Source organism: Hypanus sabinus, chromosome 8, assembly GCF_030144855.1.
Source record: "Hypanus sabinus isolate sHypSab1 chromosome 8, sHypSab1.hap1, whole genome shotgun sequence".
NCBI classification, from domain to species: Eukaryota; Metazoa; Chordata; class Chondrichthyes; order Myliobatiformes; family Dasyatidae; genus Hypanus; species Hypanus sabinus.
In genome coordinates this window covers 147,578,386-147,838,280 of record NC_082713.1, presented here as the reverse complement: position 1 = coordinate 147,838,280, position 259,895 = coordinate 147,578,386, and the positions used below count along the sequence as shown (strand labels likewise).

At 41.1% G+C, this 259,895-nt stretch overlaps 2 protein-coding genes across 3 annotated transcripts; one reads left to right on the top strand and one right to left on the bottom strand.

Annotated features, from left to right (window-relative positions):
• Nucleotides 1-17,426: 17,426 nt before the first annotated feature.
• On the bottom strand, nucleotides 17,427-140,410 carry LOC132398564 (chromatin remodeling regulator CECR2-like). Its single transcript, XM_059978195.1, has 19 exons — nucleotides 139,954-140,410; nucleotides 77,360-77,454; nucleotides 60,544-60,727; nucleotides 58,970-59,106; nucleotides 58,655-58,768; nucleotides 57,074-57,141; nucleotides 53,022-53,197; nucleotides 43,326-43,415; nucleotides 39,820-39,976; nucleotides 39,168-39,297; nucleotides 38,037-38,074; nucleotides 37,854-37,945; nucleotides 36,365-36,491; nucleotides 33,522-33,919; nucleotides 32,904-33,032; nucleotides 30,854-31,670; nucleotides 29,054-30,545; nucleotides 22,048-22,144; nucleotides 17,427-20,043 (listed from the first exon to the last, which is right to left on the bottom strand). The coding sequence occupies exons 1-19, from the start codon at nucleotides 140,092-140,094 to the stop codon at nucleotides 20,038-20,040; spliced, it is 4,488 nt and encodes a 1,495-aa protein (XP_059834178.1). The 5' UTR covers nucleotides 140,095-140,410; the 3' UTR covers nucleotides 17,427-20,037.
• A 192-nt stretch (nucleotides 140,411-140,602) lies between these two features.
• ada2a (adenosine deaminase 2a) lies at nucleotides 140,603-239,905 on the top strand. Of its 2 annotated transcripts, none has more exons than XM_059978194.1 (9): nucleotides 140,603-141,633; nucleotides 166,256-166,478; nucleotides 175,840-176,050; nucleotides 185,590-185,717; nucleotides 194,347-194,437; nucleotides 198,742-198,850; nucleotides 199,584-199,741; nucleotides 203,432-203,634; nucleotides 239,261-239,905. In XM_059978194.1, the coding sequence occupies exons 1-9, from the start codon at nucleotides 141,321-141,323 to the stop codon at nucleotides 239,346-239,348; spliced, it is 1,524 nt and encodes a 507-aa protein (XP_059834177.1). In that variant the 5' UTR covers nucleotides 140,603-141,320; the 3' UTR covers nucleotides 239,349-239,905. The 2 variants fall into 2 exon arrangements, with proteins under 2 accessions (XP_059834177.1, XP_059834176.1); XM_059978193.1 differs by lacking the exon at nucleotides 239,261-239,905 and adding an exon at nucleotides 206,642-211,544.
• Nucleotides 239,906-259,895: the final 19,990 nt, after the last annotated feature.

Sequence of the window (259,895 nt, the reverse complement as noted above, 5' to 3'; positions counted from 1 at the left end):
TGAAATTGCTCACAGAAGCTCAGTTTGGGTTCCAGCAAAGTCATTCAGCTCCTGGCATCGTTAGAGCTTTGGTCGAAACATAAGCAAACAAGATGAACTCCAGAAGGGCAATGAGAGTAACTGCCCCTTGATGCAAAGGCTTCATTTGATCGTGTATGGCAACAAGGTGCCTTCTGTTCATTGGAATCATACCTCGCACAGAGGAAGGTGGTTGTGATCAATTATCTCAGACAAACAAGGTGTCTTAGGCCGATCTGCTTCATCAATTGCCTTCCTTTGCTGGTAAGATCAGAGTTAGGGATGTTCCCTGATGATTGCACAGTGTTCAGTACTATTTGATTCCTCAGACAGTGAAGCAATCCACAATCAAATGCAGCAAAACCTGCCCATTATCCAGGTCTAGGTATTTGTGGGATCTGGACTTAATGCAATATTATAATTTTACAGTATTTCTTTGTAATGTTACATTCTAACTCCTTTTATCAACTTTTGGCCCTTTACTTCTGCTTCTTATATTGTTCAATCTGCATACTCACTACTGTGCTCAATAGCATTTAAAAACGTGTTTTAATCTAACCCCCTTTGGCCAGGAACAGGTAGTCACTTTACTTGCAGAGTTCATGCTTCTCAGTGAAAAGTACAAAACATCTTTTTGCCATTGTATATTAACTGTGAAAGCTTTTAACCCACTTTCAGAAACTAGCTTAACAAATCTGCATCTACGTACCCATTTAATTTGCTTTAAGTTCAAAATTCTAGTTTGCAAATGAATTGAATCTCTTTCAACTATTACAATATTTTACCATTTTGGCCAAAAGATACAAAACATGAAGTGATCGGTATATGATGATACCTATTGATATTTCCAATACTATTAGTACTGTGAGCAGTTTTCAGCCCTGTATCAAAGAAAAGATCTGCTAGCATTCAGGAGGGTCCAGAGGAGGGTCATAAGAATGAGCCTGGGATGATGGAGATATAAGGAGCTCTGAGCCTGTGCCTGCTAGAGTTTAAAAGAATGAGGGGAAATCTCATTGAAACATACCAAATATTGCAAGGCCTTGATAGAGTGGATGTGGAGAGGATGTTTCCAACAGTGGGAGAGTACAGGGCTAGAGGGCAGAATCAGGTTTTAATGTCACTGGCATAGGTTGTGAAACTTATTGTTTGTGACAGCAGTACATAATAATAAAGAAAATTATAAATCACTAAGAAATATATAAGAAAAATAAAGCAGTGTAAAACGTAGTGAAGTCGGGTCCATGGATTCACTGACCATTCAGAAATCTGACAACAGACGGGAAGAAGCTGTTCGTGAAACGTTGAGTGTGTGTCTTCAGGTTCCTCAATGATGGCAATGAGAAAAGGGCATTTTCTGGGTGATGGGGGGTCCTTAATGATGGATGCACCTTCCTGAAGTGTCTTTTGAAGGTCGTCCTTGATGCTGGGGAGGCTGGTGGGGATGATGAAGCTGGCTGCATTTACAACTTCCGGCTGCTCTTTCTGACCCTGTGCAGAGGCCCCACTGTACCAGATGGTGATGCGACCAGTTAGAATATTCTCCACGGTACACCTGTATACACTGTGAGAGTCTTTGGAGACATAGCAGTTCTCTTCAAACTCTTAATGAGGTACAGCTGTGGAGTCCAAGTCACTGGGTATTTTTATAGCCGAGATTGATAGGTACTTGATTAGTAAGGGTGTCAAAGGTTATGGGGAGAAGGCAGAAGAATGGGGTTGAGAATGAAAATAAATCGGCCATGATCGAATTGTGGAGCAGACGCAGTAAGCCAAATGAACTAATCTGCTCCTAGGTATTATGGACAATGAGGCTGTCTTTTTATTTAACAATTCAAAGTAGTCCTTTAAAGTATTTTCTCATTTTGTATTGAAATGTGGAGTAGCACCTTATATCTGTAACTATATGTTAGTTTATCAGCTATTCTATTCAACTGACAAGTATACATCTGCAATCAATACTCAAATGCATTTCAGGCCAGAGGAATGGTTATGTGAAACGAGAGACCCGAGGTTTAAAGCAGCACCTGTTGGGATTTTCTGTTCAGTTTCGGGTCACAGGAGCCGAAAAGAGGCACAACTGTGAATTGTTAGTTGTAAATTGACAAGGTAATTAGGCAATTGGCAGAGACCAATTAAAAGAAGCTAGGTTTAAGTGGATTGGTCATGGTTGGAATTTATAATATGGAAACTTCAGCAGGTGATTGGGCATTAAAATAGGGATTCAGGTTTTCAGTGGAGAAATCCAAAATAATGTTTTTTTACTAGGAAAAGGAACAACATTTAAAACTAGAACTTAATGGTATAGAATTGGGAAGTGTGGATATTTATATATATATATCAGGAAACTGGGTATAATTCAAAGTCGAGCATTAAGGTTAATTAATGGGGCAATAAGGACACCACCAGTGGTGGTGATGCAGCTGGAGTTGGGAGAGATGCCTCTGGAACGGAGAACATGGCTTGCGTAAACCTACAAAAACATGGAGAAAATCACCCAACTAAACAGCTTTTAGATCCATGCTGGGAAAAGGAAAGAAAGGAAATCAGAAGTTTTGCATGGATTATTGAAGAAAAAGCAGGAAGGATGGGAATTAGTAATGAGGCGGTGAGTGGTACACTGCCTTTTCCAAGGGCGACTCCAAGGCAGTGTGAAGCACCAGAGGTGGATCTTGAATGATTCATAGGAGACAGAAAACTAGAGAAGTGATTTTAAATCAAGGTATAGTTGAATCTTAAATAATAATAATTATAGTAGTAAGCAGCCGTTGATCCCAGGGGACCATGGGTTTGTGCCTCTGGTGGACTGTGTCCTCTCCTGGGTGGTATGATTTGAAGAACTGGCTGTTGCCCATGCAATGGGTTCCCCCTCTCCATGTCTCTGATGTAGTCCAAGGGAAGGGCAAGCGCCGATACAGCTTGGCACCAGTGTCGTCGCAGAGGTCGCCAGATTGAAGTTGTAAACAACATCAAACTGCCTTGGGGACCCCGGCTCCGGATTTCTTCCTCGGGCTTTACTCCCGAAGCCTTTCCCGTGGGTGGGTATGGCCGCAAGGCAGCGGAGGTTTAAAATCAGAGTTTTCCTTCTCCTAGGTGGCTGCCGTCCAAGGTGGACAAGCCCCACCTGCCCGAAGCAACTGGTTTTGAGGTGCCAGTGGTCCCCCTTTGCCCCTTTGTCAGTCGCATCAGGCCTAGTAGCTAAGCCATGAGCGAAGGCCAAGGATTGGATCTGGTTGTCAGAGGCTGTTCGAGTCGCGTGCCATTTGGAGCACTTCATAGGTAGTGAGAGATTACTCCCACTAACAAACCTGGCTATGACAACCTTAGGAACCAAAATTATTATGGATACTTACAAATACACACATATGCTTTAAAATGGTAATAGTAGATGAGGGGTGGGATTGGTAGTGCCCGATTTTAACATTAAAAAGCAGGTGAGGATGCATGATGATCTCTCAGTGTATACAGGTGAAAGGACAGCTGGACAGTGGAGGAGGAAGTGAGACCAACGAGAGTTGTAATATTGTCTGATTCAAGGCGGATAATATTCAAGGAGGAATATTGATTCAAGATTCCTTGATTCAAGGAGGATTGTACTCCTGTACAATCAGGAGACTAAAAGGCAAAGACCAGACATTATGTGTGAGATAATGCAAACCTTATTTAGAATTAAATGATGGGGCTCTGTATGTGTTTTATGCGAAATCCAGCACACGTTGGTGTTGGAGGAAATGACAATGAGCAAAGAGGGCAACTAGACGAGCAGAAGTGGGAATTCAAATAAATTACAGTAAAGGAGAAATGAAAAACATTATTAAATGTGAAATCTAAGAAATGTGGAGAAAACCATGGGATGAAGAGAGAACAGGAAGACATCTTTATAACATCCAGAAAGAAGTGGGACGGTTGAGGAATGCAGGAAAGAGCAGTAGGGAGGAGGTGATTATACTGAGATTGAAGTTTGAGTGCACTGGGTTGTTTTTAATGAAGAAACAAAAATGAAGGGAAGTGTGAGTGTTGTAATCAGCAAGAAACAATTGACCATGTACTGGTAAGGTGTCCAAGTTATAATCAAGAGGGTTTTGGTGGATTTTAAAGTTATCACAGAATAAAATACAATTTAACGTAAGCAATATTGTTCAGAAAGGGTCACAGAATTATTGGTTTAAATGTACATTACTGTTCCTTAAGAATACAGGTCTGTTTAATAGAATTTGATACAAATATAAACATATAGGATTTAGATGTCCTGACTCACACTCCATCAGAAGCTGGCACCATGAAACCTCAAAAGACAAAGAAGAGTAAGGAAGCTGAGACCTTGGTGAGAAGAGGAGCAGCCGAAGGCGAGCCTTTGGTAAGTTTCTCTTTCCTTCTTTATTACTGCACGGGTAGAGCGGCAAGAATGGAACCCAGGGCAGTGGTGTGGCACTCTTGCATGACATGGCAAGTCATGGAGACCTCCAGTGTCCCTGATGACCTCATCTTGCCGCAGTTACTTGCAAACTGTCTTGGGCAACTGGAACTGGAGCTGGACGACCCACAGGTCATTTGGGGACAGAGCAGGTGAAGCACTGGAATTACAGGCTGGCAGTTGCTATGACTTTGCAGGACACAAGTAACTGGGTGACTGTGCGGAGAGGGAAAAGGGAAAGGCAGACAGTACAGGGTACCCATGTGGCTGTTCTCAGATTGTCTGGGATACGGGGAAAGGGGTGATATACCAGGGAAAGCACTGTGTAACTGGGTGACTGTGCTTCAGGGGGGAAGGGGGCAGTAGACATGAGCACTAGAGTTGAGGGAGTTACTAGGAGGGGGTAGACATGAGATCCTGTGGGTGACAACGAGATGTCCAGGTTCCAGGGTCAGGGGATGTCTGTGATAGAGTCCACGCTGTCGTTAAAGGCAAGTGTGAGCATACAGAGATTGTGGTACACGTATGTACCAATGTCATAAGCGGGAGGGATGACAAGATCCTGCAGAAAGAGTTCAGGGAGCTCAGTTAAAGGACAGCACCTCCAGGATTGCTGCCCATGCCACGTGCTAATGAGGCCAAAAGATGACAGATAACACAGTTTAACACGTGGCTAAGTTAATGTGGCAGGAGGGAGGACTTCATATTTTTGGATAACTGGGCTTTCGCCCAGGGAAATTGGCGCCTTTACAAATGGGATGCTTTGCACCTGAAATGGAGGAGCACCAAGATTCTTGTGGGAAGGTTTGCTACTGCTGCTCCGCGGGATTTAAACTGGAATTGCAGGACAGTAAATGGACTGCCTGTGTTGTAAGTAGGTAACATGCAAAGGAAGAAAGAGTTACACGTATTTCTATGCAACAAGTTTTGTAGTGAGACAGATGAACTTAGGTGTGTAGTTAACCATACTAGAAGGTGCTCTTTGGGACAAGATATATAACTATATGGGTAGAATAGGCCTGATTAAGGATAGTCAGCATTGCTTTGTGTGTGATAGGTAGTGTATAATTGAACTGAATTAAATTTACTTTATTTCTTACCTCCATCACAAACACGAGGAGTAAAAGTCTTTACGTCTCTGTTTGAATGTGCAACATGCAGATTATAGTAATTAGTAATAAATAGTATGTACAGTAAGATATACACCAGAACAGTGAATATAGCTTAGAAATACAATTGTGTCAATGTGAAGAAGTCAGTCTGATGCCTGATGGAAGGAGCTGTAGTTCTGGCTTTAATGCTGTGCTGCCATTTCCCAGATGGTAGCAGCTGCAATAGTTTGTGCTTAGGGTGTCTCAGATACCTGATGATCCTTTGGGCCCTTTTAATGCATCTGTCGCTGTAAATGTCCTGAATAGTGGGAAGTTCTCATCCACAGATGCATTACCAATTCTATCGGGATTTTTGAGGTTTTTCCCCTGAGGATGGATGAGACTAGAATTAGAGGTCATAGGTGAAAGGTGAAATATTTAAGGGGAATCCGAAGCAGATCTACTTCACTCAGAGGATGGTGTGTGTTTGGAATGAGGTACTAGCGATGTGGTGAATGTGGATTCACGTTTAAAAGAACTTTGCATAGGTATGTATATGGACGAGAGGAATACGGAGGGCTACGGTCCACGCATGGGTAGGTGGGACTAGGCAGACAAATAAGTTGTCATGGACTGGAAGGGCTGAAGGGCCTGTTCCTAAACTGCTGTTGTCTGTGACTCTCCTAATATTGAGATATAGCTGCAATACCACTATCTTCCAGCTGGTGGCACCTCTGAATCATTAAAAAATTAATCACTGACATTGCATTCCAAACTTAAATTCCAAATGCCATTTCTATTCTGCATTCAATTTTCACTTATTTTTATTTACGAAAACAAGGAATATTTCAGAAGCATTATGTCAATATTTCAAAATTGCATTACTGTAAACTTGTTCCTTGTAACTGGTATTTGTGCCGAACGTTTTCTGCTAAGGAATACCTTGGACTACTTTGCAAGATAAGGAGACTTGCATTAAACAGTTTTCTGGAAGATTTCACAATTTAATATACAAGGCACTTCATAGCAAATTAATGTGTGTGAAGAATTCTGAAATGGATTATCTCATCAGCCATTGATTTTCGATGACCTCTTCAACTATACACATGTGTAGTTCACATTGTGCCCTCTTACCCACAGTATTTCAGTCACTTGTGTCCTTGTCTAATATATTTGCATCATCTAAGCAACCCTGACAGCCCTTCATCCTTCCTACTTTGTCTCCTGTGGCCCAGGATTGGTTGTCGACCAACCAATATTTCTAGTCTAGCTCTGAATCATTCTGCTGCGCAGTGAACACCTATTTGTAGTGACCTTTCTCCTGTGTAGTATGTTTCTCGCACTATTGGACTCTGGAATAAAATAATCTCTGAGCAAGTTCTTTAAATCTTTTGAATGGCAATTATCTCTTTGCTTTAGCTTTAAGAGAGAAAAAAAATCTAAAGATCCTCCCTACTTCTGTTTGCATTAAATCACCAATGGCAGCCAAAGGTTGTGCAAAATTTCTGTTGGCACACAGTAAGTAGAACTGTCCCTTGATTTTTCTTAAAGCCCACTCATAACAAGTACATCTTTACTGCCAGATGAAACAGTAAATTATTTTTTATCAGCCAGGATCAGTGAGATGTTTTGAAATCCTCGCACACACCTGGTGTATGTGTCACAATTTGGATAGTGAACGGTTGCCTTTGGCTTCACTCTTCATAATTTTTCTTCTGTTGATGGAGAGTGAAAACAAGAGATTCAGTGATAGTAACAGTATGTAGTTTAGCACCATCTATCACCACAATAAATATTTTTACATTATAAAACTCACTTGTTTGTTTTTTTTAATTATTTACCTTTTTCAGCTTATTCAGAATATCAGATACACCAGCAACTGGTCACATCGAGGCTACATGCATAGATCTTAATACAAACCAGATATAAGATATTTGTCATCAATAGTGCAGCAACAAAAGTCTCACTGAGAGTAGAGTGTTTATTTTCCTTTCCTTAATCTTTTATGAATATGCACCACAGCTTATAATTTCACATTCATATTTCTCATGTTATGAGGTACAATACTATTTAGAAATTTTTAAAGATCGTCATATTAAAAGTTCAATTTATAATTTTGAAAAGGTTCTCTAAAATGCTTCATTTATCTCAATCAGCTTCTTATAACTATTATTAATAGTAAAAAAACAATGTAAGTGAAATAGCAACAGGATTAAAATCATTTTCCTTAAAGTCCATCGTTATTTTTACCGATTCAATGAGTTTGCTCAAAATTACCATAGCATGTGAGAAATTTTGTTTTAGATTATTGCCAGTGTAGGGCATGCTGTCGAAAAGGTTTGCTACCCCTTCTCCAGAGTTTCATCAGAAGGCTTTATAATTGGGTACAATGAGATAAAACAGCCCAAACTTTTATCAGTTCGGTTTTATCTGCCACAGCTCACTCAATATATAGTGTGAACTTCTCATTCTCTTGGACCGGTTATTTGTTGGAAATCCGATTGCCCAAGTAGCATTATTTTAAGGAATACTGAGGATAATTCTTATTAATCTCATTAACTGGCATAATCAACATTATGTCGGACCCTGTGTTTTCCCTTTTTCATGCTCCAAGATACTGGAAACTGTATTTATACTAGCAACAAAGTTAAAACAGCAAATGGCACTTGCTGAAAATCTTAAAATAAACAGAAAAGGCAGGAAATACTTTGTTTAGACATCAACTGTGTGGAGAAAGAAGAAAAAGTTGATATTTTAGGTCAATGGTTTCTCAGCAGACCGTCTGATAAAAATATTTCCAGCACTTTACTTGTGAAATAGTTTAGAGACAGCTGACATCCTTGCAGTTATTTTCGTTCAAACATTCCTCCACCTACACTTTGTCACTCTACCCTGCTACGATACTGACGAGGTGTTAAGTCATGTAAAATGATCTTTCAAATAAGTGGCAGACCAGGTCCATCGTGACTCATCAGGAGTTGGTCAGTACACTGGTCCCAAACCCTATGATAGACCCTTTGGTTGCTGGACTTTCCATTCTACCTGATACTAACTTAACTTTTTCATACACATTTTCAATCTGGTGACTGTGCAATTAGACTGGCTGTTTGGAGTGGGGAAGTCAAATGGAGATTTAGTTTCTTACCACATCCACCTTCAGGGGCTATCCAATTTAACTTATTTTAGTTATAGCACCACAATGTAATGAGAACTCCTGTGTGCTAACCTTAGCAACCTGTTAATTCACAGACAGATAGATATAAAATCGTAAACATTCAGGTTCATTAAAGTAAATTATTTGGAGCTGGTTCATTATCTTCTGCCCTTCTCTGCTTTATTTTATTAGTTATTTTATTAGTCATAACTTACGCTCATAATCTATACACGATGCAAATTTTAATTGCAGAACTGCCATTCTATGCTTAGATTGAATGTGGTTTACAGTAAAAGAGAATGTTCTTTACTTCAACCCCACCCCTTCTGGTTTCACCTATCATCTTGTGTTTCTCCCCCCCCCCCCCCCCACCTTCTCACTCTGATTCCTCATCCTTTGTCCCCAGGGTCTCTTCCGGAAACATTGACTGCACCCTTTTCCATAGAGGCTGCCTGACCTGCTGAGTTCCTCCAGCACTTTGTGAGCATGGCTTGGATTTCCAACGTCTGCAGATTTTCTTTTGTATACTGTTATGCTTTATTGTTTCCAACGAGTTCGTCATTGGTTTCCATTATATCACTCCACCATGCTATCACTCTTTTAGGCTGGTTTGAAGATGTACTAAATAGAAATGGCTTCCTCGCAAATTTAGTTAATTTGAATTTTATTTAAATTGAATTTTAATGCCTCTGAATGCCTTGCTTCTTGGAATCTCCTTCAGGCAAGAGGGAGGGTCTTGGCTCTTGTGGTGTGTTCCATTTGTGATCCCTTATTGAAGTGGCCACTGGATTTCAAGTATGGTTATGACAAGGAAAGGCTCTAGCGAAGAGCCAAGGCCACCCTGCTCCCAGCTGGCATTTACTGTAAATGTGCACCTGCCACCCGAGACACTTCACATTACCAGAACACCTTCTTATTGAGACTGATCCAATACGTATATAAAGTTTGCTGTATAAGGCACTTTGTACATTTCTACATACATGATTTCCTGATTTCAAAGACCCATGAACTGCTGGGTCGCCATGGCAGTGTAGCAGTTAACGCGGCGCTATTACAGAATCTGAGTTCAATTCGGGCACCATCTGTAAGGAGTCTCTGTACGTCCTCTGCGTAGAACGCGTGGGTTCTCCCTGGTGTTCCAGTGTCCTCCCACAGTCCAAATGCGTTCTTGGTAGGTTAATTAGTTATTGTAAATTGCCTCATGATAAGGTTAGGGTTAAATCGGTATTGTCGGGCTGTAAGGGCCTTCTGAATAAATAAGTAATTTGCCCTCCCCATAAAACCAAACATTACTGGCACATATGCAAATATACTGCGATAATCATGCAATAACTATACCAGCATTTAATAATATCTTAAAATATTCCTTTACATATGTGAAATGTAATTGCATATAATCAAAACAAGATGATCTATTTGGCCCTTCGCTCTGCTAGTACGATTCATCAAGGTAATCTTATCTACACCACTTTCCCCATACTGACTCCATATCCCTTGATATTTAAAACTCTACTGATCTCTTTCTTTGATATATTCAGACTGAGCCTCCACCATCTTCCTGGATAGTGAATTCCAGACATTCAACACTGACTAGTGAAACTTCTCAACTTTGTCCTAAATAGTCAAAGCTATTGTAATATTGTGACACCTGGATTTGGATACACTATTTGTTAGATGCAAATTTAAGATGGATTTAAATGAATTAGTTTCTCTGTACTGAAACAAATGTTTAAGCCACTTCCATCTATTTGCAAAGTACAAATAAATCATGAGACCATAAGCATTCCTTCATTCTTTGATCTCCAAGAAAATAAAGTTTATGGAGAACTTTTTCAAATACTTCAGGTGTATTTTCATTAACTCACTGGAGAGACTCTGCTTCTTTTACAAAGTTAAACAAGGGCAGTGATTGGATTATACCGAGATTCACAGTATGTACTTCTTCTGTGTCAGAAGTGCTCCATTAACTGAACCACACCATCACTAAAAGAGTTTATTCTGGTTGCTGAAACGTTGCTTGATGCAGTTTATTTACTGATGAAGCTAATATCTGCACCTTTGTTACCTTCAGCCTGAACTTCCAAAGCACTGCTGCTGGCCAGCATCATTAAAACCTTGGCAAATAAGAACTCGAATGCCCAAATCTTACTTCATATGAATTGGGTATCACCCAGACTCCCAATCCATTCTGCCATTCAATAAGATCATGGATGATTTATGTAATCTTAAATTCACATCTATTTCTGGCAACCTTTCGTCCTTGTGCTTGTTATCAAGGATCTGTCTACCACTGAAAAATATTCAAAGACAGCACCCACCATCCTTTGAGCAAGTGATTACCAAACAATAATTTCATTTTAAATGGGCAGCCCTATATTTCTGAACAGTGAAGCCCTAGTTCAAGATTCTAGATTCACAGCTTCTTTCCAACTGTGATAAGACTGCTGAACGGATCCTGACCCGGATCTGGGCCGTACCTTCCAAATATCCAGACCTGACTTGCACTACCGTACTTTCCCTTTTTTGTTCTCTAATTATGATTTATAATTTAAATTTTTATTATAATTACTTCGATTTGTACTTCAGGGAGCGCGAAGCACAGAAACAAGTATCTCTTTGATGATTGTACGCTCTAGTATCAATTGTTTGGTGACAATGAAGTATTAAGTATTACCACGGGAGGTGACATTCTCTCTGTCAAGGCCTCTGAGAATCCTAGACATTTCAATCTAGCCCACACCAGCTCTTCTAAGCTCCAGCAGATACACGGCCAGACTGTCCAATCTTCCCTCAGCAGATGCTCTGCTTGTTCACCCATCAATCCTGTGTGTGCTTCCCATCAGTAGTTCCCAGTTATGTAACAATGCTTTTGATTTTAGTATCCTCCCTCGCCTCCAACTTTTTATGGTCTCTTCTCTCATATCTCCCCCACTGACACGATTGTAAACCTTTACAGACTCCTGCAACTCTGACATCCTGGCCATCCGGACTTAATCGCACCAGTGACTATGCCTTCAGTGCTAATAATTTCCAGAGAAAAAATCATATGGGCTAGAAATTCTTATCCCATAAAAAATGTGTTAAAATGACAAGGCACAAGGGACACACGCCAGATTAACGTGCAATTTTCAGAGGTACATGTGTAAATATTTGCATGCTTTGGGGGCACCAATTACAATCTTTTCTATTAACTTTAGTAATGTGGGAAGAATAACATGGGATTAGCGCAAGTGGGTGTTTGACGGCTGGATTAGACACAATGGGCCTTATGGGCCCCCAATCATAGCCAGAATGGGGGATGCAAATTCCAATGGAGATAGAAAAGGCATTTAATAAGGTCAATGTTGTGATAGTCATGGAAGATTTCAATTTGCAGGTAGATTGGTGCTGGATCCCAAGAAAGGAAATTTGTTAAATGCTCACGCGATGGCTTTTTTAAGAGCAGCTTGCAGCTGAGTCCACTATGAGGGAGACAATTCTGGATTGGGTGCTGTGTAATGAACCAAATTTGATTAGTGACCTTAAGGTAAATAAACCCCTAAGAGGCAATGACCATAATATGTTAGAATTAACTGTAATTTGAGAAGGAGTAGATAAAGTCAGATGTATCAGTATTCCACTGAAGGGAATTACAAAGGCATGAGAGAAGAGCTGGCCAAAGTTGATTGGAAGGGGACACTAGCAAGGATGATGGCAGGACAGCAATGGCTGGAGTTCCTGGGGGCAATTTGGAAGGCGCAGGATTGATATATACCAAAGATGAAGTCGTATTCTAAAGAGAGGATGAGGCAACTGTGGCTAGCAAGGGAAGCCAAAGACAGCATAAAAGCAAAAGAGAGGGCATATAAGAGCAAAAATTAGTAGGAAGTCAGAGGATTGGGAAGCTTTCAAAAACCAAAGAAGGGCAACCAAAAAAAATACAATGAGAGAAAAGATGAAATAAGAAGGTAAGCTAGTGTATAAAATAATATAAAAAGAGAACATCAAAAGTACTTTCAGATATATAGAGAGAGAGGTGAGAGTGGATAATAATACTGGAAAGCTAGTAATGGGAGACAAATTTTAAATATCTTGCATCATTTCTTCATTATGAAAAACACGAGAAATGTGCCAGAAACTCGTGTCAGGAGGCAAAAGTGAGTGTATTACTAAGGAAAAAGTGCTTGAGAAAGATCTAAAGGTAGACCAGATGAACTACATCCCAGGGTTCTGAAAGAGGTTGTTAAAGAGATTGTGGAGGCATTAGTAATGATCTTTCAAGAATCACCTAAATTCTGGAATGGTTCTGAAGGACTGCAAAATTGTAAATGTCACTTCATTCTTTAAGAAGGGAGGGAGGCAGAAGAAAGGAAATTATAAGTCAGTTAGACTAACCTGGGAAGCTGCTGAATCAAAATCCAATTTATTATCATCAGCATATGTTGTGATATTTGTTAACTTAGCAGCAGCAGTACTATGATACTATACATGATACTATAGAAAGTATACATAATACTATAGAAAGAAAAATTTTAAAAAATTACATTAAGTAAATGTGTATATTGAATAGATTAGAATACTGCAAAAACAAATACCTGCATACTTATTTTAAAAAAGAGGTAGTGTTCAAGGGTTCAATGTCCATTTAGGAATCATATGGCAGGGACAAGAAGCTGTTCCTAAGTCGCTGAGCTTTAGGCTTCTGTACCTCCTTCCTGATGGTAAAAATGAGAAGAGGGCATGTCCTGGGTGCTGGGGGTCTTTAATAATGGATGCCGCCTCTCTGAGGCACTGCTCCTTGAAGATGTCCTGGGTACTACGAAGGCTGGTACCCAAGATGGAGCTGACTAATTTTACAACTTTCTGTAGCTTCTTTCAGTCCTGAGCAGTGACCTCCACGCCAGACGGTGATGCAGCCTGTCAGAATGTTGTCCACTCCACGTACATTTGTAGAAGTTTTCAAGTGTTTTGGGTGACAAACCAAATCAATTCAAACTCTTGATGTAATATAGAAGCTGTTTTGCTTCTTGCATTGATATGTTGGGATTGGATTAGATCCTGACATCCAGGAACTTAAAATTGCTCACTTCGCACTTTCCACCTCTGATCCCTCTATGAGGATTGGCTTGTATTTCCTTGTCTTACCCTTCCTGAAGTCCCCAATCAACCAGCTGATAAAGCTCACTCCTATACGCTCTCTCAGCTTCATCTGAGATTCCACCAACAATGGTTGTATCATCAAATTTATAGATGTTATTTGAGCTGTACCTAGCCACACAGTCATGGGTATAGGAAGAGTAGAGCAATGGGCTAAGCACACACCTAGTGTTGATTGTCAGCAAGGAGGCAAAATCATCTCCAATCAGCACAGATTGTGTTTTTTCAGTTAGGAAGTCAAGGATCCAATTGCAGAGGCCCAGGTTCTATAACTTATCAATCAAGATTGTGGGAATGATGGTGTAAAACGCCGAGCTATAGTCACAAACAGCATCCCGACATTGGTGTTCGTATTGCCCAGGTGATCTAAGGCAGTGTGAAAAGTCGTTGAGATTGCATCTGCTGTAGACCTATTGAGTTCACATCCATTATTAAGGGTTCTTGCGGGCACTTGATAAAATAGGCCAAAGTCAACATGGTTTCCTGAAGGGGAAATCTTGCCTGACAAACCTGTTAGAATTTTTTGAGGAAATAACAGGCAGAATAGGCAAAGGAGAGTCAGTGGATGTTGTGAACTTGGAATTTAAGAAGGTCTTTGATGAAGTGCCACATAGGAGGCTACTTAAGAAGACAAGACCATAGATACAGGAGAATTAGGCCATTTGGCCCACTGAGTGTGCTCCACCATTTCATCAAGGCTCATCTAATTTTCCTCTTGGCCTCAATCTCCTGCCTTCTCCCCGTCTCCCTTCATGCCCTGACCAATCAAGAATATATCAAATTCTGCCTTAAATATCCATAAAGACTTGACTTCCACAGCTGCCTTTTAGTAAAGAATTCCATAGGTTCACCACCTTCTGGCTAAAGAAATTCCTCCTCATCTCTGTTCTAAAAGGATGCCCCTCTATTCTGAGGGCTCTCCCACCAAAGGAAACATCCTCTCCCCAACCACTGTATCAAGGCCTTTCACCGTTTGATAGATTTAATTGAGGTCACCCCTCATTCTTCTGAATTCCAGTGAATACAGGCCCAGAGCCATCAACTGCTTTTCATATGACAATCAATTCAATCCTGGAATCACTTCCATAAATCTCCTTTGAACCCTCCCCAGTTTCAGCACATCCTTTCTAAGATAAGGGGCCCAAGCCTGCTCACAATACTCCAAGCGAGGCCTCACCAGTGTTTTATAAAGTCTCAACATTACATCCTTGCTTTTATGTATACTCTAGTATAATTTATGCACTTGCCTTCCTCACCACAGACTCAACCTGCAAATTAACCTTTATAAAGATAAAGAGCCCGTGGTATCACAGTAAAGATACTAGCATGAATAGAAGATTGGCTGACTCGCAGGAAGCAGAGTGTGCAAATAAAGGAACCTTTTCTGATTGGCTGCTGACGACTTGTGGTGTTCCGCAGGGGTTGGTAGTGGGACTGCTTCTTTACACATTATAAGTCAATGATTTGGATGACGGAATGGATAGTTTTCTGGCCAAGTTTGCAGATGATATGAAGGTGGATGGAAGGACAGGTAAAACTGAAGAAGCAGGAAGGCTTCAGGACTTGTATAAATTGGGAGAAACCGCAGTGGAACATAGAGCAAGGAAGTGTCTGGTCATGCACTTTGGTAGAAGGAATAAAAGACGACTGTTTTCTAAATGGAGAAAATCAAAGGTGCAAAAGAGACTTGAGTCCTTGTGCAGATTTCCCTAAAGGCAAATGCAGTGTTAGCATCCATTTCAAGAGGACTAGAATATAAGAGCAAGGATGTGACGCTCAGTCTTTACAAGGGATTGGTCAGACTGCACATGGAGCATCGTGAGCAGTTTTGGGCCCCTCATCTGAGAAAAGATGTGCTGGCATTGGAGAGGGTCCAGAGGAGGTTCAAAAGAATGAGTATTTGATGGCTCTGAGCTGTACTCACTGGGGTTTATAAACATGGGGGATCTCACTGAAACTTAGCAAATATTGATAAACCTAAATAGAGTGGCTCTCCTGTAATGGGGGAGTCTGGGACAAGAACCCATAGCTTCAGAATAGAAGGATGAAAGTTTAAAACAGAGATCAGAAGGAATTTGTTTAGTCAGAAGGTGGTGAATCTGTGACACACTTTGCCTCAGAGGCTGTGGAGGCCAGGTCAATGGGTACATTTAAAGTGGAAGTTGATAGGTTCTTGATTATCCAGGGCATCAAAGGTTACAGGGAGAAGGCAGGAGAATGGGGTTGAGTGAGATAACAAATCAGCCATGATGGAGCAGACTTGATTGGTGAATGGCCTAATTTTGCTTCCATGTCTTCTGGTCTACTCACTAGAATGTAGGGAACACCTCTCATTTGTGCAGTGCTTTTCAGTATCACCCAGCTATTAATGCTAGGCTGGACTTGGCACGTTGCAACTCTAGCTTAATAGAATGAACGATATTTCAAGTTGCATCATGAATATATTCTTTACAAAATGTATTACTCATCATATTTCCCCTTTTCTAAGGTGCAGGTCCAGAGACACACGTCCAGCATTCATGCTTTCCCAAATGATATACCTTGATGTACAAGTGGACTATTGAGCGAAAAGTAAAGAATTAAGGCCAAAGCAAATATTTTCTAATCCACATTTTCCAGAACAATTCAACTTGGGGCAAGAAACAGTGTGCGAAGTTATTCCCACACAGATTTTCCCTTTCTCCCAGTGATACAAGATTCATTGCAGCTAGAAACAAAATGCAGCAGGTCAGGCAGAAGCTGTGGTGAGAAATACAACTAACATTTCAGATTGATGACCTTTCATCGAAACTGCTCAGCCCTGCTCAGTTGAGATCAGTCCACCGTGAAACAAACCTTGTACTATAACAATGGGTCAATGTGCATTGTAGTCTGAGACAAAAGTGCCGGTAACAAAGAAATGCTCGAAACATCAGGCTGGAGGTGATGAATTCATTGATCACTGGTCATCCTTACCATTAAATAAACAGGAAAACAGAACTGTTGGCAAAAGACAGATTTATTGAATAAGCTTTGGCCTATTTTTAAAAACTTTTTCTCTCTCTTCCCTTAAGCATTTTGTATCACTCTATGGACTTAATTATCAACGTGACTTGTCCCTCCGTCAGTTGACCTTGTACCTTGGTCCTGTAATTTTCTCCTCTTCCTCCTTTTGAGTACATTACACTCTGCTCAACACCTTCCTTCACAGTGGAAGCTGTGATTGTGCAATCATCGAGACAGTACCCTGTCATCATTGTGCAACATTATATTCCTGGTTCGGTTCTGGACTAATGGCTTTGATTTTGCCTTTTTGGCAGTGATTCACTCTGTACTTCATTGGCTATGAAACTCAGTTCATCTCAAAACACACCCACACATAGACTGAGAAATCTAAGACAGACAATGTCACATTTTGAGTTAATGTTCACCATGCAGTGATATACTATGCACTCAAAAACTGGAAGGGAGCTGAGGGAAGTACAGAACTTGAAATGGTGCATGAGGAAGCAGAGTTGGGGTGGTAGGGAGGATACAGAATTCAGTAGGTGTACAGTAAATGGTCTTTTAATTGTTTGGAGGAAATATAATGCAACTTAATAATGTAGCATCCAGGTTTGAAGAATGACTTAAAACTACTTTTATTCAGCATACTGACATGACCAAACTGATTCAAATAAACGTTCTGCTGTCTGAAACAGAGATAAGACTCCACTACACCAAGGTTTTCAAACATTTATTCTAAGTATGTACAATATAGAAAATAGCAAATTCATATGGAAAATAATCTATGTCTGTCAAGCAACAATAAAAATGTTTTCTTACATAATAAGGGCCCTAGTACAGAAGAACTGAGGTATGTGTCACAACTGTAACCAAAGTGACTTGACATTGCATTTCATTAAAAAATTTCAACATATACAAAATATAAAGTACAAATAAATAGGTTTCATGTTTCCCAGCATCTAGTGCCTTGGACAAGAGTAAAATACTGGCTGTAGCTAGTGCAGGCTTGATGGAAGACTGCAGGACTGACAGTCTGAGGTATGTCTTTGTCTCTTGTACAATTAAAAATGGCTAAAAAAATAATTGATCAAAGATCAACAATTGTCGGGAGTGTTTCAATTGGGTGTGATCATAGCTGCCTCCAGACAAGAAAAACAAAACGTTTATGTAGTGTTAGACTTCGGGTAAAAGAAAACGATGTGGCTATTGCTGCATAGATTTTCCATGGTTTCTGGAAGCAACTTGACTAACCACAAAACAGAGACAAATCTAGAAACAGGGTCCAATGCACGTTCATAGTTATCAATTTCTACGCTGGTCTCTGGAAGGTGCCTATATTAGTGTCAGCTTGGCTCAGTGGTTGCTTTCTAATGAAGTGAGAAGATTGTGGGTTCAAGCCCCACCATAAGACCAGAGTAAGTATTCTGGACTGATGCTACACTGCAGCTCTTGAGGAGTGCTGCAGTGTTGGAGGTCCCAGCTTTTCAACAAACAGACACCAAATGCTTAGAATAGATGAATGCAAATAATCCTCTGTCCTTAAAGGGGAACAAGGATCTTTTGGTGCCCTGGCCAACATTTCTCCCTCAACCATCATCACTACAACAGGTCATTTACCTTGTTGCTGGGTGTAGGCCTTGCCGTGTGCAAATTCACTGCCGTGTTTGCCTACTAAACAACAGTGACTACATTTTTAAAAAAACATCATTGGCTGCAAAGCACTTTGGGACATCACAAAAAAAAAGAAAAATCACTAAAATTAAAAATAAATTCCATTATTTTGTACTTGACTACTGGTGGTGATTCTTGGTACCTGGAAAAAAAATGGCAATTTTCAAAACCGAGCACAAGCATCATGGATGCTGAGAGAAGTCTGATAACCTGGTCCGAATCTGCCCTCCAAGAGTTTCATAGGCTGTTCTAGCCCAGAATATTCAAATTCTTCCCCTCTACGATGACATATTTCATACTATCCAAGATTGGGGGGTGGGGTGGGGTGGGGTGGCATAATCCACGTACTGATGATACAATCGCATTTCCTGTCTGTGCAAGTCCTTCTTTATGCACATCACACCCCACTTTGTGGGAGCTAGCTCACAACCAGTTGCCTTGTCAGTAATCTCAAATGACTACATACAAATGGCATTTTACCGAGGTTTGGTGGGTCGCTAGTTTTACTGATTAAGGAGCACACAGGAGGACAGTTGAGAGGACAGTAGTAATAAATAATATAACCAATCACCTTTTCTTTGCAATTGACAAATCTGACATGTGAGAGCCAAACGAATGGAATACTGGGAGAAAAATCTGAAGTAACTGACTAATACCCATATCAACAAGGTTTATTAAAAACAAAATTTTACACACATAACCTGTGATAGATGTTGTGTTTTCAAGGCTGTAATTACCTTTGAGCTGCTGATTGCATCCAACAGCAGTAAATGACCTATAGCCTAAACCACATCTTTTATCCCAGTTGATTTATACATACAGGAACTAAAGAGTTTTGCTGGTGAACCTGTATCAAATATTTTAAATAAAATAAAGTTTATTTTTGTGTTGTCTCGGGTCTCCTACTAAGATTTATCACATCTGGTATAGTCACTGCAAACAAACCTGAGACTGGAGATTAAATATTACAATTTCAGCAGCAGAGAACACATCAAAATGTTACAAAAAACAGCAAAGACAACTTTAAACAAAGAAATGTAGAACAACAAACATTCTGTGCATCAGTGCAGAATGGTTCTCATGTCAACAATTTAGTGTGTCAACTGTAACATTATAGAATAAAGCAGGGAAAAATGTACAGAACTGAACTGAAAGCTTGCTTCCCTGCAACTAAACTACTGCATCACAAAATACTGTGGCTGAATGTATGGTAACAGGGTTAACTGCCACAGAAAACTTCCAAAATTATTCTCAATTTGTTAAAAGGATGCTTGGGTATCTCAATGCAGTGCCTCATCCATAACATATTGCTTACCTGGCTGCTACCTGTTCATGAATACATTCAACAGACTAGAGAAAAAGGCATCATTTATTCTTGTAAACCAGTTTTAACCAAATCGCTACACAGATAGAAATGCTACAATTTAAAGTACAATTCTTTTTTTTACACCTGAGTTTCTCATAATACCTATTAAAAAATGAAAAATTGCATCTACCCATCGAACTAGAACACTGAAATGCTGTCACAACAATGTCCTCTTGGCTCCATTTGTGATCATTCATCTTGGTCATTTCTGTGGGACAGGAAAAGGCATCAATGTTAGCCCAGTACAAACACAAGTAAATAAAGGCTATTCAGTACTATGCATAAACAAACAGTATCAGAACCTGGTTTAATATCACCGGCAAATGTCGTGAAACTTCTTGTTTGTGTGGCTGCAGTACAATGCAATACATAAGAGAAAAAAACATGAATTATAGTTATATATACACATAGATACACACACACACTCACACATTAAATAGTTAAATTAGTACAAAATAATTTTAGAAGTAGTGATAAAAATACAAAAATGTTAATTGGCAATTTTACAAGAAATAAATTATGCAAAGTACAAAGTATAAAATTATCTGTACACATCTATACAGTTCATTGGTACAAAAACAAACAGCCATCAATGTAATTTAATACTTACCTTGAAATAGCATCTCCATTTTAAAGCTAACCTATCTTTGCATACTTTTCCATTTTGGCAACAGCACTAACCCTTCCTCAGGTAAAACCCATCACTGCTAAAATAGGGTCTTTTTAAAAATAAATGAATTTATTTTGTTAGTATATTGTTTCCCCGTGAATGGTCTCTATTATAACAGCAACCTCATGCCTTTCAGTATGTACTACATTGGTTGGAAAATCCTTGGACTGCTTGATATGCTGGAAGTAACTTTAAGTGCAAGTTTTTCATTCCTAATATTATAGAATTAAAAAAAATACACATTGTCTGCCTCTACCATACTGTATTTCAAAAAGTGTTCCTAGAAGATGAGTAATTTTAAAAGGAACCGTGGTAGTGATACAACTCAAAACAAATGTAAACATCTATTTAAAGTTTTACAAAGTTATTGTCGGAATAGAATTGATCAAGATTGGAATGACAATACTGGCAAATTTGGGATGTTTACAATCAGTGACAATTATTTCAGGTCCATGTTTAGTTTAACTGTAATACAAGCACACAAAATTAACTTGGAGGCAGTCTCACGGGGTATTACATTGTAAGATATGGAATTACCTCCTTGAATGCCCCTGTCCCAGAACCTGTCGCTTTCTTCCCCCCCACCCCCCAGACAGCGTATGCTTAAGATGAGAGGAAAGGCGTTTTACAGGAGATTTGAGGGTTAATTTCTTTTTAAATACACAGAGGATGATTGTTACCTAGACCAGCCATGGAATCAGATGCAAATACTGTGTATAATAGGCACTTCAGAGGCGTAAACAGACAAGGCATAAAACAATAGTGTTCTAATATGTGTAAAAGGGCTAGCATGGACATGGTAGGCCAAAGGGCCTGTTTCTGTGCACCATGACTGTGACTCTAACCTGAGAAATGGGCCAGCGACGGGCATCAGGCCAGGTGAAGTTTTGGCTGGAGAAATAGATTTTAAAGAGCATCTGAAGTTTAGAGAGATAGAATATTTTAGGAAGACACTTCCAGAACTTACTGGCTGCTAGGTGAGGGTTGAAAATACCAAGACTGAGGTATTGTTTGGTATGGAGGAAGGCGAAGAACCTTACTTACAGAACTTGTCAGAATGCATCGATGAATGGTAAAAATCAAGGATTTTTTTTAAATCAAAAGAGAGGAGTGACACAAGGACCCAACACAAACTTTCCCAGAGGTGTAGGAAGACAAGGTCACAGTTTAAGGACAGGGACCACTTAGCAGGTTAACTGGATTAAACAACAAAATATGTACAGGCAGGATGGAGTTGTTCAGGTGGCAGGGCTCTCTGTGATTCCAAAGTAAACACGTCAGCTACATTCCCAGCGCAGCCTTTGAAAGACTAAACTGACTGATACTGCAAGGGATTAAAATCCCCCAAGCTCAGCAGTGTTTTGCAAGCACAACGGCCAACAACCAGTGACTGAGCAAAAGATGAAACAAGATGATCTAACCAACTTTTGTTCAGACACTCAATCGCCCTTAATGGTACTTCATCTTTTGACAAAAATACCTTTCTATTGTTGATGCAGAGTAAAATTAATAACATTGTAGAAGAATGATATGATTACTCACCTGATCAGCAAATGAAGTAGGCATTTTCTGTTCAACTTCCTTTCCCATTTCTGTTCCTGATACTGATTTCTGATACGCATGCTCCTGCCCAGGCATTCTAGTAGAAATAAGCAGCAGACTCAGTGATGTTCCCACACCACTGTGTGCGCGTGTGCGTGTGTGCGTGTGTGTGCGTGCGCGTGTGTGTGTATGTGTGTGTGTGCGTGCGTGTGTGTGTAAGTGCGTGCGTGTACACGCTTGTGTTTTTTGTGACAATGAAATGGTTTTCCACCTATCAAGGGCTCACAATCACAATTTTTCAAAGGCTGCAAATTCAGCACGATCAAAAGCCATTAACATGATGGTGCATTCCATGAGGGAAGTGCATGTGAGTACAGAGGAACGCACACCTGGCCCCTCAATTTAGTTCAATATGATTGTGACCGATTCCCCTTTTATGCCCTCAAATCCCTTATCTTTTAAAAAGGAAGCGAACCTCACAGTCGGCTCTACTCAGCCAGACCCCAAATGCTCCAGCTTGGGCACGGGGGGGGGATTAGTGGAGTTGGAGGAGTAAGAAAAAGGAACGTGGAATTGCCCCATTCCCACCCGGCAGAAAGATGTCTGCAGCTCCTTAGCAGCAGCCCATCCATCCCACCCATGCTGGTCTCCCAGATGCTCGTTTGTACTACAGGCAACTCCATCGGGTAGGCGACGGCAAATGAGGAGAGCCTGGAACCTTTACTGACATTACACTGTGTAGTCAGATATATAGTTAAGCAGAAAAGGAAAGAAGAACGGGAGGCAAGGATAGCCAGTTCTCATTCAAATAGAAAAAAAGGCAAATCACCTGAAGTTAGTGAATTTGATATTACGCCCTGCAGACTTCAACACGTCCTGCTGGAAGAGGAATGTTGTTCCTTGAGCCTATACTGGCCCTGATTGCAACCACACAGCCTTTGTCATTACTTGAAAGAAATTTAGCAGGCAGGTGTAGCATGCAGAAAATTACCTACTCCAGCCAGCATCCCTCCTCTCTGTACCTCACCATTTAGATAACAGTCTACCTTCAAGCTGTTCTTCTTACTAAAGGGCATTCTCCCATTTTCCTTCATTTGCCAAGTTTATTGCTTACTCATTCAACGCATCTATACATTGTTGCAGAGTTCATGGATCCGCCTCCTGGACTTTAATATACAGAGTAAATAATGAGTACCAAGGGCTGAATTTGGAGCTGTACTACAGGTAGATATTTCCAGTCAGAAAAATAGGCCCATTTATTATTACTGAGAATTTTGTACAACTACTGGGTCACAGTGTTTCCCATTCAGGCACTTAACGAACAGAATCAAGATTCCATGATGAAACTGCACTGTCCCCAAAGCCATTACCAAATGGTGGCTTGACTTTGTAAAGTCACGATGAGTCCCGATGAAGGGTCTCGGCCCGAAACGTCGACTGTTTACTCTTTTCAATAGATGCTGCCTGGCCTGCTGAGTTCCCCCAGCATTTAGAGTGTATTACTTTGATTTCCAGCATCTGCAGACTTTCTCGTTTGTAATTTTCTAGAAGTTTTTTTTGTTGATTACGAGGCCAGGGCCCAGTTTACCCATGCACACTGAAAGGGTTCAATGGCTGGTAGACACGGATAACAGGTTTTAGAAGTAAAAATGCAGTACCGTTCCAACATTGCTTTCTGAGCAGAACAGAATGAATGAATCTACCATCAGGAATCGATTTGAATGAACAGAAAGTGTCAGCTGGCATGTCTGCAACTACAAGAGAATGGAACAACTTCTTTATTCAGTCCTGGCATGTAGGCACCATTGGCAAGGCCAGCATTTACAGCCTTGTTCCTAGGGGTTTAGAACACAGAGGAAGGAGTGGGAGCAGGGCAACTGCTCTCTCTTATACTCTGGCATTCACCGAGAACTTTCCACCAGGGCAGAAATGGATAACACAAGGGAGCGTTAATTTAAGCCGTGTGCGGGGAAGCATAGGGGAATGTCAGAGGTAGGCTTTTTCCTCACACAGGGAGTGATAGGTGTATGGAACGTGCTGCCAGGGGTAATGATTGAAGCATTTACATTAGGGACGTTTAACAGACTCTTAGATAGGCACTTGGATGAAAGGCAAATGGAGGGCTACGTGAGAGGGAAGGGTTAGATTGATCTTAAGAATAGGTTAAAGGGACAGCACAACATTGTGGGCCGAAGAGAGCTGGGCAGGCCAGTTCATTAGGTCTATTTAAGGCAGAGTTAATAGATTATTGATTAGCCAGGGCATGAAGGGAGGAGATTGGGGCTGAAAAGGAACAGCAGACTGTACGGGCTTAGTTCTGCTCCTATATCTTACGATTTTATACAAGGGCCCTCTGTTTTCCTATTTTCTTGAATATTTGCTCTTCCTCCTTGGGTTGAATATCTAATTTTCCCCCACGCTTCCAAAAGCACCAATTTAAGTACGAAGAGTCATTAACACAGAATTCAAAATAGCTCTGTTCAGTGACCAGCAGATTGTGGTTGTTTTCCATTTAAATTACAGATAAACCGCACCCCACCCCCCAAACCCTCTCCACATTATGTAACAGACATTTACCTTCAGAGAATTCACAAAGACTGATATAGAATACAATTTGCTTTCTTCAGCTGACTGAGTCCTCCAGTTCCCTTCCCACCTTCTGATTTCTTTCACCTTTCTGACAGGGGAAGAATATTTTTCAGTGAAAACTTCTGTTTAATTCTCCGAGCTGGTGCTTGCTTTCACCAGATTGTGCGCTATTTAATAAGAGGACGGGCCTTGAGACTTCGACTTCATTGAATGGCCTGTGTCACACTTACCAACAGAAGCTGCCTGTTATACTCAGTTCCCAAAATGGCACATTACACAGTGTCACCGGTAGGGGTCAGTGGGTGGAAAATGGAATATGTGCCAAACATTTCCTGCCCACACGCGCTGTGCAAAGTGTGTGTATAACATGATAAACATGGGAATGCTTTGGGGAAAAGTAGGTGCAACTGTATTGGAAATGAAAAGACGACTGAATTGTATGGAATTGTTTGTTACCGTGGTTGAACAGAGCATTTTTCGGAATTGCTTGGCCACAGCAAAACTCAGATCTTCTGCAGCTTCTTTTGTTTTGATCTGTGAAAGCTCCGGCCAAGCCCCTTGAAGTCAGCAGAGTATTTAGGAGGGTGAAGCAATATTTCATTTCATCTTCTCCTCCCCATCAGTAAAGGACAAAATTTATAGAACAGGAAATTCCCTGCTATGACCCTATGACATATCAGTTAACTTTCAGGCAATCTTGAGATGGTCCCTTTCCTTGTGCCGAAGGAACCACAAGATTGAGGCAGTTGACAATGTCAGCTTTGAACCCTTTAATTACGGAGTGGAATTTATAGACCTTGTGAATTTTATGACTGTGATTTATAAGCAGTACTTCATCCCCTGTAGGGTAGGTGTTACAGATAGCTGGTAGCCTGCTTGTACCTCGCCAGTCCACTCTTTAAGCAAAAGCGTGAACAAATGTCAATATGCTACAACACATGGGGCATGAGAGGTGAAAGAGGAAGGAATTCAGACCAAACCTCCTCATCCAATATCTACAAATCATTTCCAGCAGAGTTTTCTAGGTTATGAATAGATTCACAGGCATAGTTTAATGGCTTACGTCCCCCGACAGGCTCAGAGATGTTACACACTAGCCAGCTGCTGTTCCAAATGAGACAGTTTATTTTGTCATACACTATGGAGAGAGCTCTTCATGGTCTACATGTGAGGATGATTGCATATCTACATGTATCATTTCTTCTAAATTAATTTTGAAAATTGTGCAGTCTCTTATCACTTAGGCACACCGTTCTGTCTTTCTATTGTCCTTGCAAGCCAACTTGGCAATGTGCCTCTGACCAACAGGCAAGAACCAAATTCTCCCCACAAAATGGTATTCTTGTCATAGTGCACTGACTGCTCAGACCTGAGTCACTTCAGTTTCACTGGACCCCAGTAATGCGGAATGATCTAGCAGAGAAGTGGTCTTTTGACCAAGTTAGATTCATGCCCAACTTGTTGATTCCAGGCAGGGTTCCTTTCCTTCCTCGCCCTCTGCAAAACCAGGTTGACAAGGATCAAACTGCAGTGAGGAGAACAACCAGCAAAACACTTACATTCACAAACTGGACCACTAATAGAAAATAAAGTGGACCCTGAGGACAGATAATAGAAACAGAAAATGCGGGAAATAAATCGATCAGGCAGAATCTGTACAGAGTAATGTTGCAACTCAATGACCTTTCATCAAAATCAGAAAAAGTTAAAGATGAAATAGGTTATCCTCACAGAAACACAACGAAATATTAATTGTAGGTAATATGATGATACCATAAAATACATCTTGTCCTCTCCTCCACTTCCATAATGTCAATGGGGATATTTCCTTGGGCACATTCCACTGTAACCTTCCCTATCCCTTTCAGAACTGCAGAAAATACATCTGGTCTTTTACCTCCTATTTCTCCCCACACCCCAGGACCCAAAGTTAAGTAACAATAGATATACAGTACAAGCCATATTCTTGCTCACACTACTGACTTCCCTTTGCTGCCGAGCCGACCTGCAGATCTGGTGACTACTTAGTGTAACATATGTTTTGCAGATGAGGAAGGAGCTGCACTTTGCCTTTCCTCTGACTGCAATGCCGTCTTCCCGACTCCATTAATTAAGTACCAAAAGAATGATAACGATCCTACTATGATCAAAACCCATCTCTAGTTTTTTCAAAATCAGTCCTGTCATCACTAAAATTTACCTTGCACTTATCATTTCTTTAGTCATTTTCCCTCTCTGCCTACCTTTCCCTATGCTTCTTTCGTCCCCTCCATCCCTTAAATGCAGTTTAAAATGTATCGCAGTTCCCTTTCCCGTTCTAATAAAGCCACTGACTGGAAGTAACAAGTTTTTTTCTCTATGGATGCTGCCTGACCTGCATAAATCCAACAAGAGTTTTAGTATAAATAGGTTTCAGCCCTCAGCATAAGATGAACCAGTTACAACAGAATCACTTAAATATGGTAATTAAAACATTTTAGTACTTTTTCTACATGTAACATTTCCCCAAGCCTAATTGGGTGCTAATCTGTCTAATTTCAGGCTACACCCACAATGAGATGGTGAATTTTGAAAACGCCGGTGTCGCGATAGGCGACCACACCAGGCGTTTCTGAAAATACCTCCATCCACATTAAAACGGGTACTTGGGCGAATCTCCTCCTACTGGGCACGCACACAGGACACTGCTACAGAAAACAAGCCAATAAGAAACGGTACACTATTTCCGTTTCCTCCTCTTAGTTCAAGAAAACAATGAAATGCCACGCTGCCACCACCATCATCTGTTCTGGTACGTCATGACAGTGTTTTTAAAAAGCTCCAGTTACCCTGTACACACTACACCGCCCAACCAGCATTTTCAGATTTACACACTCTGGAGAGCGTTTTAGAAAAGCTCCGTTTTCGGGGGAGGAAAACGCCATTTCAGTGTGGACAGAGGGTCAAAACGAAGAGAAAAAGCTTCAGTTACAGATTTATCCAGTCTAGTGTGGACGAGGCCTGATTATTGGCAGTCCGTGGTTGTTGTTCTTCCTTTTACAAAACTTTTCACTGCAGTTCTTAATAAACCATTTTGAATTCTTACTCTACAAAACGTCACTCTGTGACAGAATAGCCATATTGCTTCATTCACTTCGTTGCTTTTACAATTCCATGACAAGAACTGGACCAGAGCACTCTAGAGACAACAGTTAAACTCATCGAGTAAAACGAAGACCAACACATTTTCAAAGGTAATCTTTCAATTTTTTTTAGAACAAAATAAAAAACATAAGTCCTAATATGCCAGCAGTCAGAACACATTCACAGGAATGAGAACACTAGGACTCAATGCTAAAAGGGATAGTTATATCATTCCATGTATTACTGCTGTGCTTGGAACATGACTGAGGGCTCATTCCTCCATTGCTGCTTGTACAACATGGATCTCATTGCTGTATGGCTTAGTGTGCAGTGAGCCAATCTCCAGAATTCTCTAACGCAATACACACACAGTGGTGGAGGAACTCAGCAGGCCAACCTTCTAGATCTGTCTGTGTGGTTTGGGCAGTGTGAGACAAGTGGGCTGGGATGCTGGCTCAGGTGTGGTGTTTACTGGCAGGAATGAAGAGTGCAGGTCATTGAACACATGTCCAGCTGTTGACTCAAGACGTCAACACAACAGCTGGTTCCACCTGCCTCTCTCATCACCTCTTATTGGATATATTCGAAGCTGTTCTCTTGGCTTCTGTTTGGCTGCAGAGCTCTGCCCAATCCAGAAATATCCTGATACTAACAAACTTACGGGGCTTACAAAGTTGATGAACAAAAGAGCTGGTGGGTCAGGGGGTAGTCTGGGAAATGTGTCAGCACACACTGCAGCAGCAATGGCCTACACTCACCAAGCAGGCCCTGCATCTCAGCATTTGCTTTGAAAATATCTGCTCGAATAAATATTTGGAGGGAAAAAAAAGGACATCTTATATCCCATGCCTAAAGAAAACTGCAGGAGGAAATCAGGGGGTCAGGCATCATTTGTGGAGGTAGAGGGATAGTCGATGTTCCTCAAGACTCCTGTATCAAGACTCCCGATAACAGCATCACATCTCTGAAATCTCACTTTTATGAGATCTATGGACTAGACAAAGAATTACGCAATTGATTTCCTGCTGAAGAGTCTTGGCCCAAAACGTCGACTGTACTCTTTTTCATAGATGCTGCCTGGCCTGCTGAGTTCCTCCAGCATTTTGTGTTGCTCGGATATCCAGCATCTGTAGATTTTCTCTCGTTTTTGATTTTTATGTTTGGTTACTTTTAAACCAATTTTAAAAAATAATGCATTGCATACCAAATTATCAGATCTTTTAAAATTTGAGTTGTAATAATGCTTCCCATACCTATAAAAGCACAAAGAACATCCAAGTCATTTTTTTCTTACCCTCTTATACTGTAAGGATCTTCTTGAGGCTTAATTCCCTGTTGCTGCATCATCAGATTATGAAACTGACCCATTCTTTCATCAGGCCGACTGTATAAAGGCATTTGTGTCTGTGGCTGGCCGTTTATCTGAGGAGGTGGAATATGATGACGTGCAGGCCCCAGCATGGTGTGAGGAAGTCGCTGAGTTGCATGAGGGTTCGTGTTAAAGAGACCTGGAGACTGAGCGGGATAGACAGCTGAATGTGAAAGCATGCCATGGGGACCCTGCATTGCTGGATGTAATCCTGGCCTCCTGTATATCAGTCCACTTACAGGCTGCGAGCTCTGTCTTTTAGCAGCAGCATTATGGCTGTCTAAATCCAGGATTTCCTTTGGACTTTCGGCCCTTTCCTGTTCTTTATCTGCCTTCTCATCTTTTACTGAGTGTGATAAATCGCTGGTCCCTTGAATTGCATTTTTGTTTTCTTTAGAATTTCCATTCATTCCTTCCTGCATAGTAACTGTGTCAGGTGAGGCCTCTGATCCTTGCAAAGGGACACCAGGGCCTGCTGCTTTCCCATTATGCACCGACAAATGGCTGGGTTGCTGGAGATGATGGCCCGTGGGCGAGAGGGTCTGGGGCCAATCCTCCGTAGGATAACCTTGTCCTTGAGGGTGAGGATAAGGATAATAATGGGAAGGTTGATACTGGTGGTAGGGCGACTGGATTTGCTGTTGGGAAGTGTGATATGGGTAACACTGGACTTGGTGCTGATATGCAGGGTAAATTCCAGGTGGCAACTGCTGTGAAAAGTTTGGGTTAGGGAAAGTTTGCCGGTTTGCAAATGGCTGAGGTGCGCCCATGCCTCTTTCAAAGGGCCTACAGCCATGGCCCATACCATACTGACCTACTACTGTATAGTCTGGGTTGTGTCCATACTGCGCGTGTGCCATCATTCCCAGCATCCCAGCATTGGTTCCATTATTTTTTCCCTGTTTGCCTTGCGTTAAAGTGTTGGTGTTTTTCACAGAATCATCATTAGTCTTCAATAAACTCGTGGTAGCCCCTCGATCCGAAGAATCAGAGTGATGCCTGGAGCTGGAGACATTTTGATCAACTAAACTATCATTCTGGGCCCTGTCCTCCGTCTCACTTGGGTTTTTCATCTTTTTCCCTCTGCCTGCTCTACTGCCGACTTTCTTACTATTCTTTGTCCGGCCCTTAATGGTCCCCTTTTTTGTATCCGGAATTGGTTTCTTCTGTTCTTTTGCCATTTTGACAATGGAACTGCTAACATCTTTTAATTGAATAGTTTGTGTTTCTTCCTCCTCCCGTTTGATAGATCCCAATCCGTTTCTTGGGCTCTCGCTTGTGCCTGGCTCAGTAACATTGGCTGCAATAGGTTTCCTGCTGCTCTCGGCTATCCGTGGCGCACTTTGCTCGATTCCCACCTCTGAGTACTGCAGTTTCTGCTTCGCTGTAGCCGACGTTTTTGTGATGGGCACCAATTCTGCGAAAGATAAAAGAAATGACATTGGTCACTGCTCTCCTCTCTCAGGTGCTAGTTCGTGATTGCAGAGAGACAGAGCAAAAAAATGATAAAACAGCAGTCAATTTGCATGTCAAAAACACTTTTTATTTGGGAATACTATTCAAAATAAGTAAATAACTAACTTTTTTTGAAGGAAGGAGATTGAATGGGAATATAAAGTTCAAATGGTTAAGGGATACACTTCTGTTTGTGTGCTTTTTTTTAAAAAAAACAAGAGTCTAGGGTTGACAATCTGGACCGGCTTTGGAAATACAAAACACATTTACCTTGTGCTTCGGTGACATTTTGGGGCATTTCAGCATCCTGCAGCGTTCCAAATGTTTCAGAGCTGTTCTCCAACACTTGCTTGTGAGGCTGAATGCTGGAAACGTGCTGCTGCTGCAGGGCTGGCGCGCACGGGTTCGAAAGGTAGGGCGAAGGATGCTCCGGTGGGCAGACAGAGGCTGACAGCTGCTGCATCGCAATCATCTCCGGACTCGACAGCATTGAATCTACATGGAGCCCTTGATGTGGAGATCTCAGGTAAGGAGAAGGCATTCTCTGCGTATTCGGTGTCTGAGGTGAATTCGGAAGTCTGGGATAGCCTGGAGGCCCGTTATGAGGTAGACGACCTGGCTGATCGCACCAGTGATTGAGTGGCACGGATGGTCTCATCAAATTGGGCTCCACCATTTGGGAAAACGGGTGATGCTGCGACTGTGTACATTGGCTCGGACCAACCAGTTGATTTTTGCCGGCAGGTCCTAATGGCCTTTCAACAGAACCACCATTATTATTACTCCAGACTGGACGAGGTCCACGGCGTGGTCCATTCAGATGGCCATAAGGATTGTACACGTGCCTTGGCGCGAAGTCAGAAGTCGGACGAGGAACAGGGCCTTCAAGACGGTGTGCTGTGTATCCTGGCTGAAATGGCTGGCTTGGGTACATACTTCCTTCTTGTGGGGGAGCACTCACGGTTCCAGGTGGCACTGACGGTGGTCGGGGGCCTAGTGATGGTCCGTGCACAGGCCCAACGTAGTTTTGTTTATTCTTGGGCCCCATCATCTGGGCTCCTTGATGTTCGTTCATATTCACCTGATGCTGTAATTAGAAGAAATTGTTACTTCTGTGCCTCCAAACTAGACATCTGCCTTTCCAATACGTTTTTTAAAAACATACATTGCTTACAGATAGTAAGGGATTGCGACTGACTTAGTGACGCATAACTGTTAACCCATTCTGTCACAGGAACTTTACCCCAAATTACTTGGAACAGAGAATCATCCTAATCTGCTTTGAAAAGTTCTCCACTGCGCAGAGGCCGCAGCTTATTGTGGTCTGTGGTGCATGCGTTTCCAGGATGATTATCAGCTCAGACCCCAGGCTGCTCCGGAGAGGCAAGGCTCCCAGGTGAAAAACCATCATAATAGGAAGATGGTTAAAAGAACAAGAAAGGTTTACAATTTCAAATCTTTATGGAGATGCATTTCATTCAAACAGTTTTATGGCATTAGTATTACTATATTTAAAGTATTTTATGAATACTAGGCTGGCTGTAAAAATTTTAATCATAGTATTGCAGAAAATATTGATGATTTTCCAAGTTTGTTCCTGACTACTTTGTAAATATTAACAAAGTTTGAATTAAAAGTGCAATCTTGGAATGCTTTGATCACAAGTGACTTCAAAAATTACAGGCTACCCAGCCAATATGTAACGCATTTAAATGATTACTAAATATTGTGAGACAAAGATGATAAGAGATGAAATACCATTTTATCGACAGTATTGTACCATATAATGCTGCATATTCTGATACTGTGACAAAGTTACATTTAAGTAGCCACTTCCTTTTAAGACCTGTATCTGTCACTGCTAGAAATGTGATTCAGCATTATGAAATTCATCTTCCCTATGTTTTGGTCAAGAAACATGACTATTTTGCATTTCCTCTACAGATTTTGACCCAAAATGTAACACTCCACAGAATTAACCTGACCTGCTGATTATTTCCCCCGTTGTTTATATTTCAGATTGCCAATATCTAGAAAAATTCAAAGATGCAAGATCCTACACACCTATTGAGCCATCAGTTTGGATATTTAAGGTAATTAATTGGAAAAAAAATGCATTCTAAGTTTGCTTATGTTAATTTTCCTCAGTCAACCTTGATCATTGCTTGGCAGTGGCTCTGAATGCAAAAGTTTAATCATGTCATGATTTGCAAACCAGAAATTTTTAAAAGGCCACAAACTCAATTTAACTAGGTGTTAAGGAACAAGCTGCTGTACTACTGTACTACTTGACAAATTCAAAGGCCTTTAAAAAAATTACCTGCATTATAAATTGATGATGTAATTGTTGCCGAACTTGATCTGACACCCTTGGTTCCCGTGGGGAACAATATCGATACTGAGGTTCTGCAGTTGGCCGAGCTCCGAATACACATGGCACTGGTGGTCTCTGAACGGAAAAAAATATTTCAGTCGGCTACTTGCTGGTAGCAGGACAGGGAAGGAGGAATGTGAGGAATTTGTGTTTGGCACCTGTCATGAGTTGAAGAGAGTGTGTCTAACATTCTGCAGCCAAGCTACAACTATGCAGCATCCGATGTGCACAAAACAAGAATGAGCTGAATTATAGCAGAATTACATGGAGGGACTGAGCGAGTCAGGAGGGAAATCACCAGTCGATGTTTCAGGCTGAGACCCTTCCATCAGCACTAGAAGTTGCTTCATCTTGGTTGATACTAAATATCAGGACAAAGGAATCTCTTTGCTCTTGTTCACAAAAGCAATTTTCATTTCTGAAGCATCTGTTTAGTAAAATACCCGAGTAGGTGCTTGAGTCCAAGCTATAGAGGACATTTTGGAGAGGTGACAAGACAGTTCGGTCAAAGAAGCAGGTTTAAAGATGTACACAGAACAAGAAAAATAAAGTATAATGTCTTACTTGCTGGCCTTGAAGGTGATACATTTGGCTTGGTGAATCAGCACACGACATTCCTTTGTAAGATGGTGTAACTGGGAAACTCTGTCCATTTACTAGTTCCAGTGTCTGTAAAGGAGGCACATATTGCATTTGGTCACCGCTTACTTCTGCTCCCGCGCTGTGTACCTCACCGTTCGTCTGCTGCTGCTGCCTTTTCACAGACTCGTCAGTAGTTTTACTTGAAGTTTCAGTGGCTTCTTTTCCAAAGCGGCTGGATTTGCTTCTCCTACGGTCTTTTTTCTCCTTATCGTCCCAACGTAGATTAAACTCTTCATCACTGTCAGCATCTTCTGCAGGGAAGTGTTTCAGCATTGATTTGTTGAAGCACCTGTCCAGAGCTTCAGCCATCTTTGTGTATTCTATCAGAGCAAGAAGGTTGGAGTTCAGATTCACATCACACAGCAGCCCAATACACACAATTCTGAACAAAGTCACACTGGAAGTGTTACTACCAGGCCAGATGCAACCAGTACAAATCAGTTCATCCAAATTCATTGTCTCAGGGCAGCACTGAGAATAATAAAGGATGTGGCACGTTCTCCAGCTGATTATAATAGGAAGACGTGTGTTTTGGTTAATTATTTTACTTGATTATTGTAAGCAGTGAAATCTTTTACAGTTATTACAAAAGGATTTTAGTTCTATTCATATACCCTTGGATCAGGATATATTTTATGATCACAGTGATGAAGAAGATTGATAACTTTTGTCGAAGGACATTGAGAACATAAAGAATGAACCCCCACATGGTTAACTTACACAGGCTTGCAGGGTGCCCTTTGAATCTCATCAGACACTATCTGTTTATGTCTGAAGCCGTGTCTATCTGGGCCAAATGATACAAGGACCTCTGGGACACATCGATGTGCATAGATTAAGAGCTGCACTTACTGAATGCGAGAGCCACAGTTCAAATCACTGGGTGTGAGACCATGTGATATACAGATTGGAGTTAAAGGCATACAAATGTGACTCTTCTTTTGTTATGTTCAAGCTGGAAGCTCATCTATTAATTCAATCTACAACCCTTCCATCCTTTACTGTTCTCCGGCTAGTCTTTCAGTAAAATCTTTCTATGCTTTTCTTCAATTTACTTGCTTCTTTCCTGACCGGTTCACTTTATAATTTGTGTAACTTCCCATTTTATCAGTCATTAGCTCTGACTCCGGACTGCTCTTGGCCTGGAAACATCTGTGCCTGAGAAGCTTTACTTTCTGAGGAACCAAGCCTGTTTTTGGGCGAAGACCTCATCTGCCGAATTCTCTTGTGCAAGAGGCCCGTGCCATCCTGCTCAATCTGGAACCTAGGTCTCCCATCGCACTGAGCAGAGCTGCAGCATCAACAGAAAAGACAGAGTCAACCAGCACTGAGCAGATGGTGCCGAGTGTGTAGATGGGGTCCAGTTGGATCTGATACACAAGTGGGAGACTTGGGAGAGGAAGTTAAGGCTTGTAATGGTGCAAGTGGCCGGAGCCCCAAATACAGGTGACACTGAACTAATTCTTGGAAGTATAAAATTCATGTACAAATGGTCAAAGTCTTTCACATAAAGCACAATGACATTGTGCCACAAAGAATTCCCTACTCCTCATCTTCTCAGGCATAGAAGACAGAAGTTTATTATCAACGGATGGAAGTAGAATGGATTTTTAAAAATCCCCATTATGCTGCATAGCGCTGAATGCCTCACCACCTTACGTCCTCAAGTGGCAAACATCACGGATTATTTAGTCCTGGTTAATAAGCTCTTCACTAGGAGGATTTAATTATTAATTTACATGAGATTGTCTACCCGACTAGCAGACCACAGTTTGTGCAGCTTCAGAGCTCTGTGTCAGACATGGCTATAAGTTGCATTGGGGCCCCACAGGGACCTGTACTGGCTCCCTTCCTGTTTACCCTGTATACCTCAGACTTTAGATACAACACTGTGAGTTGTATCTAAAGTCTCACTTTTGAGTCATGTCATCTGCAGAAATTCTCTGATGACTCAGCAATAGTTGGGTGTATAAAGGGAGGATGGGAGGATGAATACACGGCCCTGCTGGAGCACTTTGGTGCAAGCTGAACCATCTGCAGTTCAACATCAGTAAGACAAAGGTGATGGACTTCAGGAAGACCAAGTCTTCTACTCCATGTTACTATTGATGGTGAGGATGTGGATGTGGTGAGGACCCCTACAAGTACCTGGCAGTGCACCTGGATAACAGACTTGAGTGGAACACCAACACAGGGACTGTGTACAAGAAGGACCAGAGTTCCCTCTACTTCCTGAGGAGTCCTTTCACATGTTCTACCAGTCTGTTGTCACCAATACAATCTTCTATGTGGTGGTGTGCTGGGACGGGTGATGCCACCAGTCTCAATAAACCGATTAGAAAAGCTGGCTCTATTATAGGAGTCAAACCGGACGCACTGGAGGCTGTGGTAGAACAAAGGACCCTATGGAAAATCCTGGAAATTTTGGACAATGTTTCTCACCCTCTGCATGCCACCTTGGCTGAACAGAGGAGCACCTTTCGTAATAGACTAATACAACTGTGCTGCTCCAAAGAGTGCTATATGAGGTCATTCTTACCCTCAGCCATTAGGCTCTATAAAGAGTCAACCTACGGTTGGGTAAGAGATGACCCCCTCCTGTTAGACCGTTTGTGGTAACATTTTTTATTCTTTCTACTTTTCTAATAATTATATCTGTGCACTTTAATGCTACTGTGACACTGTAATTTCCTTTGGGATCAGTAAAGTATCTACCTATCTATAGCAATAGTTCACAATGCTGATGAAATATATTCTTGCCTTACCATTTCCTTCACCGTTATACTCCAGACAATCTTCAAACATAACCTTCATATCAGCAACAAATTCTTCTTTTACATTATATTGTTTTTCATTGAGCTTCCTTTCAATGGTGGAGAGATCCATTGGTGTCTGAAGGTATTAAAAATACATTTTATAGGGGTGATTAAGAAAAGCTGTTTAACAATCAGATATACCAAGAAGAAATCAATGAAAAACATACTCTACTGGTTAAACAAACAGTTCACTTTTGGAGATTTTCCTGACACATCACACCATTTATTTCAGTGAAACCCAGTGTATTAGGCAATCTTTCCTGGGAATTTTCTTTGAAGGTTTCAATAACAAAGAACAGGGAGTGGGGGCGTGGGTGAACAAGCGTATATAGATTTCAGAAACACTTCTCAAACTGTGGGGTGGAACATCGTTTGAATCACACTCAGCCTGTCACAATGCCTCCCTGCTCACCGGTCTCCAAATGAAACGCTCTCTGCCATTCCCAACTTTTAAAAATTGCCTTTGTTTCATTTGAAAATACTACAGAAAACATGCCCTTCCAGCCCAAGAGCCACACTGGCCAGCAGGCCAATTATTTAACCCGAGTCTACTCCAGGACAATTGACAACGACCAATTGCCCTACTAACTGGTGTGACTTTGGGGGAAGAAACTGAGCCACCCAGAGGAAACCCACACAGTCACGGGGAGAATGTACTAGCGGCGTTGGAACTGACTGCAGACATCTGATGTACTGAGCTTTAGAAGCATTGCGCTAGACTAACTTGAGAGGGATGAGGCAGCAGAGAGAGATGAGCGATGCAAGTGTTAGGAGATAGGGGTGGAGATGAAAAAGATGGGTGGGGGGGTGTGTAAATGTAGGGCAGAGGGGAGTACAGAGTGAATAAAAAGGTGGTAATTGGGATAATGGGGCTCCCCACACACCACCAACCCCTCCATCCATCTCCTTATTCCCTTAAACACAGACCATGCACATCTATGTCGTTTTCACTGTTGCAATTTCTCTGTCCTCTTAAGTCTAACACCTTCAGGAGTTACGCAAAATGAACCAACAGCTCTCTGTACACTAGGGTAACTGCTTACTATCTATACTTGGAAATTTTCCACATCACAATTCAGTCTGTACACTTTATAGTACAAAAGATTAAATTGCTTCAATTCAAATTTATTAACCGGTGAGCAAACATGTCCAAGTACTAATTGACATTAATTCAAACCGAGTGAATATAAATGACCTATTCTTCTCTCTGCAACCTCATTTGAAGGTTTATTGGGTCTTATTATCCTTATAAGAGTTTGTTTATGCCTTACTTAATCTGTGACTCAGTGTAGAGCTCACAAGTTAAGCACTAATAATTGAATATTGGTGCTGAAAACAACAGGTGAAGTAATTTTTAGTGATTTTTGCTAACAGCATCCTTTAATAGTTAATACAAGAAAACAAACATTTGAATAGAAGATGACAGCTGAACTCTTACTTCAATTATCTCGTAGTAGTTTGGGGCATAAGATTCATCTACAGGTTCAAGGAAGGGCCAAGAATCTTTGTGTGCTTTAACAGCATCTAGAACTGAACAAAGGCAATAGTCAATAACAACATGTTAAGCAATTTTAATTCATATTTTTGAAACAACTCTAACCAGCCTAAAGAAAACATTTACCTTTATACATGGCAATGTAATCTTCATCCAGCTCAAACCTATAACAGAAAACCATAAAAACAGACATGTTTTATTGAAATCAAAGGCACAAATTTAGTAAATTGCCGCTGCAGAGTGACTCCACTTTGATTCATCTTTCTTTCTTGGCATCATTGTCAAAATTAGCAACACTGGCTTTCATTTATTGCTTGAGATGGTGTGAGCCATGACTTTAAATGCTGCAATAATTTTGGTGAACGTATACACAATTCGCTTGAGTAGGTAATACCAGGATTAATTCCATCAATAATAACAGAAACCAGAGATTACACTTCCGGGTCAGGACTGTCTGTTACTTGGAAGGGAAGCTACATGTAACATGCTACTCTTGCTCATTCTGGTGGGAGCCATTAATAGTTTGCCATTAGTTACAATTAAGGTGCAGTTAGAATGCAGAACTTGCTACCACAAAGGGTAATTCAGGCAAATGGCATGATACACCGAAAGGAGAACTTTTCAAGGAAAGGTATCTGACGGAGAAAGGAATGGAAGGGATAGATCAGCAGAATACTGAAGTAGGCAATTAGGGAACTCCTGACACATAAACTCCAGCACGGATCAAAAGGACCCATTTCTGTGCCGCAAAGTTTAAGATTGTGTGCACACAGTTTTTCACTGTATGCACCCTGGGAGTAAAGGTTATGTTAGAAGCACACAAATATATCCTTCACTTCTGATGCCCTTTTCAACATTTGCAGTATTTTGACAGGCTTTACTTGTGCTGCTAAGTAGGAGGGTTAAAATGTTCATGTTAAAAACAAACATCTTATAGATGTTAATTGTTTTGAACTACAACCGTAAAAATATAATTGCCTTCATCTAGGCTGAATTATCCCTGAAAATGCATGGCTACCGCATGGCTTTCACCCTTAGGTGTAAAACAAGTATCTTTAATTCAATCTGAAATACAATGCAATTTTCCCTTTATTTAATTATCAAACTCATGAATACCATCCAGATGAGATTTTGCAGCTTGTTTCTATTAAACCACAAGCAAATTTTAGTTTTAGGTACTTTTTCTATTTTCTTTTCTGTAGTGAATGTTGCTTTTATTATCTTCACTGGCCTCCTATTCCCAGGAATAATACGTACAAATCCTTTGCCTTCTTATCTTTCTTCATAGGTAACAGTGGTTCTAAGTTCTTGAGTTCAGGAGGCAACTCTTTTCCCTGAGAAAGCAACCAGGCTCGCTCTTCCCTCATTTTCCTCCTTTTGGCACGACCTGGAAGTAAGACAGAACTATTTAGCAAACCTAAAATAATGAAGAACATCCAGGATTGCCTTAAGCAGTAGATAATTTTTTGGTCAAAAGCAAGTAAAACATTACTGGGGAAATCTTACAATCCTTCAAATACGGGGAAGTTGTAACCCATTTATTAGAAACTATAAAGCAAAATGTGTATTCTGGAAATGTTTTATTGCAAGTAAGTGTTTTGACTTGGTTATGGCGTTCACATCCACTATCACACTTCAATTCCTGTTCTCTAGCATTGAAGTGAGGCCGTGGCTTAGTGCTTGTACTCCATTTGCAAATTCTAGACTGATAGCCAGCTCAGACCTCTTCAAGAAGATACAAACCAGCCTGCCACATAGTTTTCTTCGCAATGAGCAAAATATTATCATGGCTTTACTGGACCATCATCCTTGTGGGGAAGAACTCAAACCAGTTATTCAACATGGATGCAGCAGTCCTCCTATATTAAAGCTTGGTTTGTGAATGAAATGGAAAAACGTAAACTTATACCTTCTACAGCTTTGACTCGCTCTTCAAACTCCCTCCTCCTTTCTTCTTCCATGAGTTGCTCTTGCTCTTTCTTCTGCACAGCCAACAGGAGCTGACGCTCTGCTTCCTCCTCTTTTCGCTTCTGTTCTTCTACCTTTGCAATAGCAGATATTTTCTCCTGCAACATATATTGTTTTATCTAAGATATTAATGGTAGCAGGAGAGCTTCTTTATTATTTTTACTTCAGTCCTTCAATGTGAAACTTTGCACAGACAAAAACATTAGGTGGTGGTTATTTTTGCTCTGGACGTGAACAGGAAACATGAACTCAGCAATGAATGACGGAGTTTTCGGTGAAATATGATGCAACTTACTATTTTTCTTTAAAGTAAATTCATTTTCTTGTGGGCCTACTCAAGGAATCTAACTATAACAGAAGACCACCCAACTCAACTGAAGACTATGCAAATATAGAAAGAAGAAGCAACAATAATAAATAAATAGGCAATAATCTGGAACAGTTTTAGTAAGAATGACTGGACAAACTACTGGATTGTTGAAAAAGCCGGTCAGATTTGTTAATGACTTTCAAGGGAGGAAATTTCGTCTTCTTTCCCAGACTGACCTCTAGGTGACCCCACACCTATCCTAGGTGGTTGGTTCCTGCCAGCAAAGCCCAGGCCCGGAAAAATGCCTTTAACAAAATGGGAACGGTGCAAATTCTGAAAAAGGCCCTGCCCACCCAAGCACAATTTAGCGTTCATTTCAAGTGGTCTAGGATACAAGAGCAGGGATGTGATGCTGAGGCTTTATAAGGCACTGGTGAGGCCTCACCTTAAGTACTGCGTACCGTTTTGGGCTCCTCATCTTAGAAGAGATGTGCTGGCATTGGAGAAGGTCCAGAGGAGGTTCATAAGGATGATGCCAGGAATGAAAGGGTTATCATACAAGTAACATTTGATGGCTCTGGGTGTGTACACGCTGGAATTCAGAAAGATAGGGGGTGGGGATCTCATTGAACCCTTTCAAATTTTGAAAGGCCTAGACAGAGTAGATGTGGAAAGGATGCTTTCCATGGTGGGATAATCTAGGACAAGAGGGCACAACCTCAGGGATAGAGGGGCATTCATTCAGAACAGATGCAGAAAACTCCTTTAGCCAGAGGGTGGTAAATTTGTGGAATTTGTTGCCACATGCAGTTGTGGAGGCCAGGTTGTTGGGTATACTTAAGGCAGAGATTGATAGGTTCTTCATTGGACATGGCATCAGAGGTTACAGGGAGAAAGCCGGGAAATGGGGTTGAGGAGAAGAGGGGAGAAAAAGGATCAGCCATGATTAAATGCCGGAGCAGACTTGATGGGCCAAATGGCCTAATTCTGTTCCTATGTCTTATTGTCTAATTAATACCATTTATAAAAACCTATAACTAGCAGCTCAGCTTCACAGTTTCAATCCATGGTCATGCCCATGATGATACTGGAAACATGACCAAATCAAATCTTGAATTAGTATACTACACAAACACAAATAATCTAGCAAAAAACTTAGCTTTAAAATTCTCCAATATTTTCTGCTGTTTTGTCTGACTCCACTAATATCATTATAAGTTGAAGTTCTACCCATAGGCATTTAGAAAGATTAATCACTGTATTCTTAACTTCCTTTTGTCTTTTTTGCATAGAGAATATTTCATAGACCATCTGGATGTGATAGCTTCCTGGATTGACAATAGTTATTAGCATCATAAATTCCTTCAGATCTTTGAATTGTTAGAGTAAGCTGACACCCATCAAGAATGCAAGGATTGTTGTTGAAACTGGCTCTTTACCATGCAAATATTGCCTGACCTTTTCCTTCAGGAATACAAAGAGCTACATCCTGTTAGTAACCTGTGATGGTAGTTCCCTATTCATTAAGGGAGCATTGTGCCAATGATCAAAAACCTAAGACAGAGCTTCTAGATTTTGGATATTACCATTAACAAAAAGGTTTAGCGAATTCAATAACTGATGAGTTGCTTCAATACAAATCAGATGTACTGTTGCTACCCACTATTTAGAATGGGCAGTAAGAACCTTCTCCAGCCCTGTTTATTGTCCAGATGTGGCCTCCTCTGCGCTGGTGAGCACAGACGCAAACAAAGCTTTTCTGAGCACCTCCATCCACCATGGCCGTATGAAGCTTCCAGTTGACAGCTATTTAATTATCCTCCCCAATCCCACATTGAACTCTCTGTCCTCAGCATCCTCTACTCCACAGTGAGGCGAAATGGAAAACCGAAAAACAGAACCTCATACTCTGTGCGGTACTCTACAACTTGACGGCATGAACGTCGACTTTTTCCAATTTTAGGTGACATTCCCCCCTTTCTCTCCCTTTCCTCTCTCCTCCTGAGTTTTCCAGTTCTTTCTGCACTCACACCAGTAACTCATCATCTCATTTCTTTGCCCCCCTGTGCCCACTCTAGATGTTAAGTCATTGTTTGGATGTCGTTCTCAAGTCTGAGCTTTGACAGACTGACTACTGGGAGTGTCATGGTAGAGGCAGCTACTTCCATCCTCAAATCCCATTTAGTGAAAAGGAGCAGGAGCTCTTGGTGACAGACAGACAAAAGCAGAACCTAGCATCACCCTGATTAAGATCAGTGAACTCAAGCCTGGCATCGTCTTTCTAAGTGCTCAAATCAATTATTGATTTGATGTTTCTGGAAAAATCGTACAAGAAAGAGCAGTGTTAAGTAAAACGACACCATTCGAGTGGTGTGTCAGTTTCCAAGAGTATTTGTGCTGAGCTCACAATACCAACCATATTCCAGATGCAAAACGCAACTAGGAACCAACACTTCCTTGCTGGCAGGAACTGAGGGCTGGGAAAGAAAACAGAATCCTAACACCGAGCTGGACCACAAGACATCAGAGCCAAACTCAGCCATTTGCCTGATTTATTATCCCCCTCAACTCTATTCTCCTGCCTTACATATTTAATCGAGTATATATATACTTGAAATATGTTCACCATATTCCAAGTGCAGTCTGCCCAATGCCTTATAAAGCCTCAGCTCGAGTCCCACATCTTGTTTTGCTGGATGTTTGTCAAGCTGCTGCACAATTCTTCACTGATATTCAGGGAAGAAAAACTACTCCAATTTTGAACTCTGTGAACGGAATTGAAAATTCTTTCAGATACAGTTAATTTCCACTTGAAACTTCCTTACCATTTTACACCACTTGACAAACTGTACTTAATATCAGAAGGTGATGATATTTGTCTATTTCTGATTGCATTTCCAGCCCAATAAGTTTTCTTAAAAAAAGGAGCAGTAATTCAGACTGCCTGCAAAACCACTTCTTATAATAAACACACGTTATAGTTTTTAACTAGAGTGCTCTATTCACTGAAGGGCAATTCATCAAGAGTCCAAAACCAGCTACCGAAGAGGAATTTCAAACCCAGACAGGTTTATGAGGGTTAGTAGAAAGTCCAAGTTTAGCTCCAAACTGATATTTTGAAACTTGATCTGTTCTACCTCTTCTTCCTGCTGCAACCGTTTCAGGGTCAGGCGGTCAGAAATCCTCCTGGGAGCCATTTCAGACAGCTTCTTCTGCAGCTGTTTCTCCTGGAAATGAAAGCATGGGAGGTCAGAGGTCTAACACACAGCTATTACAGACGGCCTGTTAATGACCGTGCTTGGCACTGCGCTGTAACCCCCTTCAGGATACAGACGAGATAGATTAATCACAGACCATATTCTAATACTTGTCAGTCACTGTAAACTAATCATTACAACTTTTGATTTCCGTTTGCCCCGCTGTGTCAACGCTTCTCTCACCGTTCTGTTTATATACGAAGCCACCTTCCCAACCTTCAACCCTCCCCCCGCCAACATTCAAAAAGGAACAGTTAGCCTCTTGGTTTTAAAGAAATAAATCAACATTCTGTGAAAGCTGAGAGCAGTTTTGAAAGGCATGGGTGCTACAGGACAATGACTTAATCTATTTAAGCTACGAGTGGCAAGGTAGTCATAGATATGATGTTTTACTGGGCCATAGTTTTGGCGTGAGGTGAAGAGGAAAACCCAAGCAATTCTTGCTAAGATTAGCACTTCTTCTATATGTAGCTACCTTCTTATAACTATATAGCAAAAAGAACTGTGTTTCCTGATTCAGTAAATGCATCCAGTAAGTAGTTGGTCAAAATTATTGCAATAGGACATCTGAGCAAATGTAGAAAGGGAGGTAGAATTGATCTCATCTCTCCTGGGTTATGGAAGTGAACTCTGACCTGCTACTCATTGCTGCCCTATGTCCCCCGACAGAATTCCATGTTTCGATGTCAGGGTAGGGCAGAATTGGGCATGGCTGTGATATTCCCTCAACCTTCCCTGTCAATAGCTTTTGACACAGTTGCACCTTGAATGTGAATACCAGAAATGGCCAGTGAATGTATAACTAGGTCCCAGAAAATAATTGTTACCTTTAGTAGAAGACGTTAAGGGCAAAATAAATTAGTACCATTAACTTCCTTTTGAACAATAATCAACATTTTAAGCAGTTTTTAAGCAGGTTTAAGCAGTTTTCCAGAGGCTTAAATTCCAGTCCATCTTCATACTGGTAATTACAAGCTGGGGGAGCCTTGGTGGTGATGGAGGCAGTTTTAACCTTCCAATGTCATGCACAGGGAATTGGAAACCAGGATTCACGCCTTTTACTGAGATCCAGTGGGCTGTGTTGGAAAATGCACATTTGTTGATGCTGGATTATAAAAGAGATTGTGCTCTACAGTGAGGCTGTCTATAGCAGTTGTCAACACCCACATCTTAGAAATGTAACCACTCTCCTACACCGTGCCTGAATAACAGCGAGGGAAAAGAATGTGTCAATTCAGGTAGGTTCCAGGAGGGCAATTACATTTTTAAAATTCATGAGGAATAAGTCTGTGACTGGTCTTTTTGGAAACTGGCCTATGATATCAATGTTTCTGGACAGGTAAAGTTAGAAATTTTGAGAATCGCTCATCTGATCCATATGGAATTCATTGCTACTTTAACAACAGTGTGGGTGCTACAGTGGGGGAAAATAACTTACTTAAACAGTAGCAAGGAGCAAAATAATAATAAATATTTTACATTTAACTGGGCAATGGTTTTGGCATGGGATGAAGTGGAGAACGAGAGCAGCTGCTGATACGGTTAGTGATTCTGATACATAGATATCATTCCAGCCAAACTCAATTTAAACTGACAGAGGCTTTAATTTGATTGAAAAGTGGTCATGTCTTTCTTTTGGCTAAACCAGTTCAATGAAGCACGGGTGACATGGACATGCTTGCGTCCTGATATACAATACTTACCTTTGGATACTGTTGAAAACAAATGACAAATTGCTCAGAAATCACGAATGATTGGTGAAATATTTCCAAGTCAGGATGGTTTGTGACCTGAAAGTTGGTGGTGATTCATTTGTCCCTCCCCACCAATCTCCCTGCAAGCAACAGAAATGCTACACCTGCTTATTCACCTCCTTCCTCACTTCCCTCAGGGCCCCAAACAGTCACTCCAAGCGAGGGAGCACTTCACCCAGAAATCTGTTGGCATTGGGTACTGTATCCGTTGCTCCTAATGCGGCCTCCTCTACGTTGGTGAGAACCGATATAAATTGGGGGGGGGGGGGGGGGGTTGTTTTGTTGAGCACCTCTGTTCTATCTGTAAAAAAAAGGAATTTTCCACTGGCCTACCATTTTGATTCCTATCCCCTTTCCCATATGTTGGTTTATGGCCTCCTCTTCTGCCACGATATAGCCACTCTCAAGATGGAGGAGGAACACCTCATAATCCGTCCAGGTGGCCTCCAACCTGATGTCATCAACGTTTTTTTCTGTTTCTGGTATTTGTTTTCCCCCTCTTCCTTCCCTTTTCTATTTGCACTGTTCTCCTCACCTGCCGATCACCTCCCCTGACGTTCCTTCTCTTCCCTTTATCCTGTGGTCTACTCTACTCCCCTATCAGATTCCTCCTCCTTCCGCCTTTTACACCGATCATTTCCCAGGTTCCTACTTCAAGCCCCTCCCGACCCATCTGGCTTCACCCATCACCTTCTAACTTGTACTCCTTCCTCTCCACCCACCTTTGTTAATTCTGGCTTCTTCTGCCTTTTCCCATCTTAATGAAGGGCCTTGGCCCAAAATCTCCACTGTTTATTCATTTCCATAGTTGCTGCCTGACCTGCTGAGTTCCACCAGCATTTCATGCCTATCGTTCAGAAAGTGTTGCTGATACAGTACTTCAATTTCAGTAAATGATGGCAGTGTTTTTACCAGGAAATGAGACACTTGCTATTGAATACTGGCCCTGTGGCTGCATATTGGAGTGCCTGGTTCAATTAAGCTTGAACTTGAATTTATTTAAATCTTACAACCATCCCACAATGTGAGGGAATTAAAAATCTTTGCGTTTTGACTCCATTGCAATGTACAGACATGTAAATTTATAAGACTAACTCATAGAAAGAAGCTGCCCCGTAGCCTGTTGATCCTGGCTTTAATGCTGCAGCACCATTTGCCAGGTGGAAGCAGCTGCAACAGTTTATAGTTGGGGTGACTGGTGTTCCCGCTGATCTTCCAGGCCTTCTTTATGCACCTGCTGCTGTAAATGTCCCCAGTGGAGGGAAGTTCACACCCACAGACCTGCTGGGCTGTCCGTACCACTCTCTGCAGTGCCCAAGTTCCCACGCCAGTCAGACGCTCTCAATGGTGCCCCTGTAGAAGGTCTTGAAGGAGCTCGTGCCAAACTTCTTCAATCGCCTGAGGTGCAAGAGACGTTGCTTTTCTGGCCACACGACTGATATGTACAGTCCAGGTGAGATCTTCAGTGATGTGTATACCGAGGAACTTGAAACTACATCAACTGCTGATGGGGGCGAGCCTGTCTCTGTTCTTACTGTAATCCACGATCAGTTCTTTCGTTTTTTTGGACACTGAAGAAGAGGTTGTTATCTTGGCATTACTGCTTTTGAGTTGGTTTTTAACAAGCAAGCCCCTAATCGTCATCAGCTAACAACTGTATGGTGTAAACGTACTAGCCATTTAGCAGCCCGAGTCTCTCTTAGCCTCGCATACTTGACAATTTGAGTTGTTCTGGAAGGAATAGTAAACACACTCAGTGTATAATGAAGAACGTTCATTGATAAAGCACTGCTTTTTGACTGTGTTTTGGTTCAGAAGAGGCCCTCTGTTAAAATCTTTGGTATTGAATTCATTTTGGGCTATAGAGTTGTTATCACTGTTAAATCTGACATTCATCAACCTGGTCCAGTTGCTTAGAGAATTGTTCCAATATTCCAGAATGAAGCAAAGATCAGGAAAGTGGTTGTAAAGAAAGTAATCTTTCCTGACACCCATTCCCCTCTCTATCTTTTCAGGTGGAGCCCACATGTTTTGGAAATGCTGCCAAGCCCGCCTTGGTGACTCGCCGTCTGTTAAAATGCCATGGGCCCCTACCATTAACCAAGGGGTCAGTGGACCCCAGGTTGGGAAACCCTGCTCCAGTGTATTCTGCAAATTATTGTGAATTGTGCTGAGACAGCATTGGAGGACAGGATATGAGAGGGCAGTAAGTCCGATTCACTGCTCCTTCAGTTGTGGAGCTACAAAAAACACATAGTTGCAGCTGTATAATATTCTCTCTATCTCCTGCCTTGTAGGTGAAGATCTACCAGTCCCGATTTAAGCTATGCAAATAGCTCGTTGGAAGTCTAGTCAACGCAACTCTAAGGATTTAATGTTGGACACAGTCGAACAGGCTGGTAATCATGTTGTCTTACAAAGCAGATGATCTTTGCTGGATAGAACAGTACCATCTTACATGATGTCATTAGCCTGGGGGTTGGGGGTGGGGGGAGAGTGGAAGTTTGCCCGTTAGGTGCTGGGAAAGCTTCATTACCAGTGAAATTTTATATGAAACTGAGCACCAAGGCATGGTCTCACTTCCAACCTAATTTCAGAACTCAGTTTTGTCCATGGAGAAACCAAGGTTGTGACAAGATTTAAAACCAAATGCTTTTGATGAACGAGTATTAAAATCTGGCCAAAAGTTGAATGAATGATAGTATCATAGTGAGGGAAGAAGGCAGATCTAGCGTTGGGGCAGGTGTCTTTATTAAACAGCCAGGGACAATAAACCTTTGCTACATTCAGTGAACTTGGTGTTTCTTGATGTCATCTGAGGCATATCAAATTAACTAAAGACTAGGTTTTTTTTAAATAATAGAGCTAACAGTAGAGTGACTATGAATTTTTGATCAGCCAATGCCACCTTATTTCAATTACTTGCAAAATCTATTGATACATGTAGAGATTCTAACCATGCCATCTTACATCAATCCCATTATCCCCAACTTGTTTTCTCATAACCTATTCTCTTCCACGTTCCCATTAATACCACCACACACACACAGTCTCTATCACTCAGCTCCACTTGGGAATATATAAAGTATCTAATTAACCTACTAGCAACCCTTGGGTCATGGGAGCAAACTGGAACACCTGGAGGAAACCACTGTAGTTACGGGGAAAACCTGCACAGTCAGTACCTGAGGTCAGGACTGAACTCAGATACTTGCAGCTTTGAGGCAACCTCTGTGTTATCTAAATATTTTCCAAAGAGGACAAGAGCAAGCTGAACCAATGCTGATTTTCTCCAAAGGGATCCTATGACTACACCTATCTTTACCTTCCACCATGCGCACCCCCCCCCCCACAGGAATTGCTCCCTCCGCAATTCCCTTGACTATTTGTCCCTCCCCAATAATCTCCCACCCGGCACTTATTCCAGTGCTACACCTCCCTCACTTCTATTCTGGGCCTCAGACTTCACCCGCGAACCTGCTGGGGTTGTCTATTGTCCGGTGCTCTCGCTGCGGGGCCTCTACATTGGTGATACCTGTCATGAACTTGGGGACTACTTCGTGGAACACCCGGGCCCCATCCACCAAAAGTGGAATCCCATTCTGACATGACAGTCAATAGGCTCCTCTTGTGCTAAGATGAAAGCTCCTCTCAGGGCAGAGGAGCAACACCTTATATCCCACCTGCGTAGCCTCCAAACTGATGACATGAATATTGATTTCTCCATCTGGAAAATGTTCCCCTCCCCACCCCTCTTTCCCACTCTGGCCTTCTACCTCTTCTTACCTGATCACTTCTCCCTGGTCCCCTGCTCCTTCCCTTTCTCCCATGGTCTACTCTCCTCTCCCATCTTCTCCAGCCCTTACCTTTCCCACCTTCACCTATCACCTTATAGCTAGCCTCCTTCCCCTCTCCCCCACCTTTTTACCCTGGCATCTTGCCCCTTCCAGTTCAGTCCTGAAGAAGGGGCTCGGCCTGAAATGACAAGTATTTATTCATTTCCGTAGATGCTGCCCGACTTGCTGAGTTCCTCCAGCACTTTTCTCTCCACCTTCTGATTTTTAAAACCATACATTAGAATCACTTCACAATTACTTCCTGATTTAATTATTACCAAGAAACGTACCCCACTTGATTTCACAATAAATCAACAAAAACACTGGAAACAGAAGATTACTGGGGTCATCAATGCCCCTCTTGTCCTCAAGCCGTACACAACCCACCCAAAGTTGGGTTAAGGAAGAAACCAAATCATGAATTCAGCAAATAACTTTCCAATGTAATAAAGCAACGTAATAAACTGAGAAGACCAGAGCCCACTGTAAAGTGGGCTCGACAGTCTTGTACATCAATGTGGACTACTCCTAGAAAATTGTTACTAATTCTATCAATGTGCTCCAAATGACAACATTTTGCTATTTGTAGGAGTGAGATTCTATCTATTCTAACTCATTTTGACTTCCATAGATCTTGTTCTGTCATAATTTTTGAAGAAACGTTAAGTATATCTCCAAATGTTTCTTTCTGCAGAGTAACCCGAATTCTCTACAAGTTTTGCCTACAATAGCTCTGATTTCATGTAACAACTCTCATGGGAATTTTTGATGCTTTGCTCCATAATAACTTCTGAAAGGTAATAAAAATCAAAACCAATCTGCACCAAGTATAAAATGTGTGTAAATGCAGTTGTAAACCCAGCTAACCATTTTGATGACAAGTGTACCTTCTACATTGTTATTTAATTTGGTTTCTCATTAAAAATCATTTTACCTAACAAACTACTTTGTTAATGGCAATAAATGTTAATAGAACAAATTCAAATATAAACAAAATGGGGTTTCTGGCCGACATCTGCATTAACATGAATGTTTTGGTAATCCTTCATGACCTTAGAGTATCATCCTTATTCTGGTTGGCAAAAAAGGCATGAGCGTGAGAGCGAGTGTGATGACAAAGTACAGGCAAAATAATGACCAATTTAATCAAGGCAACGTTGTTTCCAGTCTAAATGATAGTCTTGTTGAGGCACAGCCTTTAGCTCAAAGTTAGGCCATAACAAAAGATGCTCATCTTCTCACCAAAAGACATTACCTTGAACTTGGTTTGTTTTTCAAAATGAATGAATTGGCAAATGAATTGAATTAATTTAGAAATTAATATAAATAAGACATTCTTGAATATGGCAGGAAATCTTGCTCGGACCAGGGGTGATATTTTACTGAGTAAAAGTAACTTGTAAAAACCTGTTTTTGCACTAATTCAGTAGCATTGAAACATTTTACATAAGAAACAGGAGCAGGAGTCGGCCACCTGGCCCGTCGGGCCTGCCCTGTTATTCAATAAGCTCATGGCTGATCTGGTAATGGACCCAGCTCCAAAATTTTGAAAACCTTGTGGAAATACCTAAAAATGAAACAGGGACCAAAAAAAAAAACCACCTATTAGTGGATCTTGGTCAATGGGTCTAAGCAGTTTAAATGGTTTGGCATGGACTAGATGGGCTGAAGGGCCTGTTTCTGTTCTGTACTTTTTTGTGACTCTAAAACATTTGCTCAATATGCTTTACTGCACACTTAATGTGCCTGTTACATATGCCATGAAACAGATTTAGATTCAACGAAACATTAACCACATCTGTCTCTTTCCTTAGTTCCCTCTTCCACCTCTCACTTTCTGCCTTAAAACAGCTGCTGACAACACCACTGGGAGTTTGCCCAAAACAAGCTTGAAAGCTGAACGATCGGAGAGCAAGCTACGTTAAACAGGTACCACAAGCCAGAGGGGATAAAGATTACGTAACCAAATAACCGAGACAGAATTGAATGAACTTTTCATGGGACCAAATAAATCGTGCTGAGGCCCAAACAGAGATCAGTGAAATTAATGGATTTCTTAGCTCTTCTTTTGCTAGCCATCTCATGCTATGTAATGAGCAGTAATTGCTTTCTTCTGAAAGTTTGATTTATATTACATTTGTTTAAATACTTGGTGTGTAATCTTGAGAGCTGACCTATTGTCACAAAACAGGATATAGCTAATCACCAAAGAGTAAGAGGTCACTCTTAATAGTTGTGTTTAAGCACCAAAGTTTCACCACAGGATACAGGCTGTGAACGCACTGCAGAAAAAAAGTGTTAGAAACATTCTGATGGCAAGTGTTTAAAACTTCCAACACCTTCCACAATTGCATTTATACACCTCTCAACTGCAAAGACCGGTTTCAATCTATGAAATGAAAACTTGTAGTGTCAAAGTTCATAGTAAATTTATTATCAAAGTACATACATGTCACTATATACAACCCAGAAACTCATTTTCTAGTGGACATACTCAAAAAATCCAAAATAGAATAATAACCATAATAGAATCAATGAAAGATCACACCAACTTGGGTGTCCATCAGCGTGCAAAAGACAACAAACTGTGCAAATACAATAAGAATAATAAACAAACAATAAATATCAAGAACATGAGATGAAGAGTCCTTGTAAATGAGAACATTTCAGTGATGGGGCGAGTGAAGTTATCCCCTTTGGACCAAGAGCCCAGTGGATGAGGAGTAATAACTGTTTCTGAACCTGGTGGTGTGAGTTCTGAGGCTCCCATACCTTCTTCCTGATTGCAGAATTGAGAAGAGAGCACGATCAAGGTGGTGGTGGTGGTGGTGGGGGGGGGGGGGTTTGCAGTGACATAGACCTGCTTCAACTTGCCTATTGCCCAACCTCTACAGCGGATCGAATCTCACCACTCTCCACTCAGCCTTAGATAGCCTAAATAATACCCACTACATCCGGCTGCTGTTTATTGATTACAGCTAAATACATTCAACACAATCTAATCAACTAAGCTCCATTACCTGGGCCTCTGCACCTTCCTCTGCAATAGGATCCTTGACTTCTTCATCTGGAGGCCACAGTTCACGTGGAACAGAAATAACATCTCCTCCTCACTGACAATCAATACTGATGCACCTGAAGGATGCAAGCCTAGACCGCTGCTCTACTCTCTCTATACCCACGTCTGTGTGGTTAAGGGCATACTGGAGTGAGATCGATCAGTTGGTGAGTGGTGTCATAACAGCAACATTCTCCTCAACCTCAGTAAGAGCAAGGACCTGATTGTGGATTTCAGGAAGGGGAAGTTGAGTTGAGGGAACACACACAAGTTCTTATTGACAGATGAGCAGTGGAAAGGGAGAGCACTGTCAAGTTCCTGGGCGTCAACATCTCTGAGGATTTATCCTGGGCCCAACACATTGATGCAGTTACAAAGAAGGCGTGACAGCGGCGATATTCCATTGGAAATTTCAGGAGACTTGGTACGTCACCCATGTCACTCACAAATTTACAGTGCAGAGCATTCTAACCCGCTGCATCACCGTCTAGTGTGGAGTGGCCACTGCGCCAGATCGGAAAAAGCTGCGGAAAGTTGTAAACTCAGCCAGCTTCATCACGGGCACCTTCAAAAGGCGATGCCTCAAAAAGGCGGCATCCATCATTAAGGACTCACATGACCCAGGACATGCCTCTTCTCATTGCTGCCATTAACAGAGCCTGAAGACACACATTCCCCTCTTTCCCTCAGCCATATTTCTGAATGAATAATTAATCCATCAACACTACCCCACTATATTATTTTTCCTCTATTTTTGCACTAATTATTTAATTTAATTTTTGATATATACTTAATGAAATTTATAGCATTTTTGTTACGTATTGCAATGTACTGCTGCCACAAAACAGATTTCAGGACACATGCCAATCATACTAAACATGAAAGAAAAAAACAAAAAGCCAAAAAAAAAACACAACAGTGGACTAACCTTGTGAGCAATCATGTTGCAGATTTCAGGGAGGAAGTCTTCAGTGAGAGTTGCATGTAGCTGTCTTTCCTTAACAGAAGTGTTTGTCTGGAGATCATCAGTTAATTTTCTCCACTCTTCCTCAGTCTGACAAACCAGTTCCCAGTTGCCACTACTACCTGGAGGTTTCAATGGGGCTGGAAAGGAAAACTCAAATGTGAAAACCTGTTCAAATTACATTTGCAACATAATCTGCACATTATAGTCACTAAAAATAATACCGAATGGACAATTTAATTTTTAAGGGACACCAAAATCCCAAACCAGCTTTAGAAATCCAAAGGTGTTTGAGAAAATTATACTTTTCATTGACAGGGTGTTCATTGTCATTCCTAATAGCATCTGATCTATTATCTTATTAAACTTCACAAATCATTCACCAATCCTAGAAGCAGAATGACATACATAGCCTGGAATAGCCCAAGCAGTTTGCTATTTATTCGTTATGAGACTGCTTGCCTTTCCTCCTTCCAACACTCTAATCCATTCTCCATCAGATGCTTATCCAGGCATTCCTTGAATACACTACGACTATTTCTATGAATCTGTGGAAGCAAGATTTGCTTGAACCATTCTGTCGCTTTTTAAATCCTGACTTTTACATTGATGGGCTTACTTCCTATTCTTCCCCAAAAGTGCGTTGCCCTGATATTGATCTGTCAAAATATTTCACAATTTTAAAGACACAGACCTGTTTTAAAATTATAAAAATGTCTATAAAATTTCAAAAATAAAGTGCCAAAATAGAAAGAATGAAATGGTGTTCATTGACTGTTCAGAAATCAGACAGCAGGAGCCATTCCCAAATCTTAAGAGTGTTACTCTTCCCTAATCTGCTTCCTTTTAAACTGTTTCTATCAACCTGCTACATATAAACTCACATCTTTTCTCATGGCATTCTTGTATCCCACTGCTCTACTCTCTCTATACCCATGAACGTGCTCCAATACCATCTATAAATTTGCTGATGATACAACCACTGTTGGTGGAATCTCAGATGGTGACGAGAGGGTGTACAGGAGCGAGATATACCAACTAGTGGTGTGGGGTCGCAGCAACAACCTGGCACTCAACGTCAGTAAGACAAAAGAGATGATTGTGGGCTTCAGGAAGGGTAAGACAAAGGAACACATACCAATCCTCATAGAGGAATCAGAAGTGGAGAGAATGAGCAGCTTCAAGTTTCTGGGTGTCAAGATCTCTGAGGACCTGACCTGGTCCCAACATATCGATGCAGCGATAAAGAAGACAAGGCAGCAACTATACTTCATTAAGAGTTTGAGGAAATTTGGTATGGCAGCAAATACACTCAAAAACTTCTACAGATGTACCGTGGAGAGCATTCTGACAGGCTGCATCACTGTCTGGTGCGGGGTCTACTGCACAGGACCAAAAGAAGCTACAAAGTGTCGTAAATTTAGTCAGCTCCATCTTGGGTTCTAGCCTACAAAGTACTCAGGACATCTTCAAGGAGTGGTGTTTCAGAAAGGCAGCGTCCATTATTAAGGACTCCCAGTACTCAGGGCGTGCCCTTTTCTCACTGTTACTATCAGGCAGGAGGTACAGAAGCCTGAAGCGATTCAGGAACAGCTTCTTCCCCCCCTCTGCTATTTGATTCCTAAATGGACATGGGACTCATGAACACTACCTCACCTTTTAAAATATATATTATTTTTGTTTCTGCGTGATTTTTAATCTATTTAATATACATATACAATGATTTATTTATTTATTTCTTCTATATTATGTATTGCATTGAACTGCTGCCACCAAGTTAACAAATTTCACAAGCTGGTGATAATAAACTTGATTCTGATTCATTCTGCACTCACCCCAATGCCTCAATATTCTTTTCAGAGCAGCATGCAGCCCTCCTTATGAATATAAATTCATTATTTTTCATCTCTGTCTTTCTGACAATTAACCTTCACACTATTTTGCGTTTGTTTTATTTTTAAAATGGTCTCTTTGATCTCCATTACCTTGAGTGAGGTTTATATTTCAGTGGAGATCCTTTTCTCACTTTACCTCATTTTGATTCCTATTTCCCCAGTAATATGTGGCCTTGCTATTGCTTCTAGTAAACTGCAATATTTCACACATATCTGCAGAGACATACATTTTCACAAATCACTAAACTGTAACATCTTGCATTCATGTGGGAAATAATTTGCCATTAAGCTGTCATCCCTTTCATCTCTGAAAAAAATTAATTTGCCAATTATAACCACATTCTGTAAATTAATTAACATAGTTTTATAATTTTTTGCAGTCCATCAGTACTGATCAAATACTTTAACGCTGCATCAGTTACTACTTTTGAAATACAGTATCTTGCTCTGTAGTTCTAATCGTTAATATAAACTGTGAGTGGAAGATGGTGAAGACCCCAACTTTACCACCATGCACAGCTTCATTTCACCAAATCCTTCGATTCTGCTTTAAAACTAATTAGCTTCCATTCTGCCACAAGTCCTCAGATTCTGCAGTTCTGGCGAGATTCATCCATCTATTACGTGACATCGTACTAAAGACCATTGAGAAATCTGGACAGTTTACGTCTATTACACCAGTCTCGTCTACACTCTCAGTGACTTCTTGATAGATTCCAATGAGATTGGCCAAGCAAGACTCTTCCTTTCAAAATCCATACTTATCCATTCATTGTTACTTTTCTGAATGTTTTTGTTCCCATCCTTCTTCCCATCTCAGGCAGTAAAGTGATTACACTGCAGTTCTCTGGAACTGCTCTATTTCTTTTATTAAACACCAGTATTACATTACCTATTAATCCTCTTCCAGCTCCATGTTTGCTAACAGATTATTAAATTTATTCTGTAGTGCCCAACTACCTAATCACTATATTCCTTCAAAATGCATGTATTAAATCCACCCAGAGCAAGGGTTTATGCTATGAATAGTTTGTGTAGTATTCCTCTCTGTTTTTTATTTTATACGATTTTGAATTTCAAACTTAAATAAGGAAGCACGGGAATTACAGATTTTCCTGTCATTTCATTGCTGTCGGTGAATCCGTCTTCTCCCACTCTCCGCTGACTTATTCCCGATATTAGTAAGCACATTGTTCAACTTAAAGTCACCCAAAAGGGTAATTCAGCCCAAAACTGTAACAGAGGAAAAGCATTATCAAATAATTTACTGTCTTCTTGGTTGATATTATTTCAATTGCACAGTGGATGAATGTTAGAGTGTCTTGGGTCCCAAAGGCACATAAACGATATGAGGATGAAGTCACTATTAGTACTTTCTTCCTGGAGATTTTATTATGCACAAGTCAAGCCTGGAGTTCAAATGATATGGCAGAGATAATGAAACTGCTTATTCATGCTGTGAGCAAATCCCCACAAATTCAAAACATCCGTTCCAACCTTCAGTGGTGCAACTTTGTACCTATCCGGATATTATTTCAGATACCGATAGCTGCTGACAAGGGAGAAAATGACTTCAATTTACTTTCCCGGGGTTCAAAAGCCACATGTCAGTGCAGAACTTTCTTCCTAACTCTCATAAAAATCCCCCACTCCTCCCCCTTCCAGGATAGTTCATTTAAACACACAAAGAGAAACAATTAAGTGTGATTCTTTAAACTTGGAAAAATCCACGCATCACGTGGAGCCAACCTGAACCCAAGCTTCACTGCCCACTCCAGATGTTTGCAGCAAGGAACAAGGGATCTGGGAATGCTGACAATAGAACATCCAGGTACAGGAAGTCTCGGGTAACGTGTACCTCTTCTTCATTCTTCTCAGGGTCAGTGCAAAATCCTGTTTAAATTTCAAACCTTAAACACCCTAGCCTAGCAATGTTGATAATATCCACAAACACCAGAACATCTGCAGATGCCAGATATCCGAAGGAAGACACATAAAACACGTGAGGAATTCAGTAGGTCAGGCAGTATCTATGGAAAAGAGGATCATAAGTTATGTGCATTTTGCATCTTTACAATGACATGCCCGACAGTAATTTTTTTAAAGAAAAAGTTTCCCTACCATGACTTTTGGTTTCTTGTTGCGAGTCTTCTACCGGAGGCACTTCTCTGTTTACAGACATGGATTCACTGTAAAATAGCATTCAGTAAACGGGAAACACTCACGGTTGGACAGCAACCTGACTTACATTCTCCAACAAATTAACTTACTGTCATATTCTATACTCCACAAGACATTATTCCAAAATTTCAATTTATTCCACTACTGTAAACAGGAGGAGAGCGATTTTAAAAACTCTCTGTATTCACGTGGACAGCCTTTGGTCAGAATAGTGGGTCTGGGATTTACAGGGGAGAGACAGTGTCTGTGATCTTGTGCATAGTTATATTGGCAGATAAGCACAGTGTTCCTGAAAACATTTCTTGAGCAACAGCAGTCGTTTAATGGAAAATCCTGAAGTACACAGGCACGCACGAGCAGGTCGAAAATGCTTCTTACCACTTTGTAAACAGAGACACAATATGTCAGGGGCTTTTAATACTTAAACTAAATACTGGTAAAATGCTTAACAGTAACAAATGCTATGAATCTTCTCGGGCTTCAAGCCAGGTACAGGTTATCGACTATAACTGACATTTCGATGACGAGCTCTGTCATCTTCTTCAGTGATGAAACTGGGGCACGTCTCGTCTGGTAATAAGTATCACTGGACAAGACATGTCCAGGCATCATCCCTGAAGAAGATGGCAGAATTTGTCATCGAAACGTCGATTATAATTGATATCTGTACCTGGCTTGAAGTCTGAGAAGAGATTATTCATCATATATGCCGGGAAAGCACTAGACCCTTTTTCAGTAATAAATACTGCCAACTTTTCAAATAAATGACACTTTTGTACAAAAGTGTGGACAATTTGATTTTGACATATGTCATTTGAAAAGGAAGCCAAACACAGGCGATGTGTAAAGATTATCACCCGAAGAGATGGTGGTCTGGGTAGTTGTACTTAAAGGTCAGCCTCCTTGTCTTTGCCACCAAACTGACAAATCGCTTTGGGGATGGCTGGTAAAATTAAAGGGGCCTTATGCAAAAAGTAAGGCAGAAAACGAATGAGATTTTATAAATAATATAATGGTAGAAGGATGTACAAGAGAAATCAAAACAGGAGGGAAATAATGAGATAATAAAAAGGTGGCAGATAAATGGAAAACAATAGCAATAGAATTATTTCCATTTTCCTGGCCAATACTTACCAGATGGGAAATCCATTGGGCAGACTGTCTTATGTGCATGCCCACAGACCCCAAATACAGATAATTTACTTCAAGGTCTGTCACAGCAAGAAATTACCAGGTGACGAGAAGATGCAAAGCCTCCTTGAAAAAGTGCAACTCAGCAACTCTCAACAATTCCTGGTCAATGACTGCTCAAAGTAAAGGAATGGATGGTATCATGAACCTCAAGCACAGAAGCCCCTATGTAAAAAGCCAAAAGACCTTACCACTTCATCTCTCCACCCAGCTGCCCTTTCTGCTATCTTTTTTTTGGGGGGGGGGGGTTCCATATTGGCCTGTATCACCTCACAAGAGTGGAAGCAAATCACACTTTATCGCAAGATTGAAAGAGAAAATAACTCTCACCTCATGGTTGCTAAATAAATATCTTCTAATTTCTTCCGTTTTGATGGCCGGCCTCGTTTTTTAGGCTTTGCGTGTACAAGTTTGTAATCAGAACTATTTAGTTTTCCATTTTCCCTGCAATGAAAAATTAATACATCCTAAATACAATATTAGAATTCAAGTCCTACAGCACAAAATTCCTGGTTTTCTTACATCATCGTACAACAACTCCCCTGAACAAATCCTTCTAGCTGGTATCATTTAAGTTACAGTTTGATATTCTTTGTTACAATATCTCAAAATACACATATACATAAATTAAGAGTTGATCATTACATTTCTGCTGCCTGGTTTCTGTCCGATGAGAAAGATGGTCCCTCCTTGTATAAACGAGTGCCATAGAAATACCAGTAGGTTGATCCAATGGCATCTTCTCCTAAGGGTTCTACTCGCAGATTATCAGCATCCAGACCCTGAAAAAAAAGATGCAGAGAGTTGACACAATAAGAGGCTGAACTGACTTGCAGGCTTCAAGTCAGCAATGCGAGGCTACATCCGAGGTTAAATTCCCAACAGGATCGCAAAGGTACTTATATAGGGAATGCCTGTTCTAATATGCCAATTGGAGATACTTGACTTAGAAAGGTCATTGATGCAATGTAATCCAAATCAATTTCTAGACACTTCTACCTCCACAGTTTCCCAGCTTGCTGTGCATTCCCCACATTTTATTTCAAACTTCCAGTACTCGTGGTGCTGCTAAAAATATCTAATTAATAAAAATGCCAGAATACAAGTTAGCGGCCATCAGAAATCTCTCACACCAAACCACAAACACAAAAAGAAATAAAATAGTTCATATTTAAAAGCAGTGAGTCAAGCATTGGAACTGAGGAGTGCAATGATTTATAAGAAGAAGGCGTTGATCAAGCGGCTATAAAATTTTTAAAATATATTTTGGCACACAGTTCACAAACAGAAAACCAGTAATAACGAGTTAGGTGGCAATTACAATATTGCACCTAACAAAATGCAGACAAATAATCAATGATACCAAACATGAAATGTATCAACTTTTATCAACTGGAGCTTTTTTTTAAGTAAAGTGCGAGCAACCTAAAATAGAAATATTCTGAATTGGGCTTTTGTTTAAATTACATTGTGACTGTATTATGAATCACTTAACAATAAGAATAAATTTAAGGTTACCATCACAATGCTTTAACTATCTTTTCGACTGTTTTAAAGAATATCTATGTTTTTTGTTGTAATTTTGTCCTATGAAATAATCGTTATGAAAACATCATTGTAAATGATGCTTTTTGTTATGTTTGTACTGACTAATTTCATTCATCTTTCAACTGCAGTGTGCACAGGATGTGAGAAGGTAGCACCAGTAGGAAGTGTTTGACAGAAGGAAATTGATAGATGTTAGAGAGAAAAAACTTAAAAGATTAAGGGCTAAAGCTAGTGCAGGTTAGATGGGTCAAACAGTTTCCTTCTGTGCTGTAAATTTCAATGAGAATGAAATCTCCAGAGCTGGGTGCTGGCAGGTTTGTGTTATGCAATGAACGGGGGGGGGGGGGGGGGGTGAAGGAAGGACAGGCGTGTCTTGGGTTCAGTTTTAATAAGAGCAGCCTGAATGATTGATGGACGTGTGTCAAATTTAGAGGGAACAGGAGTCCTTCAGTTTCACTAATGTTGAATTTTAAGTCAATTGAAAAAGCTGTGCCTACGAATGGATAATGGTTTCCTGAGTGAAGAATTAGAAGGCGCCTGTGGGGAGCTCTGCAGGAGTGGATGAAGTCAGAGAAGGAGAAAATGAGATAAGAAGAGAAAGCAGGTTCTGTAAGTAGTTAGTTTCAGAGCAGTGTGAAATAAGCCTTGACCCCCTCTATTTAAGATTGTACCTTTAAAAGATCAAAGACATCATCTGCATCCAATCTATAGTCACAGAGTCTGTGTAACAGTTCCACACGTAAACGAATGGGTAATTCTTTGAACTTGGTGTTTTTCAGTGGGTTCGCTCTGCCTTCTTCAAGTTCCCATCGATGTTTAATAATATCTTCCAGGTACATGTCACAGCTGTCAGGACTGGGAAACAAACACTCCATTAACAACCAAAAATCAAATCTTTCAATATACACAGGATATATTTTTCAGCTGTGTATCACTACAGTCATGATGTGTACTCAACCTACTGGCAAATCACAGCTCTATACATGAAGAAACGAAATTTTCACGAGTTATATCCTGATGGGCACATGGCAGACAAGGCTTTGGGTTGGGAGATAATAGAATACTTATCCTTGCTCATCAATGTTTTGTTTTTGCACCAAGTACTGTACAGCTTACGGTTTCTGTTTAAATTTGTGGGGTATTAGTTACAAAACATTTTTAAAGATCTAATACAAGATTACTCCTGAAAAATATCTTAAATACATTTATTTACCATGGGTGGTTTGCCTTGCCATGGAGCAAGATTCTATGTAAATAAAATGATGAAGACTGGAATCACACAGGACACACCTGGAAGGCAAAGTCAGTGGCATCACTAACAATGCCATGACAGTGGCCATCTTTCATTGGGAGTTTGAGGAGACCAAAGACGCTAAGGTCTACAGATATAGTGCATTCGAACTGGCTGCTTCACCATTCGCTATCGGGGGTGGGGGTACTACAGCACAGGATCAAAATAGCTGCAGAAAGTTGTAAACTTAGTCAGCTCCATCATGGGTACTAGCCTCCTTAGTATCCAGAACATCTTCAAGCATCAAAGTCAAAAAAAGACAACATCCATCATTAAGGAGGTACAGAAGCTTGAAGGCACACACTCAATGATTCAGGAATAGCTTCTTCCCCTCTGCCATTGGATTTCTGAATGGATATTGAATTCATGAACACTGTAGTGATATCACATGTCACGTGTAAGAACGTGATTGGACAGCGCATGCGCAGAAATGACAGAATGATTGAGAAGCTTGTATGGTTAAAACGTGACTGCTGTTTGTTGTTAAATAAAAGTTCTAGTTATGTTCTTCCAGAATGTTTCTTTATGAGTAACCTACAGAACGTAAAAAGAACACAACAAAACACCACCTCAATAATTCTTTTTATCTCTTTGCATTGCTTATTTAAAGAATTTAGTAGTTAAGACAGCAAATTTCACGAGACATGCCAGTGATACTACACCTGACTCTGATCACTGAAATTCAATAAGCCATGAACATAAGAACTGTAGTAGAAACAGGACTTTTGACCATTGGACAGGGACATCAGTCAACTGTCAGCACCAATCCCATATTACTGAAATTATTTAGTTTGCAAAAAGCTGTCAGTCTTGGTCTTCATGAATTTACTTCTCCAGCTGAAATCCCATAGCCCTCTTGCATAGAGACGTCCAAAGATCCACAGTCATCTGAATGAAGCAGTTTCCTCATATTGAGACAGTATCAGATTTTAGACATCCTAAACAAGCAAAACATCATCTCTGCATCTGAGACTATAGGTGCAGTCTCTCCTTATTAGGCAGAAATTGATCAGATTAACTTTCTTAATCTGCATGCCCATTATCATAAAATGCCTTCCCTTAAGTTCAGAGAGCAGACTTGGCTTGAAATGTTCCAGGTGGTCTCACTAGGGAAGGTCCAGTATCATTCCAGTCTTTACTCTTGTATTCATATGCTCTTACAATAAAGGCCAACTCATCATCTACTTCACCAGTCGCTTGTTCTATCTGGGTGACAACGGACAGTGATTCCTGTCCAAGAGCACCCAGGTCACTATGAACAGCAGTATCCCTCATTATCTTACTATTACAAAGAGCAAACTCCATGCTTCTACTTTTCTACTGAAAATTGTTCCAGGTTTTATTTCATTTGCCACCTACTTGCCCATTCACTTAGTTTGTCTAAATTGCTTTGAAGCCCTTCTGCAGCCTCCCACCACCCACATTGCCAGCCAGCTTTGTATTAACAGCAAATGCAGATTCTATTCAGGAGCAAAACAGTTAGCAGTTCTGCCTCACTGCTTTGGTGGTCTGGGTTTGATCTGGACCTTGGGTACCATCTGCATAGAGTTTACGCCTTCTCCCTATAACTGCATGGGTTTCCCCTAGTGCGCTGTGCTCTCAAACAAGTGTTGGTAGGTTAACTGGTAAATTGCTTCTACTTCAGCTTAGTGGCAGGAGAATTGAAAAGGAATGGCAGCAGCTGTGGAGTGGAAGCCCAATGGCAAGAGCCGAAGGAAGCCAGCAGGCCAGACCTGGAGTAGGACAGTCCGTGTGTGTGCGTGGGGGGGAGAGAGGAAAGAGGCTTACTGTGTTCTGTGATGTTCTGCCACGCATTATGGACATGCTATGTTGATGTTGGTTTTCCCCTGTAAATATTTTTTATTACGAAAAAAGTTTATATTAAAATAAAACTTTTCATAGTAAGAAAATATATATTTAAGTTAAATGTGGGTGCTGGAATGTGTGGCAACTATGGGCTGCCCCCAGCACATCCCGAGGTGTGTTGGTTGTTAATGCAAATGGTGCATTTCACTGTACATGGGATAAATAAATCTAAGTCTGTATGAATAGGTGTGGGGAAAATGGCACTGATGAGAGACTCCCAGTGCTACACAAATCTCACTGATTGAATGAGAAAGCACAGCTATGCCTCTACTCCCTTAGAAGTTTGTGAAGATTCGGCTTGACATCTAATACTTCGAAAAACTTCTATAAATATGTGGTGGAGAGTATATTGACTGGCTGCATCACAGACTGGTTTAGAAACACCAATGCCCTTGAACAGAAAAATCCTACAAAAAGTAGTGGACGTGGCTCAGTGAAGTCTTCGCAGCACTGAGCACATTACTCAGAGCATCGATCATCAGGGACCGGGCACCCAGATCATGCTCTCTTCTCGCTGTTGCCATTAGGAAGGTAGAACAAGAGCCTAGGCACTCACACCACCAGGTTCAGGAACAGTTATTGCATCTCATTCAACTTCAACTGGCCCATCACTGAACTTTTCCACAACCCATGGACTCACTTTCAAGGAATCAATCTCATGTTCTCAATATTATTGATTACTTATTACTTTTTTCTTTATTTTTGTATTTTTACAGTTTGTTGTCCTTTGCACACAGGTTGTCTGCACTGTTGGTGGAATTTTTCATTGATTATGTTTCCTGGATATACTAAGTATGCCCTCAAGAAAATGAGTCTCAGGGTTCGATATGATAATATATGTGATTTCCTCCTTTGTCATAAGAAAATAAAAACCACATATCAAATGCAGATGCTGCGATGTGTTTTACTAAAGATGGTTCTTATTTGAAGGAACTAATTAGACTGCTTACTGGCTTTGCTCAAGCAAATATTGAACAAATCTAATTCATAATGGCAGAAAAGACCCACAGTTCATGCATTGTTAAGGATAGTCATTCCTTGCAACAGGCAGCAATTTACATTAGTTTGTTATTCAGAAGGTGGGGGTGGAATCTCACTTGTTTCAAATGCATTGTTAGCTTCAAGTCCTTTGTGACACCTTGTCCTTGGCATTCTATTCAATTTGCTCAGCTTGACATCAGCAACACAGACAGCCAGGCTACAAGTCCCCACAATACAATAAAACACAAATACCTGCTTATCAATTGCACAAAAAAGCGGTGGGATTTGCTTTACAAGAGTTTGCATGGGGACTGGCAGGATCTGATTTGGATTTCTTGGTTAAATTCACCACATCTGGGCCGAGGACCATTCTCACCTCTCATCCAGGTAAATTTGAGGTGGATCCCACAGTCCCTGACCAATTCACTGGACCCTTCATCTTTAGGTCTGATTGGCTGAAGAGATGAGTGGAGGCATGTAGCAAGAAATTGCTGGAGTAGATGGGAAAGGTTAAACAAGACATTGGCACTGTAACATCAAGCCTCCTTTTCAAGACTTGGTCATCAGGTATCATATGCCCTTGAGGTTGCTGTAATTGGTGGAGCTGTAGCCTGTACCCTGCTCCTCTTGCCTTGGTAATCACCTAAGCCATCTTCCAGTTCATCTGGGATTCAATGAGTCCAATGGGTCACAATGCATGTCCCTAGAGAACAGGGGCAAAAGTGCACCCAACTCTGTCCTTGCTCTGATGACCAAATTTGTGTGTGGTTACATCAGGCTGCAAATGAAACCCAAGTTTCAGAGTACCAAGTATCACTATATGCCAGGGTTCTACCTACCCCTGGTAAACACAAAGTACACTGCAGATGCTGTGGTCAAATCAACACGTACAAAAGCTGGATGAACTCAGCAGGTCGGGCAGCATTCGTTGAAATGAGCGGTCAGCGTTTCCGGCCGAGACCCTTCGTCAGGACCTACCCCTGGTGTTGGGGAGGATTGGTCTGGCCCCATCAGCTGGATGTTGCCATACCGCCTGTCCTTTGTGGGAAAAGCTCTTCCAAGCAAATGCCTTTGACCACAAGTACATCAGGCAGCGTTCATCATGGAACGCCCGGCGGCACTGGGACTACAAAATGGTTCACTGAGCAAAAATGTCTGTCATCTGGAAGAATATTGCCTCATCAACAAGCACCAAGGCTTCGCTTCACTGGCTTCAGATACAATGCTACATTTTTGGTGACATGTTATCAATGCCATTCTCAGCTTCACAGACGTTCCTTCCTGTACCATGGAATTATCATTCCTAACACACGCTGCTCTTGGCATAGCGGCAGTAGGGCATGGCAGCAGAGGGCATGAAAAGATGGTCGCCCACATCTTCGGAGAATGTGAATTTGATAAAGGGTTGTGGGGAAGAATGCAAGGCTCCTGGTCTTGGTTCATTCCCAGCAACTGCATAACAGCTCTCTCTGGTCAATCCTGCAATCCTACAGAGAGAAAGTCATCACCCTGACACAGTGGTGTCAAGAAAACAACCTCTCCCTCAATGTAGCAAAAGCAAAGGAGCTGGTTGTGGACTACAGGAGGAATGGAGACAGGCTGACCCATATTGACACCAATGGATCTGGGGTTAAGAGGGTGAACCGCTTAAAGTTCCTCAGCATTCACATCAATGAGGATCTCACATGATCTGTACATAAAAGCTGTGTGATGAAAAAAAGCATAACTGCGCACCTTTCACCTCAGATGGTTGAAAAAATTTGGTATGGGCCCCCAAATCCCAAGAACCTTCTACAGGGCCACAATTGAGAGCGTGCTGGTTGGCTGCATCACTGCCTAGTATGGGAACTGTACTTCACTCAATCGCAGGATGTCACTAACCATACCTCTACATAATCCTTCACACAATGATCCCGCAGAATGCCTCCACTTCCTTCAGGGTCTGTGGAGATTTGGCATGACACCAAAGACGTAGAGATGTGCATTGGCTGGCTGTATTGTGGTCCAGAATAGAAACACTAATGCCTTTGAGTGGAAAATCCTACAAAAAGTAGTGGATTCAGCCCAATACACCATGGGCAAAATGAACCATTGAGCACATCCACATGAAACGTTGTTGTAGGAAAGCAGCATCTATCATCAAAGATCCTCACCACCTAGCCCATTCTCTTTTCTCGCAGCTGCCATCAGGTAGAAAAGAGCCTTCTGACTTGCACCACCAGGGTCAAGAACAGTTACTGCCCCTACAACCATTAGGCTACTGTATAAAAGGGGATAATTACACTCACATGCCCATCCATTGAGAAGTTCCCACAACCAATGAGCTCATTTTAAGGACTCTCTCACGTTATTTCATATTTTGCACTGTTTGCTGTCTTCTGCACTCTAGTTGATCCTTCAAATTATTCTATAGATTTGCTGAGTATGCCCACAAGAAAATGAACATCAAGGATGCAAGTGCTGACATGTTTGTACTCTGACAATTAAATTTACTTTGAACTTTAAAATCTTCAGCTCTGAGGCTCTAATTACACTTCTGTATGCTGTCCAGATGCCTGGCTAAAGAAATTCTTCCTCATCTCTGTTCTAAAGGGGCATCCTATCCTTTTTTTAAAAACGTTTTTTATTGAGTTTTCAAATGATTACAGAAAGAAAACAATATATACCCTTCCCCCTCCCCTTAACATCGAGAGAGAGAGAGAGAGAGAGAGAGAGAGAGAGAGAGAGAGAGAGAGTGTGTGTGTGTGTGTGTGTGTGTGCGTGCGCCTGGATATCGGAAGATCCCCACATGCTCCACGGAGTTTGTAATAACTTTAGTATATATATTTATTTCTTTCCCCAAGTAACGTCCTTCTCTCCTGAGGCTGTGCCCTCAGGTCCTAGTTCCCCCCCCCTATAAAAAATACCCTCTTGATGTCTACTCTATCTAGCCCTTTTAATATTCGATAGGTTTCAATGATACTTCTGCTGCTCATTGTTCTAAAACTCCAGCAAATACAGGCCCAGATTCATTATACGCTCCTCATACATTAACCCTTTCATTCTGGGGCAAGGAAGCTGCTTATGATTTGCACAAAGGGCATAACACCTTCCAAACATAAGTCTTCCCACCTCTTCTCCTGAACTTTAGGATCTTTCTGCTCCGCCTGTGCAGTTCCACACACCTTTCCAAACTTCTCAAAACCCACAGAACTCTAGCTGAACTTCACAAGAAGCATTTACAGAGCCTGATCATACTACTCTGCACCTTTCAAAGTGATTAGCATCCAAAAGATTCTTTCAGGCAAAAATATTATGTTAAAGCAGCATATTTTTTAAAAGAGAGAACTTGATAGTTTATTGATGAAGAGCGCATTAAGCAAGATTTTGCTGTGAAATCTTGGTTAGTCTGATAGCATTCATCAATATTTATGTGCAAATGCAGCAAGTGGAAGCAAACAGTTACAGCCTTAACAGCTTTTATCTTTATATATTTTGTAGCATGCTATGCCACTGAAGTTCACCCTGAGTGTTTGTGCTTAAAGATCAAAACCTCATGGCCTACTGGGCAACAGTGATCCATCCCCTCCTATATGTTTTTTAAACACTACCCACTGGGAGAATGAGCAAACTGATGCTAGCCTTCTCTCATCCCACCTCCTGCAGCCACTCAAATACACCATTCGGTGGGCTGCATCTTTTACCTGCCAACGCCAGACTCCTGAATGAGAATTGTGCACCCCCCCCCACCCCAAACAAACAAAGTTACTGAGAATGTTTTTTTTAATGGCCTGGATAAAAATGTAACAATTTGTTAATTCTTGGAATTCCTTGAGATCCTATAACAAAAGGAGAGAATTTGCAGAACGAGGCCACTCACAATAAAGCAAGGAAAAGCTCACCACCTGGCACAGTCCCTCGGTAGTCACCTCAGAGCCAGAGTGGATGACAATTGTCTGCAGACCCAAGGAATTGCTTACAACCAAAGGCTGGGAGCTTGCTGTATTTGATTAGCAGACAAACTAAATCTAAAAGTAAATATGCTGTCATTTTAATTCTGTGGAGCCATGTAAAAGTTAATCACTGTCGGATAATCTTTACACAGACTGAAAATTATTACAAGTATGCAGCCTCATTCTTGTAGATTCGATTTGCCAGTGATTAAGATTTTTTTGCCCTTATTTCACTTTTTCACTTTGTCCAAACAACTTCCCTTAATATCCTTCTGCATTGGCTCTGAAATGCTATTTTTAACTGCTTCGGTTAAGAGCAGTTCTAAAATTTGTTATCTTTTTACATACAAGTGGGTTCAATACAATGCCACGCTTCCATGAAACTCTTCATTTGTCCTCCCTGTTACTTTACTCTCAACTCTTATATCAGACGTCCTCTCTATTTATACCCCTCCCCACACTTAAATCCCCCAAATTATAGATAAGCCTCACCTTATAGACATAATTACCTTATTTGGTATTGTTGACATTCTTCACTTCTTTCCTCAGTGATTATATTGTCCACCCACAAGCAAATCCTGCCTTTCACAATCTCTCAAACTCAATTTTTCTCAAATTACCAGTGTAAATCGACTGTGTCCAACATCTTTCTTTTAAACCCAACATGAGATCAATAATGAGTCTTCAATTTTATTTTATTTCTTTAAATCTCATCTGTTCTTCAATTATTACTCACTTTACATGTCAGAATCAGAATCAGGTTTAGTATCACCCACAAATGTGAAATTTGTTAAATTTAGTAGCAGCAGTACAATGAAATATATGATAAATATAGAAAAGATAAATAATTGAATTACAGTCTGTGTGTATAGACCATTGGACATAGGGACAGAATTAGGCCATTCAGCCCATTTCAGCATGGCTGATCATGGATCCCATTCAACCCAATACACTGGTCCAATCACCATATCCCTCGGTGTCTTGACCAATCAGGAATCTAACAACTTCCGCTTTAAATAGACCAATGGACTTGGCCTCCGCTGCAGCTGGCATATCTTGCTCATGTGCGTCTTCTCATCCACATCTGACATTCAGCCAACAATGGTTGTATCAGTAGCAAAGTTATAGATGGTATTCGAGCTATGCCTAGCCACACAGTCATGGGTATAGAGAGTAGAGCAGTAGGCTAAGAATTCATCCCTGTGGTGGGTCAGTGTTGATTGTCAGCAAGGAGGAGGTGTTATAACCAATGCGCATAGATTATGGTCTTCCAGACGATGGAGTTTAACGCTGAGCTATAGCCAACCAACAGAATCCTGACGCAAGTATTTGTACCGTCGGCCCTCCTTATCCGCGGGGGATTGGTTCTGACAACCCCCGCAGATACCAAAAATCGCCGATGCTCAAGTGCCTTATTTAACCTGATCAGTGCGGTGGTCCTCAGGACCCAGCGGAACACCTGACTTATATTTAACATGCTCAGAGCGGTGGACATTAGGACCCAGTGTAGCTCTGAATCCACTGTGTTTCTGTTCGCGAAAATAATCACAATCGTGATTGAAAAAAAGGAAGTAATAAAGCGATCAGAAAGATGTGAAACGCCATCGGTCATTGGAAAAGCGTTAGGTTACAATGACTGGAACGATTTTAATGGAGAATGTGAAAGGCCCTGCCCCGATGAAAGCTACAATTATTACTAAGCAACGCAGTGGTTTAATTATTGAAATACATATGTTTCTTAAGTGTTTTATATGCATAGAAAGGTAAAATATGTACTATATACTAAAAAAAACATTTGACTAACTGACGCTAAATAATACCGGATGTACCTGTTCCGACTTCAAATCCGACTTAAAGACGGACTCAGGAATGGAACTCATTCATAACCCGGGGACTGCCTGTACTCTTAAGTCATTTCTAAATTACTTATAATACCTAATACAATGTAAATGCTATGTAAATAGTTGTTAAACTATTGTTTAGGGAATAATGACACGAAAAAATAGTCCGTACATGCTCAAGCAACGAGTGCTGGAGAGAGAACTTCCGAGTTTTCCCGATCCCCAGTTGGTTGAATCCGCGGATAAGGAGAGCCAACTGTATTGTCCAGATGATCTAAGGCCGCATGCAGAGCCAATGAGGTTGCATCTGTCTTAGTCCTAACTGTGGCAAAATGTCACCTTTTCTGTGCCCTAATAATATTGCGCTCTTTGGATTAACACAGGCAAGTCACAATTTTAACTATTACTTCAGTCACTGGTTACTTCCTTGTTCAGTTTATACCTCAGATCTTGCTCTCTACCTGATCATAATTATAATTATTTTATGAAGTTTTTCTTCATTGATTTACCTCAGATTAGAGATATCAAATAACTTTTCTTCTTCCAAACATCAAAAGACTCAGTCTTCCCCCACACCTCAGCCCCTCACTGTCCCCCATCCAAATGATTTTGTCTTGTACTGCTTTTAGCTGTGGAGGCAGGTGTTCTAGCAATCTGCTTTTAACTCCACCTCAGTCTTGACAGCTCCAGGCACTTTCACTTCAAGTTTAGCACAGGCTAGATAAAAACTGTTCTTAAAAATTGCTTGGCCTGAAGATTCTGTCTGCATCTTTAGCATCTATATGTTGATGGCGTAGTTAAAATCTGTGCATCGACATGTATTTGAGATAAGCAAGCAGGAAAAACACAGATGCATGACTCCTGAATCACAGGTCCCCAGAGATGTGAGACAAATAAATATTTCTAGAGACACCAAGCAGATTTGTCTTAAACCTACAGGAATGACAAGAGATAGGGAACAATGGAGTGTAAAATGGGAGAGTTGAGATCTATGTCTTGAGAGAAGAGAACAATGACTTGAGAATGAATCAATAACCTGTTCTGGAGGAAGTGAGAAATGTAAATCACCCAAAATAACATCAGCCTGACTGCTCCGCACAACTTCTGTATGGAGCTACTTCACACCAGTATCAAAGCAGATAGCCCTGAAGAAGGGTCTTAGCCTGAAACATTGACTCTTTCTTCATTTCCATAGATGCTGCCCGACCTGCTGAGTTCCTCCAGCATTTTGTGTGAGTCACTGTAGTCCGCTACTCTATTTGGGTTTACCATGACGCACTGTGAACTTATCTTAATTTCTGCAGATTTCTGTCTTCCATGTCTGAAGGCATAATAGGCTTTATAGACATAAAGGTGCCCACTCATCTGGTAACTTAGTTCCATAAATGAAAATTATTCACCGCCTCTTCCAGTGCCCTTTGTGAGGAATGAACTGCGGCTTGTATATTTATTGACAAACAGTGCAGAATATGCTCGTCTGGCCTTTCGAGCCCAGGAACCCCTGATTTAACCCTTCTCTAATCACGGAACGATTTATAATGACCAATTAACCTACCAACTGAAACGTCTTTGGACTGTGGGAGGAAACTGGAGAAAACCCATTCGGTCTCAGGGGGAATGTGCAAGCTCGTTACAGACAGCTCAAGTTTTATGAAAACTCCGCCTGGCATCCAAGTTACTAAACAGACTTGTACATCACTTCACTTTTTCCACCCTCTCTCCGCCTTGACAGACACCGAACACCACGTTGGATTCGGAATCTTACACTACACTTCCCCTTCCCCGTGCTGAGCATGTAAAATAATTGGAGGACCAAACTCTGAGAAGGTATAGGGCGAATGAGGAAACCGATCCATGCTGGAGGTGAAGGTGAAAAAGCAATTGAAAATGACAAAAGCAGATTTAAGGGACTGAAAGCCAACCCTATCAGTACTTGGTACACGGTCGAAGATCTGTTCTAGTTGTTACAGTGTTGTACCATCCCCGATTTCACACTTACATAATCGGCACCAAATGCAGTTACGCCATCAAATCTGCATAGATGGAAAGCAATGTCTGTCGCACCGCAATGCAACAGATATAGTCCCACCTTTCATTCCAGCACACCTTCTATCAGCTTAGCCTCATATCAGGTGTCAACTTCAACATGCTCCTGAACTAAACAATAGAAACAAATCTCTGAAGCTCTTTAGACCCCATGTAAGAATAAAGCAGAGTTAACTGAAGTGTTTCAGGAGTACAGACAGTCCCAGACTTGCTCTCAACACATTTATAATTAACCAGCAGGAAATGCAGTCGTGTGCACACACACACAAAACTTCTTGACAAGTTAAATCTGCAACCTGCTCACGTGAATGTGCTGCTGCCAGCATAGACACAATACTGTTGTAACAAATTCTCCAGCAGATACCATGAACAACAAAGCTCTCCCTTTTAGAACTAGCGTAGGAGAATTAAACAACTCACGGAAAGAGACAGCTTTTAACTCAATTATTATTCTCAGCAAAATTATGGCCTGTTTCCTTACGTGGTATCTGGTTATGACCAGGGCAAGCTCAGAGAAAGGAAATCGGTCTGGCCACCACAAGTAATTAACAGCAACACTTTAATTCCAAGAGTTAATTAAGACCATTCAAATAACAGAAGGCCCAAATCACACAGAATACACAGTACACTGGGAACCCAATATTATTTAAATTCAGTTTTGCAAGTTGCTCAAAGAGTGCTCCAATTTAGCTTTCTGGTATTTCAAGAACATTATGAAGAAAGAATCTGAAAATTTTACTGATTTGTCTTATCAGAACGCATACTAGCACTGTGCACAGTGATCTTATCACCCAGCCCACAGAATACCATTTCTTTACTCATTTCAGGAACGTGGGTTTTACAAGCTCAGCTAACGTAATTGTCCAACCCTAAATGCCTCAAGGAGATGGTGGGGTGCTGCCTTCTTCAACTGCCTTGAGGTGTGGGTGCACCATAAACAAACAGAAGAATATGTAAGTTGGGGTAGACAATGTGGTGAACTACATACACCTGTCTGGACATGCCCCCCACCGCTGACTGCTCCCGTGGCTCCTCCCACAGACCCCGGTATAAAGGCGATTGGAGGCACAGACCCTTCCTCAGTCTTCAGGAGGTTGTGTGGTGGTCACTTGCTGCTTGTGCTTTCTTCCAGCCAATAACAGCCTACCTTAACCCACGTCTCAGAGTTATTGATGGTGCATCAATTTTATTGGCTGGAAGAAAAAACCCCACCCTCCCCCAACCAGTTCTCATCATTCAGTATTAGCTAGTCTGCACACACAAAATGCTGGAGGAGCTCAACAGGTCAGGCAGCATCTAAGGAAGAAAGTAAACAGTTGATGTTTCAGGTCAAGGACTGTTGCCTGACCAGCTGAGACCTACTGGCATTTTGTGTGTGTTGCTTTGGATTTCCAGCATCTGTAGATTTTTTCATGTTTGGAATATCAAGGCTGATCTGAGCCTCAACTCCCCTTCTGCTCCATTTCCCTGCAGCCCCCAATTTTCTGATTGTTTAAACATGTTTCTACCTCTCTTGTAAATGATCTAACCTTTGCAATTCACAGGGTTCCAGAGATTCACCAACTCCTCTGTTAAAAAATTCCCATGCAGCTCAGCTCCAAATGATGGCCAACGAGTCTCAAACAGAGAAAATCTGCAGACACTGGAAATCCAAGCAACACACACAAAAATGCTGGAAGAACTCAGCTTCTGTATTAGAGTACAGCCGATGTTTCGGTACCTAATCTTACAACTATGCACCCGCCCTCTTTTGAAAGTTCCTCTCTATTCAAATCATCGTTACAATTCCTGTCACATCCTCCAAAGATCGAGAGTTTCAATAAGATCATCCTTCATTCTTTCTGTAAAAAGTTGCATAATAAATACACAATTGTAGAGTAGCAGCGTAGCCGGCGTGCTGGGGTGGGGGCTGTCCCATCGATGCTGCTCTGCAGTAATCACTCCAAGGAAGACTAGGCTGACCCAGCACGAGATGAGGAACTGTAGTGTACTTGTTCTTGCAGAAATGTGGCTGGCTCCAGGACAATGTTGTGGCGACTCATTTCCTAGCGTATCCGAACCGACTCACAATTAGATAGCCTACGGGGGTTTGCGAGCACAGAGCTTTGGAGCCTCTTCGCCATGGGGGGCCGGTTGACAGAGGCTTAAAAGTGAGGCTGAAGTTTTCGAATAAAGTTTTTTCCTTCGACTGCAGTTACCGACTCCGTGTCGTAATTTTAGCGCTGCGTGTAGCACACCGCTACAATGTCCCATACACCATCAGTCTACAGGGCATACCACTCAGGGACTTGTAGTACTAATATTATTTTCTGACTGTATGTGCTATCGTAACATTATATGTCGTTGTGTGACTGTATGGTGTTCTGCAACTTGGCACCTTAGGAGGAACTATGTTTTGTCTATCTTCATGTGTATGGTTGATGTGTTTCAAAGTTCAAATTAAATTATTAATGTACATGTATCTCATCAAAGGGTGTCAGGGTGTCAGTTGGGACGAGAGCTGATTTAGCTCATTCTCTGTGATGGTCATCTCCATGGAACTGAGGTTACGGGCATTGCCCCGGCTGCCGTGAACAGCTCTAGCTAATACAATGAACTGAAAAGTGAGGCTTTGGGCCTACTTCAGCTGCTCCAGAGTGTCGAACTGAGGACTCCATTTTGGTTCGAAATACGATCGTTTGCTTCAATTGTTTGCATAATTTTTTATTTCTTTTTTCTCTCTTGTGCTTTTATTTTTATTCCTTTTTTCCGCCCTTTAATTGGGTTCTTTCGGGTTTCTTTTTTTGTGGCTACCTGTGGGCAAGCAAATCTCAAGGTTGCATAGTTTACACATACTTTGATAATAAATGAACACTGAACCATATACAACCCTGGATTCATTTTCTTATGGGCATTCATAGTAAATGACAGAAACCCACAGAATCAATGGAAGATCACACCCCACGGATGAGCAGACAACCAATGGGCAAAAGACAATAAACTATGTAAATTCAAAATAAAAATAAATATTATTATTATTGTTAATAATAATAAATGATCAATAATTATTGAGATCATGAGATGAAGAGTCCTTGAAGGTGAGTCCATAAATTGCAGGAACAGTTCAGTGATGGGGTGATTGAAGTTATTCCCTCTGGTTCAAGAGCTTGATGGATGGGGAGTAAGAACTGTTCTTGAACCTGGTGGTCTATGTACATCCTGTGGTTCCTTCGTAATGGCTCTTACGTGCTGGGAACGGGACAGATCCGCTGAAATGATAGTACAGGGCAATTTAAAGCTGCTGGTGCTCTCCACCTCTGATCTCCTAAAGGAGGAGTAGCTCATGGACCTTTGGTTTTCTCCTCCCAAAATAATTAGCTCCTTGGTCTTGCTGAATGCTGCTCACATAATGCAGCGTGACTGCAATGCTGCTGCAAGTTAGTGCTTCGTAGCCCCTGTGCATACATGCATATGGGAATAGACTCAACGTTCAACTCCAAATCTAAATTCCTTAGTGACTTGTGATAGGACAATCTCTTCATCCCAGGAACCCACGTCATAATTTCATTTTGGTGCTCCAGTGCTAATATACCCTTTCTCAAGAGTAAAACAGTGCATCATAGACCGGGTGCGGCTTTAACAATGCCCGAGTACAGGATTGTTGAGGTACAAATGGAGTGACAGTGAATGAAAGAGCAGTGGACAATTAAACATGCCGAAAACTGCTATTGTTGTTGAGTGTCATCGAGTTGCCATCCCCATGGATAGTGCAGTTGGCCATAGGGTTTTCACGGCAAAGTATGGAAGCAGACCGCCAGACACTGCTGCTGCCCAGGTTGGGACCCGGCCAGATTCGAACACAGTCCAGTGCTGATGCCACTACACCACCAGCCGCTCCAACACACAGATAAAGCAAAAGCTATTGTAAATTTAATCCTCTCTACAGAACAGGTTGTGCACCTTGTGTTGACTTGCAGCTGTGTTCAAGTCCATGGATGGTGCTAACTTTAAAAGCTTTCTCATAATATTCACATTAAAGAGTGTTCACAATTGCCGTAGTAATAATAATTCTTGTCATCATTATTTTTTAATAAGACTGTGCTATACAAAATGCACACCAGCCACAGTCCTGCAGACCTTCACACCATGCTGCCTTCATCTTATGAGAGACAGCACACCACATGATCAAGTTTATCTATACCTGCTCATGCTGTTTCTATGCCTGATGCGAGAACCTACACACTGGATAGAAGCATCCTTCACTGTGCTATCAGAATTTGGAACAGCCTTCCAGATGCTGTGGTTGGAAACATCTGCGACGATGGGGTCCAAGCCTTCAAGAGTCGAGTGCACAAACACCGATCATCGCTGGGAGGGAAGTCACATGCTTCTTCATAAGCTATCATGAAGGGGACCAGGTTGGCAATGCTTGGTTGTTGACAGGTAGGGTTAATACCTGACTTTGATGAGCACGTGAGTTGTGCTCCTGCTGGACTTAGTCCTTAAACTGCTGGAGAACAATGCGGAAAGAATAGGTGCTGTTTTCTCCCGGTAGGGATTAGTTTTTAGTTCCAAGTGCTCCTGCCATGTTTTGTCACCCTGCAAACTTATCCTTCAATCTCTCTGAATTATGGAGGACAGCATGTGTATAAATGTCTCTCTCCAGCAGACCTCATCATGATCATCATGACTCCAGTAATTTCTACTATTTTTTAATGTTTCTTAATTGTACATATGATTTTTTTTGGGATCTATCACTGAGCAGCAGTGAACCATCTGATTGGCCTATCGGAGTTCTCTTTGGGAACCAGTTGACTTGATGAACATTTCTGATCCGGCTATTGTTCATGACTGCACTTAATTAAAAAAAATAAAAAATAAAAAAAAACAAAGATACAAGTGAGATTATAAAATCAGTTCTGATTGAGCACAAGTTAAAAAATATGAGAAGTCAGTATCCTAAATCGCTGCAGGACCCTGAAACATTACACAGAATCACATTCTGTACAGTACAATTTGTTTGATTAAAGCTTCCATTATCAAAATGAGCATGACAAAAACAAAGAAGCGAACAAGTTGGTTGTGAAGAATACAGCACACAGACCGACTATATCTGGAAAATAAAGCACCAAATTTATTTCAAATTTGCAAACCTAGTTTAATCACCCAAGACCAACACACAAATTGCTGGAGGAATATCTGGGAAGATGTTTATTCCTTTCCACTGAAGCTGCTGGACCTGTTCCTCCAGCATGCTACGTGTGTTGCTCTGTATTTCCAGCATCTGTAACATTTCTAGCATTTATTAATTAGTCATGATTATTGGCTGGAGTTTTAAATGAGAGAAGGGTGGAATTTTTCAAAATGTTCTTAAAACATAAGTAATTTCAGCATCACCCAATTTATTCCTTAACCATATCAAGAGTACTGCACTTTGATGCCCCTCCAGACCTTCCCAATCAGTTCCTTTGATAATGAACAAGCATCAGTAACAGCCAAACTCTCAAGTCTACAGCAAAGTCTTTCTTCAAAAAGAAATGTTTGTACATACGTGATATCTCTTCGTTGATAGCAGCCTTGAAGTAAACAAGTAATCAAGTCATCAAGAAAGTCTATGTCATTTATCAGGAGGGCCTCTTCAAGCTCCTAATAAAAGTGGGAGGATAAAAATAGCATTAAGTGTCAATTGTATAAATCAATTAAACAATTTGCCAAATAAAACAGATAATATCAACGATGTATGCATATAACAATCTTTATGATGAATAGAATTCCCACATGCTCTCCCAAGAAAGCATGACAAAACAAAGAGACTGACAGACTGGCTTACTGAAAAAAATAAAGAACCAATTACATGTCAAAAAGCAAACCTTTGATGACACAAACTTTGGGTGTGTTGTGGATAGTGTGGAGGGCTGTCAGAGGTTACAATGGGACATTGATAGGATGCAAAATTGGGCTGAGAAGTGGCAGATGGAGTTCAACCCAGATAAGTGTGAGGTGGTTCATTCTGGTAGGTCAAATATGGCAGAATATAGCATTAATGGTAAGACTCTTAGCAGTGTGGAGGATCAGAGGGATCTTGGGGGTCTGTGTCCATAGGACACTCAAAGCAGCTGTGCAGGTTGACTCTGTGGTTAAGAAGGCATATGGTCCACTGGCCTTCATCAATCGTGGGATTGAGTTTAAGAGCCCTAGAGGTAATGTTGCAGGTATATAGGACCCTGGTCAGACCCCACTTGGAGTATTGTGCTCAATTCTGGTCACCTCACTACAGGAAGGACATAGAAACCATATGAAGGGTGCAGAGAAGATTTACGAGAATGTTGCCTGGATTGGGGAGCATGCCTTATGAGGATAGATTGAATGAACTTGGCCTTTTCTCCCTGGAGCGACGGAGGACAAGAGGTGACATGATAGAAGTGTACAAGATGATGAGAGGCATTGATCGTGTGGATAGTCAGTGGCTTTTTCCCAGGGCTGAGTTGGCTAGCACGAGAGGGCATAGTTTTAAGGTGCTTGGAAGTAGGTTCAGAGGAGATGTCAGGGGTAAGTTTTTTTTAAATCGCAGAGAGTGGTGAGTGTGTGGAATGGGATGCTAGTGGCAGTGGTGGAGGTGGAAATGATAGGGTCTTTTAAGAGACTCCTGGATGGCTACATGGAGCTTAGAAAAATAGAGGGCTAAAGCCTAGGTAGTTCTAAGGTAGGGACACGTTTGGTACAGCTTTGTGGGCCGAAGGACCTGTATTGTGCTGTATATTTTCTGTGTTTCTAAAACTGCAAAACCTGACATGTTGCATAGCAGTTAGCATAATGCTTTATGGCACTAGCGATTGAAAGACCAGGGGTTCATCTCCTGCCACTGTCTGTTAAGGAGTTTCTATGTTCTCTCCATGACATCTGGGTGCTCCAGTTTCCTCCCACAGTGTAAAAAGTGTTCGTAAATTGTGGACACGCTATGCTGGTGCCTGAAGCATGGCAACACTTACAAACAATGACAGAAATATCGTTCCACTGTACATTTTGATATTTTAGTATATGGCACAAATAAACTAATCTTTAATCTGGAGGTGCAATACTTGCACAATCCTCACTGATTTGATTTGATGCAAACAATGCATTTCACTGTATGTTCCAATGCTCATGCTTAATTGGGACGGATGCTGAAGTTTCCAACTGGTGTCAAGTCACGTGCAATTGTGTGGCCGTTGAGCACTGCACCGTGCTTAGAGTAAACTTTTAAATAGCAGCAGCGACAAGCAGACAGTGGAAATCCAAGCAACACACAAAATGCTGAAGAACTGAGCAGGCCAGGCAGCAACTATGGAAGAGAGTGCAGACAGCATTTCAGGGCGAGACCCTTCAAGCAGGACACTCAGCCCGAAATGTTGAATCTACTTCCCCCCCCCCCCCCCATAGATAATACCTTGCCTGCTGAGTTCCTCCAGCATTTTGTGTGGGCCGTTTAAACAGCATCAGTTGCATGCATTTGTTTTCAAAATGCAGTGATTTTTGTCACTGACGGCGAGAAATAAGCAGTAAGACCACCTGTAACCGCGTTGCTCACTATTTTCTAAATGGACAGAAAATTCAAAAATCAGGAGCAGATGGGCTTGGGAGTCCTTGTGCGGGATTCCCTAAAGGCTAACTTGCAGGTTGAGTCTATGATAAAGAAGGTAAACACAATGTTAGCGTTCATTTTGAGAGGACTAGAATGTAACAGCAAGGATGTAACGCTGAGTCTTTACAAGGTGTTGGTTAGTATTGAGAGCAGCTTTGGGCCCTTTATCCAAGAAAGGGTGTGCTGGCATAGCAGGAAGTCCAGAGGATTTGACAAAGGAGAAGGCTGAACAATGGGGTTGAGAGAAATAATAAATCAGCCATGATGAAACGGCGGAGCAGACTCCACGGGTCGAATGGCCTAATTCCGCTCCCATGTCTTATGGTCTCTTCTCTTAAACACAAGTAATCGCAGACACCAGAAAGCCCCCCAGCATTTCGTCCAGCACCTCACCCTTGTCACTTGGGTAGCCAGGAGACATCTGATTTGGAAGCAACTTAGGGCCATTGTTTTCCAAAGCATTCTTCAAATGGTATCACCGAATGAAAATATCTGGCCATTTTCACCTTGCTAGGCCTGGGAGCCCATTAAATGCCTTAAAGCACGTATTTAATGTCTTAAATACCCTGGGGCATCCTGAGATTGTGAAAGACACTATAGAAATGCAAGTCTTTCTTTCAAGATTTTCAGGATCTTGGGCCATTCAAAAGTACTTCACAGCCTATTTAATATTTCTTACAAGAAGTGGCCACTTTACTGCAGACATCAACGCATTCTGGTATCAAGATGTCCTTAATCTGAGCAGCCCAAAATGTACCTTCTTTAAATTCCTCAGTATATCATTTCACAGGACCTGTCCTATGCCCACAATGCAAGAAGTGCCTCTATTTCCATACAACTGTAAGATATAGGAGCAGCAAACAGAAAATGCTGGAGGTATTCAGTAGAGCAGGCAGCATCTATGGAAAAAAATAACAGTCAACGTTCGGACTGAGTCCCTCCAGCATTTTGTGTGTGTTGCTTGGATTTGCAGCATCTGCAGATCTTCTCCTGTTTGAGATACAGGAGCAGAATTATGCCATTCGGCCCATCGAGTCTGCTGCCATTTCATCATGGCTGATCCATTTTTCCTCTTAGCCCCAATCATCCGCTCCCCCCAATATCACTTCATGCCCTGACCAATCAAGAATCTATCAACCTCTTCATTAACTATATATAATGACCAGGCCACCACAGCTGCCTGTGGCAAAGAAGCCCATAGATTCACTCCCTACTCCCTGGCTAAAGAAATTTCACCTCATCTCCGTTCTGTGGATTGGTCGCTCTTCAAATCAGAGAATCTGCCACAAAACTCTGCCTTTGAAATCCCTGATTAGAAAGTAGCTATTTTCACGCATCCCTGGTGTAGACTGCCCAACTCCGATTTCCTTAGAAGTCTGTGAAGATTCAGCAAGACATCTGTAACTTTGACAAACTTCTATAGATGTGCGTTGGAGAGTATAGTGACCAGCTGCATCACAGCCTGGTATGGAAACACTAGTGATCTTGAATGAAAAATTCTGCAAAAATGATGGATACGGACCAGTCCATCATGGCTAAATCCCTCTCCAGCATTGAACACATCTGCATGGAGCGCTGTCACAGCAAAAGAGCCATCATTAGGGACCCCCAACACCCAGGTCACGCTCACTTCTCACTGCTGCCATCAGGAAGGTGGTACAGGAGCCTCAGGACTCACTCCATCAACGCACACAAAATGCTGGTGGAACACAGGCAGCATCTATAAGGAGCTGCACTGTTGACGTTTCGGGCCGAGACCCTTTGTCAGGACTTGTTGTTTGAATTTCCAGCATCTGCAGATTTCCTCGTGTTTGCTCACTCCATCAAGTTCAGGAACAGTCATTACCCCTCAACCATCAGGTTCCTGAACCAGAGTGGATAACTTCATTCAGCTCCTCTTGCCCTATCATGGAACTGTTCCCACAAGCTATGGACTCATCTCATGTTCTCAATATTTCTTGTTCATTTATTGTTATTATTTCTTATTTTATATTCGCACAGTTTGCTGTCTTTTGCTAGTTGCCCACACTGTTGGTGCTTTGATTCTATTATGGTTATTGGATTTATTGAGTATGCCCATATGAAGGCAGCATATTTGGACATAAATGTACCGATAAATTTCCATTCCTTCCACCAGGCCATCAGACGGATCAATTCATGCTGACACAACTGTATTTCAATGTTATATTCTTGTACATATTTATTATAAATCACTATAAATTGCATTTAGACAGAAATGTAACATAAAGATTTTTACTCCTTGGTGTATATGAAATATGTAAATAATAAAGTCAATTCAATTCCGCAAGGTTCCCTGCCTTCAACTCATCATCTACAGGTTGGTACATTTTTCAATTATCTTCAGATTCTCCACACCAATCTCCATCACCCACTAACCATGGTTCACTCAAAACTGGTTTCCAAACCTACATCAAGACTTGCCAACCATCTGTCTTTGTTTCTCAAATTTTAAAATCACATTCAAATCTTTATTGATCTCAAACACAACATTTTCCAAGATACAAAGGTCTACTTATGCACCCATTTCCAGGTTTGCAATCCACCATATCAGCATATTTTATAATTTAACCATGTAACTGCTAATTATAGTAACTTGTGTAATCTGAAGTAGTTGCAACTGATATACTTGTTATTTTAGTGTGTGTTTTACACCATTTCTCCATCATTAAAGACCACCATCACCCAGGACATGCCCTGCTCTAATTCTTAGTATCAGGGAAGAGATACAGAAGCCTGAAGGTATATACTCAGCGCTTCATGAACAGATTCTTACTCTTTGCCATCTGATTACTGAATGAGCATTGAACCCATGAACACTGCCTCACTATTTTTGTACTGCTTATTTAATATTTATATACTTATTGTAATTCAGTTTTTTTTACTTCTATGATTATGCATTACAATGTACTGCTGACACAAAATCAACAAATTTTACGACATTTCATGACAGAGCCGACCAGGTTGACTCTGTGGTTAAGAAGGCATACAGTGTATTGGCATTCATTAATCGTGGAATTGAAGTTCGGAGCCGAGAGGTAATGGTGCAGCTATACAGGACCCTGGTCAGACCCCACTTGGAGTACTGTGTTCGGTTCTGGTCGCCTCACTACAGGAAGGATGTGGAAGCCATAGACAGGGTGCAGAGGAGATTTACAAGGATGTTGCCTGGATTGGGGAGCATGCCTTATGAGAATAGGTTGAGTGAACTCAGCCTTTTCTGCTTGGAGCAATGAAGGATGAGAGGTGACCTGATAGAGGTGCATAAGATGTTGAGAGGCATTGATTGTGTGGATAGTCAGAGGCTTTTTCCCAGGGCTGAAATGGTTGCCACAAGTTTAAGGTGCTGGGAAGTAGGTACAGGAGATATCAGGGGCAGATAGCGGTGAGTGCGTGGAATGGGCTGTTGGCAACAGCGGTGGAGGCGGATACGATAGGGTCTTTTAAGAGACTTTCGGATAGGTACATGGAGCTTAGAAAAATAGGCTATGAGTAAGCCTAATAATTTCTGTGGTAGGGACATGTTTAGCACAACTTTTGTGGGCCAAAGGGCCTGTATTGCGCTGTAGGTTTTCTATGATATTAAATCTTTCTGGTTCCTAGCTTTTGGTCTTTATTTATTAGGGAAAGCCTGTCATTCTGAACTACACTAAGGTAAGTGATTCTTTATCTCACCTCTGATGTGCCTTTATTGAAGGCCAATACTCATAACCTTCCACCACAATGAAAATTAAATCATTTTTAAATTCAAGAAAACTGAATTTAAATTGGGAAATTCTTACAATTTCTCTCAATTTACCACTGGGATTTGGGAGAAGGAAGGTTGGTCTCTATACTTTTCTAGTGACACAATTCGCACAGTTTACAGGCCACTGACCCGAGAGCTAGTAGTATGACTAATGTTGCATTTTGTATTGTTATCCCTCTGCATCCATTTAACTTCAGGCGATTGCTCCCACTTTCTTTTCAGCAGTCAGTTCTGGAATAAGTGGCTGATACTCTGAAGGGGCTCGGCCTGAAACATCGACTGCACTCTTTTCCATAGATACTGCCTGGCCTGCTGAGTTCCTCCAGCATTTTGTGTGTGTGTTGTTTAGAAAAGGACTACCGAGAACAGGTTAGCACTTGTAGTGAAACACCAGTTCTGAGCCATGCCTACTGCTTTTTTGCGAACTTCCTTTGAGAACTGTTCGGGTACAACAGCTTGTTATTTAAACACATTCCACTGCTCAGTTTTTCCACAGAATCTCAATTGTCCTCCATTTATATGATTCCGCTTCCTATTGAAATCACTCTGCAATTTAACTGCTTTCTTCTTTGCACATACTTTACAGTCATTTTAATTTTGTTTTCCAATTTCCTCCAGTTCTGCTGTACTTTGACTTCTGAAATGCTAACTTGTTCCACTGCTCTATAGATCCAGCCTCTTTTGCACATTGCTGTTAAATAGAGACATTCCTCCCAGTTGCATAAAACAATCATATCCTATTACAGTGATAGCTCTAGACCCTCCATGTATTCAACGAGCTCACCCACTCAAACAAGTCCAAACCACTTCTAAAACGAGTATATTAAGATGTTTGCATTCAATCAAATGCAAAGGCCCGTCTCTTTATTGTCTTTCTAATTGGCTACTAGTTCAGAAGTTACTGCACTTGTACCACTTAATGATGCATAGTCATGTAGGTCTGCTTTTTTTAACCCCCCCCCCCCAAGAATTTGGGCTCTATTAACAAGGTCTGCAATTATTTATACCCTTAAGTACCCTTGTATGGAGTGGCTTGGTAGCCCACTTCAGGATGTTATGGTGGGTGTGGAGCTGCGCAGGCCAGACTAATGAAATACAACATTTTAATGACTATCCAGTGGTTTCATGGTCACCATCAAAATAACTTCATTTAAAATACGATATTATTCTTTTCAAATCGCACCATCTTCCCTCCCACTCTCTATCATCAATACTTCACCACATCTCTCCACCTTTTTATACTGGGCATCTCCCCTCTTATTTTAGAAGGATCTGAACATGAAAAGTTGATTATCCACTTCCCTCCAGAGTTCCTCCAGCACCTTGTGTACTGCTGCAGTGCAGCATCTGTCATCTCGAGTATCCACACCTCAAAATATCTTGCCAAATTCTGGCCTCTTGACAATCTTCAAAATTAACCATTTCTATGCTGGCTGATGCACCTTCAATGAAAAGGCCATACATTTTTGAATTCCCAACTCGAAACTTCCACCTTGTTTCCTGTTTGACGCTCAGCCTCCAAATTTTGTTTGGTAATTATTCTGTGAAGCAACTGAGGACATTTTGCTTCAAAGAAGCATTACTCAGACAGTTGCTATCGTCAATGGCCACTTATTTTTTCCAAATCCATCCATAACTATGCGCGGCAAGGCTACAAAATAAAAGCTTTGTTCTTATTTTAAAGCTTAAAAAAATAACTGAAGATGCTTGAAATCTAAAAAAAAATGCTGGGAAAAAACTCAGCAGGCCATGCAGTATCTGCAGGAAAAAAAGTCTTTATGACCTGAAACATCTTCCTACAGATGTTGCCTCATCTACTAAGAAACTATATTTAAATGAAATATAGAACAAACTAGAGCAGTCCAACAGTACTACAAAATTGTGTACTTGTCCCTAATAAGTTATTGACAGAGGAATTCATCCAGTGTACACAAGAACCAAATCAGCACAGACAACTAGTGCAGATCGTGTACTGCCTTCATACCAATATCAAAGATTGCACCCTCCAAATCTTCATTTTCATTGTAACTTTCAAAATGTTTGTCGATACCTTCAATTTCTTCTTACTCTTCTAACTCAAAGAAGTGAAATTGTTTCATTGTCACTTCCAGCCGTTTCAAGCATCTCCAAACCTGAACGCTTGTAACTGCAGTGAGCAGAACAGTTCTGAATTGTCTTAACTGCTTACTTCTTGCCAACTATCAGAGACATAAATCACTGCTCTTTGAACAGAAACCCATGCAATTGATACTACTTGAAAACTGGTTGCTCGAAGCACGGTGTAGTGTCTAACGGCCATGCAAGTGTGAGCGAAGGACGCTAATTAGAACTTGTTTGGCAACAGCGTCCTGCCACAATTAAGCAGCATAGTGTCCCAAATTAACGAAGTGATTCCTGGCAGTCTTCACGATTAGTTTTTGTTCCAAGTAAGTGACTGCTCCTGTTAACTATGGCCCAATTAACTGGAATCCGCTGTAGTAATAATAATAAATACTGAGAATCTGAACTCTCAACAGGTTTTTTGAAAGTGAGGGCATAGGTTGGGGAAACAGTTCAGTGCTGTGGTGGGTGAAGTTACCACTCTGGTTCAGGAACCTGGGGGCTGAAGGTTAATAACGGTTCCTGGTTTCACCATCACCATATTGCTTTTTAATCTATTTGCTGCTGTTCCTCAACACCTACCACACAACTGAGCAAGGAAAGAAAAAAAACAACTTTGTTAGAGATCAGTAAGGGTGTCCAAGATTATGGGATAGGTGCAGGAAAATGGGCTTGAGAGGGAAAAATGAATCAGAGATGATCGAGTTGTGGAGCAGGCTCGATGGGCCAAATGCCTAATTCTGCTCCTATGTCCAATAGTCTTAAAGGCCTTTCACCAAAACGATGAGTCGAACAGAGACCTGAAATTAACTACTTTTCTATCTGCCTGTTTTGCTGTCAAAGATGCATTACTAAATACTGACATGAAGGGTGTGAGTGATTATGCAATCAATCATGTGTTTAATTGTAATAAATTTAGACCAATCTGTAGAAATTAGTTTTCACTTTGACACCAAAGAGTCTTCGTTGATCAGTGTCAAAAAAGCCAAATTAAATCCTTGTGATTCAATATTGTAAAACAATAAAACATGAAAACTTCCCGGTGGGGGGGGGGGGGGGAAATACTTTTTGTATGGCAATTGTACATGTAACAATTGTAATATGACATGGAAATATCTATGACTTCTACTGGTGATAAAGTCACAGGTTGTGCTAATACTACTGCAGTGTTAACCTACATTCATAATTGAAGGAAATGCTAAATTTCAGTTAGAGGTTAGTGAAAGTAAAGATGTAACATTTTCCCCCATCCAAGTTCACGGAGTCCGTGGACCCTAGGTAAGAAGACCTGCTCTAACAAAATAATAAAACACCTCTTCCTGTCACCAAAGTAACATTTGTTTAAGACAAGGAAGATGGTTATTGCTCAACAGTTCTGAGCACCCCAGAATTACACAAATCTGCTAAAACCTGAAATTCAGAACCGGCAGGTTCAGCTGCATTGAGTCACACTCGAAAAGGCGAATGGATTTCTACTGAGAGTTCACAACTTGGAATGTAGTACTTAGAGGAATGAAACATTTTCAGATCTTTGCTGCTGTAGAAATTTGACAACCAATACAATGACAACTTTTTTGGCATCCCAAATGTCTTTTTGGAAGCTACTTCCGATCAGTTGATAACATCACTTCTAATTTAAGTTCACTTCTAAGTACCCGAGTCACAGAGTATACTGACATTCCTGTGCTGCATATTTGTATACAATATATGGTGGCAAAGCATTTCACAGAAACAGAAAGCCATGCTGGGGACAAGGTGGTCTGCCGGCTGAAATTACAGTTGAGGTATTGATGTTTTGTAATTTCCAGTAAGATGGCAGTGTACTCGGACACAGCAGCTTCTACAGGGCCAACCAAAGGTATTATTGACCATCTTAAATATATTCCTTTTGATTGCAAGTTCCCTGCTGGCCATTAAGAACTTGGACTGCAGGTCTACCCATCGGCGAGTTGGTCGTTAGCGGAGAAACTGAAGGAACTGGCCTCGGTGTGGATTGTGTATCAGAATCAGGTTTATTATCACTGGCATGTGACATGAAATTTGTTAACTTAGCAGCAGCAGTTCAATGCAGTACATAATCTAGCAGAGTGAGAGAGAAAAAATAAAACATAATAATAAATAGACAAGTAAATCAATTACATATATTGAATAGAGTTAAAAGAACATGCAAAAACAGAAAAATTGTATATTTTAAAAAAAAGTGAGGTAGTGTCCAAGGGTTCAACATCCATTTAGGAATTGGGAATTTAGGAAGGGCCAGAGGAGAAGAAGCTGTTCTTGAATTGCTGAGTGTATGCTTTCAGGTTTCTATACCTCCTACCTGATGGTAGGAAAGGTTGGTCGCATCTGGAATTTCTCCAGTTGGTGGACGATTTCCCTCCATGCATCTCTGACTTAGTGGGGAACCATGTACGAGGCAAGTTACAGCAGTGGTTTGCCATTGCCTTCTGCCGGGTGAGTTTCTAAAGAGATCATCAGCTCGTAACCCAGCACAGATGGAAAGCATGCAGGGGAACTGGCTGGATTTGAACTTGGGACCTTTCTTCCTGAGGTCCGGCACTGATGCCACTATGCCACCAGCCGAGAAAAGGGCATACCCTGGGTGCTGGGCGTCCTTAACAATGGATGCTGCCTTTCTGAGACACGGCTCCTTAAAGATGTCCCAGGTACCCAAGATGGAGCCGACTAAATTTACAACCCTCTGCAGCTTCTTTCAGTCCTGTGCAGTAGCCCCTCCATACCAGACAGTGATGCAGTCTGTCAGAATGCTTTCCACAGTACACCTATAGAAGTTTTTGAGTGTATTTGTTGACATGCCAAAACTCTTCAGACTCTTAATGAAGCATAGCTGCTGTCTTGCCTTCTTTACAACTACATCGATATGTTGGAACCAGGTTAGATCCTCAGCGATCTTGATACCCAGGAACTTGAAACTGCTCACTCTCTCCACTTCTGATCCCTCTATGAGAATTGGTATGTGTTCCTTCGCCTTACCCTTCCTGAAGTCCACAATCAGCTCTTCCGCCTTACTGACGTTGACTGCCAGGTTGTTGCTGTGGCACCACTCCACTAGCTGGCCAATCTCCCTCCTGTACACAAAGGCAGTTGCACTCTAATTGTGAGTGATTGTCTTAGTTGCTTTTCTTGTGATTGGAAGACCTGGTTGGACATCCTTAATGCAGAATGCTGCAAGTTGAATTCACTGTTTTATTTGGTGGACAGCGAGGAAGCTGTGACACAGCGTCAATACTGGAGTCAGTCCTGCCCGCTCGTGTTTGCTCAGCAGAAGACAAGATGTATTGTGCTTGACGGCAGACTGCTGCAACATTCATGGACTCAGGGACTTAGACGATTTTTTTGTATGTGTGTGACCATATTGTCCTGCTGCCTTACATGTGTTCTGTGTGCCTTGTGCTGTGAATGACTGTTGTATGCTGTGTTTGTATCTTGGAGTGGAGTAACACCCTTTCATTTCGCTGTACTCATGGGCATTCCTGCACGGTTGAATGACAATTCAACTTGAACTTGGATATTACAGGGTCATTTTTAGGAATAAAAATCACTGGAAACACCCAGTCACTCACCCAACATCCATGGAACGAGCAACAGATGTAAACAAACAAACTCGGCTCACAAGCAACTGCAAAATATCACCAATGATATAAAACTTAATGCCTCGACCTCCTGCAATAATTCAGCCCAAGACTCATGTCTGAAACATCTGGATAACAAAGATAACTACACACCCATAGTTGTCTTTATTTATTGACTGTAGTTCTGCCTTCAATGCCATAATTCCAAACAATCTCATTTCCACTGAGGTTGGGTGAAATTAGAACTAGAGGTCATAGGTTAAAGATGAAAGGTGAAATATTTAAGGGGCACCTCTTCACTCAGAGTGTGGAATGAGCTGATGGTCGATGTATGTTCAATTTCAACATTTAAGAGAAATTCGGATAAGAACCTGGATGGTCCAGGTGCAGGTTAATGGAACTAGGAAACATAACTCTTTGGCATGCACTAGATGGGCTGAAGGGCCAGATTCTGTGCTGTAGTGTTCTATGACTACGAAGTATCAGCTAATGTTATGAACTACACAGTGGTCCATCCCGTTAGTGACCACCTTCCTCATCCGCGGAAGTGCCTGTTGTTCCAATACTGATTTTGATAGTCACCCTGGAAACGACTCCCATTCCAGTTTTGTAAGTCACCCTCAATTCCAAGGGTCCGTTAAAGAAGCAGCAACAACTTATCTTGACTCTTCAGCTTTAGGATAGTCCTCATAGGTGTCACCAGAGCGCTTAGGTTACAAACGGCCAAATGACAGGAAAACAGCAATAAATGTTTGAGGATCAAATCCTCCAGTTTCAAGTTCTTGACTGGTGATATAACTATCATAAAGAGTGATAACAAAATCTCTTCTGCACTGATCTTCAATAAGGAACACCTCAAAGCTGCGTGCTCAGCCCCTACTCTGCCCTCTACACACACATGACTGCGTGGCTAAGCACAGCTTCGATGCCATCTTTGAATTCACAGATGATGTGCCTGTTGGACAAATCACAGGTGGTGATCGAGTCACTTTACCAGACCGAGATAGGACACCTCGTTGGGTGCTACCGCAACAGCCTCTCATTGAATTTCAGTGAGCTGATTGAAGGAGGAGGATAAACATGTACCAGTCTACAACTGAGATGAGAGTGGAGGGGTGGGGAAGAAATAAGTGGTGGAGAGAATCAGCAGATTTAAATTCCTGGATATTAACGTATCAAATGACGCATCTTGGGACCAGCACATAGATGCAATCCTAAGGAAAGCACACCTGTATCCTTAATTCCTTTTTGTTAAAGAGGTTCGGAATATCACAGAAGACTAATACAAACTGCTACAGAAATTACTCTCACTGGTGCATCATGGTCTGGTTTTGCAATGCCAATGCACAGGAAAATAAGCAGCTGTAGGGTAGTGGGCTCTGCGCAAGACATGGTCAGCATCCCCCACCACCAATGGTAGCATCCCCATGAGGTGCTGCTTCAAAGAGTCAACCTCCAACCAGGCTATGCCATCTTCTCACAGCAATCATCAGGCTGGAGGTTCAGAAGCCTGCAGTCCCATTCAAGTTCATTCAACCATTCAGTTCCTGAACCAAACACAACACTAATCACCACTTCAACCTATGATAACTTTGCACTAAGAATTAAGTTTTCTGTTCTAATTCTTTTTTGTTCTAATTGTGTATAATTCATGCCTAATTTATTCCCCCCTGGTCCCTGAATGCTTGATGTTGCTGCAAGTAGTTTTTCCATCACACTTGTACGTACATGTAGTTCTGCTGTACATGACAATAATCAATATTGGAGAACCAAAGAGCGTGTTGGGCGGGGGGGGGGGGGGTGTTTGAGGTGAATTCCGATTTTTAAAATACAATTTTACAAAACCACTTTCCCTACAGAGTCCAGAGGCTTCAAGTGTGGATAAGCCACAGCTAGGAGAGAATTTTGCTGACCTAATCTCACCATTTTCTCTGTGTCGCTTTGCAAAGGTGTACACAGTGAAGATTGAATATTTAATTTAGAAGCACACATCTGCATTTACCTGTCTTACTTTTGCGTCTTGATTCCTCTGTTCTCTTTTGTGAGTTCTTAGTTCTTAGCTGTTTTCTTTACTATTTTCCCATTGGTTTCCATCAGCAACATTTTACTTTTCTATCATATTACTCTCCACAGCATTCAGCTGTTAATTTTCCTCATATTTGTCCCAACATAGTACGTTCCTGGAAATCACCACACAGCTGCGTGATTCCATGCTCCTTCCAAAACTTTTTCCATCTAAATTTGACTCGTGGAGCAAAATTGGGCCTCCTGGCCGTGAATCAAGGGGTAGACACTTGAACAATTGAGGGAGGGAGAAGCTACTAGATATCTCCATCCTCAACATGGCAAAGCCGAGCAACAAGAGGCTGAAGCATTCATAACCAAGTTTACACTCAAGTACCAAATAGATGATCCATCTTGACTTCCTGCCAGGGTTCCTACAGCACAGAGGCCAGTTACCAACCAATTTCATTCAGTCCATGTGGTATCAGGACACAGCTGATAGCACAGCAAAAGTTATAGGGCCAAACAATATCTTTGCTGTAATACTGAAGATCCACCCTTTAATGCTGGCTGTTCCTCTAACTGTGGTTTCCAGTACAGTTACACAACTCACATCGATCTGACATTGTGAAAAATTGCCTGGGTATGTCCTGTTCATAAAAAGCATGACAAATACAGGACTGAAGGTGTTATCTTTGATTGCACGCAGTATACAGAATAAGGTAGATGATTTATAGTATAGTTTAGAAATTAGGAGGTATGATATTGTGGTCATCACTGAGTTGTGGGTTGAAAGAGTAGGGAGGCTTAGCAACCAAGGATACATACACATTGAATCAGAAAGACAGGCAGGTGGGACAAAGAGGTGGGGTGGCTCAGTTGGTAAAAAAAAAGATACCCAAGAGCAAGAATGTATAGAATTCCCACAAGATGATTTTTAGAGCATCTTGTAACTGAGTCTTCTAGAATAAAGGCAATTCTGAATCAAGTGTTGTGTAATGAACCTGATTTGATTAGGGAGCTTAGGGTAAAGGAACCTTTAGGAGATACTGATCATAATAGCAGTCATAGTGTCCACTCTCATGCATGGATGCGAGACATGGACACTCACCAAGACCATGTGCAAGTCATTAGACGGTTGCTATACATGAATGCTCCGGATGGCTCTTGACGTGAGTTGGCAACAGCACATGATGAATGTCCAGCTCTATGATGACCTACTGATGCTCAGTACTAAAATCGAGGCAAGAAGACTGCAACTAGTGGGGCACTATCTACACCACCCTGAGCTACCTGCCAGCCCGGTTATCGCGTGGGAGGATGAACCCTGGGCGCCCTCCCAAGACTATGGTCAACAAGGTCCTAGAAGATAGCAGTGCAGCTAATGTCGATGACCTGAACACAATGATGAGGGAGAGGGAGGAGTGGAGAGTCCATCACTGTGCCCAATGCCGGCCCCCTAGGCCTGAGTCGACGAAAAGTAGTAGATCATAATATGATAGAATTCACCCTGCAGTTTGAGAGGGATAAAGTCAGATGTATCAGTGGAGTAAAGAGAACTACAGAGGCGTGAGAGAGGAGCTGGCCAATATTGAATGGAAGGGATACTAGTGGGGATGACAGCCGAACAGCAATGGCTGGAGTTTTCAGGAAAAATTTGGAAGGCGCAGAATAGATTCATTCCAAATATGAGTTACTCTAAAGGGAGGATGAGGTAACTGTGGCTGGCAAGGTAATTCAAAGCACAAAAGCAAAAGAGAGGGCATATGATATCTCAAAAAATATTAGAAAGCTAGAAGATTGGGAAGATCTTAAAAACCAACAGAAGGCAACAAAAAAAGCAATAAGAAGAGGGAAGATGAGATGCAATGGTAAGCTAGCCAATATAATCAGATAGGATACCAATAATTTCTTTCAGATGTATAAAGAGTAAAAGAGAGGCAAAAGACGCCGGAGAGGTAGTGAATGGGGGACAAAGAAATGACGGATTAACTCAGTAAGTATTTTGCATCAGTAATATGCCAGGAATTGGAGAGCGTCGGTGGACAGAAATGAGTCTCCTTATTTAAGACTGGAGAATTAAATGTTCATGCAGCTTGGTTGTAGACTACCTAGGCACAAAACAAGATGATGTTCCTCTAGTTTGCACTTGGCCTGGATTGTTTGCTTCAAACCGGAGGAACCGCACCTTGTTTCTGCCTGGGAAGTCTACAACCAACTTGCACATTCACTTCTCAGTGGTGAGTTGGGACAGGGGTTAGAGTGCCAGCTATTCCAGTGAGAAAAAGAAATATAAAATCAAATTTGCCAGTGACAAAACTGCCATTTTCTATTAAATGATTGATAGATGAGACAAGACGACAACAAGGCTTCAAGGCAATTTATCAAAGTTGAGTAAGAGAGCAAACATTTGCAGGTGCAGGGTATGTGGATAATTGTGAAATTATCCTTTGAAAAAAATAGGGAGGCTACAGAATTATTTAAATCATAATGCATTTGGAAATGTTTACATACAAAGAGATCTTGGTCCCCTTGTAAACTAAACATTCATGTGGCTGCCACTGCAACTTGATTTAAGAGCAAGGATGCTTTGCTGTAATTACAGACTTGCTAAGATCACTCTTAATATGTGCAGTTTAAGTCCCCTTATGCAAGGGATATACTTGGTATAGAAAGAATAACAAAGTTTTACCAGACTGATTGCTGGTCAAACAGGATTGTTGTACAAGGACAGATCGAGTCAACTATGCCTGCAGTTAAAATAATGAAAAAGATTTGATGTTAAAATGTACGAAATTCTGATAGGGCTCAACAGAGTGGCTACAAGGTTGACTCAGGATACATGTGGAACTAAGATAAGATACTTCTTCATCATGGAGGCCAAGTCTCTAAATATACTTGGTGATGATGCATGTAGGAATGTATGGTCATCATCCATGGTCATACTGAATGCCAGAGGAGGATAGAAGGGACAAATACCCAAGTCCAACCGATATTTTTCTAGATTTTATGACCAAACACTGCCCTTCAATTTCTCAGGGTAGGTACACACAAGCAACACTGTAAAGGGCCAATGGATAAGATTTCACAATTTCACAATATACTGAGACAATGAGAATTAAATAAATACAGTAGTGCATGTACAATTGCAATATTGATTGTGAAAGAGTTACACCATTTCTCGCTGTTGTGAAACTGGCTGGCCAGCTGGTGAAGTGGTATCAGCACCAGTCTTTGAGACGTATGGTTGAGTTCGAAACTGGCCGGCTCCTTGCACTTTCCATCCATGCTGGGCTGAGTGTTGAGCTAGCAACTCGGCCTCGTAAAACGACAGCGAAATGCGGCCCGATTCAGCACAAGGCGCGAACAGAAACAACAACAACCGCTGTTGCAGGAAATAGGGTTAGTGTGACACAATCACAACTCAGGGCATTCAGGAGTTCAGAGTTCAATTCCTCCGTGTCCTGTAAGGAGTTTGTCCTTTCTTCCTGTCACCGTGTGGGTCCTCCCACAGTCCAAAGACACACCATTTAGTAGGTTAAGTGGTCATTGTAAGCTGTCCTGTGATTAAGCTAGGGTTAAACAGGTGGATTGATTGCCGGTGTGGCTCAATGGGCCAGAAAGGCTGTACTTCTTAATTAAAAAATAAGGAACTATATGTACCGATTTTCTATTACACATTACAAGGAATTAAAGGATTTGGCTTTTGTGATGAAAATCACGACTCCAATTTACCAACTTTATCTTCAACTATAGTAAGAGATCTTCACCTTTAGGGAAGCAAGCCTGGCCTGATGCGGGTTATTCCAAGAAGGAAAAAAACGTTGCTGATAAGAGGAGCTGTAGACCATTTGAATCCTTTTAGTTTAATCATGTCTTGTCCGTGCCTGGTCACGGACAGATCTAATCTATTTACCCGTTTATGTTTTGATATCTGATTTGGTGCTGTTAGGCATCGGTATTCCGCACCTCTCAGATTTCATCACTGTCTCTGTCAGCATTTGCACTTTACTCTTACTAACCTGCCTTTGCTCTATCTGCCTATATATCCTTGACTAATAAAGATATCCACCTCAGTCATTTCAATTGCAGCACTTGTGGGACAGAATTTCAGAATTACATTGCCCAATGTGTAGATAAGTGTTTCCAATTTCTCTCCGAAATGGTCAAAAATCTAATTTTACTCCTTTCTGGAATTCTCACCGATGTAAATAATTTCTGTGCATCTACCCAAGTGAATCCCTTAATCATTCTGAACACCTTCATGAGATTTACCCTAATTTCTTAAGGGAATACAAATCAAGTGTGCCCTACATGGTATAGTTCAAAGTTCAAAGTAAAATTTATTACTGGGGCACATACATGTCACCACATACAACCCTGAGGTTCCTTTTCCTGTGGGCATACTCTGCAAATCTATAGAAAAGTAACTGTAAACAGGATCAATAGACATCAAACTGTGCAAATGCACATATAAATAAATAGCAATAAATAACAAAAGTATGAAATAACATTTACAGAATCCTACTGATGGTGGAAACACCAGAAATAGAATGAGTATATTTATACATCTGTTTTCCAAGTTTTGGTGCTAAAAATTGACTTTAGAGTTTGAGTCCCTTTCCAACAGAGGAAACGTGCTGATTGCTGAATGTTCCTCTCTTCAGATTATGTTCAACACTCCATTAGCATTTCTGTAAACATTTGATTTGTGCATAAAATGCCTGTTTTTTTTCATATGCTATGAAGAATTAAGAAAATATTCTTTGTTAAAGCAAAATGGATGGCTTCACACTTCCCCACAAGGAACTTAATCAATCATATTTTTGCCAATTCACTTAAACTAATATCTTTAACTTCCTATCACATTAATTGTTGCCCTTACTTTAAGGTCATCTGCAAACTTCAAATGTACAACTCTCTACAACCATCAATAAAAATGGTTAAAGAGTCCCCTGGGCTTCAAGAAAGATTTAATGGTACATTTAAAAATGAGCTGAATGATCATATCTCCAATTTAGTTTCATTAAATGTCCTTAAAGCCGTGATCTACAGCCTCTGATCAAACATTATCTCTTTATTGTACAACACAAAATAATCCCAAAATGGACTTCATTACAATTACAATGCAGATGCAATAACTTGTGTATGTGCCAAGGGCAAAATTCTATTCACAACTAATCACAATGGGACCAAAAAGGTTAAATTTATAAAGATGCAATTGTCTTCAGCAATTTTTACAAATCTGTAATGCCATTGGAAGACTGACTGTCTTATCCCAAGTAGGCTGCTGACTTTAATGGGAGACAATTATTATATTGTGCTCATAATCTATCAGGATTAAGCCACTGCAGGACATATCAAAATATCTCCTCAAGAATATCATTTTGATTGTTAAATATTTTTGTTGAAGCTAGATCTAACAACAGATGACACTATTTGTACCACCTACATTCGCAAAGCCTTAAAAGGAAATACATTTATAATTGTTTTCTAAATATTCTGTGGAATACCATATTGGCTTCCTCACCCTTGCAGAGCTCACTCATCCGTGCTGGCAGGCTCATTTAGTTAAACACCAATCAGAAAACTTTGAAGTCAAAAAAGTCAGCTGGATCTGGTTTGACTTATTAAGGTAGCAACAAATTACAGCAGGCATCCATTTAGAATACACCAATAGATCTAAAGCCATCATTTAATTGGTATTTGTTTTTACACCTCATTTAAAAACATCCGGAAAACCTTGTTTTCTTTACTCGTGCCTTCCAAGTAGGATACATGTTTAGAAATGAAAAGTTGTGGAAGACAAAGAAGGTTTCTACAGGTTACACCGGCCTTTTTAAAATGGAATTTTAAAACTGTCAGCAGAGACTGGGACAACATCTTCAGTACTGTGAATCACACCGAAGGAATCTAGCTTCTGCCGTGGTTGATTTTGACCGACTAGGAAGGATGACTGACTAAACTGCACACCAGCTGGGCAGATATCTTGCTCGTGAATGCCATTATTGTATTCATGAAGCGGGTGTGCTCTAAGTTTGCATATTCCTCATCTTTTAAGTACCTCCTCTCTGTGAAACAGCGGTTGGACTGAGATGGGTGCATCAGATTGCACTTTGTAACCCAAAGTAAAACACTGACCAAATATATGCATAAAGTACTGATTTTCTTAAATAGAAGACAAAATACAAAAATGGTCATGGTCTGACGAACAGTCTACTGATCTCTCAAAACACCGACTCGAATATCAAAATATTGTTCAGATTATTAGTGCATACACACGGTAGCTATAACGTCAATGTATCATTTACATAGTTAATAAAAATTTTAAAAACCAGTACTGTGGAATTAAGGCAAACAAATTTGAATAAAGTAATGAACAAGACCAATGTTAAACAATACTACAATCAAATTAGGTGAAAGACTGAAAGAAGTCAAATGAGTACTCGTTTCACTGGAGAAGGTTCATGAAAGACCCACTAAGACTGCAGTTTGTGTCGCCATTTAACTCGACCGATTCCTGGGATGTAAACAAATATAACACGAAGATAAAGTAGAATAAAGTCTACTTTACTCGGGCTCAGGATAGTAAGATAATCTTACTGAAATACTAAAAACTTATAAGGGTAAGTTCTCACTGAATGGGAAGCTTAGAACTAAAGATCCTTGGTCTTGTGATGAAGAACTGGTTATTCAGCTGTAACACACACAAAAAGCTGGTGGAACGCAGCAGGCCAGGGAGCATCTATAGGAAGAAATACAGTCGACGTTTTGGGCCAAGACCCTTTGTTCAGTTAGTCCTGATGAAGGGTCTCGGCCCAAAATGTCGACTGTACTTCTTCCCATAGATGCTGTCTGGCCTGCTGCGTTCCACCAGCATTTTGTGTGTGTTGCTTGAATTTCCAGCATCTGCAGATGACTTCATGTTTGCGTTTTTATATTCAGCTGTAATGTAGTTTTTCATTTGTATATAAATTAGCATTTAAAATAACTTTAAAATTAAATGTTTAAAGTTCTCTAGTCCAGGAGATTGTGCATGCTCAGCGCATATTCAGGGTCACTCAGTGCTGAGGAGGTTCATCCACAAATCTACAATTTCATTGTTAACTTCAGGGCAGCAGAGGCCAAGCTAGGAGACCTCAGAGATACCATCACTGTGACCATCTTTGAGGAGAATGTTTTCACCAGGGTCTTCCTCCCAGTGGCCAGACAGCTGTTTCCAGACTTGCAGTGTGAATTTCATTTACTGAGAGGTAGCGATAATCAAGGCCCAATATCTATGAGAAATGTACAAAGCAATACCAACCCTCACAGATGACCTTTTTTCAATCCTGCTACAATCTTAGATCCTATCAACAAGGGGAGACCATGAAGTGCACTCAAATTTCGCCACCTCCAGGAACTCTTACAGTACCTCATAACGGGTGTAATCCAGATAGCCAATCCATAACAGAGCCAATCTAGTTCAGACTGGTGTCAATAAAGAGAGATTCTTTTGTCCTCAGCACAAGGTTGCAACTCAGCTTCAGAGTTTTTAATCGGACTACCGCTAATACACAGGACTAATGGCAAACTCTTCAGTCTACGATGCCTACACTTCAGAACCAATGTCAGTAATCATGCTGCAGTACAAAGATGATGCCTGTGTATACATGCGCTCAGAGGCTCAAATAGAAGTCCCCACTTTACTTTACTTACTTTGTCACCAAACAATTGATACTAGAGCGTACAATCATCACAGTGATATTTGTTTCTGCGCTTCGCGCTCCCTGAAGTACAAATTGAAGTGAATATAATAAAAATTTACATTATAAATCATAATTAGAAAATAGAAAAGGGAAAGTACAGTAGTGCAAGCCAGGACTGGATATTTGGAAGGTACGGCCCAGATCCAGGTCAGAATCCATTCAGCAGTCTTATCACAGTTGGAAAGAAGCTGTTCCCAAATCTGGCCGTACATATCTCCATGCTCCTGAACTGGAGGGAAGTGGGACAAAAAGTGTGTTGGCTTTTCACTTCAGACTGAAGCAAAAAAAGAACACACTTAACATCTGTTAGACTAAAGATTCGTTACCATCTTGTCCCTGCTGTACAAGAATGTCCTCCGACATAAAGGTTCATGGTGAGATCCTGGATAACGTGGGCTACTTCCTGTTGTTAGGATCCACAGCACAGTGAAGGAAGACACCAACGCTACTGCCCCACCGGGAAAGATAATACTTAAAGATCAAGATCTCAAACCTGGCATATGATCTACCAGACTGCAGAAATTCTAGCTCTCATATATGCTTCAGACATGAAGTATTTTGTTTTTTGATAAAGTCATTATGGACTAGACTCACCTTGGAGATAGACTAGGTAGACAATGGTCTACTCTCGAAATGTGTGTAGCTGAAGAGAGCTGTGATTTATGCCCTAGTTTCTCAAGCTCTATCATGTAGCACAGTCTAAAAGTAAAGGTAATTGCAGTACATATACCTTCAATGGCAAACCATCCTGCTCACCATAAATGAGAGGATCATCGATTCCTATGTAGCAGTAAGAAGTGACCCTAGTATTGCAACAGAATAATTATGTTGAAGAGGTGACATCTCACCAGCTCATTCTAATAGGTAGTATTGATAGAGCACAAAATAACTAATGTCTCAGTTTATGTTTGCTAAGAGGAAATGCAATAGCAGAAAATAGGAAAAATAAAACATGGGAAAATAATTTTTGAGAAAAAATAGCAATGCCGTTTTGGGACATTTTTATTGAGTGGCATACTTCATCATTATAGATGCAAAAGATTCCAACACAGTATTTTTTTAAAAAAACAGAAATTCTCTCATATACACTAACAAAAAGTTTTCCTTCAACTACCAAGAACAGAATAAAGACTGACAGATGATTCATTCACCTTTTTAAGTAGTGGCATTTTGGCAAGCTGGCTGCTGTCAGTAGTCATTACACTTGAAAGATATTCCACCGCTTGTATTGTCTTTTATTCAGTCTCACGGCTGTGTTTAAATTCTACATAAATGCAAACCCATTGGATTTTTCCTTCTTTTTCCATACATTAAAGCCAATTATTTGAGAAAATTTCCCAACTTTGTGCACAATGAAATTGCCTCAAGTGGACTTTAATTAAAAACAACCATATAAAAATATATATTTTAAACAACTCCATTAGTCATCTAAAAATGGCCCAGTGGTTAACTGTTCTGTGTTAACCTGCATGATGGAAGTGTTGCTCAATTGCCTTTTTACTGAATTAGCTCATCGGTTAGTGGTGATAATAATATAATTGGCATTAAGTACTTTGAGGAATTGGAGAGTAGCAATTGGTGGCTTCTGCTCCTATTTATTATAGAATAAGCCATAACTGGTTAAGTTTAAGAAATGCCATTTTATTCTAATATTGCAAACAGTAGTAAATCATACGCTGCGCATTTTCCGTCTGAAGTCAAACAACGCAAATAGTTAAAATGTTTAAAGATCACTGTAGATTTCAATGTTGTGAATTGATTGAATTCTCTCAAACATTTGGTTCACAATTTGGTTTTATCCGTACTTCCTCCCAGATTCAAGAACCGTTATCACAGTACAGACATGAAACTGAGCAGTGGAGACACAAACTCCTGTGCTTCAGTTAAGGAAAAGCTGCAAATGGATGTCACAAAATTTTGTTCTGTACATAGAGATAAACATTATAAATATGTCATGAATGAGACATGTTTAATATTAAGAGATTAATTCATAATTTAAACACATTCTGAGTAATGGCATTTGAGTGATATACAGTGGATTCCAATTAATCAGAACACATTGGGATCTTTACACTTCTGCCCAGTTAAGCTGCTGCCCCAATCACCCAAATTTTCATGGAAACAGTTATAAAGTTATTAAAAAAAGACAAACTGGGTAAGATGTATTTAAATGAAATCCAGAAGAAATTGGAAGACTACCAATATGACTAAGATAGTATTAATTCCTAATCAGCTGTAAATGAACAATATTAGCGCAGATGCCCAGTACAGATAATGGACTGCCTTCATAAAATGCTTTCAGTGATTGCATCCTCCCCATCTTCATTTTCATTGTAGCATTCAAGATGATTGTTGATCTTCGTGGTTCGCACTTACTGAAGTGGTGAAATTGTTTCATTTTCACTCACGGCCGTTTCTGGCATCTCCGAGCCTGGACATTTGAAACTACAATGAGCAAAATGGTTCTGAATTTTCTTAAATGCTTACTTCTCACCAACTATCAGTGACAAAACTCACTGTTTTTTGAACACAAACACACACAACTGACACTAGTTAGAAACTGTTTGGCAACAGTCCCCTGTCCCAATTAAGTGGCATAATGTCCCAAATAAATTAAGAGAAATCCGGCAATTTTCTTGATTAGCTTTTGTTCTTTAAGAGCCATCCTAAATTAGCGCCTGTCTTAACTGATGACCCATTTAGCCAGAATCCACTGTACTTTCTCAGACATGGGTTGCACTAATTTTTGCCAAAAAGCATTTTGTGCTTTAATGATATTCAAAATCCTTTTGCATTATAAATATTGCCACTGTTGCTCTGCTGCCATTATTCCAGGCTCAGTTTATTCTTCATAGAATTCTTCACAAAATTATTACACGTTACAAGCTTACATCCTCCTAAAAGCAAAATTTATTTAATCTTTTATTTACACTTTGGTACTATCAGATGTTTTCTTGTAGCTGATAATATGGCTCAATTATTTTTCACTATTTGCTCTCAAACTTATCATATCCAAAGATTTCTTAAACTTCCTCATCTATTGTCCTTCCACGTATATTTTACTTTACAATGATTATATTAATATCTGCAGAATAAGAACTTGACAATATTACTCTCTTCCTCCATTCCCTGTAACAACTTACAGACGTTAGTGACTCCTTGACGCCAATTGAATGACTCGGTGTTGCTGTGGTGAGCAATTTCGAGATTGGTTCCAGTCATTGTAGTGCGAAGAACACACCCAGGCTCCAGTTCTGACTCAAACTGAGACCCTGACAGGCACCATCTCCTCTCAGCATCTTACACTGTGAGAACTCCAGCCAGAGGAACAGAGCATGCAAATAAACTCAAAACAGTAATCTATCTTCTTTGAACTTTTGATGTATTCTCTTTCAACTGCCTACTATCCCATGGTCAACTCTGTGAAGCAGTTAGCATTCCTGGACAGTGTCCTAATCCTAAGATTAAAAGCATCTACTTTCCAATAAGTTATAAGCATCATCCTTGCAAAATTATTTTTGAAGAATTCTTTAAAAGTTATAAATGATGTACACACGCACAAAATTGAAACCTTCTGGAATGACAAGTATGTATTTTTATTTTATGCTGTATTTGTCTCTTTATTAATGCATTTCACATTTTAGATAACACTAAGCAGATTTTTTTTTAAATGGTATATATTACTCTATATTGCTTGAAAGTCAAATATATAGGTTACAACCTACCTCCCAAAAACAAACTTTCAGGTTATACTTCGAAGCATCTCATTTCAAATGCTAGGTTTCTAACACTTTTCAAAAGGGGAAAAAAATCAGAAACCTAAAAATTTCAGACAGCTTTTTAAAGAATCTGCATTAGGATTAATACCAGATTTCAAACTTTTCCCCCCGAAATAGATAAGATACCAAATGAGGTAAAAGACAATGATGCTAATTAAATGAACGAACGAGGCTCCAGGGAGATGGCGTTACTGACCAGATGTTTAATAAAATCAGACTTCGTCTCCTTTGCTTGCTTTGCATTCAAGAGCCTCAAGGTTAGTTTCAAGTTTAATTTTGACATAGGAATTCATCGACATCTTATTGTTTAACTCCTGAAATTTTTTAACTAGCAAAGCAGATCTCATAGCCAAAATATTTAACATTTGGCAAAAGCCATTTGGAACAGTTGACAAAAAATAGATTTGATCTCTAGTGATACTGTACATGGAAACTTAAATTAAAATGCATTTGTTGCAGGTGAACTAACTGGTGTTACTGGCTAAAGTTAACTAGACCAAGAAGACATACCATTATACCATTTTAACAACAATGCAAAAGGGATTATTTTCTCCTGTACAATTCCAGTCTTTCGTTGCATTAGTAACTTCTTAGCTGACAAACCATTACAGTGACTTAAAACAGTAACCTGCCCAGTGAGACTAATACGTCTATTGTCAAGGAACCCGAATCACAGAATGATGCATGGTACCATATGGGAACAGACTTCACCCCAACACACTCTTCAGTATTAACTACCATTCTGATTTGCCCTTACCTCCCACCATATGAGCCTCCACATCCAGCACAACATTCTCTGCAACTTCTGCCATCTCCATAGGGATCCTACCACCAAACACATGCTCATTTCTCCCCCCCCAACCACATCTTTATTCCTTCCCCCCCCCCACTCTTTGTAGGGATTGTTCCCTCTATGATTCCCTTGACCCTTTACCCCTCCCAGTACTTATCCCTGCAAGCGTCCAAAGTACTACACCTGCCCATTCACCTACTCCCTCAACTCCATTCAGGGCCCCAAACAGTCCTTCCCCCAAGGCAACATTTCACCTGTGAATCTGCTGGGGTCCATCTATTACGTCTGGTGCTCCTGATGTGGCCTACTCTACACCGGTGAGACCCGTCGTAAGGTGAGGGACCTCTGCTTCATCCGCCAAAGGGGGGAACTTCCTGGTGGCTAAACGTTTTAATCCGATTCCTATTCCCAACCAGGCATGCCAGTCCATGGTCTCCTGTTCTGCCATGACGAGGCCAACCTCAGGGCAGAGGAGCAACTTGTTATATTCCACCTGGGAAGCCTACAACCTGATGACATGAACATTGATTTCTTCTTCCAGAGAAGAACAATTCCCTCCTCCTCCCTCTCTGGCCTCTTTATCTCTTTTCTCTTGCCTTTGACCTCCCCCCTATCGGATTCCTTCCTCTCCGGTCTTTACCTTTCCTACTCACCTGCCTTCATCTATCTTCCAACCCCTCCCCCAATCTTTCCACTTTGCAGTCTTCCTCCTTTCCAGTCCTGAAGAAGGGTCTCAGCCCGAAACTTCAACTGTTTATTCATTTCTATAGATGCTGCCTAACTTGCTGACTTCCTCCAGCATCTTGTGTGTGCTGCCTTGGACCTCAGCTCAAGTGGACACATCTAGAGTCCTTTCAATGGCCTAGATTCGCCACTCCCTCATGCTGTGGTACTTACCACCCTTGGTGAAGTCCCCACGTCTTCTCAATTAACCCTCTCAACCATCTCTTTTTCTTTTGCAGATGGACCTTTGTTCAACATCCCACCCACAACCTCCCCTCCACAGGTGAACTAGAATGTGCATGCCAGAAAACTTTTTCATTACTATATGGAAAGCAACCACAGTAGAAACTAACATCCAGTACATTTTCTGGAAAGAAATCAGGAGCAGGAATCCTTACCCAATTTCCCTCCTTTTTACTGAGGTTACTAAAATCAATTATATCATCCTCACTGCTCTCTACTACTGTTTTAGAGAAACCCCTCGGGGGAAGTGGCTTTGTTCCACATATAGCTCGTTGTGCGTTACCAACTGAGGTATTTGCGAAGACTGATGAATGGCAATTAACGCAGACTTCAAAGTAAGTTTATTATCAAAGTACATGTTACCATTTACTAATCAGTTTTGTAGGCATTTACAGGAAATAATAATAGAATTTACGAAAGACGAACATAAACTGAAAAGACTGACAAACCAATGTGAAAAAGACAAATTGTGCAAATAATTAAAAAATAAGATAACAAGATATTTTAAAAAAGCAAGAAACCAATCAGGATCATATATTCGACAAAGCGCATCATTGTCTGGAGTCAAGCTGATCCCAGTAACCTCCTTGCTGTTCTAAGCTAAGTGCTATAGCCATTTGTGCCCACATTGTACACATCACCTAAAAAAACTAACATCCAAATACAAACGCACCTCAGTGTTCCCATGTTGAATTGCTAGAGTAGAAGTATACTTGACCAATAGAATTCCTTCCAACTACAGAATTACACTGCCAACAAGATGCTTCCCAAAACACAAGAGTTCATAAAATAGGGATTTAAACTTTAAACTACAGCACAGCACTACTCTATTGATAAAGTATAAAGTTTTCTCGTCTCTGCGCAGAAGTGAGGCTGTGGGCTGCTCTGGGCTTCGTCGACTAAGGACTCACTTTTCTTCTAAATGCTATTTGCTTACTTTTATTGTTTGCACGATTTATTTTTTTTACAAACTGGGTGTTTAACAGTCTTTTTTAGGGGTTCTTTTGGGTTTCTCTGTTTTGTAGCTGTGGGTAAGCAGACAAATTTCAAGGTTTATATTGTATACATACTTTGAACTTTAGACACCTATTTCATCTTGGAACTTCTTGTTGGATACACAAGTTTGATTTAAAACACAAGGAAATCAAAAATCCATGGGATATTACTAAATCCAAGGGTAAAAAAAATCAGAAAATGCTGAAAACTATAAAGAGAAAAACAAACTTGATGTTTGAGGTCTGATTTATACAAGGAGGATGCCAATATGAAAATGTTGACCATTTGCTACTTGCAGCATTTTCTGTTTATTCCAGATTTCCAGCATTAATAGCGATTTAATTTTTTGAATCAAATAAATTCAAGCAATAATCCTTTAAATGTTCTAAGCTGAAGCTTGTAATAATTATGGAGTGCAGTATACTGGCAACAATAAGTAAGCTGGAAAGAGCGCAGAGATTTCTGCAAACGGTGCTGGGCTGAGTTATGGAGAGAGCGAGCAGGTTGGTGCTTTATTCATTAGATAATGAGGCATGATCTTATAAGGTGTATAATATCATAGTACAGATGTTGTGCTGACCTTTTAACCTATTCCAAGATCAAGTTAGCCCTCCCCTCCCCTCCCATCGAGCCCTCCATTTTTCTTTTATCCACATGCCTGTTTAAGAGCCACTTAACTGTTCTTTATGTACAAACGTTTGTACCTGGCTCCACAACCAGCCTGGCGCTGTGTTCTAAGCACTCACCACTCTCTATGTAAAAGAATCTACCTCTGACGTGCCCTCTTATACTTTCTTCCAATCACCTTAAAACCATGACCTTTCATATCAACCACTGTCACCTTGGAAAAATGGTGATGGCTGTCCACTTCATCCATGCATCTTATCATCTTATACAGCTCTTTTGTCACCTCTCATCCTTCTTTGCTCCACAAGAGGAAAGTCCTAGTTTGCTAAAACTTTCCTCATAAGAAATGCTCTCTAATCCAGACTCCATCTTGGTAAAACTCCTCTAAAGCTCCCACATTGCTCGTATAATGAGGTGACCAGAACTGAGCACAATATTCCAAGTGCAGTCTAACCAGAGATTTGTAGAGCCGCAAAATTACCTTGCGCTCTTGAACTTAATCCTCCACTAATGAAGGCACCTTCGTAACTGCTCTATCAGCTTGTGCAGCAACATTGATCTACGGAAGTGGACCACAAGATCCCTCTGTTTCTTCACACTGCTAAGAACCCTGACCTTTAACTTTCTGAACTTTTCTGTATTGAACTCAATCTCCCACATCCCAGCCCAGCCCTGTATCTTATCAATGTCCTGTTGTACCCTAATGACAAATTTATATACTATTAACAACTTTTGAGTCATCTGCAAACTCCCTAACATATTCTTCCACCTCCTCACCCAAGTCATTTATATATTTTTTTTAAATTCACAAAGAGCAGGGGCCCAGAACAGATTCCTGTGGAACATCACCAGTCATGGACGTATTCACTAATACATTCTGCCTTCTGTGAGCTAGCCAGTTCTGAATCTATGCATCCCAGTTTCCCTGGATCTCAAGCCTCTAGACTTCAGAGCTGCGTGGACCAACCACTACCCTGACTCCGAATACGATTTTTTAAAAAAAATTGCCTGAGAACTGTATGGTACTTTAATAAAACTCCACATAAAAGAAAATTCCAGCTGCACGACAACAAAGGCTATGTGTGCAGGAGCATTGTAGTTACCGCATGGCTGCGTGCTCACACAGCTTAGAGAAAACAGTGTTGCTGAATGAGCAAACCTTGTTGAATGCCACACTAAAATCTGTATACACTATATCCATCATTCTGCCCTGATCAATTTCTGTTACTGCCTCAAAAAAAAATCAATTAGGCTCATGAGGTGCAAAGGGACTTGAGAGTCCGTGTGCAGGATTCCCTAAAGGTTAATTTGCAGGTTGAGTCAGTAGTGAGGAAGGCAAATGTGATATTAGCATTGCATGAGGACTTGTCACACGAGCAGCATTTGATGGTTTTGAGTCTCCACTCACTGGAATTCAGAAGAATGAAGGAATGACCTCATTGAAACCTATTGAATGTTGAAAAGCCTCAATAGGGGATGTGGAGAGAATGTTTCCAATGGTGGGGAGTCTAAGACCAGCCAAGAGGGGTGTCTTTTAGAAGGGATATAAGGAGGAATTTCTGTAGTCAGAGTGTGATGAATCTGTGGAAATCACTGCCACAGGCCAAATCATTGGGTGTATTTAATGCAGAGGTTGATAGATTATTGATTAGTCGGCATGAAAGGATATGGGAAGAAGGCAGGAGATTGGGTCTGAGAAGGAAAATGGATCAGCCATGATGCAATGGCAGAGAAAACTCGATGGGTCAAATGGCCTAATTTGCTCCTATATCTTACGGTCTTAAGAGGCATGACCTGCCTCTCAAAAAGCCATGCTGACTATCCCTAATCAGGCTATGCTTCTCCCAATACTCATAAATCCTGCCAATAAGAATCCTCCCCAATATTGTACCTATCACCGATATAAGCCTCAATGGTCTACAATTCCCAGGATTATCCCTATTACCTTTCCTGAATAATGGAATAACATTTGCCACCCTCCAAGTCTTCTGGTATTACTTCTGTGGCTAGTGAGGATACAAGATCACCAAAAGGTGCTGCCATCTCTTCCCTCACTTCCACTGTAGCTTGGCGTATATGCCATCTGACCTTGGTGTCTCCTATCCTAATGTCTTTCAGAAGTTCTAGATTATCCCCTTTCTTAACTTTGATATGCTGCAAATCATTTGCCCATTCTACAACCTCTGGCTGTTCACCCTCCTCCTCAGGAATGCCATGGACACGGTCTGAGATGTCACTGACCCTGGCATGATCATGAAAAGCATGGGTACACTGATATAATTCTTCCCGGGTTTGAGGAATTAAACCCAAAGAGCACGGCTAAAGGTCAGAGTTTTAACAGGGGCAATGTTTTCACCCAGAGAATGATGTTGTATATGCAATATGCTGCCAGAGGAAATGGTCAAATCAGGTGCGTTTAGAAGGCATTCGGATAAGTATATGCATAAGAAAGGCATCAAGGGGGATCTGGGCCAAACATAGACAAACTTGATGGGATTCTTGGTTAGTATGGACCATTTGGGCCAAACAGCCTGTTTCAATGCTGTATGATTCTAATTAAATCCAAATCAGAATCAGGTTTATTATCACTGGCATGTGTCATAAAATTTGCTCACTTAGCAACAGTCGAGTGCAATACATAACATAGAATAAATAAAGCAAATTACAGTATATGCATATTGAATAGATTAAAAATCATGCAAAAACAGAAATAATATATATTAAAAAAAAGGTGAGGTAGTTTTCATGGGTTCAATGTCCATTCAGGAATCGGACAGCAGAGAGGAAGAAGCTGTTCCTGAATCGCTGGGTGGGTGCCTTCAGGCTTCTGTACCTCCTGTCTGATGGTAACCATGATTAAAGGGTATGCCCTGGATGATGGGGTCCTTAATAATGGATGCGGCCTCCCTGAGGCACTGCTCCTTGAAGATGTCTTGGGTACTACGGAGGCTAGTACCCAAGATGGAGCTGACTGATTTTACAACTTTCTGTAGCTTTTTTCAGTCCTGAGCAGTGACCTCCACGCCAGACGGTGATGCAGCCTGTCAGAATGATGTCCACTCCATGTACATTTGTAGAAGTTTTCAAGTGTTTTAGGTGACAAACCGAATCTCTTCAAACTCCTAATGAAGTATAGCTGCTGTGTTGCCTTCTTTATAACTGCATCAATATGTTGGGATAGATTAGATCTTGACGCCGAGGAACTTGAAACTGCTCACTCTCTCCATTTCTGATCCCTCCATGAGGATTGGTATGTGTTCCTTCGCCTTACCCTTCCTGAAGTCCACAATCAGCTCTTTGGTCTTACTGACATTGAGTGCGAGGTTGTTGCTGTGAAACCACTCAACTAGCTGGTATATCTTGCTCCTGTTCATCCTCTTGCCTCCATCTGATTCTTACTAACAATGGTTGTATCATCAGCAAATTTATAGATGGTATTTGAGCAATGCTTAGCCACACAATCATGGGTATAGAGACAGTAGAGCAGTGGGCTAAGCACACACCCCTGAGGTGCACCAGTACTGATCATCAGAGAATAGGAGATGTTATCAACAATCCATACAAACTGTGATCTTCTGGTTAAGAAGTCAAGGATTCAATTGCAGAGGGAGGTACAGAGGGCTGAAATCTAATAAATGGTATTCTCACTCAGAATATGAAATTGATTGCAAGTCCGTTCCATTCAGATATCAACTGGTGATAACGGAAATGCGCAGAAGCCATAAAACTAACACCTAATGTTGTAAAATTAGTCAGCTCCATCATGGGCATCAGCCTCCGTAGTATCCAAGACATCTTCAAGGAGCAGTGCTTCAAGAAGGTGACGTTCATTATTAAGGACCCCCATCAGCCAGTGCATGCCCTCTTCTTATTGCTACTGTCAGGAAGGAGATACAGAAGCCTGAAGGCACACACTCATCAATTCAACAGCTTCCTCTCCTGGCATCCAATTTCTAAGTGGACATTGAACCCATGAACACTACCTCACTACTTTTTGTATTTCTGTTTTTGCACTACTTATTTAAATTTAGCTATTTAATATACATAGACGCAAATATTGTAATTTTGTTTTTTTTTCTATAGTTATCTATTGCATTGTACTGCTGCCACAAAGTTAACAAATTTCACAGCCTATGCTGGTGATATTAAACCTGATTCTGATTGTGATTTTTAAAAATTAAGTATCTGAAGACCTGGCAGAACGTGGCTGCACTGCACGTAATCACATCCTGTATAAAATGAGACTTCTGATATGCGATTAATGCAAAGTAAAAACAAGGCACTTTGTATGTTTAGAAATCACATTGGAACGTGAACATTTGAACATTTCTCAATTAAGAGTAAAGTCATTGAAGGCTCCATCTTGCTCTATGGGATTTGTTTTGCTTGAGTTTCCTTGATGTTAATGTCAAATGCTAGTTCTGCACACAGTAATTCACGGCAAATTACAAAATTAATAGGAAGCTTGAGCATGATTTACATCGAATATCTGACGAAGAGAAAGACCAAAGTGAAACAAGGTAGTAATATCTGACCCCCACTCTGCCCTTCACCAAGAAAACTACTCCACAGTGCTTGTCCCCCCCCCCCCCTTTAATTACAGTTTCTTAGCAGCTTCCAGATTTTCTCCATGCACAGTGCAATAAATATATCCAATTACTCGCTGGTGTATTCCTCACTGAGCACTGTGTGAACAAAACATTCCAACTGGAATACGCAGCAAATTTATTTTCTAGCTCCAGGTCCACCATTAATGAAACTGAATGATTAATCACAGACTTTTAATAGGATTCCAGATGGCTCCTCGCTGATGTCCTATAGAACTGAAACTTGCCTTTTAATCTCAGTGGCCATTTTATACATCTGCTCATTAACACAAATATCTGCCCAGCCAATTGTGACAGCAACTTAGTGCAAAAAAGCACACAGACACTGTCAAGAGGTTCAGTTGTTGTTCAGACCAAACACCAGAATGGGGAAGAAATGTGATCTAAGTGACTGTGGAATGATTGTTTGTGCCAGGCGGGATAGCTCGAGTATCTCAGAAGCTGCTGATCTCCTGGGATTTTCACTTGCAAGAGTTGATGGAGTTTGCAAAGAATGGTGTGTAAAACACAAAAAAAAATCCAGCGAGTGGTAATTCTGTGGTCAAAAATGCCTTGAAAATGACAGAAGTCAAAAGAGGAGAAAGGCTAGCCTGGTTCAAGATGACAGGAAGGTGATAATAACTCAAATAACCATACATTACAACAGTGGTGTGCTGTACAGCATCTCTGAACACAGAACATGTCAAACATTGAAAGTGGATGGGCACCTGATGAAGTGGCCACGGAGTGTATAAACTGAACTACCAATGCAAAATGTGTTCATTTTTCTAATCTCTTCCTGGATCCCTTTGGTGCTCTGTGAAAAATGCTCAAACTACTAAAATATTTAAAAATGTACCACTATCAGCTTTAGCAATTATTGTCCTGAACATCTTAGAACACGGTCTTGCTTTCCCACCTTTGATTGTTCTGTGGACGATTAAGGGTCCATTAAAAAATGGTTCAAAAATACAAAGTAAACATCAAAACATCACTAAACAATTCAGTGACAATTTATTACAGATTTTTGTAAAATTATGTCAATAATTTATCAGTGTTTTACGCATTATAACCATAATAGGATAGAAATCGCTTTGGCAATTGCTTTTAAAATACTCATTTAAGTAGATTTTATTAGTTTGGATAGTACCATGCTTTTTTTCCTAGACAACAAAACATGATTACAGGCACTTATACTATCCTCTCCAAAAGAAGAAACATTACATGATCATGTCCTAAACGTTCAGATATTTCTATAGATAATACTTATAGATGCTTATATACTATTAAGCTAACCTGGCAATGATTTTAAAATTTCATATGATTATTTCCCTACCACACAAGGGTGAGCCAAGGCCATTATGTCAATGGGAAACTCAGAGCAATCTCCATGAAGATGACTTATTATCAATTGAAAAAGTTGATCTTAGCTTCAGCACTGATTTCTAAATCTTCCAATCCTCACATGGCTTTGATTCACACAAATAAATTGCCCCATCTCCAAACTCTAAGTCACCTATGCTCTCTCAATTTTGCTCTTCCCTAGAACTTTCACAGTTGTGGAAAATTCTTCCCAAATCACAACAGCCCTACTTCCTTAGAGACTCTCTGAACTTATTTTTGATCACGTTATTCAGTCATATGAATCCCCCATCATTGTGGAACTTGGATTTCAAATTTTTGACAATTGTAGAAACAAATCAAATAATCGCTGAATTTACCACAATACTCGTAACTTTTCTTAATTAACAGCTGAAAGTACTGGAGGATGTGTATTATCATGGATTCAAAGTAGTTGTTGCATTGAAAGAGATGTAAGAATTGATACAACCAGTGGATTACTCCAGGGATTACCTTTTGAAACACAATTGTGTGTGCGTATGGACACCTTGTGATGAGGAACAGGCAATTCTGCAAGAGGATATCGATAAAGTGAGTGATTGGGTGAAAATCCAGCAAATGGATTTTAATGTAAGGAAATGTCTGGTCATGAACTTTGGTAAGAGGAATCAAAAGGCGCTTTATCTCAATGGAGAAAAGACTGAAATAATTTCAGAGGGATCCAGGTGTTTAAGTGGTTCCAACAAGTAGTTAAAGAGCCAAATGGCATTATGGCTTTATTGTGAAAGAGTTGCAATTAAGAATAGGGAGATTTTGTTACAATTGGACTAATGAAGCCATACCTGGAATACTGGGCAGATTATTTGTCCCCTTACCCAAAAAAAAACAGGATATGGTCACATTCAAGGCAGCTTAAAAGAGGATTTCCCAGGATAATTGCTGAAATAATGGATTAGTCCTATCAAGAGAGGCTAACCAATTTTAGTTTGTGTGCGATTTAGACCACAAGACATAGGAGCAGAATTCGGTCATTCAGCCATTGAGTCTGCAGCGCCATTTCATCATGGCTGATTTATTATCCCTCTCAACCCCATTCTCCTGCCTCCACCGAGTAACCATTCACACCCCCACCAACATACTCTGCTTTGAACATACCCAATAACTTGGCCTCCACAGCCATCTGTGGCAATGAATTCCACAGATTTGCTACCCACTGGCTAAAGAAATTTCACATCTCTGATCTAGTTGGTCATCCTTCTTTTCTGAAGCTGTACCTTCTGGTGCTAGACTCCCCCAGCGTATGAAACATACTCTCCAAATCCACTGTATCGAGTGGATATCCTTTCAATATTCAACAGATCTCACTGAGACCACCCCTACCCCCCACCCTTCTAAAGACAGTGAGGACAGGCCTAGAGCCAAAACTCAATTCAAACCCTGTTATTCCTGCAATAATTCTTGTGATTATCCTCTGGATCCTCATCAATGCCAACACACCTTATAAAGCCTCAGCATTACATCTTGCTTTTATATTTTTGTCCTCTACAAATAAATGCTAACGTTGTATTTGTCTTTCTTTCCACTGACTTTAACCTGCAAGTTAACCTTTAGGGAATTCTGTATGAGGACTACCAAGTACCTTTGCACCTCTGATTTTTGAATTTTCTCCCTGGTTAGAAAATATTCTACATCTTTAGTACTTCTACCAAAGTACATATGACCATACACTTCCCTACACTATATCCCATCTGCCATTACTTTACCCATTTTCCCAATCTGTCCAAGTTCTTCTTAGAGACTCCCTGCTTCCTCAACACTACCTGCCCCTCCACCTACCTTCGTATTGTCCACAATGTTGGCCACAAAGCTATCAACTCCCTCATCTAATCCACTGACATACAACACGAAAAGAAGTGGTCCCGACCTCAACCCCTGCAGAACACCTCTAGTCACCAGCAGCCAACTGGAAGAGGCCCTCTTTATTCCAGTTCTTTGCCTCCTGCCAGCCAGCCAATTTTCTATTCATTCTAGCATCTTTCCTGTAATAACACAGGCTCTTAACTTGTTAAGCAACCTCATGTGTAGCACCTTGTCAAAGGCCTTCTGAAAGTTCAATTAAACAACATCCACTGACTCTCCCTTGTCTATCCTGCCTGTTATTTCCTCAAAAAATTCCAGCAGAATGTCAGGAAAGATTTTCCCTTAAGGAAACCATGCTAACTTTGGCCTACTTTATTATGTGCGTCCATGTACCCTGAAGTCTCACCCTTAAAAAAGGGCTCCATCTTTCCAACTACTGAGGTCAGGCTTAACTGGCCTATAATTTCCTTTCTTCTGTCTCCCTCCCTCCTTTGTGTAGAGTGACATATACAATTTTTCAGTCCTCCAGAGCCATTCCAGAATCTAGTGATTCTTGAAAGGTCTCAGGTCAAAATGTCAACTGTTTACTCTTCTCCATAGATGCTGCCTGGACTGCTGAGTTCCTCCAGCATTCTGTGGGTGTTGTTTTGGATTTCCAGCATCTGCAGATTTTCTCGTATTTATATATACCTCCACAGTCTCTTCAGCCACCTCTATCAGAACCCTGGGATGCAATCCATCCATCCAGGTGACTTGTCCACCTTCAGACTGCCCAGTTTCCCAAGCACCTTCTCCCTAGTAATAACACTCACTTCTCCCCTCTGATACTCTCAAAATTCTGGTATACTGCTAAATGTTTTCCACAGTGAAGATTGATGCAAAATATTTAAGTTTGTCTGCCATTTTTTTGGTCCCCCCCGTACTATCTTTCCAGTGACTCGATATCCACTTGTGCCTCTGTTTTACCCTTTATATACCTGAAAAAAGTTTTGGTATCCCTCTTTGATATATTGACTAGCTTACCTTCATATGTAATCTTTGCTCTCCTTATTGTTTTTTAAAACTTGTGTTATATGCCCCCTCTTTTGCTTTTAAGCTGTCTTGACTTCCCTTTGTCAGCCACAGTTTCCTCATCTTGCCTTTAGAATACTTCATCTTTGGAAAGTACCTATCCTGCATTATCTAAATTGTTCCCAGAAACTCCAGCCATTACTGTTCTGCCATCGTCCCTGCCAGTGTCCCATTCCAATCAACTTTGGCCAGCCTCTCTCTCATGCCTGTGTAATTCTCTTTACTCCACTGCAATACTGATACATCTGACTTTAGCTTCTCCCTCGCAAACTGTAGGACAAATTCAATCTTATTTTGATCACTAAGGATTTCTTTAATGCGTTGTAATCAACCTGATTTTCCTAATCTACCTGCATATTTAAATCTCCCATGACCGTTGTAACATAGCCCTTTTTAACAAGCCTTTTCTAAATCCTGTTGTAATATGTACCCCACATCCCAGCTACTGTTCGGGGACATGTATATTTCTCATGAGGGCCTTTTTTACCCATAACTCTACGCACAACAGTTCTACATCTTCTGATCCTGTCATCGCTTTCTAAGGATTGAATTTCTTTTTATATATAAACCAATAGATCCACCCCACCCCACTCTGCCCACCCGTCTGTCCATTTGATCAAATGTGAATACTTGGATGTTAAGCTCCTAACCATGATCTTCTTTCAGCCACAACTCAGCAATCTCCATACCATAGCTGCCAATTACTAAAAGTGCTGCAAGATCATCTTCCTTATTCTGTACACTGCACACATTCAAATACAACACCTTCAGTCCTGTATCCATCACCCCTTTTTGATTTTGCCCCAACGTTACACTTCAACTCATGTTACTGCAATTTTGCCTTATCACCTGCTTTGGTTGCTTTATTCAAGGTTATAAAATTCTAAAGGGGTCTGAGAGGGCAGATATTGAGACATTTTCTCTTGTAGGAGGGTCACAAAGAAGGGGAGATAATTGCAAAATAAGGGGTTGTCATTTAAAAGTGAATGTGTCAAAACAACTTCTCACTGGAAGGTAGCCAGTCTCTGGAATTCTCTGTCCCATGAGATATACTTAAGATGGAGATAGATAAATATTTGAAAGACTAAGGAGAGAAGTATTTGAAACACTGAGGAGTTGAGGGTTCTGAAGAGCTGTGACAAGGAAGTTGTGAGGCTAGCAGAGCCGAGCAATGATCCCCTTGAACGGCAGGGCAGGTTTGAGAAGTCAGGTGGCCTGTTCCCGTTCCAGTATTCCCACCTCGCCCCCCCCCCCCCCCATGGTTAAAGTAAAATTATCAAAGTACATATTTGTCACTATATACAACCCTAAGATGCATTTTCCTGCAGGCATTCATGGTAAATACAAAGGAACACAGTAGAATCAATGAAGGGCCGCACTCAACAGGGTGGACAAACAACCGATGTGCAAAAGACAACAAACTGTGCAAATACAAAAAGAAAACAATAAATATGGTATAAATATTGAGAACTGGAGATGAAGAGTCCCCGAAAGTGAGCCCACAGCTTATGGGAACAGTTCCATGATGGTGTGAATGAAGTTAACCTCTCCAGTTCAAATGCCTGATGGTTGGGAGGTAATAACTGTTACAGAACCTGGTAGTGTGGTTTTGAAGCTCCTGTACCACTTTCCTGATGGTAGCAGGAAGAGAGTGTGGCCTGGATGGTTGGGGTCTTCAATGATGGACGCTCGTTTCCTATGACAACGTTTCATGTAGATGTGCTCAGTGGTGGGAAAAGCTTTAGTTTACTCGATGGACTGGGCCAGATCCACTACTTTTTGTAGGCTTTTGTGCTCAAGGTCATTGGTGTTTCCATACCAGGCCATGATATAACCAGTCAATATACTGTAGCATATCCATAGAAGTTCGTCCAATCTTTAGGAGTTCTTGGCCTTATTAACCAATACACCTGGCAATTATCTCAAATTAATACCTTTCATTTCTACGCATTTTAACTAGAACATAAAGATGATCTATTACTCCTTGTTTATACTTTGCTGCTTCTTTCACTGGGAATAGTTGTGTAACATGTTATGACTATGGCTTGCTGTTTACTTTGTAAAATGAAATGCTGAACAATGGTAGCAAGCGGCTGACACCTGCTAACGAATCATTCATTCCCAGCGTTAATATTTAGCTGCACGGAATAAAACATCAGTGCACAAAACCCAAAGCCAGGTGCTAGCATTCAGTGATGGCAGCATTCTGACCTCGCATTGATAGAAAAATCCTACACCCAAATTTTAATTATTTAAAAAAATGTATCATCTCCGCAGGCAAAGCTGTACAAGGAAACTATGCCGAACCATAACAACGGTTTTTTTTTCCATCCTTCTTGCCAACTGCTCTGAAGTTGGCATGGAAGATGAAAAAGGCACCAGCTACAATCCAGCTGGCACAGCTTTCAGCTTAAAGAGCTCTGCCAAATGAGCACAGAAATCTGAACTGTTGTGGGAGTGCTACAAAATTTGATGAGACTTCCACAAGCGACGGCAACAAAGTGCGTAGCTCACGTATGCTCATGCAACACGTAAATATCCAAACCTTGTTTTAAACTACTGCAGTGTGCTACACACCTGAAAGACCACACTTGACTCTTCCCCATCCTCTGCATAACTGCACTCTTAATTCAATTAGATTAGGTGGTGTGAAAATCCGGTCATTCTGACAGTCTTTAAATCATGTGGGTTAATGTCTTAAGCTTTATGTAAATCTCAGTAGCTGTGGCAAATTATGACCTGCTCACCATTTGAAGCAATTTGTGTCATTCAACTGCTCTTAGTTTTTTTTTAAACTTTATTCCCTCAAACATAATAAGTGCAGATAATAGTCGGTGTACAACATGTAAAATCTGTTGCTTTACTTATAGCCCCAAGGCACTGTATAACTGCACTCTTAATTCAATTATGTTAAAGATCTAAAGACCTTGCCCAGCTGGATAGCTTCTTGGCTCCCCATGTACGTCCCTCCTCATCCATGTTCCCAAGTTGAAGAGCAACTCTAGCTTTTTTGGTTAAGAGCTCATATTAACGTGTTGTTTATTCTTTGTCACTATCCTGAAGAGCAAGGATTCATTATTCAGAATTTTTCATTTCTAGAGCAACACATACAAAATACTGAAAAGGTCAAGCTGATTCAACTGCTCTGATGCACCCATTATTTCTGCCTGCTCCTGCCCCTCTAACTTCTCCATTTTGTCCCCATTTGTTCAGCCTCTCCCTGACACTTCATATGCTCTTCACTTCAACAACTTTCAGATCCCCAGCCACGACCACTGCACTAGTCCCTGTACTTCCATCTCCAGTGAGGAAGGCCTGAAAGTTCTCGTTTCTTTATACAGATCCAACCTCTTTCCCTCTCCCACCACCCTCAACCGATATTCACCGCCAGCTCCTCCGGCTTTCTCCCCCAACAGTTATGCCTACCTATTCGTTAGCTACAGAACCAACCAAACCAAAACAATGAATGCTCCCCAACTTTCTCCACTACATTGACAATTGCATTGGTGCTGCTTCCTGCAGCCATGCACAGCTCAGAAATTTCATCAACTTTACAAAACAACTTGCACCTCTCCCTCAAATGCACTTGGTTTATCTTTGATACCTCCTTTTTTCCTCGATGTTATCTACTAACATATTTTACAAACCTACCAATTCTCAGTTACCTTGTCTACGTCTCTTCTCACCCTGCCACTTGCAAGAATGCTAATCCTTTCTGTTTTTTCTCTCTGTCACATCAATTATAATGAGACTTTCCAGTCCTGACGAAAGGCCTCGGCCCAAAATGTCGACTGTTCATTTCCCTCCACAGATGGTGTTTGCTTGACCTTCAGAGTTCCTCCAGCATTTTGCATGCGTTCCTTCAAATTTCCAGCATCTGCAGATGCTTTTCTTTTCATAAACACAAGAGCTGGAAATCCAGAGCAACACACACAAAATGCTGGAAGAACTGAGCAGGTCAGGCAGCATCTACAGAAGTCAATAGATAGTCGACGTGTAAGGCGAAGACCCTTTATCAGGACTAGAAAGGAGCAGGGAAGATGCCAGAATAAGATGGGGGGGAGATGGAGAAGGTGGACACAGGTGAAGCCAGGTAGATGGGGGAGGGAGTATGAAGTAAGAAGCTGGGAGGTGATAGGGGGAAAAGGCAAAGAACTGGAGAAGCAGCTATCTGGTAGGAGAGGAGTATGGACCATGGAAGAAAAGAGAGAGGAGTGGCACCCTGGTGAGGTGATAGGCAGGTGAGGAAAAGTAGTAAGAGACCGGAGTGAGGGAGCTGAAGAGGGAAGATGAAGGGGGAAAATTACCAGAAGGTGGAGAAATCAAAGTTCATACCATCAGATTGGTGGCTACCCAGATGGAATATGAAGTGTTTCTCCTACAACCTGAGAGTGGCCTCACCGTGAAAGAAAATGAGGCCATGGGAATGGGGATGAGAATTTAAATGCTTGGTCATTGGGAAATCCTGCTTTCTGGTGATGAGTGGAGGTGCTCGACAAAGTGGTCCCCCAGTCTCTGTCAGGTCTCACTCATGTAAAGGGGATTGCACCGGCAGCACTGGATACAATAGGCAACCCCAAATGATTTGCAAGTGAAGTGTTGCCACACCTGGAATAGCTGTTTGAGGCCCTGAATGGAGGTGCGGGAGGAGGTGAATGGGCAGGCATAGCACTTCTTCCACTTGCAGGGATAAGTGCCATGAGGGAAACTAGTGGGGAGGGACAAATGGACAAGGGGATCATGGCAGAAAGCAAGAGAGTGGGGGACGAGGTAAAGATGTGTTTGGTGGTAGGGTCCTGTTGACAATGGCGGAAGTTGCAGGGCATGCTGTGTTGGATGCCGAGGCTCGTGGGCCGGTAGGTGAGGCCCTGTTAAGGCAGCGGAAAACTACAGAAATAGGGGAGATGCTGGTGAGGGCAGCATCAATGGCGGAGGAAGGGAAACCTTGTTCGTTGAAGGAGGAAAGGCATGTAAATGCCTCTGGAAAGGCAAGCCTGATCCTGTGAACAGATGAGGGAACTGACGAAAAAGGATGGTTGTTTTTTTTTTAAAAAAGGAAACGGTGGGAAGAGGTATAGTCAAGATAGCCATGAGAGTCGGTAGGTCCATAAAGGATACAGTAAGAGAGTTTGTCTCCAGAGATGGAGGCAAAGAGATTTAAAAATGGGGAGGGAAATGTCAGAAGGGGACCAAGTAAATTTAAGGGCAGGATGGAAGGCGAAGGTAAAGTTGATGAAATTGTCGAGTTCAGCATGGGTGGATCAGCACCGATCGGTGCGGTGATCAACGTAATGCAGGAAGAGACGGGGATCATTACCAGGGAAGGCTCGGTACACGGAGTATTCTTCCCCCTCCCTTCCCAGCCCCATTGAAGGGACCCGGCCCGAAATATTGACTGTTTATTTATTTCCACAGATGCTCCCTGACCTGCTCAGTTCCTCCAGCAATTTGTTCTTTTGTCTGCATTTGGTTTCCAGACCTTGAATATCACACATCCACATTTTGTCACATTAGCTCACTGCGTTAACATTCTGTCAAATTTAAAGAATCATTCCATTTCAGAATGTCTCAGTCTCTTGCCGAAAGAGTGGCAGGACACTGTACACATTCTGATGTCCATTCATTGATGTGAAATACAAATAAAAAACATTTTGTACTCTGCTTGAATCAAGATATTGTCTTATACCGACTGCTGATGCTTTCATATGAAGGATAGCATTTACAATGCATGATCATTGTTGACCAGCTAGATTTCATTATTCGTTTTGAAATACCAGGTAATATTTTATTCTCACTTTCATGTACTGTGTTGCTGCTATTGCACAAGTACTTTAGCTCTGTATTGATGGATTCTCCTTCATTGTAATATCAAGTGCTCCTTGTCATCTTTTCTTTAAGTGAGCTTTCCTTTGACTTGATATGAAGACTTTCCTCAGATCTATCTACAGACATTCATTTCCGTTAATATTACCAGACATATCTGTACATTTTCTGTTCTCTGTCACAATTTTTACACTATTTTTGTCCTTATACTATACTCTGCTATAAAACAAATTTCACATCACATCAGTGATGATAAATGTGACTCTGATTTGGAGTTCACTGTTTTTTTTCTTAAAAAAACATTCTTTATTCAAAAATAAAACTATTTACAGACACCATGAACCATTCAATGACTTTCAATCGGTTACAGACACTTCCTCTGCATTCCATACATTTCCACACCCTCAGCCACTCGCGTGGCACTATGTTGGTTCATCTTTACACACCATTGTTGAGGGGTAAACTCCCCGGCACCCGACCCCTCAGCTCCCATGGGAGAAAACTGTGGTCCTTCCCCACCAGGCTCTTGCAGTGGCTGCACCAAGCTTCAGTAAGTCCCTCAGCACGTACTCCTGCAGCCGAGAATGTGCCAGTCGGCAGCTTTGCAAGTAACTCACACCTGATGACCAGGTTCTTGCCTGTTATTGATAGGGAGCGCCCTCCCCACAGCCCCAGTTTCTGTTTCACCTTGGCAGTCCGCTCCTGCCAGTTATTGCGTGCCTTGGCCCCGTGTTCACTGTTACATTAATGAAGGCATACAGCACTAGCTGACATGCTGAAGATTGCACTATACTGTTGCTGCAAAGAGAAAACAAATTTCATGACACATGTGAGTGATGATAACCTTATTCAGATAATGGTCTGTAATGTGGACTGAGAATGGGAAGGGGAAATCATGGTCGGGACAAGGAGAAGGGAGAGGAGAGGGAGCAGGAAGCACCAATGATCAATAAACCAGTTGTTTAGAATCAAATTACTTTCTCTGGTACTACTTTCTCAAGGCTGGGTGTGTTTGCATTTGTACCACCCCGACTCAACCTGACACTCCTTCTCAACCACCTGTCCTACACCCCTCTCACAATGCTCCATCCTCAACATGCTTTGCTCCTGACAGATTACAAACTTACCCTCTCCTCCACGTTGACAAATACAGTACTGTGCAAAAGTCTTAGTCATCTTAGCTTTACACATGTGTATTTCTATTTAAGCTATCCTCTTCCAGTGGTCCTTTCTGTTTCAAGTAGGGTTCAGGCTTCTAGTCTTTCATTTTGATCCCATCCCTGGCATCACATTAAGACTTCTAGCTTAACTAAGCAAACCCCAGGAGTGTAGTTGCAGCATTTTCAGGTGTGATTCAGTTGCTGGTTTCTTTCCCAGCAACAGGACATTTCCTAAAGTGCTGCTGCTGGGAACTGAGCTCAAAAAATGTGCCAATTTGCAGATACCGCGTCCAAATCCCAGAATCTCAGGCCAATTCCATTCATGTACAAGACAGGAAGAAAAACTAATCAAGAAAAACACAGAATAAACATTTGAAACCCAGCAATAAAATCAATAGGTGAATCAAAAGGGCAAGGAAGCCCAGACACGCCATAAATAAGCACATAACTCACTTGCCCAGGTTTCCCCACGGCATTAGTCTAGGACTACACCCACATTCAGTTGAAGTATAATCTCAGAATAGGCAGAAGGGAAAAATTAATTAAAATGTCAAATTGGCATTTATCTGAAAATATTCCAGACTTGCCCTTACTCATCCCATCCAATTTTTAACTGTGATGACAATGTACTTCTGTAAAACAAGTCTATTTGGCAAAATCTGAAACCTTGTGTCTGCATTAAACACTATTTTTACCAAAAAACACATTTAGAACAAGCTACTTAATATGAAGTTGTTTTTACTGTATTTGTTAAATAGTGATTAACTACATGATGTAATTTTCTCGCATGAATTCCACATTTAAAGAAAGATCTATTTGATTCAGGAAGTAGGTGACTAAATTATTATGGTAATAGATACAAAGTCTAACCGGGCAACTTGAAGGTAATTCTGTCTCATGTGCTCTGAAGGAATCACGTGAAATCAGGTAAATCTTAGTTTCTGGACATTTTTCTTGTAGTGGCATAACAGCTAACACAAGGGGTTTTGATCCATCAACAATGATTTGCGTGACATTTTACGCAGGTGAACAATTTGACATGAAGGAGTGGGAATGGCCAGCATTCCAAGGAATGATCTTGCACACTACAGTACTCAATTGCAGATGCACAAAATGGTGACAAACATCAAGGAAATTCAGAGGACTTTACGGCTTCCTGTGCTGATTACAATGCTATTTGCTTTTTTTTAAAGCCTTGTTGCTTCTTCAAAGGCTCTGAGAAAGCAGAGGCAGTTTCAATGTCAGGCCCAGGTGTCAAAAGCTAACTTGGTATTCACTGCCGTAACAGGTTCATTCACATGTCCATTGAACGAGAACTAGGCTGCCACCATTAACTCAAGGACTATTAACTCGACCAGACACCTTTTGGCTATATAATTGAAGTGGGGGATCGGTAGGGAAGGGGCTCATCTCATTGTTACAGAAATTACATCCTGAGCTTTCATCCTTTGTTTGAAATGGTAAAAAAGGCACTAACAAAAACTGATTCAAAAGTGCTTAACTCACTTCCTGTCAACAAGGGCGAAACAAAGTCTGGATTCCTGCCAGAAAATCATCTACCAGTGTTAAAATCAGCAACTGATCAATTCCATGCATTAATCATAAAACTCCACCTATATCACTCTCCCTTACTTCCATTCAACTTGTAAACAAATTTCAATGTAAACCAAACACGTGCACCAGACCATAAAGGCAAAGAACAAATTAAGCAGCTCCTTTCACAATCTCAGCACAATTACCAGGCATCAGTGTTAATTGCGCTTGATAGACAAACTCAAATTAGTTAAAAAAATCTCATGCCAGTAACACATAAAATAATTAAAAAGTGCTTCCAGCATTTCCTGCTTTCATTGCAGATTTCCAGCATCTGCAGATTTTTTTTGCTCCAACAATTAAAAAGTAGTTTACCATTTCTAGAGGGCCGTGATCATGTGGCTCCAGATGTCCGCATTACGGCTTCAGATTTCACATCCAAATAGCAGCAGTTCCACTCAGGTTGGAGGAACAACACCTTGTATACCGGCTGGGTAGCCTCCAACCTGATGGCATGAACATTGACTTCTCTAACTTCCATTAATGCCCCTCCTCCCCTTCTTACTTCATCCCTGATGTATTTAGTTTCCCCCCCCCTTTTTTTCCCTCTCTTTCTGCCCATCACTCTGCCCGTTCTCCGTCTGCCTCTGGTGCTCTCCTCCCCTTTTCTTTCTCCCTAGGCCTCACGTCCCATGAACCTTTCCCTTCTCCAGCTCTGTATCTCTTTTGCCAATCACCTTTCCGGCTCTCAGCTTCACACCACCCCCTCCGGTCTTCTCCTATCATTTTGCATTTTCCCCTCCCCCTCTTACTTTCAAATCTCTTACCATCTTTCCTTTTAGTTAGTCCTGACGAAGGGTCTCGGCCCAAAACGTCGACAGTGGTTCTCCTTACAGATGCTGCCTGGTCTGCTGTGTTCCACCAGCATCTTGTGTGTGATACATGGTTCATGTTAGCTTTCCTACTGTCCTGCCATTGAAAACACTGTGCATGCTTTGCTAATTCTCTGCCATGGCGAAGTTGGTCTCCAATCCAAGGGCCAACCTACAATTCCATTTTGTTATTAATGTTACCCTGCTGTTAAACAGACTCTAAAACACTAAAGGATGAACTCTTATCCTCCCAATCATGGTCATTCCATTATTTTGTCTGCCTGCACTACACTTTCTCTGTAAGTGTAACACTGTTATGACATGGTTGGCACGCAAACAAGCCTGTACATGTGGCAATAATAAATACTGGATACTTAATACATTTCCTTGTTTCAATAGCAATTACCTGGAATTATCTACACTGACGCTACAAATTTGTAAAACTATTGATGGGTTACAAGTCCCATGAGAATGATGTTAAGTCTAGCAATTACTCTATTATATTTAACAGAAGTAGACTGCATGCATACAGTAAATGGCACTTCCTCATGAATAAAACTGCTCCATCCAGTTGTTGAAATAATATTTTGCTTCCTCTGCTCAGACCGTGAAGCAACTTATCACTTGTTTGTAGAATTACTTCTGTGAAACACAGAAGTGGTTGTTTCTTGACTTTAAAACAAAATTAACTATTTGTCTAAGAATCTCAACACACATCTGCAAAGCAACTGCTACGAGAACAGAGGCAAACCCTTCACTGTATTTTCTTGTGGATCCTTTGTTAGGCTATGTTGGCTCCGAAATCTGTAGCAACACTTGCGGGCTGCCCCAGCAGATCCACGGCTATGCTAGCTGTTAATGTAAACAACATATTTCACTGATTGTTTCTATGTACACACAACAAATAAACCTGAATCACAGTCAAAAGTCAATTTTTTTTCATACATTATCAAGCTTGGAAATCATTCCCCTTGTCTAGTCACCACATTTGCCTACATAACAAACAGCACGCACATTCCGGTCGATGCACGACAATTGTGACTCCAGTACCAGCATTCTCACTGAGTCAGACAGTTATGGCTTCGCGTCCCACTTGTGAGACTCCAGTCTAAACTGCTGTGGTCTCATCTTTCAGATGAGGTGTTAAATCGTGCCTTTGTTCTCTCAGGTGAATGCAAAACTGTCAAAGCACTTGTTTTAAAAAAACAATTTGGCTATCTTGGCCAATATTCAGGTAAGAAACACCAGTCTTGAAGTATACAGCAGCGGCTGAAAAGCTTTCATCGTTCTCCTACTCTGTTCAGAACCAAAAAAAACAGTAGATTGTAGCAGCCAACATATCTTCCAAAAAAGAACTTTTAAGACAGAGAATCAGATAGCTTTTCAAATATATCTTTCTGTTCTTTCCAAATGTATCTCTGTACCCTTCATGAACCATAACCTCCAAAAGAAAACAATATTTCCTCATGATTTTTTTTGCATTGTCCAAATTGTAAATTACAAAGAATTATTAATTACACTTTTCAATAAATCAGTTAAAATTTTAAATGCACACTGAAGATAAATGATGTATCTATCAAAAGTAACAGTTAATAGATGTTACATTGTTGAAAAACAGGTAATAAAATGAGTTGGCAAGCAAGTGTCTAATGTAGTGTATATACACAATTTAAATTTCGTTTTCATATTAATGTCCCACAGTAACTAAAACTACAATGGTATAGTTGAAGACAAATTAAGAGTATCACTTGTCCAAATTTAAAAGACCATTAATGCGGCGAACGGGCCAGAAATTTTAAAGGGACTGCACCAGTTATCCATACTCCAGAGAAATGGAGCCTCTAAACCTCAGAGGCTGGTGTGGTTGAGTGTGTACCCTAACGAGGGTTTTCATTAAAAGCCAGCAGTGGTTCTGAAATGATTTTCAGAATGCTGCATTTCCCACAGTGGGGTCTAAAAGTGGCCAAGGAGGTGGAAAAGAGTCATCCTCGACTTCCAGAGACTGCTTAAGAAATTTCAGCTAACCTACCACAAAATTAGTGAGGTAATCTCCTTTCATCAATATTAAGCAATTGTAGCAAAACTGGGCTCTGCAACTGGTCTCTTTTCAAATGCAGAGTGAACATATAATGTAAGAATAGTATCAAAGCACTACAACTATCTATTTTGAACTTTGACGTTTTCAGTAAAGTTTATTATCAAAGTACAGACATGTCACTTTCGTTTTCCTGCGGGCATACTCAGCGAATCTATAGAATAGTAACCAATGAAATCAGAGTGCTGAAGACCTTAAACTGTGCAAATGCAAATATAAACAAATGGTAATAAATATGAGAACGTGAGATATATAAAAAAAAGAGTTCTTAAAGTGAGATCATTGGTTGTGTAGTTCCCCTTTTATGTTCAAGAGCCTGATGGTTGAGGAGTAGTAACTGTCCTTGGCAGCGTGTTTGCAGTGAATGTAACCCACATTGAGTTAACATCCTCAGATACAGATTTATCAAACTACATCAAAACATACTGTGAAATGCCTCGTTTGTGATAGCAACCAACACACACGAGGATGTCCTGGGGCGGCCCATGAGTGTTGCCACACATTCTGGAGGCCGGAGTAGCATGCCCACAATGCTCGGCAGAACACAGTACAACAAACAACAGAACGACAGCAAAACAAACCCCATTCCTCCGTCCTATCCATCCTATACTTGTTTGAAAATACAGTAAGGGAAATTTGGGCCAAGTTTTAGCGATTTCAACATATAAAACACTGAACTAAAAGTTGCATTAATGAAATAACATTAAGGGATGAGCAAATTTAGAAGTACACAAGGATATACAAGAGACTGCAGATGCTGGAATCTGGAGCAAGGAACAAGATGCTGGAGGAATTCAGTTGGTCACGCAGCATCTGTGGAGGGGAATGGGTCATTACCAAAGCTTGCCCATTACAACAGCACTCATCATTACCAATATACTGTGAAGAATTACTGCTGTTGTTTAACTGATTAAAATACCATTTATAAGCAACAAGCAATGAACCAACAGTTTTCTGTAAACTTTGCAAAAGTTTCAGTTGCCCAAGCTTCACTTATTAAAAGGTGAATACTATACAGTATACTTCTGCTGGAGAAAATAAAGAACAAGCCTTATGTTGATCATAGTTATCCTGCAGCCATGACTAAGTTAACAAGCTTCCAGATTCAGTTAAACTTGACTTTTAGAGCAGCCTCATTTCACTGAGAAGTTGCATAAACCAACCATGTTAAATTAAAGTGCTCTTGCACCAGAAAACTGGTAGGGCTGAACTCTACCTTTCAACATTCAAGTGGTTTTCACCTAGGTTTCTGAAAAGCACAGTTTAGGTCAGTTTGGTTCTCACGCTTCATGTTACCTTAGTAATTATTCCAGAGAAGCTAGGATTTGGTGTGAGGGCAGAACAATGAGGCAAAAGCAAGGACAAGTGGAGTATATGAGTGGAGAAGCTAATCTTTCAAAAAGTCTGACTGGGAAGACTTACCTTAAATGATCAAAAATTTTCACTACCCAAATTCACTCATCCATCAATGCAACAATTAACCAGGCATGTTAAAAGGTGCAACTAGTCTACAAGAATTCTACAAGCCAGTTTTAAACTCACCTTGTGGATGCTAAGATCACCACCAAGGATGCATCTTTAAAATGGAAGCACCACCTTAATTACTAACACATAGGCAAATCTGCAGGCAAGATGTCGAACTTCTTGCGTTTTATGTTCTTTAACAAGTGGATGCTAGAAATAACTTTGGACTTTGTTATGGAAACTACTGGATGACAAGAAACAGCAATAATGCACTGGAAATATTTCAATGTACAAAGCAAAGCTCAGATACTTTTCATAACCCTTCAAGTGGATTGGGGTGACATAATGTATTAGGTTAGGATTAAATTGGGAGATTGCTGGGCGGCATGGATCAAAGGGCTGGAAGACCTATTCCCCACTGTATCCCAATTAAATAAATAAATAATGTTCCAATCTGCCAATGTAAGGAGTATTGTAGGAAAGGCTGATGAGAGGGTATGGATCAGTGCATGGAATTATGTCATTGGAGATTAGTGAGATTGGCAGCTTAATGTTTTGGGATTCTGTTATTTTTAAGAGCAGTAGGGATTAAAGGGTGAGGGAGTGGCATTACTAGTCAGGGAAAATGTCACAGCAGTGACAGACTGGAGAACTCGTCTGGAGAACTTCATGGGCAGAGCACAGAGGAATAAGAAAGGTATGACCATATCAATGGGATTTTATTATAGACCATCCAACAGTGCTTAGGATTTAGAAGAACAATTTATAGAGAGATCACAGACTGTTGCAAGAAACACAAGTTTCTTGTGATAGTAGGTGATTTTAGTTTTCCATATATTGACTGGGACTCCCATACTGTAATAGGGTTGCTTAATTAGTACATAGAGGTCTCAACTAGAGAGAGTGTGATACTAGATTCTCCTTATTACAGGAGGAGACAGGGCAGGTGACAGAAGTTGGTGTAGTGGAACACTCTGCAACTAGCGATCATAATGCCATGATCCTAATTTGACACAAATTAGGGTGGATAAATCCCTGGTGGCTGATAAGGTGTTCCATCGGACCCTGTGGAAGGCTAATGCAGTCCCGACGAAGGGTCTCGGCCTGAAACATCGACAATGCTTCTCCCTATAGATGCTGCCTGGCCCGCTGCATTCCACCAGCATTTTGTGTGTGTTGCTTAATGCAGAAGTTTTGCCGGTTTCCTAGCAGAGATATTTAAACTATCCTTAGCCATGGGCGAGGTGCCAGAGGATTGGAAGATAGCTAATGTTTTGTTATATAAGAACAGCTTTAAGAATAAGCCAGCATACTACAGACTGGTGAGCCTGTCATCAGTCATTGGAAAGTTATTGGAAAGTATTCTAAGTAACTGGATATAACAGGGACTGATTAGAAGTAGTCAACATGGCTTTGTGTGTGGTAGGTCCTGGCTAACCAATCTTAGAGAGCTTTTTGAGGAAATTACCAAGAAAGATGATGAAGGCAAGGCAGTGGGTGTTGTCTACGTGGACTTTGGCAAGGCACTTGACACGATGCCACATGAGAGGTTGGTCAAAAACATTCAGTCGCTCAGCAGTCAAGATAAGGTGGTAAACTGGATTAGACATTGACTTGATGGGAGAAGCCAGAGAGTGGTGGTAGATTGTTGCCTCTCTGATAGCAAGCTTGCGACTAGAGGTGTGCAGCAGGGTTTGTTGCTGGGTCCATTGCTGCTTGTCATTTATATCAACAATCTAGCATGATAATGTGATAAACTGGATCAGCAAATTACAGAGGATGGCAAGATTGGAGGTGTAAGTGGACAGTGAAGATCTGGGAATATAGATCCATAATTCCTTGAAAACGCCAACACATAGGGTCATAAAGAAAGCTTTTGCCACTTTGGCCTTCATAAGTCTGAGTACAGGAGTTGAGAGATTATGTTAAAAACTGTATAAGACATTGTTGAGGGGAGATCTGATAGAGGAATACAAAATTATGAGGGGTATAGATGGGTAAATGCTTTTTCCGCTGAGGTTGGGCAAGACTAGAATTAGAGGACCTCGATTAAGGGTGAAAGGTGAAATATTTAAGGGGAACATGAAGGAGAAACGTCTTGATGGCGAGAATGTGGAATGAGCTGCCAGTGGTGGATGTGGTTCAATTTCAATATTTAAGAGAAATTTGGATAGGTACGTGGATGGGAGGGGTAGGGAGGGCAATGGCCTGGGTGCAGGTCAATGGAACTAGGCAGATTAATGGTTCAGTATGGACTAGATGGGCTGAAGGGACTGTTTCTGTGCTGTAGTACTCTATGACAACAGCTCAATTGTTATCTACCCAATAAAAGGAGCACAGGGGCCAGCATGTCCGCAGTACAGCACACTTCCAACAACTACCTGGCTACTGATGAGTCATGACCAATCAACTACAAACCTGGCAAGTCAAGAGAACACCTCGGACAACCGAGCACAGTCAATCACAGTGCTCTGGCTGCAAAATGGAACATCCAGTCGTGTACACATTGCCTAATAACTGTGTTTTTAAAAAAACACGTGAAGTTAATGCCTTTGACAAAATGTTCCAACATAATCCATCCTTTGCTGTCCCGCATTAAACACATCACTCTGGAGAATAGCCATTTTCTCACCACATGAGGATGTTCTGCTGTTTACTCTGGTACCTTTTCCAAAACGTAGCTGAATCCCAGAGGGAAACAATGGAAATGGAAGTAAACTAACGGCAAGCACAGCAAACTGACTAAATTGATTAAAATAAAACCAAGGTTCAGCAGTTCTACTGGAATGCACAATGCCTCAATTAAATGATTCATCAAATTCAATTCAGATCACTGAGATTGAACAGAATGGAATTTGATTAACATAATTTCCCCTTCAAAGCTACAGTGATGCACCAAAACCCCTAAAAGCTATTACAGCAACAAGGTTCAAAGGATATTTGCAGAAACTTGATTGTAATTAAGTTACAAGTCTTCTGCATCAGATTTTTTTTTCACTGATAACTTTGCAGCTTTTTTTAAAAAAACATCTGTTTTGCAAACAATATAGGTTAATTGGGGTAACATTCCTACCATTTCTCTCTTCAACTGTAAAAGTACACATTTGCCAATAACTGCTGAACTGAACAGCAAGCACACTGTTACATGAAATACTTTTGGTCCTGCTCAGATTTTAAGTAGAAATTGTACATTATGGTGTATTTCTTATGATTGCTTAACTAGATATAGTAGTGCATATAGTATTGAAAAATGCTATAAAGACGGCTTCCAACAACCTGCCCAACACAGCTGGTGACCTTATGCTTCAACATGTTTTCCAAGTTTGGGGTTAATTTTCTTCATGGTATAGCTCTTCCAGCATTAGAAATCAGCAAAATTTCTCTAGTCACACCCTAGCCATACCTGTTCTTTCATTAGTTACGTTCTTGCTACAAACCTGCTCTGCTACCATTCTCCAACTCGTTGACTATTGCATCAACAACTGTATTGGCAAACAAGAAGCATGTGCATAAACTGGAAATCCAAGCAACACACACTAAATACTGGAGGAACTCAGCAGGTCAGGCTGCATCAATGGAAAACTGTACATTCGACATTTTGGGCTGAGGCCCTTCAGCAGGACTGGAGAAAAAAGATGAGGAGTCATTGTTAGAAGGGTGGAGAGGAAGAAAGACAAGGTGATAGATGAAACTAGAAGGGGGGGAGGAGTGAAGCAATGGGCTGGTGAAGGAGATACAGGGCTGGAAAAGGGAGTCTGACGGAAGAGGACAGAAGGCCATGGAAGAACGAAAACGGGGGAGGAGCACCAGAGGGCAGGCAAGGAGATAAGGTGAGAGAGGGAAAAGGGGATGGGGAATAGAGGGAAGGGGGGCATTACTAAAGTTTGAGAAATTGACACTCATGTCATCAGATTGGAGGTTACCCAGAGAGGACACAAGATCTTGCTCCTCCAACCTGAGTGTGGCCTCATCACGCCAGTTGAGGTTGCCATGGATAAACATGTCAGAATGGGAATGAAAAGTGGAATTAAAATGGATGGCCACTGGGAGATCCTGCTTTTCCTGGTGGATGGAGTGTAGGCGTTCAGCAAAGCAGTCTCCTAATCTGCATTGTCCCACCAATATACAAGAGGCTACACTGGGAGCACCGGATACAATAGATGACCCCAAAAGACTCACATATGCATTATGCTACTATCTGCACCTGTACAGTAGTTGCTAATTTTATCATCCTGTCAGCTTTGCTTAAACCATTTCCAACACTTCTCTGGATCTCTCAACATACACATCATCTACTGATATTTACTATATGCACCGACTCTCATAGCTATTGAGAACACACACTTCCCATTTTTGTAAGGACACCATTCCTTTCTCCCAGTTACTCCACCTCTACATCTCTTCAAGATTAGGTATTCTACTGCAGGATATGTGAAAAATCCTTTTGCGAGCAGTAGGGCTTCCCTTCCAATTTGGTTGATGGAACCTTCTGTTGTACAGTCTCCTCAGACTTCCATTCTCACCTCATCTCCCTCCAAACAGAACAGTCTGCCCAGACTGTATCTACACACCACCCTTTGTCATTCCCAACAGTTGTGTACAGCTAGATCCCACCACGTGCAGAACAGACTGTTCGTGTGGTCCCTAGACCACTCCCCACCCACCCACCCTCCTGAGTGCATTGTAATCACATAAGGGCCAACACTTGTGATTACACCTCTCCCAAACAAACTGTATTTGGTGCTGTCAATGTGACCTTGTTTACATCAGGGAGTCTCAGCACAGATTTGGTAACCATTTTGCCGAGTACCTGGTGTTGGGGAACTCCTGAACTAGAAGAACCCGATATTCCATCTGGGTTGCCATACAACACTGCAACACTGACATTTTCAGTTACAAGTAACCCTTACCTCCTGTGTTCACCCCCCCCTCCCCCAGTCATCTAATCCATCTCCTGTCTCCCATTCCTCATACCCCTCCCAATTCTCCCTGCAGTCAAATTTTGCCCATCCCCTCCTGGTTCCTTCCCACCCACTCATTTCTCCCACATCTGATTCTGGTTGCTTCAGCACCCCTCCCCAATGTTTCCCATTATCACCATTACCAGATCATAGCACCAGTAGTCTTTGTATTCCTCTTTATAACTCTCTAACAGCCATTCCCTTGCCAAGTCCACCTGTCTCCTCCAATACGCTACCTTCCCCTGTTTCCCAACTCCACCCCTCCCCATCCTACCTGGCTCTATCTGCACATCAGCCGTCCTCATTCCATCCTCCCTCTCCACTCACTCCTGATGTGGGTCATAACCCGGAAACACCAACAATTCTTCTCTTTTGTCTCCAACCTACAAGAGGCTGCTCAGTCTACAGTCTGTTTGTGGCTGCAGATTCTGGCAGTCTCGCAACTCCCTTCACGCCCAGTCTCTGATTCCAACGCTCATGCATCTGGGCAGGCTGCATCACGGTCTGCTATGGCAATATGAACGCAAGAAGCTGCAGTGAGTCGCCGACTCTGCCCAGTGTACGGAGCAGAGAACATCCTCCTCACTGTCATCCAATTTCTGGATGGACAATGGACCCATGTATACTACCTCACTATTTATACACACATAAAAAGTTAAATGTCTTATTCTGATTTATAGTTTATTTTATTATATATTGCAATATACTGCTGCCACAAAACAACAAATTTCATAACACTCGCCAGTGATATTAAACCGAATTCTGATTCACCAGCGGCATTATCTTCAAGGCAAATATGGTTAAAGATCCCCACCGTCTAGGTCATGTCATCTTTTTCCAGCTACCTGGACCAAATGGCACAACCCTAGTCACTACACGAAGAACACTGACTTTTAAAAAATTCTAATTGTGTTCCGTCTTGGAACATATGTATAATAACATGCAATTGGTTTTCTGTGTGCCTGCAATGTGGCTGCAAGTAAAGTTCTCCATTGAACCTGTGTATATGACTCAAGACTCAACTCTGACTAACTCGTGTGTTCCTTGCTCTATTCACCATGACTGGTGGCCTTGCCCCAAGTAAGATTTCCCTCTCTTCTAAGGCATAACCGCTAAGCTTAGCTCTTTTTCTTTGTCTCTTTCACCCATTGGCTTCCCAGCTCTTTCCTTCACCTCTGCTCCTCTCCCAGTTTCTCCTATCTCCTGCCACCTTGTACTTTTTCATCCTCTCTCCCCAGCTTCTTGCTCTAACTTCTCACCTTTTCTGCTGATCCTGATGAAGGGTCGGCCCAAAACGCCAGCTGTTTACTCTTTTCCATAGATGCTGCCCGGCCTGTTGAGTTCCTCCAGCAGTTTCTGTGCGTTGCTTGAATGTCCAGCTTCTGCAGATTTTCCCATCGTAGTAATTCTGTTTTTTTCCCTCCTCTTCTGCCCTCACATTTAGTTCCATCTTGATTTTATTCCATTACATCTCAATCACCTTTGAGTATTTTTCTTTAATTAACATGAGTGAAAGAGATTTGGTAAATTATACCAATAGAGAGATTAGCTTTATTTGCCACATGCATCTCGAAATATCCCGTGAATTGCGTCAACGACCAGCACAGCCCAAGAATGTGCTGGGGGCAGCCGGCAATTGTCACCATGCTGCTGGTGTCAACACAGCATGCCCACAACTCACCAACCCCAACCATGGGAGGTAACTGAAGTCCACATATGAAAAAAATGGTCGTGTGGAGAATGTACAAACTCTCTACAGACAGCGGCAGGAATTGAACCGGACTGGAGATTGAGTTGCTATAAAGCTTTAGTGCCGCTGAAGCCAGTCTCCAAGTTAAAACAGGGTTCTGTTCTGAAACGCTGTAACCTGGGCTGTTTTTTGTCAGTTGGAAATGATCCGATAAATAAATAGGTGTGTAGGAGAGGATCGCAGAGACAAAGATGAGCAGGTATCGGAAGAGCAGCATCCAGCTGGCATTGCTGAACCAGCTGAGTGAGTGAACGAGCAAGTTTACTCAGCACTCCCTAGTTCAACCCTCTAGTGTCATAACCCGGGGGCGGGGGGGGGGGGGGGTAGAGAGAGTGCAGGGTTAAGGAGGAGAGAAGGCATGTAGAAATATCTTGCTCCCATCCACTCAGGTTACTAACAAAATAACCCTATAATACAGAAACACAGTAGCAAGGAGATTTACACAACACATGGTGTTAATTTCAAACTAATTTTATTGACCATTTTATAATCATTGACAAAGATAGTAAAATTTATCTACTGAAGAATTTACTTTAAGCAGTTAACAATTGAGGCATCTATTTTGCAATTAAACTCTGCAAGTTGAGATTAAAGGAAGTCTATAATTTCAAATTCACCATTTAACCTGAATCCCTAAAGTAATAAGCACAAATTATTGCAATTGTATTCTGTATTATGTTTATTTTCTTTTAGACAGGCATAGAGATGAATGAAGTGTTCAACTAATCTGAAGAGTAGATTGAAAGATTGGCATAACGTTATGGGCTGAAGGGACTGTAAAGTGTAGTCCTGCTCGATACACGTTTTGAAAGTTACTTCTAATTTACAAAATGGGAAAATAATATCATTCTGGATACACTCTGATTAAAGGAAAAGGGGGGGGGTGAAATCAACAGACTGAAAATGCGAAAGGGTTCACAGTTTTCAGCTGTTAAATATGAGACAAGAGTAGAGAGTAGAGCTAACCATTATGCTGAATCTGTCACCGAATTAATGCTGAGATATTGATAAAATAACAAAAATTGTGAACTTTCCATACGCAAACAGTAACCGGCTCCACATCATGTCCAGGAAAATAATTCTTAAGTGAACTAAGAATTCTCAAAGGTTTACAGTTCTTTTTATATAGATTAATACACATTTCTACTGGAGTGATATTTGCTTTAAGACAAATATATCCTCTTTCAAAAACTGTTGGGAGTTATGGACAGCGAAGAAAGCAGCAGGATATAGATCAGTTGCAGATATAGGTAGAGTGTGAGATCTGGGAGGTCAAATATAGAAGGGGAAAGAAAGTATATAACAAATAGCAATGGAACAATGGAACAGGGGGATCTCAGGGACCTAGTCCATAGCTCCCAGAAAGTGGCAACAAAGATGGTTGAAGTGGTGAAACAGTCCTGATGCAGGAATGAGAGAGGAAATCAGGAAGTTGTGTTGCAGCTGTACAAACCTTCGTTTGGAATATTGCATGGTGTTCTGCTTGCCACATTACAAGGAGGATGCAGAGGCTTTAGAGAGCGCAGAAGAGGGTCACCAGGGTTGCTCCAAAGATTACAACGTAATAGCTGTGAGGAGGGACTGTACAAACTTTCGATTGTCTTTGCTGGTGAACTTAAGGTTGAGTGCAGACTTGACAGATGTTTATAAAGTTATAAGAGGCACAGGTAGGGTGGAAACATCTAGAGGGCGTAGGCTGAAGGTGAGAGGGGGAAATTTATGCAGAAAGATTTTTGTCATTCACTCCCTGATAGAGTACTGGAGTCTGGTATATGCTTCCAGGCGTGATAGTGGATGCAGATATCACTGTGATAATTAAACACATGAATATTTAGGGAGTAGTGCAGGCATATAGTTTAGTTTAATTTGGCATGCCAATCCACAGCAGGTGCCATTTCATCGGCTCTTCACTCAAGCCTGGACAGTGAAAATGCATACCTCAGGAAGCTCTTCAGCTTGGCTTTTAATACTATCATCCCCTCAGAAATGATGATCAAGCTCCTAGGCCTCAACACTTCCTTGTGCAATTGGATCCTCAATTTCAGGCCCCAGTCAGTTCAGTCTGGCAACAGTACCTCCTCCACAATCTCCATCAGCACAGGAGCACCACAGGGATGTGAGCTTAGCCCCCTCCTCTATGACAATGGGCTAAGCACAGCTCCAAAGCCTTACTTAAGTTTGCTGATGACACCACTGTTGTGGGCCATATCAAAGGTGGCATTAAATCAGTATCTAACAGGGACATTGAAAATCTGGCTTAATGGTGCCACAACAACCACCTCTCACTCAACACCAGCAAAATCAAAGACCTGATTATTGACTGTAGGAGGGGGAAACTGCAAGTCCACGAGCAAGTCCTCATCAGGGGATCAGAGGTGGAGAGACTCAGCAACTTTAAATTCATTGTTGGCAGTATTTCAGAGAACCTGTCCTGGCAGCACACAAGTGCAGTTACAAAGAAAGCACAGTGGTGCCTCCGCTTCCTTAGAAGTTTGCGAAGATTCAGCATGTAATTTAAAACTTGGAGAAACTTCTATAGAGGTACGGACTGATTGCATCACAGCCTGGTGTGAAAACACTAATGCCTTTGAACAGAAAGTCCTACAAAAAGTAGTGGATACAGCTCAGTCCACGAGAGGAAAAGCTCTTCACACCAGTGAGCACATCTACACAGAGTGCCATCGCAGGAAAGCAGCATCCACCATTGAGGACCCCTACCACACAGATCATGCTCCCTTCTTGCAGCTGCCAGCAGGAAGGAGGTACAGGAGCCTCAGGACTCACACCACCAGATTCAGGAACAATTATTACCCCTCAACCATCAGGCTCTTGATCCAGAGTGGATAACTACTCTCCCCCCAACACTGAACTTGATTCCACAACCTATGGACTCATTTTCAAGGACTCTACAACTGGTGTTGTTAATATTATTTATTATTTTGTTTTTCTTTGTATTTGTGCAATATGTTGTCTTTCGCACATTGGTTGTGTGTCATTGTGTGAGCAGTTTTTCATTGACTCCTTTGTACGTTTTTGCATTTACTGTGAATGCCCACAAGAAAATACATCTCAGGGTGGTATATGGTGACATATGTACTTTGATAATAAACTTACTTTGAAGTTTGAACTTTGACCGGCACAAATATCCACAGGCCTAAAGGTCTGTACTTGTTCTGTACCTACGCTGATAACGTTTGTTAAATAATTACTTATTACCTTCTGAGACATTAAAGAAATTACTTTAGGCTGAAGTATTATTAGTTGCTTTTCTACCTATTTTCTTGAAGACATTTGAGTCCTGTTTACGTGCATTTCCAAGCATTTTGAAAAATGCTGTTCCAATGCCTATTCTTCACACCAAAGAGAGGGGTCATTTCTACCAGATGTTCACAAACTGTACAAATCTATAAACATTTGCTATAATGCACCAATTGATTTCAGTTACAATTACAACAGCACAAAACAGTAAGCGGACTTAGAATTGTTCTGATCTATACAGCTCTTTACATTTGATATCACATTTGTCAACTCTTACGAAAAGTACTACAAAATAAATCTTTACTTAAATAATCTTTCAATAACAGCATCTTAATTATTCAATGCCAATGGCTACCTGAACATTTAAGCTTTCAAATGCACCAGAGCTGCATCAAATCAATACAACACATGTACCCGTCTCATAAGTGATACTAATTCATAGCAACATTGAAGTGTGGACGTATTTAAAATTATATTAAAGGAAGCTTTTATGCGGCAAAAGCACTGTATTATTTACACTTTAAGAAGTACTGCATATGCATAATGGGGGAAAAAACAGGCTGAGATTTGTTTCCAAATAATCAGCGCTTTAAAAAAAAGTATCGATTAAGCCAACAGTTGAGTGGAAACAGTAAACACGAGTGAAAACATGCGCAATAACATCTAGAAAAGATTCTCCGAACTGCAAGCTGACAAATACACAATGGCTAATACTGTATATTAAAAAAAAACACATTTGCTACCAAGGACAGCAACATGGTTGAAAACCGACCAGCGAGGAACGCGCATAAACACTATTTTACTAGTCCAACAGCTACAACTTGAGAAGTTCCAGGGAAGAGATGGGTGCCTTATTTGGGGAAAGCACGGGAGAGGAGAAAACAAACAAACCAATGAATGGATTTCGATGGGAGGGGGATGGGGAAAAGGGCGGGAGGTTAAAAGGTAAGACGTCCTTAAAGATAAAATGAAAACTGGTCTCTCTCCATTTTGGGGATGGGCCGGATCTTAAACACAGTCATTTATTTAGTTTTCTTTACATAAAAAAAAGTGCAGGATACAACCGGAAACGTATTTTCACTGGGAATGTATAAAGTTGGAGGGAAACAAGAACAACTTGTTGCTTTTCAAAAAAATTGAAAGCAAACTTAATATGAACAACCAAGATGCGTGGCTCAGCTGGCGGCTGCTGACACATCGTTAAAAACCAAGGTAGCACAGAACTGAGTGCAGTTTACTCCCGACTGCGTTCAGCCAGAAGTGCGAGCTTTGTTTTGGAAAGCTACAGAACACGCCTTACAGTAAACCCACATTCGACGGCGAAATTCACTCCGGACACACCATCTCATCAGTTCCTCGAGTTCGGCTTTCCGCTTACAACCTCACATGCAACAAACACACATTTCATTTTGGATTTCAAAGTAAAATGGTCAAAAACTTCCAAGAATCACAATCAAACAACATTCCGTTCTGAAATAAGGCTTTCAACCCTCTTGCCTTCAATGAAAACAGCTTTAAACAATAGGTTCACTGAACAAAAACAATGGGGTAAAAAGATGAGAATCAGAAAGAACGGCATGAATGCACTTGTTTAATTTTACCTCGTACAGAATGATTTTCGGAATTCGTTTCCGATATTAGCCTTTTTAAGCAGTCATATTGGATAATGTTTACTAATACACTATTTTCTGTAAAATCCTGAATATCAGGTACCAAGTAAAACGGTGGCCCCAAGTTTAATTTGTTACACTAATATTTTAATCACTAGTGACGAAAGGTAACGAAATAATTAACGCTTCACCAATGAATCAATCTATTTACAAAAATCACATTTTCCGAATTCAGATTACGCTTTGTTAAAATGTCCATTTAAAAGTTAGGGGATCGGAGTATTTCCAGGGCTTTTTCAACAGAATTTTAGTTTAAAAGGGCAAACTGGTAACTTTGTAAGCAGCATGTGGCTCTTCTTTCTCCTAACAATGCCACTGCTATGATGGATGTGTGGCAGCGCAGATCATGAAGAGCAAGCAGCACCTTCTCGGGAGACACGTTCCTTCTTGCTAAACAAACACGCTATGTCCTCGCCCCTCCCCGTCGAACAGATACAAACTTCATTAAACTTTTAAAAGCTGGCGCATGGTTTTATTCTTAAAAGACAAGCAACGACGATTAAAGTCCACGCTAACCTATCGTTGGCCACAATCGAGCTCTTTTGGAACCACAATAGAATCCAGCCAGCAGCTGGGAAGCGAGATTGACATTCTGCATTCGCGTGATTACAAACTTTACCTTCTTCTAATTGACAGGAGCTTGGAAATGCAACTTAAGAACCACAGGAAAAGGGAGCTTCAGAACTCAAAAGGGAAAATTAAGATTACCTCAATTTCGAAGTCTGGGAGCCCAAATGCGGTCCTGAATAATGAGCAAAAGTGTGCGATGGCGGGTACTTCCCACCAAGAACGAATTTCTTCCACCGAAACGGTCGAAGATGGACATTCCTCGGACATTTTAAATGGCATCAAATCCTGTTTTTCCACATGAGATAGTTTTCCTCGAACTTATTTTCCTTGTGTTTCTTTTTGCTCCCCTCCCCGTCCAGTCTTCTAATTGCAAATGTGCCGGGTGTGAGTGGTTGCAGTGCCTGCCATGGCCGAGACTGCTGCCCCTCGCTCAGTCAGTGCAAGCGTGCGTGTGTAATAATGTAACAATCTCGCAGCCCCATTCTCGCCGAGGAACAGATGGCCAGGCAACAACAAGAGAGCACTCCAATCCCTCAGCACACCGGAGGGAGGCCACGCCGCACTCCGCCGCCGTTCGCCCTGGCCATGTCCCCGTCCGATCCCCCCCCGACCCGCGGATCGCGATCGCAGCCCGCCTCCGCCGACGACGCCAGGCCCTCCCCGCACCCCGAGGTCGAGCCAGCACTTTCTCTAATTGCTATCTGCCAGCAACCCCCCCCTCCGCTGCACAGTGCGGGAGCTCGGCGCCCCGCACAGGATGTGACGACGCCTCTCGCCGGGTGCGGACCAATCAGCTGGGCTCCGAGGAGTTATTGTTGGGGACGGCGACCCGGTCTGCTTGCCCCCGCGGTGTTTCCATAACGAGTTCTTTCATGAGACCGAGACGTGTTCGGTGGCCTCGGACCCGAATAATTCTTCTTCCCCCTCCACCCTTTGCTAATTGGCGACCGAAAGTGCCCGGTGGTTGTCAGGTTGCAACTGTTGCCAGAGGCGGGCGAGCCTTCTTTTGGATCTCCCCAACTTCCAGCCCCGGTGTCCCGCCGTCCCAAGCAATGGAACCGAAACGCTGCAGGCTTTGGAGTTAGTCCGAGTGGCTCGCTCCCAATGGTGGGCGCTACCGGGACAGTTAGCCAGGCTTTACTGCCTCGTAGTTCAAAACCGAGGCTTGACTCATTTTAATTTTAACGCTTTTTTTTGGTGACAAAACTCCTCCAGTTTAATTACCCTCTCTCTAAAAAAGTTGCAACTTCCTCCCCCCCCCCTTATGATCAGATGTTTAAATTAAAATGTAAGGACTTTTGGAAGCAGGAGCGGTTTGTTTTTTATTTCACACTACGCGAGTTTCGAGAGACACGTAAGGGTCGTGGTTTATTTCAGCTGTCAAGAGAAAAGGAAGCTACTTGCAGAAGTGGAAGTCATTAATATTTCGGAACGTTTCTCAGTTCAATCGGTTTGATTCTCTAGCAGGTTGTGCCTATAACTAACTTGTGTCATTTATTTGAGAAATGGCTAGATCAAACGCCACGAGCACAACAGTGCTTTCCATTTCGTTGTGTTTATTTGCCGTGTGCCGCACGTACCCGACTCCAGACGACCGAGATAAGTTGATGAAAGTGGAACAGTTCAGATTTACTGGCGGTAATCTACTATCAACGACAAAAGAAATCAAAGTCAATGATATTCTCATGAAAATAAAAGTCGAGGAAGTTACTGAAGGAACGAAAGCCGGTAAATTCCCACCGGCCATGCACTTTTTCAGAGCTAAAGAACTGATAGAACAGAGCAGAGTTTTTAACATTTTACGGAAGCTGCCCAAAGGTAGGAACGTTATCTGGTTTATAAATGGAGAACTCTTTATTGTGTCGGCTTACGTATTGTTTGTAATGCGAGTTTCCAACATTACTGTAGTCGATTAAAATATAAATCTTAACTGCTTTCTGGTTAGAGGCATTTGAAAGGGGAATTGAAGTTCTTGTGAGTGGAAGTTTATTGCAACGATGGAGTGTTGCAGAGGAATTTCATTTGAATATTCTGCGTACGTGGTGGTGAAGGAGGGGCGGGCTGTGGTGGAGGAACGAAGCGTAGCGCTCTTTATTCTGATCAAGCTTCTCGGCCATCCAGAGTTGAGCTGTTTTATAATGTCGATCGATAACTTCTGCGGGTGTTCGTCCGTTTTAAAGATACTCCGTGTTATTGAAGATGGGTTCAGTTATAGTTCGGGTCCGTGTACTTGTCTCTGACAAACTTGAATGGTGAAACGGATACGTTGGAGGCAATGAACGGGATATAATGTTACATCTATGATAATTACAATAATGTATCCCTGTTTTCCGAATCACTGTTTTAAAGCACGTAGACGGCACTCCATTGGAAATATTCATTTAACTTTTAGTTTATTTTAGCGTCGTTGTTTTGCAGCTCTTGGGATTTCGCTGAGAGTTGGGGGGACCAGGGTTGATTTCAGAGAAACGTAACCACGTGTGTCACTTAACCAGAACTGTCTGTATTAAAGATAATTATTACAAAAGTGCCGCGTGGAAGACTGCCTGTATTGTAGTGGCATTCGACAGGTCAGTTTGAAACGTAACCTACCTTGGTGTTACATTTGACCCTGCAAAGTTGGGACTCGCATCTGTGCAATTATAAACACACAGATTATCTTTGTCTGCATATTATGTCCGAAATCTGTCTTTGCCTCAGCTCAGGAAACGCACCGCCACACTTTTGTCTCCCTGACTTGCAATACAAAAAAAACAATAAAATGAGGCGGCCTCAGGCCCGTCAAACCTGTCCTGCCATTCAATGCTCACTGACCAGAGGCAGAGCTGCCCGAGGAGTTAATTTCTCATCTGTGCCAGTTCGATGTAACCCTCAGATCTCCATCCCTTCAGGATGGAGAATTTTCCTTCTACTAACGGCCAAGGTGCCATTTGCTGCGCCTGTACAGTAACTTTCTGTGTTCATCCACAACAACGCCCTGGTTCTCTGATCTTTATTCATTTACAGTGTCTCTCTCTCTGTTAAGATAATATCCTTTTCGAAGGAAGTGACTGTGTGTTTTTCCACATTTAACTCTATTTGCAAATTTTTGCCCACTCACTTAACCCCTGTGGGAGAGGGTAAATATCCTCATCACAGCATATCCTCTCACTTGCTTTCCAAACCATTAGCAAAGTTAAGTGAACTGTAATTTTCCTCCCTCTCCACACTATAACTATTTATAACTGAGGGTTAATAAACCATCCTTGCAGCAGTGCACAGGTTACATCCATTCAGCCTATTTACTCTGACCCAGTGTCTTCAGTGAGTGAGTGGAACAGGAGGTCCATAGTCTGCTGAGGGTAGATCTGTGGCATTCAAGACTGGTGATCCAGAATGACACCAGCAGCCCAGGAGTGATGTACAGAAGGCTATTTTAAGAGCGAGAGAGGAATTCTGATTGAAGTTAAAGCCGGAATCAGATTCACGTCACCTCTGGCAGAGCTTGCAGGCCATTACTTCCTACAAAGCGAAACCTGACATCACAAATGGCTGTGATGTTTCACTACCAGGTGAGCTCAATGCCTTTGATGAAGGGGAGAGTTGAAGTACACCTAGCATCTGGTGACCCTGTGATCTCTGTTTCAGAGGCTGATGTCAGGACATCTTTCAAGAGGCTGAGCCCTCTCAAGGAAGGCATCAGGCCATGATGGTGTACTTGGTAAGGCACCGAAAGCCTGTGTCAACTAACCAGCGGGAGTGTTCAAGAATATCTTTAGTCGCTCACTGCTGCAATTGGAAGTCCCTACCTACTTCAAAGGGGCGACGATCACACCAGGGCCAAGAAGTGAGAAGTGAGCCACTCTATGGCAGTACCTACGTCAGGCTGCTGTTCAACACCATCATACCCTCAGTTCTAATCAACAGGCTCCAAACCCTGCTCCTCTATATCCCCCACCCCCCACAACTGGATCTTTGGATTCCCCACCAGTCTGTGTGGATTGGAAATACCATCTCCTGCTCACCGACAATCAACACTGCGCACCTTGAGGATGCATAATTAGTCCACTGCTCTACTGTCTCTATTCACACCAGTGGTTCCCAGCCTTTTTTTTAATGCTATGGATTTCTATTATCTGTGGTCCCCAGTTTGGGAAACCCCACAACTGTGTGGCCAGGTACAGTTCAAATGCCGTCTATAAATTTGCCGATGACGCAACTGTTGTTGGCAGAACTTCAGATGGTGACACCATCACCCAGGACATACTCTCTTCTCAGTGCTATCATCAGCGAGGATCTACAGGAGCCTGAAGAGATGCACTCAGCATTTCAGGAACAGCTTTTTTCCCTTCGCCATCAGATTTCTGAATGGACAATGAGCCCATGTACACTACCTCATTCTTTTTATTTTGCTGTTTTTGTGCACTATTTATTTAATCTTTTTATATAAACATAGTTGATACGGATTTTTTATTGGGTATTGCAGTGTACTGCTGCTGCAAAACCTTAAGTTTCATGACATATACCAGTGATATTAAATCTGATTCTGATACTTCTTTAATCTTTAATTCACTTCTTTAATCTTTAATCCACTTCCACCACCACTGTCAACTTTTGTCCATCAGCCTTTTATGTGACACCTTATCAAATGGCTTCTGGAAATCCAAGTGCAGGTTCCCCCTGTCAGTTCTGTGAAGAACTCTGGCAAATTCATCAATTGTGACTTTCTTTTCAAAAAACTGAGGATGTGATATTATAGCAATAAGCCCAAATGACTGTTTATTTTTCCTTGATTATATGCTCTAACATTTTGGCAACAACAGATGTTAAGCAAACACGCCTACACTTTCTGGACTCATTACAGATTAACTGTTGTAATGGGACATTCCCATTAACTGTTCTGATGAAGGATTATTAACCTGAAACACTGTTTACAGATGCTGCCTGATCTGTGTATTTTCTTGCATTTTCAGTTTTTGTTACCCATAACTATCCTTTAACTGATGATACACTTACTCTCAAGGCCATTCTAAAATATACTTCCAGTATTCTAACTTCTACTATGCTTTTTATGTATTTGTTGCTTTCAATTAGATTCCATTTAAACAGCTACTTACCTTTAAGACCTCATCATAATGTTTAAGCTTTGTTATGATTTTACTTCAGCAATACTCTTTGACTTTATTACTCTCACAAGATTGTGCAGGCTCTCCTTCATCCGTCCTGGTCCCAAAATTTGGAAATGATTTCCAAAACTTTTCTGCTTACATTAAGACATGTTACGCTGTGTTTCACCAGACTACCCTAACATCAAGTTGCATAGTTTTGTGCAACTTCTCTTAGATTCTGCTTTATGAAGTGCTTTGGGATGTTTTTATTATGTTCGTTCCTTCGTTATGTGCCATGTCGTTTGGTGTGGGCCATCATGGTCTTTTCATTACCGTGATTGTTCTTGGCAAATTTTTCTTCTGAAATCGATGGACATGCTGTTACTTTAGCATTTATCTTTTTTTTTAAGCCGAGTTGCTAGCTCAACACTCAACCCAGCATGGAGGGAAAACGTGCAAGGAGCCGGCCAGATTCGAACCTGAGATCACTCATCTCAAACTCTAGTGCAGATGCCACTACACTGTACCACCGGCTGGCTACATTTGATATTACTTCATTCCATATTCATTCAGGGCTGAAAATGTATTCATCACCATTATGATGAAAAGGTTGAAGAGTTCATTAATATTTCTTTTGTGGATGCAGTAATTTGTAGTGCTCTCACTGAATTCATTTGGCTTCCATATCTGTCCTTCGTAACTGAAGCACAGTTTAATATGTTTTGTATTACACAGACTTAGTAGGCAGTGTAGTGGCACATAAACACTTAGATTTCATTATTTTTACCTTGCATGTTTTTATTTTTTTGCCAACAAAATGACTAGTCTAATTATTTCTATGCCTTTTTATGTTTATACTGTATGTATATTTTAAAATGTGCATGGATCAAAAGCATGCTGTTTGTCAAGCAAGCTGACCTTCTTCAACACATAAGATGACTTCACTGAATTTTTGCACATTGCTACACAATTTAGTTTTGGTTAGCGATGCAGAGCGAAGAGGCTTCTTTGAAAGATATCTGGTACTAATTCACTGAGGGTAAAAACTCTGTTTTGTACGGATATCTCATTGAACAACATCCTGTTTTGTAAAAATTGTAGATTTCACAGCAGTAGGCATCTCAGTTTTTTTTTGCTGGGTTATTAGCGCCTGGTCTTACCTTGCACCCCTTTTCTTACGCCCCTCTCAATGCCTTGGCTTACCCTCTCTTACTCTTATTATGCCTCCTTTCCCAACTAGAACTGGGACTTTTTCCAACACTTAATAATTTTTTTTCCAATGTCCACCTGCCTTTCACCTTCATGGTACAAGCTTCATCCTACTGATTTTCCCTGTGCACTTGTGGTAAGGTTGTTGGCCAATTTGTCCTCAGATCCACCAAATGCTGCAGCTGGTTTGAGTAAACTTTCTGCCACTGCTGCGCCTTCCGTCTTTATCTGCACCCCGCCAAGCTCCATCATAGTTCCTCTTCTTCCATTCTTTCTATTGCACACATCCATTACAACTCCACTTTCTGTAGCGTATTCTTTTGCATCTTCTCTTCAGCCAAGGATGCCTCCACACTGAGATCTATGTAGCCCTTTACTGTATCCTGTTTCCTGCACTTTTGCTCTCATCGTTCTCCTGCAAGAACCTCAGAGGGCATTTCTTCCTCCCAGTCAACTTCCATTTTCAGTGGGCCATCTACTATTTCCACTGCTTCAGTATGAAACCACCGACATGTATATCTTCCTCTCCCTTTCTGCATTCTGAAGTTACTGCTTCTGTTTCCTCTGCAACACCCTCATGCGCACTTTGGCCTCCCCTGACAATTCCTCCTTTCATAGAATCATAGAAATCTCCAGCACATTACAGGCCCTTCGGCCCACAATGTTGTGCTGACCATGTAATCTACTCTAGCAACTGCTTAGAGGGTCTTTTGAGAGTCTCTTAGATCGGCAGATGGAGGGCTATGCAGAAGGGAAATTCTAGGCAACTTCTGGAGTAGGTTGCATGGTCCGAACAAACATTGTGGGCTGAAGGGCCTGTAATGTGCTGTAGATTTTCTGTGTTCTATAGTCCTCTATTTCTCTAAGCTCCATGTACCTATCTAAGAGTTTCTTAAAAGAGCCTATTGTATCTGCCTCCACCACTGTCGCTGGCAGTGCATTCCATGCATCCACCATTCTCTGTGTGAATAACTTACCTCTTGACATTCACCTTGTACCTACTTTCAAGCACCTTAAAATTATGCCCCTTGTGTTAGCCGTTTCAGCCCTGGGCAAAAGTCTCTGACTATTCACACGATCAATGCCTCTCATAATCTTATACACCTCTATCAGGTCACCTCTCATCCTCTGTTGCTCCAAGGAGAAAAGGCCAAATTCACTCAACCTATTCTCATAAGGCATGCTCGCCAATCCAGGTAACATCCTTGTAAATCTCTGCTCTCTCTTGAAACTATCCATATCCTTCCTGTAGTGAGGAGACCAGAACTGAACACAGTACTCCAGTGGGTCTAATTAAGGTCTTGTATAGCTTTAACTTTACCTCACTTCTCTTGAACTCAATCCCACAGTTGGTGAATGCCAACACTCCATACACCTTCTTAAAAACACTGTCAACCTGCGCAGCAGCTTTGAGTGTCCTATAGACACAGACCCCAAGATTCCTCTGATCCTCCACACTGCCAAGAGTCTTACCATTTATATTATATTCTGTCTTCAAATTTGACCTACCGAAATGAATCACTTCACACTTATCTGGGTTGAACTCCATCTGCCACTTCTCAGCCTAGTTCTGCATCCTATCGGTGTTCTGCTGTAACTTCTTGACAACCCTCCAGACTATCCACAGCACTCCCAACTTTTGTGTCATCAACAAACTTACTAACCCCACCCTTTTACTTCCTCATCCAGGTCATTTATAAAAATTACAAAGAGGAGGGGCCCCAGAACAGATCCGTGCAGAACAACCTCCTTGCAGAATACAAACCATCTACAACCACTCTTTGCCTTTTGTGGGCCAATTCTGGATCCACAAAGCAAGGTCTCCTTGGATCCCATGGCTCATTATTTTCTGAATGAGCCTTGCGTGGGGAACCTTATCAATTGCCTTACTGAAATCCATATACACCACGTCCACTGTCTACCTTCATCAATGCGTTTTGTTACCTCCTCAAAGAATTCAATCAGGGTCATAATGCACGACCTGCCCTTGACAAACCCATGGTGACTATCCCTAATCAGATTATATCTCTCCCAATGCTCATAAAACTTGCCTCTCAGGATCTTCAGCAACAATTTTCCTGCCCCTGAAGTAAGAGTCACTGGTATATAATTTTCTGTGTTATCTCTACTCCCTTTCTTGAACAAGGGAACAACATTTGCAACCTTCCAATCCTCTGGTACTTCTCCCGTCTCAATTGATGATGCAAAGATCATTGCCAGAGACTCAGCAATCTCCTCCCTTGCTTCCTGTAGTAGCTTGGGACATATCGCATTCGATCCTGGCAACTTATCTAACTTAATTCCTTTCAACAGCTCCAGCCCATCCTCTTTCTTAATATCTATACACTCAAGTAGCAGATCTGAGGAACTCAAAATAGGAAATAAAAAGAGAGCCATAGTTATGAACTTCAATTATTAAATCAATTGAAGTTTCTTGATAACTTCACATTCCTTGACAGTAGGTAGAACACCTGCACTTTCAGACCTTGACTTCCCACTGTCCCAGAGGCCATATAATTTTTAGGATGAGAAAATGCTGTACTGGTATGTTTGTCAATTGCATTGTTGGTTCATATTGCAGTTTCTTATACAAAGAAATTGAATGATCTTTATGAAGAGCTCCTCTGTTATGTCTACAAACCTGAGCCAGAGCTTTGCTTCATCTATCACTTTAATTCTTCATCATGCTTCTACTACCATTGCTCTGTCCTTGATCTTCTACACGTCTGTGATGCACCTTGTAAGCTCTAGTGACAGCAGCTCAACCTTCAGTCTGTTACTTTATAGCTTTCAAAATGCTATTGATTTAATATTTGAAGTTCATAACTACGGTTCTCTTTTTATTTCTGATTTGAGCTCCTCACATCTGTTACTTTTATTGTCCCATTACCACCTACTTTTTGTCATAAACCATCCATTTGTCATTCATCTCCTACCTTCTGTTCCTAACCTCCCTATCTTGCTTTTCTTTTGTACTTATTTAAAATCTGTGATCTTTCTTAGCCTTTTGAGTTCTTGTGAAGGGTCATTACCTGACATGTTGTTTCTTTCTCCTCTATGCCAGAATTCCTGTTTTTTGTTCTTCTCTGTAAGCCATTTAATGACCAATTGTATTGAAACCAGAGTTACTATTTGGGTCATGCAAGAGTCCCAGAAGTTTAATTCACGGGTTGAGTCTGTGGTAAAGAAGGCAAATGCAATGAAGTTTATTTCAAGGGGAATAGAATATGAAAACAAGGAGCTAATGCTGAGCCTTTATAAGACACTAGTCAGGCCACTCTTGGAGTATTGTCAACAGTCTTCTGATCTTAATATTTTAAGCAAAACAAATAAAAGTTGAGTGAAATACTTTGAAGAGGAAAGATATACATTCCACAATTGTCCATGAAGTTTGTAAACACAAGATAACTCCACAGATTTTAAATGAAAATCTAATATATCCATGGAATTAGCCTCATTATTGTGCTTCATTATTTATATTCCTAACACTAGGATATTTGGTTGTATGAAACTGACTGGTTGATTTTTTTGTTCTGAAAAGATAGGTCCCCAGAACTGCATCTTCAGCCATTTCAGAGTTAACAATCTTCAAGGACAGAGTCTTGCGAACAGTACTTGCCAAAACTCCAAATCAATCACCTAGCAGTTTTAGAAATGGTCCAGATCCAAGAGATTGATGTACTTGATAACCAACTGAAATTCAATATTTACAAGTAAACAAAAAAAAGGTATTTTAGAATGTTTTTTAAGTGAAACTGTCTCCACACGGTTTCATTTAGTGTTTTTCAACTAGGAATATAGTCTTCCAGATTTTTAACCTCTTGAAATAAGCAGCCTGTATTAGTAGAGCACTTCTAAATGATTTAGTCCTCTAAGGATCCTTTGAGTAGGTGTTGTCATTGTAACATTGGCGATTCTCTCTGATTCAGAATGATAGGACCATATCTGGCCCTTCATCAGACAGGAATGCATTCATTAGGATTTTAGCAGATCTTCCAACCTTGGCTCCTTTTTTCCAATACTATCACCATATCTCTTGTTTCCTTTCATATCCATAAATCCAACAATCCTTGTTTTGAATGAACACAATGACCAAATATTCACTGCCCTCCAGAACAGAGAATTCTAAGGTTCACCAGTCTTTGAGTGAAAACTTTCTTCCTCAGTCAAAGGAAACATCATTTAGCCTACCATACTCGCGAGAAACGTTTTAAATCTGAGGTAGTTTGCTCTCATCATTCAAAATATAGTTGCAATCTATTTGATATTTCTTCATAAAGCATACTACTATCTCTGGAACAACTCCAGTGAGTACTTCCTGCATTCCCCCATGGCAATTTTAATTTCACTGGATTAGGAGATGAAAACTGTATGGTCTCGTTGAAGCCCTACATAATTACATTGAGACTGCTTTACCCCTGTAGAGTCATGTCATAGAACACAACAGTGCAGAAACATGCCAAACTATCAATTTGCCTAATCCAAAGGACTTGCACCTGGCTTTAGCCCTCCATACACATCCTACCCAAATTTCTCTTAAATGTTGAAATCGAACCCACATCCATCACTTCCACTGGCAGTTCGGTCCATGCATCACCACCGTCCAAGTGAAGAACTCCTTCTCATTTTCTCTTTAAATACTTCACCCTTAACTCATGACCTCTAGTTCTAGTCTCACCCAACCTCGGTGGAAAAAACCTGCTTGCATTTACCCTATCTATACCTCTCTTAATCTATCAAATTTCCCTCATTCTTCTATGCTCTAGGAAATAAAATCCTAACCTGTTCAACCTTTTCCAGTAACTCAGCTCCTCAAGTCCTGGCAACGTCCTTATAAGTTTTCTCTGCACTCTTGCAATTTTATTAACCTCTTTCCTGCAGGTAGGTGACCAAAACTGCAACCAATACTCTAAGTTAGGCCTCACCAACGTCATACAACTCAACATAACATCCAACTCCTCTACCAGATACATTGATTTATGAAGGCTAATGCGCCAAAAGTTTTCTTTGGACCCTATCTACCTATGCCACCACTTACAAGGAATTATGGATCTATATTCCGAGGTCATCATTGTCCACTACTTCTGTGAACTTTGTGTCATCCACAGATTTCCAGTTTATCATATTATCATCCCTATGGCACATCACTCGTCACAGGCCTGCAGTCAGAGAGGCAACCATCTACAACCATCTTCTCCTGTGAAGCCAATGCCTAATCCATGTTTATTATCTCATCTCGAATGCCTAGTGACAGAACCTTCTTCACCAACCTCTCACGCGGAACCTTGTCAAAGCCCTTGCTACAGTTTATGTAGACAACATCCACTGTCAAGTTTCTGGGTAACTTCCTTGAAAAACTCTCTGAGATTGGTTAGCTAGAACCTACCATGCACAATGGCATGTTGACTATCTCTAATCAGACCCAGTCTATCCAAATACTTATATATCCAGGCCCTTAGAATACCTTCTATTAACTTGCCTACCACTGATGTAATCTAAGCCTTAAGCTGTATTTATAATAAAAGCACACCAGTGTGGCACTGAGGAAATGGCATGCTGTTCAAAGTTCAAAGTAAATTTATTATCAAAGTACATACTTGTCACTAAATACAACACTGAAATTTGTTGCAGGCACGCTCAGTAAATCCAATAACCATAATAGAATCAATGAAGGACCGCACCCAACAAGATGGACAATCGTATGCAAAATTCAACAAACTGCAAATACAAAAGAAAAAAATTAATAATAAATGAATAATCAAGAACATGAGCTGAAAGGTCCTTGAAAATGAGTCCATAGATTATGAGAACAGTTCAGTGATGGGGCAAGTGAAGTTATCCCCTTTGGTTCAAGAGCCTGATGTTTGAGGGGTAATAACTGTTCCTGAACCTGGTGGTGTGAGCCCTGAAGAGTTTCAGTGTTTTAAATGAAATGTAGGCTAAAGTCTCAGTTATTTTCCCCATATATGTGAAAAGTCCAATGTTTGATGCTTTGTTGAAGAAGAGCTGAGGGGTTCCTCAATGCCAAGACCATCTATCTCTCAGCAGCACCTCTCCAAAAAATAACTGATCATCTCATCAACACACACAAAATGCTGGTGGAACGCAGCAGGCCAGGCAGTATCTATCGGGAGAAGCGCTGTCAACGTTTCAGAGGGGCCCCTCCCCCTCCTACTTTCAAATCTCTTACTATCTTTCCTTTCAGTTAGTCCTGACAAAGGGCCTCGGCCCGAAACATCGACAGTGCTTTTCCCTATAGATGCTGCCTGGCCTGCTGTGTTCCACCAGCATTTTGTGTGTGTTGCTTGAATTTCCAACATCTGCAGATTTCCTTATGTTGATCATCTCATCAATTGTCTTTTTTGCTTTATATATTATTTAAATTACTCTTCTTAAATCAGTGCTAAATTACATTGGATTGTTCTGCGAATGTTTTCAAGACAGGCTTTCTTTTTCTGTTTTGTAACTGTTCCGAACAGCAATTCAGGATCAGCTTTTTCTCATACATCAGATTTCTCAACATTTCATGAACACTACCTCACTATTCCTCTTGTGCTATTTATTTATTTTATTTCTTATTCTAACATACTGGTGTATATGTCCTGTACTGCACTGTTGCCACGAACAACAAATTTCAAGACATATATCAATAACAATAAGCCATATTCTGATAGTTGTAAACCAATGTCAGTAAAATAGCACGGCAAATGACCCTTTCTGGATTTTTATTCACCTGATTTATGGATGCTGTCTGGAATAGGCAAAGGAAGACTGAGTTTATACTTGCTGGAGTTTATACATTTGAGATTAGATTTGAGTGAAACAGAAGATCCTAAGCCATCTTTATAGGGTGTGTGTTGGGTTGGGGTGGGGTATCTTTCCTCTTGTGGGATGATCCAGAACTAAGGTCCACTATTTAATATATTTTTTAAAAAGTTGCTCATTTGAAAGAGGTGAGATGACTTTTTTTGTAAGAGTGAGTCTTTACAATTCTGAAGGTCACAGAAATGGAGCCCTTGTTTAACATCGGGGGATTCTTGCCCATAAAAAGGGGCAAGTGAGGATATGGAGTTAAGTTTGGTGTCAGATTAGCTGTGTTCTTATTTAATGGCATAGCAGGATGAGGGGCTGAATGGTGCACTCCTAATTGGTATTTTTGTATAATGGAAACCTTGGCCTTGGATTTTAAATCCATGTTAATTATGGTCAGATTTTGCCTATAATCCTCTCTTCTACCTCTCCTTCCTATGCACTAACCAGTCCCTTCTCTTCCCTATCTCTCACTAAACATCTAGTCAGCCAGACACGGTAGTGGAGTGCAAGGCTTATAGATGGGCACTTGAATATGCTGAGAATGAAGGGATGCAGATTGTGTGCAGGCAGAAGGGATTGGTTTTACTTTGGCATTGTTCTGGGCACAGACGGTAGGTCGAAGGGACTCCCAGTTCCCTGCCTCCTTTACAGCATTAGCAAACCATTGTGCCTTTTTAGTTCCAGTATGAAAGGGGCTTTTATGATTTTGCATTTACCTTCACAATGAGTGAAGGACTTGGGGATAGCAAATTAGTCTAGCTTCAGTTTAAAGCAGCACTGTTATACATCTGCTACAGAGAACTTGTCTTGTTTTCATCTTTCAAGTCTAACGCAACTGATAATTGTCAGCAGGCACTGGAAGGTGATTTCAATGGTCGTAATCATACAGCCCACCTTTTTCACTGTGCCCACTTGCTGGTTTTGGAAGTGACAATCCTGGTGTGTTTTAGTCATCAGCAGAGTAAGTCTGGTAGTTGTTGGTTTTGGGTGTGTTGCAGGACTTCCCTTCTCTGGAGCTAAACAGATGTGGTGAAGTTGAATTACAAGAAAGCTGGTAATCTGTCCTGAGCAGTCTGAGGGAGCAGAGGAGATAGCTGAAATTTTTTCAGAACTGTTGCTTCCTCAGACTTCTTTTCTTTGTGATAGGTCACTTGAAAATGAACACAAAGACAATTTCAGACTACTGGTTTCATGTTGGAATTTGGAGAAACAAGAAATGAACTTTTAACCATATAACAATTACAGCATGGAAACAGGCCATCTCGGCCCTTCTAGTCCATGCCGAACACTTACTCTCACCTAGTCCCACCTACCTGCACTCAGCCCATAACCCTCCATTCCTTTCCTGTCCATATACCTATCATATTTTTTTTAATGACAATATCGAACCTGCCTCTACCACTTCTACCGGAAGCGCGTTCCACACAGCTACTATTCACTGAGTAAAGAAGTTCCCCCTCATGTTAACCCTAAACTTTTGCCCCTGAACTCTCAACTCATGACCTCTTGTTTGAATCTCCCCTACTCTCAATGGAAAAAGCCTAATCAAGTCAACTCTATCTGCCTCCCTCATAATTTTAAATACCTCTATCAGGTCCCCCCTCAACCTTCTGCGCTCCAAAGAATAAAGACCTAACTTGTTCAACCTTTCCCTGTAACTTAGTGCTGAAACCCAGATAACATTCTAGTAAATCTCCTCTGTACTCTCCATATTTTGTTGACTCTTTTATTGAATATGATGTGTTAAATTGCATAACAGTGCTGACGATTTGCAATTGATCAACTAAACTAAAAATGTTTTGTTGATGATTTTCATACCTATTCAGCATCTGAAACATTTTGCTTAAGTGTCCACCAGTTGTCCAGTGTTGATGGGTTCCAGTTGCCCTGATACTGACACTGAAGTGTCCTGGTGAAACCTTTCACCATATTCAACTTTGAAAGCACCAAGATTGGTAGGGAAGAAGGCTAAATGTGAATGCAAAGAATGAATCTCTAGTGACATGTTGCACTTCATAGTTTTGTGTGCTTGAAGTATGCTGTCAATCAACTGTACATAGTTTAGTGTTCTGTAGTTGCCAAAAAAATTTCAGCCACATCCTTAATACGTTAAAGTGCAATTTTCTCTGGTCCCACAAGAAATTCTTTGAATTACCTGTCATTGATTACCTGTTTGACTTATTCTTGGCATCGGTTATTCTGACTTGATTTATGAATTGAAATAACAAGTATAGGCGATTTAAAAAAAATAGTGCCAATAGGGAAATTTCATGGTGATTTCACTGTGGTTTGATGTGAAGAACAAATTGCTGGTGAGGAAGGCACCCCTCCCCCAGGGAAGCACACGCTTCATCTGGCTGAGGACCCTGACCAGATTCAACACACGCAAAGTTGTGGGGCCTAATGCCAGGTTGGGTTCTGAAAGACTACGCAGCCCAGCTGATGGATACATTCAACGTCTCTCTGGAACAATTCATTGACCCCTCGGTTTTCAAGGTGGCAACCATCACACCAGCGCCAAAGAAGGTGACAGTAACCTGCCTAAATGACTATCGTCCGGTGGCATTAACATCAGTTATTATGAAATGCTTTGAGCGGCTGGTCATGGAACACATTAAAGCCTTTCTCTCGGCTACATTAGACCCTTTCCAGTTTGCTTATCGCTCAAATTGATGCAACGATGATCGGGGAAATGTAGAAAATGTGTTGAACTGATAATGACTGACCAGTTGCAGTGACCTAAATACAAGCTTGAGAAATGGAGGGCTGGGGGTGGTGGGGGCAAAGGGTCTCAGTGTGACATTACAGAAAGGCAGTAACATAACTGGATGGTGAATCTTAAAACATTGGCTTTATAGGTTTCACATCAGATTGTAATTTGATCTAAATTCATACCTTAAAGCTATTTTAGTTGAAAAATCTAGATTATAATTATCATTTGGAAATCTTAGTAATGAATTGAAGCAATGGATTGAGCAGGTGAGGTGTTTTGGCTATAATTACATGTGAGCTGGTGAATATGTTTCACAGAGGTTACATTCATAATTGTCCGTAGCTAGAAGAACTTTGAGCTAGAGTTCAGATGTTGGATATTGCAATGAGATATTGTGTTCCCAATGGCAATGCTACCCCTTAGATAATGGGGGCAGTTGGTTCAATGGTGAAAGGGTGAAGTGTGGTGGTTTTGAAAGTAACGTGTAGAAGCCCTAGCAGCTGAGTTTGCAAAACGGGCACTCAAGACATCTTAATAATAATAGGAAATCCAAAAGCAGAAAAAAGGGAGGAAATAAAAACTATCATTAAAGGGGGAAAAAAAACCCAGAAAACCTGCTGGAACTAAAGGCTTTTCAAGTTCCAGAACAAGATGGTCCTCATCCTAGGATTTTAATGGAAATGGCTGCAGAGAGATGCATTGATTATGATCTTTCAAAATTCCTAAGGTTCTGGAAAGATTTCAGATATATTGCAAAAGCACGAATGTAGCATCTCTCTCTATTCAGGAAAGAGAGGGAGACAGAAATCAAGGAACCTTAGGCCATCTGGCCTAACATCTGACATTAGGAAAACCCAAGAACACAGTATCAAGGAAGTAGCAGCAAGATGCTTAAGAATCATGCATGTTTTAATAAAAGAGACTTTGTGTGCGACAGAATTAACCATATTCTTTTGAGGATGTAATGAGCTGGTTGAATCAAAGGGAATCTGAATGTATTTGGATTTCTGAAGGCATTCACTAATATGTGTTGTAATATGTTACCATGTAAGAAAAAAACTGGTGGAATATACAAAAAAGCAGTTTTGGAGGTTGAATTGTGAGTATATTGAAGGCTGGTTTTTGTATCGGCGAGAGGAGGGTTATGTAGAATAGATGGGAGAACAGAATTCAGGCAGCATTAGATTGACCTTGATGTTACTGAGAGACCAGATAGTCCTGAGGCCTCATTGCACCAAAGAATGGGATATGGTCTTTTCGGTATATTTAGACATGATGCCTGATTAAAATGCAGACACTGGTTGGGTAACTGTAAATTGCCTGTAGGGTAGGTGGGTGATAGGTGAATTGGGGAAGGGGAACTAATGAGCATGTTGGAGAAAACTGATTACAAGAAACGTATTTATTTATTGAGATACAGCATGGAGTAGGCCTTTCTGACCCTTCAAGCCACACCACCTAGCAACCCACCTAGCCTAAACTTGGGGCAATTAACAATGACCAATTAACCTACCAACCGGTATGTCTTTGGACTGTGGGAGGAAACCAGAGCACCCGGAAGAAACTCACATGGTCACAGAAAGAATTTACAAACTCCTTACAGGCAGCGGCAGGAACTGAACCCAGGTTGCTTGCACTGTAAAGCATTGTGCCAACCACTAGGTGCCACAGATTGATAGGATTGCTTAAAGAGCCAACATTAGTTTTGATGGGCTGATTGGCCCTCTTCTATGTCATAAGGAAATGTAAAAAATGCTTTTAGATCCACAGTGTAACTGTCTCTGTGCTTGCCTATCCAATGTAAACTAGTAAAATAATATCCTGAAACCAGATCAATCCACATTGATTCAAAAGCAAATGTTCCATGTCAGGGTTGACACAGGCACTCAACAGCTAGACTATTAACATTTTACTGGTCAAAGAAAGTGCATTTATGACCAAAAATTGATAGGTGGAAAATAACTTGATTGTCCATTCACTGCCAATCGAACTGACATTTACTGTCCTCGGTGTTCTTGCAGCTTTCGTGGCTGCAGAAATAAGCTTGCACTGCTACATTTGGATGTGTGCTATGCGAATGAACTGAACCTCATGTTACTGAGCCCTCTAGACCCGGGAGACCGCAAGTCGGATTACCAGTTAGCAGATCTTAGCCAGGGCTGAAGTTGATCCCAATGTTCACGGGCTCGGGAAAAGCTTTATAATAAACAAGTGATATTTATGCATCTGGGTGCAGTCTGTTTTCGCTGGACAAGTTGGTTACTGAGTTGGGATGTGATGTTGCATAGCCACTGCTCACTTTCACCGTCATTACAGCAGGATATTATAGGCCTGCTTTTGCCATTGGTAATCAGATTTATACCACGTGATCTGTGTTACAAATATTAGGGCTTGAGTTTGTACTCTGTAACTACACAGATGTTAACTCCAGTAATTTCATTTTAATTGAAATGCCGGAACTAATTTCTACAAACTGACACTAGCAAGAATTATATCTAAACATAAAAGAAAAAGGTGAATGGAATCCTTAGTTTTGTATTTGTAGATATAAAAATAAGACTGCAGCATATCACAAACAAGAGAAAATTTGCAGATGTTGGAAAAACCAAATACCTGACAGAAAATGCTGGAGAAACTCAGCAGGCCAAGCAACATCTATGGAAAAAAGTACAGTCGACCTTTCAGGGTATTACATTTTCTTGGGACACACTCTTTAAATCAACCCATTTTAAGCACCAGAAAGGATGAAAGAAAGAAGAGAATGCATTGGTAGAATAGTTCACAGTGAGGCGCATTTCATGCAAATTTTCAAGACTCAAAATTGTTTAATGTCATTTCCAGTACACGAGTGTAAAGCAGAACAAAATCATTGTTAATCCCGATCCAATGCAGCACAAAGAAAACACAGTAAGATAAAGAATACAATAATAATACAAAAACAATAAATATAAATATATAAGATAGCCTATATACCTAGATTAATTGTCTGACCATAAAGTGACGCTAGGCACAGGAGTGTCTATCCATAAGGTGACTGACAGGAAATGATAAAGTAGTGGTGGTTAGAAGCCTGGAGGGGTGGTATGAGTTCTGTTGAAGTTGATAACCATCCTCTTTGTTTTGCTGACATTGAGGAAGAGGTTATTGCCTGGTACCAGGCCTTGAGCCCTTCCACCTCCTCTCTGTAGGCCATCTCATTGTTGATGATGATAGGCTCAGCACGCAGCCTGGGGCACCCATGTTGAGGATGATGGGGAGGGAGGAGCGGTTGTGCATCCTAACTTACCTGATGTTTATTGATTCGGAAGTCCAAGACCCTGCACTTAGAGCAGGGGTTCCCAACCTGGGGTGCGAGATGGGATTTCAGGGAGTGCGACAAAGAGTGGCTTGTGTCCTTGAGTGACGAGTCACGAGTCATCACTCAGCCAGCTGCCAGTGTGCCTTGAGAAGTGGTAATAACGTTTGTCCCAAGCATACTCCAGTCTCTCGCTGCCTGAGTCGAGAAAGACGTAAACTCACTCCAGTCTCCCGCTGCCCGAGTCAGCGTTGAGGATTCTCATCAGTGTCACCTGGGAAGTTACACCTCAGAGTTGAGTCTCATCAATGTTAGCTAGAAGGTTACATCTCAGAGTTAAGAATCATCCCATAATGCCAAAATCTTTATATGTCCCGAATCAACCATTGAATAATGACTTGGCGTTAAAACCAAACCCGTTTTTGGAAAATTATTCAATTATAAAATTTTAAAAAGCTGCATTTTGATAAAAAGCAGCTGAAGTCATTCATTAGTATTTGTCTCAATGCATTAAAGAAGTTTTTGAATTTCAAAGGTTTTTTTTCTCTTAAAAGGTTTTTTACTTGAATCGTTGATAATTTTGAGTTGTGTTAGTTGAGGAGCTATCATGGTTAGCACTGAGGACTTTGAATTGTGTGATGGGAGTTCATATCTCCGGTAATCATCGGAAATAGGTGTGTAAATTCAGTAGAGTGTAGCCTAATAAGTCGAGTTGCATCCCCGTAGCATTTCCACCTGATGATTTATCTTGGCGTAACCGCAGATATTGTCGTAATATAATATTCAAAAGCGTATTTCTCGAGATACTTTGCTATAGGCGTGTCTGGTTGAGTAAAGTGGTTATCCCTGACTCAGTCAGATAGTTTTTCTCATATTAGCTCATATTTTTCTCTTTACCCTTAACACTTCATCATGTCAAAAAGAAGGAAATGGAATGATGACTATGTGTGCTTTGGTTTTACTTGCACAACAGGAAATAATGGCTTGCAAAAACCCCAGTGCATTCTTTGTAGCGTTGTGTTTTCCAACTCAAATCTGAAGCCATCCAAGCTTCAAGAGCACTTCAAGAACAAGCATGGTGGAGCTGATGTTGAAGGACATGATGTTGGGTCATTGAAAATCAAAAGAGCTCGTTTTGATTCACACGTAATTCTTCCCGAATTATGTTTCATTTCTGTTGAAAAACCACTACTTCTTGCTTCATACCAAGTAGCATATAAAGTGACCAAATCCAAGAAGCCCCATACAATTGCAGAAGATCTCATCAAGCCATGTGCACTGGAAATGGCAACAATTATCCTGGGCAAAGAAGCAAGAAAAAAATTTGAACAGGTGCCCCTATCAAATAATGTCATTAACCACCGAATCAGTGATTTGAGTGAAGGTATTTTGGACCAAATCATCTCAGATGTTAGAACTAGTCGTCTTAAAATCTCTGTTCAGTTGGATGAGTCAACTGATGTCTCCAGTTGTAGTCAACTCATCACATTAGTGAGGTATGTCAATGATGGTGCTGTGAAGGAAGATTTCCTGTTTTGTAAAGATCTGAAAACAAACACAACTGCAAAGGATGTGATGCAACTGGTGAAAGACTTCTTTGCCAAACATGATTTAGATATCGAAGTCATTGGTTCTGTGTGCACTGATGGGGCACCTGCAATGCTTGGAAATAAATCTGGCTTTACTGCATTGATGAAAAAGGAGATTCCAGACTTGCAAGTTACCCATTGTTTTCTTTATCGCCATGCTTTGGCATCAAAAACATTGCCTCCAAATTTGAAGAAAGTCCACTTGTGTGAGGATCATCAACTGGATCAGGGGATGTGCTTTGAACCATTGCATCTTCAAATCATTTTGTGAGGATCTGGGAAGTGAGCATTCAGTTTTGCTTTTCCACACAGAAGTCCGTTAGTTGTCACGAGGACAAGCTTTAACCTGCTTCTTTGAACTGCGGAATGAAATCAAAGTTTTTCTGGAGGAACGTAAATGCGATCTGGTTGGGGCAATGGAATCACAGGAATTCGCCCAAATGCTGGCTTACTTAGCTGACTTCACTCGTATGAATAACCTGAGTGTTTCTCTTTAAGGAAAAGGGAAAAACATATTGAAGGCTTGTGAAAAGTTGAATGCCTTCAAAGAAAAGTTACGTCTTTGGTGTCGAAGGATGGAAAGGTTGAGTCTCTCAAATTTTCCTTCACTAGAAGAGATGGTTGATGATGCTGGATCCATAACTCCTACTGTGCATGAAGAAATTGTGGCTCATTTGGAAATGCTGTCAGAATTGTTTGATGGATATTTTGCTGCTGGAGACCTGAAGATTTCAGAAGAATGAATCATGAATCCATATTCCTACAATTTGGAGAAAATGCCAGATGATGAAGAGCTGAAGGAAGATCTTATTGATTTGTGGACAAATCGAGCTCTTGAAATGCAATTTGAAAGCAAGACTTTGAAGGAGTTTTGGTGTGCAGCACTGGATATGTTCCCAAGACTTGGTGGAAGAGCACTCCGTGTCCTCATTCCATTTGCAACAACATACTTGTGTGAATCTGGATTCAGTTCTCTTTTGTCAATCAAGACAAAATCTAGGAGTCACCTGAATCCACAGGCAGACCTGCGGATCGCAGTCAGCAAGTATGTTCCAAGTTTTGACAAAATCATGAATCAGAAGCAGGAGCAAAGAAGTCATTGAATTCTATGTTCACAACTGGGATTGATTTTACGTTTACAATTTTTTCTGAATAAATTAGAATCTAATTGCTCAATTTATTTTTGCATTTTATGCACTGAATTAAAAGCTTGTTTTTTTAAGTTCAATTTTTCACCTGCAGTATTGTATGGTTCAATTTGTGGTTCAAAAATCATCTTCAAATGTGATATTACTTTTGCAGGGGGTGCGAACATTAATCAAACATAATGTGTGATAGAAAAGGTGTGGGGCATAGAAATGGTTGGGAACCAGTGACTTAGAGACAAACCCGTTGAGTTTTCTGAGCGGAAAAAACATGAGCACGTGGGACAGATGCAAGTGCTGATAACCAAGAAAACTAAATTGAGGAATAGACTGGACATAAGGAACCCCCTTCGAGTATTGCTGTATTCCAGTCGTGATTAATGCCCACCCCACCCCCACCCGTCAGCCAATAGAATATTGTCAATATTAAAATGGTCCGCGTGCAATAAAGGTTGGTGACCCTTGCTGTAGTCCACAACCAGCTCCTTTGTTTTTGTGACATTGAGGGAGAGAGGTTGTTTTCTTGACACCACTGTGTCAGGGTGTTGACTTCTTCTCTGTAGGCTGCCTCGCTATTATTTGAGATTAGGCCAATCAATGTAATGTTGTCAGCAAATTTAATTAGTAGATTGGAACTGTGGGTGGCAAAACAGTCATGGGTATAGAGAGAGTAAAGGAGGGGGCTTAGGACACAGCCCTAAGGGGCACCTGTGTTGAGGGTCAGCGGGGCAGAGATGAGGGAGCCCACTCTTACCAACTGCCGATGATCTGACAGGAAGTCCAGGATCCAGCTGCACAAGGCAAGGTGAAGGGTGAGGTCTCTGAGCTTCTAGTCGAGCCTGGAGGGAATTATGATGTTGAACACCGAACTGTAGTGCAAGAGCAACATTCTCGCATAAGTATCCTTCTTCTCCAGATGTGTAAGGACGGTATGTAGAGCTGTGGGTATTGTGTCGTTTGTCAATCGGTTGTGTCGGTAGGAGAATTGTAAGGGGTTCAGTGTTGGTGGCAACATGCTGCAGATCTAAAGAATGAATGGCTGAAAGCATTAGAACCTAAAGCCCCCCATGCACAAGCAGCATCATAACCAACAACCCCCCCCCCCACCCACCATGCAAGCACCAGCAAAGCCCCCAGAGTCCATGATCTAGAGCCCATCAAACACTACTGTCCATCCCAACACTTCAACACGTCAGATAGGCTCCCTCTCCCACAATGGAGAGGGATATATTGCTCCTGTCACAAAGAGGGGAGACCAACAGCTCGTTGTTTTGATGTTACAATCTGCTATGTCGTTTGTCCAAATTCCCCGGCACGAGGACCAGCAGACTCAAACTCACCATAGAGAAAGAGAATGTTCGAGTGCAGAGGCTTTCTTTTGACAGCAGCATATAGCAATCTCCCACGAAGCTTCAGTCAGCGACACTGGTGAGGAGTCCACAGGGCTGCACCTGAAGATATTGAAACGCCAGGCTGCTCGGTGAGTTCCGAGACTGAGAACCCACCGTCCATGAACAACCGTAGTTTGAGCTACAGTTGTAGTTCATGTACTCCGACAGGACCCCAGCCACTTTGAAAAAGAATAAAAGAGACATGAGAAGAGGGGAATTAAACTGTCATACAGACAAACTGGAGGAGGTTGTCCAGGTCTGCAAAAACCTCCAGTGCCATTTCAGAAAGTTCTGACGAAGATAGTGATAATGGAAATCCTAAATAGCCTCTGATGATGTGTTCAAAAATTCTTTTAAAAAGCATATTATGGGCAGTCCCTGACTTACGAACGTCTGGCTTATGAACAACTCATACTTACGAACGACCTGCCACAAAGCCTGTTGAAACTCTGAGTTAAATACAATGGTTCGTAGTAACGAATGCACGTACTATGTTGTGGCGCTCATGAAAACATTGCAAGGTGTCAGCGGTTCGTCGCCTCGTGTAAGGCCGTTCTGCCATTTTAGGTCGGATCACGTTGCCGTTAACACTGTGCTGAGTGCGTAACTTTGTATTTGGCTTAAATTTTTTTCTTATTTACCCTTGTAACCATGTCTTCAAAGTGTAAATCCGATGCAAGTGCTGGTGATGCATCAAAGAAAAGGAAAACAATCACGGTTGAAAATAAGGTGGAAATAACAAAGCATTTGGAAAGAGGTGAAATGCCATCGGTCATTGGAAAAGTGTTCGACTACAGTCGGTCAACAATCGGAACAATTTTAAAGGATAAAGTGAGAATAATGGAGCATGTGAAAGGCCCTGCCCTGATGAAAGCTACGATTATTACTAAGTAATGCAGTGGTTTGATTATTGAAATGGAAAGGCTATTGATAATTTGGTTAGACGATCAAATTCAGTGTAATATTCCTATTAGCCTTACTTAACTGCAAGAAAAGGCTTGAAGCCTGTTCAATGATTTAAAAGCTGCATGTACAGCAAGTGAAGGTGCTTGTGATGAATTTGTTGCAAATAGGGGTTGGTTCAATCGTTTCAAAGTGAGGGCAAATTTACATAATATTAAAGTGCAAGGTGAAGCAGTGAGTGCTGATATAAGTATTGTGGGTGATTTTCCTGAAACATTTTAAAAAAAATTGAGGAGGGAGGTTATTTGCCAGACCGAGTATTTAATGTAGACAAGACTGGCTTAGTTTAGAAAAATGATAGTGTTTGAGGAAGAAGACTGTGACCCTGGAACTCTGGAACCAAAAAAGTTAGTGATGGAAAAAGTTAGCTAAAGCCTTTCGTCTCATTGAAGCAGGGATGGCAAAGTTAGAGGAGCAAGGTCCTAATACAGAGAGGTTCACCAAAGTTTACTGTGCAGTTACAGAGAACCGCTGCTGCTACAAGGCCATTTATGATGAAAAAAAGAAAAGCTCTGTACAAGCCTTCCTTGATGCCTATTTCAAGAAATTGACACCCGTAGTAAACCTGCCCTCTCCAGCACCAGGTCCATCATAATGTTACCTCACGAATGCCCCTCCTGGTATGCAAGACATCGATGCAACCATATGTAGTTACTTTTATTATTATGGTATGATTAATATGTACAGTACTGTATTATTATGTTTAAGATGTTTTAGTGTATTTAGGTGAGCATCTTGTCCATGCGGGTGGACTTTAGGACCCGGGGGGGGAGGGCGGGGTGCTCGGGACCCACCGCCCATGGCTGCTGCTGAATCTGCAGAGTTTCTGTTTCGTTGATGGAAAACAGTCACGATTGAAAATAAAGTGGAAATAATAAAACGATCAGAAAGAGGTGAAATGCCATCGGTCATTGGAAAAGCATTAGGCTACAGTTGGTCAACGAATGGAACCATTTTAAAGGATAAAGTGAGAATAATGGAGCATGCAAAATGCCCTGCCCCAATGAAAGCTACAATTATTACTAAGCAATGCAGTGGTTTAATTATTGAAATACATATGTTTCTTGTGTTTTATCTGTGTAGAAAGGCAAAATATATACTATATACTAAGACAAACATTTAACTGACTGACGCTGAATAATTCTGGTTGTACCTGTTCCGACATGTACAAATCCAACTTAAGTGCAGGCTAAGGAACGGAACTCATTTGTAACCCGGGGACTGCCTGTAAATAGTAACTTGTTTAAAACAAAGAAAGGTCTTGGCTTGAAACGTTGACTGTTTATTCATTTTCATAAATGCTGCCTGACCTGCTGAATTCCTCTAGCATTTTATGTGTATGGCTTTGTGCAGGAGTGATTATCTATGAAAGTGTTATGAGACTACTTGAAGTAGTCTACTGGTAAAGGAATGACTTATTTCCAACAATTGCCACCGTCTGCTGGTTTAAGTGGCTTATCATTTTATTGAATGCCTTTTTTAAATGTAGGACCATGCAAGATGATGATTAATGTCTATATTCAATTTCTATTAATTTAAGTATTATGCAATCAAAGTTATAGGGACCAACAAGCTTATTGGACCATGTTATTCCTCATTCATTCCTTAGTTTGCTGGAATATTTTGAATGTAAAGGAATGAATGGGAGAAAAAATAACAGCAAAGTGTTTCTGGTAGTCTAATGTGGCTTCTGAATACACAAGAAATTCAGCTACAGTTTGTAATCTCAGCTCAAAGACTCATAAAGTTATACAGCATAGAAATAGGCCCTTTAGCCTTACAGGTCCATTCTGGCCCATGCTGTCCCATTTGCTTGCATGACTTAGTCAATACACTCAATACATTTTCATTAGGATGTTTTGTTATTTTCTACTCATGAAACGTCATAATATTTTATTCAGTAACGACATGGGCAGTTATTCCTTCATGAAATTTCTTTATTAAAATATATATTAATTGTGGATCACAATATCACTTCTGGAACAGAAAATAAGGAGATTTAGTTGGAGAATTTCTCCACATGTCCTGCTTTGAGGTTGCCCAGCAAAACTGGACTGTTTTTTGAATCAAATCTCTAACTAACTAAACTGAGAGTATTCAATCAGCCCTGTAGTTAGTGATTTAGTAAACAGATGTTAAGCAACTATGATGCAGAAACTTACTGTTCAACTGTTTTTGATGCTTATTTTGGACTTGGAAGTGTTTACGTCAAATGTTATTGGGTTTATTTTCCAGGTGCTGCACTACACCTGCATGATTATGCCTTGCTGAATGTGGATTGGCTGGTGAAGAATGCAACCTACCTGCCTAATTGTTATATTTGTTTCACGGATGCTGGAGGTGTCAGATTTCATTTCTTCCTCAAACGCCCAGAGAACAGACTGGTCATGTGCTCAGAATGGGTTTTGCTTGAGAGCTACAGACGTCAACATAAAAATGTCACAGAACTTGATAACAGGTACAGATTGATCAATTCTAAATTGACAGTTCTCACTTAATAAAGTATTTTTTTATGAATTCTCCCCAGTGCCCTGGAGGAGCTGAACTGTGAGCAAATATTTTAATGCAATGCATTTTGGCCAATTCTCTCCTTAGCTGGTGCTTGTGGTAACTTGATCTCTGTATACCAATTACGAAGAAAGATATTGCCTACCTTTCTTTATGTAGGGAAAGTTGTCTGTCTGCTCTGGATGAATTTAGCTACACATTAGGATTAAAAATAGCACCTGGGACATACCCATGTGGACCAATGTAAACAGTGCATCTGCCTCTGAAAAAGGTGGTTTCTGGTACTAGGTGTACTGATTTTGCTCTGGTTTTCGGCCGTGGGAAGATTGAGACAAAAAGTTCAAAGTACCTCTATTATCGAAGTATGTATACATTATACGGCCTTGAGATTTATCTCCTTGCAGGCAGCCACAAAGTTCAAAGTAAAATTTATTTTCAGGGTACATACATGTCACCACATACAACATGAGATCCTTCTTCCTGCAGGCATACTCTGCTGATCTATAGGACCGTAACTGTAAATAGGATCAATGAACAACAGCAAATGCCAATGTAAATAAATAACAAGAGCATGAAATAACAGGCTAGAGTCCTTAATGTGAAACCACCCATTGTGGGAACACAAGAAATAGAACGAATTTAGTGATCCCCTTTTGTTCAGGAGCCTGATGGATGCGGGGGTAGTAACTGTTCTTGAACCTGGTGGAAAACAAAAAAAACCCAAAAAGAAAGAAAACCGTCAGACACCCACTGTGCAGAGAGACATAAACCAGATCAGTTCAGAACATTGCAGTTCTCTCTACAATGAAAGCCATTCTCATAACTTAATAAAGTCTGGCTTTGAATCCACTCTTATGAAAGTCAAATGGTGTAGCTAAAGATCAGATATTGGTAATATTATCCTAGAATGCTTTAAAAAAAAGGAGGCAAAACCATTCCCAAAGATGATAAAAAGAAGTTGAGCATTTTGCAGCATGTAGTGCCGCTTAAGATGGCTTCCTATCCCCAATGCAGTTGTTACAGCTCGTTTAACCTTATTCATGTCTGCGACTCCTCATCCCATGTAGAACATTGTATGTACTTCTGTTCATCCTAATCTAGCCTTCCTTATTTCCCCAAACCTTCTGTGGCAGAAACGTTATGCATTTTCTGGCTATTAAAACTCCCCAATTGGTATCCTATTTCAGCACCTTCAAAAGTTTTCTCTTTTACCAAATATGTGGATATCTTTTGTATTTTGTTACTTGTTATCTTTTCTTAAATAGTCACATGGCTCATTGGTAGTATTCCAGCCTCAGTGTTAGTAGATTGAGAGTTTATTCCTGGATTTGAACCTCAATCCATGCTAAAACTGGTACACCAAGAGCAAAGTATTGTACTTTTGCTGGTACAACACTTTTCCCTTGCTGCATCATAGTCCCTTTCCAGATGACAACTACTGAGGTATCGTCTAGCTAATCAGATAAACATTTCAGAAAGAATGGTGAAATTCACCCAGTTTTGCACTGAATGTTTAATCAACTGCAACAGCTCTGATTATCTTAGCATGAGAAAGTCTATAGATGCTGGAAATCCAAAGCAACAAGCCCAAAATGCTGGAGGAACTTAGCAGGTCAGGCAGCATCAATGGAAAAGAGTAAACTGTTGATGTTTTAGTCTCTGACCTTTCTTTAGGACTGGGAAGGAAGGGGGAAGGAGGATAGCTGGTGAAGCCTGGTGGATGGGAAAGGTCAAGGGCTGGAGAAGAAGGAATCTGACAGGAGAGGAGAGTGGACCATTGAGGAAAAGGAAGGAGGGAGGGAATCCAGCGAGGAGATAAGAGCCTTAGTGTGGGGAATAGGAAAAGAGGGGAGCCGGAGGAAAATATTTATTTACTGAAAGGACAAATCGATGTTCATGCCATCAGGTCAGAAGCTACCTAGGCGGAATATGAGATGTTGCTCCTCCACCGTGAGGGTGGCTTCATCTTGGCACAAGAGGAGGCCATGGGCTGACATGTTGAAATGGAGCTCTGATTATCTGTTTGCACAAGTTGGTAGCCAGATATTGCCTACACACTATTTGCTACTGCTTTTTTAAAAAAAAAATAATTCCTTGGCTGTGGAACACTTCAAGAAATCTTGAAGAAACCAAAAGCATCATATACAAATGCAAATTAGTTATTTCTTTCATCCTGATAAAGCGCTGTTTTATTATTTTAAATATGACAGATAAGTAAACAGAAGATTTATATACATGCCTGTACTGTGTTCACAGTGTTTCATTTCGTTTTGAAATTGTTGTTCTAGGGTTTTGAGTACAAGAGGTAGGATGCCGTGTTTGGTTGCCCCACAGGATTAGGGAGGGTTTTGATTAGAAAGTGATCATGAGGATGTTACCTGGAATGGAGGGCTTGAGTTGTAAAGAGAGATTGGATAGACTGTGTCTGTTTTCTGTTGAGCAAATGAGGCTGAGCGGTGACATGACAGAGGGATATAAAATTTTGGGAGGCATAGATAGGGCTGATAGCCAGCATCTGTATCCCAGAACTGTTGCATCTAAATGAGAGGGCATTGGTTTAAGGTGAGAGGGAGGAAGTTTAAAAAGTCTATGGGGTAAATGTTTTCACATAAAGAGTAGGCATTTGGAATGAGCTGTCCGGGGAGTTCGGAGCAGTAATAATATTTAAGAGACACCTGAATGGCAAGCTGAAGAGGAATATGGAAGAAATGGCGGCAATGGATTTCAAAGGTTCAAAGTATATTTATGTGTAAGCAGTATACAACCTGAGAGTCGTCTTTCTCACAGACAGCCACGAAACAAAGAAAACCATGTAACCCGTTCAAATTCCCCCCACCCATGAGCAAAGTGGCAACAGAAAAAAACACAGAATATAAAGCACAAAATCGAAAGAGTCCAGGCATAGTCAGTTCAGCTCATTAATTGCAGGCCATCCTGATTCAAAATCACCCAAGATAGCAACAAAAAAAAAAGGAGTGACCAGAAATGAGAGAGAGAGAGAAAAAACACTAATGAGAACATGAATGCACACAGGGACCTTCCTTCAGGAGCAGCGAAGGGGAGGGAGATATAGGCCGTCACATGCAGATGCCTTCCTCCGGCAGCAGCGAACAAGAGGCTGGAAAATGGCGCTGAACACCTGCACTCAGCTCAATGTTCTTTTGAATCTTCCTCGGTTCTTTTAATCGGCAAAAAGTGGTTTAAAAGACCAGGTAGCCTTCTCCTGTCCTGTTTTTAATGTTCTTATGTTCTGAAGTATAGATAGGCATGAAGGCCTGCATAGATGTGGTAAGCCAAAGGACTTGTTTCTATGCAGCAAAACTCTAACTCTATCCTGCTGAAGTGAAGAACTGACTAATCTACATGTTTTTGGCAGCAATCATTGGACACAATTATGGGATAGTCATCAAGAGAATTGCCCACTCTTTAAATCACACGGAAAGATTTTACCCTATAACTGAGCACATTGCATTAATATATTTATTTATTTAGCGATACAGTCCATCTGGCCAGGTGAGCCTACTTCACCATTCAAAATTACCTTGGATGTCGGACTAAGAAGCTCAGGTCCGCTTACCTGCCATTTCCCCATAACCCTTAATTCCAGCCCTGTGTCATCCAGCAACCCACCAATTTAACCCTATCTGATCACAGGACAATTTACAATGACCAATTAACTCACTAAGTCGTTTGTCTTTGGACTGTGGGTGGAAACTGAAGCTGTTACAACATGCTTCAGTTTCCACCCACAGTCCAAAGACAAACGACTTAGTTGAAGAAGCTTTGTTATAATGTCAATCATGATTATATGTACTGAAAGTTGACCTTTTTTAAATCGGTGGAACATTTTCTATAAATAGTAGTTTGAACTAGGATTATAGGGTTAGATTATCAGTAGATACACGCTTTCTGTTTTTAAAAAAATACTGAGGCTATATTCATGGCCAGCAGTTGAATGGTGGTAAAATTTCACCTTCCCTATTTTAGTACCCAAAATATCACAGTCAGAACAAAATGAATTTGATTTTAGTTATAATAATTAATCATAAATTATTAACATTATTTATGGGACAAAATGCACTTAGATTAAAATTTCATAATCTCATACAGAGTTTACTTCTCTATTGCTGATGTAAAAAAGTAGTTGCACTGATTAATAAAGTCACAATGAAAAGCACTCAAATGGAATTTTTGTAAGTTTCTACATATTATAAATTTATAACCTGAAGCTTTTAACTGCTCAGTGTATGATGTGCTATGTCTCCAGACCTCGCAGATCAGGGGAATTGGGGTCAGTTCACAATTTCTGCTAAGATGCATCGCTGGAGCAAAGGAAGGTGAGGCTGGATGGGGTGTTAAACACTGTGGAAACAGCCCAACTTGTCCATGCCAACCAAGGTGCTGCTCTGAGTTAGACCCATTTCCCTGCATTTATTCATATCCTCCCCTAAACATTTCCTATCTGTTCAAATGTCTTTTAAATGTTGAAATTGTAAACATTTTTACATCTTCCTCCGACAACTCGCCCCATATATCTCTCAACTGGACTTTGAGTTCCCAAAGTTGAGCGGAATAGAAAATTAAACCAGGCTCAGCGAGCTGATTGTCCTCTAAATGTCTCCTGCCTATAGCTAATGGATATCATCATAGGGTTGACATTGACTATTATAGTGCCACTATCTTGTAATCTGTGGAACTTTATTTCCACATAAATTGCCTTCAGGAGAGTAGGAATAAAATGGGGAGAAATGATAAAAGTCTATTGTATTTGAACTAAATTCAGTTGGTTTTGATTGAAATTTTGCTATGTGCAGCTTTGTGATGGGGAAACAGGGATATATGTTTTAAAAATGAATAAAATGTTGTACACCTGGCAAAAATATGTATGAACACAGCAAAACCTGCAGATGCTGGAAAGTTGAGCAACACACACATAAAATGCTGAAGGAACTCAGCAGGCCAGGCAACATCAATGCAAAGGACTTTTCTGTTTGCTCTTTTCCATAGATGCTGCCTGGCCTGCTGAGGTCCTCCAACATTTTGTGTGTGTTGCAAGAATATCTATGTGTTTTTATCTCGAAGTCCAGCCATTCCTAAGATCTCATTACTACTTAAACTTACCCAAAGCCACTAAGGATTTGATGGCATTCTAGGAATAAATGAGGCCTTGGCTTTAAAATTTGACTTTTCCTTTGCTATTTTTCCTCACAAGTAACAGTAGTTTAAGTGGTTCTCTATAACATGATTATAACCATCACAAATTTATCTATTTGTTTATAGGAATGAAGTATTAAGGTAGACAACAAAATAGGTAGCCAAGATCAGTAATGAAATTGACAAGATATCCCCCTCTTTCCAAGGATTTCTGAAAATCTAAGATGGTCAGCTGGCTCAGTTTAGGTTTACTGGGATGTGAGTTGAAACAACAAAGATTCAGGGGGACTCTGGCAAGAGTCATTGGAGAAGGGGAAAGGAAAACATGTTGCTAACGTTTAAGATGATTGAGGAAGTTGTGTTCTACACCTTCAGTGTGAGCTCTGGTGGAAGGTTTTAACAGGTTTTCCTCGAGGTTATTACAGATCGTGAGCACATTCCATATTAAATATCAACATGACCATTTTAAATTCACTTTCCTTACAGACTGTTAGAGAACACAATCAACTCCTCTTCTATAGAGATCTGTGAGCCATTCTTCAAAGTGGAGCGCTCCTGATGCTTTAGAAAAAGGCAATGAAAAAAGATTCATACAGCATTGACATAGCCCAACTCATCCATAATGCCCATCATGTCCCATTTGGCCAATATCCCTCTCAATCTTCATATTTATGTTTTTACTGTCCCTGCCAGCTAGTTGCAGATATGGACCACCTGTGTGTGAACATATTACCCTCAGATCCCTTTTAAATTTTTCTCCTCTCACCTTAGGTTTTCCCTTAGTTAGTATGTGTAAATGAAAATAAAATCAAAAGCTTTTATGAATTCACTGTAATGTTCTTGCTTTCACAGAATCTGAGGGAATAATTAAAGAGAGAACAGCTGTAAGTGTTCCCTGTACTTTAGCATAAGGCAGGAAATAGTACGTTTGAAGTGAGCTAATATTGTTATTATATTAGGTGGAGCCAGTTTCCTACGGATGAACAAAATTGGCCTGATCAGTTCTGCTAGAGTTACTTTGAACAGAATATCAAGGTTTAGCTTGAATCAAAGAAAATAGAATGAATTTGAAAGCATCAGAAATGCTCGCCCCGAGGGCTCAGCCAGTAAAAAGAATCTCTGCCAAATGGAGTTCAAATTTTTGCCAAAAGTTGGCCCACTTCAGCATGAGACATGAGCAGTGGAATTGGTCCTAATGACTCAAAGTCTTCTTAGATTAAAGCTAATTGTTATCCAGAGATCCTTTTGGAATGCACTTGGGTTTCCTTTGATGTGTTATGTGTTTCAAGCACCCTGCTAAAATCTTAGTCCATTGTCATTCCACATGGACAAAGATGTGACCTGATGTACAGTAATCTATTACCCTCACTTAACCACAAATGGCTAAAACATTGCTACATGATTGATGTAGTTTATAGAAGTAAGCTAGAGGTAGTCACATGAGGACAAATTACAATCAGAGGATGTCATTCCAGGAATAAATGGCGAATGGTCAAAACAAGTGCGTAAATGTAAAAAGGTGAGATTTACAAATCACAGCCCCATTGGATTTTGAAGACCATGCAGGATATCACTAGACAAATAAAGTAAAACTTCTATCGAATGCCAGTTCAATGTGGTAGACAGTCTACAGAGATATAAAGGGTGCAGGATTAGAGAGGTAGCATGAAAAGATATTGGCCAGAGAATGAAAGCTGTTTTATGAATGCAAATAAGGCAAGAACATAAATTAAGAAAGAAAATTTATTACAGAAAAAGAAGAAGAAAGAATATTGTTCAAAATTCTTCACTCTGCCCTTGGAGACAATGAATTGATATAGATATAGAGGTTAAGGAGGAAGGTTATGAAGCAAAACGTTAAGGAAGGCAAACAATAATGGCAATAATAAAATATTTTTAAGATGTTTTAAAAAAACAAAATTGCTAGGCCTGGTGAAATATATCCTAGGCTCTTGTCTATCATTTTCTTATCCTTTCTGATTATATTGTGATCCCAAAGAGAGTAAAAGATCAACAGCAGAGTTATAGGAATAATATTGGTGGCTAACAAAATTGAGGAAGAGGGGAAGTTATTGGAAAGGCAATATATAATCAATGATATATTTGTAAGGGAAGGCCATGGCTGTCCAAAGACTGAACCATTTTGATTTGTCAGTAAGGAGTTTTAGTGAAAATGAACTACCTGATGTGGTTTGTATAGGCTTAAAAAACAGTCGTGTGGTACACTAATGGCTATTTCTTTGGGCAGAATTTTGGAAAGTGCTTCAGTGGCTGCAAGAAAAGGGTACTTAGCAGGAGTTCTAATGTGTAAAAGGGTAATTTCAATGGAGTCAGCCATTTGCTTCAACATGCTCATGGCCATTTTGTTCACTCTGACCAATGGGACTTGTAATAATCCCGTCTATCCATAGATGATTCAAGTGCTTGGCGAGTATATTTTTAATGCTGTCCACAACTCTGCCTCCACCACCCTCTCAGGCAGTCTAATTCCAGTTACACAACACTCTGTGTGAAAAGGTCCCCCTCACATGCCCTCTAGATTTATTACTCCTTATATTAAATCTATGTCTTTTGGTTTTATTCATGTTCGATAAGGGGAACAGATTCTTACTGTCTACTCAATTTGTACCTTTCATAATTTTTCATGCCTCAGTCGTATCTTTTAACTCCTTTGCTACAGGGAGGGTCCCTTTTTTGCAATGTTTATCAATCTAGGAGACATAAAATAAGAGGTTAACAAGTGCCTGTTTCATTGATAGTGAAGATAAAAGCCTATACTGGAGAACAATAACGATAAATTAATAGGTTAGCAGGAAAATGGCAAATGGAATTTATTCTGGACAAGTGCGAAGTAATACATTTGGGAAAATTAAACAAGGTGAGTGAATACTTAATAAATGGGAGCAGACTGCACTGAGAAGTGACAAAAGATGGAACAGTGTTACAGAGATTCAGATTCATTTATTTATCAGATGTACATCGAACATACAGTGCAATGTGCCACCAACATAACCTAAGGATGCGCTCAGGGCAGTCCTCAAGTGTTGCTATGCTTTCCAGCGTCAACATAGCAAGCCTATGATGTCCAGAAGAACAAAACATGAGCAACAACAACAGAAAACGAAACAGAATGATGACAGTAAAACAAGCCCCTTTCCTCCCACCCACTCACACACAGAGACAGGCCTTCAATCTCACGACATCCCAATGCAACCTTCAGTCGCTGGCCCAGACTCGCAGACATCAGGTCTCCGACTTCCGGTTGTGCCATTGGGCCGCCAGCTCGCAGGCTTGCAGACGCTGGGCTTGGACTTCTGGACGTAGCAGCCCTGGTGCCTCCTGCCTGCACAGACTTGGCACCTTGGGGAACTAGCTGACCTGGAGTGCACAAGCCTTCATCCAAGGGACCTGACATCCATCCACAGGGATAGCTGGCCTACTACCACAGAGCACTCCAACTCCTCACTCTGATTCGTCACTTACTGCTCATGACCTCGAAGGAATCTCATCCCTGTCCCTAATCCCTGATCTGTTCCCCAGTTCCTTGCAATAACCCCAAAACCAAATCCACAAACTAAAAAACATCAAAGTCTGCACCCAAACCTCAACTCTCATTACAGCTTGACACCACCTTGACAAGAATTGTCGTAGATATCTGAAAGTTCATAAAACACCTTGTAATGACTGAGGTCTGGAATTTAAGTATATTTTCCTAATAAAAATCTAGTTGGGCCTCGGGAAGGATTTTTCAGCACTGATAGAGGAGTGGAGGAGATTTATAATGAAGCTCTTGGCTCTTCACTGCATTTTCTCTATAGCTGATCCATTTTATTCTACATTGTTATTGTTTTACCTTGTTCTACTGAGTGCTCTGAGTAAACGAGCTGATCTGCTCAAGCTTTTCTTTTTGTCTTAGTACATGTGACAATAATGAACCAATTCCAGTCCTATAAATTTCATTTTTGAAGATGCAATTTTAAACTAAGAAATTGTGTCCATTGTTTTTAAAGCGAGTTTAATTTGAATGTGTGTGGATGACCCAAAGTACTTTGAATCATGTGTCCTCCTTGAAAATTGAATGCTACAATTAAGTTACAAAAACAGTGTGGATTGAGGCAAATTCGTATTTGATAAATATGCTTCTATTTTCCCTACAGTCTAATCAGAAATCTTACACTGGTAACAGAAAAACCAGAGGAAGCCTACCGATCACAACACATGGTTTGGAGAAGATTTGAAGACCTATTTCAAGCTGCTTCCAGCCTCATTTCCTATGCCCTCGTGTTTAAAACGTACTTCTATGAGGCTTTGAGGGAGTTCTACCATGATAATGTACTCTACATAGAGATACGAGCCTTGCTGATGCCGGTATGTATCAAATGGTTCATTATGAAACAATGTTTCTTCTGCAGTATCTTGGGTCAAATCGGGGGTTTCCACTCTTAACACCAGTCCTGGGTTTTCAATTTACTTCAATCCAACTGTGGGGGGACTTATTAATAGATGCAGTTATTTTTAAAAATTGCTAATAGTAATAAGCAGAATGGGGTGGATAGAGTACACAGGAACAAAAAAATCTGAAATCATCTATAGCAAAAAATGTTGAGAACAACACAAAGCATCTTACAGGTGTGTGCTGCTTAATGTCCGATCGCACATATGTGCCTAGTCCCGATCGGAGAACGTGACGTAGTGGACGTAACCAATGAGTGTAGTAGTGTTATCTCTCTAATTTTCTTTTGAAAATATTACCGTAAAGTGCATCATGGCTTCCAAACACAGCAAAACCACTCCTAGTGATAGCAGCATCAAGAGGCAAAGGAAAGGTATTGATTTGGAAGTGAAACAAAAGATTATTAAACAATATGAAGGTGGAAAACCAGTGAATGCTATTGCTCGCGATTTATGCATGTCACACTTGACAATCACGACGATCCTGAAAAACAAAGAAAAAATTCTCAGAAGTGTTAAAGGATCGGCTTCACTGAAAACTACAAGGCTTACGAAAATGCGAGAGGAACCTATGTCGGATTTGGAGAAATTGCTGATGATGTGGATTGAGGACCAAACACAAAAGAGAATCCCCCTCAGCACATTGATGATCATTGCTAAGTTAGACAATACGGGTACACTACAGTACTCCATGTAGGTTTGCTAAGTATATAATATGGTGTTTGCACAACGACCAAATCACATAACGCCCGATTTCACAGAACATATCGTGGACGTTAAGCGACGCATACCTGTATATTCATGTCCATGTTATAAGAAATGAAACAAGGTGAAAGGAAAGAGGGAAAGGGAAAACACTGAAATGGTGAAAAGATGGAAGTGAACAAACAAAACTGGCCCTTTTCCATTCCAACCATTCTTTCCCCTTCTTGCACCCGACAATTCTTAAATTATACCCCTACTTATTTAACAGCCTCTCCAATGGAATCAAGGTATTGAGAAGTGGGCAGGCACACATATGCACTAAGGTTAAAGTAGGTGACGTTACCTCCCCTCCCATTTAAGAAGATTGTAACTGATCCAATTTTTAATATGAGCTGAACTTTCCGTTGTCATATTTCTCCCTAAGGCTTTGTCTTAAAAATATTCGAAGTCTCTGCTTCCACTAACCTTTGAAGAAAGGAGTTCAAAGTAAAACTTGTTATCGGAGTACATATATGTCACCACATACAACTCTTGAGATTCTTTTTCTGTGGGCATACTCAGCAAATCTATATAGAAGAGTAAACAGGATCAATGGACAGCAAACTGCAAAAGCGGATATAAATAAATAGCAATAAATAAAATCATCTATGAAATAACAAGACAAAGGAGTCCTTGGTTGAGTGTAGTTATCTGTGTTTGTCCAAGAGCCTGATAGTTGAGTGGTAGCAACTGTTCTTGAACCTGGTGGTGCGAGTCCTGAGGCTATTGTACCTTCTACCTGATGACAGCAGCAAGAAAAGAGCATGATGGGTGATGAGGATCTTTGATGATGGACGCTGCTTTCCTACGGCAATGTTTCATGCAGGTGTGCTCAATGGTTGGGAGGGTTTTACTCTTGATGTACTGGGCTGAATCCACTACCTTTTGTAGGGTTTTCCACATAAAGGCATAAATGTTCCCACACTTGGCCGTAATGCAGCCAGTGGCACACTTTCGACCACACATCTATAGAAGTTTGCCAAGGTTTTTGATGACATGCCAAATCTCTGCAGACTCCTGAGGAAGCAGAGGGCACAGGTACAATTGAAGCCTGCTTGAAACAGGTGGGTACCACGTACTGCCAGAGTGATGTCCGTAAATGCACCAGCCAGTTGGTCAGCACAGGTCTTCAGTACTCAGCCACGTAATCCATCTGGACCAGATGCTTTCCTTGAAGTCACTCTCTCGAACACAGCCTGCACGCGAACTTTAGATACTTTACTTTAGAACTTTAGATGAAAGGATCATCAGGAGACATGGGTGCACGATGGTTTCTCCCTCTTCTAGTGATCAAAGCGAGTAAAGAAGGCATTGAGCTTAGCTGGAAGCGAAGCTTGCTTGTCCCTATGTCGCAAGATTAAACTTTGGTGGAGGTTATGGCATCCTAACACATATGACCCTCTGAGAGAAAATATTTTGCCTCAGTCTTAAATTCAATACACATACAATTAGTTTGATAGAGAGTACTGGATATCAGTTACCGTGGGATTCACTTGAATAGGTGATGGCTAGTGCATTACATTCTGCAATAGTCTGTTATTGTTTTATATAACCCTTAGAATCACTGTAACCTTGGCTGAGGTAAATGGACTCTCCAGAAAGCCAGTTCCCAGATACTTCGCAATGGTGGTTCCAAAAAAAAAAATTTAATGGTCTACTTGCATCGATGAATATTTTATCATCCAAATTATAAATTTCTTTAGTGTTATCCCTTACATTTCAAATGTATTGTTCAAGTCATTGGCCAAGCAATTTAATCCCCTTCAGTGCTGCTTTATTCACTTATACAATTGCAAATTGGATTTTCATCTGCAGAAAGATGCAACGGTATGCATATCTGTGTCATTTCTTGTTAGCTGCAAATTTGACTGGGTCAAACTTGTCTGATGTTCTTTGTGTATCTGTCACAAGCAGGTTGACAACATTGCTCAGTTTGAAATACTGGGGGAGATCTTAGACTAAGTTGCCTACAGGTGATTAGTGGTCACTGCTTAGCCATGTTTAATTAATGTGCATTGCTGGATTTGAAACTCCTGTGAACCAAGTCCGATGCTTGACTTCTGGCTACCACGCCCACACCAACTGGACCTTCTATTCCCAATGCTCTGAATTCTCTCTCTCCACCCCCCCCCCACCCCCCCATCCCCTCAAGGCCATGATTATTCCCACATCATGCTTCTCACATCATGCTTCTCACAACCACCAGTTGTTACCAGCTCCTTCTTTTTCCATTCATGACAAATTTGCTTGGCAACCAGACCTCTCTCCCCTCAACCATTCAGCTTCCTCACCGATCCAACCCCAGCACCCTACCCTCAGCCTCCAGCAATCAGATCTCCTGACCTGGGCTAATAATATGATGAGTAATCACTTTCGGGCAACAGTAAGAGAATTACATCTGTGTTTATGAGGGAAAGTCACCAAGATACTGCTTTAGTTCCAGAAGTAACATCTGTGACATAAGAGACTTTCTTATGATTTTTTTATTCATTGAGATAGGTTGGCAGAACTCCGTCTCAAGGCTTATTATAGATGATGCTTCTCAACACCCACAGGACTATATCCAAGCAAGGGATTGACATCACCTTGAGAAGGAGAGAGAAATTAGAAAGTAAATTAAGCAGGAAAAAGAAACGAATGGAAGAATTCATTGTAACCTGGTGCAGTTTTTTATTTGCATTTGTAGATAATGAAGCAAAATATTCATACTAATACTAAATTACTATTTAAATCTTCTCAAATTACTTATAACTATGGACATTTAAGTAAAGTGGTCCAAGTTCTAAAACTACTGTTGATTTAAGTGTTCATATACAAATATGATGTAGAAAGCAGCTGGGTCCTTTGGTCTTGTGTCATCTAAAGGGAAGTTAGTTAGTTACTACCTGTTCCAGTGCTGGCGTGTAGGGCAGCAACAAAGAAACTGGCACTGAAAAATATTCCTCCAGCTCCAGACACAATATAAAGATGTCTTTGTAGCCATCTTCAGTGCTAGCTAAGAAGTTTCCAGGCAGAAAATGAAACATGAAGCATCAGGAAAAGCAGCAAAGTCAAACTTGCTTAGATTCTGATCAATGTCAATATCAAAAATGTGCTCTTTGCCTTTACCAGTTTATCTCAGCTAAAGTTTGTCTAGACTTTGAAAAGAGGTTAAAATGAAAATAATCTTGTCTATTATTGTACTTTGAGGAAATCTGCAGCATAATGATATAAATGTATAATGTTGGAACAGGGTTTCTCTTGTGTTCCCGGATGCAAAGGTCTCTTCACTGAGGATCTAGATTTCAGTTTTCGAGGCAATCTACTTCTGCGTTTTAAAATAAGAGTTGAAGCTAGTGGAGATTAAAAAGAATCATTTCATATCAAAAGAGAGTGCTGAGTGATACATGTGTCTTTCTGTCATGTATTTGAAGGAGTCATTTCCTCAATAATCTGGAGCTGGCATCACCACTGACCTCCAGCTTAATTACCTTCCTCCTAATCTGCTCGTAGGTCACCATCTCTCTTGGCTAGGATTCTCCAACCTCTTCAATCCACTTGGTCCTTCTTTTCTTCCACAGAACTGAAAAATCATCTACCATCGTATCCTCTTAATCCATTTGTTCTACAGAACACCCCTTTGACTCCACTTCTTCCTGTTCTGATATAGTCCCTCTGATTTCAGCAATGATGTTCCGAGTAAGATAAATCTCCCAATAATTCCAGCACTCTCCCTGTCCAGTATCTACTTCCTCCTCAAATAAATCTGTTCACGAAAGCATGGGTACACATTCCATATGAATAATTATAAACTCGCTCCACTTTCCCACCAATTCAAATGTATCAGCTGCCATTGCTACCTCTGCGCTGTTGTTGGAGGATCATTCACCCAGATGAAGTTACGGCTTTATCTCACATGAATCTTGAGTTGCAAGTTATTGTTAATGCTGTCAGTCCACCCCAGTTAACTCCATTGAATTATCCATGACTTCGTTCAGCTTCCTAGCCACTCACTCTATTGGTGAGAAACTTTTCTGTTTGACCCGGAGTTGTGCTTCAAGTTGCACTTCCTAACTGGACCATTCACTGGTATCTCTTCAGTAATGTCCCTTTAAAGTTAAGTTTTTTTGTCATCTGACTGTACATATTTGGTTGGAATCAAACAAAACAATGTTCCTCCAGAACCACAGTGCACCCACAAAACATAAATCACACACAACACATAAAACGAAAACAATACACACATTGTACTGGAGGAGCTCAGCACGTCAGGATGGGAATAAACAGTTAACGTTTTGGGCCAAGGCGCGACATCAGGACATAAAACAGAAATCACAAATAAGTTAATAATATAGTTGAAGATGTGTGTAGTGTACAGCTCAGGGAAACACAGAATAGTAAACAGCCTGCTATCCTAGAGATGAGACCTCGGTGATGAGACAAGAAATATTTATGTATGATTCGGATCTAGATTTCAATACAGTACAAATCTGTTTGTATTGTCGTGATGCGAAAGTTGCTGGAGAATTTGCTAGTGGAAAGAATTGGGATGATATTTGGAAACGACTTTTTGAAGCATCATTTGGCAAGTAAATTACATCTAATGCCTTAAGTTAATGCCTTATGTCTAAAATATCATGATTTTATAGCTAAAAATACTGTAATAGTTAGACAGTTTAATGTGGTTTGAGCTGAATCTGGCAGTGCAGTCATGAGTCAACAGCACGAACAGCAGTGGACTGAGCATGAAGCCATGGTGGGGGGAGAGGGAGGTGTGCACCAGTGCTCAGCGCAGTGGAGCTTAAGAAGTTGCCTCCAACTCCGACTGACTGCGTCTTTCTGTCACGATGTCTAAGATCCAGATACAGAGGGGGATGTTGAGTCTCAGTGAGGACAGTTTACCCTTCAGCCTCAGTTACGAACTTTATCATAACTCTGTCATTACTAAACTTTTATCCCAATTCCAATCATTTGGAGAATGTAATCATTCAGTTCAAGCATCTGTCAATCACTCTTCACAAGTTCAGCTTCTGAATGTGCATTACTTTCAAGCCTAATAAGTATCAGCCGTGATCACTGCTAATTTGCTGCTCCTCATTGCCGTGAATCTTAATTCTGTTTTAACCCACTTGTCTGACCTGGCAATGATTCCACATCTTCAGGTATGACCTCGTGTTCTGTGGATCAATCTATTGCCTAATCCCACCATTTCTGCCAACAACGTTCATTCATCTCAGACTCGCTCCAAGATTCTGTCTTACTTTGAATCCATATTTTTTCAAATCAGTAACTTTGATTACTTCCCTTTTCACAGCTGCACGTTCATTTGTTCCTTTAGTTATTTCTTTTACTTAATGTATCATTTCATAAAAATAGCATTAGTAATTTTAAACAAGAGAAAATCTGCAGCTGCAGGAAATCCAAGCAACACACACAAAATGCTGGAGGAACTCAGCAGGCCCAGCGGCATCTATAGAAAAAAAAAATTTGACGTTTTGGGCCAAAACCCTTCGGCAGGACGGGTTTTTCATACCAATCTGGTGTGGGGGGGGGGGGGTGTCTATTGTACAGAATTGAAGTAAGCTTAGTCATTTCTATCATGGACACTAGCCTCTGTAGTATCTAAGACATCTTCAAGGAGTGGTGCCTCAAAAAGGCAGTGTCCATCATTAAGAACCCCCCACCAACTAGGACATGCCTTCTTCTCACTGATACTATCAGGTAGGAGATACAGAAGCCTGAAGGCACACACTCAGTGATTCAGGAACAGCTTCTTCCCCTCTGCCATCCGACTTCTGAACAGACATTGAACCTGTGAGCACTACCTCACTACTTCTCTATTTCTATTTTTGCACTACTTATTTAACTTAATATATATATTTATTTTTACTGTAATTCATACTTTTATTTCTCTCTGTTCTTGTGTGTTGCATTGTACTGCTGCTGCAAAGTTAAATTTCACCAGGGTATGCTGGTGATATTAAACCTGTTTCCAATTCTGGTTCTTTCTTGGACCTGATTCTTGTCACGGTGGTTCAAATTAGAATGTTTAGTGAGGGAGAGAAAAGATAATTGTTATAAATACATTTTGCTTTAAAGGCTACAGGCAGAGGCCCACTTTGCTGGCGTGTGGAGAGTAACTACAGCGCACTGAAACATGCTGCGTATATAGCTTTTGTACTGGATCATTGATCTGCCACACAATGACAGGAACTCACAAGAAATCATACAAATTAGTTTCAGTTCTAATAGCTTCTCTTGGGTATTTCATCTTCGGGTGTAGGGGCTAATTAAGATGTTGTAATTCAGACATGCTGAATGTATCAAGTGACTTATCCAGATTTCATGAATGATAGAAGTGTCAGATTTATTGCCTGATTTTTTTTTGTTCCAGTTATTGCATGTCAAGGAAATAAAAATTGTTCCGTCTATGGCTTCATTTAAAAACTGAAATATTAATTTCTTGTGTAGAATTATGTAACTTTGGGAAAATCTTCACTGACAGCGTGTATGATGCCCATGGATGGGTAACTGAACCAAACTTCTTAGTAGAAATTAGTTTAATGTACTTCTAATATTTGTTTACTGTTATTTTAATTTAGTATTCTTTGCTTCAGTTAGGTTTTGCTTGGTGTTTTTTCCCATTGGTCGCTTTGGAAGAACAGACTATTAATCCCTTTGTTTTTACTCATTAAAAGGCTGAAATGTAAAGGATGGGAATTCTCTGGGGGTGTTCTAAGTATGTAGCATGTTTTAGCTGAAGAGTTTTTGAGGAGCCACAGACTTCTGAGGTTTTTATTGTCCATATCCATTACAACCCCCTGCCTCCCCCTCCCCACTTGAATGCAGGGAGGTTCAAGATAACTTATCTTCACCATCTGCTGTTCAGAATGCAGGCAGCCACAGAGTTGCACCATATGTACGGGATGGCCTGGGGACAGTATGTGGAATTGACAGCTCATCCTGTGGAAGTGAAGGTTACTGCTGCTACCAGCTGGTAGCTTTCATGCTGCTGGATTCTTCCAGACTACTCAGAGATCTGCCTCGCTGGGCTGATAACACTGCGCTTCTCGCACAGTCCCTTCAGGTTGAGGACGATTAGCAACATGGAACTAGAGCTGAACCAAATAAAGGATTCTTGAACTGAGCTGGACGTGGAGCAGGCAATGCTGGATGAAGAGGGTAGGTGTTAAAGCATTGGTGTGCTCCATCCGTTGCTTACACTGGACTTCGCTATCCTCCAAACAAAGAATTTTGAGCTTGTCAGGACCATCCTGGAATGCTTTTTCATTACAAGTGGAGAAATATTACTTTGAAAGCATCCTTGAATCTTTTCCCTTGTCCACCCTGACTTTCCTTTGCCATGACAGACCTTAGAGTGATGTCAGGCATGTGAGTCATGTAGACGACCATTAGTGCCAATTGATTGTAATTCGAGGCTTGATGTGGGACTGTTGGCCTAGGGTTGGTTCGGTTGTCACTGTCAGCCAGTGGATAAGAGGATTTTGCAGATACACCATCTACACAGTAGGGGCAAATTACAGTAGCCATTTAACCAACCAATCCGCACATCGTCCGAATGTTGGAGGAAACCCACACAGTCACAGGGAGAACGTGCAAACTTTGTGCAGACAGCATCCAGCTTGGCCACTTTGCTGTCCAATGATTTAATGTGTGTACAAAAAAATAAGATCAAATGTGCAAGAAGTACAATTCACCAAGTTATTCAAGAACAGGGTTCTTGGGTATCTAGAAAATGCTGTGTATGGAATTTGCAATTACAAAACTCTGGACATTTTTGCAAGTAGTGGGATTTCATATTAACCCTACTTCTGCAGTTTTCCAGTTGTCTTGGTTGAGGAAAGATGTTGGATTCTTGTTATGAATCACAAATGGTTAACTTTTTGCACGGAAATAATAGAGTTTATTTTGACAGACAATAAACAGACTTTACTTAGGGCTCAGCTGATGAACATTTCAATAAATAGTCTTTAATTCACAATATAACATTGTTCAATGATTAGATACCCCATGTAAATAACATGGTGAGTGTGGAAGTCATATTTAGGACTGGAGTTCTTGCTTTACAGTCCTGCAGTTCGTCACTGAGGCATGTGGCAAGTTGTGTATCAGGAAGTGTTATGGGTAGTGTCATGGTGTGGAGAGGTGTGAATCTGATAAATTAGGAGAGATTTTTATCATTCATTCTGATTTTATTGTGCAATGTGAGGGGATTAGCTGTTTGCAGTGGAAGTTTTGCCTTCACTGACCCTGACCACATGAACCCATTGAACGTTTTGGGGTTCTGCTGCCTTTGGTGTGGACATATTGCCACCTCACTCCAGTACGGATTTGGAGGACTTCCAGGCAGAAGGCTGTTTGCAGCTCGCTCATCAGGGGCCGAGTCAGAAAAGTGATCATTTTGCTCTCACCTGTCTTTCTCCAATAGCTTACTTAAACTTCCAAAGTGCTGTGGAATGACTTTGAAACTGATTGCTTGCCTTCCCTAGGAAATGATTATGACTTAGATCCATTCTGATAACCTTCAAACAGTACACATCCATTAGATGAATTATCTAAAGCAATGAGTTGTAAATTGGTAATAGCGGGGCTGCACAACCATGAAAATAAGGTGGGAATATGAATGTTACGTCCTGCCTTTGTTCAAACAGGCAAGGACATTTTATTGTAAACTTAACAAAATATTAACTATCACTTTCTGTATATTTTAGGTGTATGAACTCAATGGCACCTTACATGACAAGGAGTGGTCCATTAGGGCTTACCAGGAGGTTACCAGACAATTCCAACACGATTATCCTGACTTCATGGGAGCCAAAGTCATATTTTCAACACCTAGGTAGGATATGGTGAATCAGTATTTCTACTTGATGTTTCAAAATAGCATTGCTTTAAATGTCAACTCTGATGTGTACCATTGGTTCACCACTGAACCCTGCCCCAAATCATTGTGAAGGAGGCATTGGAATAGGCGGCTCTGGAAATAATTCGAACTAGGGTCAGCAGAACAGTATTGCCTAGTGTTGCTGACTGTGCTTATTTAACTCAGCCCAAGCCAATCAGTTGTTTTAAACAAATCTTATTATCTACTGTGCACTTGCTGAGGTCCCACAGTGACCTGCATTAGATGACCAAGTCGTGTATAGATAGAGCAATTGATATCAGTAATTCCAGACAGTTAGAAGGGAAGTATGTTTATACAATTCATCCCAACAATGTAGTTGCATTATTTATCCTTTGCTAGAGTATCAATATATTCATAATATTCACAGCTTGTAACTTGAGCTCACAAGGTGACATTGCCACAAATGGAACCTGTAACATTTTCCCAGGACTCTATGGAATGTTACATGATCATGGAAGTACTGTTTATTGCAAGAGACTTGATAAGTTTTAGACAGGATGGTCGGTATAACATATGGTATGCCGTGTGCTTCAAAATAGGGTTTGTAGTATTTGATAAGACAGTTGTATCTTCAACTGTTTCTATACATGAGGTGCTGTATGGGATATCTCACCAAACTTTCACAGCTTAAAAAGGGGAAGTCCAATCTGGTTTACGTTTTTCTAGATTCATGCATCCAGTTCAAATCTAGGAAATTTGTTGTAGATCACAGTCATGCAATATTAAACTTGCAGGTTGTACTACTATAATACTGTTCTTTGTTAAGGTAATTTGATTTCACTTATTGCAGCTGAACTAATAGTGTAAATCTCATGTTATCCTAATATCTTAGAATACATTGAATGGTTTGGTATAAAGATAATTTCTGTTTAACAGTGTGATTACCAACAGACTGACAAATTGACACAGCTAGAGTTGCGATTGAATGTGTTAAATGCATTGTTGTAATGCAACAACTAAGATTTAACAATCCCAATTTTTTTTTAAATGGTAAGGAAGTTGAGAGTTTATCTGTAAACAACACATTCAGTAGTGTGCAAAGTCTTACGTAGCCCAGATTTTTTAATATAAATTTTGTTTTAGATGTTTATTTTTTGTCAGTAGTAAAGAGCAAATTTTAGATTTCTAAACATTAATTCTCCAAAAAATAGTTATGGAGAAATGTTTGTATTTTGTTAAAGAAAGTAACAGATTAAGTAATAGACCACTTTTGAAATGAAACAAAATTGAAGACTTTGTAGGTATATATCCCAGTGCATGATTAAACAAAGTTAGTAAACAGGTGCTAATGATCAATGACAGAATGAGTTGAATGAGCTAAACTGCAACAAGACACAAGGTGGTCATCCTCCAAAACAGAAATTTCACAACAGACAGGAGTTTCAAGATGTGCTGTCCAAGCTCTTCTGAAGAAGCACAAAGTAACGGGTAAGGTTGAGGGCCAGAAATGCGGTGGTCAGCCACAGAAACTGGGTAAAGCAGTCAAGAGATACATCAAACTGGTTTCCCTCCTAAATCGAAAGAAGTCCAGCCCTTCTACTAACTCTGAACTCACAAAAACCACTGGAACCCAAGTACGCCCCGGTACAGCCGAGAGAATCTTGTCAGAAGTGGTGTTCATAGAAGAGTTGCTGCCAAAAAGTCATTCCTTTGAAGTGGAAGCAAAGCCAAGAGACTCGCCTATGCACAAGAACACTAGGACTGGGGTGCTGAACAATGGCAGCAAGTACTCTGGACTGACGAGTCAAAATTTGAAATTTTTGGCTCAAACAAGAAGCGGTTTGTCCGTTGAAGAACTGGAGATTGCTGCATGGATGAGTGTCTGCAGCCAATGGTGAAGCACAGTGGAGGTTCCCCACAGGCTTGGAGCTGCATTTCTACAAATGGTGATCTGTTCAGAATTAATGGAATTTTCAATGCTGAGACGTACAAGTAGATTCTCCTTCATCAGGCAATGCCATCAGGGAAGTGTCTGATCAGTCCCAACTTCATTCTGCAGCAGGACAATGACCCCAAACACATGGCCAAGGTCATAATGAAATACCTTCAATGAAAAGAAGAACAAGGAGTTCTGCAATAGGTGCTATGGCCTCCACAGAGCCCTGATCTCAACTTCATCGAGGCTGTCTGGGATTACCTGGAGAGACAGAAGCAATTGAGACAACCAAAGTCTGCAGAACAGGGTTCCCAACCTTTTATATGGACCCCTACCATTAACCGAGAGGTCCATGGACCCCAGGTTGGGAACCCCTGCTATAGAAGAACTGTAGCAAGTTCTCCAAGATGCTTGGAACAACTTACCAGTTGATTTTATTATAAAATTGCACAACAGTGTGCCTAAGAGAATTGATGAAGTTCTAAGGTAAAGTGTGGTCCCACCAAATATTGATTTGATGAAGTTTTTTACTGCTCGTTATAGTAATTTATTTGAAATTTATGAACTTTTCAGTTCATTATTTTTAGAAGTATCTTTGCTTTACAGAATGTTTTATATGTTTGCACAGTACTGTTCCTTGTCACTGTTTGGACACCGTATCCCATGGATTAACTGGGCTACTGGTTAATCGGAGCAGCCACTTATTCGGGACAACTCTTAAAGAACAAAAATCAATCAAGAAAGTAGCCAGAATTCCTTTTGTTTATTTGGGACAGTATGCTGCTTAATTGGGGCAGGAGACTGTTACCAAACAGTTTCTAGCTAGTGGCATTAGGTTAGACACTGCACCGTGCTTAAAGCAAACAGCTTTTAAATAGCATCAGTTGCATGTGTTTGTGTTCAAAAGGCAGTGGTTCTGTCGTTGATAGTTGGTAAGAAGTAGGCAGTAAGGTAATTCAGAACCGTTTTCCTCTTTGTGGTCTCAAGCACTGAGGCTTGGAGATGCCAGAAACAGTTGGGAGTGAAAGTTAAACAATTTCACTACCTCAGCATTTAGGAACTTTAAAGAATTAGAAGGTATGGACAATCATCTTGAATGTTACAATGAAAATGAAGTTTTGGAAGATGCAGTTGTCGAAAGTATTGCATGAAGGCAGTTCATTATCTGCACTAGGCGTCTGCTCTGATTTTGTTCATTTGCAGTCAACACAACAGTGTATACGAAATGAATTCATACGTTGTTGCCAATTAGGAACTAATACACAGTTTTATAGTACGGTAGTAGTATTGATAGTGTTCTAATTTGTTCTGTATTTCATTTAAATAAATAATTTCTTACCCAGTTAAATGGCAGTTTGTCTTTCTTATACCTTTTTAATTGTTTCCAAGAAACTTCGACTAATTGGGGCAACTGCTTAGTGAGTCAAAAATTTACTGGTCCCAGTGTGTCCCAATTAACTGGAACCCACTGTATTTAGACTTAAAGATCTAAACAATACTTTCTCTGAATATAACCCATTGGTTTATGTTGGTTTATTTTGCAATTACTTTCTGAATATTAATTGTTTTTCTTTCTAAAATTCTGTCTGATCTGTTGAAGGTTTTCATCATATCCTTTTTTAATTTCACATTTCTAGCATCTACAGTGATTTGAATTTGCGCATTTGTTGGAACATGATGAAAGGCCATTAATCTGAACATTAACTAAGATGCATAGTTAATGCTTGACTGTTGCTGTTGTCCTGTTGAGTGTTTCTGGCATATGGTTTTTTATTTTTTGGATTTCCAGCGTCAGCAATATTTTGCTCTTAATTTATGATGCTGTGTTTGCATTAGACACCAACAGCATGACTGAAATTCTGCCTTGACATGCTATGTTCCGATCATTTATGCAGCAAAATTCTCTGTGTCTTCTCATGGGATCAAGTGAAACATAGTTATAATTCTCTGAGGCTATTTTTTGTTTTTGTCATCCCTCTTTGCTCTCATATTTCCCAAATGTACATCATACCATGAAGTGTCAATGGAGTCTTTTGGCCTATCATGTTTATACTGGTCCTTTGAGAGAGCAGTTCATACTAACTATCTTTTTCTGCTTTGAGCCTTCAATTATTGTTCACTTCAAATACATTTCCGAGTTTTCATGTGACATACCCAGTGGTTCAATTTTAAAACATTCCCTTAAATCAAGTATTGATGTTTCAAAAGTTTCAGCAGAACACTATGTAAAGAGGTTTCCTTAAACTTCTTTTGTCATTCTTTGAATGACTTTTGTGTTGATGATGCTACATCACTAGCATTTCAAACAGAGAGGGAGAGGGAGGTTGATATATATATAAAAGGGTGCAGTTTAATGTCTTGGAGATAAGAAGCAATGCCTCAAGGGATCAAAAATTTGGAATTGAGATGGAGGAATTTTTGACCCACATGCCTGTGAATCTTTGGAGTTTTCTCTCCAAAAAGGCTGTTGAATATATTTCAAGGCTGAAATGGATTTTTCTTTGGAATCTAAGGTAATTGAAAAATTATCTCTCTTCTGGATATGCTATTCAAACCTCTGGCTTTAGGAAACATGCTCTTTTTTGCTGTTTCAGAACTGGTCATTTCTGCATGTCACACATCTCTGGCTTTGGCAGTGTGTTCCTCTCATCACAAGTATTGCCGACCTGCTGGGGATGAGCCACTGCTGTGCTATTAGGAACACTTATCACTGACAAAGAACATAGTCCACTTTGAACTGCCACATTCATTCTATTGGTCTCACCTTATCAAAAATATTCCCTCTGTTTTACCTATCCTCACCTTTCCTGTTAAGCTAACTTTTTTCTTATCTCTTTCTCAGTTCTGATGATAGGTTTCAGAAGTAAAGCATGAACTCTATGTTTTTCTTTACATTAAAGCTGCTTGACCTGCTGTCGCCAGCATTTTATTATGATATGATGAATATGAGAATTGGGCAGAAAAGTGAAGTTGCAAATGATCAACTATGGTATTGGAATAGGCTGAAGAATCTACTTGGCCTACTCCTGCTTTCACTTGTACTTTTTAATAGGGATCCTCAGGTGTTATGATTCAATCAAGCGGTAGAAAGGGCAGCCAGTTTTTCCTTCGCTTCTTGAGTTGATGGAGAACTTATTCTTGCAGTCAGCCACCACACCCATTATATTGTGTTGCCATATTAAAACCGCCCTCAGCATTTAAAAGAACATAATAAATGAATGAAGACAAGAAGCATACAGTGTTAATGGCAAGGCTCTTGGCAGTGTGGAGGATCAGAGGGATCTTGGGGTCCGAGTCCATGGGACACTCAAAGCTGCTACACAGGTTGACTCTGTGGTTAAGAAGGCATACTGTGCATTGGCCATCATTAATTGTGGGATTGAGTTTAAGAGCCGAGAGATAATGTTGCAGCTATATTGGGTGACAAGTGAGGTGGAAAATCTAGTCAGGTGGAAGAAGGCAGCATACATGAGGTTTAGGAAGCCAGGATCAGATGGGTCTATTGAGGAATATAGGGTAGCAAGAAAGAACCTTAAGAAGGGGCTGAGAAGAGCAAGAAGGGGGCATGAGAAGGCCTTGGTGAGTAGGGTAAAGGAAAACCCTAAGGCATTCTTCAATTATGTGAAGAACAAAAGGATGACAAGTATCAAGGTAGGACCAATTGGAGAGAAAAGTGGGAAGATGTGCCTGGAGGCTGTGGAAGTGAGCAAGGTCCTCAATGAATACTTCTCTTTGGTTTTCATCAATGAGAGGGAACTTGATGACGGTGAGGACAATATGGGTGAGGTTCATGTTCTGGAGAATGTTGATATTAAGGGAGAGGAGGTGTTGGAGTTGTTAAAATACATTAGGATGGATTAAATACCTGGGGCCTGACGGAATATTCCCCAGGCTGCTCCACGAGGCGAGGGCAGAAGTTGCTGAGCCTCTGGCTAGGATCTTTATGCCCTCGTTGTCCACGGGAATGGTGCCGGAGGATTGGAGGGAGGCGAATGTTGTCCCCTTGTTCAAAAAAGGTAGTAGGGATAGTCCAGGTAATTATAGACCAGTGAGCCTTACGTCTGTGGTGGGAAAGCTGTTGGAAAAAAATCTTAGAGATAGGATCTATGGGCATTTAGAGAATCATGGTCTGATCAGGGGCAGTCAGTATGGCTTTGTGAAGGGCAGATCGTGTCTAACAAGCCTGATAGAGTTCTTTGAGGAGGTGACCAGGCATATAGATGACGGTAGTGCAGTGGATGTGATCTACATGGATTTTAGTAAGGCATTTGACAAGGTTCCACATGGTAGGCTTATTCAGAAAGTCAGAAGGCATGGGATCCAGGGAAGTTTGGCCAGGTGGATTCAGAATTGGCTTGCCTACAGAAGGCAGAGGGTCATGGTGGAGGTTGGAGGGTTGTGACTAGTGGTGTCCCACAAGGATCTGTTCTGGGACCTCTATTTTCATGATTTTTATTAACAACCTGGATGTGGGGGTAGAAGGGTGGGTTGGTAAGTTTGCAGACAACACAAAGGTTGATGGTGTTGTAGATAGTGTAGAGGATTGTTGAAGATTGCAGAGAGACATTGATAGGATGCAGAAGTGGGCTGAGAAGTGGCAGATGGAGTTCAACCTGGAGAAGTATGAGGTGGGACACTTTGGAAAGACAAACTCCAAGGCAGAGTACAAAGTAAATGGCAGGATACTTGGTAGTGTGGAGGAGCAGAGGGGATCTGGGGGTACATGTCTACAGATCCCTGAAAGTTGCCTCACAGGTAGATAGGGTAGTTAAGAAAGCTTATGGGGTGTTGGCTTTCGTAAGTCGAGGGATAGAGTTTAAGAGATACGATGTAATGATGCAACTCTGTAAAACTCTAGTTAGGCCACACTTGGAGTACTGTGTCCAGTTCTGGTCGCCTCACTATAGGAAGGATGTGGAAGCATTGGAAAGGGTACAGAGGAGATTTACCAGGATGTTACCTGGTTTAGAGTGTATGGATTATGATCAGAGATTAAGAGAGCTAAGGTTTTACTCTTTGGCAAGAAGCAGGATGAGAGGAGACATGATAGAGGTGTACAAGATATTAAGAGGAGTAGACAGAGTGGATAGCCAGTGCCTCTTCCCCAGAGCACCACTGCTCAGTACAAGAGGACATGGCTTTAAGGTAAGGGGAGGGAAGTTCAAGGGGGATATTAGAGGAAGGTTTTTCACTCAGAGAGTGGTTGGTGCGTGGAATGTACTGCCTGAGTCAGTGGTGGAGGCAGATACACTAGTGAAGTTTAAGAGACTACTAGACAGGTATATGGAGGAATTTAAGGTGGAGGGGGTTATATGGGAGGCAGGGTTTGAGGGTCGGCACAACATTGTGGGCCGAAGGGCCTGTAATGTGCTGTATTATTCTATGTTCTATATAGGACCCTGGTCAGAGTCGACTTGGAGTACTGTGCTCCATTCTGGTCGCCTGAGTACAAGGAGGATGTGGAAACCATGGAAAGGGTGCAGAGGAGACTTAGAATGATGTTGCCTGGATTGGGGAGCATGGCCTTATGAGAATAGGTTGAGTGAACTCGGCCTTTTCTCTTTAGAGTGATGGAGGATGAGAGGTGACCTGATAGAGGTGTAAAAGATAATGAGAAGCATTGATCATGTGGATAGTCAGAGGCTTTTTTCCCAGGGCTGAAATGGCTAGCAAGAGAGGGTATAGTTTTAAGTGCTTGGAAGTAGGTATAGAGGAGATATCAAGGCTAAGTTTTTTACGCAGAGAGTGGTGAGTACGTGGAATGGGCTGCCGGCAATGATGATGGAGGCAGCAACGATAGGGTCTTTTAAGAGAGTCCTGGATGGATACATGGAGCTTAGAAAAATAGAGAGCTATGGGTAAGCCTAGGTAGTTCTAAGGTAAGGACGTGTTTGCCACAGCTATGAGGTCTAAAGGGCCTGTATTGTGTTTCTATGTTTCTAAGAAGCTCAAGGAACAATAACTTAGTGCTGAATTTGTACATTGGCATTACCTACTTTTGTAGTGTTTGGGAGATGCTTCAGTTGATTCATTTTCAAGCTCTTTTCATACAACAAATACAGCATTCTGTGTCTCACAATGTTAGCAATGTTCACCTCTAGTTGGATTTTTTTTCTTTCAATATTCACTTTTGCAATTTTTAATTCTAACGTTTTTTTTCATCTCACTGGCAGATCTTTTCACTATGGGCAAGTGGATCAGAGGGCCTTTGTGCTGTTAGATACCGTGGTTCTGTCATTTTGTGAGGATCTCGATCTTTATTGGACTTTCACAGACCATGTTAGTGCTAACAGACCATGTTAGTGCTGCTCTAGTGATACTACAAGGTGGTGTAACAATTTCTAGGCTCGAGTGCTCACTGTTACCATGTACAAACCAGCACTTTGAGCATCAGCAACTTCCAGTGTAGATAGCATTTGGCATGGGGTGATAAAATGCAGTAGTGATTACAGACTGCTGAAAGACTGAGTGGAAAGCGTAAGAAATGAAATGGAAATCTTGAAAGTAGATGATTCAACTGGAGTGAATTGGGGAAGGCAGAGAGTTATGTACAGTACTGAAGGATAATGACTCCGGATTCCTGTGCTGGCCCTAATTCTGATACATTCTGTCACATTTTTATCATGACAAGCTATTTATGTCCTCTTTGTATCTGTCAGTAACTTTTCATGTGCCATTTCTTTTTAGAAAACATAACAATTCTTTCATGAAAACAACAATAAATGAGGCCATGATACTTCAGCAGAAGTTCCCCGAGATCATAGCAGGGTTCGACATGGTGCGTACATTTTTCTACATTCACTATTTTGATCTAAGTCCTTTCATATTCAAAGAACTATAGTTTCTCCATTCATTTATAGGAATTCGATACAACAAAAATTTTAGGTTAATGTAAGGTGCTGCAAGGTTTTACTGTTAATATAATGGATATTTTGTAATGTTCGCTGCTGAAGTAATGGTTTCTCTGTAGCAGCAATGTTTGGGTTATGGCTGGAGATAACAGGACTGTGGATGCATGTTGGCCAATGTGGATTTTGTTGCCCTGTCTTGTGATTCTGGAAGGAGTTGATTTTGTGGGATTTTGCCAGAGGGAGAGAGAGAGATGAAGAGAGAAGATGCGAATAGAGAGAGCTGGTAGACCGCCGGATGGGGTGGACTCGGAGTGAGGGTCCGAAGGGCAGCGATAATCGGAGGAGGTCGATGGGGACCGATCGGCCTATGAGTGAGCTGCAACTTTGTGCACAGACTGTTTAATAAGATTTGGGCCCTTTTTCTTTTATATTTCGTTACTCTACTAACCATATAGTCAAAGTAGGAGTTATAAAGCTTAATCGTTTAATTGCATATTGTGTCCTGTTTGTTATTTCGGGGTATGGATTTGTAACAGGGAACACATCGCACAGCATTCGTCCAAACGAGGTTTCTTAAGTTTGGCTGGGCAGGGGGTTATCACCCCCTATATTAAGCCGCTAGGCGAAGCAAGTGTTACACAAAAAAAAATGTCACGCCAAAGTAACTTAGGAAGCAAAGTTAATGGGCAAAGTTTAGAGACTAGTTACCTATTGAATTCTGCTTAGTTCTGTACATCCTTATTATCCCATGCAGATTAGCAGTAAATACATTGAGATAGTGGTGATTTGGCTAGAGGAATAGCCAGTGATGAAGACTTAAAGTGTTGGTTAAAGGAACAAATCTGTCCAAAAAGAGTGGAAGATGTTGTGGGGTTAAGTAGCTTGGAATAACTATTTAAAGTGGTTTTTAATTTTGTATTGTTTTTTAAATTGTCTAATTTTTTTCTTTTGAAGGTTGATACCTGTGTATGTGCTTTATTAGGATTAGCTCATGAAACCCCGCTGGTTTCCTTGGCTGCGTAAGTCTAGGGAAGACATACTCTGGTCCTGCCAAACCCGTGAGATTGAGACGGCTCTGCCACCCCAAACCCCAGTTAGTGTGGATGCTGTGTAATTTGCAACCCTGTTACAACTTAGTGCCAAGAAACACCAGACAGTACACGGCATACCATTAATGGAATTATATTTATGAATCTTAACTAAAGGGTTAGTAAAGAAAGAAAAAAACAAAAAGGCCCACTATAATTAAACAGTCAAATGTGCACTAGTTGGAGCTCAATTCACTGATCCTCTGTCGATCTCGCTGCCCAGCTCCATTGAATCACTATCTCCCTACCAGATCATATCCTACGACCGGATCTCTCTAGCATCCTCTCACGCTGAACAAAAGACCCAGCTCACCTTCCGAAGCATCCGTGATGCAAATATTGCTTCTACAAAAAAACGGTTACGTTAGCAGTGAAACCTTTCCCAGGATGTTACCCTCACATTGATTTGTTAACTCTCATTACCTTAGATAAAAATTGATAGGTAGTTGACATCATAAAGAATGTTACAATATTTATAAAAAAAGAAATTGGACTTATTTTAAAAATTATCCATCATACTCATGTGTATCTTTAAAATTCTCCAGTCCTCCGGTTCCTACAAACTGTTATTTGACTTTACTGCGACTTTCTTCGTCCCAACATCTCCTCGGTAACCTCTGTGGAGATCCCTCTAGGAACTTGTCTTAAAAATCTGCAAGCTTCAGAAACTGGAAATCTGAAGTAAACCCATAAAATTCTGAACTGCTTCTGCCTCCTGCTCATTTGTTCATTATTTTCTGCTTTTTATTTTAAAACCCACCTGTAAAGTTCAAAGTAAATTTATTATCAAAGTACTTACATGTTATCTTATACTACCTGGAGATTTATTTTCTTGCAGGCCTTTACAGGAAAAATTACATTACAATTTAGGAAAAACTATACATAAACAGACAAAGACAGGCAAACAATCACAGTGCAGAAGAAGGCAAATTGTGCCTGCTTTTTTAAAAAAAATACTGAGATCATCAGTTGTAGAGTCCTTGAATGTGAGCTTGTATGTCCTTGAATCAGTTCAGGGCAGTGGGTGATTGAAGTTACCCACAGCAGTTCAGGATCCTGATCATTTTAGGGTAGTTACTGGTGTGGAACCTAAGGCTTCTGTATGTCCTGCCAATCCTTGTATCCTTTTTATATAAAATTTGAGCAGCAACATCATCACAGGAGGTGAGATGTCATCTATGATCACTATTGCTTTCATCACGAACCCAGTGTTCAGCATCTCCACTTTCAGGATGAAAGAGGAGAAAATTGGAGTGGGTTTTTTTTTTAGGAAGCAGGTCTGTAAAAGGGATCCGTGCCACATAACTGCTCAGCCACATTAACTTATCTTTCAGGAGATAGTGATACTTTGTATTGCTGTAGGAGAGGAAGAGGTAATATCGAGTCAAACTAAAATAGCATTATATCCAGTATTGCAGTATAATTGTGATTATGAATGTTTTGATATCTGCAGTGAAAGATGCTTGACCTATCTTGAACCTAGAGAAGGTATAAAGACATACAAATTAAAAGAAAATGGGGGGAAATCTGTTCACTCGATATCATCTAAAGTCTGGTAACAATTAAGACAATGGTCAATAAATTGAAAATGGCATGTAGGTTTTATTTGTTTTTATAAATTGTGACTTAATAACTTGCAATCCTAATTGATTAAGGAATCTTTTAGCTCCCTTCATTAATTATCGTAAAGCTACCCCACACCCCCTGCTCCCGGCCAATACCTTAGTTATGTCGATGATACTTGTCATTTCTTCCAGATGTCGAGGTATGCAAATTAATGTTGCAAATCAAAGTTAATGATGCATAATAAAACCCCTTGCATTCTCCTGCATCATATTCCTCTACACATACATTACAATGAATCTTTAACTTTATGAATTTTTAATCAGCCATATCATAAAATAAGGCCAGATATTAACAAATCTTATTAATTTCTGATTTGAGTACTTTGGATTGCCAATTTACTTCCATGAAAGTTGGCAGCACATGTTTATTAGCAATTTTGTTAATTTGTGCAACATACTGTTTGTGTTTTTTGTATAAAATGAAATTTTTTTAAAAGATAAAATAAATACAAAGTGCAGAAAACATTTAGCAGATCACACATTATCTGCAGAAGGAAAAACAGAATTAATGTTTCAGATCCAAGACCTTTCATTCGTTATGGAGATGATTAGGGTGCTGCAGCTGTGTAGTGGTTTTAAGTTTTCTGGAGACGGGGCCCAGTGATCTGGAGTTATCCCTAGCCCAACAGACCTTGCAGAGGCTTCTTCTGTGGGGGACATCTGGGGTTATTGTCTAAATTGGCAGATCTGTTCCACGAGCTAACCAAGCAAATGCAGGACACGGTTATACTCACTTGATCCTAGCTAATAGACGATGCTTCAAACTCCACAGTCTCACTCCTTGGGTACATCTTGACCCAGTGGCATGACAAGTCTTCCAGGAGTGTGAGTGTGTTGATATACTGGGGGCAGGGAGTCGCTTTGGGAGTTCTTGACATTGACTCCAAAAACCCTACTATGTCTGATGGCATCAGGTTAAGCTTGGGCTTCCCTGTATTAAAGAATACTAGGAGCAGGTACCATAGGAAGCAACGGCAGAGACTCTACTCTGGTTGTGACTATAATCAAGAGTGATCTGGTAGCAACATGCCCGTCAAGGCTGGCTGAATCCTGAAGTATGTGGCTGTCATAGTAAATACGGCTGATGGTGCAATGGCATCAGTGCTGGACTCCAGAGCGAAAGTTCCTGAGTTCGAATCCAAGTCAGGCCACCCCCGAGCAAGCTTTCCATCCGTGCCAGGTTGAATGTCGAGCTAGCCGCTCGGCTTCATTTAAAAAAAAAGGTCGAGTCAAGAACGTTTATATTGTTAATCCGAAAGCAGATCAATCCTGACACCACACGCCAGCCAAGAATGGCTGACTGGGGTGACACACTTTAAAAAAAGTGAACGAACCAGCTTTAGGAATATAGACCCTGTCCTTAGCTGTTTATGAGTGGCAGATGCACCTGTCCATCATAGTATTGGCCAAAGTCACCATTGCACAGTCTGACTGGAAATAAAACCTATCTGTACACTGAAGACCCCCTCCATATTGTTATGTGGGGGAAAAAAATAACATTTCATTAACCCGTTGCAGGTTGGCCAAGAAGATGCTGGGCACCCACTGTGGTATTTCAAGAACGAGCTTTTAATTCCAAAGGAAACAGGAGTTAAGCTGCCTTTTTTCTTTCATGCTGGTGAAACTGGTAAGATACACAGGAAGAATGCTTTCATAATGAGGTACTAAAAGAAAAATGCCTTCATGTTCACAATGGGCCCAACTCTGAACAAACAGTAAAATAATATTTTACCCCATTTTGTGCTGAACACCCCTTTAAAATTGAATTTTAGTTTGTTCTCTTTTGGCCTGTTATTCCCTTGTAAGCTTTCAATGTTGAAGGTTCTAGAAAAATGCCACCAATGCAAAGTTTCAGAGCTGGAAGGATCAATGAACCAAAGTCAGCATCCCCTCTTGGGCCTATGTCCTCAGTACTGAGGCCCTAGTTGCCCTCAGTCAGCAATGTAGGGCAGGCCACATGGCTTGCAAGGCCCAATCCCATATCATCTCAGACTACCCACCCATCAACCCCACCAACAACTACCTGTCCAATGACGATAGGTTCTATGTTCTCATATTTGGCATCTCTGTAAAAAGACTATTTTGTGATTGGCTGATAAATGGAGCGGAATATGCCAATCATTGTTTTACTTTGTGATAATAAGGATGCCTCTTCTGTGAGCGCTCTGACTGGAATCTAACATAAAGAATTTCATCCACTTAAGATAGATTTGAATAATGATTGATCTCAACAGTAAAGCCCATGACTTTGTAGAGAAGAATGATGAGTTGTTGTCCTATGATCTCTGTGTAATCCATGTGAAGAAGCATTTCACTTTTTGTGTGATAAAGTCTTGGATTTTTGTTGGTTGTCCCCACAGACTGGGAGGGTACAAGTGTAGATGAAAACATCCTGGATGCCTTACTACTGAACACAAGTCGAATAGGCCATGGCTACGGCATAAACAAACATCCAATGGCAAAGTGGATTTCCAGAAAATTTAATGTACCCTTAGAAATCTGTCCAATTTCAAACCAGGTATCTAAGCTGCTTGCATCAAACTGATTGAATGTAATAACACCTTTCACTTTAGAGCAGGGGTTCCCAACCTTTTTTATACCATAGACCACTGCCATTAACTGAGGGGTCAGTGGACCCCAGTCTGGGAAACCCTGCCTTAGAGGAAAGCCTCTGATATCTGTGCTGATTCTAAAGCAAAGCTCCAGTGGTAGAAATTTGTCTTTGGTTGTTATTGTTAAAGAGGCAGTGTGGTATTGGCTACCAGTTATGTACCTGTCTGGTATTTATTCTATTGGAGTCAAATATTCAGTGCATGAACCAAAGTTGAATTTCTACTCCATGGTTCCTGCTAACTTTTGAAATGCAAAATTATTAATGTATCATTATCATTGCTATCTTTTGAATAGTTACTGACACATGGTATTGTCCTCTGTGCTTTTTCTTAGATCACTGCTTTTGGCTTTCTTTGCCTTTCTGCTTTAATTCCAGACTCTGTAGAGGTGTGAGGAATTGGTGAAGGATTATTATAGAGATTAAAGGCATCTAATGTCACTTAGGCCGTCCCTCAGGATTGAGGATGATTTGCTTCAACTCCAGTTTTGTGACGTTCTATAGCTGATGGTCTTCTGTGAGATCTGCTGATTCTATCATGGGTGAGACAGGAGTGGTAATTCCTTCCATCACTTTTGCTGGTCTTCCAGGTGCTTTCAATGAAGGGATTTCAAGCTGCCCATGCAACCTGGGTGCACCACTTGTTTCAAGCAGAATTGGACTAGGGATTCCCACAAATTGCTGGGAATTCTCAGAATATTCTTGAAGCATATTCTCTCTGGTAATCTCTTGTAACGATGGTGCTCTGAAAGCATTATCTGATCTTGGAGTTTGTTGTGGGACATTCAAATGATGTGCCCTGCCCAGTGGGGTTGGTCCGGTATAATTCGAGCCTTAGTGCTCTGGGAGAAGACACCATCGTTGGATAGCATTCTAGTAAGTCTGGGCTGGATTGGTCCTTTGGGATGAAGTCAAAGACTGAACCGTAGTTAATAAGTTCTTAGAAATGCTCTTTACAGTTGGATGCTTCCTACTTCTTTGTTTTGATGAGCTCTTCTCCAACATTGATTTCCATTAGGCTGGGCCAGTGAGCTATTAGGCCATAGGTGGTGTTGGTGGCACTGTCGTTTCCATGCACTTCATAGTTATCACTGAGCAGCTGGATCTCCTGTGTGTTCGTTACTGCTCGTCTGTCCCTTAGGTCACAGGTTGTTGAATTTTAGCTGCAGGTGCCTGAGGCCCATTGAGGCATGATGGAGTCTCTGATTCAGAAGCTCTTATGTTTACAGCTGAACTCCTCATTCTCATCGTCATTCCTGGTATTTTCTAGTAGGAAAGCCAAGAGTTTCCTCACGTCTGGGGATAACCAAACCACTATGGACACTGCAGCTTCTTTTCCTGGTGACGTCTGGATTGCACTTCGGATCTTGTTTGTGAAGAATTTTCTTTGTGACATCCTTGAGATGGTCAATGTTGATTTATTTCACCATTGCCCACCCAAGTTTCAATTTATCCTTCCAGGAAAATGTATAAGCATCACATTGTTCTTTGAGGTGGCCATCCTGTCTCACTCTAGATTAAAAGAAAACATGAGGTTGCTATACCAGATAAGGTGAAACAGAACTCCAAGGGCTTCTATAGCTATGTGAAGAGCAAAAGGATAATAAAGATGGCCCTAATTGGTTCAGCATGTTGACAGATGACACTAAGATAGGGAGTATAATGGCAGTGAGGAAGGCTATCAAAACTCGCAAAGTGATTTGGAGCAGCTGGAAAAATGGGCTGAAAATGGGAATTTAATGCAGTTAAGTGTACAGTGTGCAATTTGGGAAGTCCAAACCAGGGTAAAACTTGCATTAAGAGGTGCAGTAAACCAAAGGGATTTGGGAATACAGATCCATAATTCCATGAAAGTGGCATCACAGCTAGATAGGTTAGATAAGAAAGCTTTTGGCATATTGGCCTTCATAAATCGAAGTACTGAGTACAGTAGTTGGGGGTTATGCTGAAGTTGTGTAAGATGTTGGTGAGGCCTAATTTAGAGTATTGTGTGCAGTTCTGGTCACCTAACTACAGGAAAGAGGTCAATAAGCTTGATAGAGTGCAGAGAAAAATTACACTGATGTTGCGGGGACATGAGGACCTGAGTTACAGAGACAGGTTGAATAGGTTAGGTCTTTATTCCATAGAGTGCAGGAGAGTGAGGGGTGATCTTATAGAGGTAGGGTAAATGCATGCAGGCTTTTCCCACTCTTGTTAAACAGTATCAGCAGCAATGACAGATCTGATAATTTAGAGAAATTTCAAGCCTGAAGTGAAAAAGCAAAACTGACAATTTAAACGGCTTTGCAGCAACAATTACAATACGTCACCAGTTTTTCCTGAACAAGTGACATTTGTATGGTAGAATTATCACACAAATAAACACTGTGAAACTTGTAGCTCTTCCAGGACAAGTTTCTGGACTCAGCATGAATGCTTGATTTTGATGTGGTAAATTGTCAATACAAAGTGGCAATACGGTGGCTTGTAACTTCCAAACACATTCAGATGCTGCTAACTGAATAAAGAAGAGAGAATTGGAAGTGCATTCTGAAACTGAAGAAACAAACTGAGTGTTGACAAAGCATTTTAAACCCAGTGTGAATAATAACATACCAGAGGATTAAAGGAAGTAAGACAAGGAGGCTGAAATAATGGCACATTCAATTTACATCCGACTAGTGAGAACAGTTGCACATCAAGTCTTGTAAACTAAGAGAAGAGATGTAGTGTTAAACGTTTAACAGAGTGCAACAACTTCATGACTTTGCCTTTTTCGAAAACTTGTCGTTGACATATTTGTTCAAAAATTTTAACTCGCTTACTCCACCCTATCATTCTCCCAGGGAGATTGTGTGCACTGATCAGGGACAGAAATCTCAGTTCATAACAAAACACATCAGCAAATACTGAGTAAATAGTGATGGGATAAATATTTTGATATTGAATGTACATCAGAATTGGAGAGAGTTAATGTGGTTTAAAAAAAAGTCCTAAAAGTGCTATCCTTTAATTGCATTTTGAGTTGAAAGGTATGTGTAAGTGCAACTAAGTGACTTAAATCAAGTTCTAGTCAGTTATCAAAGGCTGAAGTGATACTGGAGCAGAGCCAGCAGGAAGCCAGTTTTACTTCTCTACTAATGATGAATAGCCAATCTTAGTAGTGGCAGGGCTAGTTCCAGAAAATGCTAGCAGTGGAACAGAAATGTGAAGAAACCTTTATCTGCTTCTTGGTATCCACAGTAAAAACATCACCATACTGATAAATCAAATTATGGAGTACTGGCCATCTGTATATACATTACTGCTATCTGTTATCTCCTCGTTAAGAGTAGAATCAGTATAGAGACATCTGTTTCAGGGAATTATTCAGCATTTGGCTTCAAATCATTCTTTGTAAAATTCCATGTTAGATTTCTTTAAACGTCATTACTTAGCTGATTGTATATGCCTGTATTATGGTATTAGCTGATGGAGGTGGGTGATTTTTCCTCCCAAGCAAAATGCTTGCAGCCAGCTGAATAATCCAAAAGTAATCATAACCACCCACAGCCTGCATGAGTGTTCAGTTTACTGTAATGCTTGTACATTGTTCTCCCGGTTCGTTTGTTGTAGGTGCTAATGCTGATCACTGACCTGCGAAACCATCCTGCTGCAAACCTGATGGCAGAAGGTCATCCTCTGGTCATCAGTGCGGACGATCCAGCTGCCTTCGGAGCCCGTGGCTTATCGTATGACTTCTACGAGGCCTTTATGGGAATAGGAGGTTTGAAAGCTGAGCTGACCACACTGAAGCAGTTGGCTCTGAACTCCATCAAGTGAATACCTTTAATTTCTGTTTATAAGAGAAAGCTTTGTACACATATCAGAGGTAGATTGTGCTATAGATTCCACTATTTCCTTTTCATCTGGGCTTGCATTAGATCTTGACCCCAGTCCGTTGCTGCCAAAGATACTTACAATCAGAGAAGGTATCAGGGTTAAGCAAGGCATCTGTGGACCCGCAGGCTGAGAATCCCTGATGGGGCACTGCTATTATGTGAGGAAACGTAAACAGATATGGGAGCAGCAATAGCCCACAGACAGTTAATCTCTTCTTGAGGTTAAATATTGGCCAGGTGTTGGTGTGGGATGTTCTCCAGCTCATTATAAAATACATGCATCGAGAAAGCTGTAACTACAGTTATCGATGGGGCAGCACCCTCCGAAGTGTCTGGCTAGAGTATGTGGTCCCCTCAACTTTACCAGTGAACCAAAAACACACTTTGACTCCTACAACTCCGCAGCTGGCAAAAAACTGCAGGTTATCAGAACCGGAAAATAAAGTAAGTGTGTTACGTTGCACAGAGGAACTGTGATAGGGTGCAATTCAGTTGTCAAAATAAAAGCATTAGGATTAGGGTTACTAAAACAAAAATGTGTGGCCACATTCTGTGAAGGGTGGTAGGTGGAGAAATGAAAGGGTATCTAAAATGCTTAAATTGTTTATCGAGTCCTGAGGCCTTCAGAGTACTCCAGTGGGGAATAAGGTGTTGTTCTTCAAGCTTGAGTTGGGCATCCTTGGAGTTTGACTACAGAGAGCCCATATTAGGAGTGGGATGTGACAGGCAACTGGAAGCTGAGGATCACACGTGAAGGTGTTCTGCAAAGTGATTGTCTAACCTGAGACTGCTTTCATCAGTGTAGAGGAGAACACATCAGAAGTGCTCAAATGACTGCTTCCCATTGCCTGGCAATTTAGTTGTCCACACAAATCCCATTTTGATCTTTCCGTTGATGTAGCTGGATGTTTAGTTTCAATTTCTTTCTTTTTTCCATCTCAATATCCCAGTGTAAAAAGTAATTAATATCATGGCAACTGTGGTTGGTACCCTATCAGAGAAATTCCCCTTCATTCCCACCCTTCCCCATTCCTGTAACTGCAAGCGTATTTAATTATCTAATTCTGATGAGTTCTCCATGACCTGAAATGTTGATTAATGTTTCTTTCCCCCACAATAAGAGTAATAGATGACAAGCTAAGGAACCTTGGATGTTGGGAGAGCTGCTGAAGAAGGAAATGGAAGTTATTTAAGGTCATTTAATGTATTTATGTGTGGGGCAAGTCATGTTTTTTAATTTGACTGAGTTTTTCAGGTTGGTGACGAAGGTGATTGATGAAGGTAGAGCTGTAGATGTTGTCCACATGGATTTTTTTTATTGAGGCATTTGACAAGGTCCCTCTAGGGAGACTCATCCAATGTATGGGTTCCACAGTGAACTGGCAGTTTGCATTAAGAATTGGCTTACCCATAGGAGATAGTGTAGTAGTCAATGGTGTTTATTCTGGCTGGAAGTCTGTAACTAGTGACATTCCACAGAGATCCCTATTGGTACCTCTGCTGTCTGAGATATGTATAAATAACCTGGATGAAAATGTAGAGGGCTGGATTATTAAGTCTGCAGGTGATGCGAAGATTAGTGGTGTTGTGGATAGCTTAGAAGAAGATAACGATCAGTCGCAGATATGGGCAGAGAAATGGCAGATGGAGTTAAACCCTGCCATAAATGAAGTGTTGCACTTTGGGAGATCAAATGTAAAGAGACACTGCATTGCTAGTGGCAAGACCCTTAACAATGCTGACGTGCAGAGGGATTTTGGATTCTAAGACTATAGCTTCCTTACAGTGCCTATTAGTTATTACGGAGCTATTAGTTGGCTTGTTTTGTCTGGAGTAGCGGCAAATGAGAGAGAAAATCTGATAGAGGTTTATGAGATTATGAGAGATACGTGGTGGACAGCCAGTATCATTTTTATCCTGCTTAGAATGGTGATAGGCAAATATGATTGAGGTGTTCAAGAGGCTCTTGATAGGCACATGAAAATGCATGAAATAGAAGGATTGTTTAGGTAGAAGGGATTAGTTTAGGTCAGTTGAACATTTGATTATTACCTAAATTATTTTGGCACAACATCGTTCCATGTTCTATGTTTTAAATGTTCCTCAACCCGCTGAGTGTCTCCAACTTTCTGCCTTTCTTTCTTTTGGACTTCCAACATCTTTAATCTTTCTTTTTAAATTTCTGCTACCTTGCATAGTATTTTGGAAAGAAATGTCAAAGCAACATATCGGCAGTGGTTTAGAGTTACTTGTGAGCTTTTTTTGGGGGTTCGTGGTGGCAGTCCAATTTCAAATTCTCAGGTTCCACACACAGCATATTGTTCTTTGACCCAAAGAAAGTAAGACAGTTGCCTAATGATAAAGGCCAAATAATAGTAGTTACATGTTCTACTTAATTTCCAGAATGAGGTTCCATTGAAGTCATGCTGCTGACTATGGATGGATTTCTGGGATGGAATTCTTTCAGTTTACTCCCAACAGCTTGCCCTAGTCAAATGACCTCTAACTGGGAAAAACAGAGGCAACTATGTTGTGGTAAACCATTCATTGCCACCTTATAGGGCATTCACACTTAAATACAACCTGCCGGACTTTTGTGGTCCATCGCCACAAACTGGCCTAAGTTTGGCTACTTACATGCCAGCATTTTATTTGAGTGTTTGTTTAATTATATAAATGGGATGTTGGGAGTTTTTTAAAAATAGTTTTATCATGTGTGTTTCAAGGTATTTCAACATTGAAAAAGGAATTTTTTTCCTTTTTTCCTGGAAAGAAATTTCTAGTTTAACAGACTAACATGCTAGTGGTCTCAGCCTTTGATCTTCCCCTTTTCTGTATGATGTTGAATAGAAATTTCTGTGCATTGTTGCATATGACTATGCTTTTATTTTATTAAGATTTATTTTGACGACCTGTAAGGGTATTTGTTGTTTTATTTTTCCAGGTATAGTGCTATGTCTGTCGAGATGAAGGTCGAAAGCATTGAACTCTGGCTGACAAAGTGGGATAAGTTTTTGGATGAAGTCCTTAACATGTTCAACAAGGACGAGCTATGAGAGGAACTCTGTTTTTAGCAAAATATTTAGCTCCCAGGGAGATTGTGGCTTATTTTTTTTCTTTTACAGTGTGGAATAGGTCTTCGTGGCCCTTCAAACTATACCATCCTGCAACCCCTGATTTAACCCTAGCCTAATCATGAGGCAATTTAAAATGACTAAATAAACTTCCAATCAGGACGTCTTTGGACTGTGGGAGAAAACTGGAGCGCCTGGAGGAAACCCACACGAGGCGTACAAACTCCTTAACGGCAGCTGTGGGAATTGTAACCAGGTTGCTGGTACTTAAAGCATTGTGCTAGGCACTACAGTACCATACCGCCCCATTGTATCCATTATTAAGTAAATTTTTTATCAAAGTACATAGACCCTATATACACCTCTGACATTCATTTTCTTGTGGGCATACTCAATAAGTTTATAGAATAATCACCATAACAAAATTAATAAAAGACCGCCCAACTTGGGTGTTCAACCAGAAGGCAACAAACCATACAAATAAGAAAAGAAATAAATAAGTATTGAGAACATGAGATGAATGAAAAGTCCTTGAAAGTGAGTCCATAGGTTGTGGGAACACTTGAATGATGTGGCAAGTGAAGTTACCCCTTTGGTTCAAGAGCCTGATGGTTGAGGGTTAATAACTGTTCATGAACCCGGTGATGTCAGTCCTGAGACTCCTGTACCTGATGGCAGCAGTGAGAAGAGAGCATGTCCTGACTGGTGGTCGCTGATGATGGCTGCTGCTTTCCTGAGACAGCATTTCATGTAGATGTGCTCAGTGGTGGGGATGACTTTATCCTTTACCCGTGATGGACTGGGCTGCATCCACTATTTTTTGTAGGATTTTCTACTAAAAGGCTTTGGTGTTTTCATACCAGGCTGTGATGCTGCCAGTCAATATACTCTCCTCTACACATCTATAGAAGTTTGTCAAAGTTTTAGATGTCAATTTGAATCTCTGCAAAACTCCTAGAAGTAGACGTACTGTACTGCCTTGCTTTCTTCATAATTGCACTTTGAGCTGTGCTTAGCCACACAGTCATAAGTGTAAAGTGAGTGGAGCAGGGGGCAAAGCACACAGCCATGTCATGCACCTGTGCTGATGGAGATCCTGATGTTGATGTCTATCTGAACTGACTGGGGTCTGCGAGTGAGGAAATTGTGGAAAAAATTGCACAAGGAGGTATTGAGGCCAAGGTCTTGGAGCTTATTGATGAGTTTTGAGGAGATGATTGTATTGAAAAGGGTTGAGTGAAGAGCCAATAAGGCGGCACCTGCTGTGGACCTAATGCTCTGGTAGGCAAATCGGAGCAGATCTAAATCAACTCCCAGGCAGGAGTTGATATGTTTCATCACCAACCTCTCAAAACACTTCAACACCATGGATGTATGTGCAACTGGGTGATCGTCACTGAAGCAGGTCACCATGCCTGCGTGGAAATGAAGCCTGCTTGAAACAGATGGGAATCTTAGTCTGCCAAATCAAGAGGTTAAAGATCTCAGTGTACACTCCAGCCAATTGATCACCACAGGCCTTTAGTACTTAGCCTGGTACCACGTCTGGGCAGGGTGCTTTTCATGGGTTCACCCTCCTAAAGGCTGCTCGCAAGTCAGCCTCAGAGACTGAAACCATGGGATCATCGGGGGCTGTAAGAGTTTTGTAATAGTTCCTCCATATTTTGATGGTCAAAGCAAGCGTAGAAGACATTGGGCTCATCTGGAAGCAAAGCCCTGCTTTCACCTCTATAAGTTGATTTAACTTTATAAGAGGTGATGGTATTCAAACCCTGCTGCAACTGTTGAGAATCCTTCGTTGATTCAAATTTAGTCCAGGATTGCCACCGCCCAAGAAATGGCTTTCCAGAGGCCTTGTGTGAGCCTCTTGTAACTTTCTTGGTCACCAGACATGAATACTGCTGACCTAGCCCTCGGCAGATTGTGGATTGCATGGTTCATCGGGGCTTCTGGTTGGGGAAGGCTCCGAATGATTATATGGGGACACAGTCTTCTATAACTATTTTAATGAAGTCCGTTACAGCCGTGGTGTATTCGTGCAGATCCACAGATGGTCAAAAGTTCAAAGAGCACATACACCTTGAGATTCCTTTTCCTGTGGTATACTTGGCAAATCTATAGAATGGTAACTAAACCGGATCAATGAATAACAAGCTGGAAATGCAAATATAAATAAATAGCAATAAGTAACCAGCATGAAATGGCAAGATGAGGAGTCCTTAAGGTGAGACCATCGGTTGTGGCAACACTAGAAATAGTATGTGTATAGTTATCTCCTTTCGTTCAGGAGCCTGATGGTTGAGGGGTAATAACTGTTCTGGAACCGACTTGAAGCCGTTCTGTAGCCGCTCCTCTGCCTCCCGCAACCACCTCTTTGTTGTTCTAATCTGTTGAGCTTTGTTGTTTGGCCTCTGCCGAAATGCATTCTGGGCATTCCTCATCTTAGTTTAACTGTGGTATAGTGTGTTGTGACCTTTGGTGCTGCAGGTTATATACTGATGGTAATTGGGCAGGGTTTTCTTCAAACAAGCCTGGGTGAAGTCTCCGACAATGATTTGAAATGCTTTGGGATCGGCTGTTTCTTGTTTGGAGACGGCATCCTGCGACATCTCAAGGGTTTGATCATAGTCGGCTGCTGGTGGTATATAAACTGTGGCCAGGGTTATGGAGGAGAACTCCCTAGGTAAGTAGAATGGATGGCATTTGACCGTTAGGTGTTCAAGGTTGGGGGAACACAAGTTCGACAAAACCGCCACATCAGAGCTCTACCGAGAGTTTATCATGAAACGCACAACTCCACCTTTTGCCTTTCCCGAATCAACACTTCAGTTCATTTGTTAAAACAAGAAGCCGCCTGGTTTGACCACTGTATCTGATATGCTGGGAGACAGTCCCTCATCTCCCTCTGATACAGCAATCTTGCCCTCAGGTCCTCAGTTTTGTCCTTCAGTGACTGCACATTTACTAACAAGATGCTGGGTAAAGGGGGCCTCCCCCCTCTGCTTTTCAGCCTAGCTTGGAGACCCCCTGCCCCCCCCCCCCTCCCCCGCCATCGCTTCTGGCCATGGCGATGCACCTTTGTCTGCTTAAAGGTGCCATACCTGCCTGGCCCACTGAGACTTTCAGACGATTGTGAAATTTGTAGAGCATCGTTGATTTAAAAGTACATTGCCCAGAGGGGAAAGAAGGAAAGAAGGTGCTGCAGATTTCAGTGAGCATAGTATGAATGAAGTATATTTTGAAGTATTGTCAGCCCACAGAAAGTCGACACGGTTTACAGTGCCATCACAACCAAATTCTTTACCTCCTACACTCCACTTTTCTAGCACTCCCATACAACTTACGACATGAGCCTGTTTCTGTCTGAATATCTTATTCATTATTGGTAGAGATTCTTTTAATCACTATGTTATTGTTTTAGGATCTTTATAAAGTTTTTCTGGTGAAGTGGTGCTTTCTGTTTGGGGGGAAAATAATTTTCAAGTTTTGCTTGCCACAGCCTATCACTTCCTTTCTCCGTTCCTCTTGCACTCTATACTCTACCCTTCCATTCTCCAAAGCATTTCTCATGACATTAAAAAATGTATAAACTATAAGCTCAAATTTAATTATTGCAACTCAGAGCCAGTACTGTTGGCAACCACATTCTCAGCAACAACGTATCTCTTTTTGAGATGGGGAAAAAATGGATTAAACTAAAATAACAAAAACAAACTTTTGGTTCTAAGTTGTGCCAGCGTGGGCTGTGGTGGTACAATAGGGATAAAAATAGAAAGTGAAGAGGTTTGGTTGGTTGTTGATACTGTTGTGGTGCAGTTACAAAATCATGGTTTTAATGGCAAAGAGAGAATTCAATCTGACTCTGCCTTGTACTGCTATTCAATTTCGAGTTTAATAACATTAGGCCAATTTTACTGGTATAGTTTGTTCAAAGAGAAACATTGTTTGAATTTTATTTACATTTTAGTGTCTGAAACATTACTGTAATACTGTTTACCAATACACAAACTTGTGAACTTCCTTCAATAATGTTCACAAAAGGCTTTTTACAGATTGACTACTGTTTGTGCTTCAGTAAAGTCGTATTAGTGAACAAGTAATTGTATGCAAAGTTTATCATTAATTTTCATTAAGCTGTTATTGTGCCCTGTAAATGTATCTGATATTAAATATGGGCTAAACATTAACTGGCTATGACATGTTAAATGTAATATAGTTGTCAAAAAGTCCGTATCCTTTCATTTACTCCATAAATATTTGGAGAAGGCCATGTACATGACAGCATAGGTTCAGCTTCCTCATCATTTGTATTCAAGCAGAATCTCTGCCATCTGCATGGGTATCTATTCATCCCAGCAGGGTGGGGAGTTATTCATTCAGCTGAATGTAAGGAGCATGATTAAATGACTGCTGAAAAAGGAGCTCTGTAATAGAAGTAATGAAACATTGCTCAAATGGACAGATTTTTTTTGAGTATTCATCGATATGGTAATAGGACTGTTGACAAGGTGAAATGTTATTGCGTGCTTATTAACATGAGCACATGGTGAAATGATTATGTAAGTCTGGCACATGAACATTGTGTCCAACTGCAGTATTGATCAACATATGGCACGTTAGTTTAAAACTGGAAAAACAATTAATTGTGCATTGATGAACTGATTTTGTGCTGATGGTACTATAGACGTGTGGAACAGAAATGCACGAGATGCCGTTCCTGAACCTTTCTCTTCCTTTACCTTTTCCCGAATAAAGCTTTGATTGAGCCATGCAGCTGGTCTTAGATAACTTTCTTTTTTTCCATTTCTGCTTGACTGATGCAGCATTGTTGTGATGTCAGATTGTGAGATTTTCCTTTGCAGCGTGTGTAGCATGGTTGAAAGCCGGAAGGCTTTACAATTCAGCACTCATTTATCAGGTGCTAAGCAGCCGGCTCAGTCTCAAGTATGGCAGTCAGAAAACACATGGTCTGTATGAACTAGCAGTGCATCTATCTGAACGTGAATCTGGAGGGAAAAGGGGTGTGGCACTCCAGCTACTAAATTTCACTCTCCTTGCTCCTTCCTGATCTCCACCCTAGATCATCAATCAGTTCTCCACTTTGCCCTTCCTCAATAGTGGCATACGTTTCTTCCTCATCGCTGCTCTCTACCTTGGGTTGGTAGGCCAATGTGACCTGCCCCTCATGTGTCAGTGAGTGGTGGAATCTTGGAGGAATTGATGAGAATGTGTGGAGAATAAAAATGGGATTGGTGTAGGAGTATAAATAGGTGTCTGATGGTCAGCACAAAATTGGTGGGCTAAAGGGACCCAGTTTCCTTGCTGTAACTTTCCATTGCTCAAATTCCTTTCCCCAGTTGCTGCCTTTCTACATTGAATGAATGACTACTGATGAACTGTCCTGTAGCAAGGCAAAAGAAGAAAGAAATGTTAAGCAATGATTTCATTTAGAAAGGGTGTATTGTTTGAGAATGTTTGGGTAACTACAGATCCATATAGCACACGTGCTGACTCAATCCATCCTTTCCAAAGTCAAGAATTAAATTTTAGGAATACTGATGCATGATAGCCTGTTTGATTCAATAAAGCAATATAATGAAGATTTTCCATGCTAGCTCTTTGGTGATTTTAAGATGTTTTTTGTAATCATGTATGTCTGAAATAGGATTCAGGATCTCTAGGTGTATATACAAAACAATGAATAAAATAGAACAGTTTTTATTATTTGCTCATTTTTTGAGAGTTTGGTGCAACTGACGAAGTTTTTTTTCACATCTCTCTTCAATTGTTCTCAAAAGTAGAGTTAAAAGTGCTCTCCTGGTGCTGTGGAACAGGAAGTTGAGGAAGTTAAATCAAACGACGATGAGTTACATTCAAGGCCAGATAGTGTGTAGTTTGGAAGGAACCTGCAGGCAGTGGTGCTTCCTTTGCCTGTTCCCTAGCCCTGGGTGGTTCCCATTGAGTGGACTAGGCAACTAACTACAATTTGTTTTGTGAATGGTATACATTGCAGCCATCTTGCACCAGTAATTTTTTTTTAGGGTGATGAATGGGGGTACCATTTCAGTAAGCAACTTTTTTTCTGAATGGTGTTGAAGTTTTTGGATGTTAGAGCTAAGGTTATCCAGGCATGTGAAGAGTATTTTTTCACACACCTTTCCTTAATGTGAAGAGTACTCCTTCACACTCTTTCCACACCTTTATAAAAGGTGGGAAGGCTCGAGATGACAGATGTTGAGTTGCCTGGTCCAGGACATCTGATCTCTGACTTACTCTTGTAGTCACAATTTATATGTGTCACTGCATAGAGTTTCAGGGCAATGATGGCCACCAACCTCCCAGGATCTGTCAATGACTGGTATGTTGCCTTGGTCTTGATGTATGTGAGCATGGCCTTCATTTCTTGAGAACACTGTACATCCTCATTTCTGCAACAACTGAAGGAACATTTTTTACGGATTGGCAGAAGATGATTAGCCATGGATATTTACCTGAGAGATTTCTGGAATTGGATGATTGACGTCCATCAATCACAATTAACTTTATGCAATGTATGACTCCCAACTATTGGCGTACCTTCTCTTTGATGTACATAATCTTCAACTCTAACAAGGCTGTTTAATGTCACACTTGGTCAAGTGCAATTTGATGTCATGGGTGATCACTCTCATCTTTGGAATAGCTTTTATCTCATATTGTAGGAAAGATGCTAAAGATTTACAACAAAAAGAATCCACTTTTCTCCTGGCCTCCAAAAAATCATACAAAGTACCAAAATGAAATATGTGTTCACTCATTCGAACTACTTAATTGTGCATTGATGAACTACTTGTTAAACCTCAGACACAAAATGCTGGAGGAACTCAGCAGGCCAGGTAGCATCTATGGGAAAGAGTTACAGTTGACATTTCAGGCTGAGACCCTTCAGCAGGACTGTACTCTTTGCCATAGATGCTGCTTGGTCTGCTGAGTTCCTCCAGCTTTTTGTGTGTGTTGCTTGGACTTTCAGCATCTGATCATTTTCTCTTGTTTGTATTTGCTCAACCTGTCAATTTTCTTTTTGCCTATCAGGGAAGCCTTTCTCCAGCTTCTACTTAGAAATTGTTCTGAAACTGTTGATGTCACTAAACATTTCATTTTGACCTTCACCAGGTCAAGCGTGAACCTCAAGCGACTTCAAAGGCAAGGCAGAGAGAATTGGAAATTAACCCCTTTCACTTTTGACTTCCCAGCTGAAAGAAAAGATTTGCTATACTGTAAATCCCCTTTACAAAATAGCCCATAAATGAGGTTACATTACATCAACCTTTTCCATTTAAAGCAGTACATAAAAAATCATTGGGATGTCACTTTTGAGCTATTACCAATGTTCACCTTTCTGTGCATTCCTGCAACTTTCCAAGTCTGAGCTGGTGGGCAAAGCTTTAAAATATGAAAACTGTTTCCCACCAATTTCTAAACAAGCAGGTTAACAATGCTTCCATGTAAGAGAAATCTATATTTATTGGCCTGATCCAAAATCAATTTGACACTTTTATCTTGGGTATAATGATTGACTGAAATACACCAAATGTTTCTACTTGGCAATGAAACTATGAATCTCTATGTACTTTTATATGTTTTTAAATTGTGTGTACAATGATCCAAATTAAAATCAAAAACCCTCAGAGGCTTGAAATCTGATATATATATCTCTCTTTAGAATAAAACAAAGCATGCTGGAAATATTCAGCAGGTCAGATAGCATCTGGAAAAGAGAAACACAATGCATCAGGTCAAAGACCCTTTGTCAGAATTGAAGGTAACACTTTCGACAGACTTAATGAATTTTTCCAAAATTTTCTGTTTAATTGCATAATATTCCTAGCTCTAAAAGAATTGCCTCAGAAAGTTAGCACTTACAAAATATAGAGACATGCCCTTAGACACATCTGGATTGTGCTGAACCATTAATCTGCCTAAACCCATTGAACTGCATCCGGACCGTACCTGTCCAAATTTCGCCCGAATGTTGAAATTGACACTGCATCCACGGTCTGCGCTGGCAGTTGGTTCCATACTCTCACCACCCTCTCAGTGAAGAGGCTTTCCCTCATGTTCCCTTTAAATATTTCACATTTAACCATTAAACCAAGATTTCCAAGTTGTAATCACACCCTACCTCATTAGAAATAGCTTGTTAGCATTTACCATATCTATACCCCTCATAAATTTCAATACCTCTATCAAATCACCCCTCAATCTTCTATTTTCTAGGGAATAAAGTCCTAACCCATTCAACCTGTCCCTGTACCTCAGGTCTTCAAGTCCCAACAACATCCATGTAAGATTTCTCTGCACTCTTTCAATCTTATTTACATCTTTTCTGTAGGCGGGGTGACCAACACTGCATGATCAGATGCTGAAAGTCCAAGCAACACACACAAAAAGCTGGAGGAACTCAGCAGACCAAGCAGCATCTATGGCAAATTGAAGGCCAATATGCCATAAGCTTTCTTTGTGACTCTTATCTACCTATGACACCACTGTTGATGAATTATCAACCTCTATTCCCAATTCTTTTTGTTCCACCACAATCTTCAGTGATCTACCATTCAGTGTGTAAAGCCTACCCTGGTTGGTCCTCCCAAAGTGCAACACCTCACTTTTGTCTGTATTAAATTCCATCTACCACTTTTCCGGTTGGTCCAGATCCCACTGCAAGTTTTAATCATCTTCCTCTCTGTCCACTACACCCCCAGTATGGTGTTATCCACAAATTTGCTGATCCACTTCACCACATTATCATCCAGATCATTGATATGGATGGAAAACAGCAACAGACCCAGCACTGATCCCTGTGGCATACCACTAGTCACAGGCCTCTAGTCGGAGACGCAACCATCCACTACCACTCTTCCACAAAGCCAATGTCTAATCCAATTTACTACCTTATCTTGAATGCTAAGCGACTGAACTTTCTTGACCAACTTATCATGTAGAACTTTGTCAAAGGCCTTGCTAAAGTCTTTGAAGATATTCACCGCCTTGCCTTCATCCACTTTCCTGTTAACTTCCTTGAAATACTTTATAACATTAGACATGACTTCCATGCCCAAAGCCATGTTGACCATTTGGCCCATCGAGAGTGCTCTGCCATTTCATCATGGCTGATCCAATTTTCCTCTCAGCCTCAATCTTCTGTCTTCTCCTGTATCCCTTCATGTCCAAACCAACCAAGAATCTATCAATCTCTGCCTTAAATATACATCAAGACTTGGCCTCCACAGCTCCCTGTAGTAAAGAATTCCTCAGATTCACCACTCACTGACTTAAGAAATTCTTCCTCATCTTCATTCTAAAAGGACGCCCCTCTATTCTGAGGCTATGTGCTCTGGTCTTAGACTCTCCCATCATAAGAGGCATCGTCTCTACATCCACTCTATTTAGGCCTTTCACTATTCGACAGATTTCAATGAGGTCACCCCTCATTCTTCTGAATTCTAATGATTACAAGCCCAGAGCCATCAAATGCTCTTCATATGGCAAGCTGTTGACTGTCCCTAATCAGTTCCTGCCTATCCAAATACTTACATATTGGGTTCCTTAGAATACTTTGCAATAATTTTCCCACTACTGGTGTTAGGCTCACCTGCCTTATTCTTAGAGCCTTTCTTAAACAACAGAACAACGTTAGCTATCTTCCAATCTGCTGGCACATGACCTGTGGCTAAGGGTGTTTTAAATACCTCTGCTAAGGTCCCTGCAATTTCTGCACTCGCCTCCCATGAAATCGGAGGGAACACCTTGTCAGGCCTTGGAGATTCATCCATCCCAATTTGCGTCAAGAGAACAAACAACTCCTCCTCTGTAATATGTATAGGGTCTATGACCTCACTGTATTTCCACACATCTATGGACTCAGTGTCCGTCTCCTGAATAAATACAGATGCACAAAACCCATTTAAGATCTCCCCCATCTCTTGGGGCTTCATGCATAGATGACCACTCTGAGCTTCCAGAGGACCACTTTGGTCCCTTGCTATTTTTGTGCTCAATTTATCTCTTAGGATTCTCCTTATACCTAGTCTGCTAGAGCAACCTCATGTCTTCATTTAGCCCACCTGATTTCCTTCTTCAAAAGAAGACATGAGGTTGCTTTAGCACACTAGAGTTCTCTTGCATTTCTTAATACTCCTTAAGTACCTCATTTGTTCTGCTCTGCCTATACCTGCTATGCACCTCCTTTTCTTAACCAGGTCCTCAGTATCTCTTGAAAACCAAGGTTCCCTAAACCTGTTATCCTTGCCTTTTATTCTGACAGGAATATACAAACTCTGTATTCTCAAAATGTCACTTATTTATCAAGTGCACTTTTGCCAGAGAACAATCTATTCCAACCCACACTTGCCAGATCCTTTCTGATACCATCCAAATTGGCCTTTCTCTAATTCAGAATCTCAACCATAATTACCTTGAAACTAATACCATTATGATCACTTGATTCGCAGTGTTCCCCTACACAAGCTTCTGTCACCTGTCCTGCCTCATTCCCTAACAGGGGATCTAGTATCACAGTCTCTCTGGTTGGGACTTCTATGTACTGATTAGGGAAACTTTCCTGAACACATTTGACAAACTCTTTCCTATCCAGCCCTTTTACAGTATGGAAGTACCAGTCATATACGGAAAGTTAAAATCACCATATGTTTCTTGTATGTGATCTCTACAAATTTGCTCCTCTAAATACCACAGACTGTTGGGTGGTCTATAATATAATCTCGTAGATGTAATCATACCTCTCGTATGACCCTGTTCTACATATAAAGCCTCACTAGATGAGCTATCCAGTTTGTCCTGATTGGGTAATGCCACCACTCCCCCTTTAATCCCCCCCCCCCCACCGCTCGATCACATCTAAAATGTTGAAACCTCAGAGTACTGAGCTGCCAGTCCTGCCCTTTCTGCAATTAAGCTTCACTAATGGCTATAATGTCAAAATTCATGCACTGATCCATACTCCAACCTCATCTGCCTTTCCTACCTTATTTCTTGCATTGAAATATACACAGCTCAGAATATTAGTCCCACCAAGCCAACCTTTCAATTCCTGATATTTTATGTAGGCTTGAGAACATCTTTCCCCCCAAACACCCCACTATCTGTCCTGCTGCTCTTGTTCCTCTCTTTCTGCAACTCTATCCTTTTGCAGCACTAGCGAGCTTTCCCACTAGGATATTAATTCACTTCCAGTTCAGGTGCAAACCGTCCCTTCTGCACAGTTGCCACTTTCCCTGGAAGACAGCCCAATGATCCAAAAGTCTGAAGCTGGTCCTCTTGCACCATCTCCTTAGCCATGAATTAAACTATATGATCTTCCTATTTCTGGCCTTACTAGCACCTAACTCCCTGAACTCACTTTGCAGGACATTGTCACTGCTCCTATCCATGTCATTGGTACCAACGTGGACCACGGCCTATGACTGTTCACCCTGCCATTTAAGAAAGCTGTAGACTTTCTCCGAGGTATTCCTGACCATGGCACCCAGGAGGCAACAAACCATCTGGAGATCTCGTTCTCATCCACAGGCCCTCCTTTCTGTTCCCTTTCACTACAGCTCGCCTCTTCTTTCCTCCTTCTCTTCTGAGCCACAGATCCAGACTCAGTGCCAGAGACTTGCTCCCTGCAGCTTCTCTTTGGTAGATCGTTCCCCCCCCACCCCCACTGCCAACAGTATCCAAAGTAGTATGCTTATTATTGGCCACAGGGATTCTCTGCACTGACTGCCAATTCCCTTTCCCTCTTGAAACAGTCACCCAGATACACGCCTCTTACAATTTACAGTTACTACCTCCCTGTAGCTCCTATCAGTTCCTCATTCTTCCATATGAGCCAAAGGTCATTAGCTGTAACTCCAGTTGCTTAACACAGTCTTGGCGCACTTTGTGCAGGTGTAGTTCTCAGGGGACTGGAGGTCTCCCAAAGTTCCCACATCTCACACAAAGAACAGGCCACTAACTCTGGACCCATTCTCAGCATATGAGCAGAAGAAAAATCTCACTGGAAACTTGCCTTGCCTGTGTCTGTGCTTCTCCAAGCCTGTTAAGCCAATGCCTGATCATTCTAACACTGCCCCATTCCAACATTGGCCACTCCCACAAGTAGTGATCAACCTTTCTGAATGAATTATTAGCAAGTTAGAAAAGCGGTATAGAAAATGCTGGGACAACTCATACAGTTGAAGTAGTTTATATGATGGGGCTAGTGCTGTTAGGTTCCCTGATCACTTAGAGGAAGCAATTCATTCAGAGTTCCTGCACCTGATTGTTGACCCTGTATACTTGAGGTGTTCAGGTGAACTCCAATTAGATTACAATTTGTGGTGTCCCACTGGTAGTTGACTGAATACAGATCAACAGCTACATTGATATTCAAATGAAAGTATTTTGCTTCCTTTGTGTATGAGGTAAGTGGTATCTTGGATTCTGGTTAATTGGGACACATCAGGATTGATACATTTTGGCCAAATTAAGTGGTTGCCCCAATTAGCTGATTTCATGGAACTAGTTAAAAAGCTATAAAAAAAGACAGGCTACCATTTAACTGAGTAACAAATTATGTATTTAAAAGAAATACAGAACAAATTAGAACACTACCAATACTATTAGAATGCTATAATACTGTGTGTTTCTAATAGTTATTGATGGAGGAATTCATTCAGTTCACACTGCCGTGTTCTTTTGATTGACTGTAAATGAATAAAATAAGCACAGATACCTTATGCAGATAACGGACGGCCTTCATGCAGTACTTTTGACAATTTCATCCCCCAAATCTTCATTTTCATTGTAACATTAAAGATGATTGTCGATACCTTCAGATTCTTCATAGTTCCTATCTTGTTGAAGTAGTGAAATCATTTCAATTTTACTTACAGCAGTTTCTGGCATCATCAAGCCCAAATGCTTGAAACCACAGTGAGAAAAACGGTTCTGAATTGTCTTACTGCTTATTTCTCGGCATCTATCAGTGACAAAAAAGCACTTTCTTAAAATGAACACATACAATAGATGTTATTTAAAAACTGTCTAATGACCACGTGAGTACACCCAGCTGACACAGGTTAGAAACTGTTCGACAACAATCTCCTGTAACAATTAAGCGGCATATTGTCCCAAATAAATGAAGGGAATCTCAGCTATTTCCTGATTGGTTTTTATACTTTGAGTTGTCCCAAATAAGGCAGCTGCCCTGATTAATGGATGGTCCAATTAACTGGAGTCTACTGTATAGGTTTGGGCACTGCAGTGATGTCAGTGATCTCAGCTCTGTGCTCCCTCTCATCAATTGCTACCGCCTCGTTTGTATTTAGCTGGCAAACGTGACGGTCAATTCTTTCAAATTATTCTATGCAATAAAATAATTAAATCTGTTGGTTCAATGATTACTGTTTATAAACAGAGCAGGGGATAGACTGCAGTACAAGAAAAGCATGCTGATGGCTTAGAGGAATTATCACGAAAAATTTCTGTCATAGCCTTGCCACTTTGTATGCAAGCAGTCCCAGCACAGAATTAACACTGGACTCCAGGGAAAGAGGTACAACCCTCTCCTCAGCAAGTGGGGTGCCTTAAGGGGTATCAAACCGTGCTCTGCCATCTGGGCCTACAGTTTGCAGATGCATCCTGTCGAACCTAGGGAGGAGAGACATGACCCAGAAAGGGGGAGCCGAGAGAGAGATCAGCTTTTAAAGAAAAATAAGGTCACTCTCTACTGCAAAGCAGACATTAATTATACATGCTGTAAACCTCAAATCAACTTAGTGGAACTAAAATCCTTAAAAAAGGAGAGCAATTATGGATATAAAGCATCTGTTTCTAGCCCTGAGGTCCATAAAGTGGTGAGACTACACACGCTAAAACAGAGCCATGTTGCAGTTCAATTTTATGAAAAAGATTTGCATTGCATACTGTTCAATAGTGGTAGATCTAAATCAACAACAAAATCCCCTTTTTGCCTGCCTCTCACATTTTTACAGACATAAGCAGAATAATCCCCTACATTACAGCACATTTATTTCTTCCCATTTAGCTGTTGAAATAATGTATTTGTTTCCATTAATTTCTAAATATACAAAGGTGTTTAAGAAACATTGTTTAAAGTATTTTGTTTAATAAAGAAGACTAGCCTTTATTTCTAATGTGCAACTACATTATTGAGTTGTGTGCTTGTTTAAGCACCCTAGGCCTGCACTATTAGTTTTTCATTAAGATCGGCATCTTGAGTTGCTCTTTGGGACTACTCCTGGCTGCTTGTAATTACATAGCATTAACAGTCTCTGCTTTCCAGATGAGTCTGCATTGTATTTTACTCTTCTATGCAATTGGATAAATGCAGTGGAAGAACTGTGAGCAATGATAAAAACAGACATCTCACATAGGTATTTGCATTGCAAATGCATAGCTTCTCTTGTGTTCTCGGAAGCCAGTATTTGCATATTCCTAGGATTCAATGTCCTCTTGTTAAAAGAGAGAGAGAGAGGGGCCCAGGGCATCTTCCATTAACACAAATCTGTCACCCGTTAAAAAGGGTCACGTGATTCAGACAGCAGTGACATAGCTGCTCTCGGGGAACCGTGCTGAGGTGGAGGTTAATAAAGAGCGCACACAGCCCTAGTACAAACAGAGTAACATCAACAACAAAAACAAATTAATGAATGGCACTGTCAATGCACCTCACAGACTTTAAAACACTTTGTTAAAAGAGGGTGGACCTTTCTGTTTCAGCTTGGTTAAGCTGCAGTTCACAATGATCAAAGATCAGTTAACAGCAACATACTGCTTTAACAAGATTCAGCTTAGTTTTTTCATTAGACAATTTCATGGGGTTGTCAATATCACTGTGATCGGCGAAAGGAAGGGGCTGCAACACTTTCAGAAATGCCCAGAACTGACACTTTGACAATGTCTCTTGCGACGCTAGCCAATGCTTCACTGATGAAGACAACTGAGTCAAAGCCTTCATCAGTAATGTGTTATATAGGCATAGTAAGGGATCATCTCAGTTTCTGGCATTTCTCAGGGAACAGTAGATCCCTTTGAACAGTTATGTAGTGTTGACGGATTTACTGGGGTACTATTGTGTTCAGCTCATCACTTTGGACAATGGGGTGCACTTGTCACCAAGTGTAATGTTACAGCTCTGCAGTGTTGAAGAGGTGATTTTAAATGTAATGATTGAGAGTTACAAGAGGCATCTGTCTTAAATGGTGATTCATTTCAGTACATGGGAGTTCTGCTGACAGGCAGCATCACCTCACATATTCTTCAGGCAACTCTCACTGAGTGTAAAAGGCTGTCTACATCAAGTTACCTTCTAACGTGCATCTTCGGGCTTGCACGGACTAACTGAAAGGTTTTCACTTGCAAGTCTACAAGATTCAAGAACAGATCAAAGAAAGGATTTTGTCACCGTACACCCTTGAAGAACAAGGAAATTAGAGATTAGTCTTATTTAGAGTCACAGAGATGTGCAAATGAAATCGAGCTCGCATGCACCACTTGCACTGGCAACTCAGTCTGCACTCTCATGACCCACTGAGTGAAGAAGTTTCCCCTCATGTTCCCCTTAAACTTTACACCTTTCACCCTTAACCCATGACCTCTGGTTGTAGTCCCACTCAACCTCAGTGGTAAAAAAGCCTGCTTGCATTTAATAATCTATACCTCTCATAATTGTGTACCTCTCTATCAAATCTCCTCTCAATCTTCTACGTTCTAAAGAATACAGTCCTAACTTATTCAATTTCTCCTAATTACTCAGGTTCTCCAGACCCAGCAACATCCTTGCAAGTTTTCTCTGTATCCTTTCGACCTTATTTAAAATTTTGTTTAGGCAGATGACCAAAATTACACACAATACTCCAAATTAGGCCTCACCAATGTCTTATACAACTTCAACATAACATGTCACCTCCTGTACTTAATACATAGATTTATGAAGGCCAATATGCCAAAAGCTTTCTTACTGCATAAATATGACCTAAAACGTGATCAGATCTTCACATAAATCCTAAAACCAGATAAAGAGAACCCAATTAAATAAATAACACAAAAATTATACTTGATCAGCTACTTATTGAGACAAGTGATCCAATATTACACATATTTGTTGGAAGAAGTATGTGAACCTTTGTCTTCAGTAACTGGTGTGACCCCCTTGTACAGCAATAACTTCAACCAAACATTTCTGGAAATGGTTGAACAGTCCTGCACATTGGCTTGGAGGAATTTTAGGCCATTCCTGCTTATAAAATTGCCTCAACTCTGGGACATTGTTTGGTTTCCTCGCGTGAACTGCTTGCTTCAGATCCTTCCACAACATTTCTATAGGATTGGGGTCAGGACTTTGACTTGGGCATTCCAAAACACAAATTTTCTTCTTTTTAAACTATTCTGTTGTTGATTTACTCTTGTCTTTAGGATTGTTGTCTTGTTGCATTATCAAACTTCTATTAAGCTTCAGGTGATGGACATTGCTCCCTGAACGATTGCAAGCTGTCCAGGCCCTGAGGCAGCAATGCAACCCCAAACCATGATGCTCCTTCCACCATGCTTCACAGCTGGGATGAAGTTTTGGTGTTGCTGTGCTGTGCCCTTTTTCCTCCAAACATAGCAATGTGCATTCTGCCAAAAAGTTCAACTTTTGTCTCATCTGTCACACAGAACATTGTCCAAGAAGTATTGAAGAACAACCAGGTGGTCTTTTGCGAACTTGAAATGTGCAGCAATGTTATTTTTGGAGAACAGTGGTTTCCTCTGTGGTGACCTTCCATGAACACCATTCTTGTTGAGTGTCTTTATTATAGTGGACACATGAACAGAGACTTTAGCAAGTCCTAGAGATTTCTTCAGCTCTTTTGCTCTTACCCTTGGGTTCTTTTCCTCCTCCTTCACATTGTGCTCTTAGTGTGATCTTTGCAGGATGCCCACTCCGAGGGAGAGTAGCGTAGTACTGAGCTTCCTCCATTTGTAGACAATTTCTCTTACTGTAGACTGATAAACACTCAGGTCTTTAGAAATGCTTTTGTAGCCTTTACCAGCTTCTTGCATCTCTACAATTCTCCTTCTAAGGTCTTCCTAAAGTTGTTTTGATTGAGACATGGTGCACATTAACAGATCTTTCTTGAGAAGAGCAGATTCTGTCAGTGACCTGACTGTACGTCTTTTTATAGGGCAGGGCACCTCTACAACCCACACCTCCAATCTCATCTCATTGATTGCAACACCTGACTCCAAATAGCTTTTGTGGGATGCATTACTCCAGAGGTTCACATACTTTTTCCAACAAACATGTAATATTGGATCATTTTCCTCAATGAAAAAATACACAAGTATAATGTTTCCATGTTACTTATTCAGTTGTGTTCTCTTTATCTAGTTTTAGGACTTATGTGAAGTTTTAATAACATTTTAAGTCATATTTATGGAGAAATAAAGAGAATTCTACAGGGTGCACAAATTTTCTATCACCACTGTACCTGTGACACCACTTTAAACAAATTGTGGACCTGTATTCCCAGATCCCTTTGTTCTACCACGCTCCTCAATGCCCTGCCATTCACTGTGTAAGTCCTGCTCTGGTAGGTCTTACCAAAATGCCATACCTCACATTTGTCTGCATTAAATTCTACCTGCCATCTTTCAGCGCATTTTTCCAGATGATGCAGATCCCTCTGCAAGCCATGATAACCTTCCTCACTGTCCACTACATCCCCATTCTTGGTGTCATCTGCAAACTTACTGATCCAGTTAATGTTATTTGTCACATGTACGTTGAACATTGAAACATACAGTGAATGGTGTTGATTGCACCAAATTAAATCAGCAAGTATTGTGCTGGGCGGCCTGCAAGTGTTGCCACACTTCCGGCGCCAATCTACAACTCGCTGACTCTAATGGTACCTTTGGACTGTGGGAGGAAACTGGAGCATGTGGAGGAAACCCACACAATCACCAAGGGAACGTACAAACTCCTCACAATCAGTGGCAGGAATTGAATTCCGATGGGTGATTGCTGGTGCTGTAATACCATTGCAGTAACTGCTGTGCTCTATTGCATTTATGTAGCATCTTTCACATCTTTAAGGTATCCAAGGTACTTTACACACAGTTGAAATATCATCTGATTGTGATGCCTGAGAATCCTGTAAGGATATATCTGATTTAAGCTGCTACTGAAAAATAATTTTGTGCAGAGGCCTGAAATATGAAGGCTGATGTTTGCCTGCTACCTATACAGGGATTTGCACATGCTGAAACAGGACTGACAGTACAGCATCTCCAAAATAAGGGAAATGGTGATGGCAGAGCTGGTTGTGGGTGGGGCTTGATTTACTTCACCAGGATGGATTCCCTCAGCGAGAAGAATTTTTGGAGGGTCACTTTGAGGTAAGTTTCAATTTATCATACAGATCAGCAATAAGACAACAATGCTGGCTGTTGTGTGCAGATCCTGGGCTCCCGGCTCCAGTCTGTGCTTCGGACTCATTCAACTTGTCAATGGCCTGGGAGTCAAAGGTTGAGTCAGATATCTGGTTGGGAAAATGCCCTATATTTACATAAGAAGGGACAATAAAGCTCACTGCCTTTCTCTGCTTTTCACCGGGATTGGTCCCTCCATAATTCCCTCATTCATTTATTCCTTCCCACCAATCTCCCTCCTGACACGTATCCCTGCAGAAATGCACCTCCTGCCCATTCTCCTCCTGCCTCACCTCCATTCAGAGCCCCAAATGATCCTACCAGGTGAGGCAACACTTCACCAGAAAAGTTTTGGGGTCACCTGTTGTATCCAGTACTCCCGATGCAGTCTCCTCTATATTGTTGGGACCTGACATAAATTGGGGGACTGCTTTGTCAAGTATCTCCACTCCATTCTTAAAACGCAGAATTTCCCAGTGGCTAATCATTTTAATTCCTATCCCCGTTACTATTTTAAAATGTCAGACCAAGGCCTCCTCTTCTGTCACGATGAGGCCACGTGGAGGAGCAGCACTTCATATTCTGTCTAGGTAGCCTCCAACCAGATGGCAAAAACAACAATTTCTCCTTCTGGTGATCTTTTCCCCTCCCCTTCCCTCTTCTTAGGTTCCACTCTGACCCTTTAACTCTTCTTCTCATTTGCCGATCATCCCTTCCTCATCGGGTCCTCCTCTTCCCTTTGTCCCATGGTCCACTCTCCTCTCCTAACAGATTCCTTCTCCTCCAGCCCCTTAACCTGTCCCAGCTATCACCTCCCTGCTTCTTACTTCATCCTCCCACCCATCTGGCTTCACCTATCACCTTCTAGTTTGTACTTCTTCCTCGCCTACCAACTTATTCTGGCTTCTTCTCACTTCCTTTCCAGTCCCGCTGAAGGGTCTTGGGCCGAAATGTCGACAGTTTATTCATTTCCATAAACGCTGCCTGACCTGCTGAGTTCCTCTAGCATTTTGTGTGTTTTACTCTTGCAGATAGTTGTTTATGTCCAGCTTATGCACAATAGTATTTTAAAGTAAACTTTCTTGATTATATATTTAAATTGCACTAAAAACTGAGAGGAACCATAGTTTTTTTATTATTCACCAAAGGAAATTGGTAAAATAAAAATTTAATCAGAACACTACAGGGTACCTTACGTTAAATACTACAGTAACTAAAAGAAAATAAATGAATGTAGAGGGAACCATTAAATAAATGTCTGAGTAGGTTGTATGATGAAAGGAAAAGGTAGATAAGATTTGCAGGTGTCGAACAATGAGAGCAGAGCCCCAACCAGAGCCCTATGCTGGCTACGTTGGCATAAAGATGAGTGGGTGATGAATTTGTTGCCGAGGAGGGCTGTGGAATCCAAGGCAGATGTGTTGTGTATTTAATACTTCAGTAATATTTGAGTAATCTTGAAAATACACAATTTGATTAAGTATTCTTTGTTGTTTAGATAATTCATTATGGTCATATGTAAAAATACATGAAATACATACGTCATGAAGCTACCACGTGATATGTGCACGCCTTGCTTAAAGTGAAGAGCAAACTTAAGACTCACAGTTCTGGGCTCTCCTTGTTTTCCTTTGAGTTAGTTTAATGTTTTGATGTTACAAAATGTGACAGATAGTTCTTGATTCATAACGGTTATGGGAAGAAAGCAGGAGAATAGGGTTGAGAAAATAAACAGCTCTGATTGACTGGCAGAGCAGGCTCGATGGGCTGAAAAGCCTAATTAACATATATTTTTTGGGCTTATGGACAACTGGGCTGCAACTTAAGAGATTTCTGTGTGAAAAGCTTACCTCTGACATCCCCCTTGTACCTGCTTCCAAGCACCTTAAAACTATGCCCCCACGTGTTAGCCATTTCAGCCCTAGGAAAAGACCTCTGGCTACAAATACATCATCTTCTTATACACCTCTATCAGGTCACCTCTCACCTGCCATCGTTCCAAGGAGAAAAGGCTGAGTTCACTCAACCTGTTCTCATAAGGCATGCTTCCCAATCCAGGCAACATGTGATGAAGTTCTGATTGAAGACCATTGTTCCAATGATTAACTCATTTTCTCTCTCCGCAGATGCTGTTTAACATACCGAGTATTTCCAGTACTTTTTATTTCTTTATTTAGAAAGAGCAGCACATTGACAATATACTGTACATAATGTATCTTATAAAAGAATCAAGAAATACTTTGAAACCATAGGCACTTGCAAGATCTAAACTATTGGGCAGCCATTAATGCATTGAATCCTTTTACACTTTAAAACATGAGATGCCCTTTGATAGCACTTTCAAATGTTAGAAGAGCTTATTAAATGCTGAATGGCTGCTGCTGGATTCTTTTCTATCCATACTGTAGTGACATGTGAATACCCTTGCAGCTGCAGGCTGTGCTTCTAAAATTGACTGTGCTGTGACACATTCCAGTAGATGGGCATGCACTCGATCCCATGTAGCCAGCTGTCTGCTTCTACTAGTGTCATTATTCCACACAACCAGTACTGCACATGCAAGACAATAAATTTGTTACATTTTCCTCCAAACTTATTTTGAGCAGTTACTTTTTTCCACTGAATATTTTCTTCCATTCCATAATACCCTTTTTTCTCGTCTGAGCCTCCAGCTAGTCCCTAATTTGTCCCTTTGACCTTCATGCTCTTTATTCCGACCTTTCACTCTCTGTTTTTCTCGCGCTCTCTCAGCCTCTGTAAACTACATCTACCCCTACTCTGTCTCTCCTTCAATCTCACTCTGTGCCACTAATTTCCGTATCTCTGAGAGAAAAAAAAATCTTAATTTTTCTCCTCCTAAATCTCTTTTCATGTCCTTTCTACTGTTTGTATCTCTGGTCTCCCAATATACCCTGTATCTCTTTTACTACGTCCTGAATTTTTAATTCTTTAGCTCTTAACTTGTTTTTATCATTCTAGTTAGCACCAGTGGGCAAAAAAAAAGACCTGTGTAGGGGCTGTGTATCAGCACTATTGTCCTGCATGTCACTGGCCAGAAATATGTTCTCTGGGGAATTGATATGAAGATGAACAACTTGAGAACCAGCTGAGCATCTGATAAAAATATCTGGTAGGGAGCTGACAGCAGCTTTGAGTTCTGTTTTAGTTGATATGCAGGGGAAGATCTTGAAATTCTTAATAATAGCTAACCAATAGCCTGTTTTGAATCCCCCTTGATTTTTCCCTTCATTCACTTCAGAGATTTTTGTGCACTTTGCTCTATTGTACAAAGTCAAAACGAGGGTTAGCCAGAGAATATAGAAATTCTCTGAAGGAATTCCTTGTTCGGCATATCAAAGATGTAGCATAGAATACTGTACACAGTGGAGGAAAAGTCCACAACCATTAAAAAGAAATGCATGTTGCAGTGAAGGACGGAATGTCCCAATCTTTTTGAATGATTTAAATTAAAATGTACATCCTAATAGCAACAACAATCTGCGTTTGTATCATATGTTTAACCTAATTGAGTATAAACCTGCATATGATTTTACTTTGAAGCAGCGAGAGAGCGGGTGTCATTTAAAAACAAGTCTCGCTGGGAGTGAGGTGGAAGCAGAGCAGCCATTGTGAGAGTGGGCCTTGGTTACAGTGGTCAGGCTTAGGTGCAACAGGCTTTGGCAAGAACAGGTAATGGCTCTAATAAATATCTTGTTAGTGCTATTTCTCTTTGTCTACCAGTACATAGTGTGTTGAGAGTGGATCCAGGGTTAATGGTATGTACTTTGCATGAGATATGGGAATTCTGGGAGACCTCCAATCTCCATGATAACTACATCTGCGCAAAGTGTGTTGAGCTGCTGCTTCTTAGAGTCCTTGTTAAGGAACTGGAGCAGCATTTGGATGACCTTTGCCCCAGGCAGCAGAATGAGGAGCTGATGAGATAGGAGCTATGGGGAAGTAGATACCCCTAAGTTGCAGGAGGCAGGTAGCTGGGTGACTATCAAGAAATATGCATCTGGTGCAGAGTACCCCGTGGCTGTTCCTCTCCCATTTTGGATACAGTTGTGAGGGTGGGTGATCCACCAGGACAAAGCCGCAGTGACCGGGTCTGGATCTGTGGTTCAGGAGGGGAGCGGGGCGAAGAGCAGTGCAGAAGATTAGGGGATCAATAGTCGGAGGAGCAGATAGGAGATTTTGTGGATGTGAAAAAGAAAGCTGGATGGCATTTTGCCTCCTTGGTGTCAACGTCAGGAATGTCTCGGATCAGGTCCACAGCATTCTAAGCGGGAAGGGCGAACAGCTGGAAGTCATAGTATATATTGGTACCAACGACATAACTAGGAAAAGTGACAAGAGAGAGAGAATATAGGGAGTTAGGTAAAAAGCTGAAAAGCAGGACCACAAGGGCAGTGATCTCTGGGTTGCTGACTGTGCCATGTGATACTGAGGGTAAGGTTTGGCAGTTGAATGTGTGGCTGAGAAGTTAGTGTAGAGGCAGGGTTTAAGATTTTTGGATCATTGAAATCATTTATAGGGGAGGTATGACCTGTACTAAAAAGAATGGTTTACAGCTGAACTGAGGGGGACTGATATCCTTGTGGGCAGGTTTGCTCGAGTTTTTGGGGAGGGTTTAAACTAATTTGGCAGAGGAATGAAAACTGGAGTGACAGGGTTGAGAATCCCGGGATGATTTACAAGTGCAGTGTGTATTGAAGTTGTGACGAAGGACAGGCAGGTGATGGGGCAAATTGGTAGTCAATGGGATGGGTTGAAGTGTAACATGGGGGGAAACTGAAAAGGGTGATGAATACAGGATTGAAGTTGCTATATTTGAATGCACACAGTACATCGAATAACGTAGATGATCTGTTAGCACAGTTAGATATTAGCAGATATGATGTTGTGGGCATCACTGAGATATGGCTGAAAGAAGATCATATTTGGGAGCATAACCTCCAAGGATACACCTTGTTTTGAAAGCATGGCAGATAGGCAGAGGAGATGATGTGGCTGTGTTGGTAAGAAATGAAATCAAATCCTCAGAAAGAGGTGACATAGAATCGGAAGGTGTAGAATCCTTGTGGGGACAGTTAGAAACTTTTAAGAGTATATATAGGCCTTCGAATAGTATCTGGGGTGTGGAGAATAAATTACAATCAGAGACAGCAGAGACAGAAAAGGCATGTAAAAAGGTCAATGTTACAATAGTCATGGGGATTTCAATATGCAGATAGATTGGGCAAATCAGGCTGGTGCTGAATTCCAAGAGAGGAAACTTGTACAATGCCTACAAGAAGGCTTTTTAGAGCAGCTTGTTGATGAACCCAGCAGGGAAAAGGCAATTCTGGATTGGATGTTGTATCATGAACCAGATATGATTAGGGAACTTGAGGTCAAGGAACCATTAGGAGACAGTGATCATAATACATGGGTCTGGAGGACTGGAAAAGTGGAAATGTAATTCCATTCTTTAAGAAGGGAGGGAGGCAGATGAAAGGACATTATAGGCCAGTTAGCCTGACCTCTGTTGTTGGGAAGATGTTGCAGTTAATTATTACGGAAGGGATTTTGGGGTACTTGGAGGCACATGATAAAACAGGCCAAATCAGTATAGTTTCCTTAAGGGGGAATCTTACCAGAAAAATGTTGGGATTCTTTGAGGAAATAGCAAGCAGTGTAGACAAAGGAGAGTTAGTGGATGTTATTTACTTGGATTTTCAGAAGGCCTTTGACGAAGTGCCAGACATGAGGCAAGATAAAAGTCCATGGTATTACAGGACAGATGCATAGAAGATTGACTGACTGACAGGAAGGCAAAGAGTGGGAATAAAGGAGGCCTTTTCTGCTTGGTTAATGGTAACTAATGATGTTCCGTAGGGGTTGGTATTGGAACGGCTTTTTTTCATATAATATATCAATGATTTGGACAAAGGAATTGATGGCTTTGTTGAATGTTCAAAGTCCATGATAGAGTAATAATCATAATAGAATCAATGAAAGACTGAGCTGACTTGGATATTCAGTCAATGTGCGAAGGCAAAAGAAAAGGAAATAATAATAATAATAAATAAATAAGCAAATCCTACAAAATATAGTGGTTATGGCCTAGTCCGTCACAGGTAAAGCCCTTCCAACCACTGAGCACATCTATGTGAATCAATGTCACTTGAAAGCAGCATCCATCATCAAGGACCCGCACCACCCACTGCTGCCTTCGGGGAGAAGGTACAAGAGCCTCAGGACTCACACCACCAGGTTCAGGAACAGTTACTACCCCTCAACCAACAGGCTCTTGAACCAGAGGAGTTAACTTCACTCAACTTCACTAGCCCCATCATTGAAATGTTCCCACAATCTATACACTCACTTTCAAGGACTCTTCATCTCATGTTCTTGATGTTTATTACTTATTTACTTACTATTATTATTCCTTTCTTTTTGTATTCACACAGTTTGTTGTCACACTTGTTGAACCCCCAATTTGGTACGGTCTTCCATTGCTTCTATTATGGTTAATATTTTATTATGGATTTATTGAGAATGCCTACAAGAAAAAGAATCTCAGGGTAGTATATAGTGACATATATGTACTGTACCTTGATAATAAACTTCCTTTGAACTTTGATGCTGAGGCTTTATAAGGCATTAGTCAGATCGCACGTGGAGTATTGTGAGCAGTTTTTCACCCCTTATCTAAAAGGTTTGCTGGCATTGGAGAGGATTCAGAGGAGATTGTGAGAATGAAAGGGTTAAATTATGAAGAGTGTCTGATGGCTCTGGGCCTGTACTCGAATATTGAAAGGCCTACATAGAGAGGATATGGAGAGGATGTTTCCTATAGTGGGGGAGTCTCAGATGAGAGCACACAGCCTCAGAATAGAGAGGTGTCCATTTAGAACGGAGGGGAGAAGGAATTTCTTCAGCCAGAAGGTGGTGAATCATTGCCACAGACTGCTGTGGTAGTTGAGTCATTGTGTATATTTAAAGTGGTTGTTGATTCGTTCTTGATTAGACAGGGCATCAAAGGGTAGGGGGGGAAGGCAGGAAAATGGGGTTGAGAGGGATAATAAATCAGCTATGATAGAATGACAGACCAGACTCGATGGGCCAAATGGCCTAATTATGCTCCTATGTCTTATGGTCATTACCTTGGAGATTTGAATTGGAAAAAATAAATTATAAATGTCAGAAACATATACAATGTTATATAACTGTAATGCCTCGCTATTAATTTACAAAATCAAATATAGGGTTTAGATTGCACTTTTTGATAAAATACCAATCATTAAAAAGTTTTTAAAACCATATTCAAATATACCTATGCATAACAGATGAGCTAATTTATTTTGTGACAGGAAAGCTGTGACTTAGATAATTTTGAAAGCACTTTTTGTATTACCTTCCATTTTAATAAAAGGAGTTGCAGATATTTATAATAGGCTTTTTCCTCAGACAGGGTTTTCAATAGAGCATGTGCATATTTTATTACCAATCATAGGTTTCACAGAAAATTATATAGTAACTGCAGTGTGGTGCTAATAATGATGCAATTACTCACAGGTCAAGATGCAGTTTGTAAGTAAATTGCTGTCATTATTTACCATTATTCAAAAAACATTAATGCCTATAAAGGATCATTGGAAAAAATCTTGGTTTTCTTGATGCAAAACTGTAAGAAATTGTTGCTTACTTTTAAGGTTAGGGTGAAATTTAGGTTTACTATTAGTGAGCAAAGCTATCTTCCTCCTGACAAATGCTCAGCATTTACTGTAAGCATATTTTCACCCTTGTCAATTAGATTGCCAAGGACAATGGTCAGCATCTGCCAGTTTGGAAATGATTGTTTGTCCTCTGAACAGCACCAGGGGCCAGGAGCAATTCAAATTTTGGCCCATTACACACACAACTCTGAAGCAGAGTATTTTGAATTTCAGCCATTTACTGTTTACCCCAAGTTAACCCATCACGTTCTCATCCATCTTCATCGTTTGCTTTCAGCTTCTGTTGCTCGGGGGGGGGGGGTGGGGGGGAGGAAGAAACTTAGCTTCTTTATTCTAACCTTGTTGCTGAAACTGTTCATTTCTATAACTATTCTAGAGAACCCTTCTACATCCGTAACAGGAACTCTGCATCCTTCCTACAAAGAACTGACAGAAGTATATACTCCATACTTTTATATCATCATCATTGTGTGCCACGTCATATAACGTGGGCAATCATGCTCTTCCATCTGTGTTTAATCTGAGAGGTTCTGATAAACTCTTCAAGACTTTTGCCTGTCCATCCCTTGATGTAACTCATAAATGTCACACGCTGTCAACCGTGACTTTTTCTTCTATTACTTTCTCCCTTCACTGCATGATGTTCTGGCTTCTCGTTCCTCAGTACGTGTCCCAGAAATTCCAGCCACCGTTTGTCGATTGGTGATGTCAGCTCTCTTCTTATTTTGGATTTTTGCAACACTGCTACTCTGCCATTCCATGATATTTTCATCATTCTTCCCAAAAAACACATTTTTGCAACTTCAAGTCATCCCTCATTTTGCTTTGATGTTGTCCCAACATTCATTTCCATTTCTTAGTGTGGCTCGCTGTGGCAGACAGGTAGGCCTCTCTGTCTTGTGCAGTGCCCCCTCTTCCAATGAATGTCAGTGATATCATAGGCAGGTATCGTGGTTCTGCATTTATGGATATGGACTGGACAATTGGATTTATGGACTTTGGACTCTTTCAGACTTATGGTTTTTATATTCTCTGTTTTCTTTATCACCTGTTCCTTTTCCCTTGTTGTACGAGGGGAGGGTGTTTGGGGGTTGATGTTCTGTTAGATTTTTGTGCAGGGGAGGGGTTGATTTTTAGGGACCAATATTTCAGTTCTGTTTTGTGCCCAGGAGGGGGTTTTGAAGGGTTGATGATCGGGATGCCGTTCTTTTTTGTACCAGGTGTGGGTTTGATGTTTCTCTTTGAAATACTTTCATGTTCTTCCAGATAGCTATCTGGAGAAGACACGTTTCAGAGTTGTAAATGGATACATGCTTTGATAATAAATGAACCTTTGAACGTTTTGAATGAACGTAGCACTGCAGCACTTTGAGTTTCATACCCATAGAAATTATGCCATTCTTTAGTATCATGTTTAAATGTTTGAACAAACATTTAGTAATCCCAATCCTTCTCCTTATTTCAACACCAGCCCTAACGTAGTGGATAGTGTAATGCTATTACAGCTCAGGGTGTCAGAGTTTGGAATTCAATTCCCAATGTCATCTGTTAGGAGTCTGATTGCCCATGTGTTTCCCCCTGGTGCTCCAGGTTCCTCCCATGGTCTAAAGATGCACTGGTTTGTAGGTTAATTGGTCCATGTAAATTGTCCTGTGATTAAGCTAGGGATAAATAGGGAGTTGCTGGGCAGTGCATCTTGATGTTATCGTGCTCCATAAGTTTTATACAGATTCCACATAAACTCTGCATCTAAAGTGAGTTTCTTTGGTCTATCCTGCCACTGTTTCATTTGTTCCAGGGTCCTCAATTTTGATAATCAGCTTTTAGGTAGGATGCTGTAAAACGGTTTGTGAAAATCCATACAGGTGACCTCAAGTGCATTTTCTTCCACCTTCCCTGGTACCTCATTAAAACTTTAATCAGGTTAGGAGTTTCCATTGTCACAACTGTGCCTTTTTATTAAAAAACTTTGTCAAGTGCATATCAAGTTTTTCACCTAATTATAGTTTCTGAATACTTCCTTACTACCACGGTTAAATTGACTGATATGTAGTTGCCAGGTGTGCCTTTAATTGCCTTTTTAAACAAGGCAATCATATTTGCACTTTCCAGTTTTCTAGCCTCTCTGTGTATTTAGAAAGGATTGCAAGATCTGACCCAATTGTGGTCAGTCTATTTCTTCGAGTTTCTGCTCACTCATGCCTCTGTGCTAATTCCATTGCTGCACTTACCTGTTGCCACAACTGCTAGGAGTTCATGCTCGAGGCCCCATTGTGGATGTTTTGTGAGGCTGAGCAGTTATGAATGGTGGCCCAGCCTCAGGGGTTGGAATCTGAGGCTCCATCCCCAGTACCTCCTCAATGGCTGTGACACCTTCCTGCTATCAACGATACTTTTCACTATTAGAAATATCTTTGATATTTAAAAAGTGCTTAAATGCTCTTACATAATGAACAAAATATAGTCAATTCTTTTTATTGTCATTTCGACCATAACTGCTGGTACAGTACACAGTAATAATGAGACAACATTTTTCAGGACCATGGTGCTACATGAAAAACTACACTGAACTACGTAAACCAATACAAAAACCATACTAGACTACAGACCTACCCAGGACTGCATAAAGTACACAGAACAGTGCAGGCATTACAATAAATAATAAATAAGACAATAGGCACAGCAGAGGGCAGTAAGATGGTAGTCCGATGGCCTGGGGGAAAATCTGTTACATAAATAAACAGCTAAATGGCAGTGCCTGGGATTCCGTCCGTTTCTGTACTCACGCTGAGTATTTCATTGCCAAAGATGTAGTCCAATTTAATATCCGGACGGAAGACTGGACGGAAGAGCCGGCTGGCCAGGTCTTGCTTTTTTCCTGGCATGGACTCCTGCCCGCTCGCCTCACTTCCGCTTCCTCGCACACCGCTTATGATCTCTCCACCTCCGGCCACCGGCATCAGGCGACTCTGGGGACTGCAGGCCCGGTTCCCTCAGCAAGTCGAGGTCGTGTAACCTAACCAGCAGATTTTCATGAAGCGTTTTTGGGCGATCTCTGTATTGCAGCAGTATCTGGCGATGGTAGATAGGTGCTCTGTTATCCATTGCCCTAAACCCTAATTGTGCCTTAAAATTAAATTAAAAAACTAAATTAAAGTAAAATAAACTTTATTTCTGGTGGTGGTTGTCTATGATGCATAATGGTGACAGTAAAACTGTGCGGGGGTACTTTTAAAGTGGAAAGGTCGTTGGGGCAGATCCTTTCTCTCAACCTGAGAAGTCTAGGTCCAATAATATGAACAAATGTCATAAACTGGGATCTTCTTTGGTTGCAGTGGATGAGTATGACACCTTCTGTGCCTTCTCAAGCCCTTCACTTTCGTGGGGCGTTGTAATACCACCTTCCTGGCTGTTGGATCACACTGTAGATATCATCCATTCACTCCACTGGAGCCAACTTTGCATACCTGGACAGGCATGTCCCTACCTTACCGGGGTACGCCTGTCTGCTGGCTACCCTCACCTGATTTAGCCCGCCTTTCGAAGTGGTGTACCAGTGTGCGGCCACTGTCACAGGCAAACAGCTATTTGGAGCCACAGGTGAGAGCTGAATATCCAGTGGGGTCCAAAGGTGAGGGAGCTGCTTCGAAAAGGACATGACAAGCCCCTTCACCAGAGGTGTTACCCCTCCCCGGACACCCATACACCCCAAAGTTTACTTCTAAATGTAATTTAATATAGGAAATAACAGAAGTAATCAAACTGGTGGTAGCTAATGTTGTTCCATTGTTCAAGAAGGAACCAGGGATAATCCTGAAACTATAGACCGGTGAGCCCCTTGTTAATGGTGGGGAGTTTACCAGACAGAACTTTTAGCAACAGGATTTAAGAGCATTTAGAAAACCATAGCCTAATTAGGCGGAGCCAGCATGGCTTTGTGCTGGGCAAATCATGTCTTACTAACTTGATTAGAAACATAGAAACATAGAAAACCTACAGCACGATATATTCGCTTCGGCCCACAAAGTCCCTCCCTGAGAAATTACTAGGCTAACCTATAGCCCTCTATTTTACTAAGTTCCATGTACCTATCTAAAAGCCTCTTAAAAGACCCTACCATATCCGCCTCCACCACCGTTGCCGGCAGCCCATTCCATGCACTCACTGCTCTCTACGTAAAAAAACTTACCCCTGACATCTCCTCTGTACCTACTCCCCAGTGCCTTAAACCTGTGTCCTAAACCTGTGTCCTCTGTGAGCTTTTTGACATGGTAATGAAGGTGATTGATGAAAATACAGCTGTGGATGTTGTCTACGTGGATTTTAGTAAGGCGTTTGACAAGATCCCTCATGGAAGGCTCATCCAGAAGATTAAGATGCATGGGATCCATGGTGAGTTGGTCATTTGGATTCGGAATTGGCTCAGACATAGAAGTCAGAGGTTGGTAGTTGAAGGGACTTTGTCTGTGATGAGTGGTGTACCGGGATCTCTGCTGTTTGTGAGCTATATAAATGACTTGGTTAAAAATGGGTGGGTTAGTAGATTTGCAAGTGATACAAAGATTGGTGGTGTTGTGGATGGTGTAAAGACTGGCTAAGAATACAGCAGGATATAGGTCAGTTGCAAATATGGGCAGAGCAACGTCAGACGGAGTGTGAAGTGTTGCACCTAGGTAGGTCAAATATAAAGAGACAGTGTTGGTGAGCAGTGGGATCTTGGGGTCCAAGTTCATAGCGCACTGGAAGTGGCTACACAGATTGATAGGGTGGTTAAGAAGGCACATGCTTGCCTTTGTTGAGTTCAAAGGTCAGGAAGTTATGTTGCAGCTTTATAAAACTCTAGTTAGGTTGCGTCAGGAGTATTACGTACAGTCCTGGTCGCCCCATTATAGGAAGTATGTCAAGACGTTGACCAGGATACTGTCTGGATTAGAGGGCATGTGTACTATAACGAGAGGCTGGACAAACTTAGGTTGTTTTTGCTGCAGCAGCAGAGGCTGAAGGGAGATTTGATAGAGTTGTATAAGATGATGAGAGGCACAGACAGAGTAAACAGGTAAAAATCCTTTTCCCAGGGTTGAAATATCTAATACTAGAGGGCATGCATTAAAGGTGAGAAGAGATAATTTTAAAGGAGATGTGAGGGGCAAGTATTTTACGCAGAATGGTGGAAGCCTGGAATGTGCTGCCTGGGATTGTGGTAGAGGCAGGTACATTTGGGACTCTTAGATAGGTGCACGAATGTGAGGAAAATGGAGGGATATGGATATTGCACAGGCAGAAGAGATGAGTTCAGTCACAAATGTGATTCCTAATTCAACCGGTTCAGCACAACATTGTAGGCCGAAGGGCATGTTCCTGTGCTGTGCTCTTCTATGTCCTATTCATAAAACATCTGCAAATTAATTAAATACATCCAGCCATTCATCCCGGTACAGAGGGAGCAGTATCTGAGCTGGAGATCAGAAATGCCTGTGTTTGATCTTTAGCATATTCCCAACTGTAGAAACACAAAAAACACTGGAGAGTGAACAAACTGCAGTTCACCTAAATTGGAGCTCAATTCAGCCCATTATTTTCATATTTTCTTTGACATACAAGTAGGCCATTTGGCCCATTAAGTCACTGTTGGACTATCAAGCCATACCTTTCCATCACTAGTGACCAGCATGCCTTTGGGATATGGAAGAAAACCATAGGGAACCCACGTGACCATGGGGGGAACATGTAAACTGCCCACGGACAGAACGAGATGTCACATCGTGTCCCAGGTCTCTGTGCTCAGAGGCTCAGCTCTTTGTGCCATTGCATGTGCCTGTGCAATTTCCACCGCATTACACCATTTCCACATTTTGCTCAGCAGCCTTAGGTACATTCTGTCTGGACTGGGACCAGGAGACTAACGTAGCCAGGCTTTTGGGTACCGGCCGCTCATCAAATTCCATTCCATCCATTATCTTCACCGTATCCCTTCTATTGAGAACTGCTAGAAGACCAGGTTTATGGACCTAAGAGTTAGGCCACTTGGCCCATCGAATCTGCTCTACCATTCAATCGTGGTTTATTTATTTTCCACCTCAACCCTATTCTTCTCCTTCTCCCCATAACTTTTGATGCCCTCACTAATCAAGAACTTATCGACCTCTGCTTTACCTATCAGGCTGATCTCAGATTCCTTCTTTGCTAGACTGTTGCCCCTTTTCATCTGCTCGCAGCCTGGTTCTCAACAGAATTGCTAACCAGATATTTTCTCCCTACTTTTCTTTCCCAAATATTTATTTTATTTGTATTTGTTTTATTTAGAGATACAGCGCGGAACAGGCCTTTCCAGCCCAACAAGCTGCACCGCCCAGCAACACACCTATTTATCCCTAGCCTAATCACAGGATAATCTACAACGACCAGTTAACCTACCAACCAGTACACCTCTGGATCCAGAGGAAACCCATGAGGTCACGGGAAGGACTTCTAACGGAGGACGCTGGAATTGAACTCCTAACTCCGCTGCCTGAGCAATTACAAAGGAAGCACCACGGCAGCTATATTTCTCAGATAGAAGCTTGAGGAGATTTAGCATATTACCAAAAAGACTGACAAATTTCTGCAGATGCATCACAGAGAGCTTTCTCTGCATCTCCATCTGGTCACTGCACAGGGTCAGAAAGAGCTGCAGAAAGCTGTGAACTGCCCATCATGGACACTAACCTCCCCACCATCGAAGACCTCTTCAAAAAGTGATGTCACATTAAGGTGGCGTCCATCATTAAGGACTCCCTTCACCCAGGACATGCCTTCTGCTCACTGCTACCATCACAGGGATGGTACAGGATCCTGAAGACCCGCACACCACATTTTAGAAACAGATTCTTCTGCACTGCCATGCAATTTCTGAATGGATAATGAAGCCATGGACAGCACCTCAGTATTTTGTTTCTTTTTTACACTCTTTTTGCAGTACTTATTTAATTTTATATACATAATTAAATAAGTCATATATCTTCTCATTGTGATTAGTAGTTTTTTTAATTATGTATTGCAATGTACTCACTTACTGTCCATTATGCTGCAGGTGTTTAGGGCAGCAATAAAGATCCTCCACCTCCGTTTGTCCATACGGTTGCACACAGAAATAGAAGCCCTTACAGTACTTTCCAGACCTGATAAAGGGTCTCGGTCCTAAATGTCGTCTGTTAATTCCCCTCCATAGATGCTGCCTGACATGTTGAGCTGCTCCAGAATTTTGCAAATTTCTCTACAGCATCTGCAGAATCTCTTGTGCCTCCCTCTTCCTACTGTAGCTAGTGTGTGACTAGGGGATAACCCAGAGCTAACTTCCTTTTCAACATTCTCCCTAAATCCTGCAAGCCTCTCCATACTCTGACAGCCCCTCCTCTCCCTCAGTGTTGTTGCTACCTGGATGTACAGTAGTATCTGTTTCAGCCCCTACGCTCTGCACATTTATCTGTGCGCCTCTTGTTATTCCTATGCCAGTACCAGAATTGGGGAGGATTGTGACTCATTGTGGGCAACATATCATGTGGAACCCACATTCCTGGTTACAGAAACAGCAGTTTGCTCTCCTGAATATGGAATTCCCTAGATTTCATCTACTTATTCCCACATTGTTAAAACACATCTTTGGCCTTTGTCCTTTGCTCCTGAGGCAGCACTCTTTTTGCCCGTCAAGTACTTCTGTTCTTAACTGAACTAGCCATTTTCCCGCAGGAGTCAACAGATGCTAATCATAAATGCAAGTCCGCAGTTCAGGCCCGGTTCAGCAGGCTGCAGGTGGTTCAAGAATTTCCATAGATCAAGCACATGTTAGCCAGATTTGAAAGGCTCAGCTATTCCTTGCCTTTAATAACAAAGCACCACTGCAATAGACTTTAAATGGTCCAAAAGATTAAAAATACTACCACCAAATGATTTTAGCATGCCAAGGCACCCCAGCAGAGCAGGAGTTCCCAACCCATGGTCCACGGACCACTTGGTTAATGGTTTGGGGTTCATTAGCATAAAAAAAGTTGGGAACCCCTGCAATAGAGCATTATCAAGATTCAAATTAAAATTTGACTGAGGTAATTAATGGAGATATAAGGGCAAATAGTTTGGTTAAGGAATAAGATGACCTTTAAGAGGCCAGAAATAGAGGAGCAACAAATATCTTAGTGGGTATTTGTACTTGAGGAAGCTTTGGAAGTGAAGAGGACAAGGGTAGTTTATTCAAAGATTCAAAGTATATTTACTATCAAAGAATGTATAAATTATACTACCTTGAGATTTGTCTGCTTACAGGCAGCCGCAAAGCAAGAAACCCGAAAGAACCCAGTTAAAAAATGAAGACCAACCCCTAATTGCCAGAGAAAGAGAAAAAAATTACAAATCACGCAAACAACAGCAGATTTTGGATCCAAATCCCCAGAGCAGGCTGGAGTAGCCCCAAAACCTTCTTCATATTAGCGGGGCAAGTCACCGCTAAGTTTGCAGACATGAAACATAGTAGCAAGGGGCAGTCTCACAGCCTCATCGTCGTGGAGAGTGGAGTCCCCAGTCTATCTGTGTGGGCTTTTAAATTGTCCAAACAGTGAATCGTGCTCTGCATTAGGACCCAAACCCTGCTGAGGTGAATTACTCCAGGCCTAGAACACACCATCCAGTGATTTGCTTCGGGCCTAGTTTTCGCTGCCAAGGAAGCAAGTCGACTTGGGACATAGGGCAATCTACCCTTGCACCCAGGTTAGTCGGACGGGCATCTGAACACCTCTGCCTCGACATCTCCTCTCCAAATCGTTGACTCCAACCAGCACAGCTCCAACTCCAAGAGCGTTGATTTTGAAGCACAGCAGCCCAGCACACCTCTCAAATTCACTTCGCCTTCGCTTGCCTCTTCATTGTTTATGGTTACAGTTCACTACAATTTACATCAAAAAAAGTGTTATTAGTAATGTTTTAATCAAATTTCTTTGCTTTCAAAACACCAGTAAGCTGTCGCACCTCTTCAGTAGCATCATCTTAAACTGGAATTTATTCCTCTGTGCTATTGCATGATTGTCAACTCAACACACAAATAATATTTTTATGGAACAATCCTGTTTAATACAATAATTTTAACAAAGGGACCCATCTGATAAATAGACAACTGAATTATGATAACACTTTTGAATTGCCTCAATAACGTAATCTTTCAGGTTTTGGCAGCATGTTGAAATGGGCAATGAATCATTTCTAACATTTTCAGTCTCGTATTTAATGAACAGGATTTGTCATTTACCTGAGAGGGAAGATCCAGTTCAGGAATTGTGTAGAGACGCATTACTCCCAACTTTATAGCACTGGTGCAAGCCATGCTCCAGTTACACGCTGTATTGCAGGTGGAGTATAAATGCGGTGCCAATTTATGCAGACCAGCTGTTAGCAGGGTTACTTAAACATTTAAATAGTTTATGATTCTTTTGGTCTCGTCATGTGCTCTGTTCATGCTTCTGAGTGCTCCGTGAGTTTTAAACAGTGTTTCATTATTGGCTTAGTGAATAGATTCCCCACATGGTGCAAGACTGACGCACAGACACCAGGAGGATCCAAGCTCTGACCCGAGGTTAATTGCAAGGTACCAGGACCAGAAGGGGCAGCTGCTAAAGCTCAGGGATCAACATTCCTCCATTAAGGAGGGACGAGCCAATGAAAAATACTGCTCTACATTACTAGCTGGGGATGGAGAAAAAGATACATTTATATAGAGCATGATGTTTAGTCTTCTCAGTCAAATACTTCTAAAGTGGAGTTACTGTTGTAATATACTGTACGTCATCTGTTGGACTGTGTGAGTAGCAGGAAGTAACTGTCTTGACCTTGATTGCAATTGACCCAGGACAATCAGTGTCTGACTAATACTGGAACAACCAGTTGAGTCATTTTCAAGTGGCAAGGCACTGTGAGGAGAGGAGGAAGGAATATTGTCTGGTTTTGGAAGGGCCAGAACAAAGCAGTTAAGAAGTGAAAAGCAGCCTGGTGTTGGATAACATAATTGAACATGTCTCCTGTGGTACAGGAGATTGGCAAAGAATGAAAGAATGCTGTATGTACACGATAGAGATGATAATGCATTGACTGAAATATGTGCAGAGTTGGAAGCGATTGTGATCTACAGAGTCAGCAGTAGATGACCAGGAAAACACAAATGCCACTTGAAATGAAAATATTCCCTCTTTGTCTGTGCACATGAATTGGATTGGCAGGGTGGTGGAAGACACTATCAAGTCTCACTAACATGCTAAAAATGTGCATGTTAGAATGCAATATTGAAATATTTTTAAAAGCAATAAGCAAAATTACTGCAATTAAAATTGAAGTTATAACTTACAGTACATGACCTATTTTGGTGTAATTTCAATGTTTAACTGAGACAATTAACTTGGTCTTGGTACCACTGACAGAAGGCCTTCACATCAAACCCAGCCCCCTGAACTCTATCATTCTATGAGGCCCTTTCGCATCCTGCCTGCTTAGGGCACTGATTCAAATAGCTTACGACCAGGGCCTGTGACATGGTAGATTCCTGCTTCCACACTTACTGAAGTACTTTTGGAAAGTTACACTGAAAGGAGGTAGAACACAGAATCAATGTAGGAAAAGGCACGTTGACCCACAATATTGTGCTGAACTAATTACAATAGTAATCAAAGGGCCAACTAAACTAATCTCTTCTACCTGTGCAAAGTTCGTATCTTTCCAGTTCCTGCATGTGCTGTGCCCATCTAAGAGCCTCTTTAACACCTCCACTCTACCTGCCTCCACCACCACCCGAGGCAGTACAATCCAGGCACCCAGCATTCTCTTGTGTAAAAACTTGGCCTGTACTTACTCCGTCTCACCTAAAATGCATGACTTTTTATATTAGCCATTTCAACCCTTGGTAAAAAAAATACTGGCTGTCTACTCTCTCTGTGCCTTACATAATCTTGTAAACCTCTATCAGACTTCCCCTCACACAATTCCATCACCTAACTTTAATCAATATGCAGAAAGTTAAAATGACCATTTATCACAACCTTACTTCTCTTGCAAATCTCTGCTATCTCTCTACAAACTTGCTCCTCAAGATCCTGCTGACTGTTGGGAGTTCTAGAATATAAAGGCATTAATCCACTGCCCCTTTGTTTTTTGCCCCTCTCAGTTCCAGCCACTGGATGTCTATGGTAGAGGCTGAGTTACGACTGTGGAAACATTCTGCTACCCAGTGGTCAATAAATGAAACACAACAGAGAATCAGAACTTTCCCAAGGTTGTAAGTGAAGCACCGGACCCAGTTTGAATCGGTTATACATGAGGTGTGAGATTCTCCTGATTCTCTTAATTCCCTTCCAAATGAGTGATCTGGGTGCTCAGCAGAAACTGCAAATGATTATTAGTTGCACTGTCAATTACATTTACAGAACAGTACAAGCTTTCTATGGTCGTTTGCAGTGCTTGACATTTTTAAAAATTAAAGTCCTTTAATCATTATTAGTGACCAGAAAACTTTAAAAACAAATATTTAGGATCACATGCCTAGTTATATTGTTTCTTTTTATGATACTATAAATATTGTAATCTTCCTTCAGCTTTATTCAGCATGAATATATTTTGTCTCTTTTTCAACTGCCTTACTCAAGATTGGTTGAGGGAACCAGTATTTCAATCTCCATTTGTGCTAAGTTAACAAATGATATGCAGTTGTTTTCCTTATCCTGGGTTAGAAGGGGAAAGCCCAGCAATGCTTCTTCCTCCTGATTACCAGCCAATAGCCCCTATTGGCAACACCCTGAGGAGAATATAAACACAGGATTACATGCAGGTGTGATTCTGATTCAGATTTATTTATCACATGTACTTCAAAACATACAGTGAAATGTGTTGTTTGCCTTGATAGCCTATGCACAGAAAGATTTACGGTGGGCCACAAGTGTCGTTACACATTCTAGTGCCAACATAGCATGCCCACAAGGTTCAGCAGAACAATGTAAGCAGCAGCAACAATAACAAAACAGCAAAACAAGCCCCATTCCTACACACACACACACACACACACACACACACACACACACACACACACACACACACACACACACACACACACACACACACACACAATCCAAGATGGCCACCACTAGGTTTCCAGTGGAAGTGAGCAGTCAACGTTTCCACAGATGCTGCCCGACCTGCTGAGTTCCTCTAGTGTGTTGTGGAGGAACACTCCAGCATCTGCAGTGTACTTTGTGTTTAGACTTCCAGTTCTTGGCCCTGGACTCTTAGACTCACAGACATCAGACCTCCAGTCTCCAGTATCTGGCCTGGACTTGCAGACTCAACCTTCCGGTCTCTACCTCAGGACTCACCAGCTTCACTCTTTGACCTTTCAGGCTTTCTACCTTCTAATTCACTGTCCTTTGTACTTAGATCCTCAGCTTAGGCCTTTGTTGACCTCCGAAAATCAAACCCAGGACTTGCTGATCAAGTGTCTAATCTTCAAGCCTCAACCCCAGGACCCTCCAGTCATGGGTTCGTCTTTCAGGCCTCAACCCACCTGACTTCAGCAATCATCGACATTTAAGTGTTTTTCAGTCTCAACTTCTAGACTCTCATGGACCTCTGATCTGGTGACCTGGCCTTCACAACTTGGGATTTGCCAACCTGGAGATCGCTGCTCCCTTCTGCACCCATTGATCCAACCAGGGTAGCTAACCTTCAACCTCGGAAGTTGTAGCTAAGCTGCAACCTGCTGTCCAAACACAGGCTCTTTATTCTCCCTCATCCTTGTCTCTACACCCCTACCTGATCTGTAACTCCCCACACTGTCTCCAAAATCATGCCTTTGAACCTAGAAAATGATCCTGGACCATCAACAACAAAGACTGATGTATGAATAGACACTTGTGCGAGAACTGGTCCCAGTACCACAGCTGAACTCTTAAGGCTGACTCTGAAAACTCCTCCATCAGAGCAGAGCTTCAAAATGAAGAGCAGCAGCAAAGGGATAATAGGAGGGACAGTATTTCCTCGTTGAAACATGCATATGGAAACTTCTGTTCTTGTTTATTAAAGACTTCAAGATACAACCACACTTCCTATGTAATCCCCAGAGCGAAAATTAGCCATAACCCCCCGCACTTTGGGTTCCAATCCTTGTAAACCACCATCATTGTGGTCGTTTCCTTACTCTTTGATGGCTAATTGAATATGTATTCTCCTCCCCTCAATTACTTTCTACAAAACTTACCCACTGATGGCACCCTTTCATTTGAGCAACCCATCCCTGACATAAAGCATACTTGGACTCCTTTTCTTATTCGCATACAGTAAACGCAAGCTGATTAGATTCTCGCGACATAACGGATCAATATTGTAAAAGTGGTGGAAGGAAGTACTCTACTGAGGAATAAGTTAAACCAGAACTTCCAATCACAGCCCCCTGTGCTTTACTGACTGAAATAAAGCCCAGCTCCTATTAGCGGACTTTAAATGGCCACATTTGCAGCACTTGTCTGGATTATCTGGCAATGATGATTGATGCTGACCTTGCAGGACGCCAGATGGGGAGCTGTTCCAGCTGCCGCGAGGTTAAATGCCAATTGGATATCCCACGAAATCTGAGTACTTTCCACATCTTGCAACTCTGAACAGACATCTCATTCTTAATCAGTCAGATGTAAGTACAACCCCGAGTTAAGATTGGTCACGTTCTAGGAACTTTTGTAAAGTGAGGCACTTTGTTATTACTCTTATAAATACAAAGCCATCTTTCCCTTTTTAGGAGCACTGAGAGAATAAACAAATATAAAAAATAATGAATGAACTGCTGCTTCAAGTTAGTTATGAATAATGCAGTCAAAACTCAAATCAATTGCTCAATTTGCATGGATATCCACAGGATAATTACAGCATCATTGAACTAAAGGTCATATTTGTTGGACAAACAATGCAAGTGAAAAAATGTGACAGAATGTCACTTCCATTGATATAAACATGATTTATTGCAACAACCTACACATTGCATCTGCCATATTTCTCCTGGCATGTTACCAAAGCAGTAAAAAATGTGCCTATTAGTCATGACCCGCGAGATCTCAGGAGGCAAGGGAGCATTGGAATTGACTTCAGAGCACTTGCACTAAGAAAGCACAAATCAGTTTCCGTGGATTGGTGACCTTGTTGAAAGGTGTGCTTGTGTGGATGTCCAATGATAATACAATGTTGTTCCTTGCTTTTACTGTTTGCATGATTTCTGTTTTTTTCTCTCTCTACGCGCAATGTGTGTTTGTTAGTCTCTTCTTCAATGGATTCTACCTGGGTTTCTTGTTTTGAGGAGATGAATCTCAAGGTTATATAATTTATACATACTTTGATAGTAAATGTACTTTGAACTTTTGAATTTTGAACTTTGATGTCTCTGAGATGCCTTTCACGGTTGAATAACCTGATCGTGGGTTTTACTGTTAACTAAGCTGAGGTGTTCTCTCTTCAGGTTTTCAGAGATTCATCACCCTCTCGCTGAATCATAGAACCACAGAGTTATACAGGACCAACACAAGCCCTTGAGTTAATCCCATTTACCTGCATTTGGCCCATATCTCTCTAAACCAGGGGCTCTCAACATTCAGTCCGCTGACCCTTTGCTTAATGGTATTGGTCAATGGCATGAAATAGGTTGGCAACCCTGTTCTAAACCTTTCCTATCTGTGTACCTGTTGAAACGTCTTTTACAGGTTTTTATTCTGCCTGTCTCTACCATTTCTCTGCAGTTCCTTTCATAGACCCAGCAGCTAAACTAGCCTCTCAGATCCTTTTAAATCTTTCCCCTCTCACCTTATCCATTTCCCTCATGGCTTCAAAAACCTCTTTAAGTCCATTCCTCAGCCTTCTTCACGTCAGGGAAAATAAGCCCAACATAACCAGTCTCTTTTCAGAACTCATGCCCTCCAGCCTTGGCAACTTCCTTGTGACCCTTTTGTGTACCCTATGTGCCTGAAATCAATAGTAGGGAAATTATTGGGGCAGGTTCTTAGGGATAGGAAAAACATTAAGGAAAGTCAGCATGGGGAGGTCATGTTTTACAAACTTGAGGAGGTGATGAAGATGACTGATGAGGGTAGGACAGTGGATACCTTGTCTTTTGTAAAGCATTTGACACGATCCCTCAGGTAGGCTGGTTGAGAAGCTTAAAGCACGTTTGATCAATGGAGATTGGTGGTTTAGATATAAAACTGAAGCTATAGAAGGTAAAGGGTTGTGGTGGAGAGGTGTTAATCCAAACAGAGCTCTGTGCCAGTAGCGTTCTGCAAGTATCAGTGCTCGGACCTCTGCTGTATGTGATATATAGAAATAACTTAGACAGAATTGTAGTTTCTGTAGGACACAGAGCAGTTAGAAGTGTGTGCAAAGAAAAGGCACTGAGTTTAATCCAGACAAGTGTGAGGTATGACACTTTGGGAGGTCAAATGCAACAGTTCAGTATGCAGTAAACAGGAGGACATAGAGAACATTGATGTACGGAGGGGATTTGGGGTGCAGGTCCATAGTCCTCCCAAAAGTTGCCAACAGATGTATAAAGTGTGCTAAGGAAGGAATACAATGTAACTGGCTTCATCAGTATAAAAGCTGAGAAGTCATATAAAAACACTTTGATTAGGACACATCTGGTGTATGTATTATGTGCAGGTCTGATCACGGCATTACCAGGAAGGATGCAGAGGTTTTGGAGAATATGCAGAAGAGGTTCACCAGGTTTAGAGAGAATTGGAGAGGGGTACAACTGCTCAGTTCTCTGACTAACTTGCATTGTTTCCTTAGGACTCTTGAAAGCTGAGGGAACAACCTGTTAGGAGTTATATGAAATATTGAAGGCCATAGGTAGGGGAGATATTCACAGCCAAGTACTAAAGGGCAGAGATTTAAGGTGAAAGGGAGAACGCTTAAAGGAGATTTACATAACAAGCTTTCTTTTGAGAGTTGTGGAGGGTTGATATGTCAGGAAAAGAGCTGGAAGCAAATACAATGTTTAAGAGGCATTTAAGCAGGAATAATGGAGGAATGCAGATCTTATACAGGCAGAGGGGATTAGGCTGAATTAGCATCATGCTTTCACAGATATTGTGGGCCCAAGTGCCTGTTTCTGTGCTATACTGTTCTATGTTCTCTCTAGTTTAATCACATCCTTCCTATAGTATGGTGACCAGAATTCAGAATCAGAATCAGCTTTGAGATCACTGGCATGTGTCATGACATTTGTTAATTTTGCAGCAGGAATACAATGCAATACATAACAACAGAGAAAAAAACTGTGAATTACAGTACTAAGGTAATATTCAGGGGTTCAATGTCCATTCAGGAATTGGATGCAGAAGGCAAGAAGCTGTTGCTGAATCTTTGAGTATGCACCTTCATGCTTCTGTACCTCCTTCCTGATGGTAGCAATATGAAGGGGGTGTGTCCTGGGTGATGGGGGCCCTTAATGATGGACACCACCTTTTTAAGGCACTGCTTCTTGAAGGTGTCCTGGATACTATGGAGGCTAGTATAATTGCATGCAATATTCTAGTTGCAGTTTCACCAGTGCTTTGTACAGCTGTTACATGATGTCCAAACTCTTGTACAGAATGAGCCATATACCATGCCATATACCTTCAGTCCTGCTGAAGGGTTTTGGTCCGAAATGTCGACTATACTTTTTTCCATTGATGCTGCCTGGCCTGCTGAGTTCCTCCAGCATTTTGTCACACACCTTCTTCGCCACTTTGTCTATCTGTGTTACTACTTGCAGAGAACAATCTAATTGTATCCCAGGCGTTCTCTATTCTACAACACTCAGCAGGGTCCTGCTGATTACTGTGATCTGGTTTAAATTCCCAGAATGCACCATTTCACACTTAGACCATAAGTACAGGAGCAGAGTTAGGCTATTTGGCCCATCAAGTTTGCTCTGCCATTTCATCATGGCTGATTCAATTTTCTTCTCAATTCCAATCTCCTGCCTTCTCCCAGTATCCCTTCATGCCTTGACCAATCAAGAATCTATCAGCCTCTTCCTTAAATATTCATAAAGCCAGCTGCCAGTGGCAATAAATTCCACTGATTCATCACTCTCTGTCTAAAGAAATTCCTCGGTTGTAAAAAGATTCCCCTCTATTCTGCAGGTGTGTCATCCAGTCCTACCATAGGAAACATCCTCTCCACATCCACTCTATCAAGGTCTTTCACCACTTGATAGGTTTTGATTAGGTCACCACTCATTCTTCTAAATTTCTAGTGAATATAAGCCCAGAGCCATTAAATGTTCTTCATAGGACAAGCCATTGAATCCTGGAATCATTTTTATGAATCTCCTTTGAACCCTCAGCATGCCAGTATATCCTTTCTAAGATAAGGGGCCCAGAACTGCTCACATTACTCTTCAGTGCTTTGTAAAGTCTCAAAATTACATCCTTGCTTTTATGTTCTAGTCCTCTTGAAATTAATGCTAACATTGCATTTGCCTTCCTCACCACTGACTCAAACTGAAAATTAACCTTTAGGGAATCCTTCACAAGGACTCCCAATTCCCTTTGCACCTCAGATTTTTTGAATTTTCTCTTCATTTAGAGAATAATCAACCCTTTTATTTCTTCTACCAAAGTGCATGACCATACACTTCCTGACACTGTATTCCATCTGCCACTTCTTTATCCATTCTCCTAATCTATCCAGATCTTTCTGTAGGCTTCATCAGAACTACCTACCATTCCACCTATCTTTGTATCATTTCCATCATTTAAATCATTGACATATAACATAAAAAAGAAGTGGTCCCAACACATACCACTGTGGAACACCACTAGTCACCGGCAATCAACCAGAAAAGGCTCCCTTTATTCCCATTTTCTGCCTGCTGTCAATCAGCCACTGCTTTATGCATGCTAGTATCTTTCCTGTAATGTCATGGGCCTTTAAGTTGTTAAGCAACCTTATGCATAGCACATTGTGCAATGGCTTTCTGAAAATCTAAGTACACAACATCAACTGATTCTCCTTTGTCTATACTGATTGCTATTTCTTCAAAGAATTCCAACAGATCTGTCAGGCAAGATTTTCCCTTGAAGAAGCCATGCTGACTACGGCTATGTTATCATGTGCCTCTGAGTACCCCAAAACCACATCCTTAATAATCGATTCAGAAGTCTTCCCAATGATCAAGGTCTGACTAACTGGCCTATTATTTCCAGTCTTCTGCTTTTCTTCCTTCTTGAAGAGTGGAGTGACATTTCAATTTTCCAGAACCATTTCAGAATCTAGTGATTCTTGAAAGATCATTACTAATGCCTGCACAATCTCTTCAGCCACCTCTTTCAAGACCCTGGGGTGTAGACCATCTGGTCCAGGTGATTTATCTACCTTCAGACCTTTCAGTTTCCCAAGAACTTTCTCCCTAGTAATGGCAACTTCACACACTTCTGATGCCTGATACTCTGGAACTTCCACCATTTTTCTAGTGTCTTCCACAGTGAAGACTGATGCAAAATATTTATTCAGTTCATCTGCTATTTCCATGCTCTGTTACTACCTTTCCAGCATTATCTTTCAGTGGTCCGATATCCACTCTCATCTCTCTTTTATGCTTTATGTATCTGAAAAAACTTTTGGTACCTGTGATATGATTGGCTGGCTTACTTTTGTATTCAATCTTATCCCTCATAATGACATTTTTGTTGCGTTCTCTTGGTATTTAGAAGTTTCCCAGTCCTCTAACTTCCCACTAATTTTGCTCTATTTGGCTTTGACTTCTCTTGTTAGACATGGTTGTGTCATATTGTCTTTATATTACTTCTTCCTTTTTGGGATGCTGTGCCTTTCAAATTGCTTCCAGAAATTTCAGCATTGTTGCTTTGCGTCATCCTTGCCAGCGCTCTTTTCCAATCAATTCTGGCCACCTCCTCTCTCGTACCTCTGTAATTCCCTTTACTCCACTATAGTACTCATACATTGGACTTGTGCTTCACCTTCCCAAAATTAACCTATCAATTTGGTCATAATATGATTATATTCCTTGAAGGGTTTCTCCCCCTTAAGCTCTCTAATCAATTCTGGTTCACCATGCAACACCCAATCCAGAATAGCTGATCCCTTGGTGGGCTCAACCATGAGCTGCTCTAAAAAACCATCTTGTGGGCACTCTAGAAACTCCCGCTTTTGGATTTTCTAACTTGATTTTCCCAATCTACCTGGATATTGAACTCCCCTGTGACTACTGTAACATTGCTCTTTTGGCTACATTTTCTATCTCCCATTGTAGTTTGTAGCCCACATCCTTACTACTGTTTGGGGGTCTGTACACAACTCCCAACAGGGACTTCTTACCCTTGCAGTTCCTTATCCCTACTCACAATGATTCAACAGCTTTCGACCCTATGTCACCTCTTTCTGACAATCCAATTTCATTTTTTACCAGAGAGGCACGTCACCCCCTCTGCCTACTTAATAATCATGCCACCTATATTCTCATTGAAATTGTTAATATATACGATAAATAGCAGTAAATGTTGGGGCACACCGCTAGTCATATGCTTCCCACCTGAAAAACAACTCTTCACTCTCTCCCTCTGACTCCCTCCACCATGCCAATTTTGTACCCACCTGGCTAGCTCAGCCTGGATCCCATGTGATCTCCCTTCTGGAACAGCCTACCATGAAGGACCCATCAAAAGTCTTGCAAAAGTCTACGAGGCCAACATCTACTGTCAATCTTCTTGGTCGCGTCTTCAAAAAGCTCATTCTTCGGAGAGGTGACCAAAAGTGTAGTGAATTTCAGGGATTTTCTACCCTGAGGTATTGTGGAGGCTGGACCATTGTGGTTTTTGAAGAGGAGGTGATTAAGTTTTTCAAAGATTGGGGAACTGAGGGCTTTGGAGAATTTGCACAGAAGAGGAAATGAAGCCTTTTGCAGATCAGCCATGATGATATTGAATGCCAGGGCATTCTTGAGAATTCCTGCTCCTGTTTGCTTATTTTCTGATGTTGTAACAGTCCTTCTCTTTGATCTCGTGGATCTCACTGAATCAAATAACACCAGGTCAAGCATTCCTCATTCAAAAAAGCTGGCATCCATAAAATACGCTGTAAACAATTGGTTCTTTGCTGTTGGCATCTTTAAAGAATCTGTCAACTTTACATTGCTTTCACTGCAGGCGCACTATAATCTGAACACTCAAATGTGCTGGAAATCATCTCTAGTATAGATGAAAAGATATCCCTGAGGTGAATACATCTCTGAAGTAGCACCACATGTTGAGAAAGCCACTAGTAAAGCATAAGAATTTTAAGCTTCATAAACACAGCATAGAGATTATGTTTAACCTTTATAAAACATGACTAGAGATTCCATCCAAATCTAGTCACTGGTTAAAATTGGAAAGAGTACAGGGAGAATTTCCCAGAATTCTTCCCGGGTGGTGGGTTTCAAACTCCAAGACAGGGCAAAGAGCCTAGGGTTGTTCTCCCTGAGGCATCGGACAAATTTAACAGAGGAGAAAATAACATTGATAAATTAGTAAATAGAGAGGAGGCAAGTGGATTGGTCTACTTAAAATCAACGAAGATTCAACAAATATACTTCTGTGCTAAAATGAGATTTTATTTCTATAAATCACATAATGATAGATGAACAAACTGAGAGAAACGAGCCTGACAGTGAAGGATCCTAAGAGAAGCATATGGAAATTTTTGAGTGGCACATACTTGTTTAGATGAGAACATGAAGTGTTTTCACTTAAAACATTGTCCACAAATCAGGGCTGAAACCAGAAAAATAATTATAGGTAGAAAACGATGAGAAAGTAATGGAAGAACTTCACTCAGATCATTTGTACACTGTTAATGTGAAGGGAATAGTACACTATGTACAGTACGTGTATTTCTCTTCTACAACACTTCCTGGGGTCCTGTGATTCCCTGTGTATGTCTGCCCTGGTTCAACTTCTCAAAATTAATTACTCTTCATTTGTGAATTAAATTCCATTTACCATTCCTTTGTTCATTTTCTCAGTTGATATAGAAACTGTTATAACCTTGGGCAAACTTCTTCATTGTCCACCTACTCTAATTCTTGGTGTCAATCACAAATTTATGAATGATGTCTCCTCATTCTCATCCAAATCTCTAAAAGATATGATAAATAAAACAGGGCCTAGTCCGAAACCCTGTGGCACAGAGCAGTCAATGATCTCCAATCTGGAAAAACAGCCCTCCACTAATACATTCTGACTCCTTCTACTAAGCCAACTTTGTCACTATTTGACTTGCTCACACTGGATCCCATGTGATCTCACTTTCCTGATTAATGATGATGATGATGATGATGATAATAATAATAATAAAATAATAACTGACTGATCCTGAGTGGAAAATTCTTCCGTTCCTGCACCAACATTTAAAAACATACTTAGCAGTGTGCAGACTTAACTAATAGTAACGTGTGCATAATAATATACACAATAATAATGTACCAATGTGCAATAATGTGCAACGTATGAAATAATAAAGCAGGGAAGATTGTACTATGATGTGTGTTCTCTTGTTGCACAGAGATGAACTTTTGTATATGCTTATTGAATTTGGAACTCTCAGTTCAGCTAGTGGCTTAATCTAGGGGGTAATAGCCAAATTTAAGAAATCTCGTTTGGGTGGATGCTGTGCGATGTGTCCCCTGTTACAAATCAGTACCATGAAATAACAAACAGTACACAATATGCGATTAAATGATTGAGCTTCATAATTCTTAATTTCCCTATATGATTAGTAAAGAAACAAAAAAAAGGAAAGGGCCCATTCTCATGGAACAGTCTAAGGCGCAATGTTGGAGCTCACCGATAAGTCCGCTCGTCCACCATCGAACTCCTCTGATCGTCACTGGCCTTCGGACCCTCACTCCAAGTTCATTTTGTCCAGCTGTCTACCAACTTTCTCCATTCGTTTCACCTCTCCTCATTTCTCCCCGGCAAAAGACTGCAAATTCTTGGCTCCCGGGCACACAAGAAAGAACAACATCCCATTCATTGGCTAACGTGCCCTGTTATCACTCGTCATAACCCAAATATTGCTGCTACAGAGGAACCATTACCTTAGCAGTGGAACATTGCAGAGAAGCCAATACATTACCAGTGAAACCTTACAGCGTGTTACACATTTGGTAAGAAAGATTTTCTGTAATGATCCTTGTGACAATGCAGCTGAATAAGTTTGTTCAAAAAAGAGCTCTCCTGCTTATTCAGTAGGTCATAAAGAGGGTGTGGATAACAGTTTGTTCAGTGACCTCCTCTCCACCACTAACTCAAAGAGTCTGGATTGCAGCCTTTTTGATGAGTCTATTTAGTCTTTTTGCATCACCTGCACTGATGCTGCTCCCCCGACATGGAGCAGCAAAGAGAACTACACTGATCGGTAAAAGATCCCCACACATTGAAGGATCTCAGCTTCCTTGGAAAATAGAATCTGCTCACCCCCTTCTTGTAAACAGCCTTGGTTTTGGTTTTCTAGTCGAGTCTGTTGCCAAGGTGAACACTCAAGTACATGTAAACCTCCACGACCGCCAATTCTTCTCCCAGAATGTATACAGGACTCGTCACAGTCCTCTTCCTCCTAAAACCAATCACCACCTCCTGGGTTTTGGCCACATTCAGGAGCAGGTGATTCCTCCTGCACCACTCCACAAACTTGTTCACCTGTCCTCTGCACTCCAACTCCTGCCCATCTCTGATACACCTGACCACGCAGTCATCAGAGAACTACTGTAAGTGAGGAGACTCGGGAGTTGTACTGAAAGTCTGGGGTGCACAGTGTGAACAGAAACAGAGACAGGACAGTCCCTTGTGGTGCTCCAGTGCCACTCACCACCATCTCAGACAAAGTTACCCAGCTGTACAAACTGAGGCCTATCAGTTAGTCAGGTAGTCAGTAATCCAGGAGATTGTGGATTTGTCTAAGCCCATCCTTTGCAGCTTCTTGCTCAGAAGAGGTGGCTGGATTGTATTGAAGGCAATAGAGAAATCAAAAAATATGATTCTCACAATGCCACCAGCATCATCCCGGTGGGAGTGAGCTCTCTATAACAGGTAGATGATGGCATCGTCCACTCCCACATGAGGCTGGTAGGCAAACTGTAAAGAGAACAATGAAGATCTCACCTATGGTCCATGGTAAGTCCGGACCAGCCTCTCCAGCACCTTCATCACATGAGGTGTGAGGGCAATTGGTCTGCAGTCATTAAGTTCAGATGGAGTCCCCTTCTTGGGTACAGGAACCATGCAGAAAGTCATCCATGGCACCGATATCTTTTCCTGACTCTGACTCAGATTGTAAAGGTGCTGCAAAATATTAGACAGCTCATACAGGTCTTCAGTACCCTGGGGCTGATGCCATCTGGGCCAGCAGCCTTGCTTTGATGTAGTCTCTCCAGTTGTCTCCTAACCTGACCAGCAGTCAACGTCAGGCGGGGGAGGGTGGTCATCCCCATGAAGGTAGGATAACCCAAGGTTGGGGGGGGGGGGGGCTTAGAACACAAACACTCACCAGAGGGGAGGGAGAAGGCTTCAGGGGCAGGGAGGGTGTGTTGTTTGGGCAAGTGGGGAAGTGGACAGTAGGAGGTCCATGCTGAACTTGTTGAATTCGTTGGCCCTATCCAGGCAGCCCTCAATCTTTCTTTCCTTAACCTTGAAGCCAATGATTTGCTTCATGCCCGGCCACACGTCCCTTATGCTGTTCTGCTGGAGCCTGTACTCCTGTTTCCTCTTGTTGGAGTCTTTACACTCCCTCAGCTTTACCCTCAGTTCACTCTGTACTCATCTCAGTACTTGACTATCTCCAGACTTGAAGACTTTCTTCTTCATATTCATAAGTCCTTTCAGGTCGCTGGTGGCCCAGGGCTTGTCGTTGGGGAGGCAGCGTACAGTGCTCACTGGTGAGATGGTGTTTTTACAGAATTTGATATACAATCGGTCATTTTGTTAATGTGCTGCCAGTGTGGCTCACATAACACATCCCCAGTCTTTCCTCCAAAGCATTCCTATAGTGCCTCATTAACATCCTGAGTCCATCCCCGTACAATCCTTCTTGACACAGGCTGCCACTGGACAAGAGACATGTACCTGGGTGTCAGCAGGACCAGGCTGTGATCAGATCTGCCAAGTGGGGAAAGGGCAGTGGCACTGTATATGTCCTTTACATTCGCATACAGAAGGTCCAGTATTCCATTGCCCCATGTAGGGCTGCTGCCATATTGATAAAAAGTTGGTATTGTTGCCTCGAAAAAATGATTAAAATCCCCAGTAACTGCTACCATAGCATTGGGATATTGAGTTTGTATTCTAGCAAGGGTCAAAGGAATAGCATCTCACGCTACGTTTGTGTCAGCCGATGGTTGAATGTAAATGGCAACTAAAATGGCAGCTGAGAATTCCCGAGGTGAGTAACACGGTCGTATCCCAACAGCTAGGAGCTCGATGTCCGGGCTACAAAAACGTTCCTTTACAGTGACATGCCCGTGATTACACCACCTTTCATTCACAAACACTGCAATCCCTCTTCCCTCACAGTGTAACGTCTCTGTCCACTTGTACGGTCTTGAAGTTGTGTATAGTAGAATAATGGTCCAGAAAATGTGCATGCAGCCAGGTCTCAGTTAAGCACTTCCGGTATTCCCTCTGGGTCTTAATCAGTGCACCAAACTCATCCATCTTATTTCCCAAAGACCTCATACGTCCCATGATGATTGCTGGGATAGGAAGATTTGTCTACTATGATCGATGTCAGAAGCTTTCTAGTCCATGTATACAACATCTGCTGCCTTGCTCTGGCCAATTCTGTTGGTCATCTCTTCAAAAAACTCAAATTTGTGAAATATGATTTCCCACACACAAAGCCACACTGAGTATTGTAATCAGTCTTTGCCTTTCTAAGTTCTCTTTTAGAACTCACTCACCACTCACTGCAGGCTCACCTGCTGCCCTTCTTAAAAACAGGGAAAACATTAACCACTCTTCAGTGCTCTGGTACCTCAACCAGAAACCTCTGCCAGAGCTGCATCAATTTCTTCCCTTGCTTCCTACATCATGCTATGATATACTTGGGCAGGCCTCAGGGACCACCAACACCTTATTGGTAATATTGATTCACCCGCCACTTCACGAGAACATAAGAGATAGGAGCAGGAGTCGGCCATCTGGCCCGTCCAGCCTGCTCTGACATTCAATAAGATTGTGGGTGATCTGGCCATGGACTCATCTCCACCTACCTGCCTTTTCCCTGTGTCATTTTATTCCCCATCTATGCAAAACTTGATCCAACCTTGTCGGTGAGGTAGCCTCCACTGCTTCATTGGGCAGAGAATTCCACAGATTCACTACCCTCTGGGAAAAGCAGATTCTTCTCATCTCCATCCTAAATCTCCTGCTCCGAATCTAGAGGCTATGTTCCCTAGTTCTAGTCTCACCTATCAGGGGAAACAACTTTCCTGCCTCTATCTTATCTACCCCTTTCATAATTTTATATGTTCCTATAAGATCTCCTCTCATTCTTCTGAATTCTAGTGAGTACAGTCCCAGGCAACTGAACCTCTTCTCATAGTCTAACCCCCTCACCTCTGACATCAACCTGCTGAACCTCTTCTGCACTCCCTCCAAAGCCAATATCTTCTTCCTTAAGTAAGGAGACCAGAACTGCACACAATTCCTCTGATATCGGTAATGTTTCTTCTTCCCTCTCAATTCTAATTGAGAATTTGTCTTAACCCAAATTGTCAATGAATCTCTCTTGCCTCTACAGTAACTGCTTGACCTGTGCAGTCCCTCCAGCATCTGCAGTCCCCTTTGCCTTCATAGAGCTGTGGGAGTACCATCGTTGTTAAAGAACGTAACCTTCAACTACCTTCACATGGGCAAAATGGATGAGAGAAACAAGTTCTCAATTTTTCAGCAATGTCCAGAGCCAAGGAATGAATATTTTCAAATGTGTAATCAGAAACAAGAGAAAATCTGCAGATGCTGGAAGTCCAAGTAACACACACAAAATGCTGGAGGAACTCAGCAGGCCAGGCAGCATCTATGGAAAAGAGTGAAGAGTTGGGCCGAGACCCTGCATCAGTACTCTCGTGTCCTGATGAAGGGTCTTGGTCTGAATCGGCAACTCTTTTTCTTTGTTGCTGCCTGGCTTGCTGAGTTCCTCAAACTTTTTGTGTGTGTTATTTTTAAAAAGAGAGATGGGATTGGTTGAAAGAGTTGTTCGGCCTGTTCCAGCGGGGATGTCTGGAGCAGGTGTGGGATGCAGATGGGAGTTGGGGCCAGGGGCAGCTGGTGTTGCAGGTTGAAGGTGGGAATAAATCTGGCAATCGGGGGCAGGATCAAGATCAGAAAGGTGTTGTGGAGGGATTGTTTCAGTATGTGCTGGGAAGAGCTGAGAACTTCAGTGAAAATTTTATTTTATTGTAGCCCCCTTAGCGTGGCAAGAGAATCTCACAATGGGCATGGTCCGCATGTCCTCGCCAAGTTCTCCTGCAATGCCACAGCACGAGAAAGACACCATCATGTACGTTATTGATCCCGTAAGCCATCGTAGTCGGCAAGACAATTGGAAGTATAGATCAAATTTCCAGATGGCTTTATTTGATATGGAAACTGTGATATACTCTCGGCTAAACTGATCTTCACTTATAAAGTGCTGACAAACCCAATACCAAGTGACCTCATTTCTTGGCACCTGACTTATGCACATCCTCATTCTTCAGCCCAGTCTCTCTGAATTCTCTGTTTCATTCCCTCATGCAGGAGCATCAACTATTCATCGTAAAATCAACCCCTTATCCCTCTAAAAACACAAAATGCTGGCAGAACTCAGCAGGCCAGACAGCATTTTGTGTTTTTATTTATTTCCAGCATCTGCAGAT

Coding starts and splice junctions, on each gene's coding strand:
- LOC132398564 (XM_059978195.1), bottom strand. CDS start 140,094: ATGCCATTTAAAATGTCCGAGGAATGTCCATCTTCGACCGTTTCGGTG. Junction 59,107..60,543: donor ATGTCTTTGATCTTTTAAAG/GTACAATCTTAA, acceptor CTTTTTTTTCAG/GGTCTGGATGCTGATAATCT. Junction 57,142..58,654: donor ATTTATTTAGCAACCATGAG/GTGAGAGTTATT, acceptor GCTATTTTACAG/TGAATCCATGTCTGTAAACA.
- ada2a (XM_059978193.1), top strand. CDS start 141,321: ATGGCTAGATCAAACGCCACGAGCACAACAGTGCTTTCCATTTCGTTG. Junction 176,051..185,589: donor TACGAGCCTTGCTGATGCCG/GTATGTATCAAA, acceptor TGTATATTTTAG/GTGTATGAACTCAATGGCAC. Junction 198,851..199,583: donor CTTTCATGCTGGTGAAACTG/GTAAGATACACA, acceptor TTGTCCCCACAG/ACTGGGAGGGTACAAGTGTA.